At 42.9% G+C, this 237,500-nt stretch overlaps 15 protein-coding genes and 1 pseudogene across 23 annotated transcripts in view; 10 read left to right on the top strand and 6 right to left on the bottom strand.

Moving 5' to 3' along the window:
- LOC129858599 (protein PTHB1-like) overlaps window positions 1-5,799 on the top strand; it is a 172,283-nt pseudogene extending 166,484 nt beyond the window's left edge.
- A 2,702-nt stretch (window positions 5,800-8,501) lies between these two features.
- On the top strand, window positions 8,502-27,875 carry LOC129857679 (BMP-binding endothelial regulator protein-like). Of its 2 annotated transcripts, XM_055926161.1 has the most exons (15): window positions 8,502-9,718; window positions 11,026-11,111; window positions 15,978-16,077; window positions 18,307-18,389; window positions 19,816-19,906; window positions 19,991-20,073; window positions 20,704-20,803; window positions 20,967-21,076; window positions 21,194-21,328; window positions 21,551-21,655; window positions 25,005-25,050; window positions 25,297-25,659; window positions 25,767-26,103; window positions 26,349-26,479; window positions 26,634-27,875. In XM_055926161.1, exons 1-15 carry the CDS (start codon window positions 9,604-9,606, stop codon window positions 26,813-26,815), a joined length of 2,067 nt encoding a protein of 688 aa, XP_055782136.1. In that variant the 5' UTR covers window positions 8,502-9,603; the 3' UTR covers window positions 26,816-27,875. The 2 variants fall into 2 exon arrangements, with proteins under 2 accessions (XP_055782136.1, XP_055782137.1); XM_055926162.1 differs by lacking the exons at window positions 8,502-9,718; window positions 11,026-11,111 and adding an exon at window positions 12,810-14,357.
- A 4-nt stretch (window positions 27,876-27,879) lies between these two features.
- On the bottom strand, window positions 27,880-34,238 carry LOC129857682 (ELL-associated factor 1-like). The gene is made up of 6 exons (XM_055926164.1): window positions 33,990-34,238; window positions 33,311-33,405; window positions 33,032-33,168; window positions 32,707-32,912; window positions 32,345-32,590; window positions 27,880-32,216 (listed from the first exon to the last, which is right to left on the bottom strand). Exons 1-6 carry the CDS (start codon window positions 34,090-34,092, stop codon window positions 32,167-32,169), a joined length of 837 nt encoding a protein of 278 aa, XP_055782139.1. The 5' UTR covers window positions 34,093-34,238; the 3' UTR covers window positions 27,880-32,166.
- Window positions 34,239-34,469: 231 nt separating this feature from the next.
- Window positions 34,470-37,620, top strand: LOC129857681 (tRNA N(3)-methylcytidine methyltransferase METTL6-like). The gene is made up of 5 exons (XM_055926163.1): window positions 34,470-35,008; window positions 35,078-35,212; window positions 35,300-35,470; window positions 35,562-35,703; window positions 36,511-37,620. Exons 1-5 carry the CDS (start codon window positions 34,706-34,708, stop codon window positions 36,663-36,665), a joined length of 906 nt encoding a protein of 301 aa, XP_055782138.1. The 5' UTR covers window positions 34,470-34,705; the 3' UTR covers window positions 36,666-37,620.
- A 3,001-nt stretch (window positions 37,621-40,621) lies between these two features.
- LOC129857677 (SH3 domain-binding protein 5-like) lies at window positions 40,622-73,736 on the top strand. Its single transcript, XM_055926159.1, has 9 exons — window positions 40,622-40,985; window positions 41,585-41,647; window positions 47,512-47,640; window positions 66,653-66,817; window positions 67,036-67,166; window positions 68,155-68,197; window positions 68,488-68,707; window positions 70,812-71,108; window positions 71,624-73,736. Exons 1-9 carry the CDS (start codon window positions 40,908-40,910, stop codon window positions 71,827-71,829), a joined length of 1,332 nt encoding a protein of 443 aa, XP_055782134.1. The 5' UTR covers window positions 40,622-40,907; the 3' UTR covers window positions 71,830-73,736.
- A 907-nt stretch (window positions 73,737-74,643) lies between these two features.
- Window positions 74,644-92,487, bottom strand: LOC129857676 (calpain-7-like). The gene is made up of 19 exons (XM_055926158.1): window positions 90,776-92,487; window positions 90,334-90,442; window positions 88,687-88,844; window positions 88,246-88,313; window positions 85,959-86,186; window positions 85,603-85,689; window positions 85,289-85,415; window positions 84,824-85,003; window positions 84,501-84,647; window positions 84,162-84,268; window positions 83,721-83,841; window positions 82,841-83,085; window positions 81,242-81,377; window positions 81,063-81,138; window positions 80,836-80,981; window positions 79,128-79,190; window positions 78,895-79,025; window positions 78,139-78,231; window positions 74,644-75,943 (listed from the first exon to the last, which is right to left on the bottom strand). The coding sequence occupies exons 1-19, from the start codon at window positions 90,875-90,877 to the stop codon at window positions 75,799-75,801; spliced, it is 2,469 nt and encodes an 822-aa protein (XP_055782133.1). The 5' UTR covers window positions 90,878-92,487; the 3' UTR covers window positions 74,644-75,798.
- pkdc (protein kinase-like domain containing) lies at window positions 91,236-93,245 on the top strand. The gene is made up of 2 exons (XM_055926160.1): window positions 91,236-91,334; window positions 91,623-93,245. The coding sequence occupies exon 2, from the start codon at window positions 91,642-91,644 to the stop codon at window positions 92,599-92,601; it is 960 nt and encodes a 319-aa protein (XP_055782135.1). The 5' UTR covers window positions 91,236-91,334; window positions 91,623-91,641; the 3' UTR covers window positions 92,602-93,245.
- Window positions 93,246-95,522: 2,277 nt separating this feature from the next.
- Window positions 95,523-145,665, bottom strand: bms1 (BMS1 ribosome biogenesis factor). Of its 2 annotated transcripts, XM_055926156.1 has the most exons (23): window positions 145,514-145,665; window positions 142,895-142,918; window positions 141,193-141,384; window positions 140,663-140,853; window positions 140,107-140,186; window positions 139,481-139,669; window positions 138,182-138,324; window positions 136,135-136,256; window positions 135,630-135,823; window positions 135,165-135,310; window positions 134,245-134,876; window positions 132,565-132,666; window positions 132,147-132,304; window positions 131,703-131,784; window positions 131,120-131,379; window positions 127,517-127,705; window positions 115,970-116,150; window positions 115,513-115,571; window positions 103,716-103,838; window positions 101,805-101,952; window positions 99,396-99,571; window positions 97,012-97,173; window positions 95,523-96,308 (listed from the first exon to the last, which is right to left on the bottom strand). In XM_055926156.1, the coding sequence occupies exons 3-23, from the start codon at window positions 141,372-141,374 to the stop codon at window positions 96,081-96,083; spliced, it is 3,747 nt and encodes a 1,248-aa protein (XP_055782131.1). In that variant the 5' UTR covers window positions 141,375-141,384; window positions 142,895-142,918; window positions 145,514-145,665; the 3' UTR covers window positions 95,523-96,080. The 2 variants fall into 2 exon arrangements, with proteins under 2 accessions (XP_055782131.1, XP_055782132.1); XM_055926157.1 differs by lacking the exon at window positions 142,895-142,918.
- A 269-nt stretch (window positions 145,666-145,934) lies between these two features.
- Window positions 145,935-149,279, bottom strand: mxtx2 (mix-type homeobox gene 2). The gene is made up of 4 exons (XM_055926155.1): window positions 148,074-149,279; window positions 147,395-147,499; window positions 147,130-147,305; window positions 145,935-147,049 (listed from the first exon to the last, which is right to left on the bottom strand). Exons 3-4 carry the CDS (start codon window positions 147,268-147,270, stop codon window positions 146,357-146,359), a joined length of 834 nt encoding a protein of 277 aa, XP_055782130.1. The 5' UTR covers window positions 147,271-147,305; window positions 147,395-147,499; window positions 148,074-149,279; the 3' UTR covers window positions 145,935-146,356.
- A 5,509-nt stretch (window positions 149,280-154,788) lies between these two features.
- Window positions 154,789-166,034, top strand: herpud2 (HERPUD family member 2). 2 transcript variants are annotated; one of them, XM_055926152.1, is made up of 9 exons: window positions 154,789-154,898; window positions 155,654-156,039; window positions 160,917-160,994; window positions 161,426-161,542; window positions 162,158-162,318; window positions 162,485-162,610; window positions 162,752-163,069; window positions 165,088-165,199; window positions 165,363-166,034. In XM_055926152.1, exons 2-9 carry the CDS (start codon window positions 155,893-155,895, stop codon window positions 165,540-165,542), a joined length of 1,239 nt encoding a protein of 412 aa, XP_055782127.1. In that variant the 5' UTR covers window positions 154,789-154,898; window positions 155,654-155,892; the 3' UTR covers window positions 165,543-166,034. The 2 variants fall into 2 exon arrangements, with proteins under 2 accessions (XP_055782127.1, XP_055782129.1); XM_055926154.1 differs by lacking the exon at window positions 161,426-161,542.
- A 2,672-nt stretch (window positions 166,035-168,706) lies between these two features.
- Window positions 168,707-181,477, bottom strand: LOC129857670 (atrial natriuretic peptide-converting enzyme-like). The gene is made up of 8 exons (XM_055926146.1): window positions 176,611-181,477; window positions 176,033-176,398; window positions 174,056-174,418; window positions 173,750-173,767; window positions 173,498-173,561; window positions 173,362-173,405; window positions 172,983-173,133; window positions 168,707-171,208 (listed from the first exon to the last, which is right to left on the bottom strand). Exons 1-8 carry the CDS (start codon window positions 176,986-176,988, stop codon window positions 171,072-171,074), a joined length of 1,521 nt encoding a protein of 506 aa, XP_055782121.1. The 5' UTR covers window positions 176,989-181,477; the 3' UTR covers window positions 168,707-171,071.
- A 1,966-nt stretch (window positions 181,478-183,443) lies between these two features.
- sri (sorcin) lies at window positions 183,444-186,231 on the bottom strand. The gene is made up of 8 exons (XM_055926151.1): window positions 186,064-186,231; window positions 185,195-185,305; window positions 184,985-185,054; window positions 184,801-184,844; window positions 184,356-184,503; window positions 184,130-184,243; window positions 183,981-184,039; window positions 183,444-183,860 (listed from the first exon to the last, which is right to left on the bottom strand). The coding sequence occupies exons 1-8, from the start codon at window positions 186,109-186,111 to the stop codon at window positions 183,834-183,836; spliced, it is 621 nt and encodes a 206-aa protein (XP_055782126.1). The 5' UTR covers window positions 186,112-186,231; the 3' UTR covers window positions 183,444-183,833.
- Window positions 186,232-186,694: 463 nt separating this feature from the next.
- On the top strand, window positions 186,695-192,821 carry LOC129857671 (U11/U12 small nuclear ribonucleoprotein 48 kDa protein-like). Of its 4 annotated transcripts, none has more exons than XM_055926149.1 (12): window positions 186,695-187,104; window positions 187,792-188,124; window positions 188,223-188,304; window positions 188,411-189,567; window positions 189,890-190,003; window positions 190,277-190,337; window positions 190,471-190,551; window positions 191,205-191,390; window positions 191,506-191,627; window positions 191,719-191,822; window positions 191,946-192,125; window positions 192,296-192,821. In XM_055926149.1, exons 4-12 carry the CDS (start codon window positions 189,424-189,426, stop codon window positions 192,366-192,368), a joined length of 1,065 nt encoding a protein of 354 aa, XP_055782124.1. In that variant the 5' UTR covers window positions 186,695-187,104; window positions 187,792-188,124; window positions 188,223-188,304; window positions 188,411-189,423; the 3' UTR covers window positions 192,369-192,821. The 4 variants fall into 4 exon arrangements, with proteins under 4 accessions (XP_055782124.1, XP_055782123.1, XP_055782125.1 ...); XM_055926150.1 differs by having other exon boundaries at window positions 186,696-187,104; window positions 187,792-188,118; window positions 188,416-189,567; XM_055926147.1 differs by having other exon boundaries at window positions 186,697-187,104; window positions 187,792-188,118.
- A 1,462-nt stretch (window positions 192,822-194,283) lies between these two features.
- Window positions 194,284-225,257, top strand: LOC129857667 (collagen alpha-1(XXVIII) chain-like). 3 transcript variants are annotated; one of them, XM_055926141.1, is made up of 26 exons: window positions 194,292-194,561; window positions 197,066-197,150; window positions 197,493-197,558; window positions 197,663-197,796; window positions 197,904-198,041; window positions 198,264-198,317; window positions 198,417-198,470; window positions 198,709-198,762; window positions 199,071-199,124; window positions 199,845-199,898; window positions 200,186-200,239; window positions 200,467-200,520; window positions 200,654-200,707; window positions 200,852-200,896; window positions 201,234-201,287; window positions 201,388-201,441; window positions 201,632-201,685; window positions 202,204-202,275; window positions 202,376-202,411; window positions 202,718-202,762; window positions 202,885-202,917; window positions 203,262-203,408; window positions 203,564-203,740; window positions 203,836-203,926; window positions 204,080-204,157; window positions 204,380-205,261. In XM_055926141.1, the coding sequence occupies exons 1-26, from the start codon at window positions 194,541-194,543 to the stop codon at window positions 204,589-204,591; spliced, it is 1,974 nt and encodes a 657-aa protein (XP_055782116.1). In that variant the 5' UTR covers window positions 194,292-194,540; the 3' UTR covers window positions 204,592-205,261. The 3 variants fall into 3 exon arrangements, 2 of the variants coding, with proteins under 2 accessions (XP_055782117.1, XP_055782116.1); XR_008759937.1 differs by lacking the exons at window positions 203,262-203,408; window positions 203,564-203,740; window positions 203,836-203,926; window positions 204,080-204,157; window positions 204,380-205,261 and adding exons at window positions 222,523-223,161; window positions 223,320-225,257 and having other exon boundaries at window positions 194,284-194,561; XM_055926142.1 differs by lacking the exons at window positions 203,262-203,408; window positions 203,564-203,740; window positions 203,836-203,926; window positions 204,080-204,157; window positions 204,380-205,261 and adding an exon at window positions 222,523-223,162 and having other exon boundaries at window positions 194,284-194,561.
- LOC129857668 (CD83 antigen-like) lies at window positions 214,593-217,269 on the top strand. Its single transcript, XM_055926143.1, has 5 exons — window positions 214,593-214,701; window positions 214,792-214,928; window positions 215,076-215,310; window positions 215,474-215,574; window positions 215,719-217,269. The coding sequence occupies exons 1-5, from the start codon at window positions 214,674-214,676 to the stop codon at window positions 215,869-215,871; spliced, it is 654 nt and encodes a 217-aa protein (XP_055782118.1). The 5' UTR covers window positions 214,593-214,673; the 3' UTR covers window positions 215,872-217,269.
- The window catches only part of LOC129858598 (CD83 antigen-like), a 17,871-nt gene continuing 3,239 nt past the window's right edge, over window positions 222,869-237,500 (top strand). The window contains exons 1-3 of the mRNA XM_055927922.1: window positions 222,869-222,967; window positions 223,071-223,161; window positions 223,320-223,417. Of these exons, the coding sequence (XP_055783897.1) occupies window positions 222,869-222,967; window positions 223,071-223,161; window positions 223,320-223,417 (288 nt within the window). The remainder of the gene's footprint in view (window positions 222,968-223,070; window positions 223,162-223,319; window positions 223,418-237,500) is intronic.

The raw sequence follows: 237,500 nt of genomic DNA, 5'->3' as shown, positions 1-237,500 counted from the left end.
TGCTTGATTCTGTCGAAGGGGGTGGGGTTTGTAAGGCATCTCTGTATACGTTTTACTTTGGCTAGTTCTCTCTCTCCTTTCTCTCTCTCTCTCTCTCTCTCTCTCTCTCACACACACACACACAATTCTCTCCCTATCTAACACACTCCCATACTTTCCCATTCTTTCAAGCATGAGCACACACGCACACTTTGTAACTCTTATCAATACACGCTCACAGAGATCTGATGTGCCAGTCCCCCTGGTGTCTCCACTTGTTCCAGTGTCTGTTCAGCTGCTGAGGAGTGAAGTGTAGACAGAGTGGATTCTCTCTGTCTCTCTCTGATACCTGAGTCTCCCAATCAGAGTAGTGACAGACCGACAGTGTCCAGCCTGGATTAGCCCTGTCGCTACCGCACAGCACAGGATTAACCACAGAGACCCACACACACACGCACACGCACACGCACACGCACACACACACACACACACACACACACACACACACACACCCACACACACACACACACACACACACACACACACACACACACACACACACACACACACACACACACACACACACACACACACACACACACTCCATCTATAGAGACATAGACAAACTTTTATGAATGTACTCAAACACACACACAATATTTACATAATCAATACATATCAACCTAAACTCTAGCCTATATTCAGCTGTGTCTGCATGCATTTGTGTTTATATATGAATGAGAGAGTTCAGCTTTTCCTCAGGGCAGGTTACTATAGCCATCCTTTTTTATGTGTGATTGGAAAAGATCTGAGGGTGTTGGTCGGGTGTGTGTGTGTGTGTGCGTGCGTGCGTGCGTGCCTGCCTGCCTGCCTGCCTGGCCCGGCTCTCCTCCGTGTTACCCAAATGGAAACCAAACAGCAGCCAGTTCTCAGTCAGGACAATAAGACACTGCTCCCTGTTTAACTGGCCCACTTTTACTGGGCTTTACTGGCACTTTGCTGCTGCTTCACACAGGCTTTTCTGTTGAGTCTTTTAACCAGTTCTGTCTTTTTTGGGTGGTTGATTTTGGTTTATTTGGTTATTTTTACACTGGCTTGCCTGTGGGGATCATTTAGGAAGGCTAGACAAAAGAGCCAGAGGCCGCAGGCGGGAAAAACAGGTCCGTTTATAAGGCCCCTCAACTAACACACAGCCTTGATACACGGTGCCCTAGCAACAATGACGCTCTACACACTGAATCGTGTAGGTCACACACTGCACCTGACCGTGCACAGCACATCAGATACAGCACCCTGGCCTACACACTGGAACTCACCTCCCACACGATACACACTGGAACTCACCTCCCACACGATACACACTGGAACTCACCTCCCACACGATACACACTGGAACTCACCTCCCACACGATACACACTGGAACTCACCTCCCACACGATACACACTGGAACTCACCTCCCACACGATACACACTGCACCTGACCGTGCACAGCACATCAGATACAGCACCCTGGCCTACACACTGGAACTCACCTCCCACACGATACACACTGAACCTTTCAGACGGAGCCCTGCACACTAAAAGCCAGCACACACACACTTCAGCCAGGACTTTGTAAGCCCTAGACGATTACCCAGCTGATTGGAGTCCCTCTCCAGAGTCTCTAAACCCAGTACTTACCACAGCCCCTCTTACACACACAGCCCTCTCCTTTCTCATGGAGATAAGGACGTCTCATTGTTTGGGAGACAACGGTCCGCTATTATCTTATCAAAGAGCCAATCCAATGTGGAGGAGGGGGGAGAAAGGGGAGGGGGGTTTCTTTGTGATGCGACAGGTGCTGTTGTAATTCAATTTGTCAACGGGAGGGTTTGGAAGCTGTCTGAACTTAATTGTACCGAGGGTCACAGTCCTCTCTGCTGTACTGTACATAACAGCATTGTGTAACAGTATGCTAACCACAGCATCGGCACAATGCAAATCTAGGATAACCTTGACTCATATGTACATATTGTACATATGTACATATGTACATGACCCTGTGTTTAAAAGATAATTCGTAAAAACAACAAAAAAGAACTTCACAGATGTTCATTGTGAAGTGTTTAAACACTGTTTCCCATAGTTGTTCAATGAGCCATAAACAATTAATTAACATGCACCTGTGGAACGGTCATTAAGACACTAACAGCTTACAGACGGTAGGCAATTGAGGTCACAGTTATGAAAACTTAGGACACTAAAGAGGCCTTTCTACTGACTCTGAAAAACACCAAAAGAAAGATGCCCAGGGTCCCTGCACATCTGCGTGAACGTGCCTTAGGCATGCTGCAAGGATGCATGAGGACTGCAGATGTGGCCAGGGCAATAAATTGCAATGTCCGTAATGTGAGACGCCTAAGACAGCGCTACAGGGAGACAGGACCGACAGCTGATCGTCCTTGCAGTGGCAGACCACGTGTAACACCTGCACAGGATCGGTACATCCGAACATCACACCTGCGGGACAGGTACAGGATGGTAACAACAACTGCCCGAGTTACACCAGGAATAAACAATCCCTCCATCAGTGCTCAGACTGTCCGCAATATGCTGAGAGAGGCTGGACTGAGGGCTTGTAGGCCTGTTGTAAGGCAGGTTCTCACCAGACGTCACCGGCAACAACGTCGACTATGGGCACAAACCCACCGTCGCTGGACCAGACAGGACTGGCAAAAAGTGCTCTTCACTGACGAGTCGCGGTTTTGTCTCACCAGGGGTGATGGTCGGATTCGCGTTTATTGTCGAAGGAATGAGCGTCACACCGAGGCCTGTACTCTGGAGCGGGATCGATTTGGAGGTGGAGGGTCCGTCATGGTCTGGGGTGGTTTGTCACAGCATCATCGGACTGAGCTTGTCATTGCAGGCAATCTCAACGCTGTGCGTTACAGGTAAGACATCCTCCTACCTCATGTGGTACCCTTCCTGCAGGCTCATCCTGACATGACCCTCCAGCATGACAATGCCACCAGCCATACTGCTCGTTCCGTGCGTGATTTCCTGCAAGACAGGAATGTCACTGTTCTGCCATGGCCAGTGAAGAGTCCGGATCTCAATTCCATTGAGCACGTCTGGGACCTGTCGGATCGGAGGGTGAGGGCGAGGGCCATTCCCCCCAGGAATGGCCGGGAACTTGCAGGTGCCTTGGTGGAAGAGTGGGGTAACATCTCACAGCAAGAACTGGCAAATCTGGGTCAGTCCATGAGGAGGAGATGCACTGCAGTACTTAATGCAGCAGGTGGCCCCACCAGATACTGACTGTTACTTTTGATTTTGACCTCCCCTTTGTTCAGGGACACATTATTCCATTTCTGTTAGTTACATGTCTGTGGAAATTGTTCAGTTTGTGTCTCAGTTGTTGAATCTTGTTATGTTCATACAAATATTTACACATGTTAAGTTTGCTGAAAATAAACGCAGTTGACAGTGAGAGGACGTTTCTTTTTTGGCTGAGTTTCTTTAGCAGATGTTATTGCGGGTGTAGGGAAACGCTTGTGTACCTAGCTCCGACAGTGCAGTAGTGTCTAACAATTCAATCTTAACCTATATTATGAACAGTGTTAATCATAGCTAGCACCACGGGAGCGAATTTGGCTCAGATTCCCCTCAGCCTATTGGTCATCACTAAATGACAGAACATCTCTAAACCAGACATCAGAGATGGAGAGAAGAGAAGGGACTATCTATCCTCCATCACAGATGAGGAATCCCAAGTTGATGACGTGTGGGAGTTCTGTTCATGTGAGTGTGTACCTGGTAATAACGTGTTAATCACTCCTATCTCTCTGTCTGGCCCTTTTCAGATAAAGAATCCAAGGACAAGAAAGTGTCTGCTGAGGGGGCAGTCAAGGAGGCAGTGCAAGAGACTGCAGAAGAGCATGTGAAAGAAGTGAAGAAAGAGAAGAAGGAGTCCTCTAAGGAAAAGAAGAAGGGGTCGACCAAGGAGCCCAAGGACCCTGGGAAAGAGTCAAAAAAGGAGTCTTCAAAAGAGTCCAAGGAAAAGGAGTCCTCCAAGGAAAAGAAGGAATCCTCCAAGGAATCTGGAAAGTAGTCAAATAAGGAGACCAGCAAAGAGTCTTTGAAGGAGCCTGGAAAGGAGAAAGTTTCAAGAAAGTCATCTGTGAAGGTCAAGGAGAAAAAGAAAGAGTCAGATGCTGCTGCTGGAGAGGACTGATAATGTCATGCAATAAATACATTCAGTTACACACACACAGTCTCACATATACACTCAGATTCATTGACAAACACACTTCTATCAGGGCTGATGCTGGTCCATAGTCAGGACTTCTGGTGTCTGTTGGGTGAAGGTGCGGTGCTGAAGATGAGGCCCAGTCAGAAACTCCAGTAGAACAGCCAAGGAGTCGGACGTGCGACATCAAAGCCCTTCCCCTCCCTTCCTTCCAGTGGCAGCGTCTCGCAGTGGAACCCACAGCTCTGTGCGTCGGTAAGCCCTAACCACCCCGCCTACACGCGGGCACTCTGACATCTACCCCGCCCTCTCGCCCCCTCGTGTGGCACCATGCCTTGCCAAAGCCATCCCCGCCTCAGGCTAAGAATAACCCCTGCGTTCCGTCCATCCGTACGTATGTCCCCTCGGGTAAAACGAGGCCACTTTCGCCCCCCATCAGCAGCTTTCAGGGCACAGAAGCAGGAAAACCATCAAACTGAGACAATAGCAGAGAAACGAAAAGGGGAGGGAATTCAAGCAGCCCTCATGATCGTTTGTGAGGACTTGCAGGAACATACTCAATCACGCACACCACAAACACAAGAATATAAAACATGCACAACTATACATGTAAAAACACTAGCTAGCACCTGCACGTATTCTGCAACACACAGCCCTACAAGTGTAGCAGTGTTTCCAGACAGCCTCTGAGATCATAGGCCACCTTCTGTTAGAGGATTGCTGTGCCAGCCTGACCAATGGCAATCCAAACAGCTCTTTATGTTGCTATTGTACTGTACCTGTACGTCCTGTATGTGTGTGTTGTCTGTACGTGTCTGGAGGAATTTAGAAGTGTATCGTTTCCTAACTCAGCTTAATGAATGTATTACAGCAAAGGTTTTGTACCATAATCAGCTAGTTTGATGCACTAGGCACCTGTTCTCTGCCTGTTTCTATAGACAAAGCAGGGTGATTCAAGTTAGTGCTATGAAACTATTGTTTCATGTTTACTGTTTCTCCTTAATCTCCCTCTGTATGTATGTCTTTCTCTATCCCTTTAAGTCTGTCTCTTTTCACTCCTTGCTTAAAAGTATGTGGGACAGTGTATATGTTAGAGTATATAGGAATAGTCACTGTTAAAATGGCTTTGTCCTTGGCCAGTGGCTTTAGGTTTGTTTTTTCCCTTACTATTGTGTAAACGGTCTGTGCAAATTTTCCTGAGCTCGGCACAAGGTCAATTTAAGATTGAGTAACTGTGAAACTCACTGTTTAATTTGGCACGGGTCGTTTGTAGATGTTGCGTTAAGGTCACGTTGTGGAAGAAGATGGGAATGGACTCTCCTCTCAGGTCTGTGTTATGTTATGTCTGTTTGACATCAGTGGGTTCTCTTTTTTTGTATTATTCTCCTCAATAACTTGTGTCTTTGACTAAACGCTTTGTGACGCTCTGTGTTTCACAACTTGAATGTTGTACAGGACAGGTTCAAGTGCAGAAAAATGATTGACATAGGACCAAACATTGTTACATGCCCCACTGTGAAAAACGAACAGTGCCACACAGGTTTGAGAGAATGTAATAAAAAGCCTTTGCATTAGCCTTTTACAAACAAATGGGTTGGTGTCATTTTATTAGAGAAGCTGCCTTGTGAGAGGCTTAGGAGAGAATGTATATCTGATGTATGTGCATGCTCTTGTCCAGAACGGTATGTAACGCTAATGTGTATCTGAGAGGAGATTAACTGTTATCCCTACTTCCCTGTGAAAAACTTGTAAAACGATGGAAAGTATTGAGTGTGATAGATCCCAGCCCCAGACTAAATCTACAGCTCTCACGATGCTCTTTGATAAATGCCTCTCTTTTTCCTCTCCCCTGTCTTAAAGAGACACACTCGCTTTCTCTATGGATGTTTTTGTGCATGATGGTGTTTTCTGTGTCTGCGGTTCTATTCGAGTGTTCTGGTGTGTTTGTAGATGATGTGTGTCATTGTGTGTGTGTGTGTGTGTGTGTGTGTGTGTGTGTGTGTGTGTGTGTGTGTGTGTGTGTGTGTGTGTGTGTGTGTGTGTGTGTGTGTGTGTGTGTGTGTGTGTGTGTGTGTTTCTGTGAGCGAGTGTGTCGTCTCTGATCGGTGCCCAAATGAAGTCGCCTGTGAGTCGCCCGCTCGCACAGCTGAAGCCCGCGGGTACCCGACCTCTCAACCTGCAGGGGTCAGAGTTCAGGCTCGTTTTAAGTTTGGATTGGAGCGAGGGTATCCCTGGATCCACCGTGGTGCTGCTGGCTGATCCAGGCTGGCGTGGGTCTGAGCCGGACGGAGGTCGCTCTCCAGTCTTGACACGACAGCTGAGTCTAACCCCTTCCTCTCTGGACCCAGACCCACCGTCTGCCCGCAGTCTTAACCCTGGGCAGCTGACTCCCAGGGTTCTCTTAACGTCTGTGCAATGTCTCCACAACGTCTGCCCCATGGCAATGAGATGTAGTAGTAGACACAATGCTCAAAAATGTTCTTCATACTGATTCCATACATATTGACTCAAGCAGGGACAATGACATAAAAGCACAACACTCTAGAATATATGATATAATAATATATACCATTTAGCAGATGCTTTTATCCAAATCGACTTCACACAACATCACAACACTATAACAAGGATGGACAACTCCCCCCCCCCCCTTTTGTAGGCCCGCGGACCAATTTCACCCCAAAATAAATATTAGGATTTGTTTTTAAATAATAGAATACACAAGGTGTATTTTCGAAATGTGGTTGTGCATCAGCAGCCACTCAATTAGCCCATGTCAGCTAAACATTTTATGAGTGGTAGATTAGTCTTGTGGCCAGCTATCTAAACATGCAGTAAGCATGGTTGATCATCAGTTATCATATTAAAAACTGCAAACATTTGCCTCCAGCAATTGCAAAATGTGTAGAATTGCAGGAGATTAGCTGAAAAACTGCATTTTTTTCTCTGCCCCATGGCAAAATTAATAGAATTGCATGAAATGGGTTATAAAATTGCAAAATCTTCTCTGTTCCCCATGGCAAAATGTGTAGAATTGCACGAAACCTGTTTTAAATCTGCACATTTTCTCTACACCCCATGGCAGAATTGCAGGAAGTGTACTTTAAAACAAAAATATATATATTCACTGTCAGGGGGGGAGCCGCTTAAATGTTTTGTTTGCAAGGTGTTGGTATGGATGTGGGTATGCAGACCCACGAGCTACTGTGGCCCCTCTGATGAGTTCGGATTTTTTATGTCCCCCGCCACCATCAAAGTTTCCCATCCTTCCCTGCTCTGTAATATAATAATACATGCCATTTAGCAGACGCTTTTATCCAAAACGGCTTACAGTCATGCGTGAATACATTTTACTTATCGTCCCGTGATTCAAACCCACTACCCTAGCATAACAAGCACCATGCGCTACCAACTGCGCTACAAAGGACCATACAACGGAATCTGAATTACGACAGCGCAATAGGGCTCTTTCGTTTTAGAGTGGAAGAGGGTCATTTATGTCACAGTTAAATAAATAACTGTTCAAACTCGGCATCTGTAAAACTCTTGCGGCGAATTTGGAAATAGACACCTCTACTTCAAAAGGGTGCTCTTTGGCGCCATCAAGCGTTGAATATTAACAGAATGTACATCTGTACTGCTGAATGCACACACACTGTCGACACAAAGACAGTGACACACACTCCCTTTCTAACACACAGACACACACACACACACATTCACTAAGTTTACTCGTCACTCGTGGCATGTTTACAATGCGAAGTAACAAGAGCAATACAATTAGATCAAATAAAACATTGTTCCTTGACAGTTAAATGTTGTAAATACAGGGTTTGGTCATAATTGGTTCTTTGAAGAAATGCTTTTCCTTCCCATTTGAGGTTCTTCAGAAGCACAATTTTAAGGGTGCCAAACTGTTTTAAAAGTTGTAGATTTCTAAATCTGTCTCAAACAACAGTAACAGACACTTCATGTCATGCAAGCTGGTTAATGGAGCCTAAATTAGATATGTGCCTTTATTATAGGCTATTGAAATGGTATAGATTATATATTCTAAATTGACATCATACCTTTGAAGTGGGGTCAAACAAAGAAAATGCCTAATTTATCAAATAAGTGTTGCATTGAGGATATGACTGGAAAATGTAAAATGTATGATACTGAACAGACAGACATTGTGGTGCGCCCCATCAATGCGGGTGGAGGGGGAGAGATCAACAATTGTGGGATGACGCTTGGTCCCCCAGCAGCTCGAGGGGCGCAGAAAACCCACCTTGATACAAAGTGGCCTGAATTAGGGAATTTTTGTTGTTTCATCCTGTTTTGCAGCGTGACAGTGTTGAGAGAGCGCGGCAGAGATTATCAGTAAGGACAGGTGGTACGGTACGCATGTTGTGTATCCAGGCTTGTTTGTAGTGAAACGAGATCCAGCCTTGAGATCCGATAGCAGTAGGTGGGTCTCTCCCGGCGCGGTATTGTACGGAGTGTTTCATTACCACTGCGGCAGCCAGCCGGGAGCAGCGGGCAAGATTGTAAATCAAATCACTCGGATTATTAAAACCCCCGGCAACTATTTAAATATTGAGGGGCCGTTCTCGTTTTGTTTGGAGGAGGTTCCTGCACCCTGCGGGGATGTTTAACTGGAGTAGTAGGGTTTCTATTACGCTGGCATCGCCGTGCGCCTCAGTAGGAGCAGTTTACTATAACTTTGGGCTGGAGGTGGTTCGCTTCTCGCGGAGCTCCGAGTGAGAGACCAGTGCCGGCTCGTGTAGCCTAACCTAAAGCCCGCTACAAAACCTGAGACAGTTGGACAGCATCTCCGCGCAAAACGGACCTAAAATTCCGAACGCAACCGGTTTCTTTTAGCGCTTGACAACATCTGTATATTTTTGGTATTGCCAAACATGAGGATTTTTGAAGACATTTAAATACGAGTATATCTTTAAGCTATTTGGGGAATTTATTTCCCAATAGTTTTATTTGTCATTTTTACTATACGCATCTGTTTTATTTTAATCTCTTATGAACTTTGTTTTTCACTTTTTTGTAAACATTTTCTAACCCCTGCACTTGTTTTGGGAACACAAGAGCGCTCCTGGACGGGACATGAGGACTGTCGCCTGGCTGTCCGCACGGCATTGTCATTGTAATTTTCATGTGTCATGTCGATTGTCGGATGCCCGAGGACACGCGATGTCGTTTAGCATTTTGACAAACTGAAGGTTATGGGCTGGAACAAAACTAACTGAGGGGGGCAATTATGCTGGAGTCCCATATATTCTAGGGTTTTCAGTCGGACACCAACCCATGGGGATATAAATATATATATATATTCTAGCATATCATTTTCTTTTTTTCGTTTTCCTTCTTTTTTTTTACTGGACCAATTTTAGGATGATGTTGTATTGCTGCTCGAGCGCCTTGGAACGTTCTATTAAGTTCACCTGCAGCTTTTTATTCGTGTTTTTACTGTTCCAAATGCCACAGTCCTCCTCGCCTTTAATTACAGGTAAGATACATTGACTTGGCCTATTTAGTTTCAAAACATGTCCAGCAATTGTCAAAAACAAGAATATAGCCCAAAAGCTGGCCTATAGGACTACAGGTAGGCTATTCACTTTTCCCGTTATTTGCCACTGGGCACAGACGTCAGCTCAATGTCTAGTTTTGATTTACATTTGGTTGAACATAAATCAACAACAAATGTCACCGTGTCATTGGATTGATGTTAAAGTTGGGTGAAAAAATATGTTCTGTCGGGTAACTGGTACCCCCGGGCTCGTTTGAAACCTCATGAGAGACGCATTGGATCACCATTATAATTTTCCTATCTACTGTTGTTTTGGAAACTCGAGTTGGGTCGTGCTGTCGAGGTCAGTATCCAAGTCACCTGGCGCGTTATCATTGTGCAAACATTATCATTTCTTTCAGGGGACAGACAAACCTGCGTATCGGTATCAGTTGAGTAGGCTACCATTATAGTATAATCCCACCGGATCAAATTCCCATGGATTGTCGCTACCTGGTATTCGAAATATGCGGTATATCATCTGTCTATTGTTTTCCCTGCAGAGCCGGGAGTTGAACACAGCGTTTTCGTGGGAGAGGAAAGTTGTCTGGTTGTAGAAAGACAAATGCGCCCTGTCACTGTGCTCGGTTGCAAGAGGTGGATGAAGAGTAAACAACATTTATAGGGCTATTCATTCATCTCTGCTTTATAAAATAAGAAAAGCCTCATTGGATTGAGGCTAAAGTGTTGGGTTTCCCCACAATCACTTAAAGCTGTGCTGGTTTAATTACACGCGAAGGTTGTAGGGTACGCTACGGTCGGGGTAATTGCCCTGCTCCTGTAATTCTCACAGAAACCACTTTGTCACCAAATCCCCCCCCCCCCCCCCCCCCCCCAACACTTTTCCTGGCAGCCACTGCTCTGCTCAACTAAAAATGTTATGTCTCACCTAAATTTAAATTTAAATCACTCTGACAAAAATATTCTAATAAACTGATCTAATATTTAGTAATTTAGAAAATGTTATAGGCTATAGCCTATATAATCTAAATAAATTAGAAATATAAACTTGTCGATAAAACTCAGACTATTAGGCCTGCTTATTTTAACGTCTACAAAATATACCTCAGTCACCGTTATGGCATAGCCGGTGCAATTCCTGGTAGGTCTAAAGAAAAAACACAATTCGAATATGGCGAGCCTGTTTATGACATATCTTCTCTGGGGCGTGTTGTTTCGCTGTTTTATCACTTCAATGAAGATGAAAAGGCGCGAATTTATTGCCTCTCTCCTCGCGCCCTTCACAGGTACAGAAGCCATCTGCGAGAACGAAGGAGAGGTGCTCCACATACCCAACATAACGGACAACCCGTGCATCACCTGCGTATGTCTGGTGAGAACAAATCCCAATTCTTGCTAAATAACTTTCAATTGTTAGTTGACATTGAGATTCCCTATTTGTTGTTGGCAAGTAGGTTCCACAGAGGAGGAACACAACGCAATTGTTGTGCGTAATTATTGCCTCTGCGCTTGACTGAATATTCTTAATATTCATATTGTGGCCTAAATATGCATAGTCTATAGCGAGTTGTAGGCCTAACTGGGCAAATAGGCCTGTACTGTTTTTTGTAATTATCACAAAGAATTATGAATAATGTTGCTACCTTTTCAATAAGAGCAGTAGGCTAGCTATGTAATTATTTCCCTTCTAAGCCCACACTGGCTTTTAAACAAAATGGCATTGTTTGTTTAAAGACACCCTTGTCTTCGTGCTGTCTTTGCCCCCGACTGTCTGTTAAATCCAGGCTACAAATGTGAAAGGAGGTGTCTTTCCTGGAACATTTGCTCTTTGACCTCTGTCTCTCCTTGCCTTGAAGGTCATTGTTTTAGGGGTTGAGAATGCAAGTGAGAGGCTTTTCTGTCACCAGAAGCCAGATTCAATAATGCTCTCCCTCGCCTGTCTTTTTAGTCCCTCTTTAAAAGTGTCATGTGGTGAGGAAGTTTCTACAAATGTCGTGTTTGACTTGCAGGGTATTTGGCCTATGTGAAACAGAGAAACAGTGTGCGTGTGCAAGGTTATATATGTGGCCATGCTGCCTCGGCTGTCTCTAGTGGCTCTGATAGTCTCTTTGATATGTCTCCCTCTGCTAACCACCTCCTTATCAGGCTTCCATCACTAGGAGCCCTGCTGAATGCTATCAGTCATCAGAGGGCCACAGCTAGCCTTTCATCTTGGCCCGTCCGTCATGTCACTGGCCCCAGAGTGCCTTGCAGGGGAGGGGGGCCAGCCTGAAAGACACTTGTGTCGCGATGCTGTCTTTTAGGGGGGTTAGCAGATTTTAAAGGGTGGGGCTCTAGTGTCACTCACAGGCTCCCGGTTGCGGCGGAGTACCTGTTAATGGCCCTTCACTGGCGGAAACTGAGGCACACAGAGAAGCCATTCTTTTCGCCAGCCGTCTCACAAGACGCAGGAATCTGCCTCCCGCTCGCTAAACATTATATACAGACAGCCAGGAGGCAGCTCTCGTTAACCTGCTATCTACTACTCTCCCTCTCTTTTTCCCCCCTCTCCTCTTTCTCGGTAGCAATGATTGATGAGCTCAGTGGGCTGACCAGTGATCTGCAAACATTTGGGAAGCCAAAGGTCCTTTCTGTTCCAACCGCTCCACAAACATGGAGATCAATACTCACCGTGTACCTTTACAGTCTTTACCTCTGCCACTGGCGTTGTCAGCAAACCACTAAACCACCCAGCATGTCTGTCCAGGTACAGACATGTAATAACATTGGATTTATGTGTGGAATTGGCATGTGAATGTCATTTTATGAAAAGGAGCAATAACTTGTACACCATTCTGTCTAAAGGGACAACCAAACTCCAAAAAAGAAAAGCATAAATCTTAGGATGAAATGAGAAACATGATATCTCTACACTCTTAGAAAAAAAGGTACTATCTAGAACCATAATGGGATCTTCAGCTGTCCCCATAGGAGAACCTTTGAAGAAACCTTTTTGGTTCCAGGTAGAACCCTTTTTACAGAGGATTCTACATGGAACCCAAAAGGGTTTTACCTGGAACCAGAAAGGGTTCACCTATGGGGACAGCCGAAGAACCATTTTGGAACCCTTTTTCTAAGAATGTAGTCTAGAAGACTTAAAGAAGACAAAATCCTCCTTTATTTTCTGCTCTCTTTCTCCATCCCCCCTTCCCCCCTTTCTGTCAGTGCACTGTGAGGCTAGTGGTACAGTTCTCCCAGTGGTCTATAGAGCAAAGATTGTGTTAGAGAACCTTCAGGGCAGCATTGCTATTGGACCTCCCAGGATACTTTTAATGGAGGGGTAGAGACAAATATATATATGGCCTCCTGAGTGGCCCAGCGGTCTAAGGCAATGTATCTCAGTGCTAGAGGTGTCACTACAGACCCTAGTTCGATCCCAGGCTGTATCATAACCGGTTGTGATTGGGAGTCCCTTTGGGAGGCACACAATTGGCCCAACGTTGTCCGGGTTAGGGGAGGGTTTGGCCGGGGTAGGCCGTCATTGTAAAATAAGAATTTGTTCTTAACTGACTTGCCTAGTTAAATAAAATAAATAACAAATATACAGTACCAGTCAAAAGTTTGGACACACCTGTTAATTGAAATGCATTCCAGGTGACTACCTCATGAAGCTGGTTGAGAGAATACCAACAGTGTGCAAAGCTGTCATCAAGGCAAAGGGTGGCTACTTTGAAGAATCTAAAATATATTTTGATTTGTTTAACACTTTTTTTGGTCACTACATGATTCCATTTGTGTTATTTCATAGTTTTGACGTCGTCACTATTATTCTACAATGTAGAAAATAGTAAAAATAAAGAAAAACCCTGTATGAGTAGGTCTCCAAACTTTTGACTGGTACTGTATATATGTTTTATTGTCACACACCAGATAGGTGCAGTGAAATGTGTTGTTTTACAGGGACAGCCATAGTAGTACGGCATAGGAGGTTGGTGGTACCTTAATTGGGGAGGATGGGCTCATGTTAATGGCTGGAGCAGAATCAGTGGAATGGTATACAAATACATCAAACACATGGTTTCTGTCCTCCCCTCAGCAGCCTCCACTGTAGTACAGCGCCCCTGGATTAAATTAGGGTTAAGTGCCTTGCTCAAGGGGGGCACAGACAGATTTTCACCTTATCGGATCATGTATTCCAACCGCTAGGCTACCTGCCAGGACATAAAGAAGGATAGGACAACAGCCATCTGAATTCAGAGAAAAGTCATGGAGCTAGTCTACCTACACATCGGAGCCAAAAGTTACATTCAGTTCATTCAGCACCATTCACTTTCTACTACTGGTGCAGGAATAGGCCTACTTCTTGGATAGGCTTGTGACTTATCAGTGAAATGTATATATTGTTGCCCTTATCTTTTTTCATCCAGTTTTAAGCCACAACTGCTGCTCCTGTGGGGTCGCGACATGTTTGCTTTGGAGGGAGGTGAAGGGTCATGAGGGCAAGGAGTCCAGGTTTAAATTGGCCTTTGATTTGAGTGCTACTCTGAAGAGCCTTTTAGTGATCTCTCCATCCTTCCATGAAAGACCGGCGGCATGGCGGCTGGCGGGTCTGTCAGCTTGTTTTGGCATGCCCTCTAAGGTCAGGCTGAGAGATAGATGGAGGAGAGAGAGTGATAGTGGAAAAGATTGGGAAGGAAGGAGGGAGGGAGGGAGGGAGGGAGGGAGGGAGGGAGGGAGGGATTATACATAGACCATGGTTTGACTGAGCACATTTTGATTCTCTGAAGTTGGCAAATGGAGATGTTGAAACTGACTGTGCTGTCGCCATCTAGTGGTCATCTTTCCACAGCACATGACCATCATGTCAGGGATCAATACATCTTACATACTCTACATATATCTTTTTAGATGGTCACATTAACCTATCAACATGTTATTACCCTTCAGGTCAAATATTTCTCTAGTTATTACACCAGAGACTAGCAGTAGTCCAATAACAATCCCCAGACCACCCGTTGGCCTATTAGAAGCCACGACATACCACCAGTAGACCAGTAAGAAGCCTCAGAAAGTGCACGGTATGTTGAGTGTTTATGAGGCGTGGTGACCTGATTTGACCCCTGACCTTTGCAAGGAGAGGTCAAACCTCTTCACACCACTTAGTGTTAATGGCTGCCGAGTGGAATGGCTCCAAAGCCCAACTAGGAAAGCACAGGTGTGGAGAGAAAACAAAGGATAAATACGGGACCTCAATGACACTAATGGAGATAACTGTGGCCGTCAAAAGACTAGACGCATAACTTATCACCACTCTTTCTATTTCTCTCTCTCACTCTGTCATCCTCTCTCTGTCCACCTCTCTCTCTCTCTCTCTCTCTCTCTCTCTCTCTCTCTCTCTCTCTCTCTCTCTCTCTCTCTCTCTCTCTCTCTCTCTCTCTCTCTCTCTCTCTCTCTCTCTCTCTCGCTCTCTCTCTCTCTCTCTCTCTCTCTCTCTCTCTCTCTCTCTCCACCTGTCAGACTTTCCAGTCATCATGTCTGATGGTATCTGTCTGCCCTTCTCTCATTCCCTCTATCTCTTTTTCTCTCACTTTCAATCCATCCCTTTATCTATCTGGCATCATATATCTCACTCTCAGACATATTTGTCTCAAACTGGCTGTTGAAAGTGCTCTGAAAATCTCTACGATTTAGGCCAGTGGTTTGGGGAGCGCTTTACAGAGACTATGTATGGATTCCATGTGCCTTCGCCTCTCGCCGCCTCGCCTCTCGCCGTCTCTTCTCTTGCCTTCACTGACGACATCACCCAAACCAGCGTGGTTAGGGAACCAGTGAAGGCTCTCCGTAAATAAAACCGCCCAGTTTTATTTTAGTTATGTGGGCCACAGTCCGGCTTTGAAGTTGACTCATTATACAGTCCAGTTAGGTTGCACTGAGTAAATGGGGACTATATAAAGGGAGTGTATAAAGCTAGTGGCAAAGTGATAATGTTAAGCGAGTATATAAAGTGAGGTTGTATATAAATTGAGGAGAGAAAGAGAATGTCTGCGTAAAGTACATGTGTAACTCGAGTTCATTTTAGCCTGTAAAAAGGGAGTGTGTCGACAAAGAATGTGTCGGAGACTTTATAATGTGACTACACTGATGGCAATCAAAAAGCGTCTTCTCTTTCTCTCTGTCCATCCCTCCGTCTCTCTCTTCCTCTCTCTCTCCCCCCTCTCTTTCTCTCTCCTCCCCCTCTCTCTTTTGCTCTATCTCTCAGGAGGGGAAGGCAGACTGTAAACAGGAGAAGTGTCCCCTGGTGTCTGAGGACTGTGCTCTGGTGGTCAAACAGACGGGAGCCTGCTGTGAGAGATGCAAAGGTGAGCAGCACACACACTCTACTACTCTCATCACCATGAAAACATGAGGTCGAAGGTTAGGGGATGCATGTACTGTTCTGTAGTCTCAGCGAAACCAATAAACTTGGAATTTTGTCTAGTGGAGTGAGTTGGGTCTATCTTTGGATCTCTTTAGTGTTGATGTATAGACCTTGCTGCAGCATTGCAGTAATGTTGTTTGACGGTCAGTGATGCTACCTGTAGGAGTGAGGGTGACGCGACAGCTTGAGTCCCACAGTAGAAGACAGTCAGTCCAGCTGCACTGGTCAACCTACTTATTTAAAACCACTTCTGCCTCCTTGTGGAGGAATGAGGAATAGTTTTTCTTCTAACAGCATAATAGTTACTGTGCGTGTGTATGTGTAATGTATCAGACCAATTGAAGATTCTGCTTTAGGGTAAATTGCTACATACACAAACACATATAGCTATTATTTTCCCGGCTTCTACTCACATACACCCACAAACATGTGACAGGCCTACAGCGGTTCGTATTTAAGTCTTAAGAACTATTCTTCTCTCTCTCTCTCTCTCTCACACACACACACACACACACACACACACACACACACACACACACACACACACACACACACACACACACACACACACACACAGCTGCAGTGGTGGACTTTTCCTCTCTGGGACGGGTTGGGACCCGTTGGCGTTTGGGTTCAGCATTCGGTTTACAGGGCACAGAAATAAACCTCATTTACGAGCCATTGCGCCGCTTTGCCTCCCAGACTAGGACCGCACACATTCGCCTCCCAGCCGGAACACACAGGGGTTGGGTAGTGTTGGGGTCACCATGGACACAGTCCACAGCATTGACCACCTCATGGTCAGGGGCGCGGTCCTTTGTTTGCCGTCAAGATTATACGAGACTAGAGTTAATTCAAATGAGAAGAGGTGGAGCTCGCTTAAATCGACCATGGAAAGCCCCATGTTGTCATGGTGAACGATATTAGTGCCTATTGTTCCTCCATTGTGCTTGACTTTGGGTTTTATTCATGACCATGTCTACATTTAGAACAGGAACTTGCTCGTGTCAGCACGAAAACCTCCCACTGTTCAAATACTTAATGCAATGGTTTTATCATAGGAATGGTTTTGCTGTGTTTCCATAACCAGACAACCCTATATCTGTTGAAATTGAAGAGCATATTCATTTAGTCCCTTATTGACTGTGGGTGCTGTATCTGGAGCGTTGTGATTGCTCATAGTGGATCTCAGGCCCAGGCCCATTTCACATGGTGTTTTTATCATGCCCTTGGAATGGACCTGGACAGCTCACAACAACATGTTCCGGTATCTTGATACATCTATATAATGGATTGGGGTTGTCAGAGAGTTTGTTCATGCCTTTCTGTCTGTCTGTCTGTCTGTCTCGAGTGTCTGAATTGCACATACACTACCGTTCAAAAGTTTGGAGTCACTTAGAAATGTCCTTGTTTTTGAAAGAAAAGCAAAAAAAATTGTCCATTAAAATAACATCAAATTGATCAGAATTACAGTGTAGACATTGTTAGTGTTGTAAATGGCTATTGTAGCTGGAAACGACAGATGTTTAATGGAATATCTAAATAGGCGTACAGAGGCCCATTATCAGCAACCATCACTCCTGTGTTCCAGAGGCACGTTGTGTTAGCTAATCCAAGTTTATAATTTTAAAAGGCTAATTGATCATTAGAAAACCCTTTGCAATTATGTTAGCACAGCTGAAAACTGTTGCGCTGATTAAAGAAGCAATAAAAATGAGCTTTTCTTTCAAAAACAAGGACATTTCTAAGTGACCCCAAACTTTTGAATGGTAGTGTATGTGGCAGTGTCGAGACTACTAAACTTTACCATCGCTATGCCAAATCAAGACAATCAAAGAAAGGCCTTTCCTAGCCATAGGGGGCACTATAGCCAGCTGGCTCTGACGGTGGTGGCACACAGACTCCCTCCAGGCATCGCTTACAATGGATTTGTAACCCTGTGTTCAATCTGTCTCAACACTTATGGTCTGGAGAGGCAAACAGCTCTATGTTCACACATGTAGTCCATTTAGTGCTCCCTGTAGACTATTATTTTCCACGAACTAGTAAACATTCACATCCAGGTTTGGAGTGCCAACTCTCTCTCTCGCGCTCCCTCTCTCTCTATGTCTCTCTCTCTCTATCCTCCCCGGTCTCTCTCTCATTCTCTCTCTCTCTCTCTCTCCTCTAGGTTGTCAGCTGGATGGAGAGTCCTATAATAGTTCTGTCTCCTGGACCAGCTCCATCAAGCCCTGCATCTCTCGCCGCTGTCAGGTGAGTGTCACACAGAGAAATGAAAGAGAGAAAGGGAGGGTAACAGACAGAGAGAGAGATGATGATGAGAAAAGTAAGGAGAGGGAATGTAAAGTAAATGAAGGAGAGAAGGAGAGAGGGAGTACTAAGAGAGAGGCAGACAGGGAGAGGGAAAGAGAGAGGGAATGATAGAGGGGAGTGAGTGGAAAAGAGGCAAACCGACAGAGGAGTGAGTGAAAGAGAGACGGGTGGAAAGGGAGAGGGAGATTAATGAAGAAAGATAAATGGGGATCTAGGGAAAGATAGACATACTTTTAGAGTGGGAGGCTGAATGACGCAGACAGAGACACAGAGTTGGGGAGGGAACGAGAGATGTGAGGGAGAGAAAGAATGAGACAGTGGACAGATAGCCAAGGGGTTGGGGGAAGAAGAGACATAAAGAGAAAGAAAGGCAGATGAAGTTGGAGGGATGAGAGAGAGAGATAGAAAGATGAAGAGGGATGATATATGTCTCAATGTCTTTGGGAGAGGAGCCAGGTGAACTTGGCAGTACAGTCCACCCTTCTGGTTCCAAGCCTCCCCAACCCAGTGTCTACCTCACAAGACTAACCCCACACTTCTCCTCAAAACACACTCAAACCACATGTATACCCAACCTCACTTACTGTAGACACACCACACACTCACATGGTCCCACAATTAAACTAAAAAACTTAAAATACAAAACACACGCACAGATCTGAACACTATAAGTCAATGGCAGTGGACACAGCTGTGTGAGGGAGTGTCAGCTCCAGCATTGGGGAGGCCCAGTCAAACTAGACTATGTGTTAGTCTGCGTGTTGAAGGGTGGTGTGTGAAAAAAGCAGAGCTCCACACACCACTCATTTACTCCATCCCCAAGATACCCACGCGGCGGGAATGGGAGGGGGGGTCTAACCAGTATCCAGACACACAAACAACATGTTGTGGTCCCTAGTTCTAGTTTTAACACTGCTAGTTCTAACACTCCTAGTTCTAACATTTCTAGTTCTAACACTAGGGACCACATATTTTTTTCAGGTACATTTTCAGTGAGTGATCAGGGGTGTCCCAGTATGTAGAATAGATGCATGTGTGAGATGCAGAATGGAATGTTCCTATCTAATGGTATGTCCCTATCCAATGGTATGTCTCTATCTAATGGTATGTCTCTATCTAATGGTATGTCTCTATCTAATGGTATGTCCCTATCTAATATCCTGCTTACGTAGTACATGCCTTACATAACTGAAACCGGATTCAAATTGCTAAGCAACCGAAAGATAAGTTTGTCTAATACAGGAATGAGAGGTATGCAGCAGAATATTCACTGATGTACGTAGCATAGGACTAGAATAAGTCGAAGGAAATTTGTTCGAACAATGATAAATAAATCACTGTTTTAATTGCTTCCTGGTTTTGACAGGAAGGTGTCGTAACTGAAGCGGAAGTACAATGTGTCGTCCACTGCAGGAACCCCAAGATTCACCCCAAGAAGTGCTGTCCAACGTGCCCGAGTGAGTGATTGTGTGTGTGCGTGTGTGTGTGAAAAAAGGAATACATCGATAATAAAGCTAACCTGTGTGTCTCTTCTGTTCCAGGCTGTATCTTGGAGGGCCGTCTGTACAAAGAGAGGGAAGAGTTTCACCCTGAGGGAAAACCCTGTATTAAATGCACCTGCACTGTGAGTATACACTGTATAGACATGCATGTCTCCAGTCCCCACATTACAGTGACTGGCCCCTCAGTGGTCCAAATGAGTTTGTCTTGGCTCTCAGGGGACTCACAGTGGTAACGCTCCCCAGGGGAGGCGAGTGAGTAAACACATTAATGTGAGTTGAGTCTGTCAACACATTAATGCCTCAGTGGGACTTGTGTACACTGTGTCCTGTACCAGCCGTTAATGAGGGCACACTGCTACAAGGCCAGGGGGAACTGTGACAACTGTCTGGCATCTAGAGTAGTTGTGTTTGTGAGCTGTTAAAGGTAGCAATCCGGGTTTCACAGGTGCAGACAAAGGTGCAAATGGTATTGTGTAATGGAAACATTAACATCATTAAGTGGAGATAAGTTGAGTAATGCATAAGAGAAGATGAATGAGCATTGTTCTAACGTCTATGTATATAGCTTCCTTATTGTTATTTTATTGTGGAATTTTGTTTAACTTTAGTTTATTTAGTAAATATTTTCTGAACTCTATTTACTTAAAGCTGCATTGTTGGTTAAGGGCTTGTAAATAAGCATTACACCTGTTGTATTCGGCGCGTGTGAGAAATAACATTTGGATTTGATATGATATGCTGTGTTCTTTCAGGGAGGGCGGACCCTATGCGTCAGGGATGTGTGTCCTGTCCTCTCATGCCCTGCCCACCTGAGCCACACTCAGCCCGGACAGTGCTGTCCCAAGTGCCTCGGTAACACTCCACTCTCATCAAATACCTCATAGGACTCTCTGATAGAAGTCTGGAGAACATTCATATTTCATGAATTATTATTAAAACATCACACATCATTAAAACATCATAACAGTCATAATAATTATCTTCAAGCTTTTTTCTTTCTCTCTTTCTCCGTCAGGTCAGAGGAAAGTGTTTGACCTGTCGATGGGGAGTTGTCTGTTCCACAGTGAGGTCTATGAGAACGGCACCTCCTTCAAGCACGACAACTGCACCACCTGTACCTGCAAGGTAAGAACTGACAAGGGAACCAGACCCCAGAACTCTATTCAATTTATGTGCCGTATCACCAAATTACCATCAATAACTGACCCCTTCTCCTTCCCTCGTATCCCTCCACCTTCCCAGAATTCCACTGTAGTGTGCAGGAAGCGCTGCTCTCGGCCAGGCAGTTGCCATGGTGACCAGTGCTGTGGGGAGTGTCTATCCTTCGTGGAGGTAGCGGAAGTGAAGTACTGCCGTGTCAGGAACAAGATCTACCGGGTGAGACAGTCTGGGACAACAAGTCCTAATGCTGCATCCTTGATATCAACTGGGAAAATAGAACGTTACCATTGCCTCAACATTCAACACTGATACTTATCCACCGCAGTTGTCCTTATTCTGACATTTATATGCATATTTATACAGCCATTAATACTTGTTTGATAAGCTGATTGAAGTTGTGGTTGATTGGTTCTCTCTCTGCTTCTTCCTTTGCTCTAGGAGGGAGACATGTGGTCGTCTGTGAACTGCACCCTGTGTGCCTGTGTCAAGGGGGCCATCGAGTGCCAGCCAAAGCAGTGTGTGCCAATCACCAGCTGCCCCTCGGTGAGTGACAGGCTCAAGGCCCAATCCCAACTGTCTTGTGTTGCGCCTTTTCATTCCAGGAATCTTTCAATGAAGTGATGTGAATGACAACATCGATTAGAATAGACTTTAAAAAAGATGCTCACTCACTTTACCTGTCACCTTAAAGCTGGCATCCATACTTGGTGAAACTGCCACGTCCGTTTGCGATATTACAACAACAAAGAAGTTACTTCAAACCCAGTTTTTGTCTTCATTGGACCCGTGATAGAACAGCAGAGTATGTCCTGTAAATAACTTTTACCACAATGCTGAATGCTCCTCTCCTCCGTTTCATCAACAAAATAAAAACTAGAACAAATGTGCTGGGGCGGACAGTGTTGTTTCACCATATGCACATTTCTGCTTTAAGCAATTTCCCACCACAACTTACATGCACTTATGTTATGAACACTACCTATACCTATAGGACATAGCCCTGGGGTCCCTCTGTTCTCCCTGAATCATCAACATGAGACAGTCCCTTTCACACTTAATCACGTCCCCATCCATCTGGTCCCCCTCCCGCTGAGACAGACAGAGGCTGTCTACTGTCCAGAGTTACTGTCTGTGACTAACCACATGTTAAATCCACATGCGTGACGTGTTGGTGTCACAGCAGGCAGCTGGCTGGAAGCTGATTTAGCGGTGGAGCGGTAAGGAGGAGTCAAAAACGATTCACCTGGGCCAGAACAGTGTCAGTGGGCCAAGGCACGACCCTGGTAACTTACCACAGTAACCATACCCTCAGCTGTCAAGTTTTTTAGAGTAACAGTCCCAGTTCACACGGCGGTCACCTGTCTTGGGGTGATGTAGTAGATTCTTTGCATTCCAGCGACCAAATGATCAATTACTTATTCATGCTGCCAGTGACCAGCTTTCACATGGTTACAATGGTTACCTAGCCTTGACCTGTTATGGTCACATAGCGGTTGCTTGTTGCACGGTAATGTAGTGGTCATCTGTTCTTAGATGCGTTCATATAGTCGACATTAAAGGCTCATTGTCATTCTTTTTTAAGCTAGCATCCCACCACCATCACATATATACCACGCCCGTATGGTTATGGAGCAGATAATGGTCACATGGTAGTATAATGAACTGTCATACACGGTCATTAGTCAGACAGTACAATTACAGTCACATATGGCTGCCTTTGTCATGGATTCCTAGTGGTCACACAACGTTCACCTGTTATACAGTCATGTAGTATATCCCCTAACGGCCATCTGTGTTTGTGTCTTGGTCACTGAGTCATGGTCATCTGTCGTGATAGTCACATAACAGCCAACTGAGACACGGTCACCTAGCGGTCAATTGCAATATAGATACGGTCACATAGCGGTCACCTGTCATACAGTATCACAAAATCCACTCATCATACCTTCCTGGTGGTCATGTAGCGTTCACCTGTCACGCGGTCACAGTGCGGTCACCCATGTGTCTGCCCCTCTGTCCCATAGGAGACACACAGTCTCCAGTCAGGTCTTTGTCTGGGTGATGTTTGAGTGACAGTAAAGAAGAGCTTCCCTATATTTAGACCCTGAAAGCCAATCTGTCCATCTCTCAAAGAGCTTCAAAGAGGGAGAGCCCTTTGTGCACTGTGATGGGGGTCAGGTGGGATGAGAGAGAGAGGGAGAAATAGAGAGAGAGAGAGAGGGAGAAAGAGAGAGAGAGAGAGAGAGCCTAGAGCACACAAAAAACTATACATACCTTGGCCTAAACATCAGCACCACAGGTAACTTCCACCACAAAGCTGTGAACGATCTGAGAGACAAGGCAAAAAGGGCATTCTATGCCATTAAACAGAACATAAATTCGACATACCAATTAGGATCTGGCAAAAAAATACTTGAATCAGTTATAGAACCCATTGCCCTTTATAGTTGTGAGGTCTGGCGTCCGCTCACCAACCAAGAATTCACAAAATGGGACAAACACCAATTTGAGAGACTGCATGCAGAATTCTGCAAAAATATCCTCTGTGTACAACGTAAAACACCAAATAATGCATGCAGAGCAGAATTAGGCCGATACCTGCTAGTTATCAAAATCCAGAAAAGAGCCATTAAATTCTACAACCACCTAAAAGGAAGCGATTCCCAAACCTTCCATAACAAAACCATCACCTACAGAGAGATGAACCTGGAGAAGAGTCCCCTAAGCAAGCTGGTCCTGGGGTTCTGTTCACAAACACAAACAGACCCCACAGAGCCCCAGGACAGCAACACAATTAGACCCAACCAAATCATGAGAAAACAAAAAGATAATTACTTGACACATTGGAAAGAATTAACAAAAAAAACTGAGCAAACTAGAATGCTATTTGGCCCTAAACAGAGTGTACACAGTGGAAGAATACCTGACCACTGTGACTGACCCAAACTTAAGGAAAGCTTTGACTATACAGACTCAGTGAGCATAGCCTTGCTATTGAGAAAGGCTGCCATAGGCATACCTGGCTCTCAAGAGAAGACAGGCTATGTGCACACTGCCCACTAAATGAGGTGGAAACTAAGCTGCACTTCATAACCTCCTGCCAAATGTATGACCATATTAGAGACACATATTTCCCTCAGATTACACAGATCCACTAAGAATTCGAAAACAAACCCGATTATGATAAACTCCCATATCTACTGGGTGAAATACCAGTGTGCCATCACAGCAGCAAGATTTGTGACCTGTTGCTACAAAAAAAGGGCAACCAGTGAAGAACAAACACCATTGTAAATACAACCCATATTTATGTTTATTTATTTTCCCCTTTGTACTTTAACCATTTGCACATCGTTACAACACTGTATATATACATAATATGACATTTGTAATGTCTTTATTCTTTTGGAACTTCTGTGAGTGTAATGTTTAATTTTCATTTTTATTGTTTATTTCACTTCTGTATATTATCTACTTCACTTGCTTTGGCAATGTTAACATATGTTTCCCATGCTAATAAAGCCCCTTGAATTGAAATGAATTGAAATTGAGAGAGAGAGAGAGAGAGAGAGTAAGGGATGAAGACAGCCCTGGGGCAAAGGTAAGTGGGGGTTGAGAGGGATAGAGTTCTCAAATGTGCACCTCTGATGGAAGTTGAAACGTACCCCCCCACCCGCTCTCTAGCAAACACACATACACCAGGCAGAGAGTAACAGTTGTCTGTATCAATGTCTGGCTGTCCACGTTTGACTGGTTGTATCTGTCTGTGTCTGTGTGTGGGTATTAATGTGTAATGTGTCCAACAGTCCAGTAGACTGTCTCTTGCGCTCTGACTGGCTGCCTGCTGATCTCTCTATGTCTGTGTATCTAACGGTCTGTCTGTCTCTTCTAGAATAAGATCCTGAACAGGACAGGCTGCTGCCCGGTTTGCACTGAAAGTGAGTAAGTTAATCCCCTCTTCCTCAGCTGGGTCCTCACACACCTTTGTGGGTTGCATTTTCCAGTTTTGTGGCGGTTGTTTCGTTCATCTCTCAAATTGAAATTTAGTCATGTTGTATTAAGCACAGATTTCTCATGCAAAATACAGGAAAACAAGATGGATCAAATTGATGCCCATAATTAAACACACTCCCTCTTTCTCCTCCTTCCCTGCCTCTCTCTCTCTCTCCCATCACTCCTTCCAGAGCCAGGTGTGTGCACCGTATTCGGCGACCCACACTACAACACCTTTGACGGGCGCACGTTTAACTTCCAAGGAACCTGCCAGTATGTTCTGACTCGAGACTGTGGTGGCGCCCCCTCTGGCGGGGGTGGAAACAGCGCCGGCTCTGACTCTGGCTTCACGGTTGTGGTGAGGAACGATGCGAGGCGAACCCGCTCCTACTCCTGGACCCAGTCAGTGGAGCTGAGGATAGGAGGGCTGAGTCTCAGCCTGCACCAGCACCTGACGGTGAGGAGGAACGGCACGCGCATCGCCCTGCCCTACCATGGTCCTGGGGTCCACATCGACCTGGATGGATACCTGCTCAAACTCACCACCATCGCAGGTTAGACTGGCTTCATGTTAACTTAATTGGAACCTAAAAAACACTGCTAAAGTGCATTTTAGCTCCTTTTTGAAGCATAACTCTCTGTCTCTTTCTCCCTCCCTCAGGTCTGGAGATCACGTGGGACGGGGACAGCTTCGTGGAGGTGGTGGCTGCTCCTCACCTGCGCGGTCGTCTCTGCGGCCTCTGTGGGAACTACAATGGACACAAGCGGGATGACACCATGGGCAGCGACGGCCTCTTCAAGTTCGTGGTCGATGAGTTTGCAGAGTCGTGGCGCGTGGAGGGGAACGAGGTTTGTGCCCAGCCCCTCAGGAGGCCCACCTCGTACCTCTGTCCCGGCAGTGTAAAGGTCAAGTTCCGCGCTCACAGGGAGTGTCAGAAGCTCAAGTCCTGGGAGTTCCAGAAGTGTCACCGGGTGGTGGACTTTGCCTCCTTCTATAGGTCAGTGGTTCTTAGGGTGTCTCAGGAACGTTGGGGAGCTTCATTTGTAATGAGATTTGTCCTAGAATCTACAACATTTCCAACATTTCCAAATGTGATATTTGATTGTCTCCGATGTGCATAGAATGTCCAATGTTCTTTTGGATATGGAACCCACTTAGTATGGAGATACATTTAATCCAGTCAATTTAATTCAACATTTATTTGTCTTATCTCTCTCTCTTTCTCACTCTGTTTCTCTCAAGGTCCTGTGTAACAGACATGTGTGAGTGTCCGGTGCATAAGAACTGTTACTGTGAGTCCTTCATCGCCTACAGCCGGGCCTGTGAGAGGGAGGGAGCCCCCGTCTACTGGAAGCCAGAGGCTGCCTGCATGGGTGAGTGACAGCACACACAGCCTATCACTAAACTTCATGGAACAGGGGACTCCCCCCTACATTAAATTTGCTCAACAGAATTGATCAACGTATCTCTGAAATCCATTAATGTTAGGGGATTTGCAGTTCTGTCTAACCAACCCAATCTTCTCAGCGACCCAGTGTAAACACGGAGCGGTGTACGACACCTGTGGCCCGGGCTGCACCAAGACCTGTGACAACTGGAATGAGATCGGGCCCTGCCACAAGCCCTGCGTTGCCGGCTGCCACTGCCCAGCCAACCTGGTGCTGTTCCAGGGCCGCTGCATCAAGCCCATAGCCTGCCCTGGCCGGTGACCCTAGTGCCCCAGGGGAAGGGGGCTGAGAGAGGGCCAAACAACCAACACTGCCTAGCACTCAGGGTCCATACCTGGGGGAGTGAGGAGTGGGGGGGGGAACATGGGGTTGAGTGTGGGGGGATGAATAGATGTGCAGACAGGCAACGATGGACTGAAGGGGTTCTCAGAAGACAGGTAGGTCAGGTAGAGGCCTCGTCCACTCTGAGGGAGATAGATACCGACCATCACAAACTGGGGTTTGGAACTCCGCTGTTGGTTGCTCTTACTCGTCCAGCACTACCTTGTGTTTTCACAGGATGGTGCCCATGTTGTCATTCAAATGGGATAGGAATCTGGAGGGAAACATCACCCTTGTAGTTAAAAGAGGAAGAGACCCTTTAGGAAAGCCTTTGTGGCTACGCTTCTTTAGTTACTGGACCCTCAAGGGACATTCATCCAGACTGCCATGGATCTTCAGGAAAAGGGTGGGGCTGGCTCTGTGTTGAGCCAATATGGCCTCAGTGTTTCACTCTGTTGCAGCACACAGACATTCAAAACCAGGAAACCAACCAATGCATCTTGAACAAGCATGTTCACCCTGCCAGCATAAGGGATAAATTCTACAATGAACATATTGAACCCCCAGGTCTAACTTGCATAGGATTATTTTATACTGTAAACTAACAAGATTTGTATAAAAACAGATAGCTTTTTGTATTATTATTAATGTTATTTCTTTGTTGTTGATATTGTTAATTTATATATCGATCAATTGATATGTTGTAGCAAGAGCCAGAATCATAAATCTAATTTCATTATAAATGATTTAAAGGGAAAAAAAGCTATTTATGTATTTGTTGTTTAGTTTGTGTAATTGTGTCTTGTGTGAAGAGAAATGCCCATATGTGACTCAGTTGTTGCACCATCGCAGGGAAGAAACGTACTGTATTTTTAAATGCTCAGTGTACAGGTTGCTGTGTGTTGATTCTCAAACTGAAGGTGTTCCTCGAGACGTACATTTCACTTGACCTTGTAAGTTATTATTTAAGACCAGCAATATATAATTTCCATGAAACTCATCTCTGACTGTTTTCTTCCTTTATTTTGGTTGACTGATGTGAGGTCAACACATAAAAAGTTAATTCAATTTAAATACATTTGCACACTTTAATACACCTCAAAGCACAAAACCTAGAGATAAACGCAATAAGTCAACCACCTCGATAAATGTGGCAAGAGAGGTTGTACTGGGACAGTAACAGTATGAGTCAGAAATAACACTGGATGCCAGAGAGACACAAATTGGAAATAGCATCCAAGTACATGGATCCAAACTGCAGTGAAAACAAAACATTATATTACATTTGTATACGCATCGCTTGCTTTATGTCCCAGACACAAAACAGCACCAGTTAAATACCATTTAAACACCTTATGAACACACATCCCACTGGGCACAAACTGGTTGAATCAACGTTGGTTCAACGTTAATGTGTCAATGTATTGTGACATGGAATCTATGTGGAAAATATATAGGATTTAAAAAAAGTTATCAATGTAAACTTATTTTGAGGGTGGAATTTCAACCACAGGATTATGTCATCGTTGTAACCAATTTTCAACATAGACAAACCTTGTATAAAATATGCTGAATTTGTACCTTTGAAACAACATCAGATCTTCAACGACATATCCACTATCAGAAAAAAATCAATAGGCTCAGCAGAACCTTCTGTTAGAGAGTTGATCTATATACAGCTATTCATTTGGTTTCCCATCCAGGGTTTTAACCAAGCCCAGCCCTGCTTAGCTTTGATATTTGTCACTGACTAGACTAGGGCTAAATTAATGAATAGGTTTATGTAAAGTTTATGTAAAGTGCATTTAAAGTTTGACTAGATTTAGTACTATTCTTCAACTTTGATTTTTGGTTGAGATGGAGACGCAAATCCAACATATCAATTATTAATTTGTAGACAAACTGGAATTAAAGCCAGACTCAGTCAGTGGAAAAAAAAAGATACATCTCCTTCAAATGTTGATATTTGGTTGTGTTGACAACCAAGCACAATTCAATATCACTTTTGCAATACAGTAAATAGCCTATTAACTTGACGACAAGTTAACAAACGATATGTTGGATTCACGTCTCCAATTTAACCAAAAATAAAAGTTAAAGAATAGGGTTAAGGCAGTGGCTCAGATGAAACCATCCAAGCATTAGATATCCTTTAAAAGGTTGATATTTGGCTGACTTTTGGAATACAGTAAATAGCCTAAAGTTAAGGCTATCTTACAAACTAATGTACCAGTATTTATTCAATCTTAAAATGAGTAACACACATCCATGGCCACATTTTGAGGTTAGCCTACAGTAACTAGAAATGTCTTATGTAATAATTGAAAGTGTGCATGTTCAAACACCGCAGGTCTGTGGAGATCTTCACAATTGCTATAATAATCTGCGCAGAATCTCGAACATTATTGATCACTTTGCACTATGTGATTTTAACGTAGTCTCAGTTGCAATCCAGGTCATTTGGTCGTGCTATTAAATTATGCACAGTGATAACACATCAAATTGTAATATAAATACAAATTATCTGACATTTTATTGCCATTTGAACCTGGTTGTGGTTTAAAATGGTTGAAAGCGCAGTGATAACATTTAGATTATAACTAAACTAGAAATCACCGTTTTTCGAATTGGAATTTGGTTGTGCATTTCGATGGTTGAATGCATAGTGATAACACACCGGAAATTCAACAAATTTCTGGCTGACTTTTTGAGTGGGTGAATAAAGGTTGAAATTTCAACCAAATATTACCCACATTTCCACATTTCAATTACGTGGAGTGCCCACTGCCCAGTGGGATACTATGGCAGGGATACAGCCACAACGTCACTTCTCTATGGGGGATACATCAAGATATTTTGGATTAGGGATTGTTTTGTTACAGGGCACATGATATAGAGTATCAAATGATATTCACTGTCACAACAGTTGCTAAATTAAAAGATGTGATCTAACGTGACTGCTATCACTCAAAATCAGTTGAATCAACGGAATTGATGAAAAAAACAAGTGGTCAATTTATATCAGCGTTTACATTTTATGAATAACTCAAAATCTAGTGAAAATAGACTAATTTCTAAGTAAAAATAGAAGTTCGGTGTCTGTATTCTAAAAACTATTTGTTTTGCTTATTTTGTCCTACACTGGTCTGAAACTAGGCCAGAGATATATGGTTGGGAACTTGGGACAGTGATATATGGTTGGGAACTTGGGACAATGATATCAGGTTGGGAACTTGAGACAGTGATATATCGTTGGGAAATTGGGACAGTGATATACGGTTGGGAACTTGGGACTGTGATATACGGTTGGGAACTTGGGACAGTGATATACGGTTGGGAACTTGGGACAGTGATATACGGTTGGGAACTTGGGACAGTGATATACACTTGGGAACTTGGGACAGTGATATACGGTTGGGAACTTGGGACAGTGATATATGGTTGGGGATTTGGGACAGCGATATATCGTTGGGAACTTGGGACAGTGATATATCGTTGGGAACTTGGGACAGTGATATACGGTTGGGAACTTGGGACAGTGATATATGGTTGGGGATTTGGGACAGTGATATATGGTTGGGCCAGTAACCAGGTTTCCATCCAATCTTTTCATGCGAGTAAAGTACATGTCGGATAAAACAATGCCACGACAGGCCTGGTGGAAACAGCACATTTTGTCGGTAAACTTTCCAAATTTTGACAAAACAAAATACAGTAGACAAGGTGGGATCTTTTTGTGTCTGTAAAATTAATAATGCGAGAAATGGCAATGGAAACGCCTTCATGTGCAAATATTGATATAACTATCATATCGAAGTAAATTTGGAGTCATGTGATGATATTGTGTGGTCCTCCCACTACGACTACGGAAAGCATGCAGTTTATTAGGCTATATGAAATTAAACTAAAGTGCTTTGACATGTAAAGGATTGACCCAGGCTCATTTACTACAATTTACCTGTTGCTGATATTTACCTGTTCACCAGAACAGGTCAATATTCCAGCTAAAACCTTTAGTAAGTTGTCAATTTAAACTGATTTACATGAAAAATATGAGTATGTCCTTTAGTATCGTCTATAGCTTAGATCGATGTGAGCTGTATTCTGGCCTCTTAAAAGACTGATTTTGAAAGATACCGATAAAAACATGGAATGGGTGAAATGCTTTCAGTGCCTTCTTTTGATTTCCAGATAAATAGGGACGATGGGGGTGATATAGTCCAAATAAGCCCCTCCCCTGTGATGAAACAAGAAAACAACAAAGACTTGTGATATAAGTTGATACAACTAGGAGCTCTAACTACAGAAATACACTGCTCAAAAAAATAAAGGGAACACTTAAACAACACAATGTAACTACAAGTGAATCCCACTTCTGTGAAATCAAACTGTCCACTTAGGAAGCAACACTGATTGACAATAAATTTCACATGCTGTTGTGCAAATGGAATAGACAAAAGGTGGAAATTATAGGCAATTAGCAAGACACCCCCAAAAAAGGAGTGATTCTGCAGGTGGTGACCACAGACCACTTCTCAGTTCCTATGCTTCCTGGCTGATGTTTTGGTCACTTTTGAATGCTGGCGGTGCTCTCACTCTAGTGGTAGCATGAGACGGAGTCTACAACCCACACAAGTGGCTCAGGTAGTGCAGTTCATCCAGGATGGCACATCAATGCGAGCTGTGGCAAAAAGGTTTGCTGTGTCTGTCAGCGTAGTGTCCAGAGCATGGAGGCGCTACCAGGAGACAGGCCAGTACATCAGGAGACTTTGAGGAGGTGGTAGGAGGGCAACAACCCAGCAGCAGGACCGCTACCTCCGCCTTTGTGCAAGGAGGTGCACTGCCAGCGCCCTGCAAAATGCCCTCATACCACCCTCATGGAGTCTGTTTCTGACCGTTTGAGCAGACACATGCACATTTGTGGCCTGCTGGAGGTCATTTTGCAGGGCGCTGGCAGTGCACCTCCTGTGTGATTCACTTGGAGTTACATTGTGTTGTTTAAGTGTTCCCTTTATTTTTTTGAGCAGTGCATATATATGCATTCTAATATATATTATTTAGCATGTTTTCATATGTAAAAAGATTTAAAAATACAAAACAAAATATACAGCTAATCAAAAAATACACTATTAAATCTCTAGGTTGGCCGGTTTCTCAAGAGATATAACAAATACAATAAAACCAGACTTTACAATTGGGTCGGTTACCACAGCAACAAAACAACAGAACCAGGCAAAGAGAAGAAAGAGGAGAGCAAGATGGTGTGATAATATGAGGTAGATGGGGGCAGTTCAGTCGTCATCACTGTCGCTGCCTGACTCACTCAACTGGAGGTCATTCCCTGTGGAAACACCAACACACACATTGCTACATTGCAACCACCACCTATAGACTTCAATCGAGAGATAAATTATTAGTAGTTCCCCCAACGTAGAGTGCTACACTGGCCCTACCAGCCCTGGTACTCACTGAGCGTGTTCATCAGCTGGTTGCTGCCCTGTTGCCTGTCTGCTCCTCCGTTGGCCATGGGGTTACGGTTGGGGGAGGGCTGGATGTGGGGGAGAGGGAGTGGGACAGGTTGGGGGTGAGGGGTGTCATGCTCCCCATCACTGCTAGAGCTGTCGTCCCCACTACCAGAGCCACTGGCCGAGTCAGATGAGCTGCTGCCGCTACTGCTGCTCATTTGTTCAATAACCTCCACCTCCGCTCGCAGCTCTGTGCCAGGACAGGAGGGGGCGACAGAGGCAACAGAGTCAGTACACAGACAAAGTCAATAGAGAAACAAGAATGATCACTTGGTAAAAGTGGTGGGAACACATGAAGAGGCTCACCTCTCTTGATGTCATCTAGTTGGGGCTCAGGGGAGGGGTTGTCCTTGCAAGGGGAGGGGGAGGGGTTGTCCTTGCAAGGGGAGGGGGAGGTCTTGGCCCCTGCACCAGGCTTAGTGGGGGCACGGAACTGCGCTGGAGGCTGGGTGGCAGTGGCACGCACCGACTGCTGCTCAATCCTGGCCTGGATCTTACTGCTGCCCTCCGCTCTGAAAAACAAAGTCAACAGCTGCACATCTACTGTCACAAATGATCTGCAAAACACATTTATCATAAAGGTTCATTGTTACTATGCATTTTTGAGACAGTGTTTTGGTTAACCCCTCACCTGGTTTTCTTGACCTGGATACTGCTGCTCAACTTCTCCAGCATGTACTCCCCAGTGTCATGATTGATGATAAGAACACAGTCTTTCTGATATGGCCGCTTATTCCCTTTGAATACTGTCATGGGTGGTGTAGAGCCCTACGAACAACACAATAACAAGTATCATGATCAAGTACACAGTTTGCTTTCATCTTTCTGCAGTGGAGTTATCAGAAAACACTTTTGTCATTGTACAGCACAGGCAAAAGACCACAGTTGACTAAAAAACACCCACTCTTACTGGAATGTGAGGTAATGTGATGGTGACTTCCTCTCCTTTACCGACTTGCAACTCTCCCTCGCAGCTTGTGTCAATTGAAGCTGGTTTGAAATCATCTACAAGTGTGAAAGAGTGAGAAAGATAATTATATGGTCAGAAATACTAGTTACCTGTCCAAAATTCTAATCAGTAACATAACTTTAAAATTTCCCAAACTCAATAACGTAATCTGATTACTTTCCCCTTAAGAGGCATTAGAAGAAGTTTTAAAAAAGGGCCCATCAAACGCATTTGGTGTGTCATCATAGTGGTCTCTGACTTGTGGTCAGACTAGTTCATGTGGCACAACCTTAAATTTGCGCCTTCAGTACTGAATTGAATGTCATTGAGAAAACAGAAAGGTGTTAATGTATTTTTTTGCAAACATCCTTCCTGAATTTAAAAGTAATCACCTAGCTAATTTACGCTACCTACTTTTCCAAAAGTATTTGTAATCTGATTATAATATTTTTGCTGGTAACGTACCGTACCTGAGTACCGTTCGTTTTTTGTACTCTAACAGTAACAAGCTACATTATTAGATAACGTTAGCTAGCTAACCAACTTGTCAAAAGGCGTGACTAAAGTTGGGTATAGTAAAATAAACTTCACATATTTACACATTTATATTTAATCACAAAAAAATAGTCTGGCTACTAACATCTGATGGTGTGAAATGATGATTTTGGCCTCTTCTCAAAGCTCTCTCCGAGCTTCAAAACATGTTCTTCTTTGTCCAAGAGCGGATTTGTACTCCCATTCATGACTCTGCTGGAAGTTTAATATTCAAATGTATTTAAATTATGCTGCGTTATAAAATGTAATTATGATTAGATACTTTAGCTAGCTGTGCAGCTAGCTAAGATGTTTCGCGAAACAATCCATACGTCACATGACCACTCCTTTTCCTGTTTTGTTCCAGTGCTGAAATGTCACCGATAGGATCTGAGCACCCTAATTGGGATGACCCCAAAATAAACACCCACAAATCAGCATATGTAGTACATTAGAATTAGTAACAATGTATTATTATCTATTAGTATAATAATACGAATTTCCCTCATACGAATAAGTACAACGTTTTTACTGACTGATATGAACAGGCCGGAATCATCGTAACCAAACACTGTTCCCACACGGATGAAGAAGACTACATGCCACACGAGAAATCTTAGAATATTTCTGGAACATTTGCGTTCATGAACAATGTATGTGGAAATATTCCCTGCATTTTTATTAGGTCTATCGCTATAATGTGTTAGTACCATCCATTAACATTAGCTGGATAATTTAATATGGATTGGTGAAATAATAGATTTGAAGATGTCAAGGAAGTGCTGCTATAAACTACTACCGTAAACTACAGTAGTGCAAGTTATGGCACTATCAAAGCAAGACGACACCGCCAATGTTGTACCTCCTGGAGAGGAACCCAAAGACGGGTTGCCATGTCTTATCCCACCTGTCCAAAGAAAAACATCTACTGGCAGGACTTTGAATGAGAAAGAGATTGAGAAACTGACAGGTGACCAGACTTTGGTGTCTGACTTCAAGCAGATGAAGTTGGAAAAGGAGGCACAGAAAAACTGGGACTTGTTTTACAAAAGGAACACAACAAACTTTTTCAAGGATAGGCATTGGAGCACCAGAGAGTTTGAAGAACTGACAGTGTGCCTTGAGGTAAGAACATGACGTAGGAAGTTGTTAGGTTCCCTACTAGGGGTGCATCTCAATACATTTCTCTCTCAGTTTGAAGCCCAGAAGCTGGTCCTGCTTGAAGCTGGCTGTGGGGTTGGGAACTTCATCTTCCCACTACTGGAGGAAGACCTCAACATCTTTGTCTATGCCTGTGACTTCTCACCACGAGCTGTGGAGTTTGTGAAGGTAAGATGTACCACTGATGACCCAGAGCCAGTGGGACTTTTAATAAAACAACACTGATATCCGGTGTCATTTTCATTTTGTCCTCAGGAACACTCCCTGTACTGCACTGAACGCTGCAGTGCGTTCCAGTGTGACCTGACAAAGGATGACCTGAGGGGTAATGTCCCAGTGGGCAGTGTGGATGTGGCCACGCTCATATTTGTCCTCTCAGCCATCCACCCAGACAAGATGCAGAAGGCTCTGGAGAACATTTACAGGGTGAGACAGGGCTGAGGAAAACAATGAAACTGCAGTAAACACTTAACACCCTCAAAATAACTTGTGACTGAATTGATGTTCTCTGTGTCAGGTTCTGAAGCCAGGGGGCATCATTCTGTTCAGGGACTATGGCCTGTATGACCACGCCATGATGAGGTTTAAGGCGGGAAATAAACTGGGAGAGAACTTCTACGTCAGACAGGATGGCACCAGGTCTTATTTCTTTTCCAAAGGTCAGTCCATTCCTCTTTCTCTTTCCTCTCCTACATTTTCCCTCATAGTAGTTACGTTATCTTTTTTGTCTTTATTGTCTTTTCGAATTACGCACAAGCAGTAAGCAGTCAGTCTGGTCTCTTCTATGGGACTATTTCTCTGTTTATACATTTTTAATCTTGATTATTGTCTAATCTTGATTATTGTCCAGTGCTGCAAGGAAAGACCTAGTTAAACAGCAGCTGGCCCAGAACAGAGCGGCACATCTTGCTCTTCATTGTAATCAGAGGGCTGATATAAATACTATGCATGCCAGTCTCTCTTGGCTAAGAGTTGAGGAGAGACTGACTGCATCACTTCTTTTTATAAGAAATATTAATGTATTGAAAATTCCAAATTATTTGCATAGTCAACTTACACACAGCTCTGACACACACACTTACCCCATCAGACATGCAACCATGGTTATTTTCACAGTCCCCAAATCTAGAACAATTTCAAGAAAGCGTACAGTATTATATAGAGCCATTATTGCTTGGAACTCTGTTTCATCTGATATTGCTCAAATAAACAGCAAACCTGGTTTCAAAAAACAGATAATGCAACCTTTCCCCTGTTTGACTTAGATAGTTTGTGTGTATGTATTGATATGTAGGCTACGTGTGCCTTTAATTTTTTTTTTGTAGTTCTGTCCTTGAGCTGTTCTTGTCTATTAATGTTCTGTATTGTTTAATGTTTTGTGTGGACCCCAGGATGGGTAGCTGCTGCTTTTGCAACAGCTAATGGGGATCCTAATAAAATACCCAATCTGAACGTCTGTGTTTCAGAGCTCCTAGCTGACCTGTTCAGAGGGGCGGGGTTCGAGAGTGTAACCAATGAGTACGTGCTACGAGAAACGGTCAATAAGAAGGAGGGGCTTTGTGTGCCCAGGGTGTTCCTTCAAAGCAAGTTCCGAAGGCCAGACCAACTACAGGGCTCCTGAAGTCCCTTTGCTCAACAAATGCTTGAAACCTTTAAAGGCACAAATAGACTGAGACCTTCATATATAAATGGATGTCATTGGACAAAAGCCTACACTGCCGTATTGCTGATTAAGTGCCGTTTGTTTGATCGTTCTTTTTTATTAATAAAACTGGTGGAAAAAGTACCCAATTGTCATACTTGAGTAAAAGTAAAGATACCTTTTAATAGAAAATGACTCAAGTAAAGGTCACCCACTAAAATACTACTTGAGTAAAAGTAAAAAATTGTGTGGTTTTAAATGGTAAAATCAAAAGTAAATGTAATTGCTAAAATATACTTAAGTATCAAAAGTAAAAGTAAATGCTATACATAATTTCAAATACCTTATATTAAGCAAACCAGAAAGCACAATTTGTTTTATTTACTGATAGCCAGGAACTCCAACACAGACATAATTTACAAACAAAGCATTTGTGTATCTTGAAGTCTGCCAGATCAGAGGCAGTAGTGAAGACTGTGTGTTCTCTTGATGAGTATGTGAATTTGACCATTTTCCTATCATGATAAGCATTTGAAATGTAACGAGTACTTTTGGGTGTCAGGGAAAATGTATAGGAGTAAAAAGTACATGTTTTCTTCAGGAATGTAGAAGTAAAAGTTGTAAAAAATTGAAGTTGGAAAGTACAAATACCCCCGAAAAACTACTTAAGTAGTACTTCAAAGTATTTGTACTTAGTTACTTTACACCAATGATACAACTATATGTGTATATGATGGAGAATTTCTTAGAGAGAATGGTTTGGTTTTGTAGTTTCAGAGTTAAGGTTCCAATACTAGTTTTTGCTGCCAACTTTTCCAATCACGTAATACAATTTTCTTTTTTACCACAAGGGGGCAACAAAACCTGTAAAAAATATGTAACATCAAGTGCTCCTTGGTTACAGTCGAAATAAATATTGTGTCATATTTTTTTATCCTGCTCAATTTGTTTAATATTTCCAGGTGATCATGTTTACCTAGCATTCATACACAATGTGCATAGTTGGCAAACCAATGTTGACTTCTAAAAATGTAAAAGTGATGTTTTAATGTAGATATCATGCACCTAATAATCTCTCGTGGACAGATGCATGTAACATATCTGACACAATTATGCAAGATTTTAGTTCTTGTCTGAGATTATGCACCTAATGATTTTGAGTGGGCAGGATTTGTTTTAGTGCAACAGTAACAGATTCTGATATTTTTAAGTTACCACTACATACGAGAATACCTCTGCTTTTATGTCTTTAGGCACTGAACAACGAGCATCTGAATTAGTTTTTGAGACCACCTCTTTTTTATGTCCCCCCTCCAAATCCACCCTTCTGTGACACAAAGTGACCCCTGACCCTGTAGTAGGATGAGTCAGCAGCAAGCAACTGAAGTTTGAATCACATGTAACCTTTTCAAAAACCTCTACAGGTGCTTGTCCTGTCTGGGCGTGTCTGTGTGTGTGCGTATGTGCAGGTGCACGTGCAGGTTTTTTGTGTGTATTTTTTCATGCGGAACTGACCCCACCACGCGTTTGCCCTTTCCAGCAGTGGACTGGGTCAGTGTGGGTTTGTGCCATGTCACCTTTGGGAGATGAGACAAGGGAACACGTGTCACTCCTCTCACATCGGGAAGCTGGATCCACAGTACACGAGGAGTCTGACATTCAGTGAAATGCCACAACCCCACCAGACACTGTCTGCTGACACTTGGGGCTCAAAGGCCAGCTCCCTTCTGGCTTTTTATAGCCTGTTCTGGGTTTACTGATTCAGTAGATGATGGCAAAGCACTGCCATTTTAAAAGGGTTCTTTATATCACCAGGTAGGTTCACGTGGTTCTGGGCATCATTTCGGCAACCCAGAACCAAAATCTTACATATACTTAACTAGGCAAGACAGTTAAGAACAAATTCTTATTTACAATGACGGCCTACCCCGGCTAAACCTGGGCCAATTGTGCGCCGCCCCATGGAGCTCCCAATCACAGCCGGATGTGATTCAGCCTGGAATCAAACCAGGGACTGTAGTGACACCTTTTAAACTGAGATGCAGTGCCTTAGACCGCTGCGCCACTCGGGAGCCCATGTTAATATCTGTCCACAAGAGATTAGTCTGAGAAAGGCTTTGCACAGTTTCACTGACATTCATCTCTGATAGAAATCTATCATTTGTTTAGAAATGGGGTTGATTTATAGATCAGATAATCAGTGCAGCGCCCAGGTCAGACCGACCCGAACCCACTGGGTAAAGAACTCAATTCAACGTCTATTCCGCGTTCAATGTATTGACGTGGAAACAACGGTGGTTCAACAAGTGTGTGCCCAAGTGGATAGTGATTAAGCACAGTGCCCGCCATTTCCATATCCTGTCAATAGGAAGTCTATAGCAATACAATGAGTCGTTGAGGGAGTACACAGGTGCTCCCAGTCCTATTCAAGGTCCCCATCATCACTCATCACCTGTCACCATTATAACGTTCGTGACACAGGTACACACCCTGATCCGTCCTGTACACACACACACATAAACAAGTGGCGCCCGTCTTTCTATCGCGTGACAAGGGGTCTTACTGATGGTCCAGGGGAATCATTATTGTGAGCCTCTACCCCCAACAATGTTCTCAATGTAATCCAGTCCACATTCACTCACTGCTATAACACTTGGCACTTTTCCTCGAAACATTTACAGCACTCTGATCCTTATCAGCCCTTAGGATCCTTTGTAGATGAAGATGCTATAGGCACCTGGAATGTTTTGTGAAGTGGAGCCCCCATGAGTGGAATGATATTGCATAAGAGGAATGTGATAGGAGGGATTGCAGTGTATGGTTACATATTTCTCGCCCCCTCTCTTTTTCACTCCTCATTCAATTGGGCAGAATGTTCAGTGTGTCAAAGAGATCAAATATGGTACATATCTGTCAGCGTTGTCCGTTCTACACAATCCATCTCTCTCCTCAATGTTCTGAACGTTCCGCCCTACTAAACAGGGCCATGCCAAGATCCGCCTCTCTTATATAGCTGTGTCTTTTCCTTTATAGAGAGGGCACTTCCTGTAGAAAAGACTCTCGCACAGTCTCCGGCTGAGGTCAGCTGTGCTCCACAAGAGCTCATAGCCTTCTAGTACTCTATATCTGGAGAGGCTTGACATATCCTGTTATTCAGACTAATTCCATTGGGTGGACAACATGCTGACTGCTGTAGATGACCTTGTGCTTTTGATAGTAGTTACAGTGATGTAATGTGGTAAGCTATAGGCTTGTGAGATAAGGCTAGTACACTGTTTCCTGTATAATTACCTAGGAAGTGATCCCTTCTTTAATGATATTGACTTTTATCGATTTCAGTAAAATAAATAAATACATGTGTTCACAGTCCTAGATGTGCCTTTTTGGGGCTTATGGTTTTAAAAAAAGTATTGGAGAAATACTGTAGTCTATGTAGTTCTGAATGCCTATTGAAATATTAATCCTGATTTCACATTGGTTCTTGATATACTGCATACTCCCACTCCCCGCCTGATCACTGCCATCCTACACTTATTATGGTGTTACACTGCTCAGTACTTATGTTATGAGTATACAGTATATGGTATCTGAGAATTGGAAAAAGTGAGTCTAGAATAGAGAGTATCTGGTATTTTGGAGTTGGCTAATACAAAGAGGGTATCTGGTTGGGTATGGCTAACTGGCATTTATGGAATGTAGGGGCAATGAATATCTGAGGATATTCATTAAATCCCAATTTCATTCATTATTATCTGAAATCTGGAACATTCTATTGTGGGAATAAATATATATTAAAGACATTTATAAAAAGGTATTGAGAGTTCCCAAATTGTATATTCAGCTTGTTATAACTGTTTTACCACACAGTAAGTAGTCTCTGATGGTACATAAATATATAAACGCATCCGTTTGGAGAGCAGAAGGGGCGTAACGTTACGCTGTAGATACACAAGTCATTTCATCATCACTTGCTCAGTGGCTCCGTATTGGACGCAGAAAGAGCGCTGCTCTGTCAATTGACATATAAGACGATTATCACTCTTTTGTCTTTCAATTACCTGTATATCGCTTTGATAAACATATTTCAAAAATATTTTTATCATTGCTAACGTTGCAGTGTGATTGAGAGTGTTCTAGAAATTCCTGTGTCGCTGTTAGAGCGTCCCTTGGGCATTGGCTTTGTTTCTTTCCGACAGCAAACAGTCTGCTTTATCATCCAGAATGGACAATTTGGAGAAAGAAAATAGGTCTGACGAAGATTCGGAATACGAAGAAGAGGAGGTGGACCCTAGAATTCAGGTACGTTATAATAACAATTACTCTTTGTTTCAATCGAGACGAACTAATCAATTCATTTAACTGCATTTGATACATTCACTATCCAATGGACATTTTAAGAGTATGTATTATCACTGGCAGAAAGTCTATCTGATTAATTTTTTTATTAATTTTTTGATTTATCAAGAGTGTCTGTCTACCTTGAACAAAATGTCTGTGTTGTACCTGACTTAGTTGCGATGTAGGCCTACTGGGTAAGTTTATGATGGGCTATATTTTAGCCAACGTTGTTTCTGATTTAACGGAATGCATGGGAGTAAAGGCCTGACAATCAAATAGCATGTTCATCTGAATATACCTTCTGCTGCGGATTAGGCTGTTATGGTTGAAAAACAACATTGTTTAACCTTAAAAGCTATGTGCATGTAACATATCCATAAATCAAGATAGTAGCTGATTCGTGTGTTCGTTCAAACCATCACTCTGGCTAACTTCTATTGTCCAGTCTAGTATTTCAGCCTTGTGTAACACATTCCAGATGTTGCAGACTTCCCAGATACTGTATTACATTCTTTTCTCTTGGTGGTGCTCAATATTCTCCTTTGCTCTCTTTCTTACAGGGAGAACTGGAGAAACTCAACCAGTCTACAGATGACATCAACAGATGTGAGACACAACTTGAGGTAAAACAGTACACACACACACACACACACACACACACACACACACACACACACACACACACACACACACACACACACACACACACACACACAAGTTTGACATACATTTTCCCTCCAAAGTGCACCACATGGCTGACACTGATTGACAATTACAAGGTGACCCACTATCAAAGAATTCCCATTCAACCATTAGACATTGACCTCTGCATATGAAAGATGATTTGTTCAGGTCATTGAGGTGGTTTATGTTGCAGAATGTTGATCTTTGGATGCTGTTAAATGTCAGTAAAGTAGTAGCACACAGCTCTGTCAGTCATATACCTTTTTGGAACTGTATTAAGGTAAAAGTCTCTTTAGGACATCCGTTGGGGGTCAAAGGAGGCATTCAGTCTATAAAATACCTGCCATTTCTAATGTTTACTGGATCCTCACTGACTTGAGCATCATAAAGCTTAAAGAACTTGAACTTGCACAATGTTTCCATTGATCTTGAGGTTCAATAAGTGCTTGTCGAATACTTACTTGTTTTTCCAGTTCAGATATACCCCCTCTGTGTTGTTGTTGAGTCAGCGGATCATTGTCAAATCTGTTTATTTGTAGACCCAGTGTGATGTGGTCTCTCAGTGCACAGCTCTCTGCCGCTGGATTAAACGGTGCACCAATCGGTGAAGCGTGTCTATTTGACATGGACTTGAGTCCTTACCGATGGCTCCACCGATCTGTAAACAAAATGAATGTCTCAAAATATCAGATAAAGGCCTCTGTGGAAACCCTTTGCATCAGACACACACACACACACACACACACAAAATATTATCCAGTATGTTTTTTTTCCTGAGAGCTAGGATTGATGTCCAACTGTTTTAATGCATTTGACTTTAAAGGGGAATAACACACAGATGTACTGATTCACCACTTCTCAAGTACATACCCGAGGGAAGTAGGGATGCTGAGGGTGCTGCAGCACCCCCTAAAAAATCTGAACTAAATATTAAAGGAAGAAATCTTAGCTACTGCTCAGTGCAGATTTGGCAGAGCTTCTGGTGTTGATGGAGTGAGGATAGCCAGCAGCAGAGCCCAGTGGATGTAGGCCTATTATAATGTCCTGGTAATGGACCATTGGCTGTAGTGTTTGTATTGATAATATCAAGGAGCACGTGTGACTGCTTTTGTGACAAGGGGAAAGCAAAACAATGGCTGTAGTTCCATAACATCTGTGAGCCTTTCTTATTGAATTCCGAGGCCTTTCATTAATGCCAATATCAACATCCAAGTGGAATAAGCTGTATCTGGGTAAATGGCAATACAGTTACACAAATGGATTGGATTGAATTTGAGTATTTTTAGGTATACGACTGTGTGTTTGAGATGGTGTTCAGTGTATGAGGAGGCTGTGACAGAGGAGATGAAATGCGTCACATTAGCAACGCTCTGCTCGACCCTGAGGTGTGAGAGCCAGAGAGACTGCACTGTACTGTAACCTCTGAGGTGTGAGAGACAGAGAGACTGCACTGTACTGTAACCTCTGAGGTGTGAGAGCCAGAGAGACTGCACTGTACTGTAACCTCTGAGGTGTGAGAGCCAGAGAGACTGCACTGTACTGTAACTTCTGAGGTGTGAGAGCCAGAGAGACTGCACTGTACTGTGACCTCTGAGGTGTGAGAGCCAGAGAGACTGCACTGTACTGTAACTTCTGAGGTGTGAGGGACAGAGAGACTGCACTGTACTGTGACCTCTGAGGTGTGAGAGCCAGAGAGACTGCACTGTACTGTGACCTCTGAGGTGTGAGAGCCAGAGAGACTGCACTGTACTGTGATCTCTGAGGTGTGAGGGACAGAGAGACTGCACTGTACTGTGACCTCTGAGGTGTGAGGGACAGAGAGACTGCACTGTACTGTGATCTCTGAGGTGTGAGGGACAGAGAGACTGCACTGTACTGTGACCTCTGAGGTGTGAGGGACAGAGAGACTGCACTGTACTGTAACCTCTGAGGTGTGAGGGACAGAGAGACTGCACTGTACTGTGACCTCTGAGGTGTGAGGGACAGAGAGACTGCACTGTACTGTAACCTCTGAGGTGTGAGGGACAGAGAGACTGCACTGTACTGTGACCTCTGAGGTGTGAGGGACAGAGAGACTGCACTGTACTGTAACCTCTGAGATGTGAGGGACAGAGAGACTGCACTGTACTGTGACCTCTGAGGTGTGAGGGACAGAGAGACTGCACTGTACTGTGACCTCTGAGGTGTGAGAGCCAGAGAGACTGCACTGTACTGTGACCTCTGAGGTGTGAGAGCCAGAGAGACTGCACTGTACTGTGACGTCTGAGGTGTGAGGGACAGAGAGACTGCACTGTACTGTAACCTCTGAGGTGTGAGGGACAGAGAGACTGCACTGTACTGTAACCTCTGAGGTGTGAGGGACAGAGAGACTGCACTGTACTGTAACCTCTGAGGTGTGAGGGACAGAGAGACTGCACTGTACTGTAACCTCTGAGGTGTGAGAGCCAGAGAGACTGCACTGTACTGTAACCTCTGAGGTGTGAGGGACAGAGAGACTGCACTGTACTGTGACCTCTGAGGTGTGAGGGACAGAGAGACTGCACTGTACTGTAACCTCTGAGGTGTGAGGGACAGAGAGACTGCACTGTACTGTGACCTCTGAGGTGTGAGGGACAGAGAGACTGCACTGTACTGTAACCTCTGAGATGTGAGGGACAGAGAGACTGCACTGTACTGTGACCTCTGAGGCGTGAGGGACAGAGAGACTGCACTGTACTGTGACCTCTGAGGTGTGAGAGCCAGAGAGACTGCACTGTACTGTGACCTTTGAGGTGTGAGAGACTGCACTGTACTGTGACGTCTGAGGTGTGAGGGACAGAGAGACTGCACTGTACTGTAACCTCTGAGGTGTGAGGGACAGAGAGACTGCACTGTACTGTAACCTCTGAGGTGTGAGGGACAGAGAGACTGCACTGTACTTTGACCTCTGAGGTGTGAGGGACCGAGAGACTGCACTGTACTGTAACCTCTGAGGTGTGAGAGCCAGAGAGACTGCACTGTACTGTGACCTCTGAGGTGTGAGAGCCAGAGAGACTGCACTGTACTGTGATCTCTGAGGTGTGAGGGACAGAGAGACTTCACTGTACTGTGACCTCTGAGGTGTGAGGGACAGAGAGACTGCACTGTACTGTGATCTCTGAGGTGTGAGGGACAGAGAGACTGCACTGTACTGTAACCTCTGAGGTGTGAGGGACAGAGAGACTGCACTGTACTGTAACCTCTGAGGTGTGAGGGACAGAGAGACTGCACTGTACTGTAACCTCTGAGGTGTGAGGGACAGAGAGACTGCACTGTACTGTAACCTCTGAGGTGTGAGAGCCAGAGAGACTGCACTGTACTGTAACCTCTGAGGTGTGAGGGACAGAGAGACTGCACTGTACTGTAACCTCTGAGGTGTGAGGGACAGAGAGACTGCACTGTACTGTGACCTCTGAGGTGTGAGGGACAGAGAGACTGCACTGTACTGTAACCTCTGAGGTGTGAGGGACAGAGAGACTGCACTGTACTGTGACCTCTGAGGTGTGAGGGACAGAGAGACTGCACTGTACTGTAACCTCTGAGATGTGAGGGACAGAGAGACTGCACTGTACTGTGACCTCTGAGGCGTGAGGGACAGAGAGACTGCACTGTACTGTGACCTCTGAGGTGTGAGAGCCAGAGAGACTGCACTGTACTGTGACCTTTGAGGTGTGAGAGACAGAGAGACTGCACTGTACTGTGACGTCTGAGGTGTGAGGGACAGAGAGACTGCACTGTACTGTAACCTCTGAGGTGTGAGGGACCGAGAGACTGCACTGTACTGTAACCTCTGAGGTGTGAGGGACAGAGAGACTGCACTGTACTGTGACCTCTGAGGTGTGAGGGACAGAGAGACTGCACTGTACTGTACTGTAACCTCTGAGGTGTGAGGGACAGAGAGACTGCACTGTACTGTACTGTGACCTCTGAGGTGTGAGGGACAGAGAGACTGCACTGTACTGTGACCTCTGAGGTGTGAGGGACATTGAGACTGCACTGTACTGTGACCTCTGAGGTGTGAGGGACAGAGAGACTGCACTGTACCGTGACCTCTGAGCTGTGAGAGACAGAGAGACTGCACTGTACTGTAACTCTGCTGTATCAGCTAGAGGAGAAAAAGAGGGAGATGGTGGAAATGAGAACATAAAAAAAGGGGATGGAGTAGAGGGAGAGAGTGGGGGAGGAAATGCATTACGAGGAGAGATGGAGCAAGGGGGGACCCCATCCTCTGAATTTTCTCTATTGAGAAATAGATGCTTTACATGGCCTGTTCACACACGTTGTACACTTTTCATACCCAACAACTCCCCCTTGTTGTTCTGAGACTGAAATAATGCATGGTGCCTCCCCGGCGGTGGCCTCTTGCTATGCAGGAGGTTGGGCGTTCATGGAAAGGCTGTTTTCCTCTCCAGGATGGCAGGTATCTGATAGCTGCGGCAGAATTCCAGTCTGACAGAGTACAGTAAACAAACATGTTGGGCCAGCTGAACAGCAAGTACCAAAGTGTAGCAAATGGCAAACAGTGGTGATGGAGCCATCAGTGTATTTGGTTCCTTGATCTGCATACACACTGAATGGGAAGGAGCTAGGGTTCAGGGTTCAGGGGCTAGGGTTCAGGGGCTAGGGTTCAGGGGTAGGGGTTGTTTTTGGACATGGTGTTTGTCCTCAGATGCCAGCTTGTTGCAGGATGAGTGATGATGTCACAGGAAGTGTGTGTCCCTGCCCTGTTCTCACAATTGGTCTTCCATCCCTCAGATTTGAAACGGTAACAGGAAGGATATCTTAGTCCAGAACACTGGTGCAGATTCATATAAAGTCTCTTTACATATTTAACCTTTCAAAGAATTGAAAACAATCCAATAAACTTATTGCAATATATTTTTTCCACACTGACATCTCCAGGAATCTGTTTTCATGCTTGTTTTTGTTTTCTGTCCACCATGATGTCTCCTTCTGGACGTCACACTTGTTTTCTGTCCACCATGATGTCTCCTTCTGGACGTCACACTTGTTTTCTGTCCACCATGATGTCTCCTTCTGGACGTCACACTTGTTTTCTGTCCACCATGATGTCTCCTTCTGGACGTCACACTTGTTTTCTGTCCACCATGATGTCTCCTTCTGGACGTCACACTTGACCCCACTTGCTTGTTCTCAGAAAAATCTCTGCCTTATCTAAAACGGTTTCAAGGCAAATTAATGTTTTGGACTAGATTAGATGAGGTTTTATATGATTGAATGGAGGCCTGTTATTGGCTTTATCAGCATGCTTAGCTGGGGGCTTTTACATCTGACCACCATGACCGATGAATAAACATTAACAGTAGCTGATGGTGTGTCGCATAAAAGGCTATTTCCTATGATCATTTTCATATGGCCATTTATTTGTTAATTGCCTGTTTGCTTCTGTCTGAAGGTTACATCGACATAGCTGCCCCTGTTAACTTGATCAAAGACTAATGCAATTTTAGGACACTGGCCTTTTCAATTCTTACAATCGAAGGAGGGAGAGCCCCAACTCGTACGTCAAAATTCATTTAATTACATTAAGAGTCTGAATGAATACTCTAGTTTCGTGAAATCCTGCTGCGTCTAACTTAATATTTGCTGTCAATTGTTAACTCCGGTTGGTTAAACGGTTAAGAACAATGACGTAATAATGTGATCGTCTAAACATTGGGAAGACTGGTGAGTCTTCTATGACCTTTGTGAACATTCATATCAAGCAAAGGGTTGGAAGTTCGCTACAGTCCTAGTTAACCCTTTCTCCTTGTTTTCCCTCCAGGATGCCAGGCAGAAGTTCCGCTCGGTGCTGGTTGAGGCCACGGTGAAGCTGGATGAGCTGGTCAAGAAGATTGGGAAGGCGGTGGAGGAGTCCAAACCCTACTGGGAGGCCCGGAGAGTGGCCAGACAGGTGAGACACCACTGGGTGGACAGGGGGACTACGGGCTGGGGGTCTCTGCTCATATTGATCTAAGAAACAGTCCAAAATCTTTTATTTATTGGAAATGCTTTATTTGCCTAGTTCACATTCTATTTGCCTAGTTTCTTTGGGATTCATTAAAACCAGCACCATTGCGTACTCTTTGATACCAGGTTGACTACCATATAATTTCTAAATACTGGGGGGGATTGGCTCTGTGTGAAGCTGTGATCTTGGTTCCCTATTCTGCAAAGCCGTAGTTATTGTTAGAGGAGAGCTGCTTCCACCTGCTCATCTAGATAAGAGCCCTGCAGCTGTAAACAGTCAGAGAGGAATCGTTGGGACCAAACCAGACGTGAAAAGGTTTTTAAAGGCCAACCGTTCTTCACTTCTTCTTTTATTTTGTTCCCTGTGGTGTTCTTGGCTCTGCTTTGTTCCTCTCATTCAGGCAACCTCTATATGGCTTCTTAATGAGAATGCAGCTTTGTGAGGTTGTGATTTATGTTAATGCCCCTGACAACACAAATGAAGTTCCCTTATGGAAAAAGGAAGTTATTCTAAGTTTGAGGATATTGGATTGTATGAGTTCCTCTGTCTACCTTTCGCACATCTACTCAGGGGCGCAACTTTCACTGGGGACGGCGGGGACATCCCCCCCCCCCCACACACACATTGAAATATAGAAAAACACAGAAGGGGACATATTTGCATATGTTATGATCTTGTGAAGGCTGGCTGAATTCTGGCAAAGAGTATGTTCTTTTGTCTCAGCATGTCTACAGATTCTCCCTGTTTCTGTTTGCTTGGAAATGTTGATACTGGAGACTGTTATCAGACGAAACTGTGTAACCTAGCTTTTATAGTGGCTAAGAAATGCATTGTTATTAATTGGAAGTAGGGTTGCAAAGGGTCGGAATCTTTCCATGGGAAGTTAAGCCTGGGAATTTTTCTTAAATTCATCCAAAAAGTTAGCTTATAACAGTGAACTTTTTTTGTGGGATACACATAAAGCAATTCTAGGTCTTGGGGCATATTTTGGTTAAACTATCCGCAATTCAATAGAATTGCAACCCTCTGCATGCACAGTGCATTCTTACATCACATGTGCAGTGCACTCTTCCATCACATATACAGCTGATTCTCAAGATCTTGCACATTAATGAGATGCTATTGAGAAAACACTACTGCTCTGTCTGAGCCAAGGACTACATGCTTTCTGGTAAGTTTTGATTACAATACTGGGTGGGGTGAATATATTTTATATGACATACATGATTTTTTGTTTGCTAGTAAACAGTAGCCTACAGCAAAGTGTGTTTAAATCATTTCGAACTTGTTAACAATTTCTGCTAGTTAGTTTTTGCTACCATGTGGGTTTTAGCTTGTTTGAGCCTGCTAACTGAGGAGTGTTAATTCACCTGTTTCCACACATGTTTCATTTTAAAACGTTTATCTTACAAAGGAGTTGTTTAATCTAACTGCTTAACTATTTATCTGTACATGGAATTGTATTTGTTTTTTTTACAATTTTTTTAATAATCTTTCCAAGATAATGTCACGGGCACTATCTGATGTGTGGAGACATTTCACTGCAGCTAATGTAGATGGAAAAGCTGTGTACATTTGCAAATATTGTGCCAAATCATATGTGAAGAATGCAACAAAGATGCAGAATCATCTGGCCAAGTGCATAAAGTTCCATCAGCGCTCACAACAAGCAACCTCTGACAAAAGTCGCTCTACTTCTATTTGAGGTAAAAATTATGAATCAGACACCTTATCGATAGCAACAGCTCATAGTCCTCCTGGAATGAGAAGTGTTTTTGACTCAATGGAGGAATGTAGTCAGAGAAATGCTGATGATTCTCTTGTTCAAGCTGTGTGTGCAACTGGTTCACCTCTGATGCTCACAGGCAATGTGTATTGGAAGAGATTTCTGAATGTTCTTCGCCCAGCATTCACCCCTCCACCCAGACGTGCTTTATCTACTAATTTACTGGATGCAGAGTTCAACATTGTTCAATTGAAGGTCAAGCAAATCATAGAGAAAGCAGACTGAATTGCAATCATATCTGATGGGTGGTCGGATTTGTGTGGTCAAGGAATATTTAACTACATCATCTCCACCCCTCAACCAGTATTCTACAAGAGCACGGACACAAGGGACAACAGACACACCAGTCTCTACGTTGCAGATGAGCTGAAGACAGTCATCAATGACCTTGGACCACAGAAGGTATTTGCACTGGTGACAGACAATGCTGCGAACATGAAGGCTGCTTGGTCTAAAGTGGAGGAGTCCTACCCTCACATCACACCCATTGGCTGTGCTGCTCATGCATTGAATCTGCTCCTCAAGGACATCATCGCACTGAAAACAATGGATACACTCTACAAGAGAGCCAAGGAAATGGTTAGGTATGTGAAGGGTCATCAAGTTATAGCAGCAATCTACCTCATCAAGCAAAGTGAGAAGAATAAGAGCACTACATTGAAGCTGCCCAACAACACCCATTGGGGTGGTGCTGTCATCGGAGTCTTCCCAAGGAATGGCCATATCACAGTCTGCCGATATGGAGCCACATCAAGAGGATCCTCCTGGATGATGAATTTTAGGAGAGAGTGGTAAGCAGCCTGAAACTCCTGAAACCTATAGCAGTAGCCATTGCACGGATTGAGGGAGACAATGCCATCCTGTCTGATGTTCAGACTCTGCTTGCAGAAGTAAGAGAAGAAATCCGTACTGCCCTGCCTACTTCAGTGTTGCTCCAAGCAGAGGAAACTGCAGTTCTGAAATACATCAAAAAGCGTGAAGACTTCAGCCTGAAGCCCATACATGCCGCAGCGTACAAGTTGGACCCCAAGTATGTTGGCAAGAGCATCCTGTCTGGTGCAGAGATCAAAAAGGCCCATGGTGTCATCACTACCGTTTCTCGCCACCTTTGGCCTAGATTAGGGCATGGTTCTTGGCAAGGGCTTTGGGATGGAGATGCAATATGGCAGTCGTGCCAACATATCTCATCAGCCACCTGGTGGAAATGACTTTGTGGATCTGAGGCTCTTTCCTCTGTTGCCTCTATCATCTTCCAAATCCCACCAATATCAGCCGCCTCAGGTTGCAACTGGTCCTTGTTTGGGAACACACACACCAAAGCACGCAACAGACAGACCAATACATTTGTTGCCATCTGGGAAAATTTGAGGCTTTTTGAGCCTGAGTACGAGCCATCCTCAACAAGGTTGGAAAGTGACAGTGAAGATGAGGCCTCAGAGTCTGATGTTCAAGAGGTGGTCCAGGGAGAAGCCTGAGAGGAAGACAACCAAAGCTTTAGTTTCTAGACTATCATTTTACAGATGAATGTTGAAAACGTTTTTGGGAGATGCGATGGATCATTGGGGATCATTCAATATTCCCTTTTGTTGTTCAGTGAAATCATCCCATGTGAAGAGTCAACTCATTTCATTAAAGTTCAATTCGTAACTAAATTGTTTTTTTATTTCAATTGGAAGGATTTAATCATTTGCAATTATGTCTACTTATGAAAAGGTAAAAGGTTTATGTTTCTGTCTCCATATGATATGGTAAATATATCCAATGCAAAAAAAATCTACATTTAAATGGTATTAATCCCGTTAATTCCCACGGAAAGTTTCCACCCCTGAATATTCCCCAAAATGTGCAACCCTAATTGGAAGGTTGGTTATCCTCCCAGAATGTCACAATGGATGGCAGAAATGTCAAGTTATGCATCACTAGATTTGATTTATTGCAAGATTAAGGGTATACTGTGCAACTTTCATAAGGTTTTGGGTGCCTTATATGGAATACTTTATGACAAAATGGGTCTGTATTGAAAACCCAAGATATTTTTTAGTCGAGCAGTTGCAAATAGATTATTTTTTTCATTGGCACACGAGACACGGGTCTGATTTGCGCCGGTGTTAGTGGACTAATCCATTGTGGAGGCTGCGGGGATGCCACGGTCCAAGAATATGGGGATTGTGGCTCAGATGCACAAGGCACGTCTCTCTCCAGAATGCGCTCTCTCCAGCCGTTTCGTGGGTATTCATTGTTTCATAACTTTATTGTGTGCATTGTTTGCTGTGTCTATCAATTCCCCATTACATATATCGCCAGTAGTAGTCTACATTTACCGTTAATTCATATAATTTCTAATCTGCAATGTTTGTTTGCGGTAATTTCTGTTAATGCATTGAGTATATTTTAATTACAGTCATTTATTGTTCTTATTTTCGGAGTGGATATGTGAACTCACAACCTATGCTACAAGTTTTTATTTCATTCCATTTACGAGGTTTGTCAATGTATTAATCGTCTTTTGTTTGAAACACTCCTGTCAACTAAGGATGCCTGATTACACATATAGATGTAGGACTAATCTACCTGACCTGCGCACTAATATAGGCTCATAAATGTTCCTATAATGAGCTGTGGAGCTTCTCCCAGTAGTTATTCTTCACCTCAAACAGCAAGTATACAAAGTCTGTTTTTAGAATCAATTGAGAATGACAAAAGTTCCTCAAAGTACTTGAACAATATTTCCAGCTCGTTCCCTTTCGATAAACACTTGACATGAAAGTGAAAAATGTAAAGCTCTGATCCAGTGGAATCGTCATAAAATACCTGATTACTTCATATCCCTTGCACAAATGGCCTACAGCTGTGTCTGTCCTGAGCTCACTGGTGCGGGAAACTCTGAGGGCCCAGAATATTTTATACAATGTTTCAAGTTTGCTAGCATGAGTTTCTGGGTGACCCAGTTGATAGTTGATACAATGTTTCAAGTTTGCTAGCATGAGTTTCTGGGTGACCCAGTTGATAGTTGATACAATGTTTCAAGTTCGTTGCAGAAAGGCCACGCAATGTTTTTATGTGTTGGCTTTATGTACGCTATTTTTACATAGTTGGCAATGGCAATAAAAGTAACTTTTAGATTTGTATCATTTTCATTTAGATTTAGATAGAATGTAGATTAACCACAGACAATGATTTTGAGATTCAAAGACTTGTAAATGAAATTAAACTGTTCAATGAAAATGTGCATATGAAAATAATAACTAGCACGCAGATTGGTGGAAAGGGTAAGATAAATTGGCCCTCCAAATGGAAAAGGTTGCTGAGTGCTGGTGTAGCCTATTACCGGCAACTTCAGGACTATAATTCTGCGCAACAGGGAAAAGAAATTGTTTCGTTTTTTTCTGGCTAGGCAATCTTGATCTCTGGCTCTCTCTTGAGTCATTTGTCTGTCTTAATTATTTAATCAAACAGTCTGCTTAAAGCATCAAACAAATTAGGTACATATACAGTTGAAGTCAGAAGTTTACATACACTTAGTTGGAGTCATTGAAACTAGTTTTTCAACCACTCCACAAACTTCTTGTTAACAAACTATAGTTTTGGCAAGTTGGTTAGGACATCTACTTTGTGGATGACACAAGTAATTTTTCCAACAATTGTTTACAGAAAGATTATTTAACTTGTCATTCACTGTATCACAATTCCAGTGGGTCAGTTTGCATACACTAAATTGACTGTGCCTTTAAACAGCTTGGAAAATTCCAGAAAATTATTTCATGGCTTTAGAAGCATCTGTTAGGCTAATTGACATCATTTGAGTCAATTGGAGGTGTACCTGTGGATGTATTTCAATGCCTATCTTCAAACTCAGTGCCTCTTTGCTTGACATCATGGGAAAATCAAAAGAAATCAGCCAAGACCTCAGAAAATAATTGTAGACCTCCACAAGTCTGGTTCATCCCTGGGAGCAATTTCCAAACGCCTGAAGGTACCATGTTTATCTGTACAAACAATAGTACGCAAGTATAAACACCATGGGACCACTTAGCCGTCATACCGCTCAGGAAGGAGACACGTCCTGTCTCCTAGAGATGAACGTACTTTGATGCTTTGATGCAAATCAATCTCAGAACAACAGCAAAGGACCTTGTGAAGATGCTGGAGGAAACAGGTACAAAAGTATCTGTATCCACAATAAAACGAGTCCTATATTGACATAACCTGAAAGGGCGCTCAGCAAGGAAGAAGCCACTGCTCCAAATCTGCCATAAAAAAGCCAGACTACGGTTTGCGACTGCACATGGGGACAAAGATTGTACTTTTTGGAGAAATGTCCTCTGGTCTGATGAAACAAAAATAGAACTGTTTGGCCATAATGACCATCGTTATGTTAGGAGGAAAAAGGGGGAGGCTTGCAAGCCAAAGAACACCATCCCAACTGTGAAGCAGGGGGGTGGCAGCATCATGTTGTGGGGGTGCTTTTCTGCAGGAGGGACTGGTGCGTTTCACAAAATAGATGGCATCATGTGGAAGGAAAAGTATGTGTATATATTGAAGCAACATCTCAAGACATCAGTCAGGAAGTTAAGGCTTGGTCGCAAATGGGTCTTCCAAATGGACAATGACCCCAAGCATACTTACAAAGTTGTGGCAAAATAGCTTAAGGACAACAAAGTCAAGGTATTGGAGTGGCCATCACAATGCCCTGACCTCAATCCCACAGAAAATTTGTGGGCAGAACTGAAAAAGCATGTGCGAGCAAGGAGGCCTACAAACCTGACTCAGGTACACCAGCTCTGTCAGGAGCAATGGGTCAAAATTCACCCAACTTATTGTGGGAATCTCGTGAAAGTCTACCCGAAACGTTTGACCCAAGTTACACAATTTAAAGGCAATGCTACCAAATACTAATTGAGTGTATGTAAACTTCTGACCCACTGGGAATGTGATGAAAGAAATAAAAGCTGAAATAAATCATTCTCTCTACTATTATTCTGACATTTCACATTTTAAAAATAAAGTAGTGATCCTAACTGACCTAAGACAGGGAATTTTTACTAGGATTAAATGTCAAGAATTGTGAAAAACTGAGTTTAAATGTATTTGGCTAAGGTGTATGTAAACTTAAGACTTCAACTGTAGTCGATTTTATTAAAACACATAGGGTCTGTCTATATATAGAAAAATACACGTTTTAAAATTTCAACCAATCATTTGGTCGAAAGAAAAGACTACTCTCTACTCTTTTTTTTGTCGGTGACAGCCCTAGTAGAAATGCATAAAATTAGCTTCAGATGCCCAGGTTATGTCCCCCTCACTTCTAAAACCAAAGTTGCGCCCCTGCATCTACTGGCCCGGTTATTTCACTGAAAGCAATGGTATGAAGCCATGATGTGTTCAGGGGTTCAATAAGAGTTTGGCACATACTTGAGGGATTGAGACTTAACTCCGTGGCTCTTATTTGCAGAATAGGTTGGCAGGTATCTCAATTTTGAACAAGTGCAGGGCTCGCTTATCTGTCATACTATGCTGAGCTCTGCAACAAGAAGTCAGTGGGACCTGACTGCATAGGGCGATTCTAGGGCACTGATCTCACACACGAACACACACACACATCACAGGCCTGATCGATCGATGGTGTGGTTGGGAGCATTACAAAGCGGTTGAGGTTGAAATGAATCAGTGGTGCGGTAAATGGCTGCCTCTCTAACATGGTTGAGTTAATCTACCTCACAGTGGTGACTGGAGCAGAGCTCTTCTTAACACAGCAGTCCTGAATCAATTATGCAACATAAACACTCTTCCTCTCTTTCCCTATCTTCCGATTCCTCTATACTCTGTCTTCCTCTGTCTTCCTCCTCTTCTATTGAAATGTATCTCCACCTCTGTCTCTCCATTCTCCTTCAGTGGGTGAGCATGTACACAACGTTGAACTTGAATCATTGTTTGCCCAGAAGGGTGGAAATTCTCTATCTCTCTGTTTTGTTGAAGTAGCCTACATGAGCAATACATTATAATTTGCTTTAGAAGGCTAATGATAAGGTACACAGGGAGTGGCAGCGCTGTGGGAAAATGCTCTTGACCATAACTCAGGCTTTTGCATAACAAAACAATAGATGGTCACTTACCTTAGAAGTTGAGAAGACTTGCTAGTATATCCTGAGATAGTAGGTGTCAAGTTAATGGCTGACTGCGCTTGTAAGTGGATCAGAGACGGCTTGACTCGGCCAGAAAGTTTTTTACTGTATGTTTCCTGAGGGATCGCTTGGGTACCCTGCACTTTCTTTGACAGCTCCCATTTTTAAAGTGCTGAATCAGAGTGCCTCGATTGCTGCAGTCACCGGTAGTGTAAAATGATGAAAAGGGTTTTTCTTATACCTCATGAAATATGTATCGTTTCCTTCTCGTTAACCTCAGCTTTAAAGAGTGTGACTTGACAAAAAGTAGACCAGTCAAAATTTGGAATTGGGATTGGAATTTGGTTTACTTTCTGATCTAACAGGAATTGAAACAGAATTGACCCCAGCCCTGGTTAGCATTAAACATTGAAGTCCTATTGCCCTTCCCCCAGCTGCCCCTCTTGTCTAGAGAGTAGGTGCAGCTAGTGGGAGGAAAGGTGGAACAATAGAGAGGAGGAGAATGGTGATGGTGATGTGTTGTGGCTGGTGCAAGGTTTGGGCACAGTCTACCTCGCCCTCCCTCTTGCTCTGTCCTGCACGGTCCGTTACCGACAGTGGTTACCACGCAGCTGAAGTGCACAGTCGAGATCGTCTCAGCCCCTGGCTGCCTCAGTTATCTAACCGCAGTGCGTCTGGAGGTGGGAAGAACGAAGGAGAGACGGATAATGAGAGAGAGGAGGGGAGATGCCTGAGTTAAAGAACAGAGGAGACAGACTGTGGATACGTCTGTGAGATTAGTTATGAACTGACCTCCATGATGGCTATAGATTGAACAGATGTGGGGCTTAGTGGTTTCTGGCTGGAAAGCAATGAAAATCCTTCAGGCCTGGAGGAGATCATCCAGTAGATTGGTTGGATTTGGTACAGCTGGAATAGATTCAGACTGGGGGAGAGAGCTGTCTCTAGCTGATGTATGGGATTGTTCTCTGGCTCTGAGTCAAGGGCAGATGGATCACAGCTACAAAGGAGATTCTATAGGTCCCTGCACATCTTTGTCAGAGGCTGGGGGCTCTAATACATCAACCTGTCACCGTAGTGTCTGGGATAAAGAAAGGACTGGGAGAGAGTTTGTAGGAATTTATATGGTCTTGAGTTTTTGTCATACTGTAATCATTGCATTTTATTACAATCCCAACATGCATTCTTGCAGTGCAAGAAGAATGTTGTCATGTCTTGCCCTGGAAAGTTACTGGTTGTGGTAGAGTAGGGAACCTTGCCCCAGACAGTCTCCTTTAACGCCACACTAACTCAGTTCCATTTATTACAGAACAGCTAGTATATCCCTGATGTTATGGATATTGGGTTAAGACGGTTAGTGTCATTTTGTAATCCTGAAAAGTCAAGAGACCATCTGTGGCCTGTCTCTTTTTCTCCTGTGGAGAGAGGTTTTGTCAGGCTTATAGCACAGAGCAGATGAGGGTCATGGGTAGAGGTCGACCGATTATGATTTTTCAACACCGATGCCGATTATTGGAGGACCAAAAAAAGCCGATACCGATTAATTGGCAGATTTTTATATATATATATATATATATATATTTGTTATAATGACAATTACAACAGTACTGAATGAACACTTTTATTTTAACTTAATATAATACATAAATAAAAATATATGTATTCTCAAATAAATAATGAAACATGTTCAATTTGGTTTAAATCATGCAAAATTATATATTATCATATATTAATTATAATATAATAAAACACAGAAATACGAGCCTTAGGTCATTAATATGTTCAAATCCGGAAACTATCATTTCGAAAACAAAACGTTTATTCTTTCAGTGAAATACGGAACCGTTACGTATTTTATTGAACGGTAGGTATCCCAAGTCTAAATATTGCTGTTACATTTAACAACCTTCAATGTCATATTTATGTACAATTCTGGCAAATTAATTACGGTCTTTGTTAGGAAGAAATGGTCTTCACAGAGTTCGCAACGACCCAAACTGCTGCATATACCGTGACTCTGCTTGCACAGAACGCAAGAGAAGTGACACAATTTCCCTAGTTAATATTGCCTGCTTACATGAATTTCTTTTAACTAAATATGCAGGCTTAAAAAAATATACATGTTAAAAATGTAAAAAAAAAAAAATAAAAAAAAAATGATCCCCTTTTCGCCCCAATTTTCTAGTAATTAGCGATTGGATACCCGTACGGGCTCGGGAGAGACGAAGGTCGAAGCCATGCGTCCTCCGAAGCACAACCCAACCAAGCCGCACTGCTTCTTTAATACAGCGCGCCTCCAACCCGGAAGCCAGCCGCACCAATGTGTCGGAGGAAACACCGTGCACCTGGCCCCCTTAGTTAGCGCGCACTGCGCCCGGCCCGCCACAGGAGTCGCTGGAGCGCGATGAGACAAGGATATCCCTACCGGCCAAACCCTCCCTAACCCGGACGACGCTAGCCCAATTGTGCGTCGCCCCACGGACCTCCCGGTCGCGGCCGGCTGCGACAGAGCCTGGCCGCGAACCCAGAGACTCTGGTGGCGCAGTTAGCACTGCGATGCAGTGCCCTAGACCACTGCGCCACCCGGGAGGCCCCTGTTTTTTGATTTTAAGAAAGGCATTGATGTATATGGTTAGGTACATTGGTGCAACGACAGTGCTATTCTCGCGAATGCGCTTGTTAAATCAACACCCGTTTGGCGAAGTAGGCTGTGATTCGATGATACATTTACAGGCACCACATTGATTATTTGCAATGCAGGACAACTAGTTAAACTAGTAATATCATCAATCATGTGTAGTTAACTAGTGATTATGTTAAGATTGATTGTTTTTATAAGACAAGTTTAATGCTAGCCAGCAACTTACCCTGGCTCCTTGCTGCACTCGAGTAACAGGTGGTCAGCCTTCTCTCTCTCTCCATATGCACGCACGCACGCACGCACACACACACACACACACACACACACACACACACACACACACACACACACACACACACACACACACACACACACACACACACACACACACACACACACACACACACACACACACACACACACACACACACACACACACACACACATATATGCATGTTTACTATGACCTCCAATTGAAAAGGCCCCTTTCACTCCCTTTACACCAAGATTACTTGCCCTGCTTAACTGAGGAGATAGATTAAATCAGTTAATTCTGGTGGAAAATAGCTGTGTCTGTGTTCTCTTTGAAGGCTGATACTTCTCCAGTGTTGATAGCCTGCTGAGAAATGTTTAGCTGAAACTCTCTGGTCTTTGAAGTCTTGGCACGTCTTGTCAAATGTATGCCGTGAAGATTATAGGAATGCTTTATATTTCAAAGCTTCTCTTACATGCGTGCAGCCATGGAGGCAAGTGTGAATATGTAGCAAAGAGATGTTTATCTGAACATGTGCCGGTTAACCAAATGAATACTCTGTTCAGGCTCCGAAGAGCGCAAGCTCTGAATAATTGAAAGGCTGTGTAGAGCGGGATCTGATTCTCTTATGCCCAAAGAGAAAGCGTGGTCTTATTATGAAGTTCTACTTTAATTACGGTTGAGTGTGAACGCGTTGGTGCTTGTTTGATTTAAAATATGAGTAGGGCTGTAATGGGAAATGATTTGATTCATTCTTTTCGGGTATTTGAGTTTCTGTGGATATGGATTGATATGTAATAAACATGATTGTATGTGGAGGATGAGGGCTGCAGTAGATTGTATGTGCGGGGGACACAGACAGAAGCATTCCCTTGGGGAAGGGAAAAAGGAGTTAACCATGAATGTTTAAGTACCATATTTAATGAAGTAGTTTGGCGCCTGTTACTCTATCATTATCTGATGTAACTATGTACTGATGATCTTACCTTTTGACCACTATCAAATGTCTGCCAAGTGTTGAATGTTGTGTAAAGTTTGAGTCCAGACAGGATTCGAGGACACACTGATTGTCACGTTCCTGACCTGTTTTCTGTTGTTTTTGTATGTGTATGATGGTCAGGGCGTGAGTTTTGGGTGGGCAGTCTATGTTTTCTGTTTCTATGTTGGTTTTGGGTTGCCTGGTATGGCTCTTAATTAGAGGCAGGTGTTTTGCGTTTTCCTCTAATTGAGAGTCATATTTAGGTAGGGTGTTCTCACTGTTTGTTTGTGTGTGATTGTCTCCTGTTTCGTCTATGTCTGTACCATACGGGACTGTTTGGCTGTTCGTTCGTTTTGATGTAGTCTGTTCCTGTCCGTGAGTTCTACGTTTAGTTTTGTAAGTTCATGTTCAGGTTTCGTCTACGTCGTTTTCTTGTTTTGTAATTTTGTAAGTGTTTTGTTTTCGTGTTGCCGTCGTTTCGAATAAAGAGATGGCTTATTTCCCTAATGCTGCGTATTGGTCCACTGATCCTTCTCTCCTCTCCTCGTCCGAGGAGGAGGAGGACAACAGCCCTTACACTGATAATGTATCTGTGACACTGTGTGATTCTGTAGCATCTGATGTTGTGACTTCCTACAAGCCCCCCCCCCGGTGTTTACAGAACATTGGGTGCTGTGTGATTCTGTAGCATCCGATGTTGTGACTTCCTACAAGCCCCCCCCCCCCCGGTGTTTACAGAACATTGGGTGCTGTGTGATTCTGTAGCATCCGATGTTGTGACTTCCTACAAGCCCCCCCCCGGTGTTTACAGAACATTGGGTGCTGTGTGATTCTGTAGCATCCGATGTTGTGACTTCCTACAAGCCCCCCCCCCCCCCCCTGGTGTTTACAGAACATTGGGTGCTGTGTGATTCTGTAGCATCTGATGTTGTTACTTCCTACAAGCCCCCCCCCCTGGTGTTTACAGAACATTGGGTGCTGTGTGATTAATATAGTTAGACATTTTCTCTGCTCCTATTCTGGAGGTGTCTCCCTGATGCAACTTGTAATAAACCGGATTGATTTGATCAATGTCTGCTCTCCTTTTTGATCACCTGGAAATTCCTGTTACAAGGACCTATGAAGTATCTGTGTGATGGAGAGAAGTAGTAGACCTTATGATCTATTTATATAGACAGAAACTGCAGCGGAAATGCAGAGCTGATGTGGTATTACCGTCCTTATAGAAGCTAAATTTACACCGGTGGAAAGTTTGAAACCACAGTCCTTTACAGTCCTTGGAGAGGACAGTGAATAACAACACAACAATTCATTGGAATGTGCTGATTAAATAGACTAATGCCTCCTCTCCCCTCCACCTCCCCTCCTCCCTAATAATCCATCTATCTCTCCCTCTTCCCTCCGGTTATGAGAATCCTGAGAGGCCCAGCTTTGAAAGGTGGCTGAGAAATGATGCTCTAGTCTTGATGTTGGCTGGACAGTTTTTAATTTAAAAAAATATATATTTTACACCATCACTGTGCAGTTGAAAATGAAGGGTAAAGATGGAATGAGTAAACTGAAAATAATAGAATGATGGATAACAGTGGCAGCAGGACTGAACTGGTGATGGGGGAGAGGAGTAGGCAGAGGAGAGATGGATTAAGGAGAAGGGCTGGGTTGCCAATCATTTATAGTGGAGCAGGTGTACAGCAACATGCCTGCTGTGAGAAGTCTCTGTTGGAATTCTGTTCATCTGCAGTATACAGTAGGAACAGAACACTACTAAATACATGTACTCATACACTGCTCAAAAAAATAAAGGGAACACTTAAACAACACAATGTAACTCCAAGTCAATCACACTTCTGTGAAATCAAACTGTCCACTTAGGAAGCAACACTGATTGACAATACATTTCACATGCTGTTGTGCAAATGGAATAGACAACAGGTGGAAATTATAGGCAATTAGCAAGACACCCCCAATAAAGGAGTGGTTCTGCAGGTGGTGACCACAGACCACTTCTCAGTTCCTATGCTTCCTGGCTGATGTTTTGGTCACTTTTGAATGCTGGCGGTGCTTTCACTCTAGTGGTAGCATGAGACGGAGTCTACAACCCACACAAGTGGCTCAGGTAGTGCAGCTCATCCAGGATGGCACATCAATGCGAGCTGTGGCAAGAAGGTTTGCTGTGTCTGTCAGCGTAGTATCCAGAGCATGGAGGCGCTACCAGGAGACAGGCCAGTACATCAGGAGACGTGGAGGAGGCCGTAGGAGGGCAACAACCCAGCAGCAGGACCGCTACCTCCGCCTTTGAGCAGGAGGAGCACTGCCAGAGCCCTGCAAAATGACCTCCAACAGGCCACAAATGTGCATGTGTCTGCTCAAACGGTCAGAAACAGACTCCATGAGGGTGGTATGAGGGCCCGACGTCCACAGGTGGGGGTTGTGCTTACAGCCCAACACCGTGCAGGACGTTTGGCATTTGCCAGAGAACACCAAGATTGGCAAATTCGCCACTGGCGCCCTGTGCTCTTCACAGATGAAAGCAGGTTCACACTGAGCACGTGACAGACGTGACAGAGTCTGGAGACGCCGTGGAGAACGTTCTGCTGCCTGCAACATCCTCCAGCATGACCGGTTTGGTGGTGGGTCAGTCATGGTGTGGGGTGGCATTTCTTTGGGGGGCCGCACAGCCCTCCATGTGCTTGCCAGAGGTAGCCTGACTGCCATTAGGTACCGAGATGAGATCCTCAGACCCCTTGTGAGACCATATGTTGGTGCGGTTGGCCCTGGGTTCCTCCTAATGCAAGACAATGCTAGACCTCATGTGGCTGGAGTGTGTCAGCAGTTCCTGCAAGAGGAGGGCATTGATGTTATGGACTGGCCCGCCCGTTCCCCAGACCTGAATCCAATTGAGCACATCTGGGACATCATGTCTCGCTCCATCCACCAACGCCACGTTGCACCACAGATTGTCCAGGAGTTGGTGGATGCTTTAGTCCAGGTCTGGGAGGAGATGCCTCAGGAGACCATCCGCCACCTCATCAGGAGCATGCCCAGGCGTTGTAGGGAGGTCATACAGGCACGTGGAGGCCACACACACTACGAAGCTTCATTTTGACTTGTTTTAAGGACATTACATCAAAGTTGGATCAGCCTGTAGTGTGGTTTTCCACTTTAATTTTGAGTGTGACTCCAAATCCAGGCCTCCATGGGTTGATAAATTTGATTTCCATTGATAATTTTTGTGTGATTTTGTTGTCAGCACATTCAACTATGTAAAGAAAAAAGTATTTAATAAGAATATTTCATTCATTCAGATCTAGGATGTGTTATTTTAGTGTTCCCTTTATTTTTTTGAGCAGTGCATATTTATACAGTTCATTTGAAAAGTATTCAGATCCCTTGACTTTTTCCACATTTTGTTATGTTACAGCCTTATTTTTATATGTATTAAACCCCCCCCCCCCCCATCCATCTATACACAATACCCCATAATGACAAAGCAAAAACTGATTTTTTGAACATTTTGCAAATGTATTAAAAATAAAAAACTGATATCACATCTACCTAAGTATTTAGACCATTTACTCAGTACTTGAAGTACTTGTTGAAGCACCTTTGGGGATATATTTGGGGAATTTCTCCCATTCTTCTCTGCAGATCCACTCAAGCTCTGTCAGGTTGGATGGGGAGCGTTGCTGCACAGCTCTTTTCAGGTCTCTCCAGAGATATTCGATCAGGTTCATGTCTGGGCTCTGGCTGGGCCAATCAAGGACATTCAGAGACCTGTGTTGTCTTGGCTGTGTGCCTAGGGTCATTGTCCTGTTGGAAGGTGAACCTTCGCCCCAGTCTGAGGTCCTGAGCGCTCTGGAGCAGGTTTTCATCAAGGATCTCTCTCTACTTTGCTCCATTCATCTTTCCCTCGATCCTGACTGGTCTCCAGTCCCTGCGGCTGAAAAACATCACCACAACATAATGCTGCCACCACCATGCTTCACCGTAGGGATGGTGCCAGGTTTCCTCCAGACGTGACGCTTGGCATTCAGTCCAAAGAGTTGGTTTCATCAGACCAGAGAATCTTGTTTGTCATGGTCTGAGAGTCTTTAGGTGCCTTTTAGCAAACTCCAAGCGGGCTGTCATGTGCCTTTTACTGAGGAGTGGCTTCCGTCTGGCCACTCTACCATAAAGGCCTTGGTGGAGTGCTGCTGAGATGGTTGTCCTTCTGGAAGGTTCTCCAATCTCCACAGAGGAACTCTAGAGCTCTGTCAGAGTGACCATCGGGTTCTTGGTCACCTCTCTGACCAAGGCCCTTCCCTCCCAATTGCTCAGTTTGGCAGGGCAGCCAGCTCTACGGACAATTCATTCGACCTCATGGCTTGGTTTTTGCTCTGACATGCACTGTCAACTGTGGGACCTTATATAGACAGATGTGTGCCTTCCCAAATCATGTCCAATCAATGTAATTTACCACAGGTGGACTCTGATCAAGTTCTAGAAACACCTTAAGGATGATCAATGGAAACAGGATGCACCTGAGCTCAATTTCAAGTCTCATAGCAAAGGGACTGAATACTTATGCAAATAAGTATTTTTAAAATGTTTAATACATTTAAAAATGCTTTAACATGAGGTATTATGTGTAGATTGATGAGGGGAAACATGTATTTAATCAATTTTAGAATAAGGCAGTAACGTAACATTTTTTTGAAAAAGGGAAGGGGTCTGAATACTTTACGAATGCACTGTTAGTGTGCCACTAAATAGCCTCTGTATCTGCCAGTCTGCAGACTAGTCCTGTTGCCTTCCTTATGAATAGCCTGCTATCTAGGAGTGATTCCTGCTGTAGTAAATTAAAGACAGCGATAGATGCACAAAGAACATCGTGCTGTACAGTATTATGCTTCAATGCAGTATTATTTCTATGAACTGAGTCAGCCATTAGACTTTATCGTCTGGTGAATAATCCTTTCTCCTGAGATGATTCCTTCTGCATTAGATGAAGTGGACAACACTGGATGCACATAGGGTGTTCCTGGGAGTGGGACATGTTCTCAGCATGTTGTCTTCTTGTTGGGTTTAGTGGGAAAACAATGATGCAGAGTGATTTTAAAGTAGATCACTGAATGTGCTCACGGAGCGAGGGAGAAAGTTGTCTGAATGAGAGCATGCGTAGATTGTAAGTCTTGTGAACAACATGCCAAACCATTTGGTGAAAGAGAGGCCCCGGTTTAATTCCTAGGCATTCAAACTCATGACTCGTCCATACAGTGAAGTGATAGACTTTGGTTAGCATGTGGTTGGAGCCAACTCTCTATGTGCACGACATGCCCATCCATGTCATGAGAAGCTCTGTGAATGGGTTGTGTGATCACCACAAGGCAGAGGTTGTTTAGTTGAGTTGGCATTTGGAAGGCTAATCAAATTACCATAGAAGGTAATGTGATGTTGTTGTCTAAAAAAAAAAAAAAGGAATATCTTGGCTTGCAGATCCTTGTGTAGTAGGGTCTTGAGGTATTCCACATACTGCTCCATAGGTCATGATGAGAGCTGGAAATAATGATCACTTCATTGAAGTTTGTTTTCTTTGCGGTGACTCAATGTGTTCCTCACTTAAATTAGGTCAGAGGAATCTCTAGTCACATGAGATCCTGTTGGAATTTTTCTCTGCTGTGACTTATTCATAAGTTGCTTGCAGCCAAGGAGACATGTCAGTGTATATCTACCTTCACTTCCTCCCAAACTAGCAGACTACTTTAACTGAACAATAGTTCAGTTGGGATTTTTCGTTTTTGGCAGATCAGTAATGTTTTATCCTCCTTACTGTAAAACGTTGGAATGATATTTAACCTCTGCAGGAAATGTACACACTTGCACACACACTCGTGCCCACACAGATACAGTAAATCACCTTCCCTAGACACGCTATTGGTGGGTTTGGGGCAAAGTCTTGAGTTGACGCTTTACTAGTACCCAGAGCAGAGGGGCTTAGGGTATTAGCGCTAGCAACAGGGGGTTTCTGTCAGTTGCTATGACTGACAGATTAGAGAGGAAAAGTGGATAAATGAGAAAAGGATTAGCTTTGCAGCTATGGCAACACAAACAAGAAGTCTAAGCTTCCGATTTGTACTGTACCTTACCGTAACAGAGGCCGGATGAGGGAACTGTTTTGGAGTTTATCTGTTACTAAGTTACTGCTGACCCGGTTGTAGTAACTTACTGCTAAGTTACTACTGACCCGGTTGGGCTAAAATATGCACCGAGAGTAAAGGGGTAATACTTGTATGTTCTCTCTGGCAGCAGTCTACGATGTTTTGGTTGACCTCAGAATAGAACATTCAGAGTGGGTAGGGAGGGATGTTTTAAAACAAAGCTGGATGTTACTGATAGAACCAATATATACCAATAGGAAAACAAGAGGTGGAGCCTTGTTACACACCCAGACACAGACAGACCCACTCACACAGACAGACCCACATACAGTCAGACCCACACACAGACAGACACAACCATACGTCATGACCTTTCTGTGTTTTCGCCAAAATTAGTCCTTTTGATGTTAGGAACATCTTATCTACAAGACAGTTTGGTGAGTTTCCATAGTCAGTCACAAGGACCTTTGGTGGCCTTGTTTGTTATTACGCCTAGTTGCTATTTTCCATGCTGACTCAACAGCTGATTTGGTTTATTTCAATGTTTGAGCTGAAAGTTTTGTGTGTCTCTTGTTTTTAAAAACAGCATTTTATGAGGAGAAGTGCTTACATTGTAGTTATATAGAGACACTGGATATAGTCATTTCTTGACTAAAGAGCCCATCGTTAATTTCCTGCGAGGGGAAAGAGTTCTCTTGAGGTGTACAGATCAAGGATTTGGCCTAGTATGGGCATTGGCCAGCTGCCAGTAGGAGCAGGGGTTCAACCCCTATGGCCAGACATGGCCCACATAATATTTTATGGTGACAGAGAACTTGGCTGGCGGCAGAGTGTGATGGCCTCTTCAGGTGCCCGTCTGGCTGGCTGTCACGCTACCCGTTGCACAGGCCCAGCTAGAGACCCAGTCATGAAGTATGTCTGGTAGGGTCTCATCCCATCTGTTGTGCAGATGATTCTGAAGGAGACCCAGTGAAGGTCTGGTTCTGTGGCTGATCTCAGTGCATATCTGATATGTTGTCGCTCTACCATTTGCCCAGGCTCAGCTGGAGGCCCAGAGAGCCACCCAGGACTTCCAGAGGGCCACGGAGGTGTTGCGTGCGGCCAAGGAGACCATCGCCCTGGCAGAGCAGAGGCTCCTGGAGGAGGACACCAGGCAGTTTGACTCAGCCTGGCAGGAGATGCTCAACCATGCCACCCAGAGGGTGAGTACCGTACTGCATGGAGGGGGAGGAGGGAATGGGGTGCTGCGAATTGCATTAGTGCAACATGACTGTCTGTCAAACCTACATTTGACACCTGAATGTTACTATTCAAAGGTTAAAGGCATAATGTGGATGGAAATTGATGCTTCGCAAGTTAGGAAGTCACGTTGTCACATTTCTGTGTAGCTGCCAGACTGAGTTCTGATTGGCTGTTGCAGGTGATGGAAGCGGAGCATACAAAGACGCGGAGTGAGCTGGTGCACAAGGAGACAGCAGCCAAGTACACGGCAGCCATGGGCCGCATGAAACAGCTGGAGAAGAAACTCAAACGCACCATCAACAAGTCCAAGTGAGTCCCATATGACTGCACTGCGACCCAAACCCAACCGCACTGTAATTTAAAAGACTGAGAAGTCAAAGTGAATCTGATACGACCACTGCGTCAATTACCAAATGGTCTGCGACTCACAAATTCACACATCCATGTTGATTTGTCGACAGTGACCTTTTCCAAGACATTGATCTTTAATGGCGTAGATTTTTCAGTAGCTTGAAAAAGGTCAATGAACAAAAGAAATGAATATAAATCTGCAAAAGGTAAATGTGCGTGCAACAGTGGAGGCTGCTGAGGGGAGGACGGCTCATAATGATGTCTGGAAAGAAACTAATGGAATGGCACCATGCTTTTAATGTATTTTTATACCATTCCACTGATTCTGCTCCAGACATTAACACGAGCCTGTCCTTCCCAATTAAGGTGCCACCAACCTCCTGTGGGGTGCAGGAGTCATTTTCGACCTTTGATGATGAAGTAGTGGCGGTTTTTATTCCGGGCACCACAAAGAGAGATAATGTGGTGGTGTGCTGGTTAGTATATGCTGTCAGGTTTTAACAAAACTCTATAGACTGGAGGTCTGTTTTGGGGAGGGAGTGTAAGGTGTAGAGTAGGGGGGCTCTAATGTTTCCCCGCTGTGACTGAGGCTGTTGTGAATCCATAAAGCCTTAAAAAGCTCCCTTGTCCTCTTTCCGTCATGACCACAGATCATGTACTTGATATGTGTAATCAGTATGGTTGAAACCTAGCCAGTCCTCTTACCTATTAAGTGTCATGAAGATGAGATGAGAAGAGAGTTTGTTTTAGAGTGTTGGGACTGAGCCTGTCTTGCTCTGTGTTGCCTCAGCTCTCGGTCTAATCCTTTCTCCACAGTTAGCTCATCTAATGTGATAGCTCTATATCGCACCCCGTTGCCTTGGTGATATGCACAGAGCTATTCCGAGTTGTTGTCACCACCACTAATCTTTCCCCTTCCCTCTTTTTCCCCTCCTCCCTCCCGCAGACCTTACTTTGAGTTGAAGGCAAAGTACTACCTACAGCTTGAGGTATGTGTGCACTACACTACACTGTCATTTGCCTGCCTTTATCAGCCTTTTTAAAGGTCTTTTAGATTTAAGGAGTCTTACTGTCTTGTTATTGTGGACTCTGCTCTGTGGTTAGAGCTTTACTAATGTGACCTAGGTCAATAAACTGTGACCTTGAACATATTGCCATGTCATCTCAGGTCTAAACCATTTATGGCAATGATGGTTTCTTCTTCTGCGTGTGTGTGTGTGTACTTAACTGTGTATACCAATCTAATGATAACAATGACTCCCTTTCTGTCCGTCTGTAGCACCTAAAGAAGAACGTGGATGAGTTGCAGGCCAAGCTGAGCCAGGCCAAAGAAGGGTACAAGACGGCTCTGAGAAACCTGGAGATGATCTCAGACGAGATCCACAAACGCCGACGCAACTCGGCCATGGGCCCCCGGGGGCGGGGCGTGGGCGCCGATGGCGACAGTGTTGCCGTGGATGACATTGCCAGCTTCAAGATGGAGTCGGATGGCATCTCCAGTGAGTACACTTACAGTGCATGATGTTCTGGTCATTTCCTTTCTGCGCTTGAAAACTGCAGAAACTGTTCTTGGATCAGCTGTCCTACATGTTGAGGCTAAACAGCCAGCCTTGCCTACTTTTCACTAGTAGTTGGGTACAGCACATAAACACCCTGTTGACTCCTGACTTGTTCTTCGAAACCTTCGTAGGAATTCCTAGAAAACGTCATTATTGACATGGTGCAGGGAGGTCTTGATGTTTTCGAAGAAAAGTCATGAAGATTGTGTCCGGCTCCTGAGAGGGTTGCCTGTTTTCTTGGAATGTTTTCCTAGAGTTGGGACATTAAAGGCGCACAGAATGTTTGGAGTTGACTTTATTGCCCTGCGGTGGTGTCTAAATACTGTACAATACATGCTAAATGTGCTCTTTGAAAGAAGTCTCTTCATTCAATTTTCTTTCAAAGGAAATTCCTGTTTAACTTAAAATGCCTGTATTGACTTTTCAGAAGATCCCATGATATGACAACTTAACAAAGGTCATTGGAATCACAATGCTTCATTTGAAGGAGATACTTAACTCTTTATGCTGAAGGAAATGGTTTTGGTCTTTTCTTCATGGCATCATTCATGGCACCCAAATTCATGCATGCCTTAATAACAACTAGCCTAGAGACAGCTTTACTGTTTAAGCTCCTATGGTTAAGGTTAGGACTTGAGTAATGACAGCTGATCCCGAATCAGTTAAGTGCTGAAGATACATACTGTGATGAGATTGAGGCTCAACTGTAGTCAGATGAAAAGAGTGGATGTTCAGAGCAGTGTGTGTCTCACTGATCCACTTCCCATTGTGCTGCATTATGGGCTGTGGGATGATGTTTCCATGGCAACCTCAGAGCCCTACTGCTGGCTGACCCACTCCGCCGCCATTGGCTAAGGTTATTGCTGTTGCGCGTTAACCCACATAAAGAGCAATATGCTACAGTTGGTGATTTGTCTTTTAGTAGATATAAAGTGTGTCTGTTTCAAACTGTCCAATGGCAGTAAACAAAAGAATCAGCGATTGCCCATAGTTCAAGGTCATTAAAACATTCCTTCATTCACCATCCATGTTGGAATTTGGGGACTTTGACCCCAACACAGAAAATGGATCTCATATTAGTCTTGAAGTACTGTGTCTTTGCACTCTCTCTTTCAGTGTAAAGTATGTGTCTGCAGTATTTCAAGCAGTCTGTCTCCCTCTTCTACCCACCGTCTGTCTCCCTCTTCTACCCACCGTCTGTCTCCCTCTTCTACCCACCGTCTGTCTCCCTCTTCTACCCACCGTCTGTCTCCCCCTTCTACCCACCGTCTGTCTCCCCCTTCTACCCACCGTCTGTCTCCCCCTTCTACCCACCGTCTGTCTCCCCCTTCTACCCACCGTCTGTCTCCCCCTTCTACCCACCGTCTGTCTCCCTCTTCTACCCACCGTCTGTCTCCTTCTTCTACCCACCGTCTGTCTCCCTCTTCTACCCACCGTCTGTCTCCCTCTTCTACCCACCGTCTGTCTCCCCCTTCTACCCACCGTCTGTCTCCCCCTTCTACCCACCGTCTGTCTCCCCCTTCTACCCACCGTCTGTCTCCCTCTTCTACCCACCGTCTGTCTCCCTCTTCTACCCACCGTCTGTCTCCCTCTTCTACCCACCGTCTGTCTCCCTCTTCTACCCACCGTCTGTCTCCCCCTTCTACCCACCGTCTGTCTCCCCCTTCTACCCACCGTCTGTCTCCCCCTTCTACCCACCGTCTGTCTCCCCCTTCTACCCACCGTCTGTCTCCCCCTTCTGCCCACCGTCTGTCTCCCTCTTCTGCCCACCGTCTGTCTCCCTCTTCTACCCACCGTCTGTCTCCCCCTTCTACCCACCGTCTGTCTCCCTCTTCTACCCACCGTCTGTCTCCCTCTTCTACCCACCGTCTGTCTCCCTCTTCTACCTAACGTCTGTCTCCCTTGTTTGCTTTTTCTTCCTACTCTCTCTCTGTATTTTTTTATTTTGTGGATGCCACATTGATGCTCTGCATGTACACTCCTCAGTTGTACAGTAAAGGCTTGTTACATTTCAACCACTCTTCCCCTCTCTCGGTCACTGCAGTGACGTCCGAGTCGTTTGAGGATGAGACCTGCAGCAGCAGTGCCATGTCAGAGGAGGACTCAGAGACCCACTCCACCTGCAGCCTGGGCTCCTCCTCTCACTCCCCCAACAGCCCCCAGGACCTGCCCTCGCCCTGCCCCTTTGCCAGCTCCTCTTCCCCTGCTCCCTCCTCACGCCCCTGCAGTCTGGACCTTCCCAGCCCAGTCTCGCTGTCTGACTTTGGCCTTATCTCGCCTGTCCTGGGACCACGCAGCGAGTGTAGCGGGGCGTCATCACCTGAGTGTGACCTGGAGAGAGGTGTGTGTGTGTGCGGCCAAAAAAAGTAAAAAGGAGAGCTAGGTTTAGAGTGTGTTTGCATACTGTATGAGGTAGTGTTTAAATATGCAAACAAGTGAAAAAGAGAGATTGATGGTGTGTGTGTTTATTTTCAGTAAGACATATCGTCTTCTGCTTCCTGTCTGACTTGCACCTGAGCCAGATGAGAGACCTATTAGTCATAGTGACAGCTAGCCTAGTGCTTAGACCAGAGCAGGTGCAGAGGCTTAGGTTAGCAGACCTGCTGGGGGATACATCCTAATCTCCACTGGGTCCCTAAAAGCCTGCAGAATGTTTTGGACCAGTGAGAAAGGGTAACAGTGGGAACTTTTAGAAAAACGACACGGGTATGACAGTCTACGGGTGTGTGTGCAGGGCTTCCTACGCACAAAGGATATTCATGGCTGTTTACTTGAGTTGTTTGGGGGGGAACTCCCAATATACTTTATTTATCTTGATCACCAGGCTCACACAGCATACCTCTCTGTGTGTTTCAGGTGACCGAGCAGAGGGAGCGGAGGGTGAGCTGGACAATACTGTAAACAACAACAGCACCACCGTCAAGACCAACAAGACCACGGGCCTGGAGGTCCGCCTCAGCTTCCTGTCTCTTCGACGCTCGCGCAACGACAACACCAAGCGCGAACGTCAAAGCCGTTCCCAGACCCCCACCCAAACTGTGGTCCTGATCAACGGGGTGTGAAGTAGAAAGCTAATCCACAAGCTAACCCCATCACCGGCTTTGTGTGCCAACATGCTGTATTGCCAGTAACCACACACACACATTCCATTCTACCCCATGAACTAATACTGGCTAAGTAAACAGAAAGTGGCTCAGTATTCAATACTATGAACTAAATGGTCAGTGTATATACAGTTCCTATGGATCATGATGATGAAGAGACTTAAGACCCAACCCAGGGTTGGTGATGTCATAAAACCACCACTTCCTATAGAAAGGACCTTTCACCTTTTGACCTCCCACCCATAGCTTCCTCAGTCAGATTGGCTTCCCATAATTCCCTACTGTACTCCACACACATTAAGGACAGTGCTGGCTAACATCCTATGGGTGGGGGCCCATGGTATATGAGGGGAAATGGGACAAAGTGTTGTTTTTTTACTGTGATATTCTCCCTGAGGGAGCTGCACTTCCAGACAGGATGTGATTCTGTTTGTAAATGAAAGAATGCACTCCTAGCTTTGACTATTAGAAATGGGGGTTATTTATAAGACTTGATGTCACAGTGAATGTGCCACCTGTTTAACCAATACAGAAAATAGTAACATACACATAAATTGACAGAAATCTGTGTTATGCTTTTGTAAACGAAGAACATGCATGAGGCCAGGATTTAAAATCAGGATTTCTTTAAAAAAAAGTACATTTACGGAGTTCAAGTTTTGTGAATAACCCTCATGACTTGTAATATTACTCTGCTATATCCTCTCACAGATAGTTGATTTTTGAATACTCTCACTATTACGTAATCATGTGCACAGCATATAGAACCTATGGCAACTGAGACCAAACACACACTACCAGCCCCTGGCTGGCATCTCTTCGGACCGCCCGTGCATTTGTCCAATAGGGGTCTTCAGAATTGGACTTAAAAGAACTGTATTCTATTGCACAACTCATTTCCCAGTGATCTAACTGTGAATCCATCTCGCCGACAGTATCATAAAGCTGGACTTGGAATCTAGATTCCAAGAGTAGAATAATTGTGTGGGGTGAGGCTACAGTAGATATACCCTCCCCTCTTCCTCCATCCTGTGGTTCATCGGTGCCACACTGATGTGGTGCCAGGGAAATGGGCCTCCAGACTCTGTCAACCCCCTAGCCCTCCTTCCATCCATCTCCCTGTCATGGCATCCCCAATGGCCCCGTACTGAGGGACAACGTCCACCCACGGACGGTAACACTAAGAACTGAGCAATAGCGCAAGGACAGAACAATATCTGCCCATGGACACTTTCACAGAGTTCCCTGTAACGGAATGAAAAGGCCAGCCAGGTAATTCTCAGAATCTGAGGATGGTTTTGTCTTGGACCAATAGAGGAGAAAGTGAAACTGGATGACTGAATGAAACTGATGATGGTGAAGAATGATGAGGTCTTTTGTGGAAACTGACAGAATAATTGAGTGTTGATTTCTGGTGGACAGTATCAGCTGCTGTAAGTTGTAGAACCATATTGGCTAAAGTGGCACACAGTAGACAGTCAGATGTTTGAGGTCTAGTCGTCTGTGTCAAATAGTGTTAAATTGGCTTCCTCTCCTGGTCTCCTTATGCTCTATGGCCACATGGGAAAGGTATTTGGTCACTGAGTTATGAGAAAAGCAAGCTATTGCACAAGAGTATGCAGTCTATTTGTTATTGTGACCGCTCCAGTCTATGTATGTACTGTACATGTACAAATGTAATGTTGTATCGATGTTTATCTCTGTCACTATTCGCTGTGGAATATAAGGATATAACCATGAACAGTCCCTGTCATAGACATTTTCTTCCAGTGGGTCTTGTTATGTTAGAGTAACTTTCCATTGTGTCTCCACAGTTTATGTGCCTGTTTTCTGAAAATAATCCATTAAAAGTGATGTTCACTGCAGTAAGCCTTTGTTCATTTCTTAAGATCTAACTGCAATGTAGATCAACTAACGTTTTGTCTTTTTCCCATTCACTAGCCTGAAATTCTTCGGTCAACCAAACTCAAGATCTTATTTGGTAAGTGACCCATTGACCCAAATCCCAGGCAGAGATTTAAAAGTTATTCTCTTAAAATATGTAAAATAATTGTAGATGTCTGTCAGAACCCTATACAGTAATTGACTAGCCCGTCGCCATTCTGACTAACTGGGCTATACTGATATTTTCTTGGTCTAATCTCTGCAGATTGTTTTTGTTGTTGTTGCAATAGACTAATCAGATCATTGCTTTCTTGCGAGTTGTTTACATCACCCTGGCTCCTCATTGGCAAACCTTAACATGATTAACCACAGTAGAAAAGTACCACTCATCTGTGCTGGGATTCCCCTTTGATGTATAAGCCGTGTGCTGCAGACTGTAGGCCGACAGGATTCAGAAGGTTAGCCGGTTTGACATGAGCCACGGCTAAGCCAAGTGAAGACCTTTGGTGGCAAGGCAGCATAGAACTAGGATCTTGTTCACAATAACAAAAGTTGAACTGGTTTTCAGATTTCTCGTCATATTTGCTTTCCTCTTGTTTGTCAGACACTTGACTTAGCAGTATTTGTCAGTTGTCAAATCTGCCTCTGGGGATAAATTCCTGCCTTTCACCTAAACAATTGTTTTGTTCTCTCGCTCTCTTTACTGCACTTCTGTTTCTCCTTTACCTCTCCAGATCCCTCCCTCAGGCCTGGTAGTTTGTCTCTCCGCCCTGTGATTCTTCTTAGAGGTTGTGACCAGCTGCTGCTCTGTTTTCAAATGCTCTCAGACAGGAGAGAGGCCAGATCTTCACCAACACAGACAAAACATTTTCTGATTTCCATCAATGCTATGTTTGAATACATCATTCCACATTTAGTGCAAGTTGAGCAAAATCATACCAGACTATTGCATTTGACATAAGTGGCAACAGCAGCAATAGTTGCCCTTTAACAGTCACTGGAAGGGGAAGAAAACAAATGTAATTCTATGTAAAGAAGAATGAAACGACAGAGCAGCTATTTTGCTAATGCAAAATAAGTCTACATGGTACGGGTGACTCCGCTCTTTTAGTAAGTCCACACTTTCCTTAGTAAAAATAAAGTATGTTTGAGGAGTGAGTCTTGTCCACAAGACTGTATAGCATTCACACTTTACAGTAATTGTCCAGAAAATGACAAAGCCACTAGCAGTCTTGCCTCTGACAAACTGTTAACAGAGAAGGAGAAACCGCTGTGAAGGGTTCAAGTCCTAGCTGAAGCGTAAACAAGAGACTGAAGATTGCAGATACGTTTCAAATGTTGTTTTCCACGTGACTACCCACACACACACACAGTTGCAAAATTACAGGAACTTATAATAAATTCCTTGGTTTTCCCTAAATCCTGGTCGGAGGATTCCAGGAATCTAGAAAACCAGGGAATTTATTGAAAGTTCCTAGAATTTTGCAACCACACAGACACAGGTCCTGCATGCCTGTCACACATCCTTAGGAATGCCAGAGATTAGTCTTCATTCCTGTGCAACAGAGAAATCCCTGTCGTGGTGCGGTCTCCTGAGAAAGACAGTTGCAGTTGAGAACGTCACCCTTCGTTCTTGGTAAATACCAGCACTGCCTCTTGAGTACCTAGACTGGCGGTCAACAAGCGCCAAGTAATTGAACATTGAAAATCAGAAGGGCCATAGTTGTGACATCATTTACTGTATCTGTCATTATGGCAAAGGAGGAAGAAAGCACCTCCAACATTAGCTCTGATAGTTATTACTCAGTCAGTTTACATTTTTTTGGTACATTTTCTTGCACACCTCAGCACATAGAGGGCTATGTTCCATACCAAAAACATGTCCCTTTCCAAATACCCTTGATATTAATCAATAAAGTAATCAGTCTCTTTTGGGTCCTCCTGCAGTCGTAACAAGTTCCACCCAGAGTTTAGGGAATAGTGAGTGTCCATGCTGTATGCAAGTTATTCCTGGTGTCACCCCTGAATCCTTCCCCCCTCTCCTTACTGGAGCTGGGAGACCTTTAGGGGCATGGCGCTGCTGAAGTCCAGGAAGAAGGGTCCTTCCTGTTTGGGCAGGAAGGTGGTGGGGATAACATTGTAGATGCCAGCAGGGACATGGTCCGCCTCCATGTAGCAGAAACCACACCTACAGAGAGAGAGAGAAGGGGGGTTACTTATGGCTGTCTCTCAATAGTCTCAAATAGCGCCCTTTCTAATCTCCATTCCTTCATAACATGTTACAATGCAGTCCACCACCAGTTTCTGTTTCATAACCCACTAAAAATGCATACAATGTGTTCAATAGCAGAGCAGATTATCTGAATAATTTATAGAGATTATCTGCTATTAAATACAAATTTAACCTGCTTTAACCTCATCCACAGGATAATCTAAAATCATGGTCTAAATGTGAGGAAAATGTTATGAATATCTTTACTTCAATCAATTATTCCTGAAAAATCATTTCAGACACACAGCCGTTGTCATAAGATCTAACTCAAAAGGCATTCCTTTATGCAAATGTGCAGCAAGGCTAATTTCAGCACACCCTTAATCTTTGAACCAGGCAAACCAATTAGCATAGACATCCCAGAGGTCAGACACGAGGTCCTCAGATGTGACCTTTTGACCTGTGGGGAATGTATAGAATGTTCCCTCAGTGTTGTGACTAGCCACCATATTTAGGCAGCATGTCATCAGGTCAAGGGCTTTGGAGAATCATGTGTCCCTAATATATGTGCCAACACTGAACTTTAACCTGTGCATAACATTTTGTGATGGATGCATTCAAGTGGTCACCCCGCCTCTGTTTTAGTAAAAAGCTGAGGGATGGGCCTGGAGAAATGTAACCACTTTCAAATTCTTAGACGGAAAGGGGATACCTAGTCAGTTGAGCCATGAATGCAAGGACTGACCAGAGATATCAAAATGATCGATTCAACCATGTTGAGGCTATATAGTGTTTGTTTACATTTATGTTTACCAACGTTGGAGTTAAACAAGCTCAGAGTTTCACAGTAGGAAAATTACACTCATACCCGGGTTTAAAATGGCCGATTTGGACACTGATAAGCACCTACAGCAGCTGTACAGTAACATGCTACAGTTGAGGTCAGAGTCTCCGCTTCACAGCTCTGTATGGGCTTTGACTGAGCCGTTTGGAACTTGAGTCCCCGAGCGCGCGATAAGAAGTTGCCCCCATTCTATCTGCTAATTGGGCATAACATTTTGTTGTCGGAGTGAGGAAAAATGCTGTAAATTAATAGGACTTGATGTATTTTGAAAGATGAAACGTTGAAGATTATAATAAATACTGCTGATGTCATACAAGCAAGGAAAAAACCCGTGAGCCCAAATGTGCACTTTTCATTACCATATGAAACGCATGTAATATACAGTGTCAATGTTTATGATCACTATGTTTAATGTACAGTTACAAGATGTCATGGAGTTATACCTTTGGATGTCCTGAACAGAATGAGCCTGTTTGTTGTATTGTGATTTTTGGGCTGCAGACCACACATTTGAATACACTCATGACTCCATTCCATGCGCACCAAAATTCCGACCTGCTTTCTGAATTGGCTTGTGAAAGCCTATTGTAAAATCATATTCTAATGATGCTCCCCTGACCCAGATTGGGATTTATAAATGGACAGCTTTTGGATTGCGTAAACAACAGTCATTTTGTGATGGCGGGGATGCAGGGCTGTGTTCCAAACAAAACAACTACCAGTGCGCTTGCTCGGCACAGCTAGGAGAGCTCAAAAAAAGCACCTTGTAGTTGAAGACTCGTCTTTTAGTCATAAAAGTGTATTGAAGTTACTTAGGAGAGGTGTGTAGACACTTGGACACCAGTTTGACCTCTCACTCAAACCCTTCATTTTTTTGTCTTATGTTGGACCTACCCCAAATCCATTAATATTGTAATGTTACTGAATGCGTATTTTCAGATTTCGTTATCAACAAATGCGGTAAAATTACAGTGAATGTAAAATGCACATCAAATCAACAGTATAATGTTTGAATTCAGTTGTGTCAGGTGAACTGTTATATCCTCACCTTTAGTCTAATAATTTCCCCATAATCTCTTAACTGTTCCCTTTTAATTGCTACCATTGCTATGCATATGCTTTCCATAACTCTTCTGTAATAAATATTTCAATTTAGCCTTATCTATATAGGCCAATTCCCACGAGTGTAAAGGGTTAATATTAGGATTGATTCTGAACTCATCTGGAACTCAACACTATGTACTGTCCCTGAACACCTCTATGAGCTGATAGTGTGTTTGTCTATCTCCTATGTTGCATTTTACTCCTGTGAATCCTGGGTGAGTACCTGTAGTCTCCACTGTTCTTCTTCGGGTGGCCTGCAGGTCCTGGCTCTACTACAGTGGACACGGTCACCATCTCAAAGCCCACACTGTACTGCCTAGAGAGGGTGAGACCGAGACATGATAACAACAATGACACCCAGAAACTGTGCTATACTGCCTACAGACAGAGACGGATAGAGTATTTAGTTAGCAGTGCTAATGACTAGAGAGCGAGAGAGCGAGAGAGAGAGTATTTAGTTAGCAGTGCTAATGACTAGAGAGCAAGAGAGCGAGAGAGCGAGAGAGAGAGTATTTAGTTAGCAGTGCTAATGACTGCAGACTGGAGGGAGAGAGCGAGTCATCTCACTTTAATTAGGAGCACCAGATTAACTATTAAAGATGACCCCTACAGGATGACGTAAGGGAGTGTATTAACACTGGAAACTGACTGTTAGTCTGTCTGGTCACATTTACACCTGGCAATCGTATTCTGTGACGGCTCAAATTTTCTGGATGCATCATGACAAAGTCTCATTGGAGTCAGACTGTCGGACACAATGCAGACCATGCATATTATTTCAGTTTTGCATTTTAGTCATTCTGTAGTCACCTCGGATTAGAGAAGGTTTTGACGGACAGGATGAACCCTCAAGTATTAAAAGTGCTGTGTTACAAGAGGACAATCATTTCAATCGAACCCATTTTATTTCCAACAATTGTGATTGGGCTATAGTGTCCCCACTGGGTGGAGGGCCCCTGCAGGCCTCAGTGAGTCTTACCTGGAGCCTCGCAGCTCTATGAGCATGGGTCCTGGGCGCTCCAGGTTAAACTGGTAGATTGGGTTGTGCTTGTACGAGTCCTTGTAGTTCCCACAGCCCCCCGCACTCGGCCCCTTCCACTGGCCATTGATCTGCACAGGGAGAAAGAGGGGGCTTTCGCAATGTAAGATGGTGATTTTGTTATCATGTCAATAGAGAATGTGAACAAAGAGACAAGTGGAAGTAAATGTTACCCGTTTGGTATGAGTGAAGGGCGTTGGGATCTTGGAGAAGGAGAACTTGCATCCAGAGTACACCTGTTGGAGGGAAACGTCTATTACTCTGTTGGAACTGAATGAGCAGGGATGTGATCAGCACAACATAGAAACATCAGGAAGAAACTCCTGGAAGAATACTGGCCAGCTCTTATTCAGACAGAAGAAATCATGTTCAATCCATACCTCACGAGAACTCTTCCGAGTATGAGACTGAACGTCAATTCACTAATTCTCCAGATGATTTTTAAGGAAGTGAGAGTGCAGAAATGGATTCACAGCCAGTTTGCTGCTTGCTAAGTCAAGGCTAGAGATATTCCTCTGGCGATTGGCTTTTCTCTTTCACTCTCAGAAAGACACACATGCAACTACTGTACTTTCAGGGTTTCTTCTCTTCTACAGAGGCCAAACATGTTGTTTTGTGAGACTTCAGATAACAGCTCCTCAAAGACTTCAGCTCAGTTGATAAGGGGTGTTTATGAAATATAAATGACCAAGAAAAGGCTTGGGTCACATACTCACACACAAAACCTTTTACTCATTCATATAGAAACCAAGAAGGTCTCACTCTCTCCATCTCTCTTTCACACACAGCAATTCATTGCAGACAAACTCACAAGCTCTCTTTCAACTGATTTCACAGTTCTGCAAGTGGGTTCTGTATCAGAACTTCTGATACAGAACTGTTTCGAATTAAATAATTAGCAAACTTAATTTAAGACTCAATCTGCATGGATATAAGACTCAATCTGCATGGAACACACACACTCAGACTACAGGACAAAGGAGGCTGCTTCATGTATAATTCTACATTCTGAAACAACTCAGATCTAGTTTTATATTCCTTGTGTGTACAGTATATGTACACTACCGTTCAAAAGTTTGGGGTCACTTAGAAATGTCCTTGTTTTTGAAAGAAAATATATTTTTTTGTCCATTAAAATAACATCAAATTGATCAGAAATACAGTGTAGACATTGTTAATGTTGTAAATGATTATTGTAGCTGGAAACGGCAGATTTTTTATGGAATATCTACGTAGGCGTACAGAGGCCCATTATCAGCAACCATCACTCCCGTGTTCCAATGGCACGTTGTGTTAGCTAATCCAAGTTTATAATTTTAAAAAGCTAATTGATCATTAGAAAACCCTTTCGCAATTATGTAAGCACAGCTGAAAACTGTTGTGCTCATTAAAGAAGCAATAAAACTGGCCTTCTTTAGACTAGTTATTCTGAGAAAAGAAAGAGTGGGAGGCCCCGGTGCACAACTGAGCAAGAGGACATGTACATTAAAGTGTCTAGTTTGAGAAGCAGACGCCTCACAAGTCCTCAACTGGCAGCTTCATTAAATAGTACCCGCAAAACACCAGTCTCAACGTCAACAGTGAAGAGACGACTCCGGGATGCTCTCCTTTTGAACGGTAGTGTACGTACACTTGACACTCATTAAGTTCATATCATGTGCCCTCACTCCATCTTCCCCCACTCCCTCCTTCTTCTTCACCCTCACCATCCCACTCTGTTTCTCATGTTCTATTGTGAGATGCTTGAGGCATGATATATGGTCACTTCTGTCCCGCAGTACAACAGGATCGCAGTGTTTACCTGCCAGCGACAGATCTGACACTCAGGAGATGTATCTGACACAATATGTGTGTGTGTGTGTGTGTGTGTGTGTGTCTCACCCTCAGGGTGTAGTTGATGGTGTTCTGCTTCTCGTACTGTGACACCACCAGTGTGAAGGTGTGTGTTCCAGCGCTGGTTAGTCTCATCTTGGTCAGGTAGTGGGGGCTGTTGATCCTGATCCCATCTATGTAGGGGGGAGGGTCCGCTGAGGAGGAACATACGAGACAGTCAGAGGAAACACACACACATGCACACAGATACACACACATTTCCATGAGAAACTCACCAGGGTAGTAAACTTTCTTTCCCTCCGTCTTGTAAACCACCAAGGTGATGAACTCCCTGTTTTGTGCAAAGTCATCCTGAACATCAAAGGACAAAAACAGAGTGATTATTGTTTCTATGGGAGAAAATGAGACATTGTCTGATACTGTGTGGTGGTGAACAGCCAGACAGACAGTGCACCTTGTCAGTGATGTGTCTGGTCAGCAGCACCCAGACAGCGGTGCCCCCTGCAGGACAGGTCACCTCCAGCCGGTACTGAGGATTGTTGGCAAGGCTGTAGGCATCCTTCACCGGGCCCTGCTTCCCATCCCAGCTACTGCAGGGACACACAACCAGAAATATACTTCACATATCAAACACGTGTATTTTGTTATACACATACAGTGCATTTGTAAAGTATTCAGACCCCTTGACTTTTTTCACATTTTGTTACGTTACAGCCTTATTCTAAAATGTAATAAATAAATACAAATCCTCAATCTACACACAATAGCCCATAATGACGAAGCAAAAACAGGTTTTTAGAACGTTTGGCAAAAAAACTGAAATACCTCATTTACATAAGTATTTAGACCCTTTGCTTTGAGACTCAAAATTGAGCTCAGGTACATCCTGTTTCCATTGATCATCCTTGAGATTATAACTTGACTGGAGTCCACCTGTGGTAAATTCAATTGATTGGACATGATTTTGAAAGGCACACGACCTTCTATATAAGGTCCCACAGTTGACAGTGCATGTCAGAGCAAAAACCAAGCAATGAGGTCAAAGGAATTGTCCGTAGAGCTGTGCCTCAACACAGGATTGTGTTGAGGCACAGATCTGGGGAAGGCTAGCAAAAGAATTCTGCAGCATTGAAGTTCCCCAAGAACACAGTGGCCTCCATCATTCTTAAATGGAAGGAGTTTGGAAACACCCAGTCTCTTCCTAGGGCTCGCCGCCCGATCAAACTGAGCAATCGGGGGAGAAAGGCCTTGGTCAGGGAGGTAACCAAGAAGCTCCAGAGTTCCTTCTGTGGAGATGGGAGAACCTTCCAGAAGGACAACCATCTCTGCAGCACTCCACCAATCAGGCCATTATGATACAGTGGCCAGACGGAAGCCACTTCTCAGTAACAGGCACGTTGACAGCCCGCTTGGAGTTTGCCAAAAGGCACCTAAAGTATTCCCAGACCATGAGAAACAAGATTCTCTGGTCTGATGAAACCAAGACTGAACTCTTTTGCCTGAATGCCAAGCGTCACGCCTAGAGGAAATCTGACACCATCCTTACGGTGAAGCATGGTGGCTTCGGGACTGGTCTATGAATGTTCTTGAGTGGCCAAGCCAGAGCCCGAACATCTCTGGAGAGTCCTGAAAATAGCTGTGCAGCAACGCTCCCCATCCAACCTGACAGAGCTTGAGTGGATCTGCAGAGAAGAATGGGAGAAACTCCCAAAATACAGGTAAGCCAAGAAGACTCGAGGCTGTAATCTCTGCCAAAGGTGCTTCAACAAAGTACTGAGTAAAGGGTCTGAATTACTTATGCAAATGTGATATTTCTGGTTTTTATTTGTATTAAATTTGCAAAAATTTAAAACAAAACTGTTTTTGCTTTGTCTTTATGGGGTATTGTGTGTAGATTGATGAGGGGGAAAAAAATATTTAAATCACGTAACAAAACGTAACAAAATGTGGAAAAAGTTAAGTTGTTCTGAATACTTTCCAAACGCACTGTATCGTAGTTGGTTATAGGTATAGCAGACCCTTGTGGGAGATAAGAGGGCTGTTGTTGACTGACCTGTGGATACAGGAAGACTCTCTAAACAGGGCGGGGCTCCAGCTCAGGTAGATGACATCATAGTACTGGCACAGGTCCTCAAACGTGATCCAGAACACGCCGTTATCAAACTTCTGTGCAGTCTTGGGGTCAAAGTTGAGGTATTTGAGAAGTTCTGGGGTCCAATTTTTCTCATCCCGTTCACTGAAGCGGCCTTTCCACCTCAGGTGGCTCCACGGGTTCTTCAGCTGCAGGAACCGATTCCCCTGAGAGCCAGATCAAATGGCACAGAAGCTTAGCATGCAGGCAGAACACTATTAATGATGCGCAAAGTTACAAAGTTATAGTTTTGTTTTATCTTGATTATTGTCCAGTCGTGTGGTTGAGTGCTGCAAGGAAAGACCTAGTTAAACTGTAGCTGGCGCAGAACAGAGCGGCACGTCTTGCTTTTCCTTGTAATCAGAGGGCTGATATAAATACTATGCATGCCAGTCTCTCACGGCACAATGCCTCTCCCCTATTTGACCTAGATAGTTTGTGTGTATGTATTAATATGTAGGCTACTTGTGCCTTTAAAAATATATATATATGTAGTTCTGTCCTTGAGCTGTTCTAGTCTATTATTGTTCTGTATTATGTCATGTTTTGTTTTGTGTGGACCCCAGGAAGGGTAGCTGCTGCTTTTGCAACAGCTAATGGGGATCCTAATAAAATACCAAAGACATAAATGGAATTGACAAGATACAAATAAAACACAGCATGCTATACTATGAGTGATTATGCTAACCAAGCTACTGTAACAACTGAGTGGTTATGCTAACAAGCTACTGTAACAACCATGAATAGTTATGCTAACAAGCTACTGTAAAAACTGAGTGGTTATGCTAACACCAACACTTACTTTGTGCTCCCGGATATCCAGGACAGCATAGGCATGCGTTGGCACAAGGCCCCACCTCTCACCTTCCTCCTCTGTCATCACCCCCGTTGCCGTGGTGATTAAGACGTCGCCCCGGTGAAACCTGTCATGAGAGGAGGGGGGATGCGAGAGTAGTAGGTCAGCTATCTTGGCTAGGAGACAACTCTGTGGTATTGATAACCATGTCTATTACCATCTGGCAGCAAAGGTAATCATGAAAAATCACTACCTGACTGGAGTGTGTGTGTATATCTTTTTGCAAATGTAATATGATTTGTGGATTCAAATAAAGTAATTAAACTGTTTAAGAATCTGAGTTATATAGCTCTTAGTGTGAATTCTACAGAGCAGATGGATTATGTAGGCCCTTAAGTGTGTGCATGGGTGAATTAATGAGTGTGTGTTTGTGTCTGCATGTCTCACCTCTGGTAGAGCATGCGGAAGGTGTCGTCCTTGATGAATGACTGATTGTCTGAATGCATGGCGATACGCTCTGGGATCCAGCCAGTGAGTGCGTGCAGATCGATGTTCTACAATAAGACAGAAAGAATAGAGATCACACGTTAGAGAACAGCAATAACAAGGTGGAGAACAGAACCAACTGTCCAATCACGTACGATGGATGAAATGTGGAATTTAGCACACGGTGTGAATGAGGGAACTCGTTAGCTCTGAAACATTCTCCAAAGTGAAACATTCGCTATTGGACAGAGCCCAGTACAGGGGGTAGTACTAGTACTTTCACAGGGGGAACTCCCTCACCGAGTTGGAGCCGGGGAAGTCGTAGCCTCCCATGACCTTCATGTAGGCCTTCTCTATGAGGGAGACCCACAGCTCGTTCCTGTTGCTGGAGTAGGAACACAGCAGCTCTCCATTCTGACCACATGGCAGGAAGTCGTCTATAATGACCTGCAGGGAACAGGAGGGGGAACACTTACAACAATACAACCCATTGGTAGACACTGTCAGAGACATGGCTGCTTTACAGTGACAGTCTAGTCATTTAGAGAGTGAGGTTTGCTGGCTTATCTCACAATGACATTGAGCACCAGTGGACCCAGGTCCCAGGTTCTGCAGTGTGTTACCTTCCTGGGCACACCGTTGATGTGAAGCTTCACCATGTACTTCCCACAGGGGTTATACTCTGGCTCCCCGCGCCGGTTCTGGGGGTAGATGATGCTGGTGATGAGCTTCTTGTTGTAGCGTCGCTCATAGGCAGCGCTGATGGCTAACGACGCCACGAACGAGCAGTCAGACACCACCGTCTAACGGGAGAGAGTAGGTGATTAACATTAAGAGTATGAAACTGACTTCCGACCACCAGGATGGGAGGTAAATCTGTCAGTATTACCAATCACATTGAAAGGTATTCAGTTTAGAGCAGATTGTCCATGAAGTAGGTAGGTTTTATCAGTCAAAACATACGTACAAGTGGCGCCATCTGATGATGAGTCAATTCCAATACAACTTAAATAATTCTGTATTTTACAGGTGACATTTTGGTCTTGATTATTGATAGTGAATATTGACGGCTGTGTGTGTGGCCTGACCTGTTTGATGCTGAAGCTGGATACAGATAAGATCATGGTGGGGTTATTGCAGATCTCGTCAGGGCGAACCCAGCGGGAGAAGATGGTTTTCTGCTTGGGAGACAGGGCCAGCTTGCCTAGTTTGTCCCTGGGAAACATCCACAGAGAATAAAAAGTCTGATGCTTATCACAAATTAAAAAGTAATGCAATCAAGTGGCACTCCATCTAGTACTATCTACTCCATCTGCTTTCTGGTTGCAGGGAGAAATGTATAACGTGTGTATTCTACAATCCGCACACCCACTTACTAAGGAACAAGAATATCCTGACTTACGAGAATGGAACAGGAAAGGCAAATCTCTCCTTCAGGTCCACACTCATGAAGGGGACGAAGGGTATGCCGTTGATCTTGGACGTGCTCCTATGTGAAAAGCAGAGAGGAGAATAAGGAGAAATGTGTGTACCTTACCCAGCAGGTGAAAATGTAGATGAGTCAAACTTGAACCTTTACCAAACAAAGGTGTGTTACTGCCTAACCTTTAGAAAAACCAGTCACACACTGGCATTATGCTCCTAGGGAAATGGGGATTATTATGGAACCACAGATCATTGCTTCTTGGGAGCCTAAACTCAATGTGTTGACCATGTTCTATGATTCCCCAGAGTACAGAAAGATCCCAGCCTGCTCACCTGAGCACCTCGATCTCTTCTGAGGTGTAGCGCTGACCCTGAGGCTCACTGGACTGGACCGGCCTGACTGGCTGGGGGCGGTCCTGGAGAGAGAAGTCAGGCCCCAAGGGGAAGAACTGTCTGACGGGGCAAGGCCCCCCACTGGGTTTGGCCCCTGGGGGCCCCGGCCTGTCCTGTGGCGACTGGGCTAAGGGACTGGCGGACTGGGACTCCTTCAGCCCCTCCGCCCTGTAGAGAAACAAAGGGCTTGGTTGGTTGGTCGGTCGGGTTGATGTTCCTTGATCAACAGCGCATTCGGAAAGTATACAGACCCCTTGACTTTTTCCAGATTTTGTTAAGTTACAGCCTTATTCTAAAAATATATATATATATTTTTTTTTATCCTTATCAATCTACTCAATACCCCATAAAGACAAAGCAAAAACAGGTTTAGAAATGTTGCTAATTTGCCTCCCGGGTGGAGCAGTGGTCTAGAGCACTGCATCGCAGTGCTAGCTGCGCCACCAGAGTCTCTGGGTTCGCGCCCAGGCTCTGTCGCAGCCGGCCGCGACCGGGAGGTCCGTGGGGCGACGCACAATTGGCCTAGCGTCGTCCGGGTTAGGGAGGGTTTGGCCGGTAGGGATATCCTTGTCTCATCGCGCTCCAGCGACTCCTGTGGCGGGCCGGGCGCAGTGCGCGCTAACCGAGGGGGGCGGGTGCACGGTGTTTCCTCCGACACATTGGTGGGGCTGGCTTCCGGGTTGGAGGCGCGCTGTGTTAAGAAGCAGTGCGGCTTGGTTGGGTTGTGCTTCGGAGGACGCATGGCTTTCGACCTTCGTCTCTCCCGAGCCCGTACGGGAGTTGTAGCGATGAGACAAGATAGTAATTACTAGCAATTGAATACCACGAAAATTGGGGAGAAAAGGGGATAAAATTAAATAAAAAAATAAAAGTTGCTAATTTATTAAGTTAAAAAAACTGATATCACATTTACATAAGTATTCAGACCCTTAACTCACTACTTTGTTAAAGCACATTTGGCAGCGATTAGAGCCTCAAGTCTTCTTGGGTATGACGCTACAAGCTTGGCACATCTGTATTTGGGGAGTTTCTCCCATTCTTCTCTGCAGATCCTCTCAAGCTCTGTCAGGTTGGATGGGGAGCGTCGCTGCACAGCTATTTTCAGGTCTCTCCAGAGATGTTCGATCAAGGTTCAAGTCCGGGCTCTGGCTGGGCCAGTCAAGGACATTCAAAGATTTGTCCCGAAGCCACTCCTGTGTTGTCTTGGCTGTGTGCTTAGGGTCATTGTCTTGTTGGAAGGTGACCTTCGACCCAATCTGAAGTCATGAGCGCTCTGGAGCAGGTTTTCATCAAGAACCTCTCTGTACTTTGATCTGTTCATCTTTCCCTCAATCCTGACCTGTCTCCCAGTCCCTGCAACTGAAAAACATCCACATGGCATGATGCTGCCACCACCATGCTTCCTCGTAGGTGCCTTTTACTGAGGAGTGGCTTCTGTCTGGCCATTCTACCATAAAGGCCTGGTTGTTGGAGTGCTACAGAGATGGATGTTCTTCTGGAAGGTTCTCTCATCTCCACAGAGGAACTCTAGAGCTCTGTCAGAGTGACCATCGGGTTCTCGGTCACCTCCCTGACCAAGGCCCTTCTCCCCCGATTTCTCAGTTTGGCCGGGCGGCTAGCTCTAGGAAGAGTCTTGGGGGCTCAAAACTTCTCCCATTTAAGAATGATGGAGGCCACTGTGTTCTTGGGGACCTTCAATGCTGCAGAAATTTTTTGGTACCCTTACCCAGATCTGTGCCTCAATATAATCCTGTCTCGGAGCTCTACGGACAATTCCTTCGACCTCATGGCTTGGTTTTTGCTCTGACATGCACTTGCAACTGTGGGACCTTATATAGACAGGTGTGTGCCTTCCCAAATCATGTCCAATCAATTGAATTTAGCACAGGTGGACTCGAATCAAGTTGTAGAACCATCAAGGATGATCAATGGAAACAGGATGCACCTGAGTTCAATTTCAGGTCTCACAGCAAAGGGTCTGAATACTTATGTAAATAAGGTATTTCTGTTTTTTATTTGTAATCCATTTGGAAAAATCGCTTTGTCATTATTGGGTATTGTGTGTAGATTGATGAGAATTTGTATTTATTTAATCCATTTAAAAATAAGGCTGTAACGTAACAAAATGTGGAAAAAGTCAAGGGGTTTGAATACTTTCCGAATGTATACAACACTAGAAATTTAGAAATATTACACTATAGAGAGGAGGGGAGGGTGACCTCCTTACCTATCGAGGGCCTGACGAGCCAGCTGCTTCAGTTTGCCCTGCAGCCCCTGGTCTGTTGTATCATGAGACTGTGAGGAAAAGAAAGCCGGAGAAAAGGAGTGAGGAGGGGGGGGTTACACTTGACACACATTATGTACCCTAGAGACTAGGTCAAGAGGGATGTCAATAGATACAATGAAGACTAGTGGGGCATCAGTCTGTTCATGGCCTAATCCAAATAAACTGTTCTTATACTCATTCCTGACAACACCTCCACTGGACCTGGTGATGACCCAGGAATTAACATCCTGTATAATGTTTGATACAGTAGTCTGAATAGCAGAGAGTATAGCTCATTTTGTTGTTGATTGGCTCAATACAAGAGCATTGGTGGTGAAAGTTGCCCCTGTAGTCACACAGCAGGCCTAAAAGAAGCCTGGGCCTTTCCTGAGCAGCCCCTACCGTCTGGATGCAGAGTTCCACGGCCTGTGTGTAGAGCTCGATAGCCTCGTCCCCATTGCCCTTCTCATCCTCCTCAAAGGCCTGGGTGACCAGGAAGTGGGCCCGCTCCAGATCCACCTGCTGCTTGCTCTTCAGAGGGTCGCTACTTTGAGCTTGAACTGTATGGGATAGGACACAATGGAACATTAAAAATATATATTTTCAAATACACTGGATAGGTGGAGTGAAATGTTGTTTTACAGCCATAGTAGTACGATACCCCTGGAGCAAATAAGGGTTAAGTGCATTGCTCAAGGGCACTAACCAATTTTTCACCTTGCCAGCACAGGTATTCAAACCAGCAACCTTTCGGTTACTGGCCCAACGCTATAACCGCTAGCCTATCCTCAATGAGAGGCTGACTATGAAAATAACAACTGGATGTGGGATAAATAGGTGTTATATATTTGAGGTGATGTGGATATGTTAGGATAGCTACTGCCAAATACATCATTGAGAAACGCTGGAAACAATGAAAGAGGTTTCCTTTCATTGTGCCTCATATCAACTTGAACACAGTAACATGACCCTCAACATCGACAGGGATATTAAAAGAGGCGAGGCACAATGCCATGTTGACACACGTCGAGGCCCGGGCCACCGTACAGTGTGAACCAGATTCACACCCACAATACCCCATAATGACGAAGCACAAATAGGTTTTTAGACATTTTTGCAAATGTATTAAAAATAACAATTGAAATATGACATTTACATAAGTATCCTGACCCTTTACTCAGTACTTTGTCTTAGCACCTTTGGCAGCGATTACAGCCTCAAGTCTTCTTGGGACACCTGTATTTGGGGAGTTTCTCCCATTCTTCTCTGCAGATCCTCTCAAGCTCTGTCAGGTTGGATGGGGAGCATCGCTGCACAGCTATTTTCAGGTGTCTCCAGAGATGGCTCTGGCTGGGCCACTCAAGAACATTCAGAGACTTGTTCCGAAGTCACTCGTGCGCCCAACTCTATGAAGAGTCTTGGTGGTTACAAACTTCTTCCATTTCAGAATGATTGAGGCCACTGTGTTCTTGGGAACCTTCATTGCTGCGGAAATGTTTTAGTACCCTTCCCCAGATCTGTGCTTCGACACAATCATGTCTGGTTTTTGCTCTGACATGCACTGTCAACTGTGGGACCTTATATAGACAGGTGTGTGCCTTTTCAAATCATGTATAATCAATTGAATTTACCACAGTTGTAAAGTTGTAGAAACATCTCAAGGATGATCAAGGGAAAGGATGCACTGGAACTCAATTTCCAGTCTCATTGTAAAGGGACTGAATACTTACGGAAATAAGCTATTTCTGTTGTTTTTCAAATAAATGTGCAAACATTTATAAAAACCTGTTTTTGTTTTGTCACTATGGAGTAGTGTGTAGATTGCTGAGAAATGTTCATTGAATTCATTTTAGAATAAGGCTGTACCGTAACAAAATGTAGAAAATTCAAGGGGTCTGAATACTTTCCGAATGCACTGTAGGCTACTCACTGCTATGCTTTATGAATATGGGTCCACTCATTCTGGATGGAGTATGAGAGTGAATGAAGTTGGATCAGAAGTGGTTATGGAGGATCACCACTTTCCCTACACTGTTGAGGTGGACTCACCAGCATTGTGCAGGGCCTGAACCCGGTCCAGGTACTCATTGACTTTATCCTGGATGCTCTCCAGTTTAGACCCTGCCATGCCGGCGTAGATCAGGGCTTGTGCCGCCTCCTAATATCACATAGAAGATCAACATTATTGCTTTCAAAATGACAAATTTATTTTTATGTAGCAAAATACAAGCGTGTCTTAACCATGGGTCAAGTACCTCTAATAAGAGATATCCAGAAGCTCAAATTATATAGGGTTACTATCTTAAAGGCTGAATACATACCGTTTGTTACACAGGTGTAAACACTGGAATGCCACTTCTAAAGGCTAAAAGTGCATCAGTGATCAAGTAGTCTATTCCACAATGGTGACCATAAGATGCAGGTGAAAGTAAAAGCCAATGTTGAGTGCGGCAAATTATTCCACACCATCCATTTCAGTCCTTAACGTTACCTTATAATAGAAGACAGCCTCGTTGTATTTTCCATTCTGATCGCAGATGACAGCAGTTTTAGCAAATTTAATTGCATCGTGTTCCAGTGCCGTGCAATCCATTTTGTTCTAGCGTTTTTTTATACGCTTCATACAGCCTGGAAAGTATGACTGTCCCTGTCAGTCGTAACTAACGTTAACTAGCTAGCTGCGTTAGCTAGCAAGCCGAACTTAGACAGCTAAATCAAAGCAATGAGTTACAGTTCCAAAATATGGGTTTTTAAAATAAGATTATCAAATGAATTAAATGCAAACAACAACCGTGACAATATCCATATAACATTATGATATACAGCTAGTAAGTAGACGAGCTACTTTCTGCCCGATAACAACAACATCCCGTAAGTAATTTCCATGATTTAGCTTCCGGGTAGCTCCAACGATGACGAGAGCTTTTACACTCCAATCCAGTTGGTGGGAGTGTTGCGCCATTGATTGATGTAAATCTTCAGTTCACATTGGAGAGTATTCATGATCGAAACATAACACAATACAACTCGACGTGCAACACATTTTCATCGTGAGTTTTACGCACATTGGCGTTGTTAACTAATGTTTTGACTGTGTCCATCGTGAGATGGCGGTGTGTGGGTTTGAAAGATTACACTTATTTAAATAGTTTCAGTCGAAGTTCAATTTCCTCCATGTGTGTGTGAAACGCATAGACTTGCATTTCCTATTCGATCAAACTGTGCATGCTTACTTTGTTGTTCCTTCAGTCAACACCTTTCTGCCTAAATGTATCAGTCTTTTGTGAAAAGCTGTAATTTTGACAGATTTTGACATAACTTAATCTGTTATTTTTCAGTCTGGTGAAAGACTTCAGGATGAAACAAGAATATCAAGACCTTATTCTGCAGGATTGTGGTGCAAAGGCTCTGCGTGTTGGTGACAAAATCCAGACGCTGTGGAGCGGCTATGGCCAGATTGTGAGGGTCCATTTAGATGGCTGTGACCGCCCCTCTGTCGTTGTCAAACATGTCATGTTCCCAAAGGAGGCCGAGCACCCTGGAGGCTGGAACACAGACCTGTCTCACATGCGCAAGGTGAGGTCCTACCAAGTTGAGACGCACTGGTACCAGAACTTCTCCACCAATGATGGCTGTCGAATGCCAGCCTGTCTGGCTGCTTGTTCATACGGGGACGAACAGCTGATCGTTCTGGAGGACCTGGATGTGGTGGGCTTTGACCAGAGAAGAACCAGCGTTAGGGATGCAGAGATGAGGGCCTGCCTCAGCTGGCTGGCCCACTTCCATGGCCTCTTCCTGGGGGTGGTGCCAGAGGGGCTGTGGCCCATAGGTACCTATTGGCACCTGGAAACACGCCCTGACGAGCTGAATGCCATGGACGACGCCCAGCTCAAAGCAACTGCCGGGGAGATTGACAGGATCCTCAATGAATGCCGCTTCAAGACCATCGTTCACGGAGATGCCAAACTAGCCAACTTCTGCTTCTCTGGGAGTGGGCAGGGTGTGGCGGCAGTGGACTTTCAGTACGTGGGCGGAGGCTGTGGGATGAAGGATGTTGTCTACCTCCTGGAGGAAATAGAGGAGAAACAGCTTGAAAAGAGGGTTCCCGGCCTGCTGGACTACTACTTCACAGAACTGAGAGCATCAGTGACCAAGCAGGTGGACTTTGCTGCTCTGGAGAAAGAGTGGAGGGAGATGTTTGCCTTTGCCTGGACAGACTTCCATCGCTTTCTCCTGGGATGGATGCCAGGACACCGGAAGATCAACAGATACACTAAGCAGCTGACTAAAGAGGTGCTGAGGAAGCTGAAACGGTGACTTAAGCCTCTGCCATTTAGGCTCATCAATCACCTGCTGATTGGACTGGGTTGTATTGAGGGATGTAGATCAGAAAAACTGATTTGCTGTGTGTTGTTGGGAGGAGAGCAGAAGGTTGATTTATTAGGCAGACTTTGAGCCCAATTATTGGTATACAATCAAACAATGCACTGAAAAAGTTTTCCTTACAAGCTAGAATGTTTAAAATTACATTTAAACTTACTTTAGCGGTTGTCTGTGCGGCTGCTTCTTCAGCTGCTCAAAATTTGAGACGATATTCACTGAAAGTTGTTAACCCGACTATTTAGAGCACAGGCACTGAAGTATACATTTCTATCACCCATATGCACAAAACCATGTAAACACCCGTTAGTATGCATCAGGTGTGTGTACTTTAATCGGTTTAATAATACTTTCCTGTGGATATGTACAACATCAAAAAATGGCCAGTTGATGGACCAACACCACGCACAATCGGCAGTTCAAATATCATTTTAGTCAATATTTGACAGACAAGGGACGTTTAGTTTTTTTCCTATGTAAGTGTGTATGACGTTGCCTACACAATTTAAGGAATTGCCACGTTTCGTGACTAAGCTGCAATTTAATATCTGCAGATAGACTAATAAAGCACTTAATTCCCACCTTGCAGTGTTTTGGCTCTGCATAGCTTGTAAGAATTTGAGAACTTTTAACCATCTTTTCCATTGTATCCATATTATTTACCACAAAGAATGACACATTCACAATGCTTTCTCTATGGAGACAAGTTAACGAAAACAGACAACCAAAATGTAGTACCACAGTGTGAAGTGTATTTCTCTTTCCTTTATCTGCACGGATGTAAAATATGTGCTGGATAGTTTAAGGCATTTCCCTGATAGCGACCCACAATAGTACTTTCACCTATTTGAAATTTTCATATCAGTGCAGATGAGATGGAGTCAGATCCAGCCAAAATAACTGTAGTTAGCGACATATTGTAACCAGCGGTTGCACACGAGATCCCCTAAAAACACCCCACTTCGATTCAGCTATGACCAAAAGTGACTTTTCGTAGCATGTTAGGAGAGGATTATCCCTAACCTTAACCTAATTCGCATTACCTAGTAAGTTTAGGGAAAGGGTTAGTAAAAATGCTCTCCTAACCTGCATCGAAGTGGCGCGTTTTTAGGGAGTCCCCAAGTGTTTCCCACTGCAGAAGAGTTGACATATGCCACACCCCCTTTGGATCAGCTGTTGTATAGAGCACAATAGTAATGGCGTCTTTTTATAGGCACCAACTCCGGCATGGCTCGTTGGCCAAAGCCTATGGGGAAATTAAAGTATTTTTTTTTAGATAAACAGTGAAAAAGTATCGTAAACACAGGCTTAGATTTTACAAGTTTTATTCTATGAGATCATGTTCATCTGATAACGTCACTTTTTGAACTTTGAAGCATTCATGTAATCACAACAAGCACAAAAGGCATTCATTAAGGTCATGTTAACTGACTATCTCAGAACAAAAACGTGTAAGATCTCCTTAGCCTGTGTTAATCTATATTCGAGTGACCACTAACAATGAAAATACATGTTCTCAAAGATGGAAGGCAGGTGGGAGGAGGCGAGATCAGGTGGGACCATTCTAGCCAATGAGAGGGCAGATGTGTGACAACCGGCCATAGAGACAGAGGGCTCATTTTTCTATCTAACGTTAAAGTACCACAGGTTGAGTCTTCATACCCATAAAACCTAGCGGTCAAACAAGGAAATGGTTCCAATCGCTTTTCGACCATTCATTTTTCCCCATAGGGTTTTTAGAAAATAATAAGGGCCGTGTTTCATGTTGGTTTATCCTGGAGTGTCATTTTGATAACCATTTAGATCTCTCTAGTCTAGGACAAGATGGCTTTTATCAATATATTTGCCTATATTTAACCCCTAGAAATTAAACGCTAATGTGGCCATCATAAATTCAGTTTACAATTGGCTCATTCATCCCCCTCCTCTCCCCTGTAACTATTCCCCAGGTCGTTGCTGCAAATGAGAACGTGTTCTCAGTCAACTTACCTGGTAAAATAACGGTAAAATAAAAATAAATAAAAAATAAATAACTACAAATGCCACGCTGATCTGAACGAGACTGCCGAATAGTGGCAAAGGTAAGAATCTCTGGATTAACTATCTAATATTAGCAACTTTCCACACTGGATTAACTATCTAATGTTAGCTAAATTTAGTAATGAATAAATGTCTTTACAATTGACACTTCTGTGAGCTGTCTTGTGCAAGTTTTAAATTGACACAATACCTGTTAGCAAAGGTGTCAGCTAGAGATGACGTGCAGGATCTTGCAGGGATTTGTAGTCTTGCATGATGTCTAAATAGAATTTTAGAATGCGTAAATAGAGCCGAATATATTGTTAAATCACCTTGCATGATATCAAAACGTCCGACCAGGTTAAGCCTACACGAAACATCGCCCTTATTTTAAGTGTTTCTAAAATTCCTTATGGGAAAAATTCATGGTGGAAATGTTGGGATTTCCCTGTTTGACCACTAAGGTATTATGAGACCTCAGCTGTGGGGCTCTATAGCGTCTGACTGCATGGGCAGCGCCATTGTGGCCATCTCCATTTTAAAGTAGTACATTTTTCTTCATTGGCGGATTGCTCCCAACTCAGGAATCCCACCCAGTTGACTACTTTAAAATGGTGGTAGTCCTCAATGGCAATGTCCATGCTAAAACGGGTTATATCCATGATGAGTTCGCTGTGACAGGCACAACTTCAAAGTTTCTGAAATGCCATGTGCTTTCATTTATCAGTGCATTTGTAACAACCTAACCATTATGAAACTTCTACTCGATCAAAATATATTATAGAATTACACTTACTTTACTTTTATGCTCTTTTAGAGTTAAGGCACTCACAATGTACTATTTTTGTAATATTTTTTATTAAAACACCACACGATTGAAGCTAGACGAGTGGTAGAGATATGACTAATATACAGTTCTTTCTGGTTCCTCTATGGAACCACTTGAAATGAGGTGTCAATAACTGGCATTGAAAAACCACATTACACAACCAGGCTACAGAAGCTGAAGAAGGATGTTCATCCATTCCTTGCATTTACACTCCAACCCCAGTACTGAAGACGCTCTGGGTGAAGATTACCCTCGGTACAGATCTAGGATCAGCTTCCCCTCCCCCAATCCTTCCTTCACACTGGATGCAGAGACATAAAAATGGTATCCATGAATGAGTTTCTCTGACTAGGGAAGTAGACAAAAGGCTTAATTGCTAAAATCCCAATGTATCACTTTAACCATCAGCGGGGAAAATGCTAAACTGACCCAAGATCAGCATCTAGGGGCAATTTCAACCTACTCCACTGCAGCCCAACAGATTATGCTTAAACAGAGGATTATTCCATTCCATTGGAAGGCCAAAAAGTTATTACACTGGTCTTTTAGAGTCATATTGATTTAAAAATCAGTCATCCTGCGGTGCCCCTTTCAGACTGGACCTCTGACTCTTCTTCTCCTTCTGGCCCATCATACGGTAAAGCTTCTTCTTCGCCTCTTTCTGCCTCTTGAGCTTGTCCTCCTCCGCCTTGTCCCGCTGCCGCAGGAAGTCCTTGTGCTTAGCGTGCTGCGCCACGTGCGCTTTCTTGCTCTTGTAGTTGTGCACCGTGCTCAGCGCGTTGAGCAGCGCCGCCATCTGGTGAACAAGAGAGGGAACATGCTCAGATTTTAAATGCAGTGTCATTCGTGTGTGTCAGGGGCAGTCATTGAAGCCACAAATGTTCAAGGCTGATCGCGGTACTGCAGGCATTGTTGGCAGAAAACAGGACCATCCATTATAGTGAATGAAAAAATGGCAGTCTTCGTGGTCCATCTTACTGTAAAAAAAAAAAATTCTAAGACAATCATGGTACCAATAATTACTTTAATACACCAGTTGTATGTCCTTGAAACTATTTTAAAATATCACACAGAAGTTAAGGATAATTAGTTGCTAATGGCAGCCTGCAGTACCCGGGTCGTCCTTCAACTGGAGTTACTCAATGAGGGAGCAGCACTGAGCCTGTAACTTCACTTAACCTACTTAAATTTGGCTTCAATGTGCTATGGAGTCTTCACAGGAATGAATGGCGTACCGTGATCAATGGCTTTGTCCATTCATATATATAGTTATTAGTGTGTAGGCTTTTGTTACAGCCCAGCTTTTACACAGATTTAGATCACGTAGACCACCATTTGTTGACTCAAATGTGTTAGTGCTGGGCTAGAACAAAAGCCTGCACCTTGGCCAGTCCGGTTTCGCTTTCACAGCATATTAGTACATCAGAGATAAAAAGAATGAGTAAATCTGACAAACATCATGGGATTTTTCATTATCGTTTCCGTAAGGAGACCCTTACCTTCCTCTCGTGGGGCTCCCGTATGACAGCGGGCCTCTGGAGGTCCTTGGGCGTCTTGCCCTTGGGCTGGTCCTGTTTGGGCTTGCTCTTGAAGGGCAATGCCTTCTGCAGCTCCCTGGGGATGTGCAGCTTGTTGAAGTGGCGCTGCGCTCGCACAACCGGCTGCCAAGGGGGGAGAAAGGGTCAAGGGTTAGGTCAGAGGTTCAGAATCCAATCAGGCCAATAGTCTTGCTTCAGCAGATACCTTTTCATACTACAGACGCTGTGAGACATTGGAGCTGAGGACGGATGTCAAATGGTGCCAGAGAAGATGGAGCGTAAACGCCACCAACAGCACGGGTGGTGAAATTAGATTTAGACTAACTTTACTGTCCACGCAATGTGGAAAATTTGCCTCCGGTTTCACATTTGTAAAACAGACATTAAATGCTGGGCGCTAGTTAGATATGTTTATTCTAATGGGCGAGCGAGAAATAAACTTGTAATATTGGTCACCATGGATGTCAGTGACATGCCTTGGGATGCACGACAACAAGCCTGTGCACCGAATGACCAGTGCACCGGTGTTGTATCGGTGCCTGCCAAACAGAGGTGCCTCCCACTGGGCAGCTGTATCAGTGTTGCTGGTGTTAGCTAACGTAGCCAAATGTTTTGCTCCATGTTTTTTTATTCCAAGTAGGATAGCAGCCTTTATGAGAAATAACTTATATTGGTAACCACCTGGATGTCACCGCGTGATAGTCTAGTGGGGAGAGAACGCATGGCAAGCAGGTGTTTCACAACATCGGGACAGTGTCCTTCGCCCCCGCCTGCCGAGCACAGCTTTCCCATAGATCCTTTAACCTTACAGCGAGGGAAGTAGTCAGCTAGCTAGCGTAGCCAATATATCAAGGTGACAGCTAAAGCACAAGCAACAGTGGTTGCTTGGTTGTACATTTTCGGTGAAAAATCACTACAACTAGGAAATTAACATTGTATCCAAAACGTATTATAAAACTAAATTAATCCTAACACTTTCCCAACGTCGGCCACTACGATACGTAGTGGCTCAGATGATATGTGTGCAGGACACTACCGTCCTGGACCAGAGCTAATGTGCAGACTGATATGTGTGCAGCACACTAACGTCCTGGACCAGAGCTAATGTGCAGACTGATATGTGTGCAGCACACTACCGTCCTGGACCAGAGCTAATGTGCAGACTGATATGTGTGCAGCACACTAACGTCCTGGACCAGAGCTAATGTGCAGACTGATATGTGTGCAGCGCACTACCGTCCTGGACCAGAGCTAATGTACAGACTGATATGTGTGCAGCGCACTACCGTCCTGGACCAGAGCTAATGTGCAGACTGATATGTGTGCAGCGCACCACCGTCCTGGACCAGAGCTAATGTGCAGACTGATATGTGTGCAGCGCACTACCGTCCTGGACCAGAGCTAATGTGCAGACTGATATGTGTGCAGCGCACTAACATCCTGGACCAGAGCTAATGTGCAGACTGATATGTGTGCAGCGCACTACCGTCCTGGACCAGAGCTAATGTGCAGACTGATATGTGTGCAGCGCACTAACATCCTGGACCAGAGCTAATGTGCAGACTGATATGTGTGCAGCGCACCACCGTCCTGGACCAGAGCTAATGTGCAGACTGATATGTGTGCAGCGCACTACCGTCCTGGACCAGAGCTAATGTGAAGACTGATATGTGTGCAGCGCACTAACATCCTGGACCAGAGCTAATGTGCAGACTGATATGTGTGCAGCGCACCACCGTCCTGGACCAGAGCTAATGTGCAGACTGATATGTGTGCAGCGCACTACCGTCCTGGACCAGAGCTAATGTGCAGACTGATATGTGTGCAGTGCACTAACATCCTGGTCCAGAGCTAGTGATATAGTATAGCTCTGGTCCAGGGTGTTAATGCACTGCACACATCCCATCTGAGATGCAAAAACACCATCTGAGACGCACGCACATGACTTTTGAGATTTTTAGACCCGGCAGCTGGATGCTTCTCGGATTGGCAGGAAGTAGGAAATGTACCCATAAATGAATCTGTGTGGTGTTATGTTTTGCTATGCGCCATTTTTACTTACCAAATGTCTTACGTTAAAACACCCCTTTTGTGAACAATAAACGGTTGATAGTCTAACTGCCTCCATATTTAATAAATTGAGCTTCGTCAAAAGATCAGGTCACACTTTATTTGGATAGTCCCCTATCGATCATCTACAGATGGCCAAACTATCTGTTGATATGCAACTGTTTGCTAGGGTTACGGTTAGGTTCAGAATTAGGGTCATGTTTGGAAGCAGCAAAACAGTGAGTGGACATTTTTCTCTATGTATTCTGGCTGCCACCTCATCGGTCTGGCCTTACCTTGTACAGTGAGTCTGTGTTGGGCTTGTTGCGGACCCCCAGGTCGTGTTTCAGCTGGCCCACCGTCCTCATGCCCGACCAACTGTCCTTCTGGCCCGCTGGCATCAGCAGGGAGGTCACGGGGTTGTAGAGCTGAGGGACTGACACCGGGTACCAGGAGCGCAGGAACACTATGTCTACACACATGAACAAGAGTAATTATTAACATTATGGCTGACCCCAATTATTCGACTGGTCGATTGTTTGGCCGATAGGCGGTAGGTCGACAAAGATTGTTTTTAGTCGAACAGTAGCAAATATATATATTTCTCCGTGAACTAGTCCATTGTGGAGGGCGAGACTAATCGTTTGCAGAGTGCACAACCTTTGCTACACTTGAGAAACAAGTTTTGGTTTATTTCATTCCATTTTTGAGTTGTCAATTTAGTCATTGTCTTTTGTTTGGAGCGCTCCTGTCAATGTTGAGTAAGGATGCGCACCTGATTACGCATAGATGTAGGCGTATTGGCTACCTGGCCTGATCATAAATGTGCCCATTTGGGGATCTGATAGAATTTCTGATTGGCTTAACGCACCACCACTAATGAGCTGTGGAGCGTCTCAAAGTAATGTTTTCTTCACCTCAAACAAAGTCTGTTTTTACATCCATTGAGAATGAGAATTCCTGTGCTGAGCTCACTAGCGCGGGAAACTCTGGTCCTGTCTACACTTGACACGTACATTTGACTTCTGCCATCAGAATACAAAAGACCACATTGAGAAGACTGGTCTAGATGCACAAAAGTTGCTTTGTGTTCAGATCAAACTGACCACTTCAGAAGGTGGTCAGGCTGCATTGTGTGCAGATTTCTCCTCAGTCTGGATGCAATCAGGCTACGGCAAGCTCATACAGTGGGTACAGTCTCAAGAATACTTTTGTTCTGGGACCGAGGCACCTTTTCATTATAACGTTGGAGTAAATACGTTCCTAGTGTGTGAGTAACGTGTTTGCTGGCCTCAAATACTAGCCAGCTAGCTAATATTTGTAACAAAAAAAATTTGGCCTAGAGTTATGCTAACCCGTTTGCAATCCCTTTAGCATTGCTTGTTAGCTACAGTAGTTATCTACTGCCATCAGTTGTTGTGCTACCATATTTCACCGTTTTTAGAATGCATACTGGCATTTGAATATAGCGCGGGAATAGGGAATCCAGACACGTTTAAACGTAGGCGTAGATGCACGCGTACGGAATTCCGTGAACAGAACTCTATGATCAGAATACTGAAGCTGCGTGAACTGTCAAGTCTAGACACGGCCTCTGGGCCCAGAATATTTTATACAAAATTGCAAGGCACGTCAGGCCGGACCTAACTTAATACAATGTTTCAAGTTTGTTGCAGAAAGGCCACGTGTAGCCAATGTGATTTATAGGATATTTATTTTTATCAGGATTATTTTCTACCTGCAGGCTGCAAGGTTTTTATTTATTGCCTTTATAGGCTATTTTTACATAATTTTCAATGGCAGAAGTTACTTTTTAGGTTCATAATTTTCATTTGGATAGAATTTTGATTAACCACATGACAATGATTTAGAGATACGAAGACATTATAAATAAAATGAAACTGTTCCACGAAAATGTACATATGAAAACCATAACTGGCATGCAGATCAGTAGAAATGGTATGATACATTTGCATTCCACATGAAAGTTTGCTAACTCCTCGTACAGCCCATTACCGGCAACTTCAGATGAGTAACAGCAGGATCTGTAAAAGCCAGTAGGAGCGGGAGGAGGATGGTCAGGTTAAGGTTTTTTCTTCTGGTTATCTTGATCTCTGGCTCCCTCGAGTCATGTGTCTTATTTCATCAAACAGTGAGTTTAAAGCATCAGACGAGCTCAATGCATATAGTTGATTTTAATAAAAGCATATAGGGTGTGTCTATATATGGAAAAATACACGGTTTCAAATTTTGACCAATCGATTGGTGAAAAGAACGGACGACTTTTGGTCTACCAATATATTTTTTTAGTCGGGGACAACCCTAAATAACATATACCAGGAGCACAGGTAACCAATATCTACACACAAGAGTAATGAACAACATGTAACAGGAGCACAGGGACGCAATGTGTAAACACACCCAGAAGTACTAGCTAGGAATATAAAGGCAGTATTCCGTGCAAATTACTGTAACGGCCATAAGAAGTTCCCATGAAATGTGCAACCAAAACAGTAGGAGCAATCTGCTGCAGGCAATACATACGTTTGTCAAATTGTGTAAATCCTGCTACTACTGGAATTTTCACCATATTACTTTCGCCTATCCAAGCCTTCAGATCTCCACAAGCGCATAGAGGGTAGGGTGAGGGGGCTACGGGTTGTTTTTGGGAATATGAAATGCTCTTGACTGCGCCAGTTGCTCACCACTCATCAGCAGCCTGTCTTCGAACGTGGCTCTGTAGGCTCCCGCCGGTGTTGACAGGGCCTTCTTAATTTGACCTCTGACCCCACTGACAGTTCGGATGGAAGCCCCTTCGAATTTCGCCACCTCCAGCACGGTGTTGAACATCCCCTGGGAACAAAACAGAAGTGTAAAGCTCACGTTTTTCTGAATTTTTTGGGGTGGACCTGAGTCTCATTTATACTCAGTAGTAGGGCTGATCTGACTTTATATTCACACAACTTATAAGGACATATACATAAGGTTAACATACCAAATTTCATGGCCCCATGTTCATCGGTTCAGTTCTTATCACACCAGGGCTATAAGGGCCATGTAGTCGACTTTGAATGCAGCAACTAATCATTCTCAAATTCATTAGAGGCTAATTCATTAGATAGTTTGTGACGTTGTCAGCTAACCCATGTGCACGCATCAATGGGGCAGAAGCTTAAGTTGTGATTCTGGATGGCCAGATAGCTACCAACAATGTCAAGAAACTGCCATGTGGGGAATCGTAAGTGCTCGTTTCAGCTAGTTTAATATTGTTCTTGATACCATGTCTTGAGGTGTTTAGACTGACTTCAAGTCAATACTAATATGGCTAAAATTGACTAGCTAGCTAACCAACAACTGAGACTAAACATTGGATAAGAAATATAGTTTACATGTTGTCGACAATCTAAGCCAACCCAGTCTGTTTTGCCCCATAGCAGTGTATGTGTCCGTTTTGTTGCTAAACCTCCAACCCGTCTATATACCAAATCTGGAGTCAATCTGATTTATGGTTCTTAAGATTTTTAAAGGATTTTTAGCATTCGCATATGTGCTAACGTGCGTCTATTGGTACAGTGCAGCCATATGAATGCAGCAACAACAACAACAATTCTAACCCATTGAGGACTGATGTAATGTATTAGCGTTACATAAGCGTTACATATGCAAATAATAAGTCAATAGTTTCCTTGTTTTTTGAGATATCAATACCAAATACAGTGTGTTTCATCTTAGGGAAGTCCATGATAGCGATTACAATTTTCAAGTTGATAGGCCACTGCGGAGTGGATTTACAGTGGTTAAAATGGACACGTAAAATCTGGTTCATGAAAATAAAAATAAAAAAGTATTTTTTAGCATATTAGTGCTAAAATGCACCTACTGGTATAGTGTGGCCACATTTGGAGTGAATCTGACTTAGTCCATTAAGATTTATTTTATGATTAAGCATAGTTAAAAAAGTGAATTGTTAAATGAGATCTTAAAAACATAAGGAAGCTAAATTCCAAACTTAACATGGTTCATCAAGTATTTCCTAATTGATCAATAACCCAGCCATTTCTTAACCAATCCCTTAGCCTTTCTCAAACTAAGTTACGAGATGTACCATGGGCATACATACATCATTTGGTGTTATTTGGATTCATGGTTCTTGAGAATACGTTTTTCCAAAATGTCCAAGATGGAGGGATATCTATCCCGACAGACCTTATGGGTCCTTGAGGCAAAAAAAAATCAGCATGAAGACAACAACCGTTTCAAGTCTCTAGGTCAAACAGTGTGATGGAGGTCAATTGTGCCATTCTTTTTGACCAAGTTACTCATGGCCTCTAGATTCTGTGTGCCAAATTAGAAAAAGAAAAACAAATCTAGTTATTTGACCACGTCAAGGAAAAAAATATAATAAGAATTCATAGAATAGGTTTCACAGCTTTGCTGTGAACCAATAATTATATATTAATACATTCATAAACCATTACTTACACAGTTGGTCCATAGTGTTAGATTATTTCTGTTATCCTGTTCTACAACAGATAAACAAATGTCTACCACAAAGTAAATACTGTATATTGTAGCTGAACTATGGTATGTCAGTAGTGCTATGAGGTGCATCCTACCTTGATGAAGGATGTGTTCTTGTAGATCTTGTATGGGTAGCCAATCAGCTTGAGCTTTTTGACTATGGTCACAGATTTGTCCAGGTCAAGGACAACTCCTGTAGCTGCGATGCGGAAACTGGTCTGTAAGAGAGAACGGAAAACTTAAAAGATCCTACTGGAAGTAAGCCATACTGTGTACTGGTATGGTTGTAGGTTACTCTTTGACAAATGCAAATGAGCCATCTTTGGTGTAATAGGTGTACGTACATATTGTGCTAATAATGACAAATAAATTAATACAAATATCCAGTTCACCATTTACCGGGTATTTACATAATATGGTAACATTTTAAAGAGGAGCTGAACTCAAAACAACTTCTATGGTTGAAAAAGATATTGCATCGATATGAGTCGTAAACAATTGTACTAGTTGCAAAATCTACTAAAGTGTAAGTGGTAGAAAGTCAATATCTTCCAAAATGGAGATTTGAGGCTGGCAGCAAGTAATTATTTATTCGGAGCACGGCTACATGTGACCCGATCATAGCAGCAGAGTTAACCTGCTGCACGCTATCCAATCGCAGCAGCAGAGTCAACCTACAACCCGCTCTTTTCTTTAGACAGCAGAGTTGACCAATTGAGGCATTAGCACACAGCGTCTCAGAATGAGACATGCAGTGCCTTCAGAAAGTACTCATACCCCTTGACTTATTCAAAAAAAATTGTGTTACAGCCGGAAATCAAAATGGATTAAATATATTTTCCACACACAATATCCCATAATAACAAGTGAAAACGTTTTTTGACATTTCTGCAAATTTATTGAAAATGCAATACAGAAATCTCTCATTTAGATAAGTATTTACACCCGAGTCAAAACTTTGTAGAAGCACATTTGGCAGAGATTACAGCTGAGTCTTTCCACACATGGATTGTGCAACATTTGCCCATTATTCTTTTCAAAGCTCTGTTAAATTGGCTGTTGATCATTGCTAAACAACCCTTTTCAGGTCTCGCAATAGATTTGAGTAGATTTAAGGCAAATATGTAACTCGGCCACTCAGGAACATTCCCAGTCTTCTTGGTAAGCAACTCCAGTATAGATTTGACCTTGTGGTTTAGGTTATTGTCCTGCTGAAAGGTGAATTAATCTCCCGGTGTCTGGTGGAAAACAGACTGAACAAGGTTTTCTTGTAGGATTTTGCCTGTGCTTAGCTCTATTCAGTTAATTTTTTTATCCGGAAAAACTCCAGTCCTTAACAATGACATGCATACAACACAGCATGATTCAGTCACCACCATGCTTGCAAATGTGATTAATTGCTTTGCCACATTTTTGGCAGTATTACTTAAGTGCCTAGTTGCAAACAGGATGCATGTTTTTTCTTCTTCTGTACAGGCTTCCTTTATTTTCACTCTGTCATTTAGTTTAGTAATGTGGAGTAACTATAATGTTGTTGATCCAGCCTCAGTTCTCATATCCCAACCATTACTCTGTTTCAAAATCACCATTGGGCTCATGATGATATCCCTGAGCAGTTTCCTTCCTCTCCTGCAACTGAGTTAGGAGGACACCTGTATATTTATAGTGACTGGGTGTATTGTTACGCCATCCAAATTATAATTAATATATATTTATATTTAGCATCTGCTTTTTTAATTATTTTTTTATTTACACACACACATCTACCAAATCACCATCCTTCATTGCGAGGCATTGAAAAACCTCTGTTCTTTGTGGTTCAATCTGTGCTTGAAATTCACTACTTGATTAACTTCTTATGGCTGCAGGGGCAGTATTGAGTAGCTTGGATGAAAGGTGCCCAGAGGTGCCCATAGTAAACTGCCTGCTCCTCTGTCCCAGCTGCTAATATATGCATATTATTATTAGTATTGGATAGGAAACACTCTGAAGTTTCTAAAACTGTTTGAATGATGTCTGTGAGTATAACAGTACTCATTTGGCAGGCAAAAACCTGAGAAAAAATCCAAACAGGAAGTGGGAATTCTGAGGTTGGTCGATTTTCAACCCAGCCCCTATTGAATAGACAGTGGGATATGGATCTGTTTGCACTTCCTACAGCTTCCACTAGATGTCAACAGTCTGTAGAACCTTGTCTGATGCCTCTACTGTGAAGTGGAGCTGAAGGAGACAGGAATTAGTCAGGTCTACCATGACCTGGCCATGCGCGTTCACATGAGGGAGCTCTGTTCCATCGCACATCTGAAGTCAATGGTATTCTCCGGTTGGAACGTTATTCAAGATTTATGTTAAAAACAATCTAAAGATTGATTCAATACATCGTTTGACATGTTTCTACTGACTGTTACGGGAACTTCTTGACATTTCGTCTGCTTTTAGTGAACGCGCTTCCTGACTTTGGATTTGTTTACCAAACACGCTAACAAAAATAGCTATTTGGACAAATTATGGACATTACCGAACAAAATTAACATTTCTTGTGGAAGTGGGAGTCCTGGGAGTGCATTCCGATGAAGATCAGCAAAGGCAAGTGAAGATTTATAATACTATGTGAGTTTTGTTGACTGCACAATTTGGCGGATAACTGTATGGCTTCCTTTTGTGGCTGAACGCTGTTCTCAGATTATTGAATATTGTGCTTTTGCGTAAAGCTTTTTGAAATCTGACAGCGGTTGCATTAAGAACAAGTGTATCTTTAATTCTATGTAAAACATGTATCTTTCATCAAAGTTTTTGATGAGTATTTGTTATTTGACGTGGCTCTCTGCAATTTCTCCGGATATTTGAAGCATTTCTGAACATGGCACCAATGTAAACTGAAGTTTTTGGATATAAATATGAACTTTATCGAACAAAACATATGTATTGTGTAACACTTAGTCCTATGAGTGTCATCTGATGAAGATCAAAGGTTAGTGATTCATTTTCTCTATTTCTGCTTTTTGTGACTCCTGTCTTTGGCTGGAAAAATGGCTGTGTTTTTCTGTGATTTTGCAGTGACCTAACAATCGTTTGTGGTGCTTTCGCTGAAAAGCCTATTTGAAATCAGACACTTGGTGGGATTAACAACAAGATTACCTTTAAAATGGTATAAGATACATGTATGTTTGAGGAATTTTAATTATGAGATTTCTGTTGTTTGAATTTGGCACCCTGCACTTTCACTGGCTGTTGTCACATCATCCCGTTAACGGGAATGCAGCCATAAGAAGTTAAGGCACTTGAAAGATAATTGTGTGTGGGGGGGTATAGAGATTGGGTAGTCATTCAAAAATCATGTTAACCCATGCAATTTATCAAATAAAATGTTATTTGTCACATACACATGGTTAGCAGATGTTAATGCGAGTGTAGCAAAATACTTGTGCTTCTAGTTCCGACAATGCAGTAATAACCAACGAGTAATCTAACCTAACAATTTCACAACAGCTACCTTATACACACAAGTGTAAAGGGATGAAGAATATGTACATAAAGATATGAATGAGTCATAGTACAGAACGGCATAGGCAAGATGCAGTAGATGGTGTCGATTACAGTATATACATATGAGATGAGTAATGTAGGGTATGTAAACATTCTATTAAGTGGCATTGTTTAAAGTGGCTGGTGATAAAAAAAAATTACATACATTTTCCATTATTAAAGTGGCTGGAGTTGAGTCCGTATGTTGGCAGCAGCCACTCAATGTTAGTTTATGAGATTTGTTACGCACGTTTGTACTCCTGAACTTATTTAGGCTCGTCATAAAAGGGTTTGAATACTTATTGACTCAAACCATTTCAGCTACAAAGATTCCACTTTGACATTATGGGGTATTGTGTAGATCAATGACAAATCTAAATTTGATCAATTTTAAATTCAGGTTGTAACAACAAAATGTGGAAAAAGTAGAGTAGTGTGAATACTTTGAAGGCACTGTACATGTAAACAGGGCTGAAAAGTGACTGGTAGCAAGAATATATAAATACTTATGGTAATATACTAGTGGCAATATATTAATGTAAACAAGAGTAATAGTAACCTGTAGCAGGATAAAAGACAGATAAAAGGTAGTGGCAATCAATAATCAATGAACAGCAAGGCTTGCAAAATCATTTCAGCCTCCTGAGGGAGAAGAGGCAATGCCGTTCATTCTCCACGACTGTGCTGGTGTGAGAGGACCAAGTTAAGTCCTCAGTGATGTGGACACCGAGCTCTTGACCCTTTACTGCAGCCCCGTCAATGTGGATCTGCACCCACCCCTCCTTCTTGAAGTCCACGATCAGCTCCTTGGTCTTGCTGATGTTGACGTAGAGGTTTATGTCCTGGTCTCACACGGACAAGTCTCTGACCACCTCCCTGTAGGCTGTACGCCTCATTGCAGAGGGGGGTGTTCAGTTCCAAGGTCCTGAGCTTGGAGGGCACTATGGTGTTGAACGCTGAGCTGTAGTCAATGAACAACATCCTCACATAGTATGCATTCCTTTTTTCTAGGTGGGAAAGAACAAAATGGAGTGCAATTGACATTGCGTTGTCAGTGGATCTGTTGGGGCACTATGTAAATTGTAATTTCTCCTGGGTGTCTGAGATGATTGAGTTAATGTGTACCATGACCAGCCTTTCAAAGTACTTCATTATTACATAATGTGAGTGCTACTTGGCGGTAGTCATTGTGTCAGGATGCCTTAGTTTTTGGGAACAGGAATGATGGCAGTTGGTTTGAAACATGTGGGGGTTACTGACTGGGACAAAGAGATAATGAAAATGTCAGTGAAGATGCCTGCCAGCTGGTCTGTGCATGCCCTGAGGACATGCCCCGGAATACCGTCTGGCCCAGGGCTTTAAGAGTGTTGACCTGTTTAAAAACCTTACGTCAGCCCCTGAGAGAGAGATCACCCAGTCCTCTGGATTAGTGGGGGCTCTTGTGAAGGGCTCTGTGTTGTTTTTGTTGAAGCCTGTATAAAATGCATTGAGTTTGTCTTGTAGAGAGGCATCGTTGGGCAGATCACGGCTCGGGCTTCCTTTGTGGTCCGTTATGTACTGTAGCCCCTGTCACGTGTTGGAGCTGGTATAATAGAATTCCACCTTGTTCCGATATTGTCCTTTTGCCTAGTTGATGGCTCTGGAGGTCGTAGCAGGACTACTCGTACGCGTTTTGTGTCCTCAGCCGTAGCCTCGGGGTTGACTGCTGTTGTGCATCCAAGTCAGGGATGTTAACCCTCTGGCCCATATACGGGTTGTAAAATGTTCGATTTGGACACCGATAAGACTTAATTGTAACGCAGTGGCTGTACAGTAATATGCTATACATGACGTCAGAGTTCAGGGTCTCCGCTTTACGGGATTCACCTAACAGATGGTTCTAAACTTGAGCACCACCTGAAACAAGATGTCCCTATCCCTGCAGCTAACTGGGCTACTTTTGCACACACAAAAAATGTCTGAGTGAGGATGCTGTAAATGAAGGGGATTCGATCTGTTCTAACAGACGTTGAGGGTTATAATAAATACCGCACTGATGTCATACAAGCCAATCACACTCCTGTGAGTCCAAATGTGCACTTCACATATTATAAAACTCATGTAATTTACATTACAAACGTCAATGATCGCCATGTTTGATGTACAGTTACAAGAATGACAAGGCATCAATACCATGAGTTGTTTGGAACAGAATGAGCCCGTTTGACGTATTGTGAAGACAATTTGCCCCAGAACACGCACCACACTCCATTAACCTCACCAAAATGACTGTTTCTCTGAAGTGCCTTGTGAAAGCCTAACACTGAGATCGTATCTTAGCTAGCCATGTTGGCAATAGAATACACTTTCAAATGATGCCCAGCAGACTCAGATTGGAAATTATAATGGACCGCTTTTGGATTGCGTAAACAGTAAATGTGTGTTGCTTATGATGCTAGGCTGTGTTCCAAACAAAAAACTACAAGTGTGCTTACTTCACTTCCTCAACAGCACAGCTAGGAGAGCTCAAAAAAAGCACCTACTAGTTAAAGGCTCTTTCCTTGAGTAATGAAAGTGCATTGAAATGACTTAGGAACTTTGCACACTTGGAGACACCAGTTACACCTCTCACTCAAACCCTCGTCATTGTTTTGACTAACAGTGCATTCAGAAAGTATTCAGACCCATTGACTTTTTCAACATTTTGTTACATTACAGCCTCATTCTAAAATGGATTAAATAAAACATTTCTCAATCTACACACAACCCAAAATGACAAAGTGAACAGGTTATCAGAAATGTTTGCAAATTTATAAAAAATATAAAACACTTATAGTATTCAGACCGTTTGCTATGAGACTCGAAATTGAGTTCAGGTGCATCCTGTTTCCATTGATCATCCTTGAGATGTTTCTCCAACTTGATTGGAGTCTACCTGTGGTAAATTCAATTGATTGGACATGATTTGGAAAGACATACACCGGTCTATATTAGGTCCCACAGTTGACAGTGCATGTCAGAGCAAAAACCAAGCCATGAGGTCGACGGAATGGTCCATAGAGCCCAGAGACAGGATTGTGTCGAGGCACAGATTTGGAGAAGAGTACCAAAAAACACAGTGACCTCCATCATTCTTAAATGGAAGAAGTTTGGAACCACCAAGACTCCTCCTAGAGCTGGCCACCTGATCAATCGGGGGACAAGGGCTTTGGTCAGGGAGGTGACGGTACCGGTGAACCTGATGGTTACTCTTGACAGAGCTCCAGAGTTCCTCTGTGGTGATGGGAGAACCTTCCAGAAGGACAACCATCTCTGCAGCACTCCACCAATCAGGCCACTCCTTAGTAAAAGGCACATGACAGCCGGACTCTGACCATGAGAAACAAGATTCTCTGGTCTGATGAAACCAACTCTTTGGCCTGAATGCCAAGAGTCACGTCTGGAGGAAACCTGGCACCATCCCTAAGGTGAAGCGTGGTGGTGGCAGCATCATGCTATGAGGATGTTTTTCAGTGGTAGGGACTGGAAGACTAGTCAGGATTGAGGAAAAGATTAATGGAGCAAAGTACAGAGATCCTTGATGAAAACCTGCTCCAGAGCGCTCAGGACGTCAGACTGGGGTGAAGGTTCACCTTCCAACAGGACAACGACGCTAAGCACACAGCCAAGACAAGGCAGAAGTGGCTTCGGGACAAGTCTCTGAATGTCCTTGAGTGGCCCAGCCAGAGCCCAGACTTGAACCCGATCGAACTTCTCTGGAGAAACCTGAAAATAGCTAAGCAGCAATGCTCCACATCCAACCTGACAGAGCTTGAGGGGATCTGCAGAGAAGGGAGAAACTCCCCAAATACAGGTGTGCCAAGCTTGTAGCGTCATACCGAAGAAGACATGAGGCTGTAATCGCTGCTAAAGGTGCTTTAACAAAGTACTGAGTTAAGAATCTGAATACTTATATAAATGTGTCATTTCATTTATTTTTTAAATGTCTAAAAAACATTTTTTTCCTTTGTCATTATGGGGTATTGTGTGTAGATTGATGGGCATTTTACATAATAATATGTGGAAAAAGTCAAAGGGTCTGAATACTTTCCGGGCGCCGAGCGAGATGGCTGCCTCGCTTCGCGTTCCTTGGAAAATATGCAGTATTCTGTTTTTTTATGTGTTATTTCTTACATTGGTACCCCAGGTGATCTTAGATGTCATTACATACAGTCGGGAGGAACTACTGAATATACGATTAACGTCAACTAACCACCGTTCCTACCAGGAATATGACTTTCCCGAAACGGATCCAGTGTTTTGCCTTCCACCCAATACAATGGACCTGATCCCAGCCGGCGAAGCTACTCGACGCCGTAAAAGGGGAAAACGTAGCGGTCTCCTGGGCAGGCTTCGGAGACGGGCACATCGCGCTCCACTCCCTAGCATACTACTCGCCAATGTCCAGTCTCTTGACAATAAGGTCGATGAAATCCGAGCACGGGTAACTTTCCAGAGAGACATCAGGGATTGCAACGTGCTCTGCTTCACGGAAACATGGCTAACTCAAAAGACGCTAACGGAGTCGGTGCAGCCAGCTGGTTTCTTCACGCATCGCGCAAACAGAAACAAACATCTTTCTGGTAAGAAGAGGGGCAAGGGGGTATGCCTCATGATTAACGAGACGTGGTGTGACCATCATAACAACACTCAGGAACTCAAGTCATTCTGTTCACCTGATCTAGAACTCCTCACAATCAAATGTCGACCGCATTATCTACCAAGGGAATTCTCTTCGGTCATAATCACAGCCGTATATATAACCCCCCAAGCAGACACATCGATGGCCCTGAACGAACTCTATCTGACTCTCTGTAAACTGGAAACCACACACCCTGAGGCTGCATTCATCGTAGCTGGGGATTTTAACAAGGCTAATCTAAAAACAAAACTCCCTAAATTCTAACAGCACATCGATTGTCCTACCAGGGCTGGCAAAACTCTGGACCATTGTTAAACTAACTTCCGCGACGCATATAAGGCCCTCCCCCGCCCTCCTTTCGGAAAAGCTGACCACGACTCCATTTTGTTGATTCCAGCCTACAAACAGAAATTAAAACTACAAGCTCCCGCGCTCAGGTCTGTTCAACGCTGGTCCGACCAATCTGATTCCACGCTTCAAGACTGCTTCGATCACGCGGATTGGAATATGTTCCGCACCGCGTCCAACAACAACATTGAAGAATATGCTGATTCGGTGAGCGAGTTCATTAGGAAGTGCATTGACGATGTCGTACCCACAGCAACGATTAAAACATTCCCAAACCAGAAACCGTGGATTGACGGCAGCATTCGCGTGAAACTGAAAGCGCGAACCACTGCTTTTAACCAGGGCAAGGTGACCGGAAACATGACCGAATACACACAGTGTAGCTATTCTCTCCGCAAGGCTATCAAACAGGCTAAGTCCCAGTACAGAGACAAAATTGAATCGCAATTCAACAGCTCAGACACAAGAGGTATGTGGCAGGGTCTACAGTCTATCACGGATTACAAAAAGAAAACCAGCCCCGTCGCGGACCAGGATGTCTTGCTCCCAGACAGGCTAAATACCTTTTTTGCCCGCTTTGAGGACAATACAGTGCCACTGACACGGCCCGCTACCAAAACCTGCGGGCTCTCCTTCACTGCAGCCGAGGTGAGTAAAACATTTAAACGTGTTAACCCTCGCAAGGCTGCAGGCCCAGACGGCATTCCCAGCCGCGTCCTCAGAGCATGCGCAGACCAGCTGGCTGGTGTGTTTACGGACATATTCAATCAATCCTTATCCCAGTCTGCTGTTCCCACATGCTTCAAGAGGGCCACCATTGTTCCTGTTCCCAAGAAAGCTAAGGTAACTGAGCTAAACGACTACCGCCCCGTAGCACTCACTTCCGTCATCATGAAGTGCTTTGAGAGACTAGTCAAGGACCATATCACCTCCACCCTACCGGACACCCTAGACCCACTCCAATTTGCTTACCGACCCAATAGGTCCACAGACGCAATCGCAACCACACTGCCCTAACCCATCTGGACAAGAGGAATACCTATGTGAGAATGCTGTTCATCGACTACAGCTCAGCATTTAACACCATAGTACCCTCCAAACTCGTCATCAAGCTCGAGACCCTGGGTCTCGACCCCGCCCTGTGCAACTGGGTCCTGGACTTCCTGACGGGCCGCCCCCAGGTGGTGAGGGTAGGTAACAACATCTCCACCCCGCTGATCCTCAACACTGGGGCCCCACAAGGGTGCGTTCTGAGCCCTCTCCTGTACTCCCTGTTCACCCACGACTGCGTGGCCATGCACGCCTCCAACTCAATCATCAAGTTTGCGGACGACACTACAGTGGTAGGCTTGATTACCAACAACGACGAGACGGCCTACAGGGAGGAGGTGAGGGCCCTCGGAGTGTGGTGTCAGGAAAATAACCTCACACTCAACGTCAACAAAACAAAGGAGATGATTGTGGACTTCAGGAAACAGCAGAGGGAGCACCCCCCTATCCACATCGACGGGTCAGTAGTGGAGAAGGTGGAAAGTTTTAAGTTCCTTGGTGTACACATCACGGACAAACTGAATTGGTCCACCCACACAGACAGCGTTGTGAAGAAGGCGCAGCAGCGCCTCTTCAACCTCAGGAGGCTGAAGAAATTCGGCTTGTCACCAAAAGCACTCACAAACTTCTACAGATGCACAATCGAGAGCATCCTGTTGGGCTGTATCACCGCCTGGTACGGCAACTGCTCCGCACACAACCGTAAGGCTCTCCAGAGGGTAGTGAGGTCGGCAGAACGCATCACCCGGGGCAAACTACCTGCCCTCCAGGACACCTACACCACCCGATGTCACAGGAAGGCCATAAAGATCATCAAGGACAACAACCACCCAAGCCACTGCCTGTTCACCCCGCTATCATCCAGAAGGCGAGGTCAGTACAGGTGCATCCAAGCAGGGACCGAGAGACTGAAAAACAGCTTCTATCTCAAGGCCATCAGACTGTTAAACAGCCACCACTAACATTTAGCGGCCGCTGCCAACATACTGACTCAACTCCAGCCACTTTAAAAATGGGAATTGATGGAAATTATGTAAAAATGTACCACCAGCCACTTTAAACAATGCCACCTAATATAATGTTTACATACCCTACATTACACATCTCTTATGTATATGTATATACTGTACTCTATATCATCTACTGCATCTTGCCATCTTATGTAATACATGGACCACTAGCCACTTTAAACTATGCCACTTTATGTTTACATACCCTACAGTACTCATCTCATAGGTATATACCGTACTCTATACCATGTACTGCACCATTGCCTATGCCGTTCTGTACCATCACTCATTCATATATCTCTATGTACATATTCTTTATCCCTTTACACTTGCGTGTATAAGGTAGTAGTTGCGGAATTGTTAGGTTAGATTACTTGTTGTTATTACTGCATTGTCGGAACTAGAAGCACAAGCATTTCGCTACACTTGCATTAACATCTGCTAACCATGTGTATGTGACTAATAAAATTTGATTTGATTTGAATGCACTGTATGTGGCGGATAAGAATATTGATGGTAAATTTGGGCTATTATGTTACTGAATGTATGCCGAGTATTTTCAGATTTCATTATCAACAAATGCTGCAAAAAGTACAATATATGTAAAATGCACATAGTATTGATGGGTTCTGACTTCTAAACTTGAAAATATGAAATATCCTTAACCGTATCACAAGGAGAGAGGGGAATGTAGAACGTTTACATTCTGTCAGGATATGTTATTGTTAGCCATCAGGGATCCTATGGGAGGAAAAGAACCACGCTCTGGTACAAGTCAACATGTCAGCCATGAGTTGGGGAGGAGTGAGGAATTTGGGCAGAGGTCAGGTTAGATGAAATGAGGAAGAACCGATCACCAATCTTCTGGATAGCAACAGAGGTGTATTGGCTGTTCAGATGTGTAAGGAGGGGCTCAGCATAGGAGAAAGGGTTATATACCAGTGCTTGTGTGAATGTTATTTGTCTTATGCAGCTGTATGACCCAGTGGGTGAATAAACTTGGTTTGAGCTTTACTAAGCGTCTGCAATTTTTTTTTTATTACCTAACAGTATCAACAATGTAATGTTTGGATTCAGTCTTGTGTCAGGTAACTGTTGTGTCCTCACCTTTTGGTCTAATAAATTCCACAATCTCCAACCTGTTCCCTTTCAATTTCTACCATGGTTATGCAATATGCATCTTATATTTCTTCTGTAAGAAACATTTCAATTTAGCCCTATACATATAGCCCAATTCCCACAAGTGTAAAAGGATTACATGTAATTATTTCCTTTGTGGGCTGCCTCTGTGATTCTTACCTTAGTTCCTGAGACTGACTGCACAGCCAGGAAGCCAGTGCCCTGAGGTGTGATGGGACCTGGGAACACAGCAGAGAAGGACAGGGTTCACATTTGATTCATTCTTTGACCTATATTCTAACAGGTAAGTTGATTTAGGATCCATGTAATTCTAACCAGGGGGGCATGTCATTTAGTTAGTTTACTGAAATAACTTAATATTTCCGACTTCATAGAGATATGTAGTTCTATAGGCATGGTATAACCGGATCGACGCCGTCAACATTTTACAACTTGACCTTCTTTAAGGAACCAGATAATCAAGAGATACATCTCAATGTGCAAAGATAGCTGGTTAACTTAGTGATCCTGCTATGTGATACAGCCCTCTGATGAATAGTTGCAATGGAGGAAAAAGGTGCCACCTGAATCAAATAACTAACAAATACTAAAACTACAGCCACATTACTGCTCTCACCCCAGATGGTGGCACCACAGTGCATGTGCTGCGGTGTGTACTTGAGCAGGCGGTGGCGCCCGTTGTGGTCCTCGATGTGGTACAGGGGGATGGTCTGGAAGCGACGCCAGCCCAGGGACAGGATGAGGGGGTCGCGCGTTTTCAGGATACGGTTGTGCCATCGATGTTTCTTTAACCGCATCTGGAACAAGAGAAAGATCACCTTGAGGCACTTGGGAAAGTTATACACAAATTACACATTATCAATTAGTCTCAATGACACTTTCAGTGTTTTGAGCAATAGTTTATTGCTATTTGTTTCGATCTTAATTTATAAATGGGACAGATGCAAATAAAACATTAATATACTTTTATCAATCAAATAAATCAACAATGGGACGTGTTCCATCATATTGCTTTCTGACAAATTATGAACTTAGGTAAGTTCAGTTAGCATGACTAAGCATGGTTCTTGGCCCATTACTTAGGCCTAGTCTGTTAAGCAGCTTAGCTGACCCCCCCAAAAATCGGAGGGGATTTACATCTACTACTCACCAAACAAGACCTTCCATTACATTTAGTGCTCTCAAAAGGACTGCATCAACCATTGCAGGGTTGGGTTCAATTCCATTCAAATTCAGTAGATTACTTAATTCAAATAAAAGAGTTGGAAGCAAGGGATACGTCCAAAATGCACCCTATTCTAGGGTTGGGAATTTAAAATAATTTCTCGATTAGAATATGACGACATTTCTTCAGATATCCAAATGGTCAAACTACATGTACACTTTTTTTAATAACATTGTTTCAACTTGAACTGGCCTGTTGCACAACTTAGGTGCTGCTTGCTTGCAGCAGTATGATGGGTAGGGGCCGGTGAGTTTTACATGGGAGGGAGAGAGTGGCTATACAGACTGACGCTAGTTAGATAGACTTGTAGATTCCATAGGTCATCTATCATCCCATCTGGTAGTGCCTGTCTTGACTGCATCAAATCGATGTAAAGAAGCTAGCTAAGATAGCCACAGTAGTATCAGAAAGTATTCATACCCCACTTTTTTTCAGCCTGAATTTAGCTCAGGTGCATCCAAATTCCTTTGATCATACTTGAGATATCAGTACAACTTGGGAGTCCACCTGTGGCCAATTCAATTGTTTGGATATGATTTAGAAATAATCACACCTGTCTATATAAGGTCCTACAGTTGACAGTGCATGTCAGAGCAGAAGCTATACCATGAAGTCCAAGGAACTCTCCGTAGAGCTCCGCGATAAACTCAGCAAAAAAATAAACGTCCTCACTGTCAACTGCGTTTATTTTCAGCAAACTTTACATGAACACAAGATTCAACAACTGAGGCATAAACTGAACAAGTTCCACAGACATGTGACTAACAGAAATGGAATATTGTGTCCCTCAATAAATGCGGGGGTCAAAATAAAAAACAACTCAGTATCTGGTGTGGCCACCAGCTGCATTAAGTACTGCACCAGATTTGCCAGTTCTTGCTGTGAGATGTTACCCCACTCTTCCACCAAGGCACCTGCAAGTTCCCGGACATTTCTGGGTGGAATGGCCCTAGCCCTCACCCTCCGATCCAACAGGTCCCAGACGTGCTCAATGGGATTGAGATCCAGGCTCTTTTCTGGCCATGGCAGAAAACGGACATTTCTGTTTTGCAGGAAATTACACACAGAATGAGCAGTATGGCTGGTGGCATTGTCATGCTGGAGGGTCATGTCAAGATGAGCCTGCAGGAAGGGTACCACATGAGGGAGGAGGATGTCTTCCCTGTAACGCACAGCGTTGAGATTGCAGGCAATGACAACAAGCTCAGTACAATGATGCTGTGACAAACGCTCATTCCTTCCGACGATAAACGTGAATCTTACCATCACCCTGGTGAGACAAAACTGTGACTCGTCAGCGAAGAGCACTTTTTGCCAGTCCTGTCTGGTTCAGCAACGGTGGGTTTGTGCCCATAGGCGACGTTGTTGCCAGTGATGTCTGGTGAGGACCTGCCTTACAACAAGCCTACAAGCCCTCAGTCCAGCCTCTCTCAGCCTATTGCGGACAGTCTGAGCACTGATGGAGGGATTGTGCGTTCCTGGTGTAACTCAGGCAGTTGTTCTTGCCATTCTGTACCTGTCCTGCAGGTATGATGTTCGGATGTACCGATCCTGTGCAGGTGTTGTTACACGTGGTCTGCCACTGCGAGGACGATCAGCTGTCCGCCCTGTAGCGCTGTCTTAGGCGTCTCACAGTACGGGCATTGCAATTTATTGCCCTGGCCACATCTGCAGTCCTCATGCCTCCTTGCAGCATGCCTAAGGCACGTTCACGCAGATGAGCAGTGACCCTGGGCATCTTTCTTTTGGTGTTTTTCAAAGTCAGTAGAAAGGCCTCTTTAGTGTCCTAAGTTTTCATAACTGTGACCTTAATTGCCTACCGTCTGAAAGCTGTTAGTGTCTTAACGACCGTTCCACAGGTGCATGTTCATTAATTGTTTATGGTTCACTGAACAAGCACAGGAAACAGTGTTTAAACCTTTTACAATGAAGATCTGTGAAGTTATTTGGATTTTTACGAATTCTCTTTGAAAGACAGGGTCCTGACAATGGGACGTTTATTTTCTTCTGAGTTTAGAACTGTGATGAGGCATATACAGTGCCTACGGAACGTATTCAGACCTTTTAACCAAATGTTGTTACGTTACAGCCTTATTCTAAAATGGTTTACCTGTTCTCTCTCATTATGGGGTAAGACATTTTTCCAAATGTATTAAAAATAGCTTATTTACATAGTATTCAGACCCTTTGCTATGCGACTCGAAATTGAGCTCGGGTGCATCCTGTTTCAATTGAGCATCCTTGAGTTGTTTCTACAATTTGATTGGAGTCTACCTGTGGCAAATTTAAATTGATTGGACATGATTTGGAAAGGCACACACCTGTCTAGATAAGGTCCCACAGTTGACAGTGCATGTCCGAGCAAAAACCAAGTCATGAGGTCGAAGGAATGTCTGTAGAGCTCCGAGACAGGATTGTGTCAAGGCACAGATCTGGAGAAGGGTACCAACGAATTTCTGCAGCATTGAAGGTTCCCAAGAACACAGTACCCTCCATCATTCTTGAAAGGAAGACGTTTGGAACCACCAAGACTCGATGGTCACTCTGACAGAGCTCCAGAGTTCTTCTGTGGAGATGGGAGAACCTTCCAGAAGGACAACCATCTCTACAGCACTCCACCAATCAGGCCTTTATGATAGTGGCCAGATTTTATTTATTTATTTCACCTTTATTTAACCAGGTAGGCAAATTGAGAACACGTTCTCATTTACAATTGCGACCTGGCCAAGATAAAGCAAAGCAGTTCGACACATACAACAACACATAGTTAAACATGGAGTAGAACAAACATACAGTCAATAATACAGTGAAAAATAAGTCTATTTACAATGTGAGCAAGTGAGGTGAGATAAGGGAGGTGAAGGCAAATAAAATATATTAATAAATAAAAATATAAAAAAGGCCATGGTGGCGAAGTAAATACAATATAGCAAGTAAAAAAACACTGGAATGGTTGGTTTGCAGTGGAAGAAAGTGCAAAGTATAGATAGAAATAAAGGGGTGCAAAATAAAGGAGCAAAATAAATAAATACAGTAGGTAAAGAGGTAGTTGTTTGGGCTAAATTATAGATGGGCTATGTACAGGTGCAGTAATCTATGAGCTGCTCTGACAGCTGGTGCTTAAAGCTAGTGAGGGAGATAAGTGTTTCCAGTTTCAGAGATTTTTGTAGTTCGTTCCAGTCATTGGCAGCAGAGAACTGGAAGGAGAGGCGGCCAAAGGAAGAATTGGTTTTGGGGGTGACCAGAGAGATATACCTGCTGGAGCGCGTGCTACGGGTGGGCGTTGCTATGGTGACCAGCGAGCTGAGATAAGGAGGGACTTTACCTAGCAGGGTCTTGTAGATGACCTGGAGCCAGTGGGTTTGGCGACGAGTGTGAAGCGAGGGCCAGCCAACGAGAGCGTACAGGTCGCAGTGGTGGGTAGTATATGGGGCTTTGGTGACAAAACGGATGGCACTGTGATAGACTGCATCCAATTTATTGAGTAGGGTTTTGGAGGCTATTTTGTAAATGACATCACCGAAGTCGAGGATTGGTAGGATGGTCAGTTTTACAAGGGTATGTTTGGCAGCATGAGTGAAGGATGCTTTGTTTGCGGAATAGGAAGCTGATTCTAGATTTAACTTTGGATTGGAGATGCTTGATGTGAGTCTGGAAGGAGAGTTTACAGTCTAACCAGACACCTAGGTATTTGTAGTTGTCCACATATTCTAAGTCAGAGCCGTCCAGAGTAGTGATGTTGGACAGGCGGGCAGGTGCAGGCAGCGATCGGTTGAAGAGCATGCATTTAGTTTTACTTGTATTTAAGAGCAATTGGAGGCCACGGAAGGAGAGTTGTATGGCATTGAAGCTCGCCTGGAGGGTTGTTAACACAGTGTCAAAAGGGCCAGAAGTATACAGAATAGTGTCGTCTGCGTAGAGGTGGATCAGAGACTCACCAGCAGCAAGAGCACATCATTGATGTATACAGAGAAGAGAGTCGGTCCAAGAATTGAACCCTGTGGCACCCCCATAGAGACTGCCAGAGGTCCGGACAACAGACCCTCCGATTTGACACACTGAACTCGATCAGAGAAGTAGTTGGTGAACCAGACGAGGCAATCATTAGAGAAGCCAAGGCTGTCGAGTCTGCCGATGAGGATGTGGTGATTGACAGAGTCAAAAGCCTTGGCCAGGTCAATGAATATGGCTGCACAGTACTGTCTCCTATCGATAGCGGTTAAGATATCGTTTATGACCTTGAGCGTGGCTGAGGTGCACCCATGACCAGCTCTGAAACCAGATTGCATAGCGGAGAAGGTATGGTGGGATTCGAGATGGTCGGTAATCTGTTTGTTGACTTGGCTTTCGAAGACCTTAGAAAGGCAGGGTAGGATAGATATAGGTCTGTAGCTGTTTGGGTCAAGAGTGTCCCCCCCTTTGAAGAGGGGGATAACCGCAGCTGCTTTCCAATCTTTGGGAATCTCAGACGACACGAAAGAGAGGTTGAAAAGGCTGGTAATAGGGGTGGCAACAATTTCAGCAGATAATTTTAGAAAGAAAGGGTCCAGATTATCTAGCCCGGCTGATTTGTAAGGGTCCAGATTTTGCAGCTCTTTCAGAACATCAGCTGACTGTATTTGGGAGAAAGAGAAATGGGGAAGGCGTGGGCGAGTAGCAGAGGGGAGGCCAGTTCTGTTGACCGGGGTAGGGGTAGCCAGGTGGAAAGCATGGCCAGCCGTAGAAAAATGCTTGTTGAAATTCTCAATTATAGTGGATTTGTCGGTGGTGACAGTGTTTCCTATCTTCAGTGCAGTTGGAAGCTGGGTGGAGGTGTTCTTATTCTCCATGGACTTTAGTGTCCCAGAACTTTTTTGAGTTTGTGTTGCAGGAAGCAAATTTCTGCTTGAAAAAGCTAGCCTTGGCTTTTCTAACTGCCTGTGTATACTGGTTTCTAGCTTCCCTGAAAAGTTGCATATCACGGGGGCTGTTCGATGCTAATGCAGAACGCCATAGGATGTTTTTCTGTTGGTTAAGGGCAGTCAGGTCAGGAGAGAACCAAGGGCTATATCTGTTCCTGGTTCTAAATTTCTTGAATGGGGCATGCTTATTCAAGATGGTGAGGAAGGCATTTTTTTAAAATATCCAGGCATCCTCTACTGACGGGATGAGATCAATATCCTTCCAGGATACCTCGGCCAGGTCGATTAGAAAGGCCTGCTCGCTGAAGTGTTTCAGGGAGCGTTTGACAGTGATGAGTGGAGGTCGTTTGATCGCTGACCCATTACGGATACAGGCAATGAGGCAGTGATCGCTGAGATCTTGGTTGAAAACAGCAGAGGTGTATTTGAAGGGCAAGTTGGTTAGGATGATGTCTATGAGGGTACCCGTGTTTACGGAATTGGGGTGATACCTGGTAGGTTCATTGATAATTTGTGTGAGATTGAGGGCATCAAGCTTAGATTGTAGGATGGCTGGGGTGTTAAGCATGTTCCAATTTAGGTCGCCTAGCAGCACAAGCTCTGAAGATAGATGGGGGGCAATCAGTTCACATATGGTGTCCAGAGCACAGCTGGGGGCAGAGGGTGGTCTATAGCAGGCGGCAACAGTGAGAGACTTGTTTTTAGAGAGGTGGATTTTTAAAAGTAGAAGTTCAAATTGTTTCGGAACAGACCTGGATAGTAAAACAGAACTCTGCAGGCAATCCTTGCAGTAGATTGCAACACCGCCCCCTTTGGCCGTTCTATCTTGTCTGAAAATCTTGTAGTTAGGGATGAAAATGTCAGAATTTTTGGTGGTCTTCCTAAGCCAGGATTCAGACACGGCTAAAACATCTGGGTTGGCAGAGTGTGCTAAAGCAGTGAACAAAACAAACTTAGGGAGGAGGCTTCTAATGTTAACATGCATGAAACCAAGGCTATTACGGTTACAGAAGTCATCAAAAGAGAGCGCCTGGGGAATAGGAGTGGAGCTAGGTACTGCAGGGCCTGGATTCACCTCTACATCACCAGAGGAACAGAGGAGGAGTAGGATAAGGGTACGGCTAAAAGCTATGAGAATTGGTCGTCTAGAATGTCTAGAACAGAGAGTAAAAGGACGTTTCTGGGGGCGATAAAATAGCTTCAAGGAATAATGTACAGACAAAGGTATGGTAGGATGTGAATACAGTGGAGGTAAACCTAGGTAATGAGTGATGAGAGAGATATTGTCTCTAGAAACATCATTGAAACCAGGTGATGTCATCGCATATGTGGGTGGTGGAACTGAAAGGTTGGATATATAGTGAGCAGGGCTAGAGGCTCTACAGTGAAATAAGCCAATAAACACTAACCAGAACAGCAATGGACAAGGCATATTTACATTAAGGAGAGGCATGCTTAATCGAAGCATAGATAGAAGCAACTCCTCAGTAAAAGGCACAAGACAGCCCACTTAAGGTTTGCCAAAAGGCACCTAAAAGGACTCTGACCATAAGAAACAAGATTCTCTGGTCTGATGAAACCAAGATTTAACTCTTTGGACTGAATGCCAAGAGTCACGTCTGGAGGAAACCTGGCACCATCTCTACGACGAGGCATGGTGGTGGCAGCATCATGCTGTGGGGATGTTTTTCAGCGGCAGGGATTGGAAGACTAGTCAGGATCAAGGGAAAGATGAACGGAGCAAAGTACCGAGATCCGTGATGAAAACCTGCTCCAGAGCGCTCAAGACCTGAGACTGGGGCGAAGGTTCACTTTCCAACAGGACAATGACCCTAAGCACACAGCCAAGACAACGCAGGAGTTGTTTCGGGACAAGTCTCCGAATGTCCTTGAGTGTCCCAGCCAGAGCCTGGACTTTAACATCTCTGGAGAGACCTGAAAATAGCTGTGCAGCAACGCTCCCCATCCAACCTGACAGAGCTTTGAGAGGATCTGCAAAGAAGAAATGGGAGAAAATACAGGTCTGCCAAGCTTGTAGCGTCATACCCAAGAAGACTTGAGGCTGTAGTCGCTGCCAAAAGGTGCTTCAACAAAGTACAGAGTAAAGGGTCTGAATACTTATGTAAATGTAATTGTTTTTTTTTGTATTATTATAGATAAGCAACCATCTCTAAAAACCTGTTTTTGCTTTGTCATTATGGGGTATTGTGTGTAGATTGAGGGGGGGAAACTATTTAATACATTTTAGAATAAGGCTGTTACGTAACAATGTAGAAAAAGTAAAGGGTCTGAATACTTTCCGAAGGCACTATATCTGGAGAAAGGTATAAAACTGTTAAATGTGTTTAATGTTTCCAGGAGCACAGCGGCCTCCATCAGTGGGAAATTTAAAAATATGGAAATACTCTGCTTACGCTTCGAACACACCGACTGCGTCACTGCGTTTCGATACACCAGAAGTACATTAATTTCCAATGGAACGCTGCATTTGCCTTGCAGCATTGCGTTGCAGAGGCAGTTGCAGTACGTTCTGTGTGGTGCATACGTTCGATAAATCGAACGTATGCATCAAATTGTATGAGTGGATTTGACAAAGTAGCAAAATATGAATGTAGATTTTTTTTTTGCACACATTCAGTAAAAATTTGGGATTACATAAAAACAGTTTGATTGCATAATTTCTTTACATTTTTTATTTCTTTATTTTGCCAAGTATATTATTTATTCGATGACATCCTCAAATGAATTGTGAGAGCCTATAATATAATTTCCCTCAAATGCAGTTTTGGAGCGAAATGCAATAATAAATAGTCAAGATAGGCAGAGTAGGCTCTTTCAACAATGAGACCAACGTTGAGGAAGGTGGTATGACTATTTCTTTCACACACACCTCATTGGCTAGGTTAGCAAGCTAGGTTAGCTAGCTAGCTAACGCTAACTAGCCACATCTAGCACAAGCTCACTACTAAACTGACCTGGCAATCCTACTATCGTGGACACTTGTCTCCAAGCAGCATTTTTTGTGTTTATGTCCCTGTAGCTGTCAGGAGTTGTGTCAAAAAGACACGGTTTTGAGGATACTGCGAAAATGATTCCCTCCTCCATGTGTCCAACCGCATGCGACCATTTGCAAAAGGTACCTGCATCAGTATAGTTGCCTAGTTGCGCAAAATGTTATGCAGCAGTGATGCAATGACGCAGTCGGTGTGTTCGAAGCGTTAGAGCTGGCCATTCGACCAAACTGAGCAACCAGGCAAGAAGGACCTTTGTCAGGGTGGTGACCAAGAACCTAATAAAAAAGTATAATTATTACAAATTATTTATTTTTTATTTTAGTCGACAAAAATGTGACGAGACGAGAATTCCATGTGAGACTAAAGGACATTTAATTTTACGTGAAGCTCCTTTTCATCTTTTGTCCTATCAGAAGGATGCATGCAGAATATTTTATGCCATCTTCTCATTAGCAGAATTTACATCTTTCAGTTGCGTAATCTGACTGAGCTGATCTGTGCGGCTCGCACACACAGCTCTTAGGTGGTCTCTTCAGTCACTCGTCAATCTTTTTGAACTGATGCGAAGCCAGGACACTTCATTTGTCACTAACCTCAACTAGAAACAATGTTGTTTACTCTCCCTCTTACTTCCATGTAGCTAGCTAGCTTCTGTATATCGATGTGATGCAATAAAGAGGCACTATCAGAAGGGATGATAAATTTAGAAGGAGGGGAGATCTAAAGATGCAACAACTATCAGGGGTTGCTAATATGACTAAGATAATGCTTTTGGCTGCTAAACAATGAAAGAAAGTTGATTTTAAAACCAATACCACAGGAGAGCTTAGTCTTTAAAATAATTACCTCCATATTTCTATAGTGGGTTTGGGGCTCCCGAGTGACGCAGCAGTCTAAGGCACTGCATCTCAGTGCTAGAGGCATTACTACAGACACCCTGGTTCGAATCCAGGCTGTATCACAACCGCCGTGATTGGTAGTCCCATAGGGCGGCGCACAACTGGCCCAGCTTGTCCGGGTTTGGCCGTTGTAGGCCATCATTGTAAATAAGAATTTGTTCTTAACCGACTTGCCTCGTTAAATAAAGGTTAAATATTTTTTAATGTTTTGGCTATACTCTACTTTGAAACAAGGTACTTAGTAAAATTTCAAGGTTTCAAACAATTAAGGAACAGGACAATTTTTGCGACGCTAATGATGGGCCTAACCATCTTCTGGTAGATGGAAAGGTTTTCCCAGAAACCTTCAATTAAATGTTAACTAGCTACAAAGTAGCCTATGCCTACCCAGCAGAATGATATCATGATATCAATCCAGTGGCCATTTGTTTTGCAAACTCCATCTCATGTGTAATACAGAAACACTGCTAACCAAACAGTGCTAGGTGCCTGCAGTTGAATTAAAGGGTAACTACACTCAAAATGTAACATTTCTTAAATTTTCCCCCAGACCTCAAAAATGGTCTCCTGATGTGGTTTAAGCATTGTTGTGGACTTAAAACGCTGTTTAAACGAAAGTGTTAGAGCGAGTTTAGGCCTATGTGACTCTCATTTAACTTTTAACACAGGGCGGGGTTGTTTAGAAATATTTTTAGCAAAATGTTTTTTTTTTTTTTTTTTTTTTAGGGGAGGATCAGCTTAGTATTGCGGAAAGAATGTTGCTTCCAATGTAATTGTCTGCATCATTTCCATTCCCCCATATTTTTTGGGGTAAATATATATATCCATACACGTATGCATACATATACACATATATACATACACATACCTATTTAGACATACATACTTTTTTAAAGAATATTCCTTTATTATTATTCCCCGCGACCCTACCACCAATCCCCCAATTGGAGTAAACTTATAAACACTTCTGCTTTTACCTTCAATTTCTACATCTTATACCAGTCCACTTTACAATAGTTCTCTCTTATTTGTTCTTAGTCCTTCCTCTATTTCTGTTGTCCATCCAATTTTATTTCCACTTGTAACTGTGCTATTTCACAAAAGCTCCGCACCTATACACATTTTTAGCAAAATGTTAGTATACCCACTTCTCCAGGCACCACTACATCACTGATTTACAGCCAATACTATTCCCACTGTACATAAACGATATTGGTTCCTCAGTCAAAAACTGTAAGCTACACTTATGCTGATGACAGTGTGCTGTACTCTGCCTCCTCTTCAAACCAGGCTATAGCTGATCTGCAGACTGCTTTAAAATGTCATACAAAAATCACTTGTTGACCACGAACTGGTACTGAATGCAGATAAAACAAAGTATATTCTGTTCTCTAGAGCTCAGACATATCTGCACACTGAATGGAGAGTCCACTCAAATACCTTGGCATTTGGATCGATGACAAGTAGTCATTTAAAACATGTAGATGAGCTCACGAAGAAACAGAATTAAAATGTGCTTCTTCTACAGAAATAGATTGTGCCTTTCGCTTGATAGAATAAATTGTTCAGTTGACTTTCCATCACTGTGATCTGTATCAGGAAGTAGGCTGGCCATCATTGGCAACGCAGAGAACATTGCCTTCTGTTCATTTATAAAGCGCTCGTGCATAAACTACCATACTACATTGCTCCTGACCTACAGAAGTACAAATACCTTACTCGCTCACAGTAATTCCTGTTCTCATTACTGATTTAGGTAAAACAGCCTTTAGTTTTTTCCACATACATGGAACACATTTTAGAATACCCTACAATTGGACGCACCATTGCCTTTCAGACATTTCAGGGTATTGGTAAATTATTTTTTTACAGAGGAATGCATGCGTTTCAAAAAAATATTTTTGTATGTTTCATGCTCCCGCCTTGGATTGTTATAATTGTGTCAGGCATTTTTGTGAATCGGGGCTTCCTTGTAAAAGAGACATCGGTCTCACTGGGACATCCCTGTATTTAATAGAGTGATATTTCAGAAACAGCCAAATAGTTTGTTCTTGAACTGGAAGTCCAATTCTTTCTACTTCAATTGAAATGGAACGGAGCCTGACTCGTTAACCCTTCACTTACCTGCAGGTAGCCTACATTCCCCTCGCTGGCACCTAGAGCCCCGAGGATGATGGGATAGTGGGGATCAAAGTTGGTGACAAACTCGCAGGGCAGGGAGGGGATCTCCAGACGGACATACATGCCAGGCCGGAAGCCCTCGTACTGGACCCGTGTCTCGTCATCCACGTCCTCAAACTCAGCCCGGTTCAGCTAGGAAGAGGAGAAAGGTTTAGAGATTGTGGTGAAATGAAAGGCTCAGTGGGTTAGAACATGGTGTTGTCAACACCAGGGTTGTTTGTTTGAATCCCACACGGGCCACATACTGAATATACTTTGTGTCAGTGCCAAGGTTGACAGTCCTGTAAGTGGATTTAACATTTAAAAAAAGAGCATGCACAGTTTTGTTTTGCATTTTAAGACTGATTTTCCCTCATTGTGCCTGATGAACATGACCCAATGTCTGATCGGAATACCCCTGACAACTTTGGTTTCCTTTTGGGCATAATACGATGTTACCATGACCCTGTTTGAATCATTTCCAAATGCATCCTTAGACGTAAGCACAGATCTGGTGGTTGGGTAGGTGCAAGTAAGTTTACCACCCTGTTCACTCCCCAAGTCAGATCGGTGATTACGCAGTGGTTGAGTGGTAACACTCCCGCCATGTCACATATGCGAAGCTCCCCACATATGCGAAGTTCCCTCTAAGCTGTGTGTGTGCGCAGCCGTGACCAGAAGCTTGAACGTCACTCAACTTTCTACAGTTTTCCCCTTTAGTTAACACTATCAACGTTTGTCTCTACTGTGGCAATTGTGAACACATCAACGCAATACTAGCCACTTTCAATGTAATGTACCGAAACAAAACTAATTATGCAAGATTTCGTATGCAAAACTAAATGTGCAAGAGATTTTCTTGGAGTAGGATTCTATTGCATTGACTTGCATGACTCGGCAGTATTCTACACGGACCGGTGCGCCATAACCAATCAGAGCTGCAGTAGGCCTATATACAAATAGACATTGCCATATGGATCTGTGCCATTCACTTTGAACTGGACTGTGTTTAGGCTACAGTATGAGCGGTCTTGAGTAGATGCGCTTGTTTTGAGATCAAAGTGAGAGCTGCATGTTGTTAATATTCTTGGCTACTTTGAGTTATTAGCCCTGTTATAGCTCATTTCTAGTCAACAATGGGGGAGTGGTTGCTTCCAACAAGAGCACAAAACGTGTACATTTCTTGCCATCTTTGAAAAGAAAGTCAGGTACTGAGCTTTTTAATCTCTTAACGGGGAAGTGTTGGATTTTGAGACGGTCTTGAATAAGTAGCCAATAAGCAGTGTAGCATTTGTCTGATTCTCTAATAATGGTATGGGAATAATAATGAATTTTATTTTGTAAAGTGGTTTCTTGCATCAAACAACATTTCTCAGTCACCTCCTTGGATAAACAGGTTAATTTCAAGCCTGCATGTAAAACATATTTATACAGTTGAAGTTGGAAGTTTACATACACTTAGGTTGGAGTAATTAAAACTTGTTTTTCAACCACTCCACAAAGTTCTTGTTAACAAACTATAGTTTGGCAAGTCGGTTAGGACATCTACTTTGTGCATGACACAAGTAATTTTTCGAACAATTGTTTACAGACAGATTATTTCACTTAATCACAATTCCAGTGGGTCAGAAGTTTACATACACTAAGTTGACTGTGTCTCTAATCAGCTTGGAAAATTCCAGAAAATAATGTCATTGCTTAAGAAGCTTCTGATAGGCTAATTGACATCATTTGAGTTAATTGGTGGTGTACATGTGGATGTATTTCAAAGCCTACCTTCAAACTCAGTGCCACTTTGCTTGACATCATGAGAAAATCAAAAGAAATCAGCCAAGACTTCAGAAAAATAATTGTAGACAAGTCTGGTTCATCCTTGGGAGCAATTTCCAAACACCTGAAGGTACCACGTTCATCTGTACAAACAATAGTATGCAAGTATAAACACCATGGGACCACGCAGCCATCATACCGCTCAGGAAGGAGACGGGTTCTGTCTCCTAGAGATGAACATACTTTGATGCGAAAAGTAAAAATCAATCCCAGAACAACAGCAAAGGACCTTGTGAAGATGCTGGAGGAAACGGGTACAAAAGTATCTATATCCACAGTAAAACGAGTCCTATATCGACAGAACCTGAAAGGACGCTCAGCAAGGAAGAAGCCACTGCTCCAAAACCGCCATAAAAAAGCCAGACTACGGTTTGCAACTGCACATGGGGACAAAGATCGTACTTTAGAAAAATGTCCTCTGGTCTGATGAAACAAAAATAGAACTGTTTGGCCATAATGACCATCGTTATGTTTGGAGGAAAAAGGGGGAGGCTTGCAAGCCGAAGAACACCATCCCAACCGTGAAGCACGGGGGTGGCAGCATCATGTTGTGGGGGTGCTTTTCTGCAGGAGGGACTGGTGCACTTCACAAAATAGATGGCATCATGAGGGAGGAAACTTATGTGGATATATTGAAGCAACATCAAGACATCAGTCAGGAAGTTGAAGCTTGGTCACAAATGAGTCTTCCAAATGGACAATGACCCCAAGCATACTTCCAAAGTTGTGACAAAATGGCTTAAGGACAACAAAGTCAAGGTATTGGAGTGGCCATCACAAAGCCCTGAGCTCAATACTATAGAACATTTGTGGGCAGAACTGAAAAAACGTGTGCGAGCAAGGAGGCCTGACTCAGTTACACCAGCTCTGTCAGGAGGAATAGGCCAAAATTCACCCAACTTATTCTGGGAAGCTTGTGGAAGGCTTCTCAAAACATTTGACCCAAGTTAAACAATTAAGGCAATGCTACCAAATACTAATTGAGTGTATGTAAACTTCTGACCCACTGGGAATGTGATGAAGGAAGTACAAGCTGAAATAAATCATTCTCTCCTATTATTCTGATATTTCACATTCTTAAAATAGTAGTGATCGTACCTGACCTAAGATAGTGAATTTACACTAGGATAAAATGTCATTTATTGTGAAAATCTGTGAAAAACTTTAAATGTATTTGGCTAAGGTGTATGTAAACTTCCAACTTCAACTGTATTTTTTTTTTTAAGTCGAATGGAATGTAGGCATTGAACACCACATATTGGCTGCTACTGTAGGCCGAATGATAGAACAGCTATTTCCATGCTAAAATGTTCTGTGACGCGTTTTTCTCCATTGTTTTTGTATGGCCTACATTATGATCAAATAACCACAGTAGGCTACTTGGCCACTGTTAAAACAAACTTAAAGCAGGTACAGCCTCAGTGTGCACAGTAAACATGCACCAGAAGTTCACAGTTCAAGTTTACACTCAGCAGACCTGAAATTTGCACAGTGACTACATTTTTTAGGGAACATTGGCTGCATCCACCCTTCCCACTGTTTCTCCCACCTAACTGTAACCCCCACTCATTTCATAACTGTCTAAATTAAGTGTCAAAATACTTACACAAAACATTTTTTCTTTTTTATCTGTGATTACATCAAGAAAGGACAAAGAAGGCATTTCTGAAGTACTCAAACAGGGCCAGAGCCTCCTGTCATATCAAAGGTCATACCTATGACCCCATAACCCCTCACCTCTGCCTGTTTTTGCATCTCCTCCTTGAGGTCGTCAAAGTAGGTGGCGTCTCCGTCGTCATACTCCGTGTCGAAACGCTCCTTCAGCCGCCGTTTCTTCTCCAGACGCTTGTTCTTCTGGGTCTCGTCGTCCACCTTGATCAGCTTCTCCTCCTCCTCCTCCTCCTCACTTTCTTCCTTGGCTTGGTCCTTCTGCTTGCCAGCTTTCCCCTTGTGCACTGCCCCCGTCTCCAAGTCCTCAAAGTCGCCATACAGCTCCTCTAAAAGAGAAAAGAAGAGCGAGTTAGCGAGGGGGTGATAATGAACAGTGGACTTCTGATATACAGTACATAGCCCTGATGGATTGGGACTACTCTGTTGGGAATATGAGCCCATATCCGGAGCACATGAAAATAATTTAAATTGGGGAAGATTAATTTCAATTACTCTCTGCTTACCATATTCGATGTGAACACAGGAGTCGACCTTTACAGATTGCATTTAAAAATGGGACAAATTGCAGTTATAAAGCACTTAAGGATAAGACCAAGAAAGTCATGAAAACAATCCCAACATTATTAAGCAACGAGCAGCAACTCCTTACCATCCTCTTTCAGCAATGTAGCAGCATCTTGATCGTCTTCCCATTTCCCCGTCACAAAACAGTCCCGTATCGAGTCCAGCATCTGAGGAAACAATATTTATGTCATTTGGAAACTAGATAACTAATTAGAAACAAATATTCTCTAAATTTAATTCATCTCTTGAATTGACGGAAACAAAACTGTATTGACCCCAACCCAGGTAAGAATATGAAATGTATGGATGCCTCCATCCATAGCTCCTTCTAACGTCTTACTTAATGCCTTTCTTCCAACTGTTGGTCTTTCCACACTTTAAAATGTCCAGAACCAAGTAAGGTGTGCTAGTGCTGGGTTAAAACAAAAATGTGCAACCCTTGGGGTCCCAGAGGAAGATAAACCCTGTAGTAAAAGAGATGGGACAAAGGAAAGGGGCGCTACAATATGGTTTTGTAGATTTGTTTTACCTCTTCCAGGTCCCAATTGTGAGCGGCATCGGGGTCAAAACGGGAGCAGTCCACACCGTCCGTACGATGCTTCTTGCCCTTCTCGGGGCGGCTGACTCGAAACAGCCCTCCCAGCTCCTCATCCTCCTCCCCATCACCATCACCATCATCCTCTGCCACTGAAGGAAACAAGTGTAGTCAGTCTGAAATCAAGGCTAGGCACAAACAGAAGCAAATGGGGCAAAAGTCCAATAACAAATGCTCATTTTCATTGCTAAACGTTTTGCTATAGTGTGCATTAATGAATACACTAGTGCTCAACAAAAAGACCGTCTTGACATTAGGATGAAAGGGAAAATGTCAGTAAAATGAATAGCAAAAAATTCCTTTAGAACAAAAATGTATAATATTGTTACTGAAATCCAGGAGGAGACGTTACCTGTGCCGTACACCAGTTTACGCAGGTTGGGAGCGGCGCGCTGTTGCCGTAGAAACGCCTCCGACGCTTTCTGTTGCAGACCCTCCTTCCACCGCAGTGCCCCTGAGAAACATGAGGTGGTTTAGGGTCAAAGGTCAAATTAATTATTGATTCCAACTTAAGTTTTTGTTCCATTTGGCCACTTCCCCGCCCCATCAGTATTCACAAGGTGAAAGCAATATGGCAGACCGAAGCACGCATTCTGAATCGACCCGTAGCTCCTAGGCACTCCTGTAAATGTAATACGATTGGATAGGTCATTAGATTATCCTATCACAAGGCAAGAAACCTATCCAGTCCCATCAGATCTACAGGAGTGCCTAGAGCAGGGGTCGGGAACCTATGGCTCCCGAGCCAGGTGTGGCTCTTTTGATGATAGCATCTGGCTCGCAGATAAAACAAAATATTCTCACTTTTGTTTTATTTATTTTTAATTTTCTCCCCTTTTCTCCCCAATTTTCGTGGTATCCAATCGCTAGTAATTACTATCTTGTCTCATCGCTACAACTCCCGTACGGGCTCGGGAGAGACGAAGGTCGAAAGCCATGCGTCCTCCGAAGCACAACCCAACCAAGCCGCACTGCTTCTTAACACAGCGCGCCTCCAACCCGAAAGCCAGCCTCACCAATGTGTCAGAGGAAACACCGTGCACCCGCCCCCCTCGGTTAGCGCGCACTGCGCCCGGCCCGCCACAGGAGTCGCTGGAGCGCGATGAGACAAGGATATCCCTACCGGCCAAACCCTCCCTAACCCGGACGACACTAGGCCAATTGTGCGTCGCCCCACAGACCTCCCGGTCGCGGCCGGCTGCGACAGAGCCTGGGCGCGAACCCAGAGACTCTGGTGGCGCAGCTAGCACTGCGATGCAGTGCTCTAGACCACTGCGCCACCCGGGAGGCCTATTCTCACTTGTTTTAATCTATCCATCGATTTTTCACTGCTCATGTCCTGTTCAGGGCTGCAGGAGCAATTGTCCATTATTTTAATTAAATGATACTGGCCTACGTTGGCCGTTGCTAGGTAAAACAGGTAAACGCCTCCTTTTGAATCAGTCTGCTCGGTCATTAGCTCAAAGCTAACCCTTCGACGAAGAAGATGGCGAAAAGAAAAAAAGATGACAAGTATCGTACATTTCAGGACGAATGGACCGAAGAATTCGCCTTTGTGGAGAGAGCAGGTTCTGCGGGGTGTCTAATTTGCAATGACAAAATTACATCGATGAAATGGTCGAATGTAAAGCGGCACTTCGACAAATTCAGAGGCTTATTATACTGACATTTAGTTGAATTCACTTTTAAAATATATTATATGGCTCTCACTGAAATAAATTTCCAATTTTTTTTGCTTTCATGGCTCTCTTAGTCAAAAAGGTTCCCGACCCCTGGCCTAGAGAGTAAGGGCTAGGTTGGTTTTGAATTCAACAGACAACTGTTGGGGTAAGGTGCATCCATCAAAATATTGCTTACACCAGGGTGTGCAGGTTTTTGTTCCAGCCTGCCACTAACACACCTGATTCAAGTACTCAACTTGGTATTCAATTCAGAGCAGCATTATTGAACAAAAATCTGTGGACCCTGAAGAGGTAGTATAGACAAGGGGGAGGGGCCACAATGGAAATACGCTGAATAGACCGAATATTACCTGCACTTTCATAGCACAGCTCTCCTCCCTCCATCTCCTCATCTTCCTCTTCCATTTTGGAGGTGGCCTTTGACTTCTTGCTTTCTTTGCCCGAGACAATGGTTTCACAGTCATCTTCTATTGAATCACTCGCATCCTCCTCCTCCGAGCAATGACCCGAGTCTATTGGTTTGAGATCACCCTTTTCCACTGCACCGTCTTCTTCATCTTCTTCCCCCTCCGAATCACTTTCCTCTCCTTCACTCTCCTGCTCTCCCTTGCCCCCTTCCTCCTCCTCACTCATTTCCAGCTCATCCTCACTATCTGCAAAGGCAGGTACCTCCACCACTGGCTCTTTCTCCGCTTTCCTTTCCTCCATCTTCTGTCTCTTCACTGGAGGGATGGTCTTTATTTCTTGCTTCTCTTTTGGTTCAGTTTTGTCCTTAGCCTCTTTCTTCAAAACAGTTTCTTCTTCTTCCCCCTTGTTTACCCCCTCATCCTCTTCTTCAGACTCTCCTTCCTCATCCCCCTCTTCGTCACTGCTACCCTCGCTGTCATCATCATCATCTTCCTCTTCAGTGAAGACAGCCTTCCTCCTCTCTCTCTGTGTCTCAGGGTCCCAGACTCGGCTCTCCTGGGGTCCTGACGTCAGCCTGTAAGACAAGATGGAGACCAACACAAGTCAGAGGCAAAAATATATATCATTTTCTTTATTCCTTTATTTAAGGGTCCACTTTTTATTTCATAAAAGAACAAAACGGCAGCCACTTGGTTTGCTATAAAGCTAAGGATTAGGACTAGAGAAATGTAGCGACTCAACAATTTTAACAATGAGGCTGTGTCTCAAATGATTCCATAGTGGCTTTCAAAAGTAGCGCACAATGTATGGAATAGGGTATCACTTGAGATTTACAAGACGTTGTTGCGTGAGCGTCACTCACCCATTCTCCTCCTCCTCCACTTCCCCGGGGGTCAGGGCAGTCGCCCCTGTGAATAGTGACACTTTGCTGGCGGCCATCTTGGCATCCAGGGTGGTGTGTGTACCGATGAGGGATTGGACCAACTCTGTGGTGGGACGGACCTCCTCCTAGTGGACACGGGACAGAAATAACTGACTAATGGAACATAGGCACACACATTACCAAAATCCTCTGGACATTATCTAGGTTCAGGGGAGAGGGAATTTTCAATGGCCCATGACACTAGGTTTAGTACACTCATTTCAACAGTCTCAGGCCATTGTATATAACAGGAGTCAATTATATTCAGGAGGACTTCCATATAACATCCATCAACTATCTGACTTTGACCAATAAAAATACATAGTTTTTTCTTTTTTGTTAAATGTTTCAAAGCATTTTCCTTTTTTGTGTCTTACTGAACATGTCCCAGGGGTTGGAACTGACCTGTTCTTGATTGACGTGGCCTCCGGGCAGGTCGATGTACACTGCATCCTTATCGTACACGACCCCCCCGACCCCCGCCATGGGAGCGTAGAGCAGCCGCTCCTTCTCGTTCAGCGCCCTCTTCTTCTGCGCTTCAGGCAGAGCACAGGGGTCTGGCAGGAAGCTGATGTCTGCCACCGCAAAGTCCCCCACACCTGCAGAGGGTGCCATCATGTGTTAGGTTTCAAACCAAATTGCCCAATGTTAAGACAATATAGCTTTCAGAATCAATGTTTTCAAAACCCCACTTTTGTACAACCGTCGGAGTGAAACATTTCCCAAACACACCACCTCAGTAACCACATGCTATGTTTATTTGCAAAATGCATAGTTGAATGTGAATAGTGCATGTCAATATGTACTAGGTTTGAGAGTATTGATGCAGTATTAAATTAATCTCTACAAGTTAGTGTTCCCCAAAAGGGCTCAGATTCTCATTTGCTCTGAACCCAATGAGCATACTTACCAGGGATATGGACCTGGCCTTTACTCTTCAAGTATGTCCCCCTCAGGTAGCCATAGAGAGATACAGTACGATCACACTTGGGGTCCACCCTCATCATCTCGGGGTCCGTCAAATCTTCCATGCTGTGTAGATGGCGAGTGCGATCGAGGAACAGTGAAGGGGTACAGTTCAACAAGAACATTTGAAAACGGAGTGAAAACCAAAGCAGGGTGCTAGGATCCATCGCTCATAGGCACGCAAGTGTGCACAACACACACGCACAAACCATAAACATTCTTTCTATTAGAAAACAGCTATGTTACACACAATAACCATACATGGCACCATACAACAGCAGCGTAGCATTTACAAAACAATAATAGCAACATACAGTACACACCATTTGCCCAAAGTCCGGGTACTGCTTCTCCCTGGTAGTTAATTGATCCATGTCACTTTCCCTACTCTGAATCAGTTCTGGCTACGTTCCATTACAAGCACATTGTTCTAAAAAGTCTGGACTAGAGGTCGACCGATTAATCGGAATGGCCGTTTAAAATCGGGCCGATTTCAAGTTTTCATAACAATCGGAAATCGGTATTTTTGCGCGCCGATTTGCCGATTTTTATTTATTTATTTTTTTTAAAATTATTATTATATATTTTTTTACACCTTTATTTAATCTTTATTTAACTAGGCAAGTCAGTTAAGAACACATTCTTATTTTCAATGACGGCCTAGGAACATTCTGATTTTTAACCTTGTCAGCTCGGGGGATCCAATCTTGCATTGATTACATTGCACTCCACGAGGAGCCTGCCTGTTAGCGAATGCAGTAAGCTATGGTAAGTTGCTAGCTAGCATTAAACTTATCTTATAAAAAACAATCAATCAATGACTGTCATTGCTCCAATGTGTACTTAACCATAAACATCAATGCCTTTCTTAAAATCAATACACAAGTATATATTTTTAAACCTGCATATTTAGCTAAAAGAAACCCAGGTTAGCAGGCAATATTAACCAGGTGAAATTGTGTCATTTCTCTTGCGTTCATTGCACGCAGAGTCAGGGTATATGCAACAGTTTGGGCCGCCTGGCTCTTTCCGAACTAATTTGCCAGAACTTTACGTAATTATGACAATATTGAAGGTTGTGCAATGTAACAGGAATATTTAGACTCATGGATGCCACCCACCCGTTAGATAAAATACGGAACGGAATAAACGTTTTGTTTTCGAGGTGATAGTTTCCTGATTAGTCAAAGGTATATGGTTTAGAGAGAAATAGTCAACAAGTTATAATTCCTGTAATAACTTACTTGCGGCTGAATTTGAAGGGGTTCCTTCGTTATTTTACCGTTCATGTCTTCCATAGAGAATGTCTTGATCCACTTCAAATAAGGTCGGTGTTTCGTGCAAGCTTAAACCGCCTCGACATTTTGATACCAGTGTAAATCTCACTAGGATAAGGTAACGTTTGTCAACATATTTTCATAAATCCACACTACAATTTTTTTTTATCTTCGCTTATATTTAGTCAATATTGACCAGTTACCTTGTCCTATGGATATCTACACAGTTATAAAATTGGCACGGTGATGTAAGCCTACACAAAACACAGACCTTATTTTAAGTGAATCTAAAAAATATCCTATGGAATAAATGAAGGAACCGCTTTTCAGATTTTGCTAGGTGTCATGGGAATTATGACTCGCACTTTGGTTGTCAATTCTTACCATGCCCATTATTAAAATAGGATTTCCTGCATATAGAAATGACAGTTTTTGTTTTCAACATTCATCACAGGTAACTTAAACTCCATTTTTATTCAAACAGTTGAGTATTTGTCTCCTAAGCAGACTCTTCAGTATCATTGTCACTTCAGTGCTGTGTGCGTGTGTGTATTTATGTATTATATTAAGTTAAAATAAAAGTGTTCATTGTTCATTCAATATTGTTGCAATTGTCATTATTACAAAAATGTGTGTATGATATATATAGTCCTCCAATAATCGGTATCGGCATTGAAAAGTCATAATCGGTCGACCTCTAGTCTGGACACTCACCGGTCGGCCACGACGTAGGGATGAGATTGCTGCCACACCAGCGGGCGGAACTTCATGACGGAGATGAAGCGGCCCAGGTTCTTGACCTCCTGGGTCTGGTACTCTCCGTACACCATTCCGGACAGGTAGAAGAGTTTGGCACCCTGTGGGAACAAAAAGGGAACGTGGAACACTGTTCAGGAAAGGGACTTGTGTTGGATTAGGTTCAGAAAATAACAGAGGCCATGTTTATGAGATTGTTAGCCTTTATAACTATAACACATTTACAAGCTCTGACAGATAGTGTACACTTTTTAAAACGTTTTATCAAGACAAACCCGAAGAAAATCACAAGTTAACTTGTCACATCGATAGCACAAGAGAAAAAAGCTGAGTTGCAGGATGTATGAAGGGGAAGTGCAGGGTTGGCACAGACTGGCCAACTCTCCTAATTTACCTCCAAGGTTTATCTAGCACATCAGAAATATCTCAGCTCTTGCCAAGAAATTAAATATGCTAGCTATAGATTGTATATATAGATTGTATATATTTAGTTACAGTATGGTGTTCAGTTGTTGATGCTCTGTACCGTTTGAATATATTTGTGAAAACCAATAAAAAAATACTTCAAAAAAACCTGTCAAACCAACTCCATCATCAAGTTTGCTGAAGACACAACGGGGATAGGGCTGATCACTGACAATGACGAGAAAGCCTACAGAGAGGTGGTAAGAGCCCTGGCAGAGTGGTGGCAGGACAATAACCTCTCTCTCAACCTCAGAAAAACCACGGAGGTGATCGAATACTACAGGATGGCTGAAGAGGTTTGGCTTGGCCCCTCAGAACCTCAGGGACCTTTACAGGTGCACCATTGAGAGCATTCTGTCTGGCTGCATCACCGCCTGGTACGGCAACTACACGGCCTGAACCACAAGGCTCTACAGAGGGTAGACTGCCCAGTCATGCAGGCAGCAGGACATCTACACCAGGCGGTCTCTGAGGAAGTTCGGAAGATCGCCAAGGATTCCAGCCACAGACTGCTCTCTCCGCTACCTTTCGGCAGGCGGTACCTGAGCATCAGGTCTCGGACGAACAGGTTCCGAGACAGCTTCTACCTCCAGTCCATAAGACTGTTGAGCAGCTAACCCTAAGCTGTCTACCTGCAGGGACCCATCTACCTGTACAGACCAGTCTACCTGTACTCACCTGCATTTTAAGAGACTATTTGCACGGACTCACTCACTCTTACACACAATTGCTAATACGATTTATGGTGTGAAGCCAAAGATAAAAAGTTTCTCATTCTAATTCAGTGCTGACCTGGTAGACCTCAGTCCAGAAGCGATGCTTGAGCCGCTTCTTGGTCTTGCGAAGGGCCTTGTTATTGCGGAACGAGTCTAGGTGGGTGAGCACGCCCATGATGCGCGGGAAGCCGTGCACCTGGCAGATGTTGAGGAACTCAAAGGTCTCCATCTCAAAGCCGAAGCTGGCGTCAATGAGCATCAGCACCTGGTGGACCACAGGGATGTCAGTCTTTAACTTACTGATAGCCTCACGTCAAGTCTATTTTTATTGTCTGGTAAGGAAGTCTGGGTTCAATTCAATTGTCTCAGATATGTGCATCTCAAATGGCACCCTACTTGCTATATAATGCACTATTTTTGACCAGAGCCCTATGGGTCCTGGTCAAAAGTAGTGCACCATGGGCCCTGGTCAAAAGTAGTGCACTATATAGTGAATAGGATGTCATTTGGGACTCACAAATAGTGTTAATGCCAACACCTCATTTTTGTAGCATGATAAAATATAGTAAAAAGCCAACAATAAGGCATCAAAACAGACACTGTACATACTCCAATATCATAAGAAGTACAATTCGATCTAGTTATAAATCCCTTTAAAATTCTGACATTTTGGCTTCAACCACCATACACAAATTAACTTACCAGGTCAGCAACCTTTGCCAAGTCAATCATTGTATTGATGTCATTGCTACACTCGATGAAGGTAAGACGCCTCTTCTTTCCTGAAAGGAAAATGAACATGGTGGTGCGGCGGCATTAGCACACAAGGTAAACACAACACATTAAGTGACAGCTCTGTGGTCACACAAGGTAAACACAACACATTAAGTGACAGCTCTGTGGTCACGCAAGGTAAACACAACACATTAAGTGACAGCTCTGTGGTCACGCAAGGTAAACACAACACATTAAGTGACAGCTCTGTGGTCACACAAGGTAAACACAACACATTAAGTGACAGCTCTGTGGTCACACAAGGTAAACACAACACATTAAGTGACAGCTCTGAGGTCACACAAGGTTGTATTCACTAGGAACTAAACGGAAGCAAACGTGACAAAATGGGGAGGGACTACCTTAACTTTTCCAAGAAGTGCTTGTTTCCATTTTCGGTTGCAAATTGCATTGCTATGGTGTGCACTAATGAATACGACCTAACTGATCGTAATACAGTAAGAAACATCCAAGCTCAGCTCACCAGAGACGATGGTCACAGGCCCGCAGATGTCCCCTAGTTTCTGCCGTGTGAAGTTTTTGATCAGGCAGCGGATGAGGGTGCTCTTGCCCACCTTGGGGGGTCCTACCACGACCACCACTATCGGGGGAGGTTCTAAAGGGGTGCGGTCCACCAGGGGTATGTGATGCTTCTTGGCCTTTAGGTCCTGGGCTCTGGGAGAGGAAAAAGTGTTTATAGTTTCCTACAATGTTGAACTGTGTCTGTCTGCACTTTTTGTGCCGCCTCCTCTACAATGCTTTTCTAAATCTCAATGCCTGTCCTTCTGTCTGAACCACTCAAGATACATGTTAACAGCATTCACTCTTATGGTTATTTCTATGAACTTGTAAACCACAGATTAGTGTCACAGTAACTAAAATGACAACAATATACTATGTAAACCTTGTGAGACAAAACAAAATAAATGCTAAAAACACAAACATGAAAGCTGATGGTGGGATGATTTTTCATGTAGTGTAGTATAGTGGGGCATGTATACGAATGCTGCTGACCTGTGGAAGGTTTTGGCCATGCGCACTGCTGACTGGACCGCAAACGCTTTGGGGTTCCTCTTGCGCTCGTCATCTCCGGCTGGAGTTCCCAGCTGCTTCCTGCTCTTCTTCCTCTCCGCCTTGGGCCCGCTGTGCTTCTGCTGGTGCCGCTTCTGTTCCTTCTTTGGCTCCTTCCCCTCCATCTTCTCCTATCTGACAATCACACAGGTCAGAAACTGTAGTTGAAGGATCAAATGTAGCTTTGCCTTATGCACATCCCACTTAATTAGGTGCTTCATGTAACAATCATTTAGATAGTTCCAACTACCTCTGTGTATGCGAGTGAAATACCTACAGTATCTCAAGAAACTTGCCCATAATGGTTGTAGTGCATTTACTAGTAACAACAGGGTCACTCAACTCATGGAAATCTGAAATAAGTATCAGTAAGAGGTGATGGCTTTGTCTGACAATATAAAAGTAACTGCAGCAACTTGGTCTATGCTACACATTGTACAAGCATTTTACACAGCTCACAACATAGCTAGTAGGACCGGGACAATACCAGTATAGCGATACTCAGTATCATAGCAAGGAAACAAAAAGCAGATTTAACATATTTCGGAAAACAGTCCTAATGTTGGAAACAAACATGTTGTCATCCAGAGTCATATTTATGTATTTTACAAGCTATAATATTACACAGTTTTACATACAGCAGGTTTTTAAAGGAGCAAAGAGTTACCAGCTTCGGGTTTTCATTTTGCCATGGAAAAAAGATTGAGATACTGGTATCGTCCCGGCCCTAATAGCTAGTGGGTGTTTTGGGAGCAGCACTACCTACAATCCACTACATGTAACAACATTATCATAAATTGTTTGTCTCATTTAACGACCATTAAGTTAGTCGTCTTTGTATTACAACATTTACTCAAGTGTTGAGGAGTCTCTTCTTGTACTTCTTAAAGAAAACCTGACTGCTGCATGTCCAGCTAGCTACCATGCAAAGAGATTTAGCTTGGAGCTCATTTCAACCTAAGCTACAGTTTGTACGCCAGATAACGTGATAACTTAATAATACGTTTCCATTACTGGGCATTACATGCTGACCAAACCGTGCGTCCGTCCGCTATGGCGGGCAAGTTGATTTTGTTCACCCACGCCAGACGCGATCAGGACACACAGGTTGAAATATCAAAACATTGAACCAATTATATTATATAATTTGGAGACAGGTCAAAAAGCATTAAACAATTATGGCAATTTAGCTAGCTTGCCGTTGCAGGCTACTTTGTTATTTTACCTGAAATGAACAATGTCCTCTACTCCGACAATTAATCCACAGATAAAATGGTAAGCCGAATTCTCTCCTCTTTCAGGGTTATTTTTCTTCTTTGGACTTTGGCAGTTGGCAAACAACTTTACAGTGCATTACCACAAAGATGAACTGAGTATGGACCTCAGTTCATCTTTCAATCACCCACGTGGGTATATGCTCCTAAAAACCAATGAGGGGATGGGAGAGGCAAGACTTGGAGCGCGTTGAGCATCACAAATAGAACCAAGTTCTATTTTAGCGCCTGGCCACGCAGACGCCCGAGCAGTGTGGGTGCAATGATTGAATAACATTTGTTGTTTATGTACATTTATTTTGCAACGCACACGAGCGGTGTGGTCAGCAGGTAACTCCGGACAAAACGTCACCATAGATTTTTCAACTTACCTGTCCTTGGCGATACTTTTTTCACTGAAACGAGAACAAAGAAAGTATCTTAGAAATGTCCGTGTCCGGTTACAGATAGTTCTCCAAAACAACAGAATATTCAGAAAGATATTACATCCACGTTTTATATCAAGTGAGAAATGCATCTTGCATTTGTTTTGGTCGCAATGTGTGATGCGCTGCCATCTACCACTACAAGTGGCCACGACGCATAGAAATGACTAGCTCCTGCAAAGATGTTGGGAAATGCAAGATGTCTGGCAGCTAAAATGGCAAGGGAACACCTCACTCGGTGCAAAACGTTGATTTAATATATATCTGAATAATCTCTTTTTTGGAGAACCACCTGCAACTGGACTAAGATCATTTCTTTGTTCTTGATTCAGTGATAAAGTAGCAATAAGAAAAATCTGACTATGGCAATGTTTTGTATAAGCTAAACTGTAATGCCAACACATTAAGATATGACATCTGGCATACAAATTGTAGCCGACTGTTGCCAAGTACCTCAACATAGTTGAGACCAAACTATAGTTGTTGCGTGCCTTTGTTTGCTGAAAGTAATACATTTTAATAAAACGTCAATCAAATACAACCACTGACTGAGAAATACTAAGGCACGCAACTTAGGACAAAAATGGGTACACAGGAAGGATTTAAGAATGTACATTTAAGTATTGACGCATAGTGACTCAAAGGAGTCGGAGGTTCATTTGAAAAACTCAAGCCTGCTGTCAACTCTAGCCCAACCGGCTGGCAGATGGCGCTATTGTTCCTTTTACGTTATTTTTGTCAACTGCGTCCAACTGGAATCTATGCAACTGGCTTAGCCAGCAGATTTAGACTATTACACTTGTTTACACTGAGCTGCACTGGAGTTGGAACGCCATCATGGTTAGATTTAGACACTGCAGAGCCGGCGAGAGATGGGTTGGAAAACAAACCTCAAAGGGATGGGATATGCCACTGCCCAGGCTTCCATCCAACCTTTTATGTAGGATTTTTTTTTTATCACGATATGCCTGATGGAAACAGCAAATTTATCAGTAAACGTTCCAAATGTCGACAAAACACGCTACACTTTTCCAAATCAGGAAGTAGCATTAGTGACTAGCATGGTGGTGGATTTTTTTTTTTTTTTAACAGTACGCCAATTTTACCCTTTTTGTACGGCTCGCCATTAAAGCTACGTAAGAAGGAACTCGACGCCCTTGCAGCCTGAATGGAGGATGTTTTATGTACGAGCCGGTCAACGGGGGACATGACAAGTGTATAGCCAACTACATAGATTAGTTGGATGCAGTTGGAAAAACAACCTAAAAGGAATATTAGCACCATCTGCCGGCAGGTAGCCTACTCAACTCTGAAGGAGTTGAGGCAAAGCTGGTGAATAAATGTTTTACTCAGGTAGTTTACCATTGAAAAAAATGGGCACAGTTCCAGTCTACTTAAGGGATGGCTCACCCATAGATACCGATCTCATCATGGACAACTTCAGCATTTTAGCAATGTTTCAACTACTTACTACTTTTTAGCTACTTTGCAACTATTTAGCATGTTAACCTAACTCCTAACCTTTACCCCTAGAAGGTTGTAAGTTTAGCAATAATACAAATTGTAATTCGTAATATATCATAAGAAATGGATGGACATTCACAAATTAATACCTATGAAATGTAACACATACACTGAATAAAAATATAAACGCTGGGGCCAATAAAAGGCCACTCTTAAATGTGCAGTTGTGTCACATAACACAATGCCACAGAAGTCTCACGTTTTAGGGGAGCATGCAATTGGCATGCTGACAGTGTAACAGTTAACTTTAGTCCGTCCCCTCGCGCCCTGACCCGGGCGCGAACCAGGGTCTCTCTGCACACAGACAACAGTTACCCACGAAGCATCGTTACCCATCGCTCCACAAAAGCCGCGGCCCTTGCAGAGCAAGGTGAACCACTACAAGGTCTCAGAGCAAGTGACGTAACCTGATTGAAAGGCTAATAGCGCGCACCACCGCTAACTAGCTAGCCATTTCACATCCGTTACACTAGCAGCAATGTCCACCCGAGCTGTTGCCAGGTAATTGAGAATGTTAATTTCTCTACCATAAGCCACCTCCAATGTCATTTTTGAGAATTTGGCAGTACGTCCAACCGGCATCAGAACCGCAGACCACGCCAGCCCTGGACCTCCACACGTGGCTCTTCACCTGCAGGATCTAAGACCAGCCACACGGACAGCTGATGAAACAGAAGTATTTCTGTATGTAACAAAGCCCTTCGTGGGGTTAAAACTCGTTCTGATTGGCTGGGCCTGGCTCCCAAGTGGGTGGGCCTAGGGCCTATGCTATTCCAAGCCCAACCATGGCTGCGCCCCTGCCAAGTAATGTGAAACCATTGATTAGGGTCTAATTAAAATTGACTGATTTCCTTATATGAACTAACTCAGTAAAATCGTTTAAATAGTTGCATGTTGAGTTTATATTTGTATTCAGTATACATGGAGTGTGTCGGATTTACATACAGAATAATACGAAATATTCTTAGACCCGTTTTCTGTACTTGTCAAAGCTTGTCAAAGCTAATTGCAACTTAGCGGGGAGAAATAAAGCCACATTACCTGCGAAATAGCTACGCCAAACAACTTGATTTCCAGTCAGTTAATGAAGCGCATTTGTTTACTTCATCTGGACAAATACAATAGTTGCAAAACAAACGTGTTACCAACTGTCTCACATGCGTACAGAGAATCCGGAAGTGATGGCCATCTGTATTTCCAGACGTCTAGGAAACATCCACCAATTTAAAAGTTCCGCCTCCTAACACGTTCCGCCATTTGGTTGTAATCTAATATATTTTTGCAGATATCTATCAATGACAAAGGAAGAGTGATTTAAAAGACTTCTTCTAAAATTGAATGGGAGCCACTACTTACCGGACACTTGACTCAAATTACGGCGGGTATGGTATTCCTATTTCATTGTCAATTATGAGAGAATAAAATATCAAAACAGCAGTTCACAAAGTAGGTGTTTATTTGGAGTAAATAGTGATACATTATGTAAAATAAATTGTCAATGTATTATTATACACAATAAATATGCGTTCTTCTTAACTGACTCCCCTGGTTAATTACATGTTTTAAAAATAAATAGATTAACCCTATATTATAGTTGTAAATTAACTCCCTACATAACGCAGCAGCTATGTTCATTCATGCAACAGTCCTATTGTACATGGCTAATACCTTCAGGTCTGCCTTAATGTTGCCGAACTCATTCTGGGATTGATTATAAGTCCATCGACATAATTAAAATGTTCATTATTTGTTTCATTGAAACCGTCCCGGAACAGCACTACTTCTTACAAGAGCTAGACCTATTCAAACCTGGAGTGTTGGCAACCCTTTCCATTGAAGACTTATGAATATGGTAGGGGTGTTTACTGGTCCTGCCACTGAACTCTACTCCATCTGTTCAAAGAAGTCTTCCACACACTGGGAAGACAGTTCAGTTAGTGGGGCTTCTTGCATAACATCAAAGAGCCCAGAAGGACTTGAGTACTCGTCGGAGACTTCCCTGTACAGGAAACCCTGGTCTATGGGATATGTGTTCTCAAGTCCTATGTCCCAGCAGGCCGAGTCCGGTGTGGCAGGGCAATTTGAGAACTGGTCGAAGGTACTGCTGGCACGAACGGACTGGAGTCCGCCGTGGGCGTACTGGGGATGAAGAAGTCCAGATGGAGGTGAGTAGCGGAAGGCCTGGCCCTCCCCCTGGGAGCCGAACGTGAACTCCTGGGCAACGGTGGAGCATTGAGCTTCTGGCAAAGCACCTGGAGAGACATGACAGGTTCCTGGGCACTGTCTCACTCCCACACTGAATGAGGGACTGCTGTATCCGGCATCCCCTGGAGAGAGCGGGGAGGTGGGGGGACAAGATGAGGGACCGTAGAAGCAGTCCTCCTCGTTCATCTGGCTGTGGTTCAGCGGCTGGCAATAAGAGACTTCCTCTATGTCGACCTGGTGGGTCACATCTTTGATCCCATGGAGAAGTTTGGAGAAAGACTGTGTAGGTAGAAAGGCAGCCGACTCTGGCTGAGGGGAGAGTTTGTGATCCCTGTGATTCATTGTTCTGGCTCTCCTGTTCTGAAACCACACCTGCAACAGACAGGGATAGCTAGATGAGAATGTGCTTTTTACAACGTAATTGAATGGGAAAGGTGTGTGCAACCACTTACCTGAATGCGGGATTCTGTTAGGCCAGTGGCCTGGGATAGGCGCTCCCTCACGGCAATGCTTGGGTAGGGATCAACATCAAAATCCACCCGCAGAAGCTTCAGGTGCTCTTTGGTGAAGATAGTTCTCTTCCTGCGCCCCATGGTCCTAGCACCCGTCTGTGCGGCATTGTCTTGACCTGCAGAACAGTACCAATGTTACTCACATTGATTTAGATATATTTTATTTTGAATAATAGAACGAAACGGCAACTACAGCTCTAAATACCTCTGGCATCCCAATGATTACTTCAAGGCAGGAGCCAATGGAAATGGAACAAAGGGAAGTGTATCAGGGAGGGAAATATCCTCTTCCTCACTGCCCAATCTCCTACTGGTATAGACGCACACGTCAAACAGTACAAAGAGATAACAAACAAACAAGACAAAGGTAAAGGATGAATGAATCACAAGTATAAGACAAACAGTGGTAAGTATCAAACATTGAAAAACATGTCGAGACGGTTAATACAGTAAATACATACAAGTCATTGAGGACAGTTCACATGTTAAGTACGTAATACTACGAATAGACAGAAATACAAACACTTGGATAGTCTGAATACTATGTCATACTATCAACAAACTATCTGTTGATAAGCAACTGCTTACTAAGGTTACGATTAGGTTTAGAATAAGGGTAAGGGTTAAGTTCAGGGTTAGGATAAGGGTTAGTGCTAGGGTTAGTAGGAAATGTTACTGATAGGCTGTAGATGGATTGTAGAGCATCTACAGATGGACTAGCCAAAAAGTCTTCCCAAGGACATAGATGCATGCAACAAGGCAAACCTGATTTTAACTAGACCCCCAAAAATTATTAGAGAATGTAAGTAAAAACAGCACAACTGTGATCTTAAAAGTAAAAAGGCTAAATCCAGAAGCCCAAAATCCATTGATTTTATCCTCACCAATGCTGCAGTCCATTGACATTTCTCTGTTGTTTAGCTGTGTCGGTTGCTCTAGTCTTGGTCTGGTCCTGTCTCTGTGACTGAATAACTTGTGGATCTAAGATATGTTTCTTTCTATAGAGCTCTGACACTGGAAGTCAGCAGTGCCGTTTTTATACCAAACTCTAAAAAGAGAAAGTTGGAATAGTGGGATGTGGTGTTCCATTGGAAGACAAGACATTTCCATCTCTCAAGGAGGTCATTTGCAACACACTTCCCCCTCCCCTGGCCTAATCACCTTAGCCATGTGACACACATACAAAATTAACACTTACCCCACCCTCTCCTCGACACAATCATTGCATCATTAATGTTTTTTTATTTCAGGTACTGTCCATACGTTTACAGCTCATTGACTTTATGAAAGAGACAATTAAACAGATTAAACGAGCTAACTGTGAATGGTGCCTTCTTGTTTCGAGACAATGTAATCTTGATTTGATCATTTTGAGTGTAGCGCATGTACAGTATGCAAAGTATGGTTTGAAATATATTTGATTGAAAACAAATGAAAATCAGTTGTGTAAAGTAACGAAGTTGAAATACTTCGTTACTGTACTTAAGTCGTTTTGGGGGGTATCTGTACTTTACTCTTTCTGTCGACTTTTACTTTACTTCCCTACATTAAAAACACAAAAAGCATAATTTTACTCCGATTCATTTCCCATGACGCCTTCGTTACTCGCTACAAAATCAAATCAATCTGAAGCTGGAAGAAAAAATACGAATAATGTTGGAAAAAAGATGCAAGCAACATCGGCGAGTCGGCACACTAATGGGTGAACTTGTTTTGCTAGGCAGCAGGCCAGGCGACGACATGCAGAGTTGATCCAATCCTCATATAATCTATATATACTTGTGTTCCCTTATGTACTTTCTGTTTTGATTTGTTGTTAATAAAAAATATTTAAAAATATAATTTTTTTTATTAAAAAATTGTCTTATGTTTACCAAAAGTTCAGGAAATACTAGCGTTCAAGAACTCGCCTTCGAACCTAAAAAACACATTGAGGTAAGTCTACTGTTAGCACGCTAATTAGCATGATAGCTAACCCACATTTGCTAATGCAACCAGCAGTGTTGGTTGATGCTAACTAATTCTATACCTAAATAGATCACTAGCTAATAGCTACCTACTTGAGCTGGCTAAAATGTGGCCAGATTCGAAAGCTTTGCTAGCTAAAGCAATCTAACTAAACTGACATGAGCCTACTTATTAACAAGCTAGCTAACTGGTAGTTTCCGAATCTGGGCACATTTTTAGCCAGCTAACATTAGTCTAGCCAAATGCATGTTCTCTAAACACCTGATCAACTTTTCAGGGAAGCTAGAAACCAATATACACAGGCAGTTAGAAAAGCCAAGACTAGCTTTTTCAAGCAGAAATTTGCTTCCTGCAACACAAATTCAAAAAAGTTCTGGGACACTGTAAAGTCCATGGAGAATAAGAACACCTCCTCCCAGCTGCCCACTGCACTGAGGACAGGAAACACTGTCACCACCGATAAATCCACTATTATTGAGAATTTCAATAAGCATTTTTCTACGGCTGGCCATGCTTTCCACCTGGCTACCCCTACCCCCAGTCAACAGCACTGGACCCCCCACAGCAACTCGCCCAAGCCTTCCCCATTTCTCCTTCTCCCAAATCCAGTCAGCTGATGTTCTGAAAGAGCTGCAAAATCTGGATCCCTACAAATCAGCCGGGCTAGACAATCTGGACCCTTTCTTTCTAAAATTATCTGCCGAAATTGTTGCAACCCCTATTACTAGCCTGTTCAACCTCTCTTTCATGTCGTCTGAGATTCCCAAAGATTGGAAAGCAGCTGCGGTCATCCCCCTCTTCAAAGGGGGGACACTCTTGACCCAAACTGCTACAGACCTATATCTATCCTACCCTGCCTTTCTAAGGTCTTCGAAAGCCAAGTCAACAAACAGATTACCGACCATTTCGAATCCCACCATACCTTTTCCGCTATGCAATCTGGTTTCAGAGCTGGTCATGGGTGCACCTCAGCCACGCTCAAGGTCCTAAACGATATCCTAACCGCCATCGATAAGAAACAATACTGTGCAGCCGTATTCATTGACCTGGCCAAGGCATTCGACTCTGTCAATCACCACATCCTTCTCCCCAAATTCAAACAGCGTGGAAAAGGATGACGCCACCATTCAAATAGGTAAGAGAATATGTGGTTAATTAACAGTATTTTATTTTTCATAAACAACTGTGTATAGTGTACAATGACTCTTCATAGATTTGAGAACCACCCATTTTAAACTAAATTCCTGACTTTGTGGTTCAGTCCAATGGGTAGCCTATTTAGCCCTGTTGCTTGGTTTATATAGATGGGGATGGATTAATGTAGGCTCATAACAGTGTGATTTCTATTGTCTTCCTTGTATTTCAGGAATGGACTACATCAAGGACCACCTGGAAGAACCCTTGCTGCAGCTAGGTTATGGCACCAGTTCATCAGATGAGGACGACTGAAAACATCTCAAGCATAAAAAAGCTCCAAACAGCTGGACGGATACCTGGCCTGTTCAGCTGATCATATGGAGTTGCTCAAGTCCTTCCCGGCAGTCTGTAAGCTGTCTCTGAGGTTAAACGCACCCTTACCTGTATCAGCTGCCTGTGAAAGGCTGTTCAGCATTGCAGGACTTGTTTTCAGCCACAGGAGAGCAAGGCTGGATTCCAGAAACTTTGAAAATAATATTTTACTGAAGCTGAACTGTAAATTCTTCAACTTCAAGTAATGACAGCTTAACACTAGCAAGCCCAAGGACACGGATGCCTTATGCGTTTTGTTAATTTATGTTTAAAATTCACAAGTTATAGGTGTCCTTGTTACAAAGGCAAGACCTGACACACTGATTTCTAATACAGTTCCATCAGTGGTGATGTCCGTATATTCCTACAGTGAGGTTGTGTGTACTTTGGATGAGCTAAACATTTTATTTTTATGTATAGGGTTCTATTATACAATGTTTTTTTCTAAAGCAAAGTGTCAGTGATTGTAAGTTCTTACGTGTACTGGCTATATTCCCGTCATTATTAAGGCATAATTCTATTTTGTCTGTAAGAGATGTATTTTGAAGTGTTTCCAATTTGAGAGTCCACTTTTTTTCTGAGATCTTCTTGCATCCGTAAGTAAGACTGTTACCTTTAGAAAAGCTCAAACTGAATAAAAGGTCTGTCTTTTTTGCTTTTTTGATACTTAAGTACATCCACCACTGCTTAATATAAGGAATTAAATGTATAATATTTTTACTTTTACAAAACTATGATGATTGAGTACTTTTTACTCCACTGTACTTAACTGTACTTAAGTACATTTAAAACCAGATACATTTAGACTTTTACTCAAGTAGTATTTTACTTAGTGACTTTTACTTGAGTACTTTTCTATTAAGATATGGTTACTCAGTTGTCATACTTGAGTAAAATTAGTTTTTCCACGACTGAAAATGAGGATCAATATCTGAATGAATTCACAATCAGAATACATTTTTTAAATGCCCAGCACTGTGGCATTGTTTAACTAGCTAACGTTAGCTTGCTGGCTCGTTAGCTAATGTTACGTGACTTGTGTACAACACCCTTTGAAAATGACCGGTGTTAGTAAACGTCTGCAAAAAAAACGTAATGAAATGGTTGCAAGCAGAGCCGGTTAGGCTGTTTTCATGATATCCATAGGTAAACAAATCATCGGCCAGAGCGTCAAGTGTGTTCTCCGAGAGCGAAACCAGATGGGTGTGAACGATGCTGAAAGGGTGTAGACAAAGAAGAGCTCTTCACTAGATACCAAAATATTCAATGGCCATTTTCTCAAAAGTGAGTTTGCAAGTTGATCAACTTTCAAAGCAGAATTACTTACCCATTCCTCAAATGTGGTGTATGATATACTATTTTGTAGCTCTACTTTTAAACCATGTAAAAAACTATTTCAAATTTTGCTACATAAAGACCGAATCCAGGTGGTGAGTCACATAGGCACAATGGTAAATAAGTCAATGTCATAAACAACATTTATAAAACACATTCAGGAATTGAGATAATTTAAAAAATGTTTTACTGAATCTCACCCAAGTAGGACAATTGTTATTAATTCAAACTAGTAATTGTGATATAAAAAGAGTGCAAACTTGTTTTATGTGGCTATTTAGTTATTTATTGACTGAAATTGATTTGGACAATGCACAGATACATGTGCATATGTATACTTTATATTTGCTGACCTCACTTGTGTGTAGAATTCATTAGATTAAAGTTGAACAAGATTCCAAAATCATATAAACTTGTAAACCTTTTTGATACATTTCCAGTAGCCAGATGACAGCAATTGAAGATAGTTATCACCTCATAAGAGTTGTAATGCAACCTGGATTTGAACCCTATTGATTAGAGACCCTATCAATCACATTTTAATGACAGCTATTATCAATCACATGTGTGTGCCAGAAATGGGGGCCATTCGAGGTGTTATATAGCCCAAATAGCCTAGTAGTGTGTTCTTTATGTTTTGGAAGTACCCTTAATACTTAAACCATTAAACACACCTATAATATCACTGCCGATAGGTACTTAATCGCAGTGGTAGGCTCTTATCTTGCTACAACAAAAGTGGTACCTGCTGCGAATCATGGACTATTTCACAAGCTTAGAAGATTAGTGCATTTAATTTAAGTAATGTTTTGTCAGTCATTCGCACAACATTAGCATGACAAGCAGGTTGATTCACCTCATCGGTAGGTCACAGGTCACATTACTTTTGTTTTTATTCATTTTGATCTTATTACAAAACTCGTTCAAGTTATAAACATGTTAAATTAAACCCCCAAAGAGGCATAATAGTGTCCACAAGATAAAACAAGATACGACACCGGTAAGGAATATATAAAAGAGGGCCAAGATACATTACATAAGACATGGGTAAAAAGGAATAATTAAATACATAAATCTAATTTAGTTTAACTTAATTGCTTATTTTGAAGGACATTTTTATTCAGTTTAGCGAACTCTTGAATTTTTTAATTTCTTTCAGAAAAAGTGGGTTTGGAAAAGTTTGGAATAATATTATATAATATAAAATGTTACACTTACAGTAGTAAATAATGACAAAGTAGTATAAACAACTTTGCAAGAAGACTTGTCAGTATCATAACTTAAATCTAAGCACAAGTGTTTCATGACATTCAAAAAAATACTTTGAAAGCTTGTTTGCCAGGATACATCTGGGCTACTTCATTGATTAAATGCTTGTAATGTAGACACAGGGAGTCAAAAAGCAAATGCAGTTAGTGAGTTCAATGACTAAGACCATGGCACAGTACAAAACAAGAGATGCGTCTAACATGGAAAAATAAACAATATTGCCTGGTGGGTGATAACAATAGAGTACTAGATAAATGGAAAATAATCAAGGAGATGAGGAAGTCTAGGTGTCCCTAATGATGAGGCGCAGGTGTGCATATAGATAGGTTGCCAGGACCGGTGGATAGAGCGGGTGTAGACGTGACAATTCTAAACAAAATGAATGATGTCTTAATCAAAAATAAATGGATTAACTCCTGTGATTGGTGTATGATGAATCCACATGGTTTTCCTTCTGCATATTACCATTCACCTATGAACCAACATCTCCCAGCTTCCTCCTTCCTTCCTCTGTCTTGGTTTGACATCATTAGGAGTGAATTTATGGCCCTATTCAGCTGTTCAGTCAAAACATTGACATGGTAAAAAAAATATGTAAATCACAAACAACATTGCTGTGTGGCCAGACTGTAGAATTCTATAAGATATTTCATTCATGCTGAGGATAATAGCTCCGAGACAGGATTGTGTCGAGTCACAGATCTGGGGAAGGGGACCAAAAAAAATGTCTGCCACCATACGTTCACCTTCCAACAGGACAACTACCCTAAACACACAGCTAAGACAACACAGGAGTGGCTTCAGGACAAGTCTCGGAATGTCCTTGAGTGGCCCAGACCGAGCCTGGACTTGAACCCAATCGAACATCTTTGGAGAGACCTGAAAATAGCTGTGCAGCAACGCTCCGCATCCAACCTGACAGAGCTTGAGATGATCTGCAGAGAAGAATGGGAGAAACTCCCCAAATACAGGTGTGCCAAGATTGTAGCGTCATACGCAAGAAGACTCAAGATTGTAATCACTTCCAAAGGTGCTTCAACAAAGTACTGAGTAAAGGTTCTGAACAATGTAAATGTATATTTCATTTAAAAAAATAGTTTTTCTACATTTGCAAAAATTTCTAAAAACCTGTTTCTGCTTTGCCATTATGGGGTATTGTGTGTAGATTGATGAGGGGGGGGGAATAAATTTAATCAATTTAAGAAGAATTAGTAAGAATAATAATCAAATTCATCACATACTTGTCGTTAGTTGAGAATCTTGCACTGTCAAAAACAAAAAGAACAGCACAAGCTTGCAGATGGATGTCCCTACCAAATCAGAAGATCCACCCAGAACATGTCTTGTTCACACATTGGAAAAACAAATGCTCATGTAATTATTTCCCAGATTGACAAAATGTACATTTCTCATCAATATTTCTAATATATTTACAAATACTTTCGTTGGACGACTAACACCTGTGAGTTATTATAGTGTCCTATATCTATCTCTATGACTGGCACCCACTAGCTGTCAGTAGAATATTATGACGTAGTTCCGGTATCACGCCCCGACTCACCAAAAAAAAAACTGTCGAACTGGGAAGGAGCAGTCAAAAGGGGTCGAAAATACTCAAATAATCTACAGTAAGTTAACGTTGTGTATGAATAAACCTCCTGTCCCCGATACTGTCACGTTGTCCGTATTATCAAGAGAAGTAGCAAACCAACATTTCATGATATGCTAACGTAGTGTTAGCTTGGCTAATAGGTAGCTAGCTAACTAGCAACACTAATCTCTGGAGCTTTGATAGCACAGCACTCGTAAAACGAACGTCTATTTGTCAGATATGCCAAAGTAGTTAACATCATACAATTACTTTCTACATAGACTAGTTTTGGTGGTTAGTGTAAACAATAAACAAGTAGGTAGTTAACTAGTCTCTGGCTGGATGGCTCGTTTTGACAGCTGTATGACGCAACGCGACAGGTGTTCTGAAGACTCGAATGGCTCCCCCTGAATTGTTGCTGGCTGGGTCAGGGGTGTCAGAGGTCCAGTGTCTGTGTTTATGTTTATCCGTGACTTGTCTGTTGAATATAGTCATGCTGACTAAGCTCTTGAGCAATAATATTTTCTTCAACTGGCCATACATACGATTAAATAGTGATCATCAGGACTGGCTGTGTCTCACTCATTAATTACATTATAAAAGCATTTAAAAGTATTAGCTAGCTAGCCAATATCCCAGTGTTTTTTTAAATTATAAATTAACATAAACAATTCCAGAGACATGTCAATACATTTGAGTAGCCTAGTTAGTACCACAAGTAAGGACATTCAAAACGTTCAGATTTATAACTGTTTGAGAAGCATTGTTTTAATCACTTTCTCTATTTGACAGAACCCCAAGAAACATAGCTGCTTCACTCTCCACCAGGATTACATCGTGATTGGACACAGAACCATCTCCCCGCCAATGACAGCTCTTTAGAGGGGAAAACACCCTGTCCACCACAGTCATTGGCTGAGCTGGACTTGAGATCACAATGATGAAGAGGATCTGAGGGAGTCTTCCTCCTCAGGTGTAGGAGGCACGCCCTGTCCTTTCCCATCCCCTTGACACACCCATTAATATGAACCATGGACCCAGGAGCAGTTGACAGTCCCGTCACCTTAGTCATCAAGGCCCCCAACCAGAAGTATGACGACCAGACAATAAACTGTTTTCTCAACTGGACGGTAGAGAAACTGAAGAGTCACATCTCGAATGTGTACCCAAGCAAGCCGGTGAGTTGGTACTGCCATTTTTTTGTTCCTCATCCCCACCATTCCATTAACTAAGGGGAGTGGATAGGGCAGGTGGAACCGTCCACCTGGAGAGCTACTGGGTGTGCAGGCTTTTGCTCCAGCTCAGCTCTAGGTCTAACTCTCAAAGGAATAACCACAGTAAAAGTATCTGCAAAGTATACTGAACAAAACTCTAAATGCAACAATTTCAAATATTTTACTGAGTTGCAGTTCATATAATCAGTCAATTGAAATAAATAAATTAGGCCCTAATCTATGGATTTTACATGACTGGGAATACAGATACCTTTAAAAAAAAGTAGTGGTGTGGATCAGAAAACTAGTCAGTATCTGGTGTTACCACCATTTTCCTCATGCAGGGCGACACATCTCCTTTGCATAGAGTTGATCAGGCTGTTGATTAGGGCCTGTGGAATGTTGTCCAACTCCTCTTCAATGGCTGTGCAAAGTTGTTGGATATTGGTGGGAACTGGAACATGCAATAATACATGTCGATCCAGAGCATCTCAAACACTATTACGGACTACAAAGGGAAACCCAGACGCGAGCTGCCCAGTGACGCGAGCCTACCAGACAAGCTAAATGCCGTTTATGCTCACTTCGAGGCAAGCAACACTGAAGCATGCACGAGAGCACCAGCTGTTTTGGATGACTGTGTGATAACACTCGGTAGCCAATGTGAACAAAATCTTTAAACAGGTCAACATTCACAAAGCCTCTGGGCCAGACAGATTACCAGGATGTGTATACTCAAAGCATGAGCGGACCAACTGTCAAGTGTCTTCACTCACATTTTCAACATCTCCCTGACTGAGTCTGTAATGCCCACATGTTTCAAGCAGACCACCATAGTCCCTGTGCCCAAGGAAATGAAGGTAACCTGCCTAAATGATTACCACCCCCTGGCACTCACGTCGGTAGCCATGAGGTGCTTTGAAAGGTTTTTCATGGCTCACATCAACAGCATCCTCCCGGACACCCTAGACCCACTCCAATTGGCATACCGCCCCAACAGATCCACAGATGACGCAATCGCACTCCACACTGCCCTTTCTCACCTGGACAAAAGGAACACCTATGTGAGAATGATGTTCATCGACTCCAGCTCTGCATTCATCACCATAGTGCCCACGAAGCTCATCACTAAGCTAAGGACTCTGGTACTAAACACCTCCCTCTGCAACTGGATCCTGGACTTCCTGATGGGCCACCCCCAGGTGGTAAGAGTAGGCAAAAACACGTCTGCCACGCTGATCCTTAACACTGGGGCCCCTCAGGAGTGTGTACTTAGTCCCCTCCTGTATTCCCTATTCACCCATGACTGCGTGGCCAAACACGACTTCAACACCATCATAAAGTTTGCTGACAGGACGATGAGATGATGAGATGGCCTATAGGGAGGAGGTCAGAGAACTGGCAGTATGGTGCCAGGACAACAACCTCTCCCTCAACGTGAGCAAGACAAAGGAGCTGATCATGGACTACAGGAAAAGGCGGGCCGAACAGGCCCCCATTAGTGGAGCCGGTCGAGAGTTTCAAGTTCCTTGGTGTCCACATCACCAATGAACTATCATGGTCCAAACATACCAAGACAGTCATGAAGAGGGCACGACAAAACCTTTTCCCCCTCAGGAGACAGAAAAGATTTGGCATGGGCCCCCAGATCATCAAAAGGTTCTACACCATCAAGAGCATCCTGACTGGTTGCATCCCCGCCTGGTATGGCAACTGCCTGGCATCTGACCGTGAGGAACTACAGAGGGTAGTGCGAATGGCCCAGTACATCACTGGGGCCAAACTTCCTGCCATCCAGGACCTATAAATAGGTAGTGTCAGAGGAAAGCCCATAAAATTGTCAGAGACTCCAGTCACCCAAGCTATAGACTGTTTTCTCTGCTACCGCACGGCAAGCGGTACCGGAGCGCCAAGTCTAGGACCAAAAGGCTCCTCAAAAGCTTCTACCCCCAAGCCATTAGACTGTTGAACAATTCATAAAAATCGCCACCGGAAAATGTACATTCACCCCCCCTTGTACACTGCTGCTACTCGCTGTTTGTTTGTTACCTATGCATAGTCACTAAGCCCCCACCTACAGTTGAAGTCGGAAGTTTACTTACACTTAGGTTGGAGTCATTAAAACTCATTTTTCAATCACTCCACAAATGTCTTGTTAACAAACTATAGTTTTGGCAAGTAGGTTAGGACATCTACTTTGTTTATGACACAAGTCATTAAGAGGCTCCTCTGTCCTCCACTCGTTACCTGTATTAATGGCACCTGTTTGAACTTGTTATCAGTATAAAAGACACCTGTCCACAACCTCAAACAGTCACACTCCAAACTCCACTATGGCCAAGACCAAAGAGCTGTCAAAGGACACCAGGAACAAAATTGTAGACCTGCACCAGGCTGGGAAGACTGAATCTGCAATAGGTAAGCAGCTTGGTTTGAAGAAATCAACTGTGGGAGCAATTATTATGAAATGGAAGACATACAAGACAACTGATAATCTCCCTCGATCTGTGGCTCCACGCAAGATCTCACCCCGTGGGGTCAAAATGATCACAAGAACGGTGAGCAATAATCCCAGAACCACACAGGGGGACCTAATGAATGACCTGCAGAGAGCTGGGACCAAAGTAACAAAGCCTACCATCAGTAACACACTACGCCGCCAGGGACTCAAATCCTGCAGTGCCAGACGTGTCCCCCTGCTTAAGACAGTACATTTGGATGATCCAGAAGAAGATTGGGAGAATGTCATATGGTCAGATGAAACCAAAATATAACTTTTTGTAAAAACTCAACTCGTCGTGTTTGGAGGACAAAGAATGCTGAGTTGCATCCAAAGAACACCATACCTACTGTGAAGCATGGGGGTAGAAACATCATGCTTTGGGGCTGTTTTTCTGCAAAGGGACCAGGACGACTGATCCGTGTAAAGGACAGAATGAATGGGGCCATGTATCGTGAGATTCTGAGTGAAAACCTCCTTCCATCAGCAAGGGCATTGAAGATGAAACGTGGCTGGGTCTTTCAGCATGACAGTGATCCCAAACACACCGCCCGGGCATACTTATAACAAAGTATTGAGAAACTTTTGTTATTGACCAAATATTTATTTTCCACCATAATTTGCAAATAAATTCATTAAAATTCCTACAATGAGCGCCCCGGCTCTGTCGCAGCCGGCCGCGCCCGGGAGGTCCGTGGGGCGACGCACAATTGGCCTAGCGTCGTCCGGGTTAGGGAGGGTTTGGCCGGTAGGGATATCCTTGTCTCATCGCGCTCCAGCGACTCCTGTGGCGGGCCGGGCGCAGTGCGCGCTAACCGAGGGGGCCGGGTGCACGATGTTTCCTCCGACACATTGGTGCGGCTGGTTCCGGGTTGGAGGCGCGCTGTGTTAAGAAGCAGTGCGGCTTGGTTGGGTTGTGCTTCGGAGGACGCATGGCTTTCGACCTTCGTCTCTCCCGAGCCCGTACGGGAGTTGTAACGATGAGACAAGATAGTAATTACTAGCGATTGGATACCACGAAAATTGGGGAGAAAAGGGGATAACATTTAAAAAATAATAAATAAAAAAAATCCTACAATGTGATTTTCTGGATTTTCTTTTCTCATTTTGTCTGTCATAGTTGAAGTGTACCTATGATTGAAATTACAGGCCTCTCTCATCTTTTTAAGTGGGAGAACTTGCACAATTGGTAGCTGACTAAATACTTTTTTGCCCCACTGTATAGATATTATTATATATTTTTTTTATATATATATATAAATCGGTACCGGCTTTTTTTTTGTCCTCCAATAATCGGTATCGGCGTTGAAAAATCATAATCGGTCGACCTCTAATATCGACATAACCTGAAAGGCCACTTGGCAAGGAAGAAGCCACTGCTCCAAAACCGCCATAAAAAAAGCCAGACTACGGTTTGCAACTGCACATGGGGACAAAGATTGTACTTTTTGGAGAAATGTCCTCTGGTCTGATGAAGCAAAAATAGAACTGTTTGGCCATAATTACCATCGTTATGTTTGGAGGGAAAAGAGGGAGGCTTGTAAGCCAAAGAACACCATCCCAACCGTGAAACACGGGGGTGGCAGCATCATGTTGTTTGGGTGCTTTGCTGCAGGAGGGACTGGTGCACTTCACAAAATAGATGGCATCATGAGGTGGGAAAATTATGTGGATATATTGAAGCAACATCTCAAGACATCAGTCAGGAAGTTAAAGCTTTCACTGGATTGCATTTCAATTAACAGGTGTGCCTTGTTTTAAAGTGAATATGTGGAATTTCTTTCCTTAATGCATTTGAGCCAATCAGTTGTCCTGTCAGCAAAAAATAAAACCTTGAATGAGATGGTGTCCCAATTTTTGACGGGTACTGTACATCGTGAAATAATTCTGTAAGGCGTTGTCTTGTGACGCTGCAGGTATGCTTTCAAGTGTGTAATCTACCCTAATCTAATGTAATCTAATCTGAAGATGCTTAGTCTCTTCTGGAACACAAGCTAGGTTTCCATCCAATTGGTGCCAGATTTTCATGCAAATATTCTAAAATCTACATAAAAACAATGCGCACGTTTTCCAACCAGAGATATTACTAATGTCATGTACTGTCACTGTATCAGATAAATCAAACATTTATGTCTATGGTTGCAATAGTACTTCTGTATTAATAAACGTAATATTGCCCTACCACCTTGTTGATATACTTTCAGCACCATTGTTCTTGCATGTAACATTTCCATACTTTTTGCATTTAGGGTTTATCAACCCAAACTATGTGATTTTTAAATGATCTAGTAGCGTATTCTGCAACATAGGCTTTCTCAGAATGACAGTTGTGTTATCTTAGTCATCCAAGGATCAGCGGCTGGTATACTCGGGCCATCTCCTCCAGGACCACCTGCAGCTGAGGGATGTCCTCAGGAAGGTAAAGACCACTCTCAACCTTGTCTCTGTTTTTCTGCTGTGGCATATGGTCGTGAAGTTTGGAGTATGGTGGACTAACACTATATCTGAAATGTTAGAATTGGTATGCAATATCACAGAAACCTCACTCAACATAACAGACAACTGACTGCTGAGCCTTTATTGAATAGGGCCCACCCCCTTGTGTGTCTGAGAGAGGGGGTGAGGGTGAGCGTGAGGCAGAGACTGTGACGGTGTAACAATAGCTGATCTGATGCAGTAAGCAACATTGTTGAGGTTGGCTTTGTCCCTTAATTCTAGCCTGTTCCCTGAAATTCCTCCCTCGCTCACTCGCTCTCACTCTCACGCCCTCCAATCACCAAAACAGAATCAAATGATTAATTACGCCCTTCTCCTTTTCTCCCACATCCAACCCTCTATTTCCGCCTACAGCAGGAGGGTTATCACATGATGCACCTGGTGTGTGCCTCCCGTAGCCCACCAGCCTCGCCCACGCCCCACTGCTCCACCCCCAGCTCTGTGACCTCTGACCCCAGCTCCAGCTCTGGGGTACGTCTAATGGCGTGGAGTCATTCTGTGGAGCTCAACAATTCAATCTGATAGAAATTAAATGTCTAGAACACATAACATAATGTTCTGTCATTTGGAATGGAGAGTGGGGTGTGGTCTATACGTTACATTTCTACTCTGTGACTTGGAACGTATCTGTTTGGTGTCTTTACGGTAGGGCTGGTCGACATGACAAATATCACAATATTTTTCACATTTCTTACGGTATTTGAGTTTTTTAACAGTACAAGTTCTAAATATGCTTTATTAATAGTGCATGACCCTGGGGTGGCAACACATACATTCTAAGGGGTTTTAATAGGGCTTTTGACATTCAATGAAACTTCAACCAAAAGTTGGAATATAGTGGGCACTTTGAATCCAGTGATTGACACAGTGAATGAAAAGGCGAAGGAGAGGTTGTGACGGGGTAGGAACCAACTGACATTATACATAGTGGCATAACACATTTAACAAACTAAACATTGAAATACCGTTATACAAGGTAAAGTAAAAACCCAAGCTTGTCTGTACATCAATACCGGTGTGTGTGTGTGTGTGTATATAGTAAAATACTCTATACGGTTTATGATTGGTGTATGTCTTGTCACTCAGAGTTCAGACAGTGCTGGCTCCACCCCCCAAGCCACAACACCAAATCAGGACGGTCAGTCCGCCGCCTCCTCAGTAGCAGGAAGTTATGATGGACTAAGGCATCGTGGAGGCTTCCCCCAATTTAACCCTCAAAATCCTACCTCTACTGGTATAATGCAATGGTAAGCACTGTTCTCGTGTATTGGGATCAATTCTACTTCGGTTTCTACCTAGTCAGGAAAATAAGTGAAATTAAATTTCGATTTCTTTTTAAATGGTGGGGAAAATGAAGAAAATATTGTGTGCGCATGATTTTTGATTGCATGTGTGACTGTTTTTCCTCCATAGGCCAGATGGGACGCAGGTCCCGATACAGGGGGGTATGGCTGCAGGTGTGCCCTCCCACCCCATGTACATGCCCATGCAGGTCCTCTGGTGGCAGCAGATGTATGCACGCCACTACTACATGCAATAGTAAGTCAGAGTCGTCTGCACTTAGACTCCAATCCTAACAACCCATAAGGACCACAGACTTCTCTACGTTGGAATGAGTTATATTCACTGGCTTCTATCCGCTAATACTTATTTATGTCTTTCTTTCTCTCCATCTTCCAGTCAAGCAGCAGTGGCAGCCTCACAGCCCCCCTCCACCAGTCCCACCCACTCCCCCCAACCCGCACAGCCCAATGAAGCTCCACCTCCCCTGGGGCCTAACCCCGCCCCTAACCCCATCCAAGAGGACAGGCCGGCCAATCCCAATATCCAGATGAATGCCCAGGGCGGGGCCGTGCTAAATGAGGACGAACTGAACCGTGATTGGCTGGACTGGATGTACGCTGTCTCCCGCGCCGCCATCTTGCTCAGCATTGTGTATTTCTACTCCTCCTTTGGCCGCTTCGTCATGGTGATAGGCGCCATGCTGCTCGTCTTTTTGTGAGTTCTCGTCTGTACACTATCAGTTTGACATTAGAATGGATACTTTTGAAGGACCCTGTTTACTTTGTACAGTGGGCTCCAAAATGACTGGCAAACCACAAACAATACTTGAAAAAATATAAACAATATAATTATAGAGAAACTCAAAAAACCAACATGTGAGAAATACTGTACTTTATTAATGTTTCAATGGAACCCACCAAAATAATTTATTGATTTAATAAAAAAAATCAATGTCCTCCAAATCAATGTTTCACAATTAATGGCTCCCTTAAAGATTATTGTAAATAACATCTACCAAAATTAAACCAGGAATTAAATTCCACTTATCTAAGTCTTAAGGAACTGTATTGAGCCATTACATCACATCCTGTTTCACTCGGGTGTAAAAATGAGGTAACACGCATGCAATATCCCTTTGTCATCCAACACTATGAAGAAAACAAAAGAACTGGCCGTTCAAAAGAGACAGATGGTCGTAGACCTTCATAAAGCAAATCAACGTTTATTTGTCACGTGCGCTGAATACAACCTTACAGTGAGGCTGTCTCGTCGTTGTCGGTGATCAGGCCTACCTCTGTTGTGTCGTCTGCAAAGTTATTGATGGTGTTGGAGTCATGCTTGGCCACGCAGTCGTGTGTGAACAGGGAGTACAGGAGGGGACTGAGCACGCACCCCTGAGGGGCTCCAGTGTTGAGGATCAGAGTGGCGGATGTGTTGCTACCTACCCTCACCACCTGGGGGCGGCCCGTCAGGAAGTCCAGGATCCAGTTGCAGAGGAAGGTGTTTAGTCCCAGGATCCTTAGCTTAGTGATAAGCTTTGAGTCTGTTAATGGCTACAAGAAGATCCACAAACGATTGAATATACCACTGAGCACGGTCAGGGCAATTATTAAACAATTCAAAAGATATGGAACAGTTGAAAACCTCACGGGTAGAGGACGCAAAAGCATTTTGCCCCCCAGGATAGGGAGGAGGATGGTGAGAGAAGCAACAAAATTCCCAAGAATCACTGTGAAAGAATTGCAGGCCTTGGTGGTGTCTTGGGGTCACCAGGTTTCAAAAAGCACCATCAGACGCCACCTCCACAACCTCTTTGGAAGGGTTGTCATAAGAAAGCCCTTTCTGACCCCAAGACACAGACGCAAGTGCTTGGAGCCAAACGTCATTTAAATTATGACTGGAAGAAGGTGCTCTGGTCAGATGAGACCAAAATTTAAGGTTTTGGTCCGATACAGCATTGGCATGTTTGGTGTCGGAACAGAGATGCATACAAGGAGAGGCACCTCATACCCACGGTGAAATATGGTGGTGGGTCAGTGATGTTTTGGGGCTGTTTTAATTCCAGAGGTCCAGAGGTTAAGATTGATGGCATAATGAACTCCACCAAGAATCAGGCAATTTTGGCTGACATTCTGGTTGCCTCTGCCAGAAGGCTTGGACTTGGCCGTAGGTGGACTTTCCAACAAGACAATGACCAAAACATACCTCAAGATCCACACAAATGCTTCTGTGACAGCAAAATCAATGTTCTGCCATGGCCATCTCAGTCGCCGGTCCTCAATCCAATCGAAAACCTGTGGGCTTAGTTGAAGAGGGAAGTTGATAAGTGCAAACCCAAGAATGTGAAAGATCTTGAAAGGATCTGCATAGAGGAATGGTCCAAAATCCCTTCAAATGTGTTCCTTAACCTTGTCAACATTACAGGAAAAGAACATGCTGTTATCCCTGCCAGAGGTGGATGCACTAAGTACTAAATGAGGAGTGCCAATAATTATGAAACCTTGATTTTGATGAAATGTATTTGTATTAAATAATTGTATGATTTTGGTTAGTTCCATTAAAACATTAATCAAGTACAGTATTTCTCACATGTTGGTATTTTGAGTTTATCTCTATAATTATATTGTTTATATTTGTTTAAGTATTGTTTGTGCGTTGCCAGTCAGGGGTGACAGTAATTTTGGAGCCCACTGTATCTGTGTGTGAGATACTAATTTTGTGGTGTTAACTAGGCACAGGGCTGGTTGGTTCCCCTTTAGGCCAGAGCTGCAGAACCCCGGAGGAGGAGGAGCGGGGTTAGCTCATCAGGACGAGGCAGAGAGACACCAGGACATCCAGGAGATGGTGGGTGCTCCTTGTTTAAGATGGACTCCATCCCTGTCTGTGTGGTTGTTTTTCTGTCTGTGTCCAAGCTGCTCCTTTCTATCTGCCACATTCTTTCTCCATCTCTGCTTTTTAAACCGATGGTCCTTTTCTTATTTTCTCGTCCTGTTTCTCTCCATCTCAGGAGCGGATCATGGATGAAGGGCTGGAGGATGAGGAGGGCGACAGTGGAGAGGAAGACCCAGAGGACCCGGCAGCTCCCGCTGCCCCCCGCCACCACGGCTTCCTGGCCGCCGCTTGGTCCTTCATCAGCACCTTCTTCACCTCCCTCATCCCAGAGGGACCCCCCCAACCCGCAAACTAAATCAGGGAGGGAGACCCCCCCCCCGCCCCCCCAGCAACAACCTCCCATACTGCCAACTACCAGACTGTAAAAAGTGCTGCAGTGTGGGGGAAGTCTTGAATAAATCAATGAACATCGAACAAACTAACATGTTATGCCATGTTAAACACGCTAACAATGCTTTATATTCCAGAGGCTTCTCTGATTTCAGCATACAAACCGGTACACACACACACTTTATTTCCTTTGATCATGTCTGCTCATTCAGATTTTGGTGGCATTGAAAGGCCTCGAAAGGTCGTCCATTTTAAGTAGTGATACAGCCATTGCATTTATCGTTTTGGTTTTGGAGAATAGATGAAAGGACATACACACCTTAATGTGTATGAATATTGCAATGACTCTAGCACATATGTTTATCTCTGTGTATATGAGCATTATCTATTTACATATAAATATATACATCTTAATTCCTGACAAAATGCGTTTTTGATTAAAAGCCTTGTGGTTTCATGTGTGTGTGAACTGTCTTCTATGATTGGTTCAATTGAAGGACAAGTGAGATGTTTTCTATTTGATTTACTGTATTTGGGAGTCACTAAGTGGAAGTTGGTGCTCTTTTTCATCTGGTGCAGTTGACATAGTGGGATTGAATCATCCATTCAAAGCCCTGTAACCATAGATATCCTATATTGAGTATTCTATGCATGATACAGCTTATATTAACTCAGGAATTCTACTTCATTCTCCAAGATGGCTGCTTGATGACTACTCAAATCTAAGTTTATTGGTTGCATACACAGGTTTGCAGGTGTTATTGCAGGTGCAGAGAAATGCTTGTGTTTCTTGCTCCAACAGTGCAGTGCCAACAGGCACTATGATGTTAAAGTAGAGGAGCAGCAGCAGGAGGAACGTGAGAACCTATGGCATGATGGTGGTTACTTCAACCTAGAATCCCTAACGGATTCTGAGGCCTTTTTTGAGACCACCGCCTGGGTCTCTGGAAACTGAAGAAACCTCTAGCCACCTTAACCTCCATGACAGGGGTAGGCAACCCTGTTCCTGGAGTTCTGCAGGTACTACAGGATTTTGTTCCAACTAGGCACCACACCTGACCAACTGAGCTAATTGATCAGTTCAGAGATTAGGTGCTTGAAAAACATTTTTGCCCACATTACAAATGGCTATCTCGGTCTGCTAATAGAGGACTAGCAAAGGCCCAGTGCACTACTTTTAGAAATAAAAATTATTATTAAATTCTGCTTTTCTGCACCCCCACTTCCTGTGGCTATGCTTGTGACGTGTTCTAAGACGTGTCCTAGTCCCAATTAGATCCAATTTGCATACTGCCCCAACAGAACCACAGATGCTGCAGTCACTATTGCACTCTACACTGCCCTTTCCCACCTGGACAAAAGGAATACCAACGTGAGAATGCTATTCATTGACTACAACTCAGCGTTCAACACCATAGTGCCCTCAAAGCTCATCAATAAGCTAAGGACCCTGGGACTAAACACCTCCCTCTGCAACTGGATCCTGGACTTCCTGCCGGGCCGCCCCCAGGTGATAAGGGTAGGTAACAACACATCCGCCACGTTGATCCTCAACACAGAGGGCCCTCAGGGGTGCGTGCTCAGCCCCCTCCTGTAATCCCTGTTCACTCATGACTGCACGACTCCAACACCATCATTCAATTTGCCGATGACACAACAGTTGTAGGCCTGATCACCGACGACAACGAGACAGCCTACAGGGAGGTCAGAGACCTGACCGTGTGGTGCAAGGACAACAATCTCTCCTTCAACGTAATCAAGACAAAGGAGATGATTGTGGACTACAGGAAAAAGAGGACAGAGAACGCCACCATTCTCATCGACGGGTCTGCAGTGGAGCAGGTTGAGAGCTTCAAGTTCCTTGGTGTCCACATCACCAACAAACTAACATGGTCCAAGCACACCATGACAGTCATGAAGTGGACACGACAAAGCCTATTCCCCTCAGGAGAATGAAAAGATTTGGCATGGGTCCTCAGATCCTTATAAGGTTCTACAGCTGCACCATCGAGAGCATCCTGACTGGTTGCATCACTGCCTGGTATGGCAACTGCTCGGCCTCCGACCGCAAGGCACTACAGGGGTAGTGTGAACGGCCCAGTACATCACTGGGGCCAAGCTTCCTGCCATCCAGGACATATATACCAGGCGGTGTCAGAGGAAGGACCTGAAAATTGTCAAAGACTCCAGCCACCCTAGTCAGAGACTGTTATCTCTGCTACCACATAGCAGGCGGTACCGGAGCGCCAAGTCTAGGTCCAAGAGGTTTCTAAACAGCTTCTACCCCCAAGCCATAAGACTCCTGAACATCTAGTCAAATGGCTACCCAGATTATTCACATTGCCCCCCCCCCCCCCCCCCCCTCTCCACACCACCTCTCCACACCACTCTCTGTTGTCATCTATGCATAGTCACTTTAATTAACTCTACCTTACATGTACATGCTACCTCAACTAACCGGTGCCCCTGCACATTGACTCTGTACCGGCACCCCCCTGTATATATTGATATTTTTTACTGCTCCTCTTTAATTACTTGTTACTTTTATCTCATTCTTATCCATATTTTTTTTAACTGCACTGTCGGTCAGGGGCTTGTAAGTAAACATTTCACTGTAAGGTCTACACCTGTTGTATTCGGCGCATGTGACTAATACAATTTGATTTTGTTTGATTTGATTGGTTCAATTGAATGACACTTGAGAGAGGTTCTCTAATTGGCCTGCAGGCGGTGCCATTGTAAACAAAATAAAAAAAAGCTTGTGATTTTAGAACCGTACTGTTTAGCTGTCTGTGAGTGATCAGTGAATGCTAGGGCTTTGTCGGTGTCCTCTGAGACGGAGTGGTTCTCAGTAGACCTACAGGCTGGATCGGTGCTTTTAAAAAGTTCTACAAGGCACGCATAGCCTGGCAGATTCTTTCTATTTTTCATGCGGTCAATGTCAGATGCAGGGGAAACGTGTCTCGTGGCACTGCTCAGTGGACAAACCCATACGCATATTTTGGTAGTAACTGAGTGCATTCATACACTTCAGTGCTCTTTTTCATATGGTGCAGGTACAGGTGGCATAGCAACAGTGGGAAATGTATCAGCCAAAAAGAGCCCTGTAACCATATCCTTTTCAAATGGAATGTAGTCATATGCCTGTAACAGCATGTGTTATGATGTCACAAAACCATCATCATGGAATCCATCAGTTACATAATCATTGGCAATAATGATAGAAGTCACTCCAATAACAGAACTACCTTCATTGACATATCCACCTTCAGAGAGGACTGTTGAGATATTTAGTATTTTATTTAACTAGGCAAGTCAGTTAAGAACAAATTCTTATCTACAATGACAGCCTACCCCGGCCAAACCCAGACGGCGCTGGGCCAATTGTACGTCATCCTATGGGACTCCCAATCACGGCCAGATATGATACACCCTGGATTTGAACCAGGGACTGTAGTGACGCCTCTTGCATTGAGATGCAGTGCCTTAGACCGCTGAGCCACTCAGGAGCCCAATAGCCTACATTTGGTTTTGAATTCCGTAACGTGTCCATCGATAAAATAATCCCTTCGCGTTATAAACCTTGGCCTAGGTTGAACCGTCCTGGTGACTGTTATTTTGATGTACTCTATGTTGATACTTAAGTATATTTAAAACCAAATACTTTTAGACTTTTACTAAAGTAGTATTTTTCTGGGTGATTTTCACTTTTACTCAAGTCATTTTCTATTAAGGTATCTTTACTTTCACTCAAGTATGACAATTGGTTACTTTTTCCACCACTGCTTATTTACAATAAAAGTGACAAAAAATGACACGATACGTTATTTACAATTCATTTCTATTGGACACAAAATAATCTGAAACGCAACCAAAACAAACAGCAAATGCATCCAACACATTTGTAGAGTCACAAGCTTGATGTAGACGTTGTGTGCTATGAATATGGGACCAAAGGGAATTTGTCCCAATACTTTTGCTACAATAAAATGGGGGGACTATGTACAAAAAGTGCTGTTATTTCCCGATATGGATCGAAATACCCTCAAATTAAAGCTGACAGTCTGCACAACAAAACATGTGTCACTGTCCCAATACTTTTGGAGCTCACTGTACTTATCTACCATTTTTTATAGCACTTCACAATGTTGTGGCCCATTATCACCCCAAATGTGTTGCGTTGTTATCAGAAGTCTTATGTCATTATCGTGTCGCCATGAGAGTTGTTGGTGGATGAGGAGCTTGAAAGAAAGTTAAAACAAAGGTATGCACTTCCAGAGGGAGGATAATGCAGTGAATTTGGTCCAAAAGTTGAACCTCGACTTTCAATATTATTGCCACATTATCACTACTCTCACTGTTATTCGGGAAGTGAGTCCTGTGCCTGTGACTTTCTTTCAAATCCCTCCCTTGAAATGGAAAGTCCATTGGCTATCAGCCAGTCTGCTATTAACAGATGACACCACTCGAATCCTCAAGAACACAACACAGATTCCAATAGTACTAAACACTATCTAGCTTCTCGTTTGCATATAAATATATGAGTCTTTGAGTAAATGGATTAAAATCATGGATTAAAATCCTGCAGCGCACGCAAGGTCCCCCTGCTCAAGCCAGCGCATGTCCAGGCCCGTCTGAAGTTTGCCAATGACCATCTGGATGATCCAGAGGAGGAATGGGAGAAGGTCATGTGGTCTGATGAGACAAAAATAGAGCTTTTTGGTCTAAACTTCACTCGCCATGTTTGGAGGAAGAAGAAGAACACCATCTCAACCGTGAAGCATGGAGGTGGAAATCTTTGGGGATGCTTTTCTCCAAAGGGGACAGGACGACTGCACCGTATTGAGGGGAGGATGGATGGGGCCATGTATCGCGAGATCTTGGCCAACAACCTCCTTCCCTCAGAGCATTGAAGATGGGTCGTGGCTGGGTCTTCCAGCATGACAACGACCCGAAACACACAGCCAGGGCAACTAAGGAGTGGCTCCGTAAGAAGCATCTCAAGGTCCTGGAGTGGCCTAGCCAGTCTCCAGACCTGAACCCAATAGAAAATATTTGGAGGGAGCTGAAAGTCCGTATTGCCCAGCGACAGCCCCAAAACCTGAAGGATCTGGAGAAGGTCTGTATGGAGGAGTGGGCCAATATCCCTGCTGCAGTGTGTGCAAACCTGATCAAGAACTACAGGAAACGTATGATCTCTGTAATTGCAAACAAAGGTTTCTGTACCAAATATTAAGTTCTGCTTTTCTGATGTATCAAATACTTATGTCATGCAATAAAATGCAAATTAATTACTTAAAAATCATACAATGTGATTTTCTCGATTTTTGTTTTAGATTCCGTCTCTCACAGTTGAAGTGTACCTATGATAAAAATTAGACCTCTACATGCTTTGTAAGTAGGAAAACCTGCAAAATCGACAGTGTATCAAATACTTGTTCTTCCCACTGTATATATTTAAATGTAGTAGATTGATTGGAAAGTCAGGAATTTGTTACATAGTGAGTAAAGAGTTACCCTTCAGGATCTTGAGCCTTGTGAGAATGGCCATAAAGTCATCGTATTTGATCCCTCCACCAGAGCTGTACCGGTCCCATAGTGTTTTGAACGTTTCATCGTCCAAACTGAGATCTATATGACAGAGGATTTTTATCATTTACTTTTTTTATCTGCAAATATACTCTACCAAGAGTTCAGTTTCACTATCAGGTCAGGATGTTCACAATCAAAACCAAATCATTGTGTCGTAAATTAAGAGAAAATCAACAAAACATACAGTGGCAAGAAAAAGTATGTGAACCCTTTGGAATTACCTGGATTTCTGCATAAATTGGTCATCAAATTTGATCTGATCTTCATCTAAGTCACAACAATAGACAAACATAGTGATCTTAAACTAATAACACACAAATTATTGGATTTTTCTTGTCTATATTGAATACATCATTTAAACATTCACGGTGTAGGTTGGAAAAAGTATGTGAACCCCTAGGCTAATGACTTATCCAAAAGCTAATTGGAGTCAGGAGTCAGCTAACCTCCAGCTAACCTGGAGCTACCTTGCAGCTATAAAAAACTATAAAAAACACTCACAAAATTTGAGTTTGCTATTCACAAGAAGCATTGCCTGATGTGAACCATGCCTCGAACAAAAGAAATCTCAGAAGACTTAAGATTAAGAATTGTTGACTTGCATAAAGCTGGAAAGGGTTACAAAAGTATTTCTAAAAGCCTTGATATTCATCCATCCACCGTAAGACAAATTGTCTATAAATTGAGAAATTTCAGCACTGTTGCTACTCTCCCTAGGAGTAGCCGTCCTGCAAAGATGACTGCAAGAGCACAGCGCAGAATGCTCAATGAGGTTAAGAAGAATCCTAGAGTGTCAGCTAAAGATGTACAGAAATCTCTGGAACATGCTAGCATCTCTTTGACAAGTCTACGATATGTAAAACACTAAACAAGAATGGTGTTCATGGGAGGACACCACAGAAGAAGCCACTCCTGTCCAAAAAAAAAAAGTTTGAAGTTTGCAAAAGTGAACCGGGATGTCCCACAGTGCTACTGGCAAAATATTCTGTGGACAGATGAAACTATAATTGAATTGTTTGGAAGGAACACACAACACTGGAGAGAAAAAGGCACAGCACACCAACATCAAAACCTCATCACAACTGTAAAGTATGGTGGAGGGAGCATCATGGTTTGGGGCTGCTTTGCTGCCTCAGGGCCTGGACAATTTTCTATCACCAACGGAAAAATGAATTCCCAAGTTTATCAAGACATTTTGCAGGAGAATGTTAGGCTATCTGTCCGCCAATTGAAGCTCAACAGAAGTTGGGTGATGCAACAGGTCAACGACCCAAAACACATAAGTAAATCAACAACAATGGCTTCAACAGAAGAAAATACGCCTTCTGGAGTGGCACAGTCAGAGTCCTGACCTCAACCCAATTGAAATGCTGTGATATGACCTCAAGAGACAGGTTCACACCAGACATCCCAAGAATATTGCTGAACTAAAACAGTTTTGTAAAGAGGAATGGTTCAACATTCTTCCTGATCGTTGTGCAGGTCTGATCTGCAACTACAGAAAACGTTTGGTTGAGGTTATTGTTGCCAAAGGAGGGTCAACCAGTTATTAAATCCAAGGGTTCACATACTTTTCCCACCCTGCACTGTGAATGCTTATATGGTGTGTTCAATAAAGACATAAAGACGTATAATTCTTTGTGTGTTATTAGTTTAAGCAGACTGTGTTTGTCTATTGTTGTGACCTAGACGAAGATCAGATCAAATTTGATGACCAATTTATGCCGAAATCCAGGTATTTCCAAAGGGTTCACATACTTTTTCTTGCCACTGTAAATACATCCTTTGAACATAACCGTGATACATGACTAACCACGGACATCAAGCGCATTATTCATATGGTATTCTGTGACGAACCCTGGGTTCTGCCACTCATAGGACTCTGAGTACTCTCTCTTGGTAACAGACACATAGTTCTTTAGGTTGTGGAATTCTTTCACATCCAGTTTGCCTGATTTGTCTTTCTGAAAGGAGCTGGTTAAGGAGAAAGGATTGATGGCTGATACAGTATTGAAACCATTGTCAACCAAGGAGCCTACTGGGGCCTGAGTGGATCCACAATATAGCTCAGGAAGTAGTAAATAAATACAAAGTATTGTCAGGAAGCACAAAAAAAAGGGTTTCGGGGGAAGAAATATTAATTAATAAACTGATATAAAAGTGAACTCAAAACAGAAACAGGTGAAGGATACATCTTCTAGAGCCAACAATATGTGGGCAGTTTGAAGACTTAGTGCTACAATTGAAGTAGACAAGAATATACATGTATAAATGAAATACACACATACATCATATATAATGCTTTAAATTCAAGAAACCACAACTAACATTGGTCCCGAACAGAGTGACCAAGTTCATTCAGCTTGACCAGGAGTTCCTCAGCCGTGAGTTGCTGTGGAGACCAAAACACACAAGCATTTGATAGGATAACGGTAATATTCTCCAAATTCCACTTGCCACCTATCCACCTAGTCCCACTTCACTTCATACATTCCTCATTAAACACATTATAGGTATCATTCACTTGCTACATATAAATATTCACTCTTCAGTCGTCTGAGAAAAATATTTTAAACACACCTCGGGATTGCTGTCCCCCTGTGAAAAGAAGTAGACAATGTTTAAGAGTAAATTGTTTTGTACACATCTCAAACAGTACTGAAATTAGCTTTTGTAACCTTTTTTTGGTTAAGGTGACAATACCGCTAACATGCACCCTGCTGGGTCTGTAGAAAAATAATGAAAGCCAAATCATTGTTGCAGTCATTACTGGCCCATGTACTTTTTCCAATGTATTACTGAATTAAACAACTTGGAGAAACTACTGATTTATTAAAAGTGGTGACTTAATAAGGGTTAAAAAATGACAAGAGTATCGGTACCTACTCTCACGCATGACTCCTCTGGAAAGGATTCACAGCTCAGATCATCAGGCCAGGACATCCCAAACGTATTAAACACACGGTCACACCCCAGTTTGGCTCTCTCACAAAGGGATCTGCAAGGGCGCTGCACCTCCCCTTCCACACACTGGGGAGCGTAGACAGAACACAGAAAGAAGCGGATATCCACAGAACAAGTCAATTTCAAAACATACTCCAATTGAGCCATTTTAACGGCCGCCTCCGCCTGTTTTTTGTGCCCCAGCAGATTTGGCATGGCCGTCCGGTTGTAGGAGATGCCCTGGCAAAGTGGCATGGTGATTGGCTGGCAGGGGCCCTCAGGGGACGGAGCACTGGTCACGCCAAACTGAAAAGGAAACAACAAAATACCTCATATTCACCAATCAGCAATAATTATTATTCAAGGATGTTTACCTTTATTTCACCAGGCAAAACTGATTGAGGTTTCCTTTCTTTCCTTCCCTCGCCAAACATTTTGATGTTGACAATTTATGTTTAAAGGGGCACTTTACCCTTTTGAAACATCTAATTTATCATCTGGTGTGCATCATGTGACTTTGACCAACTGTGAGCAGGCAAAAGAAACTGAAACACATTTTCCTAACCTTTGCCTGCCCTGATCATAGTTGTTTAAATAACAATGCAGTGTAGTGGTGTGCTGGTTGGAGCCTGGTATTGAATCTGTAAGTTGATACACTATGTATACAAAAGTATGTGGACACCCCTTCAAAATAGTGGATTTAGCTATTTCAGATACACCAATTGCTGACAAGTGTATAAAATTGAGCACACAGCCATGCCATCTCCATAGACAAACATTGGCAGTAGAATGGCCTTACTGAAGAGCTCAGTGACCTTCAACGTGTCACCGTCATAGGATGCTACCTTTCCAACAAGTCAGTTCGTCAAATTTCTGCCCTGCTAGAGCTGCCCCAGTCAACTGCAAGTGCTGTTATTGTGAAGTGGAAACTTCTAGAAGCAGCAACAAAGGCTCAGCCACAAAGATGTAGTCCACACAAGCTCACAGAATGGGACTCCAAAAGCTGAAGCTTAAAACACGTAAAAATCATCTGTTCTCAAAGAACGGGACTCTGAGTGCTGAAGTGCAACGTCAGCACAAGAACTGTTCATTCGGGGCTTCATGAAATGGGTTTGCATGGCCGCACACAAGCCTAAGATCAGCATGCGCAATGCCAAGCGTCGGCTGGAGTGGTGAAAAGCTTGCTGCCATTGGACTCTGGAGCAGTGGAAACTCGTCTGTGGAGTGATGAATCACGCTTCACAATCTGGCAGTCCAACAGACGAATCTGGGTTTGGCGGATACCAGGAGAATGCTACCTGCTCCAATACATAGTGCCAACTGTAAAGTTTGGTGGAGGAGGAATAATGGTCTGGGGCTGTCTTTCATGGTTTGGGCTAGGCCCCTTAGTGAACGGAAATCTTAACGCTACAGAATATAATTAGTTGTAAATGAGAACTTGTTCTCAACTAGCCTACCTGGTTAAATATAGGTGAAATTAAAATGTAAAAAAATTCTAGACAATTCTGTGCTTCCAACTTTGTGACAACAACATGACAATGCCCCTGTGCACAAAGCGAAGTCCATACAGAAATGGTTTGTCGAGATTGGTGTGGAAGCACTTGAGTGGCCTGCACAGAGCCCTGACCTCAACCCCATTGAACACCTTTGGGATGAATTGGAACGTCGACTGCGAGCAAGGCTTAATCGCCCAACGTCAGTGCCCGACCTCACTAATGCTCTTGTGGCTGAATGGAAGTAAGTCCCTGTAATAATGTTCCAACATCTAGTGGAAAACCTTCCCAGAAGAGTGAAGGCTGTTATAGCAGCAAAGGGGGGACCAACTCCATATTAATGCCCACGATTTTGGAATGAGATACTAAAGGAGCAGGTGTCCACATACTTTTGGTCATGTAGTGTACATGCTGGAAAGTGACTTACATGTTCACAAGATTCCGTTGTGAGGGTGTCACACTCCAACTGACTGGGCCACTGAAAACCAAACTTGTTCATTAGCCCCTCACAGTCCTTTCTGGCTAGCTCACACAGAGCTCTGCAGGGTGGGCGGGCTTTCCCTGAAACACACTCTGGAGTGTAGACAGAGCACAGGAAGGCCTGAAGGTGAGGAGAACACTGCACTTTTACCAGAGGGTAAAACTGATTCAATTCTAAACCAGCGACCTCCTGTGTGGAGTGGTTTAATAGGTTGGGCATTACAGTGTCCTTGTAGGGCAGGTCCTTGCAGAGAGGGATGATGATTGGCTCACAGGTTCCTGCAGGGTTTGGTGCAGGGATACTCTCTTGGCCCTGAAAGCAATATACATAATTTTGTCATATGCTATATGCATTATGGCGAGGAATGACACAACACCTGGGAAGGTTTTCAGTTATAGAACCAGAATTATACTTCAAAAATCAACTTCCTGCTAATCTAAGCAGGACAGCCTACAGGCATACAGCAGTCCTGAATCAGATCTGTCCCTATAATGATAAGATGAACACCTCCTAAGGCTACTTACGTTGGCACAGGATTGTTTGGGGTAAGCCTCACATCTGATCTTCTCTGGCCAATTTAGACCCTTCTCTCTCAGAAAAGGCTCACATTCATTCTTCACCCTCTCACAGAGCCAACTGCAGGGTGGAATCTTGTCATCCAACACACACTCAGGTGAAACAACGCCACATAGGAAAACTGTGACCTCTGGAGAGCAGCCCGTCTTCACAATCTTACGAAGCTGCCTCAGGTTGTAGTCCCTGGTTTGGTGGGTTGGATTGATGGTCGTGTTGTAACCAACATCTTGACAAAAGTCCACGGTCACTGGCTGGCAGGACTGCTTGCTGTGTCCAGTCTGCACAAAGAGCAACAATCTGAAGACCAACAGGACCCAAGTCTCCATGACCCTGTGCTGTAATAACAACGACAGTAGTAACTAACCTCAAAGTTTCCTAAATGCTGATCAAATTAATCTAAAATGGTTTGGGGAGCCGACCTATGATTATTTCTGGGGTGCACTGCTTTGCTGTAGAATATTCAAGTGGGTGTGTTTTCACTGTTTTGAGTCCAGACCTTTATTTATGCGAAACTCCACATCAGGAACTGATTATGATTGTCTCCTAGGACATTGAGTGCTAGCTTTTTGTGTGTTTTGTAATATCTGGAGAATAACTTGAATCAAGGAATTAAAACCACAAAAACACACAAACAGTAACAAAAGGATTACTTGCAATGTACTATTAACACAAGGAAAGCAATCATTATGTGCATTACACTGTTAGAACTGTGTTTGTGTTATGGATTCCTGTGAAATTCAGTTGAATCACTTCATGCAGCTCACTCTACCCATCCCCCAACCTGCCACTCAAATCTCAGTGACCTCAGTGACCAGGCCACTGATAGGTTGCTAGGGGGTTGCTAAGGGGCCTGACCACTGCCAGTCCTCCTTATTACGCAATCTGCGTAAAAACTACATCTCTCTGTTCCTGTTCTCTTTCATGAGTTACAGACATTTGTTTTGAATCATCTCTTGTTTTGTTGCTTATTTTTTTATTTTTGTTTAAAAGATATAACATCTTTATTCCATATTTCATATTGTTGATTACATTTTGCTAGTTGTTTCGGATCAAAAAGAGGTGATTAACAAACATACAATACATTACATCACATTTACAGTACAAAACGATAGAGAATGATTATAAGGAATTGAAAAGTCAAGAATCCTCCATCCAGCCTATTTCATTTTCCCATTCATATAAATTAGATTTTTTCAAATGTAGCTGTATTTCTTTTAAAATTCAGATTAAGATATATAATGAACAAAAATATAAATGCAACATGTAAAGTGTTCGTCCCATGTTTCATGAGCTGAAATAAAATATCGCTGAAATGTTCCATACACACAAAAAGCTTTTCTCTCAAATGTTGTGCACAAATGTGTTTAAATCCCTGTTAGTGAGCATTTCTCCTTTGCCAAGATAATCCATCCACCTGACAAGTGTGGCATATCAAGAAGCTGATTAAACGACATGATCATTGTGCTTGGGACAATAAAAGGTAACTGTGCAGTTTTGTCACATAAAACAATACCACAGATGTCCCAAGTTGAGGGAGCGTGCAATTGACATGCCGACTGCAGGAATGTCCACCAGAGCGGTTGCCAGAGAATTGAATGCTAATTTCTCTACCATAAGCCGCCTCCAACGTCTTCTTAGAGAATTTGGCAGTACATCCAACGTAGCTCACAACCGCAGACCACATGTATGGCGTTGTGTGGGTAAGCGTTTTGCTGATGTCAACGTTGTGAACAGAGCGAGGTGGGGTTATGGGGTTATTTTATCAATGGCAATATGAATGCACAGAGATACCATGATGAGATCCTGAGGTCCATTGTCGTGCCATTCATCCACCACCATCACCTCATGTTTCAGCATAATGCACTACCCCATGTCGCAAGGATTTGTACACAAGCTAAACACCTTCTTCGCCAGCTTTGAGTATAACACAGTGCCACCGACGCGGTCCGCTCCCAAGGACTGTGGGCTCTCGTTCTCCGTGGCCGACTTGAGTAAGACATTTAAGAGTGTTGACCCTCGCAGGGCTACTGGCTCAGACGGTATTCTTAGCCACTTCTCAGAGCATGCGCAGACCAGCTGGCTGGAGTTGTTACGGACATATTCAATCTCTCCCTATCCCAGTTTGCTGTCTCCACTTGCGTCAAGATGTTTACCATAGTTCCTGTACTCAAGAAAGCAAAGGTAACTGAACTAAATGACTATCGCCCCGTAGCACTCACTTCTGTCATCATGAAGTGCTTTGAGAGGCTATTTAAGGATCATATCACTTCCATCTTATCTGACACCCTAGACCCACTGTAATTTGCATACTGCCCCAATAGATCCACAGATGATGCAATTGCCATTGCCCTACACACTGCCCTATCCCATCTGGACAAGAGGAATACCTATGCACGATTGCTGTTCATTGACTACAGCTCAACCTTCAACACCATAGTACCCTCCAAGCTCATCATTAAACTCGGGGCCCAGGGTCTGAACCCCGCCCTGTGCAACTGGGTCCTGGAATTCCTGATAGGCCGCCCCCAGGTGGTGAAGGTAGGAAACAACACCTCCACTACGCTTATCCTCAACACAGGGGTGCTCAGCCCCCTCCTGTACTCCCTGTTCAATCATGACTCCATGGCAACGTACGCCTCTAACTCAATCATCAAGTTTGCAGACGACACAATAGTATTAGGCCTGATTACAACAATGACGAGACAGCCTACAGGGAGGAGGTGAGGGTCCTAGCGGAGTGGTGCCAGGAAAATAACCTCTCCCTCAACAAAACGAAGGAGCTGATCGTGAACTTCAGGAGACAACAGAGAGAGCACGCCCCTATTCACAACGATGGGATGGCAGTGGAGAAGACAATGTGGTGAAGAAGGCGCAACAGCGCCTCTTCAACCTCAGGAGGCTGAAGAAATTTGGCTTGGCCTCTAAGGCCCTCACAAACTTTTATAGATGTACAATTGAGAGCATCCTGTCGGACTGTATCACCGCCTTGTACGACAACTGCACTGCCGCAACCACAGGGCTCTCCAGAGGATGGTACGGCCTACCCAGTGGCGATTTTAGCATATACATTTTGGTGGGGCAAAAAAAATTATAAATAAATGTATGCATGCCAGCAAAGGCACTACACAACACTAAACAATACATTAATTGTACTATAACGGTGACAAACGGTGCCCACAAGGTGTTAGGACCTACATAAAGCTGTCCAAAAAGCAGTCCTAACACCTTACCACTGCTACACCTGGCTTTCAGCGGAGCCTTGTCTGGCAGCAAAACAGTTAATTCAGCCTCATTTACTGCCTTTTTAAAAAACATAGCTGATATGGCAGACTTGTTAAAAAATTGTGGTTTCTACTGACAATTGAGAAGTACAAACTATGACATAAGGGAAGGACAATCCGTAATTTCAATTGAGACATTAATGAGCGAACTAGAACGGATGTTGTCAATATAACTATTTGTTCAGCACTTTTGAAATGTACAGCGATAGAATTCAGAACATGGGCTGTTCTTACTGTATTCTCCCTGTACACTAAGTCAGAACCGTAGGATAAATAACGGGGCCATATAAGCAGACAATGAAAGCTCTTACAATATTCGATGATTACATTTCTCTAAAACAGGCTATAGGCTACATGTGCACGTGCACCACCAAGTCAGAACAGTATGCAAAAGAGGGGAAAAGGGATCAAATTATTAGCGCGAGACACATGGGCTACTAACAGCTTACTACACAACATAGACAACATACACAACATTAGTATTACTTTCTTAGCTACAGTATGCATATCTCCCTGGCATATTACATAATTTATGCAGCAGCATACAATACATTTTTGGACTCATCTTGTTGTGCTCACTTCCTTCCAAACCACTCAATGTTGAATTTGCAATTTACAACTTGTTGTGTAATGTTTATATCCAATGGCCGATAAGCACCGATTCGTTTTATCTATAATTTCTCCTCATTATTTCTCTTCATATGGCAAGGGTTGAAAAGGATTTGCCAGTAGATTGTCGACTTGATTCATGATGACTTCTAGCTAAGATTTTGAAAGTATGATGTTGACATGATCAGTCCAATCAAAGCTACTATACATATAACGAGATTTGACGTCATGTTATCTGTGGCCAATGACCTTGAGACTTCTTGGATGGGCAATTCTAATGTATCTCTATATCAATACCCAAAGGGCTAGAATTTTCGTGGTCTCCCCTTAGACTATGCGGTGGCGTAGTTTCCTCATGAGTGACAGAACACTGATCCAATCACGGCGCAAAGCTCCGAATTTTCTGCTGGCTTGCCCCACCACCACAGAGAGCACTGAGCTGGGCTGAAACACCTGTATTTTGGAGCTGCCTTACTCAAGAAAACAAAAAAGAGGCCGTGTTTGTATGCATCTTTATTAACTCAATGATTTATATATATTTTTAATTGTTTGCAAACTGATATGTGACACATACTAATGCCAAAATAACATTTAAAACAGGCAAGCCCCAAAAAATCTAAATGACTGGTCGCCACTGGGTATGTCCAACGCATCACCGCGGACACTGCCTGCCCTGCAGGACACCTACAGCACCCGATGTAACAGGAAGACCAAGAAGATCATCAAGGACATCAACCACTCGAGCCACTACCTGTTCACCCCGTTATCATCCAGAAGGCGAGGTCAGTACAGGTGCATCAAAGCTGGGACCAAGAGACTGAAAAACAGCTTCTACAGTATCTCAAGGCCATCACACTGTTAAATAGCCATGACTAGCCGGCTACCACCCGGTTACTCAACCCTGCACCTTAAGAGGCTGCTGCCCTACACTGGTCACTTTAATGTTTAAATACTGTTGAACTCATTTCATATACTGTATTCTACTGTATTTTAGTCAATGCCACTCAGACATTGCTCATCTTAGTATTTATATATTTCTTAATTCCATTCTTTTACTTTTATATTTGTGTGTATTATTGTGAATTGTTAGATACTAATGCACTGTTGTAGCTAGTAACACAAGCATTTCGCTACACCCGCAATAACGTCTGCTAAAGATGTGTATGTGACCAACAAAATTTGATCGTCCTTGGAAGCTGAAAATGTCAAATTTTTTCCAATGGTCTGCATACACACCAGACATGTTACCCATTGAACGTGTTTGGGATGTTCTGGATCGACGTGTACAACAGCGTGTTCCAGTTTCCGCCGATATCCAGGAACTTCGCACAGCCATCCAAGAAGAGCGGAACAATATTCCACAATCAACAGACTGATCAACTGTATGCGAAGGAGATGTGCTGCGCTGCACACCAGAAACTGACAGGTTCTGGTCCATGCCCCTACCTTCTTTTGAAGGTATCTGTGACCAACAGATGCATATCTGTATTCCCAGTCATGTGAAATCCATAGATTAGGGCCTAATGATTTCCTTACATGAACTGTAACTGGGTAAAATCTTTGAAATTGTTGCATGTTGCGTTTATAGTTTTGTTCAGTGTAAGTTAAATATTTCTGTGTAGGCCTATCTATTTAGTGTTTATCTAAATACTTAATTTTTTTTTTTTTTATCCTGTTATTCTTGACTTCATAATTTCCAACAAGTCAATGTCAGTTCAATATAACTTTGAGTTCACATATTTCAAACTTCAATTAATTTATCATCTTTGTTTTCTAGACATTTCACATTAAGTGCCATCATTGGGAGGTAGGGATGGAGGGGAAGAGGGGCAGGGTATTCACTGCACTTTCATCGGTATCGTCTCTCTCATGTTCTCTTTCAGCCTCGCTCTCACTCTTCTTCACCGTCGCTTGGGATGAAGTTGGAAGACTGGTGGGTGACATCTACTTCAGCGCTCTGGACGACCTTACTAGTTCCATTTCTTTCTTATGCCATCTCGACTCTCTCCCGGGCTCACTCTGTCACAGCTCCTGGAGCGGTGACAGCACACAGTGCCACAGCGCGAGTTGTAGTCTTACTGACAGTCTATGGTGCTGGGTCTAATGCTGCGGGCTCACTTTCTCAAGCCTTGGATTAGAGGCTGGACCTCTTCTTACCATGCCCGCGTAGGACACTGGAAGGTGTGACCTTCACCTCCACATAGGCTGTACATGGCTTCTTCAGTAAAGTATTTTGCTTTGCGGCCCAGTCCAGCGCATTGCCAACATTATGACAATCTCTGACCTGATGGTCCAGACTGACAGATGTAGCAGAGATGGGTCCGACCTTGATAACTGACTTTCCCAATGTAGGGACCCATTGCATTTGAGTTAAGGATCTGTACTAGAAATCTGCTGATTTTCCACAAATGTACCTTCTGACCCCATACCAGATCCCAAACTTGTCTAGTGGCTTGAAGATAGGTTGTATAATTTCACAGTACAGGTTTAGGAAAAGCTCTACATCTTGTCTGCAATTTCTCCTGTAAAGAACAAAAATGGTCTTTACATCTAGCTCAATGGAGGACCCAGTCTTTCCACTTTGGATGTGAGGAGTGGGCAGACTGGACCTCCAGGAAACGACAGATTGGAGGTTCTGCCTGCTCAAGTCATTGCCTCAGTCTCTCGCCAAGTGGACAAGAGTGATGGTCAGAAGTGAGTGATGTTGACATTTTAGAAACAATAAAATCACTCATAAGTTAAATCAATTATTTTCTTGATTCATACCTTGTTCTAGTACTCTTGTTATCCCATGGAGAGTGCATGTGGACCTAGTGTGAAATTCTGATAATGCTCACTAGATTTTATTGAACTGTCACCAAGACCTACAAAGAAAACAGATCAGAGGTGTATTCCACATATATGGTCGTGTTTATTACACACTTTCACAGACAAGATTACTCCCATCTATATTTAGGGATATCTTGATGAATATTAGACATTCAGTGACATAACATACAGAACATGCAGTGGTGACACGGGTTTATAGGCACACCTAGTGGTTAAAGTTGGCTAATATTCCAGTTTCCCAAGGTAATGTTACGATTTTATATTAACTTCCTATTTCAAAACCATTCATGTGGAATGTGACAATTAAGTTTGTCATGTTTGTATAAAAGCAATCAAAAAAGCAAGTGATTTGTGAGTATCAAAAATACATGTCAGAATAAATTTACACATGCTAAATTGTAAATATTATGAGAGTTAAGAGGTAGTCCCTCATTTTTTTCTGCTCTGTCTCTTCATGTGCTCATCGTGCACTGGATGAACTGAGAGAGAGAAAGAGTGATTATAATACTTTACATTTAAGGGGCCATTTACACTAAGTGCTTACAACAAGGAAGAGGATCTGAAAAAAAAAAATGTTGTAAGAGATTTGAAAGACTTACATCATCGTATGGAAATGTGGCCATTCCCTGTCCAGCTTGGTCCCGCTTTCGGAACAGATCTGTAGCAGACATAGAGATAAACTATTACTAAACAACCACACATACAATAGTCATACTGATAATGGACAAGTGATCAAAACAGTTCTCACCAGTCAGGGTTCTGAGTTTCACACAACAAGCTACGTAGTCATCAAAGGTGATCTTCCCCTGAGAACTGAATCTCTTGATGATGCCGTTCATGGCTTGTGGGCTCAGTCTGTAGCCTGTAACACACAAACATACATGTCAAATGAACATTTCCCTCTCATATTGACTTTCGGTCATCATTTATTGTGTATACACATAAACGAATACACCCTTTGTGCTTGTACGTACCCATGGAAGTAACTGCCTGGTGCATCTCCTGGGGGTCCACGGTCCCACTCTGGTCACGGTCAATGGACATGAAGTGCTGCTTCCAGCCATTGAGCACGGTCCACAGCTCCTTGAACTCATTGAAGCCCATAGTACATGACATGTCTCTCTGAGGGATCGCTTCAGTCAAGGAACAGCAGTGACCTCACCTCAAACATGAATATAGACGGCTAAAAGTTTCCTGAATAATTTCAATATTTAGATTGTTGTCCTGATATATCTAGTTGTTTTTTCCCAATCAAGAAAAATCCATGGAGCAATCATACAATGTGAGAGGACTTTCTGCAAAGTCTTAATGCACAACAGTCACTTGCGCATATTTCATCTCATATTATTGTACTGGTAGCTAGTGGGACCATAGTATTTTAAAAACCTGTGTGTGTACTGACTGGTTAGTCAAGGATACATCCAGCATGTTGATCATCAGTCTGCAGGTCTCCAGGTTAAAAGCTGTCAGAGATAAGATAAGTTAATCAAACCACAGTCATCTCTTCATACAGTGTAAAGAATAGAATAAAACAAAATACTGCATTGAAAAGTGGCTGGGAGTTTGCGGTTCCCGTCGGTCTTGTACATGGTGTCACGCTTACGTTTGTAGCCACCAGAGAAGTTAGCCTGTGTGAGGCATTGCTGGAGCTCTTCTGCTGATATGTGCCCATCCTTCCAATGTCAAAAGATAGAGGGGAACAAATACTTATTGAGACCGAAACAATGCTATACATTTTTAGACAACAGTAAGCTGTTTTGACTGTGTTGAGGCTAGCAGATAGCTCAATATGTCAAGCTGTACATCTTATTACCTGGCCTGCAACAGCAGCAAAATATCCATAGAGAGGGTCTTGCTGCTGACCAGGGTATCCTCCAAAGCCAGGGCCACCAGGAGGGTGGCCACCAGCAGGGGCACCTCCATACTGCAAGGCAGACAGAATGATTTATAGAGAGAGAGAGAAACAGTAAAAACCATAAGGTTACTACGAAACAGTTAGTGACAACATAGGTCAAGTGCCATGAAAGTGTCCAAAGTTGAACATCCCAATGACTCACTCTGAGCCACCTAACCAATAGTCTATAGAACACAATGATGTCTCAAATCAGTGCAAGATGCTGAGAATGATTTCATATAGATTATTTATTCCAATCAGTATGAGTGTCAAACTGTACTTTGGCCAGCAACACCAGGACAGTGAGTCCCAGCTATGTGAACCTGACCACTCCCAGGGTTGGGTGAACTGAGTTAATTCAAAACCAGTATTTCTATAGACCTATACACTACTGAACTTTTTATACAAAGTATAGGCCCTATTATCCATCATAGTAGAGCTAACATTTGCACTTCATGTTATCTTTTGATCAGCTCAGATTTTTACATTGTAAGAATGTCTCGGTTGTATCCAACAATCCGCTTCACTTCGGGAACAACAGGCCTCCCTGGAGGCTAAAACGCATAAAAGCTCTGCTACGGCTTGTCAATGATAGAGATTCGTTGGCAGGGAGGCCTACAAATTGTATTAGATACAACAAATACTCTACTGTATTCGGAAAACACTGTGAAATATACGCTTGTTATATTACGTCGATTTGCAGTTCTACTTCCGGACAACTAAACGGTCCTGCCGATACCCATTTATTTTTATATTTGTGTAGAAGACACTTGTCTGTAAGATCTTACCCCTCCTGGGTATCCGCCTGCGGGAGCACCATATCCAGGATAACTCATTTCTATGAATGAAAAGAATAACACTATGATACCAACTGGCAATAAAGTAAAACTTCCCTGACTTGCCCTTCTTGACACACAAGGGGAGTGTCGGATGTCCTGCTTTATGTTTCCTTCACGCTCATCACCTCAACGCACTAGTCCCTGATTGGCCTTGCATTAACATGTGACCATCTGCCTGCCAATCATGTGACAATAATACTTGTCAACGAAGATAAATGCAACGCTGACTAATAAAGTAATACTATGGATAGTAGTAGTACTTATAGTAATAGATTTGCATATAGATTTTTCTCACATTTTTAAACAAGTGAATTTTATGCCAAATTGTGAGTTGTCTCAATTGTTACTGTGTCTTACTATTGTGCTAAACATTACTTTCACCAGGCCAGCCATTGCATTGTGTATTGTCTTTTGTGTATATATTATGTGTGAGTGTGCATGTTCCTAATGATACTGCACAGCATTAACTGTCCCACAGGCTAATAATGTTGTATTGTATTTGTGTTGTATTGTAATACAGTAAGACCACCAAGAGTCATCATTACATCATTACACAAGATCAGAAACACTCTCGTCTCAGAACCATTAGAGTGCACTTCCTTTCTGGACAGGAAACGCTGAATCGTGCCTCCACTGAAAAGCTGTTCTGCGGCTGACAGGATCATAGGGCACTGCTGAGGAGCCGATGCAGCTCCAGTCCATGGACAAATCTGGCTCATCTCTAGCCTATAGACCTGCCATTATCGACTAGGGAATCAAACACGCAAAGTGATTCTTCTTTGCCTTGGTATACAGTAGAAGCCCTGACAGAGATGTATGGACAGAACCCTAACTGGTTGTGGTCGAACGGGGCGCCTCTACGCCACCAAGGGCACCTGGGCAGACTTGGCTCAGCAACCCTGAGGCAATGGGAGGATGAGGAAGAAGGAAAAGAGGAAGAACGTGCTATTTGGACCAGGGAGCATCCAGCAATCTGTTTCTATACTACAAGTAAGAGTGAGGTGTATGAGGTAACTGTGAGAGAATATTGCAGGCTCATTGCAAAATAGTACAGGGGAATCTTTCATTGCTTGTCTGTTTCAACCCTGTTTTTCCTGTTTTAGGTTTGTTTTCAAGTGGCATGCCTTGTTGTCTTGGGGTAAACAGGGTTTATGCTGGTTTGTATCAATTAACATTATGTTTTCCCAATGCTGCTATTCTGGTTTTACTTACCTACCACTCCCTCAGTGCTTGCCAGTGTGGCCAGATGACTTGTGACTAAGAGCCTTGCCCAAACTCAGCAGGCCCATTGGCAGGCCAAAGAGACAGCAGGACCAAACACGTGATACAACGACAGACTGCAACAGAACAGCACCCAACCTTCCATCCTACCTTACGTCATCCCTTCTAAACACACCTCACTGTTATCACTCCTCCATCTCATCCCTTCCCCTCCTCTCTCAGCCTTCTATCTCCTCTCCTTGCATCTCTTTCTCCACGTTTCAGTCTTCATCTCCCCTATTCCCATTTCTTTGTATGCTCATTAAAGTGCAATCGAACATATAGACATAATGCCATTTGCTTGGTTTCTCCATTCACATGAATCCCTTTAGACATCATCAGTGGTATGAACAGAATATATTTTTGTCAAATGTTCTTAGGTTCTCTCCTTCTCTCCTCTGTCCCCTGTGTCTTCAGATGGCCATGGCCTCACCCAAGAGTGTGTTCAGAACCACTGGGGCTGGGCTGGTACCGAGAGTCCCTTTGGCCCTGTCCACACAGACCTAGATAGCATCCAACGCCAGAGTGACACAGGGCTAGATGCCCCTGAAATGTGGATGGATGTCCCTCCACACCAGCCTTCCTTGGGTGGGGCTGATGGAGAAGAATCATCTCAGCATTGTTTAGACAGTCAATGGGGGAGCCACAGGACAGAGGGCCATGGCTGTGTTTGTGTGCCTGGACCAAGTGAACCAGGAAGATGTTGCCACAGTTGGGCTGGTTCCCCTCTCTTCAATTTCGGAAGTAAGAGTATGTGTCTGTTTATGTGAAAGAGGGTGATTCTCTATGGTGATCCAGAATGGCTGCTATGTAGTATTTTTCTCTAATCAAATACTTCTGTTTCCCAGTGAGGAAGACAATAATGGTAGGAGTCGAGGTGGAAATAGTGGAGGAAGTAGCCTATGAGGACACAGAGACAATTGAAGTAATGTAAGTAGTTAAATGATTCAAGGTCATGGTTCATTTACACATTGCTGAAGCACATAAACAAAGTAGGGCTATGCAGTAGATAATGTTTGTATGTCTTTCTTTTTAGATCAGGAGTCTATCCAAATTATTTGATGGAAACCATATTGCTGCACGATGACCAGCTTATCCCCACCTAAACATGCATTCCTTCAAAAGTTGTTTGCAAGGGAACTTTCTGTGTTTTTAAATGTCAGCCTTGTTGTTTGAATGTATTTTAAATGTATTTAAATGTAGTTAAAATATTAAAATGTATTTTAAATACCATTTAAAGGCCTTTTATATGTCAGTGTTATGTAAGTGACGTTACATTAATTTAAAAAACATTTACCCAATAAAATAAGAAAACCTTTGCTTGTTGTCTTGATTTGAACTTCTAATGAAGATGTAGTGTATGTAACTTCAAAGACCTTCTGACAGTCTACACCTGCTTTGTCGTCCAGTGCTTCAGTATGGCACCCAGGTCTCACAGCCCACCAACACAACCAACTTGAGAAGATCCAACGACATGCAACCAAAATCATCATGGGCACCACCTACACCTTCTGCATGCAATGACCTGGGCTTGCAGTCCTTGGAGTCCCACCGCACCCACCACTGCAGATCCTTTGTCCAGAAGCTCGCAAAATCCCAGCAACAAATAACGTTAGCTGCCTCAGACTATAGGACATGTCAGTGTCAGATCTACCCATCGAGGGCTTCCCCCTATTCGGACTGACAGATACTACAACAGCCCAATGCCTTACTTTGTGAAGCTGTTTAACTCTACTATTGTATACTACATCTCATATATTTTATTTGATTTACTTACTTACGTAGGGCTACGTATGCTGCAATTCAGCTTTTAGCGGCAAATGTGTACAATTCAAAACTAAACCTTACATTTATTTTTATTCTTCAATTACCACGAATGCACCTCAGTCGGGCTTACGTCATCTACATGCGCCACACTGCCTACGCTTTTAAAATGCGACAGTGGTGCTGAACAACGTTCGGAAATCTGCATATCAAATATGGGTTGGAGTAAAATGTAAGGAATCCCCTTTTAATGTAAACACAATTTAGATTTTACCTGACTATGACATGTGCAACTCACCAGAAAATCACCAGGCTCGTTTGCGAAGTTTGGAAGAGTTGACGGAGTTCACCGAGAACTGCCAGAGACAACTGAATGAGCTGTTCGAGACGCTGGGATGGAGACAGGACCAGGACAACGGCTCAGTTCAGGTAGGTCAGGAAGTTAGTTAGCTATATTTATTCAACTGCTCAGATACGATGGGTGGTTCTCCTAGCCCTGAAAGCGCGGCGTTCTTTATAGGACTAGTTCACCCCATAATCAATGTTTTCATAACGTTACCTGTGCTAATATCCATATATCCATATTTAAAATGTGCACCATCGGTTGTGTATGTGTAGCTAACTAGATATGGGGCCTCCAAATAAATGGGAAAACCCTAGATGATGGGCGATTCATTAAGTCTCTGTATACATGACATGCATGCTACAACAAGTAGAGATGAGATTATAACTTGCAAATGACCTTCCACAGGAGCCGATGGAGGTGTGCCCCTATGACCCGAACCACAGAGTGCCAAGCAGGAGCATGGAGAGACACAAAGCCACTTGCCAACTCCGCCAGATTGGATACTCCCATGAGGAACAGGTTAAAGAGCTATACAGTATCACATACTCACACACATACTCGACTGAAATATCAACTGAGCCATCAACACTTTCTGGTGTAGCTTGTCATTAGGGTAAGGAGTTTTTCCTGACCATAGGGCCAGACCTAGAAAAACTGGACCCTATAACTAGAGCGGACCAAAGTGGTGAGGTCAAATTATCAGGAAAAACTCTCCATCCTAATTATACAACAACCTTATCTGTTATTATGTTCTTAAAAGCTTTTATAAAAAAGTAAAATTCCTTTCCCAAGGCTGAGATGTATGACCACTCTCTGTGTTATGAGAATACCAGCATTACCAGCTTCACAATGGGTGAGTGTCACACTATTCCACTGCAAAGTGAATCTCAACTTAATGTAGTAGTCAAAATTCCCTGGACTGACCCTGGTTTGGGGTAGCCCACTGCTTGTCTCACATCTTTCTTTGTGTTTTGCCTCACCTGTAGACAAACACACACAGCAACAAGTGATTATTCAAGCAAGAGCAAGTGCACCGCCAATTAGGACAGAGGGACTGTACAGCCAAAGTAAGATCTTTACACCCTTACATTAGTGTTAGGTCACTGATCAAACCCTATGCTCGTATTCATGGCCATCAGCATTAGTTCGACTCTGTGGTAGACATGCCCCACAAAATATTTATGCTTTTATTCTGGAGAAGCAATTAATGGTCATTTCACCAAAGAGCAACCAATGTTTAGATAATTTTTTACCAAGCTCGTACGTCTTCAGTGCCTTGCCCATGTCTAAAAGGTCTCAATTAACATGCATTAATTCATTATAAACACTGCTAAATATGGTGGCTATGGTTTTTTATTTTATGATATAGTTTCTTTGAGTTTGTCATCTGTACGTGTTCTGTGTTTTGATTTCAGTGACAGGGGTGAGTAATTACAGGAGGTTCTTCCCTCGTTCAGGCTTACTGATTACGTGCAGTATCCTTTTAATGCCATATCCTTTCAAACATGCTGCCTCTGTTGGGGGCATTACACACACACGTTTTCCCTGTACGTGTTGGGGAAAGGCCTTTACTCTTTTTTAAACCTTTCATACTGAAGGTGTGAGTGATCATCTCAATGTGTTCTTAAATTAAGAACTAAGGACTTCTCATGACTCTCTACTTTGTGTGAAACTCTTGTAGCATGTGAGTGTGTGTAAAGCCCTTTTCATTGTGCTGCAGGTGAATACTCCACAGACCCTTCAGAAGTTCCTCAGAACCAGAAGCGAGCTATCTGTGACCTTACTGTGGCAGACCGATTGGCTCTTTTTGATCACGTGACACGAGAGGGCATCAAACAGAAGGATCAAGCTGTTGCAACCAACAATGAGGACCTTTATGTTGATTTGGTGGCCAAGCTCAAAAAGGGTAGGCTATAAACATTAACTATTGAGATCAGTAGTGTGGTTTACGCCACTTTTCTTATGAATTGCTCCTCTAAATCCATTCCAGTGAGTCTGTTGTGTTTATTTTTGTTCTTTAGGTAACGATCAGAACGAGCACAAGTCTCACCTGGAGCTAATGGCTGAGATGAGGGACTACAAGAGACGGCGGCAGTCTTACAGAGCCAAGAACGTCCACAACACCAAGAAGTCCTACACTGAGGTGTGGGACTGTTTCAATAGAATGTTAATGGATGTACTTTACTTTGATGTGTGTGTGTTATATCTGGATATGTTTTTCATGAATCCTGCAGGTGATTCGGGAGGTGATTAATGTCCACTCTGTTGAACTGTCCAGTCAGTGGAAAGAGGAGGAGAGGAAGGAAGAGGTTAGAGAGTCCAAACACGGCCCTCACAGGTAATCCAACCATTTTCTTCTTACCTACATGATGGCTCATACAAAATCCAATTAGTACTGTAATACTTATTTAAGGAGCATTTAAAAAATAAAACTGACTCCCCTGAACCGTTTGTCTCTCAGGAGAAGGTCTGAGGACAGGCGGTCTGCCTCCATAGAGTCTTGCCAATCTCACGTCAGCTCCAGGGATGGACACGTCTCCCACCACAAACGCCACCTCAGTGAAGAGCGCAGAAAAGACCCCAGCCCAGAGCAGAGCCAGGAGCGCAGCCGAGAGAAGGAGCGCAAGAAGAAGAGAAAGAGGTGAGTCAGAGAGTAGTGGATTGACTGAATATTATTGTCTCATGCATTCAAATCTGACAGTGTTTAATTGTATGAAGTCACCATCAAGGCTGGTTGCAGACATTTAGTGGTTGATGAATGCCTTGGCTGTATCCATGTTTGGTGAATTGAATGTGTGTGGACATTCACAGGGATTCCTGCTCGCCGGATGAGAGACCTCATGATCGAAAGAAGAAAAAGAAGAAGAAAAACGAAGAGAAGTGATTTTCAAGTTTAGTACTTTGGCTTGGAAAACCAGAGATTGGGTCAAGGAGCCAAAAAAGCTACGTTCCAATGTTCATAATAGCGTACCACTTAGAATGCACGCCTTTATACTAAGTGCCTAATTCATGGCTTCATACTAAGTGGTATGCATGTATAGATATTGTAGTTTGACTCACAGACAAATCTTTCTTTGATGTAATCTAATGATGATATTTTAAAGCAACAGTGCAGCTTTAAACATTTGTCTTAAACTGAGAGGTTATTAAATGCCTGTTGTATTAGATTACAGAATGTAAATAAACTGTTAGAACACGATTCTCAGAATTCTGTTGTACATTCATAATTACCCCTGTATTTGATTCACTTCCAAAAAAACGGTTTGATGTTTAAAGTTAAAACAGCATTGTGTTTGAACTTTGAATAGGGAATAAAAGCTTCATATGTGTACTTTAATGATCATGGTCATAATCTGTGTAAAAGCTTTCGTGTGTATGATGGCCCTTATTTAGAAGTATTCAGAGAAAAGTCTTACTTCAGTAAGGTTACCTTTTCATTCTCACAAAAATGACTTATGTTGTTGTCACGAGAATTTTCAATCCCAATGATAACTAAACAATTATTTAAGCTTTGCCCAAACCCCGAGGTTTGTAAGACCCTGGGTTTAATAATAATTAGGCAAAGACTCAGTTTATGCAAAAGGTTGGTTCTTTATTCACGAGAATGTTCTGAAATCAAAAATGCAAACACAGTCTTTATAACGCACACAAACAAGTTCAAATCTTAAGCTACGCCTTGCTCAGACAGTCAGTGTTTTTCCACTACACAGATAAATTGTTTCTTTAATCTGCAATATGTTTCATAATCTTCTGCAAGCCTAACAGTTTCTCCACCCCACAGGTGGGGACAGAATGTCCTGTAATCATTTGTAATGAATGTCCTGTAATCATCCTCTTATCATTTGTTTCACACTTGCACCCTGCTTACATACTAAAAAGGAACAAAAGGTCCTTGTTCTAATTCTGACTAAAACTACACACATCATCAGATTATAGTTTTATGATTCTAATAAATTTCATACAATTATATGGTTTCAGGGTGGAATTCTTTAGTCATTACTTTAAACATATAAATTCCATTATCAGTTGTAAAGCCACAATTGCTTTAGAATTCATGGATTACTTCCTTTTAAACAATAGAACTGCATTAACAATTGTCAGTGTCTTTCCATGTTGTGACTAGAAATGGTCAGAGATATCTACACATTTCTATCAGATATGTATATTAATGTAATCATTTAGGTGTAAATGGCCCCTCCCAGGCCAACCCTATTGGTTGAGACCCCTCAGGGCAGTTTGTGCATTTCTCAGTGTGTACTGTATTGAATGTTGTACAGGAGTGTCCATAATTGGCACACTTTTACCAGCAGTTCAAAAGGACACAAAAGGTCAGGCCTGGGGTCAATGTGCATCTGCATTCTTTTAATGATGGGATAAAAATACTTTTCAATATCTGTCACAACACTATTCAATTGGTACTGAGGTTGATCACCTGTTAAGCCGTTACTTTAAATGGGTATTCAATTCATAATCAGAATGTCAATTGATTTTTTTTGTGAATGACTATAGAATTGACCTTAACCTTAACTGTATTACTTGAACAGCTCCAAATGTCAATGTTTGAATGTTTTTAGTTATTGGGGTATTCACGACCTGCACAACTGTGTCAGTATACTGAAATGCTCACAACAAAATGGACCCTGCACTAGTCTCATCTGTTTTAAACCCTCCCTCTCTAATTCTGTATTTATCATATTCTCCTTACTCGCTCATCCCTCTCTTTTCTCGTCTGTCTGTGTCTCTGCCCCTGTGTGTATTTGTGGTTAAGGTTAGACTCAGGTATTTCTCACCCTGTCGAGGAGAAGAGGGAGCTGAGCCCGTGGCTGCCTGAGAACCTTATGGATCCCTGAGAGAGGGAGAGCAAGGGAGAGAGAGAGAGGAAGGGGGACCAGTGCTGTGAGTGGGGAGCGAGAATGCTGTAAGGAGCACAGTTCAGGGAGGAAATAAACTGGACTTTTCTGTCTTTCTTTTTAGAAAACCTGTGGACTATCCGATACGTTGAGTGAGGGTCTGGTCTCAGTGGATTAGACAGAACCAAACAGACAGAACCAGCACCATGGGAGCCCCCAGGGTGAAGGTAAGCAAGCTGAGCAGGCATCATGGTCTAAGAAGGTTTCTGGGATGTTGCTACGCCAGATTCTGGATGTGAATGCTGTGTTTGGTCCAATAGTGTAGTGTGGTTCTTGGGCCTAGGTTCTCTGGTCCGCACGTGGTGTACTCAGTGATGCTGGATTGAGGAACCTAATCTAACTACTGGTTGTGTAATGATGCGGTAATGAGGGTTTATTTTTGGTACTGTGTGAGAGTGTATTTGACATGGACTGATTTAGCTGGTGTGTTGTGAGCATAAAGAAACCTAAATATACATTGGCGTTTAAATGAAATACTATGTGACCTATTTTCAGTATGATTAGCCTAGTGGTTCACATGCAGCCCCTAACAGTGTTTGAGTTCCCTCTGAATTAAGGGTAGTTAGGAGGTAATTACTTTAGTTTGTACGTTTCTCAGGAATGTGCCGATTTTACTTTATTTATCTTACAGAGCACTCCACTACACACAACAGCAAGTCAACCGACAAGGCATGAAACATTGCACTTTGCAACTTTGAGAGGTGATTTTGTTGTTTGACAGTTTGGATAAATGTATGTTTTCTTTGTTATCGGTAGCTAAATATAAATGAACAATATCAAATTTGCATCAATCAAGAAGTCCAGGATCTCAGTTTACACTCTGGGTACAGATGGAAGCAGTTACATTTCTTATTTTTTGCAGCAATTCTTTGGGGATAGTGTATTACTATCCAATGAACAGTGATTATATTGGAGAATTAGTCAAAGGAAGCTTTTTCATGACTACTAACTGTTCAAATGGAAGGATTAGGGTTAGTGGAGGTGAGCAGTCTATATCCCACACTGCACCTCAGTGTCCCAGGGGGCCTGGAGGTCGGTGGTGATCACCGATTTACACCACCAGGCAGACGTATGGCGTCAACTCTACATTGCAAAGCATTCTGGGTACTTGCCCAGGTAATACATGGAATACTCCAAATCAATTGGTTTATTTCAACAGATAGACTCAGTTATCTGCATTATCATTGAGCACCATTTGTCATGTATACACTGACATTTATTTATTGCTCAGGTGCTCTTATTCGTTGTCTTTTAATAATTTATTTAGGTCCATCATAGACTACTGCACAAGTGTTTTATTGATGTCCTCTTTGGAGTTTTGAATAAAAAGCTGGAAATGGCATGGATGAAAAGTGGTGGACTCATGCTGGACAGACAGCTGCTTGACATCACAGCAAACAGAGAAAAGGCCTTTTACCGTCTCAGAGGAGTGGGATGAAGAGAGCCTTTAGAGTACAGAGAAAGTGCCCTGGAATGTGAGAAGGGCCTGAGAACTGCTGTGGTTCACCTTGTGGTTTCATCCTAACAAAGAGCTATTTGAGCCTGTATTTCTCATCTCTATCTTGTTCAAGGTGCAGATGAGCTCTTGTCTAAATCTACAGAGCATAATACAACCCTATCACCTGGATGGCTGATCCCTGCAGAATCTCCTTCCACATCTTTCATGTCATATGTTTATTGGCCCAATTTCTCTCTGGAAAATAAAAAGAAGCTACTCTATTTTTGGACATGATTTAGCCATATGGCTCAATACCAGAAATGTAGGCTTCGTGACATGTCCAGCGTGTCATTTAACAAATATTTACCAAATATTCCGGCCAACTACCCAACCACAGACCATCTTTGGTCATCTCCCCTAATAACATATAGCCTTTTCTAGTGATGGTCTGATAGGCCACCTTGCAGCCCAATTTTTATTTCAACTCCACAAACTGTTGCTTTTTGTGAATTCATTTTGAAGTAGGATACACACTCTTGCTGCTTGTCATACAGTATATAGTTTTTTGAAAATAAAGTTTGCATTTTTCTTATTTAGCAGATTTTATCATAGGCCTAGTAGGTAGGCCTAAATGTAGACATTTAGCCTACTCCAACGGTAGCCTAGGCTTACTGCAGGCCTATATGATATATGACTATAGACCTATGATCTTACAGATGTCATATTATGATTGATATGAAATCTGATGTTTGTCAAGGACTTAGTCAAATATAGACCATATGAATGTTGAATATTATTCATATATGTTACATAGCCTACAAGTGGGCAATTAATACATGTCTGGAATGCCTATACAAGAAAACAGGGGCTTGAGTTGAATGAGTTGTTATAATGTGCGTAACCACCACCAGAGGGAGATATATCTGACATTTTAAAAGGGCCATGATAATTTGGTATAAAATGTTCTTAGTGATCCATTAGCCTTCATTAGCCTAGACGTCAACAGTCACTTAATTTTTCGTCCTCAAAACAGTTATTAATTTAAGAAGGAGTTAAAAGTGTAACGAAATAAGAGCGCCCGCAGGCTATTCATTTTGAGTTGAGAGGTCTTCCATCTTCCGACAAAGGTAGGTCTTCCAACCATTGTCTTTTGTTTATCGTTATAGTGGCGAAGAAATAGGCTACAGCCACATGTTCGTTTAACCTTGCTTTGTTTTCCCGCCTTTTCTACAGGTGTCCGTTATCTCGCCGCTGCTCGTGCTCCTATTGTGCATCCTCCCCTCCCACGCGCAGGACGAGTACTCTGGTTACCACTCAGGTGAGCTGCCTGACGTGCATTGTTAGCGCCATTAGCCTTCGCGCCAATAACTACTGTTTGATGTTAGCTAATTATCCACATTTCTAGAGGTAAGCTAAAACAGTAGGCTATATCTTGATTTTATTTCAGTTGACCTAGATTGCGGTTAAAATGTATAGACCTATATTCACATGTCCCCACAATGAAACATTTTTGATATTTGCGTACAAATATTACATTGGTTTATATATCTAATAACAGGCTATTTTGTTCTGTAAACAGACTATCATTTTACTGGGGAGGTTTTAGGCTTGTTCAATTATTGTTTCAAGCTTGTTCAATTATTGTTTTGTGTCATGTTAGGTGATGAACACACCTATGAGGGCTCCTTGGTCGACAACTATGAGCATTCAGGATACCCACAACCAGGTAATAACTACAACATAGCAAAGTCCCTCCCTCTAGTCAAAAGCCAGAATGCAAACATTTCCCTCACTTAAACCCCTCCACCGCTCCCCATTCCTCGCTGGCAGAGGAATACCCACCGGAGCCCACTCACAGTTATGAGGAGCAGCAACCCTCATCTGGATATGACCCCTATGCACCAGCCCCCACCAGTGTGAGCATGATCACAGAGGACTCCTACCCCTACACCACCACCACACAGGTGAGGGGAAGTCAAGGGGGAAAGTATGTTATGTGTAATGTTTAGTAATGGCATGTCATGTAACATTGTGTTCTGTCATGTAAGTTGATTTCATGTTATAACTGCAGGTACCATACGAGCAGGATCCCTACGAAGAGTCGCTCCAGGCCCCTGGTGGTGGGGAGGCTTCTCTGGGGGAGGAGGGGCCAACAGACTGTAACTGTGAGCCTGGAGAGCCAGGGTTCGCTGGGTTTGCAGGGCCCAAGGTAGGACGAAGGTGCAAATGTAATTTAGAACCTTATAAACAGCAAGCATCCATGTACTTAGCTGATTAATACGGATTAAATGGCATTTATATAGCCTTCACTGGGTCCTTAAGTGATTTGCGTTGTATGGGGTAACTCACCCCATCCACCACCATCCTGTGGTATCCTTCTGTTTTCTGGACTAAACAAAATATCTGTCTGTCTATCTGTCTGTCCATCTAGGGAGCCAGAGGACTGCAAGGTAAAGATGGCTTCCCTGGGGCTCAGGGACGGGAGGTGAGTGTTAATCACTGTATTATCACTATATCAAATTCATAGTGCTCATATCCTTATTGGAGTAATGCTGTTGATATTGTTCCTGTGTGTTGTGTTCAGGGGTACAAAGGATTCAAAGGAGTTCTAGGAAGAGGAGGAGACACAGGGCCTGAGGTGAGGAAGTGAAAAAAGTACAATCAAAGACCTCACCCAAATCAGCCTTAAACACTATCCAACTCCCTAAGCGAGGCTTGAACCCAGGTTGCCCAACCCCACTGCAAACAGGCTTGCCACAACCTCAAAAGAGAAACAGTATCTCCCTGGGAGGAATATTTGTAACTTAAAAAGTATTGCGTCAACATTACCCTTGAACTTGACTCAACAGCTGTATTGACCTTTGCCATCTCTACAGGGTGACTCCGGGCCTGATGGGGAGGACGGTGCCTCTGGTTTCTCTGGAGCCCAGGTAATAATAGGCCTCCAAAGGATATCACAGATGTAATGTATCTCTTTTTCATTGTTTTGCTCTGATCTTTCTATGCCCTGGTCTAAATTCTGCAACATGGCACAGGCAATGTAACGTTTTTCTATATTGATTATGGCCAGTAGATGGCGATCTCTTTATTATTCAGAACTGGAGAGTGGCTATGTTGTGTAGTTGAGATGAAAGGCTGAGCTTCAACAACTAGGATCGCCCTTTCTCATTCTCTCTCTTGGTCTATATTTTATTCCATTCTTTTGCACCTTGTCTCTCATTCTTTCACTCTCCTACAGGGCTTGCCTGGTCTTCCTGGAGATCCAGGTGAGACAGGGGTGCTAGGACTGAAGGTAAAGACCCTTCCTCAAAACCAGTCCGGCATTCTACAAAATATGTATCACATCAAACAAAATCACCCTTTACCTAAAAAGCCATTATAACCCCATATCAAAAACAGTGTGACCCTTCACAAAATCTTATTTGAATGTTCACTAATAACAGCCCAAGCCACCATAATGTTCATCTAAAGTTTAAACCAACAAGAAACAGCATGACATCACATAAAACCCCTGCTGTACCACCGAGAACCAATATAACATCACATAGGACCAGTAGGACATCACAGGGAACCAGTGTGACATTACAGAGATCCAGTATTGCCACGGTCAAGACAACTCGGAACTCAGAAACTCTTAAAAAGGTATTGTAGAAAGATGGGGTCCAAGTTATCCACTTGGAAAATATCAGAATTGGCCATCAGGAAGCTCTACGCAAAAACGTAGGTACATTTTAACTCATAGGTTCTGAGTTTCCGAGTTGTATTGAAAGACACCACAGATATGGTCAATGGAACGGTCTGCGTTTCATTGACTCCTTTACCGCATCCATCAGGTAGACCCCAAAACCTGCAAAAAGGTATGACATTACAAACCCCCCACTGTTCAACAGAGACATCACAGAGTACCAGCATGGCATCATAGAATACCACTATGCCATCAAAAGTATCTGCAAATTACACCCCCCAAAAATCTTAATTGACAATTTGAAGTTGTCTTCCTTATCCTCAACAGGGTGACATCGGTATGGAGGGGCCACGCGGAGGAGTGGGGGTAACGGGTGAGACTGTGAGTATTGACACAATGTAGATGTTATGTTTTGTAGATAGCCATATTTGGTTTGATAGGAGGGATTTCATTTCAATTAATCACAAAGAAACAAAGAAACAATCCACAGGTTATTATTGTGTAATTACCAATTACCGTTGGATTTTCTAAGGAAATCCACTACCTGGTCATTTCTGTAGCGTAAAATAAAGTTCTTCCTCAAATGAGTGTAAGGAAATGTGATACTAAATCGCCAGCATGTTTCAGTCTGGCCCTACTCATGTGTTTAGTTCTTTGTCTTTTTCTAGGGTTCAATTGGTGAGGCAGGGCCTGGTGGGCCTGATGGAACTGGAGGTATCAAGGTAAACATGGTGGCTACCACAACTCAGCAAATTCTCAACATGCTCAAATCAATTCTTCACTCAGCTCCTTACACAGCTCTCACTAGAAGCAATACTAAGACTTTATGATGTGAAAGACTCAAACAGGCTATGTGATGTGATCATTTCCATTTAACATACAAACAACATACAAACTATTGTAGTTTGTTCTGGCCATGTTGAGACATATTTTTTTCCGACCTTCTCAGGGATCAACTGGAGCAGAAGGGAAACAGGGTCCTGAGGGAACAGAAGGGGAAAAGGTAGCGCCTTTCAACCTCACTTTGTGACCATGGTTAATTAAACCGTGGTTGAATAACTCATTATTTAAAACAAATCGTATAACTTCCATTTCCTGTCTAAAATGTCTTCCATCTCATCCATTCTCTTCCACAGGGTCAGATTGGAGCACCTGGATTCTCAGGAGACCATGGGGAGATGGGCTATAATGTAAGATGGATGTCTGTCTATCCGTCACACCATTCATCTCTCCATTTGAACCTCTTGTTTGTCCTTTTCTACCAAGACTATGCTATTCCCTACATGGAGAGAGACCATTAATCCTAACTTGCTTTTTCTTTCTGTGTTTTATAGGGGTATCCTGGAGAGCCAGGAGGCAGAGGAGAGACTGGTCACAAGGTATGTTTAGGGGGACAGGAGTTATGTTGTTTTCACAGAAAGGACTCTAGTTGCTCTCAAAAGTCATTGGCCCTTACTCTTCACAGAAACTACTCTGGTTCCCCCAAGATGTATGTGTGTTCATGGGTGTTTTCCCTAAACTGCAAACTGTTATTTTCACTCAAGGTTTTGCTATTGTTGATTTTGTGAGTCATGTGGCTGTTAAACACTTTTGGCCATAACGATAGCACCTTCTCCACGTGGAAGATTAGATTGATACTGTAGTATCAATGTCTCCCTTGCTCTCTTCTCTTCCACTTTCTGTTTTCTCTGTATCTCTCTCTTGCCTCTCTTTCAGGGTGACCAAGGCCCAGGGGGCATGCCAGGCAGTGATGGGGAGCCTGGAGAGGATGTGAGTATCAGTATGATAACTACTAAATTAGTAATAAATAGATAAGGAATCTGTTGATGGGATTTCTCCTAACAAACTACATTTACTGTTTATTTTCCAGGGTCCTCTTGGAGTTCCTGGGGTGATCGGCTTTCCTGGAGAGTTTGGACAAAAGGTAAAGTGAAGGAGAATCGCATGCTGGGTATCAAGATGACATCATCACAATGGCCGTGAAATGCTTACTTACAAGCACTTAACGAGCAATGCAGTTTTAAGAAAATATTTACTAAATAAACTAAAAGCGGACATGTACTTTTAATACTTAAATGAATACTTTGTAAATAATGGCCAGTCTTCCCTCTTAGGGCGCGAGAGGGGATCGTGGTGTGAGGGGACCTCCTGGGAGAGTAGGAGCTGGGGTAAGACAGGCTTTATAACCACTATATGAGGTGCTCTAATCTCAATCACATGTGCACAGTAGACTACAGATCACAATACAGACACTGTCACTTCCACATTCCTCAGTAAAGTCCCCTCAGTGTTGTTAATCAGATGTAAATGCCATGTTGCTTAAGGGTTTCGTGTGGGTGGACAGACACCCATGTGATATTGTTGACAGTCAAAACAAGGAAGGTAACAGATATGTTAGTAAAGTCCCTGAAAACATCAGATCTGTTGGTAAAGTCCCTGAAAAGGTTTCAGTGCCAGTTAAAAACACAGATGGTCATTCTGGTTTTAGTTTTTTTTTAAACACAGCTTAACTGTCAAAGAGGTTGTGGCAAGAGTACCGTGTATCTTGCTATAAGTTTAGACAATTAAAAAGGATCTGTCATTGGAATTGAACTAAATCCCTCTTTTTGAACAAGGGTTCTCATTCTAAAGTGTGTGTGTGTGTGTATTTGCAGCAGTTTACCTATGTGTGTGTTTCATATTACAGGGGCCTCAAGGAGCGAGAGGAGATGCAGGAGTTCCAGGGAAACCAGGACCTAAAGGCCTGCAGGCCCAGCCTGTGTGTATATGTCATTACACAGACATTGTCATTATCACTACAGTTATCATCATTGTCTTTTGATGATTATGCAATTGTTGATTTAATGCTTTGTTTCTAGGGAGCCAAAGGGGAGACAGGACCTGATGGTGAGAAGGTAACCTTTTATTTACGTTCCCCATCACACTGCTAAATTACCAGTCAATTTCTCACAGTTAATCAAGCGCACACACACACACACACACACACACACACACACACACACACACACACACACACACACACACACACACACACACACACACACACACACACACACCAGGAAGTGAAAGTGGATGTGTATTGGTCATCTACTGTTTATGTTTGGGTCTTTCCTTTGTGACTGATAAGCTGTAATAAGCAGTCCTATCATTGCCATGGCATCTTACTGACTCATCTCATGTGCTGATTGTTCCTTCCTCAGGGCGGGGTTGGAAGAACTGGTGTGAAGGGAGAGAAAGAGGAGAAGGTAAATCATATGACAATGCCGAGGCCACGTCACTCTCACATCTATCTACTTCCTGTTTCTATTGATGTAGTGGGTCTGTTTTTCTTCTTACCAAAAATGTTTCTGTTCCTCTTTCCAAACAGGGAAGTTTTGGAGCACGTGGTGACAAAGGACAGGTTTGTATACTCCATTCTGTGAAAGTATGTGTTTTTTTCACCCTAACCCATTCTATGTCACATAAAAACCATAGGTTGTTCCTAGATGACAGCAGACACAACAGCACATACTGTAAAGAGTTGAGTTCCTGTTATGTCATAAGATCCTAATATAACTGTTTTAATTAGGTAGAAGTATTGATAATTAAATGATTTAATTAGGTAGAAGTATTGAGAATTAGATGATTTGATTAGGTAGAAGTATTGAGATTGAGTTTAAATCGTGACTTTTTGTGTTCAGTGACTGAACAGTGTTCCCCCTCTGTCTGTCTCTCTCCTTCCTTCCCCTCATCTCTGAATGGCAGCAAGGGGAGAGAGGTACCATCGGTCCTGATGGCATTGTTGGACGAAATGGACCCCCCGGCATCCCAGGCTCCAGAGGAGAGCCAGGTCCAGGCGGTGACCTGGGCGTCAAAGGTGGCTCTGGACCTAAAGGAGTGCCAGGTGCCCCTGTGCGTATCAGGAGCCAACTCCAGTCTGCCTGGAGGAAGGGTCTCCCCTTTATTTTACATTGACCCATATCTAGCAAGAACGTTTGCTGACTGATTGATTGATCGATTATTTACTTGCTTGGTTGGTTGATTGATTGCCAGCTTTTTGACCTCAGGGCCCTGGGCTGACAGATGAGCAGGTATTGCAGCTGTGTAAAGGAGTGGTGACAGCTCAGATCTCCCAGTATGCAGCTTCCATCCGGGCCAAGTGTTCCCAAGGCTGCCCCATCAACAACCGCACACTTATTGGGCCGCCCGGAACCAGGGGACCAACTGGAGAATCAGGCAAACCCGTGAGTCACACATCCCCCAAACCAACCCCTATCTACTAAGGAAGGCCTTTAGTCCAAATGATGATAAGTTCTGTTGACCTCTCGCTCTCTCTCAGGGTAAAGCGGGCAAAGCTGGAGTCAAAGGAGGCAGGGGCATCCAAGGGGACACAGGAGTGGATGGTCAGAAGGGGGCAGAGGGTGAAAGAGGTATGTAATCCAAATGTCTTATTTCAACCAAACTTGATTTCAGGTAAACTAAACCCTGATCAGTAAGGCTCAATTCAAGTGAAAATTAGTGGAGCTCCTTTGTAGTGGCATAGCTTCAGAGGTCACCCCCAAGCTCTCTGTTCTACTCCACAGGAACAAAAGGTCTGAAAGGAAAGGGGGGTGAGCCTGGTAAAGGTCTGCCAGGACACGATGGGCATCAAGGCCTCAGAGGTAGGACACTGTTTCCACTGGTGTGAAACTCTCAGGTCTATCTCAAAATTGCTTGTCTTAGTTGGAAAGTATCTATAACTTGTTGGAAAGTATCTGTAACTCACATCCAGATTTACTGGAATAGGCATTGTGTGGTTTTATTCAACATTGATGTTAGCAGGAAGTCTTTTCAAGTGAACTTTTAAGACACCAACTCCAATTGTTTAAATGAATGCCACACAGGGCTGCCAGGACACCCAGCAGAGCCAAAGAACGGTATGGCAGGTCCCAGAGGGCCCCGTGGTTTCACAGGCGCTTTGGGCCAGCCTGGCATGGCAGGCAACGCAGGAGTGCCTGGCTTCTGTGAGGCACGGGACTGCAGCATTCACGCGCCTGTGATGCGCAAGGAGCAGGGCCTAGTGAAGGGACCCCGTGATCTAAGCCCCAAGATTTAACCCCAACAAGGAGTTTCAGGAAAAGGTGAAGGAATGGTCCACGACGAGAGGTCACTCTGGACGGTCGCTCCATGGCAACATTGAAGTTAATTCCATTCACATCTCAGCCAAACCAGGAATTGACATTGAGTTTTGAACTGGGAAATGACCAATGTGTACAGCATTGGTCTTTTTGAATTTCAAGCCTAATTCAATTCCTGTATTGACTGGTATTGAAATGGAATTAATCCGAGCACTGTTCAATGGGGCTCACCAGTGATGGAAGGGTTTGGTGGGACACGCTGGACTCTGCAAAGAGATGAAACCAGCCTTGACGCATTTCATCTGAGCCAAGCAAGGCTCCAAATTAACTCTGTTTAGGCATAATTGATACCTTTTATGTTAGGCCAAAATTTATTTTTTATGCAGAAACAAAAAATGTAATTGTCTTCCTCCATGCAAACCATAAGTAAAGGGGCTTGAGAAACTGGCTAAACAAAATTGGCAGAAAATTAAACTTGCAAGAGTCTTAGGCTACCAGTCAGGTTTTGTTTTTGATATGATCAACAATGCTGTGTATACATTGAAAATAAAAAGTGATGTAAATAATTTTGTAAAGTATCACAAGCACATGTACTGTGTGTTCTGAAATATCACTGTTTTAGATAAATTCTGTCTTGCTTTTTCTTAAGATGAGTCCTCACTTTTTTAGTCGCCAGTTTGAGCGTGTTTCTGAGAATGTGTGGTCTCTTTCAGTCATCTCATATTTGGGTTAATCTAAATAACTTCATTTTTTCCCCATTAACAGATGTTCACAGTCAAGATAACACTGATCAATATAAAATAACGTACTATTTGATATTATTTAATATTAAAAATAATACATTGAAATGTGTTATACAGTATATTGTATTTGGAATTTCTATAGTTAAATAATCTGGCAATGATTTGTTGGACAGCACAAAATGTCTGTAGATTAAATGAATTTACTATATTCATTGGATGGCGGTTTTGATTTTTAAATAGATTTTCATGTACATTATTTATTTTGCATAAATAACTTTTACATGAACAGGATGTTAAACTCTATCACCTCTTAATTGATATTTTTGTCATTGTCAATCTTCATTGAGAATCATCCCAACACATTACAAGGCCGGAAATATATCCCTGTAAACTCAAGCATATCACACACGTGTTCTTAACATTTTTACTTTTGTGTACATGTGTTGGCAATCAAAACCCTGATACAAAAGCGTCACAATGTTTGGAGACAATTCTTTTTAATGCATCACCACCACATCACAGGACAGATTAGAAAATGAGCAGAGCATGAAAAGGGGTGATTATCTCTCATCAAAAGCATGCTAAACACGACATCAACGGACAAGAAAATAAACCTTATTAAAATGTTTGTTTAACGCTGCTTGTGTTCAAAAGGGCTCCTCTTAATGTGTGTAAAATGATGGTTGTCAGTTCATATAAAAGTTTTTGGTTTTATGGACTGGAGGGAGGTAAAGAAATATTATTATTACCAAGTGTTAAACACTATTGTACAGTACATCTCTCTGGTGAAATCAATCAATCGAGTCACTTGTCTCTAAGCTTATTCTCTGATCTAGGGGTGAGTAGGAGTACTTATATAAGACTACTTTAAAATATATATTCTTAAAATGTGCCACTGGTTCCAAAGCATCTTGATGAAGTACAAACCATTGCGTGCCTTAAATTGCCCAAGGCAGAGATGGCAATGTAATAAAGAATTTATTGTAACGGACAAGTTTACAGCTTGTTTTTCTAGCTAATTGTACATTCATACGTGCATTTTATATTCACTAGGTAATACATAGCTTAATAAATATTTAATAAATAACTCTGGCTACATGGTTCTGCATGATGATGCAGTGCAGTTAATTGTAGGTGGACAGCAGCGAGAAATGTTCTGTTGAATTTTCATTTAAAACAAAACACAATGTCTTTCTTCCTCTCTTAGGTAAAAAGATGTGAACTTCACCCATCATACTGGTTTACTTGGTTGAGATTTACTATGTTCTGCACAGGTAAAAAAATAAATAAATGGGTGGTCATAAAAAAGGTAAGAAAGTAACATTGCGTAGAAGACAGTAATGAGACAAAAACCATACAACTAAAAGCTGTAGAAGTCATACGTTTCCCTTAGATTAATTACATCATGCTTATAGTAGATTAACTTTGAAAGAGTGGGCCTAACTGTTCTTCATCAGCTGGATCGACGTTGAGGGGTGTCATCTGGGTGAGACCAACATCGTTGGAGTCCCCCTGCTTCAGCTTCCTTCAGATGACATTTAAAGTACAATCAAAAAGATCAAAAGCATCATCAATGCCCAAAGTCCTAAAATTTAAAAAAGAAAATAGTTGTTAAATTAATTATTTGCATTATTTGAAAAATGCTGATTGTCTAACACTCATTTCAAAATCTCTCATTGTAATAAAATTAAACAAGAATTTCCCTGTGGCAACAAAACTTGTTCTGATAGTTATAGAAATTGATAATCTGCACTTGTAAAGTATATTTTATTTTGATAATAGTACAATCAAAATGTAATGCATGGTCTAAAAAAAGCATAATTTACCATAATGAGCAATTTGAGCGATTGCGGTGGCAGTGATAGCGTTTGTCCCTAAGTAGCAAAAAGAGTGATATGAGCAATGATGATGACAACAATGCTTAATGTTTATATCAATGGTAGATATGTTGTGTAATACACCAATAACTTCAGGGGAAACCATACCTAAGAAGTGGATCCTGGTCTCTTTATGTAACCCATCCTGTTTAAAAAAAATGAAGGGGTGAATATACATTTTTTTTGTACTATGTTAGTACTTGGCAGACACTAACAGAGGAAAGGAAGGTGAATTGTATTCATAAAGTTGACCTACCTTGGTGCAACCAATAGTTAATGTGACATTGGCACATTTACTAAGGATGACTTTTCCAAAGAACACGTCCTTGCATGGAGAAATGTATTCCTTCTTTACTTTACCCCTGTCATTTTTATAAATGGCAATGGGCTGCAGAAGAAAAATATCTCATCACATGTCATATCTAAATTAAAATGGCCCCTGCCCCTCTGCATACTGTTGATGATACTATAAATGGTGAGATGTGAAAAAATAATGCTAATAGAAAATGCCTGACCTCACATTGTATCTACTTGTCATAAGCATATATGCAATAGTTTACCTCTTTGCCAATGGTCCAGCTCTCGTCACATTGGGCATCCAATACTTTAAACGGTGCTTCAAGTATGACATGACCCTCCTGACATATGTAGGCAATTTGATTATTCTCTGCGGACGCTGCGGACACTGAGACTGAAAAGTGAACAAAGAAAAGGATGAGTGTGATTGGGAATCCACTTAACACCAAGAAAGGATGATTTCAACCTAAATCCACTGTATTATATTAGGCAGTGTCAGTTTAATGGATGTGATCACAATAGTGTGATGACCTTTCCTGAGACCTAAAAACTTGTTAGAACCCCAAAGCTAAGCTTTAAAGACATTTTCCAGAATGGCTGAAATTATAAAAACAATAGTTTTGAAATTAGCTCACGAGTGAAAATGGATTCCTGAAAAATGTGCACAAATGTGTATGTAACCGATGTGAAATGGCTAGCTAGGTAGCGGTGGTGTGCGTGTGACTGTTGTTGATGTGTGCAGAGGGTCCCTGGTTCGCGCCCGTGTCGGGGCGAGGGGACGGTCTAAAGTTATACTATTACATGTACAACGTCATCACAGCATTGTTCTCGGGTTTGCACAAAGAGAATAAAAATAAAAAAAACTGGTTTTCATGTTGGGCTCATCCGCAACCTCATTGGACAATACCTAATCCCGCCTCTCACTTTAACTTTGCAACCTCATTGGACATAATTCCACATGCCAATCAACATTGTCCATCAGTTTGGTTGTTTCAGGTTAGTTCCCGTAGTTGCTATATGGTCTCATCAGACTAGTATGGCAAACGAGCAAGCGAATGTGATAATATAATTTCATATAATGGAAAAGTTATAGTTAGTTATAGGTTTGGATCAACTGTCCTACTCCTCGAAAGTCATGTATTGGTTATATACACTAAATGTCAAAAGTTTTAGAACACATACTTTTTCAAGGGTTTTTCTTTATTTTGTACTATTTTCTACATTGTATAATAATAGTGAAGACATCAAAACTATGAAAAAACACATATGCAATCATGTAGTAACCAAAGAAAGTGTTAAACAAATCAAAATATATTTTATATTTGAGATTCTTCAAATAGACACCCTTTGCCTTGAAGAGAGCTTTGCACACTTTTGGCATTAGCATGTATTAATTCAGGGGGTGAATACCTATCTAATCAAGGTATTTGAGTGTTTTATTTTTCATTCATCTTTAAAAAAATTTACACATTTTCTTCCACTTTAACATTAGAGTATTTTGAGTAGTTCATTGACAAAAAAGACAATTAAATCCATTTTAAATCACACTTTGTAACACAAAATGTGAAGAAATCTAAGGGGGGTGTAGACTTTCTATAGGAACTGTACTTTGTCATATTATAAATACGACTGATTCCTCATTGCTGTTGCTCTAAGATGGCAACTTATGATGTGCCAATTGAATCTCAACATGTAAACAGTCAAGACTCGGTGCCCTAAAAAACGATATTACAAATTACTTTTCACGTGAGACAAATGGACATTTAATGACAAAGGTGTGTAAAGATTTCAGATATGACGTCACTGTTTTAGCAATATCCACAGAGTTTTGAAACCACAGCGCGCTATATGGTTCAATGCACTAACACAGCAGCACAATGACACTTTTCACTTTTCAAATATGCCGGTGTGTTAGCTAAAATTGAGATCATGTGCAAATGACAATACAAAAAAAAATACAACAAATTTAAGAGTAAAAGAGAGGAATGTACAATACTGTGAATTTAGCAAACGAGGAATTTGTGGTAAGTGCATGGGAGCCGCCACCTTTATTTAACTAGGCAAGTCAGTTAAGAACAAATTCTCATTTACAATGAGGGTCTAGGAACAGTGGGTTCAGGGGCAGAACAACAGATTTTGACCTTGTCAGCTCGGGGATTCGATCTAGCAACCTTTCTGTTACTTGCCCAATGCTCTAACCACTAGGCTACCTGCCGCACACCAACAATGCCGTTAAGTAAAAAAATAAGAAATAAAAGTAACAAATAATTAAAGAGCAGCAGTAAAATAACAATAGCGAAGCTATATACAGGGGTCACCGGTACAGAGTCAATGTGCGGGGCACCGGTTAGTCAAGGTAATATGTACATGTAGGTAGAGTTAAAGTGACTACGCATATTGTCACGCCTACTCCTGCCAGGCTGCCCTGCATTACACACTCCTACCACCATCATTACGCACACCTGCCTTCCCTCGTCACGCGCATCAGTGATCTATTGGAATCACCTGTAAATTACCTCGCATATATATGTAAGTTCCCCGCTGCTGCATTAACTTCCGTATGTCATTTGTTACCTGGTTCTGACACTGTTCTTGTCCTGTTCCCATGTCTGGCCTACATTAAATGTTCAACTTCCTGTACCTGCTTCTCATCTCCGGCGTTGGTTCCTACAGAATGCAGCAGCCAGCAAACAAAGTATTGGGGAGTGCTGGAGTACACGTCCTGGTAATCCGTCTGGAACTGCGGCCTTGTGAATGTTGACCTGTTTAAAAAGGTATTACTCGCATCGGCTACGGAGAGCGTGATCACAGTCATCCGGAACAGCTGATGCTCTCGTGCATTTTTCAGTGTTACTTGCCTCAAAGCGAGCATAGAAGTTATTAAGCTTGACTCGTAGGCTAGTGTCACTGAGCAGCTCGCGGCAGCTGTGCTACCCTTTGTAGTCTAATCATTTTCAAGCCCTGCCACATTCGACGAGCATCGGAGCCGGTGTAGTACGATTTGATCTTAGTCCTGTATTGACGCTTTGCCTGTTTGACAGTTTGTCAGAGGGCATAGCGCGATTTCTTATAAGCTTCTGGGTTAGAGTCTTGCTCCTTGAAAGCAGCAGCTATACCCTTTAGCTCAGTGCGGATGTTGCCTGTAATCCATGGCTTCTAGTTGGGGTATGTACATACAGTCACTGTGGGGACGAAGTCGTCGGTGCACTTATTGATGAAGCCAGTGACTGATGTGGTGTACTCCTCACTGCCATCGGAAGAATCCCGGAACATATTCCAGTCTGTGCGAGCAAAACAGTCCTGTAGCTTGGCATCTGCTTAATTTGACCACTCTTTTATGGACCGATTCACTGGTGCTTCCTGCTTTAGTTTTTGCTTGTAAGCAGGAATCAGGAGGATAGAATTATGGTCAGATTTGCCAAATGGAGGGCTAGGAAGAGCTTTGTATGCATCTCCGTGTGAGGAGGAAAGGTGGTCAAGAGTTTTGTTTTATCTCTGGTTGCACATTTAACATGCTGGTAGAAATGAGCTAAAACGGATTTAAGTTTCCCTGCATTAAAGTCCCCGGCCAATAAGAGCACCGCCTTTGGATGAGCGATTTCCTATACGGCTTATGGCCGTATACAGCTCATTGAGTGCGGTCTTAGTGCCAGCATCGGTTTGTGGTGGTAAATAGACAGATACGAAGAATATAGATAAACTCTCTTGGTAAATAGTGTGGTCTACAGTATATCATGAGATACTCTCAGGCGAGCGAAACCTCGAGACTTCCCTAGATATCGTGCACCAGCTGTTGTTTACAAAAATACATAGACCACCACTCATGGTCTTACCAGAGGCTACTGCTACTATCCTGCCGATACAGTGTATAACCTGCCAGCTGTATGTTATTCATGTCGTCGTTCAGCCACGACTCGGTGAAACATAATATATAACCGTTTCTAATGTCCTATTGGTAGGATATACGTGCTTGTAGTTTGTCTATTTTATTATCCGTCGGCTAATAGGACCGATGGTAAAGGCAAATTACCCACTCGCCACCGGATCCTTACAAGGCACCCCGATCTTCGTTCTCAATATCTCTGTCTCTTTCTCCTGTGAATGATGGGGATGAGGGCCTTGTCGGGTGTCTGGAGTAAATCCCTCTCGTCCGACTCGTTAAAGACAAAATTGTCTTTCAATACAAGGCGAGTAATAGCTGTCCTGATTTCGAGAAGCTCTTTTCGGTCATAAGAGACGGTGCCAGAAACTTTATGTACAAAATAAGTTACAAATAACGCAAAGAAACCCACAATAGCACAATTGGTTAGGAGACTGTAAAAGGGCAGCCATTCTCTCCAGCGCCATTCATATACCTCAGCCTTTCGTGTCAGGGTAGGCACTTTGTTGATTTTTGATGTTCAGTTGTAGAACTGTTTCTGTTTTCACTATTGTATCTAAGCTATTTATTTTAACATACATTGGTTAAAGGACCAAACAGAAAAACAAGCCATTGTTTTTTTTTTTACTATTGGTCAAAAAGCACATGATATCACCATGTACCAGGTGTGAACTGTACTACACGGCCGAAAATATGTGGACACCCCTTCAAATTAGTGGATTCGGCTATTTCAGTCACACGTTGCGAAAAGGTGTATATAATCGAGCACACAGCCATGCAATCTCAATAGACTAACACTGGCAGTAGAATAGCTTGACTGAAGAGCTCAGTGACTTTCAACGTGGCACCGTCATAGGCGGCCACCTTTCCAAGTCAGTTTGGCAGATTTCTGCCCTGCTAGAGCTGCCACGTTCAACTGTAAGTGCTGGAAACATCTAGGAGCAACAACGGCTCAGCCGCAAAGTGGTAGGCACAAAACCTCACTGAATGGGACAGCCGAGCCCTGAATCACGTAGTGCATAAAAATCGTCTGTCCTTGGTTGCAACACTCACTACCGAGTTCCAAACTGCCTTTGGAAGCAAAATCAGCACAATAACTATTCGTCAGGCGCTTCATGAAATGGGTTTCAATGGCAGAGCAGCCACACACAAGCCTAAGATCGCAATGGCAAGCGTCGACTGGAGTGGTGTAAAGCTCGCCGCCATTGGACTCTGGAGCAGTGGAAACATGTTCTCGCGAGTGATGAATCACGCTTCACCATCTGGCATTCTGATGGAAGAATCTGGGTTTGATGGATGCCAAAAGAACGCTACCTTCCCCAATGCATAGTGCCAACTGTAAAGTTTGGTGGAGGAGGAATAATGGTCTGGGGCTCCTTTGTTCCAGTGAAGGGAAATCTTACCGCTACACAATACAATAACGGCAGCCGTGTTCCCGGGTGGCGCAGTGGTCTAGGGCACTGCATCGCAGTGCTAGCTGCGCCACCAGAGTCTCTGGGTTCACGCCCAGGCTCTGTCGCAACCGGCCGCAACAGGGAGGTCCGTGGGCGACGCACAATTGGCATAGCGTCGTCCGGGTTAGGGGTTAGGGAGGGATTGGCTGGTAGGGATATCCTTGTCTCAGTATGTAAAAAATTTAATAAAAATGTATGCACTCTACTGTAAGTTGCTCTGGATAAGAGCGTCTGCTAAATGACTAAAATGTAAATGTAAATAACATTCTAGACAATTCTGGGCCTCCAACTTTGTGGCAACAGTTTGGGGATGGCCCTTTCCTGTTTCAGCATGACAAGGCCCCTGTGCACAAAGCGAGGCCCATAAATAAATGGTTACCGGTAGTTGATATCGTTGTGGAAGAACGGCTGGCCTGCACAGAGCAGCTCAACTCCATCTAACACCTTTGGAATGAATTGGAACGCAAGACAGAGCCAGGCCTAATCCCCAATATCAGTGCCTGACCTCACTAATGCTCTTGTGACTGAATGTAAGCAAGTCCCCTCAGCAATGTTCCAACATCTTGTGGAAAGCCTTCCCAGAAGAGTGGAGGCTGTTATAGCAGAAACAGGGGGACCAACTCCATATTAATGGCCATGATTTTGTAATGAGGTGTTCGATGAGCAGGTGCCCACATACTTGTCAATGAAGTGTGTATTTCCATGATTGTCTTTTAACTGAAATACCCAATACACTATAAGATACATTATTTAATCTGACACAGACAGCTACAATTACTCCAACGACCCACTCAACACGTTTCGAGTACGGTAAACCAAATCAAATTAAGGAAGTCTGATCGCGGAATTCACTGGGAATTCTCCCACCCAAAACATTCACTTTCAGGTAGCAAAAACAAGTCCAACGGTTAATATAGTGTAGACCTATATTTAGCCTAAATTGTAATGTTGTATTTCTATTTATTTTTAACACCTTCAACAGAAAGAAAATCATAGGCACGACACTAACGTTACGGCCATACATTACAAGCACGTGGCTTCTACAAATCAGGATATGATGCAATGATATAGGCTACAACTAATAAACTGCGGAGTAAAGTATTGAGTTAACGTTCAGAAATAACAACCACTCCCAGTATCTATAATTCCGGTTTATCTTAAATTTAACGCTAGATTCATTGGGGGGAAAAAACATACCCAAACACATCTGGAGAGTGAGCCAACCCATCGCCATCATATCTCCACTCACTCATGCTGACGGAGCCGGCGCGCTCGTACATCCACGTGCGCATGTTAATTTTGTCCATCCACACCAGACTCATCGGGGCACGCACGTGGAAATATCAAAACGAACTCTGAACCAACTATATTAATTTGGAGACAGGTCAAAACCCCTGAAACATTCATGCCAATTTAGCTACCTAATTTGCCCTGGGATATAAACATTGGGGTGTTATTTTATCTGAAATTCACAAGTTTCTCTACCCTGACAATTAACCTACAGATGAAAGAGTAAACCTAGTACATTTCTAAGAATCTCTTCTTAATTTTGGACTTTATATGGCGCACCTCAGTTCATCTTTCAATCACCCATGTGGGTATATTGTGTGCACATTTATTTTGCAAAGAGCGGTGGTAAGCAGTCTCATGTCTGCAGATTCGCAATCAGTCATGTGGGTGGAGGGAGTGCACGCGCACTTCAGATTGTGACGCAGACGGGGAAATCCCAGTTTAACTTCTCTTTCGGGAGTATTTAAACTGCTACTCTCTTGTTCTAAATCGTCATCTTCGTTGCTGTGTACTACAATTATGATTTTTCAACTCGTCTGCATATTAGGTATGTTGTCATTTCTTTTTAACAATGAATTTGATATTCCAATGAGGCAGGCTCACCTGAAATAATGATTTACCTTGTGTTTGTCTAAAGCTGCCTCTGTGCAAGGTGGCCTCACACAGGATAGGCCTACACAAGAGGTGAAGTCAGTTTGTGGAGAGGACTCAATTCTGAAATGTAAAGCAATATGTAAGCCTGGGGTCCAATACCAAGCGGTGAGGTGGTATAAGGTAAGCTTTCAATTATTGTGATAGCACACTGTGTTTTGAACCATCTGACCAAATTCTGTATAAGTGCAATTTATGCAAAGAACATACAGCACTGGTCCCAGACCAGCTGTTAAGGGCATAGAGTAACCTCAAACCCTCTTCTCCCAGCTGGGTGAGGAGCCCTCTAATAAGGAGTCTGGTCTATTGATGAAGAGGCTATCACCTAACAGCACCACCCTATGGTACGCAGGCCTGGAGCGTAAAGTGGAACTTTTGGCTGATGATTCTTTCGATATCTTGCTGCCCAATGTAACGGCTGTTGATAGCGGGAGGTACAAGTGTCTTCTGGCAGCACCTGCAGGAGAGAAGAACCAGGAGGGCCAAGTTCACCTCAGAGTGACAGGTGAGTGTGTTCTACTCTCATTGTGTGCTTGTTTTGGTATGTAGACCTACTGAATACTGAATGTGAGTGTTTTAGATTGGACCCAGAGAGTTCATCTATGCTGCTAAATATTTTACAAATGTTTCCAGTGATGCTCAAAGATTTGTGGATAATTTTTTTGTAGGTTGCCTTGAGTCCACAGACCAATCAGAAGAAAGGGATACCATTCTAGTTCTTTCCATTGTGGGGCTTGTGGCGGCATTGCTGATATTCACCATCAGCTATGTGAGTTCCAAAACACTGCCAGCTGTTCCTCTTTTTTTTAACAGATAAAAGAAACAAACATTTTATGGTGATGGTTTTCATGTATTTAATTTTCTTTTAAATGTCTTCATATTATTGACTCAATAATCCTCATCTTTACCATAGGTCATCCTAAGGAATATGTTATTGCAAAGGAGTAAGAAGTATCCACAAGAACCACTTCTAGATGCACCCCTTGAGAAGAAAGATTTAATGTTGATCTACACTCTGGGGCCAAACTGGTCGAGACAGGGTTCCATAAAACATGTCTGTGTGTGAGAGCCTATCCTGCTAGTTTGGGCTCATTGTATACTTGAATGTGAAGAGGAAATGCAGAGAAAGACTAGGGCACATTTGAAGCTGAGCAACGAGTCTATCATGCTGACCACACCGCTTGCGTTATGTGTGTGAGCGTGACAAAATAAATGTACACATACCTGTTATTCAACAATTTCATCCAAACTGCTCGCGTGCATCAACGAGCGCCTGCGTAGCCAGGCGCTAAAATAGACGCTTTATGCGCTGCAAGTCCAGCTTCTCCCATCTCCTCAATGGTTTTTCAGAGCATATACCCACATGGGTGATTGAAAGATGAACTGCGATCCACACGCCAGCCCAGTTGGTGATGGTAATGCACCTTAAAGTTGGTTGTCAAACGCCATATAAAGCCAGAAGAAGACTGACGGAGGAGAGATTACTAGAAACGAACTACGTTTACCCTTTTATATTTGGATTAATTGTCAGAGTAGAGGACCTTGTGCATTTCAGGTAAAATAACAACCCAATACTTTTACTTTCCAGGAGAAGAGTTCACCTCTAGAGCAGATGGAGGCAGACAACCCTCTGGCTTGGACTGTAGAGCTAAGATGTTTAGGCTTTTCAAAGAAATGAAACAGTAGCCTATACCCTTTCACTCAGGCAGCCAAACAGCAGTACAAAGTCAGGCTAGAACAGCAGTTCTCCAGCAATGATTGATCGTCTGCTGCATTCACACACCTGTGATGCGCAAGCAGCAGGACCTGGTGAAGGGACCCACGATCTAAGCCCGAAGATCTAACCTCAATAAGGAGCTTCAGGAAGGGGTGCAGGAATGGTCCATGATGAGGGATCATTCTGGAGGGTTGCTTCATGGCAACGTGGGGATTAATCCCACTTACATTTGAGTCAACCCAGGAATTGAAGTTGACATTGAGTTGGGAAATGACCAATGTGAACAGCATTGATCTTTTAGAATTGCATGGCTAATTCAATTCCTGTATTGACTGGTATTGAAATCGAATTGATTCATTTTCCTCCAAGCACAATGAAAGTGGGCTTTGGTGAAAAGTAATTGGCAGAAAATTAACTTGTATAAATCTCAGTTTTTTTTAAATATGATCAGCAATTCTGTGGATACATTGAAAATGAAGAAGCCTTGTAAATCATTTTGTAACTAACTGTATCCGATGTTTGAGGTGCTAAATGGCTTTTAACAAATCTCTACCTATTTCACAAGACACCTTCTGTAATTTTTTATTTTAGTTATATACTGTACCTTGACTTTACAACATTTACAGGTGAATTTTGAGTCGGATGATCACAATTATTGGGATGATCACAATTATATTTTTGGATAGCTGTTTAACAATTAAAATACATAAATACCTCTTTGCTAATAATCTTTAGAGTGACAAACAATTGTGTGAGGTCTCTGTCATTGTCAAACACATTACAAAGTAACATCACACAGCATAAAATGGAAGCCAGGTTAAGCCATGTGATCTAAACAACATTGAACATTTTAATCCTTTACAAACATGAAATTCCATGTAGTTAAAAATCATTTAATACTATAGAATAACTAAAATAAAATGTATTGCGTCACCATATCACAGGACAGATTTGACATGAGGAGTGCATGGATATGGGTCATATTGTCACGGCCGTCGAAAGAACTGGACCAAACCACAGCGTGGTGAGCGTCCATATTCCCTTTTATTAGTATGACGCCGACAAAAACAATACAAAAACGAGCGTGAAGCTTACCGCTATAGTGCCACAAACAAAGACAACTTCCCACACTGAAAGGAAGGGAAAGGGCTACCTAAGTATGGTTCCCAATCAGAGACAACGATAGACAGCTGTCCCTGATTGAGAACCATACCCGGCCAAAACATAGAATGCCCACCCCAAATCACACCCTGACCAAACCAAATAGAGACATAAAAAGTCTCTCTAAGGTCATGGTGTGACACATATACAATAACAGTGACCTTTTTCATGACAACTGTCTGATCATAGCACTCAACACATTATTGCACAATAATAATAATAAGCTTGATATCAACATATTCATGTAATCACTTGTCTAAGCTTATTGTCTGATCTAGGGGTAAGTGGAACTTGTAACTTCAACAAGAAATGTATTTCTGTACCAATAACAAATTGCAGAGTAGATAGTGGACACTATAAAAATACGTTTTTTTTTGTTTTTTTTTGCCTTGTTCATTTTGACACTGGTCCCACAGGTTAAGTGAGTACCTTCCTCATGGGCACAATATCATTAGGATTTCAGACCAGTAATTTTCCAATTGCCAGTTCATTTCATCACTTCCAAGCCCAAGATGAACTGATGAACCTTGAGCGCTTTCTATTATTGCTCGGCATCTCTAACATCTACTCTAACTGTTATATTAACATTGTTTTTTACACAAATATGTAAGAGATAAATGGCAATGTACAGTGTAACAATTACTCAACTGAAATGTTGGAAAAAATACCTAGAAATACCATACCTTTCTCATTTTACACTCATACATCTGTCATATTCACATGAACTGAGCAATAAGTAGATTGGAAATACTTGTTACTACATTAATACTACAACACTAGCTATATGTCCCAGCATTGTGATGCAGTGCAGTTTCAAATGTTAGCAGCAAGAACACATTTTCACAAAAACATCTCTATGGCTTTTCTCCTTCCTCTCTTAGGTGAAACATCACCGGCATCACTGGTGAGCAACTGTAGGGGGTTATTTGAGTATCGGAAGAAAAGAGAATGCAGGAAAGTGCATAACATTGAGTCCTTCACAGAACTACATCATTTTCATCGGTCTGCAATGAAACTAAAAACCTAAATGGTCTAAAAGCTGATTTTCTTTCCCTTTTGAGAGGTAGAGCAGCAGTCCCGAAAGGATTACCTGTCAATAATCCTACTGGCTCAATTTTAAGATAATGCCTCATTCGGTGTTCTTCATTGGCAGGATAGATGTCCCAACAGGACGTCATCTAGATCCTTTGGGGGGACTACACAATGGATGAAGCCCCCTCATCTTCATTTGGACGAGATCTGCAGTAACGGCCGATGATCACAATGATCTAGATAACCAGAGGTGACAGGACCAACAATATCATTGATCCTGAAATATAAACGGAGCATAACATTTGTCAATAAATGAATGGGAAATGGAACTGGAGAGGCTTCAAGAGAGGAAGATCACCTCCAAATAAGGTAACATTGAGCTTTGAGCATAGTGTATGAAAAGCACTTAAATACAAGTTATTATTATTATTATAATGAAAGCACAAACATTATTACAAAAAGGCTTTTTGTATGGCATTTTACATGTCTCCTTTTAATACATCCATGTGAAGAACATCAAGAATTTCTGAGATATTGGAGTGGGGGAGATTCATGACACACAATACAGTCAATGAGAGTAGACGGTTTTAAAACTGATATAGTCACATCATTGTTGCATTTCACATATATTTACATAACAGTTCCACATGTGTGTGCTATGAGTCTATCCCCAATGGTGTAAAACAGGGGTCTCCAACCTTTTTTAGCATGAGAGCAACTTAAAAAAAAGAAAACATGTCATGACCTACTCATTTTTTTTCAAGCTTTCAAATAGGCACATTCTTCACCTCTACCATGCAACTCTTCCCTGGGCTCCTTAGTGTACAAGAGAAAGTAGTGCACTATATGTTACGGTCAATATACCTGGTAAAATAATGGTTGGTAAACAACTTTTATAGTTATAACGTGATAGACAAACTCTCGCACCACATTGACAGGGGCTAAATTGCTGGGAAAAAATAGGCAGATATTGTATTAAGTTAAGTGGCAATTTTAGCATGTACAGTTGAAGTCGGAAGTTTACATACACCTGAGCCAAATACATTTAAACTCCGTTTTTCACAATTCCTGACATTTAAACCAAATAAAAAATCCCTGTTTTAGGTCAGTTAGGATCACCACTTTATTTTAAGAATATAAGATGTCAGAATAATAGTAGAGAATGATTTATTTCAGCTTTTGTTTCTTTTATCACATTCCCAGTGGGTCAGAGGTTTACATACACTCAATTAGTATTTGGTAGCATTGCCTTTAAATTGTTTAACTTGGGTCAAATGTTTCGGGAAGCCTTCCACAAGCTTCCCACAATGAGTTGGGTGAATGTTGGCCCATGCCTCCTGACAGAGCTGGTGTAACTGAGTCAGGTTTGTAGGCCTCCTTGCTTGCACACACTTTTTCTTTTCTGCCCACAAATGTTCTATAGGGTTGAGGTCAGGGCTTTGTGATGGCCACTCCAATACCTGGACTTTGTTGTCCACCCCCACAACATGATGTTGCCACCCCCGTGCATCACGGTTGGGATGGTGTTCTTCGGCTTGCAAGCCTCCCCCTTTTTTCTCCAACAATAACGATGGTCATTATGGCCAAACAGTTATACTTTTGTTTCATCAGACCAGAGGACATTTCTCTAAAAAGTACAATCTTTGTCCCCATATGCAGTTGCAACCCATAGTCTGGCTTTTTTTATGGCGGTTTTGGGGCAGTGACTTCTTCCTTGCTGAGCGGCCTTTCAGGTTATGTCGATATAGAACTCGTTTTTCTGTGGATATAGATACTTTGTACCTGTTTCTTCCAGCATCTTCACAAGGTCCTTTGCTGTTGTTCTGGGATTGATTTGCACTTTTCGTACCAAAGTACGTTCATCTCTAGGAGACAGAACGCGTCTCCTTCCTGAGCGGTATGACAGCTGCGTGGTCCCATGCTGTTTATACATGCATACTATTGTTTGTACAGATAAACATGGTACCTTCAGGCGTTTGGAAATTGCTCCCAAGGATGAACCAGACTTGTGGAGGTCTACAAATTTTTTTCTGAGGTCTTGGCTGATTTCTTTTGATTTCCCCATGATGTCAAGCAAAGAGGCACTGAGTTTGAAGGTAGGCCTTGAGATACATCCACAGGTACACCTCCAATTGACTCAAATTATGTAAATTAGCCTATCAGAAATTTTAAAGCCAAGACATTATTTTCTGGAATTTTCCAAGCTGTTTGAAGGCACAGTCAACTTAGTGTTTGTAAACTTCTGACCTACTGGAATTGTGATACAGTGAATTTTAGTGAAATAATCTGTCTGTAAACAATTGTTGGAAAAATGACTTGTGTCATGCACAAAGTAGATGTCCTAACCGACTTGCCAAAACTATAGTTTGTTAACAAGAAATTTGTGGAGTGGTTGAAAAACGAGTTTTAATGACTCCAACCTAAGTGTATGTAAACTTCCGACTTCAACTGTAATTAATACTTTGTGATGAATGGCCAGTCTTCCGTCCTAGGGCGCGAGAGGGAATCGTGATGTGGGAGAGTAGGAGCTTGTCACGTTGTACAATGATAGGAGACAAGCGCAGGAATATGAAATAGTTTTTTTCTATTTCACTACCCAAAATAGTGTACGTCATGAACATTACGGGGACGAAGCCCAAAACAAACACGTAATATATATAACACAGGGCTGTAACCCAAACCAAAGAGCGAAGTGTAAACCTCTAATAAATACACAGGATGAGACCCGTAATAACAAGTGCACACTAACACGGTAACACATAAGCCGATACAACAGCGCACAGGTCCTCACAAGACCAACGGACCTGGAACAATAATTAACAAGGACAATACGGAGGGCACATATATGCACATACTAATCAGGGGGGATGGGACAGACACCCATGTGTTATTGTTGACATTTAAACAAGGAAGGTATCAGATATGTTAGTAAAGTCCCTGAAAAGGTTTCAGTGTCATGTAAAACCACAGATGGTCATGCTGGTTTTAGTATTTTTTTTAAAGAGCTGTTATGGTCAGAGATGTTATGGCATTCTTTGAATTTGAACTAAATTCCTATTTTTGAACAAAGGTTCTCATTATAAAGCGTGTGTGTGTGTATTTGCCATTGCCATGGCATCTTACTGACTCGTCTCATGTGCTGATTGTTCCTTCCTCAGGGCGGGGTTGGAAGAACTGGTGTGAAGGGAGGGAAAGGAGACACGGTAATCATTTGACAATGCCGAGGCCACGTCACTCTCTCATGTGTCTACTTCCTGTTTCCGTTGATGTAGTGGGTCTGTTTTTCTTCTTACCAAAAATGTTTCTGTTCCTCTTTCCAAACTGGGAAGTTTTGGAGCGCGTGGTGACAAAGGACAGGTTTGTAAACTCCATTTTGTGAAAGTATGAGTTTTTTCACCCCAACTCATTTTATGTCATGTAAAAACCGCAATACTGACACTTTATGCTGTTCCTAGATGACAACAGACACAACAGCACATACTGTAGTGTTGAGTTCCTGTTATATCATAATATCCCAATAGAAATGTTTTAATTAGGTAGAAGTATTGATAATTAAATGATTTAATTAGGTAGAAGTATTGAGAATTAAATGATTTAATTAGGTAGAAGTATTGAGAATTAAATGATTTAATTAGGTAGAAGTATTGAGAATTAAATGATTTAATTAGGTAGAAGTATTGAGAATGAAATGATTTGATTAGGTAGAAGTATCGAGATTGAGTTTAAATTGTGACTTTTTGTGTTCAGTGACTGAACAGTGTCCCCCCTCTGTCTGTCTCTCTCCTTTCCCTCATCTCTGAATGGCAGCAAGGGGAGAGAGGTACCATCGGCCCTGATGGCATTGTTGGACGAAATGGACTGAGGCTCCAGAGGAGAGCCAGGTCCAGGTGGTGACCTGGGCTTCAAAGGTGGCTCTTGACCTAAAGGAGTGCCAGTTTCCCCTGTGCGTACCAGGAGCCATCTCCAGTCTGTCTGGAGGAAGGGTCTCCCCTTTATTTTACATTGACACATATGAACTTTTATTGACTGATTGATCAATCGATCGATTACTTGCTTGGTTGATTGCCAGCTTTTTGACCTCAGGGCCCTGGGCTGACAGATGAGTAGGTATTGCAGCTGTGTAAAAGAGTGGTGACAGTCCAGATCTCCCAGTATGCAGCTTCCATCCAGGCCAAGTGTTCCCAAGGCTGCCCCATCAACAACCACACACTTATTGGGCCGCCTGGAACCAGGAGACCAACTGGAGAATCAGGCAAACCCATGAGTCACACAGCCCCCAAACCAACCCCTATCTACTAAGGAAGGCCTTTATTCCAAATGATGATAAGTTCTGTTGACCTCTCGCTCTCTCTCAGGGTAAAGCGGGCAAAGCTGGAGTCAAAGGAGGCAGGGGCATCCAAGGGGACAAAGGAGTGGATGGTCAGAAGGGGGCAGAGGTTGAAAGAGGTATGTAATCCAAACAATAGACTTAGTTCTTCCAAACTTCATTCCAGGTAAACTAAAACCTGATCACTAAGGCAAATTCAAGTGAAAATGAGTGGAGCACCTTTGTAGTGGCATAGCTTCAGAGTTGAATTAGGCATGGTCTCTGTTCTACTCCACAGGAACAAAATGTCTGAAAGGAAAGGGAGGTGATCCTGGTAAAGGTCTGCCAGGACACAATGGGCAGCAAGGCCTCAGAGGTAGGACACTGTTTCCACTGGTGTGAAACTCTCAGGTCTACCTCAACATTGCTGGTCTTAGAATTGTTGGAAAGTATCTGTAATTCACATCCAGATTCCCTTGACATTGCTCCATTCCCAGATCAAAACTCAATGTGTACAGCATTGATCTTTTTGAAATCATGTCCAATTCAATTCCTGTATTGAAATGGAATTGATCTGAGCACTGTTCCATGGCTCACCAGTGTTGGAACGGTTTGGTGAAACACGCTGGACTCTGTACAGAGAGATGAAACCAACCTTGACTGCATTCCATCTGAGCCAAGCAAGGCTCTCAATGAACTCTAATGTTTAGGCATAATTCAACTTTTTTTGCTAGGCCAAAACAATACATTATTAATTTTTTATGCAGAAACAAAAAAAGAAAATAGTCTTTCTCCAAGCAAAACTATAAGGGGCTTGAGAAACTGTTTCAAAGAAATTGGGAGAAAATTAAACTTGCAGGAGTCTCTGGCTACCAGTCAGGTTTTGTTTTTGATATGATCAACAATGCTGTGTATACATTGAAAATAAAAAGTGATGTAAATAATTTTGTTAAGTATCACAAGCACATGTACTGTGTGTTCTGAAATACTGTTTTAGATAAAATGTTCACAGACATAACATTGATCAATATAAACGTTTTCATGTTAAAAATAACACATTGAAATGTGTTATATAAATTCCAAATACTGCATAATAAATAATCTGGCAATGATTTGTAGGACAGCACAAAATGTCTGTTGATTAAATGAATTTACTATATTCATTGGATGGCGGTTTTGATTTTTAAATAGATTTTCATGTACATGATTTATTTTGCATAAATAACTTTCACATGAACAGGATGTTAAACTCTATCACCTCTTAATTGATATTTTTGTCATTGTCAATCCTCATTGAGAATCATCCAACACATTACAAGGCGGAAATATATCCCTGTAAACTCAAGCATATCACACACGTGTTCTTAACATTTTTACTTTTGTGTACATGTGTTGGCAATCAAAACCCTGATACAAAAGCGTTACAATGTTTGGAGACAATTCTTTTTAATGCATCACCACCACATCACAGGACAGATTAGAAAATGAGCAGAGCATGAAAAGGGGTGATTATCTCTCATCAAAAGCATGCTAAACACGACATCAACGGACAAGAAAATAAACCTTATTAAAATGTTTGTTTAACGCTGCTTGTGTTCAAAAGGGCTCCTCTTAATGTGTGTAAAATGATGGTTGTCAGTTCATATAAAAGTGTTTGGTTTTATGGACTGGAGGGAGGTAAAGACATATTATTATTACCAAGTGATAAACACTATTGTACAGTACATCTCTCTGGTGAAATCAATTGAGTCACATGTCTCTAAGCTTATTCTCTGATCTAGGGGTGAGTAGGTGTAGCTATATTTGTACCAATACAAAATGGTCCAAGGCAAAGTATTATGTTTTTTTAAAAGGAGACTACTTTAAAATACATATTCTTAATCTCACAAAATATATTCCGTAATTCGATGGGACATTAACACATACAATTTGACATTGGTCCCAAGGCATAGTGAAGTACTGCCATCTTGTGACAACAAATGGTCCATGGGAGAGATGATTGGCTTGTAACGGACAAGTTCACAGCTTGTTTTTCTAGCTAATTGTACAGTCATACTTTGTCATTTGTGCTTTTTAGAATTAATAGGTAATAAATAGCTTAATAAATATATTTCATAAACAACACTGTCTACATGGCACAGCATGATGAGACAGTGCAGTTTATAGTGTAGGTGGTCAGCAGCAAGAAACATTGTTGAATTTTGTGTTGTCAAAAAACACTATGGCTTTCTTTCTTCCTCTCTTAGGTGAAACTACATGATGTAAACATCACTCATCCATACAGGTACACTTGGTTTAGGTAGCAGAGTATTGAGACAAAAAGGTAGAAAAGTGCATAGAAGACATCAATGAGACTAAAACATGCAATTAGAGTCTGGACATGGCAGCAGAAGCCTTATTCTTCCTTTAGAAAGCAATAAAAGGTCCTGAGTAGATAAATGTTTATAATATTATTTGTTCAACTTTGATGTTAGCTGGTGTAGTGTCCCACCAACTACAAATGCCCAACTGTTCTTCATTGGCAGGATAAAGGATGTCATCTGGGTTCTTTGTTGGTTCTAGATTGTTGGTCCCCAATGTGAGAGCCCCCTCAGACCACGTCTACAGTACAAATTGTATGATCATAAGGATCAGGAATGTCCAAAGTCCTAAAATATAAACAGAAGACAGTTAAGTAATAAGTTATTGTTTATTTAAAAATCTCTCATTGTAGTTAGAACATCAGGCATTTTCCTGTAACATCAAAACTTGTTTTTGATAGTAATAGAGCTCTGATCTATATTATAATAAGCTAATGATTCTAAGCTTCAAAAGAAGTGCATCATCCTCCCACGTGATATTGTCCACTTTATGTTCCGCTGTGTTGTGTATTTTTGTTAAGTAGTTCCAAACAGAGTCTCATCTCGAGACCACATACAGATATAGGATCTTAATTTGAGCCAGTTTGCAACAGCAGTAAAATAATCCTGCAGCAACAGGAAATGTGAATTATTATGTGTATTATAATTAATGGACATTTTTTGTACGGGTTGATAAATTCTTCTTTAGGGCAAATCAAATCTGGAAATAACAAACTTTAGAATACTTTTTAAACCTTTAATACACAAGTTTGCATGTCCTGCTGTGCAGGTACATTCTCAGCAACAAAGGAGTGATCAAATGAAGATCCTACATCTGTATTGAGAGTCTCGGTCTTGTCTCGGTGTCACATTCAAGACGAAGTAAAATGTTTGTGTCTCGGACAGTGAGGACTCATCATTTCTTGCTGAGACCAACCGAGACCAGCAGAGTGAAAAACTCTAAATAATTACCAGCTCCCATTCGCCAGGCCAAATAACCACACTCCTTTCATGACACATATCTTATTTCCTATTGAAACCTGGGCTTTCTACTTTACTCATAACACTAATGTCCTTTACTTTCATAGAAATGCATCCTCAAATAGTCGCGCTTGTCAGAAATTATTCGCTGGTAGGGAAGAGTATGGGACATTGTTTGAAAGTTGCATGCTCACTTTTAGTAAGGGGAAACTGAGGTAAGTCGTAACATATTTTGTCTTTTCATCCATTATAGACCTGTTTTGTTTGTGATAATTTGTAGTGGCTCTATTTTCTGTCAGCCTATATTTTTTTTACCATTCTGAATGTCTAAAGAATACATGTCAACACAGAAATAATGGACATTGAGCTTTTATTATGCTGGAGATTTGACACAATTAATGGTCTTGAATTGGACTCGCATTTTTCTGGTCTTGGTATCGGACCCCTAACCCCCCTCCTGGTCTTGGTCTTGACTCAGATTCGATTTGTCTTGGTTTTGAATTGGTCTCAATTTAGGTGGTATCAAACACAACACTGGTTTGGATTGGCACAGTTACTATTGCATCTTGTCAATGCAATTATGTCATATCACTGCCAAGGCAAAGCCTAGGCCTATAAAAGTGCAGGTTCAGCTACTCAGTGGGTATAACAATAAGAGGCCACTAAAGGGACGCCCAAGAGAAGATGACAGTGATGAGGTGGTAAGTCGTAAGGTGCGTACTGCGCGCCAGGCTGCCACCACGGCCGTGTCCAAACAGAGTCTCACGCCTACGGACTGGACATTCCAAATTACCATGGCAATTATGCATCCTAATACTAATATTGATGCAACATGCGGCCAGCAATCTGCGGTATCCAAGGTACAGTATCCTATCAACTGCGCTGCAGCACTTAGTCTATGGAAGGCCTGTGTGGAAAATCTTCAACGTCTTATCTCATGACCCGTAGTCCTGTTTTTCCCAACTCTTAAACTAAGCCTCAAATCCTTTGAAATAATGGAGGTGAAATAAAGCAAGGTACATCATTATGCATCACACAATTCATTTTCTATTGTAGGCTACTGTTTAAACAGATATGGATAACATGGTTTAAGCCTGACGAAACATGTCCCAGCGACACAAGCAGCAGCGGGCATATCGCACATCTCGCTGACTTCTGTAACGGTCCAGAAAGCAAGTGCCTACAAAAACAGTAGCCTCCAACAAGTTGCTCCGGAGTTGAGAAGGTTGATAGCCTATACATAGGCTATTTGTTTTGCAGGAGGGGGGCATTGCATTAAATCAATATGCTAATTTGCAATGATTTACCGCCCTTAAGGGCAGGGTGCCGCTAGTATGTATTTTTTGATAACAGTGCCACTTATTTGTGCAATCAAAATGTAATCCATTATATTAAAAAAACATACTTTACCATAATGTGCGATATGATTGTTTGCAGTGTTAGTGGTTGTCATAGAGACAGCTGGTCTGTTTATCGCTGATGGAGCAAAAAGAGTGACATGAGCAATATGATGACAACAACGCTTTATATGAACATCAGTGGTAGGTTGTGTTATACACCAATAACATCAGGAGCCACCATACCTGAGAAGTGCAGCCTGGTCTCTTCATATACCCCACCCTGTGAAAGAAAGGGGTAAATATTTAGAAATGTTTACTAGGTCGGCACTTCGCAGGAAGTAACAGAGGAGAGGAAGGTGAATTGTATGAGTTGACCTACCTTGGTGGTGCAACCAATAGTTAATGTGACATCGGCACAGTCACTGAGGATGACTTTGCCAGAGAACACGTCCTTACATGGAAAACTGCATTCACCTTGGCCATTTTTGTAGTAGGCAATGGGCTGTAGCGAAAAAATTATTTCACGTCATGTCTCAATTGAAATGGCACCTGCCCCTCTGCATACTCTTGATGATAGTGTAACGACCCTGTGTTTATAAGCGCGGAAATCGACTCTGCCGCTCGAGCATGCTTTTGCGGCACAGTTGATAGCGCGCCGGACTTCGGGCTAGAAGGTCGAGGGTTCGAGACCCGCTCCCTCGTGTTGGGTCATTACAATACTATCAATGGTGATATGTAAAAAATATAGTGCTAATAAAAATGTCTGACTTCACATTGTATCTACTTGTCATAATCACATTTACAGTACCAGTCAAAAGTTTGGACACACCTACTCATTCAAGGGTTTTTATTTTTACTATTTTCCACATTGTAGAATAATAGTGAAGACATTGAAACTATGAAATAACACATATGGAATCATGTTGTAACCAAAAAAAAGTGTTAAACACTTCATATTTATATTAAACACTTTATATTTGAGATTCTTCAAAGTGCCACGCTTTGCCTTGACAGCTTTACACAGTAGTGGCACTCTCAACAAGTAGTCACCTGGAATGCATATCAAATTACCAGGTGTGGCTTGTTAAAAGTTAATTTGTGGAATTTCTTTCCTTCTTAATGCATTTGAGCCAATCAGCTGTGTTGTGACAAGGTAGGGGTGGTATACAGAAGATAGCCCTATTTGGTAAAAGACCAAGTCCATAGTATGGCAAGAACAGCTCAAATAAGCAAAGAGATACGACAGTTCATCATTACTTTAAGACATGATGGTCAGTCAATACGGAACATTTCAAGAACTTTTAAAGTTTCTTCAAGTGCAGTCGCAAAAACCATCAACCGCTATGTCATGTCTTTGGCATCATTAAACTGAAGACTTACTTATCAAATAACTCTAATTATTATTACGCGATTAAACTGATTAATCATGTAACTGTAATTAACTAGGAAGTCGGGGCACCAAGGAAAATATTCAGATTACAAAGTTATAATTTTCCTAATACAACTTTTCAGATATTTTAATCTGATCAATTAGTCTTCTTAATTAATGAATTATTTAACCTCACGTTAGTCTCATTCCAAACGTCGTAAATTGTTGGTTATCTGCACGAACCCAGTCTTCACTATGAATCATCCATACATCAATTGTCTTAAATCATTTATTTACTAACTAAGTAATTCACAGAAATGCATAACAAGGTAATAGTTAGAAGGAAATGATAACGGAGTTTCCCTAGTGGGAAAAACCTGTATCGCGGCTTGGTGGACAAAAAGGGAAGTGGGGGTCAACTGAGATGAGACACTACAAGTTTAATTATAACAATTGAAATGATAATCATTTGCACATGAACGCTCACTCATTCGAGAACAATTGCAATCAATATATATATTTACGCTCTGTGTCGTCGGGATCTCTGTTGAAAAGTTTGTTTCCGTTGGAGAGACTGTCCGCCCTCTCTCTCTCTGTCGTGGTTAGAATAGATGTTTCGGCGGTTGTCGGTCTTCGTTTCAATGATATCGAATTCCTAGCTGCAGACTAGTAATTAATATCAAAGACTTGTTCTTATTCTGTCGGTATCGATAGTCTAAGAGTTTAACCACATGAGATTGTTAAAAGATTCAGCAGTCTGGCCTCAAACCTTGGCCCTCTCGTTATCGAGGTAAGCTGGTCTGCAACCTTTGTCCTCTCGTAATTGAGAGAAACATGGTCTGTTGAGAAATTCTCAAGGTGTGGGTTTTATTCGGAAGAGCAGAAAAAGGCTGTCTCATGACGCCAGGTCCTAACTGTGTTCATGGGGGCGTGCCAGTGACTTATGTGAAACTTTACACAGAAATACAATTCTCTCACATTACATCATTACATTGCATCCCATAATTTCACAAATTGTTTAATCTGTCCTCATTTATCCTGTACAACAATTAGATGTAAGCCTCATATCTGAGGCTATTGTATAAACAGCGTTATGGTAATGTTGCCGTATTGTCTCCCATGAGTTTCACAAAATTGTACCAAACGGACCAGTTCGTAGCTGGATTCTTCACCGATCTTTTATACCTTCTCTAGAACATAAATGTTGTTCGGACCTCAAGTTCTGTGAGGTGGAAGAGATTCCTTTGTTCTCTCTATGAAACTTCACTCTGTTCTCTATGAAACTTCACTCTCTCTCTATACTGTGGGCATGAGGAGATAATCTCCTCCAGGAATTTACGACCTCTGACCACAGCAGCCTGGCTGTAGGAGACAGGGAATTAGGGGGATGGTGCATAGAAAAGGGCTGGTGCAGAGGGGGGGGGGGGTGCTGTACCCAAAGAGAGCAACCTCATGACAGCTATGATGAAACTGGCTCTCATGAGGACTGCCACAGGAAAGGAAGACTCAGAGTTACATCTGCTGCAGAAGATAAGTTCATTAGAGTTAACTACACCTCAGATTGCAGCCCAAATAAATGCTTCACAGAGTTCAAGTAACAGACATCTCAACATCAACTGTTCAGAGGAGACCGCGTGAATCAGGCCTTCATGGTCGAATTGCTGCAAAGAAACCACTACTAAAGGACACTAATAAGAAGAAGAGACTTGCTTGGGCCAAGAAACACGAGCAATGGACATTAGACCGGTGGAAATTTGTCCTTTGGTCTGAGGAGTCCAAATTATGAGATTTTTGGTTACCGCCGTGTCTTTGTGAGACGCAGAGTAGGTGAACGGATTATCTCTGCAGGTGTGGTTCCCACGGTGAAGCATGGAGGAGGTGGTGTGATGGTGTGGGGGTGCTTTGCTGGTGACAGTGATTTATTTAGAATTGGCATGGCACACTTAACCAGCATGGCTACCACAGCATCCTGCAGTGATACACCATCCCATCTGGTTTGCACTTAGTGGGACTATCATTTGTTTTTCAACAGGACAATGACCCAACACACCTTCAGGCTGTGTAAGGGTTATTTGACCAAGGAGGAGAGTGGTGGAGTGCTGCAGCAGATGATCTGGCCTCCACGATCACCTGCCCTCAACCTAATTGAGAATGCTTTGAATGAGTTGGACCCCAGAGTGAAGGAAAAGCAGCCAACAAGTGCTCAGCATATGTGGGAAGTCCTTCAATAGTGTTGGAAAAGCATTCCAGGTGAAGCTGGTTGAGAGAATGCCAAGTGTGCAAAGCAGTCAAGGAAAATGGTAGCTAATTGAAGAATCTAAAATATGTTTTGATTTGTTTAACACTTTTTTGGTTACTACATGATTGCATATGTGTTATTTCATAGTTGTGATGTCTTTACTATTATTCGACAACGTAGAAAATAGTAAAAATAAAACCCTTGAATGAGTGAGTAGGTGTCCAAACTTTTGACTGGTACTGTATAATAGATTACCTTTTTGACAATGGTCCAGCTCTGATCACATTGGGGATCCACTGCTCCAAATGGTGCTTCAAATGTGTTTGTACCCTCTTGACATGTGTAGGAAACTAGCTTCTCCACTACAGGGGCTGTGAACACAGCGACTGAAAAGTGAATAAATAAAGACATGAGTGAAATTGGGAATCCACTTTACGGCAAGAAAGGATGTCAACCCAGATCCACTGTATTATGCAGCATACTAGGCAAAGTGTCAGTTTAAAAGGTCCAGTGCAGTGAAAAACATGATTCACCTGTGTTTTATATGCATGTCCATACAATGAGGTTGGAATAATACTGTGAAATTGTGAAAATTATGATAATGCCCTTTTAGTGTTTGAAAATACAGACTGAAATTGGTGGGATGGCGTTTTGGCCTGGCTGGTGACATCTAGGCAGTAAATTAATGACTAGACCATTAAGAAAGAGAGTTCCAAACCTCTCTGCCAATAACAGCTAGTTTTCCATTCCCCACTCCGACCACTCCCAGAAATTGCTCTTTGTTAAGAAGCTATTTTTGTTTTTTGGCCCTTAATGGAAAATAATCACAGTAAGGTACTTAATTGTTACCCAGAAATTATTTGATATTGAGATAAAACAGCTGCATTGGAAATTCAGAGATGGTCACTAGTGTGATGACCTTTCCTGAGACCTTAAAACATGTGTTAGCTCCCCCAAGCTAAGCCATAAGTTCAAAGGGCTAACTTAGTCATGTGAAAACAACTTAGGCTCAAATACCAGTTGCATATCAGCACATGGGTACACACGGCAAAGTGACGTTTTTCAATGAAATTCATGCAAGTGGGGAAAAGCGGGATATGGAAGCAATCTTTTCCCATTTAAAGCTGCCAAGCCTGATTTCAAGCAATAACACACATAGTAATTTTTGTAATTATAACTGGATTATAGCTCCCATCCAAATGTCATGTATTATACATACTCCTTGGCCAGTTAATTAGGTACACCACCCGGTTCGCTTCTACAGACAGTGTGTCACGTGGCCGTGGCTTGCTGTATAAAGCAGGCAGACAGGCATTCAGTTACTGTTTGATTGAACGTTAAAATGGGCAAAACAAGTGACCTAAGCGCTGAGGAGTTTTTTTTTTTTTAATGCATAATTGTTCTGTTTTTGCTCAATCTGATTGGGTGGGCCTGGCAGGGCCTGGCTCCTCAGTGGGTGGGCCTGTGTCCACCCAGGCCCACCCACGCCTGTACTGGTGTGGGGAATGATTTCCTGGCACACATTAGGTTCCTTGATACCAATTGAGAAACAATTGAACACCATGCCCCAAATAATTCAGGCTGTTCTGGAGGCAGAGAGGGGTCTGACCCGGTTCTAGATGGGTGTACTAATAAACTGGTCACTGAGTGTACACAGTATTCATGTCATTGTCATCAGTCAACTCTACTACACTCAAATGTTACTTCCACCATTGAATTCTAGCAATGGCTAACTATCCTACCAGTCTGTCTTAAAGGTCAACTGCCCTTTAAAACCAACTTCTCTGGTTTTAAACAGACTATGTGGCATTGATAGTACTCAGAAACATTCATTCGTGTCAAAATTGACAAAAGTGTAAATAGGATAATTTGTGTCATAAAGTCAGTCTCGTCCAACAAAAGTTTTGTAAGTGAGTTTGTCACCACTTACTCATGGGTTGAGTATAGATTATGGTCATGCCCACTTGCCCAGTGCCCACTCACACGAGAGAAGCAGCTGTACTGATTGCGCTCCATTAGCTGTGCACACTCTATCCAATCATAACAGCCAGAACCTCCAGACAGTGAGACAGACCTGCCCATTACACAGCACCTCACTTGTTTACATAAGACAACACATCGACAATGTTATGCTGAAATAACCCTAGGCCCTAAGCCCTTTATGGAATGGTGCTTGCTGATGTGTTTGATAGTATCAATCACTTGAGTCTGCCACTTTATTGGGCAAAATTAGAATTGACACGATCAGAGCGCACTTGTATCCCAAGTGCAACTTGTCAATATTCCAAAACCCATTTGCGAGCATCTTGTGTCCCCCCCCTGCTCACTGCTCAAAAAAATAAAGGGAACACTTAACACAATGTAACTCCAAGTCAATCACACTTCTGTGAAATCAAACTGTCCACTTAGGAAGCAACACTGATTGACAATAAATTTCACATGCTGTTGTGCAAATGGAATAGACAAAAGGTGGAAATTATAGGCAATTAGCAAGACACCCCCAAAAAAGGAGTGATTCTGCAGGTGGTGACCACAGACCACTTCTCAGTTCCTATGCTTCCTGGCTGATGTTTTGGTCACTTTTGAATGCTGGCGGTGCTCTCACTCTAGTGGTAGCATGAGACGGAGTCTACAACCCACACAAGTGGCTCAGGTAGTGCAGTTCATCCAGGATGGCACATCAATGCGAGCTGTGGCAAAAAGGTTTGCTGTGTCTGTCAGCGTAGTGTCCAGAGCATGGAGGCGCTACCAGGAGACAGGCCAGTACATCAGGAGACGTGGAGGAGGCCGTAGGAGGGCAACAACCCAGCAGCAGGACCGCTACCTCCGCCTTTGTGCAAGGAGGTGCACTGCCAGCGCCCTGCAAAATGACCTCCAGCAGGCCACAAATGGGCATGTGTCAGCATATGGTCTCACAAGGGGTCTGAGGATCTCATCTCGGTACCTACTGACAGTCAGGCTACCTCTGGCGAGCACGTGGAGGGCTGTGCGGCCCCACAAAGAAATGCCACCCAGCACCATGACTGACCCATCGCCAAACCGGTCATGCTGGAGGATGTTGCAGGCAGCAGAACGTTCTCCACGGCGTCTCCAGACTCCGTCACCTCTGTCACATGTGCTCATGTGCTCAGTGTGAACCTGCTTTCATCTGTGAAGAGCACAGGACGCCAGTGGCGAATTTGCCAATCTTGGTGTTCTCTGGCAAATGCCAAACGTCCTGCACGGTGTTGGGCTGTAAGCACAACCCCCACCTGTGGACGTCGGGCCCTCATACCACCCTCATGGAGTCTGTTTCTGACCGTTTGAGCAGACACATGCACATTTGTGGCCTGCTGGAGGTCATTTTGCAGGGCGCTGGCAGTGCACCTCCTTGCACAAAGGCGGAGGTAGCGGTCCTGCTGCTGGGTTGTTGCCCTCCTACGGCCTCCTCCACGTCTCCTGATGTACTGGCCTGTCTCCTGGTAGCGCCTCCATGCTCTGGACACTACGCTGACAGACACAGCAAACCTTTTTGCCACAGCTCGCATTGATGTGCCATCCTGGATGAACTGCACTACCTGAGCCACTTGTGTGGGTTGTAGACTCAGTCTCATGCTACCACTAGAGTGAGAGCACCGCCAGCATTCAAAAGTGACCAAAACATCAGCCAGGAAGCATAGGAACTGAGAAGTGGTCTGTGGTCACCACCTGCAGATTCACTCCTTTTTTGGGGGTGTCTTGCTAATTGCCTATAATTTCCACCTTTTGTCTATTCCATTTGCACAACAGCATGTGAAATGTATTGTCAATCAGTGTTGCTTCCTAAGTGGACAGTTTGATTTCACAGAAGTGTGATTGACTTGGAGTTACATTGTGTTGTTTAAGTGTTCCCTTTATTTTTTTGAGCAGTATATATATATATATATATATATATATATATATATATATATAAATATATAAAACGGCACCGAAGCACACACATCTCCACTAGCTAGTGACTTGATAAGCTTACTGTGTGCCTGCTAGCTACTACTTGCTAGCTTAATTGACAAACACAGAGTTGAAACTTAGCTAGCAAGTGATTTTGGGCACTGATAAAGTGTGTAGCTTGTGCTTTATTGATGATAGTTTGACAGTTTGCGGATTATGAAATTGTATACATTTTATTGTTCTCAAAATCAGTCATGAGCATGCAGCCAGACTTTCCCTACCCAATAGACTGTTTGCAGTGCACAGACTAGTTTTTCATGCAACAATTGTACTTGAAAAATACTGCACCAAACAGCTTAGCTAGATTCAAAATTGTGTAACTAAGACCTCTGCAAAAGCATCTAAATTAATTACAGATTTCTTGATTTAGCTTAGATTAATTCTGACTGTTTTAAGGAAGTGCCTATTTTGAGGAAGTGGCTGTGTTGATGCTACAGTGCCTTAGGAAAGACAAACAGTACCTACCAGGGTATGATATGCAAACATAACACACCCACATCAAACCACACCGCAAAGACAACTCTTGTATGGCTTTAGTCATGGCCGCTAGCATTTCATAATGAGCTACCTTCAAAACGAGACCAAATCAGGGAGTACAGTCACCATTTAACGAGTCTTGGAATGCTAATTGCCTACCCTGCACATGAAAATTGTAGTTTTTTAAGGATTATGCAGTTGGTTGATAACGATATCACCAACATATGTTGTATTGGACATTTCAAACATTCCCAGTTAATGAGAAAACAGTCATGGTGTTTAATTTAAAGATGCAATATGCAGAAATCGCTCCACCATTTCCTGGTTGCTAAAATTCTAATAGTTCACCTAATTTTTGTTAATGTGACAAAACAAGCAGCCATTGTGTAGAAAATAATTTAAACATCTAAACCGCTGTGAAATATCAAATCACATTTTATTTGTCACATCTGCTGAATACAACTGATGTAGCCCTAAGGTAGACCTTACCGTGAAATGCTTACAAGCCCTTTTTAAGCAACAATCCAGAGTAAAAAAAAAAAAAAAAAGGAAGAACATTTTCTAAATCAAATAAAGGAAAACTAGTCTGTACCCCAGTAGGGCATGGCCATTGTGAAATGCCATTCCGTTAGGAACCATAGGCCTAATTATTGAAATTAGGAGTATCTCCATTTAACGTTGCCATTGTAGTCCTTGCGAACAAAAATGTGATAACTTTTTTTGAAAAACGCATCACACGGAGAGGAAGTGGTTAATAGCTAATATTCCTATGTGATGTTTTTGCTTAAACTGATATTTGTATAATTTGTATCAGTGAATATCTCTAAATGTAACCAAACATATCCAAAATGGGGACATGACAACCACTTTGCACTGCTTGACAAGACACATACCAACCATGTCTGTTGACATCTTGTAATTGAACAAATTTGAAATAAGACACTTTTTGTACTTAAAACAAAGTTCGATACATACGAAAAAAAGACCTCTTCGGCACCTCATGTATTTTTCCGATGCTTATACCTTGTTATGGAGGTGCCGAATAAGCATTTTTTCGGTTGCTTGTGTTTTTGGAAATTACATACCGGCCGTGCCTGCAGCCTTCAGTAGGCCTAAATGACAATAGTTGCTAATCGAAACTCCTTATTTGGTGAGTAACGATCGTATTTTTATATTATTAAACTTGAAAGGCTGGTGAATGCCAAGTTGAATGGCTGCTTTCTGGGTATAAAGGAGATTTGGCGTATAAACAATGTAATTCTGGTTCAGGGGATTCCTGGCTCTGGCTCGGGGATTCCCTATAATATTGTATGATGCAATCAGCCAGGGGAGTTTAGGGGATTTTCAGGCAATGGCCAAACGTGAATTTCTCTTTCAGTTTGCAGAAATAAGTTATCTTTATATGTAGGCTATTATAATTTTTTCTAATTAAATTTGAACGCCTGCTCTTCTACACTACAGATAAACCCGCTTAACGCCAGCAGGCAGACACACAATAAAAAGCGTTACACAGGGATGCTGGCCCATGCTGACTCTAATGCTTCCCACAGTTGTCAAATTGGCTGGATGTCCTTTGGGTGGTCGACCATTCTTCAAACACATGGCAAACTGTTGAGCGTGAATAACTCAGCAGCGTTGCCGTTCTTGACAAAAACTGGTGCACCTACTACCATACGCCGTTCAGAGGCACTTAGTCTTGGCCATTCACCCTCTAAATGGCACACAAACAATTCAAGCCTCAATTGTCTCAAGGCTTAAAAAACGT

Source organism: Salvelinus fontinalis, chromosome 6, assembly GCF_029448725.1.
Source record: "Salvelinus fontinalis isolate EN_2023a chromosome 6, ASM2944872v1, whole genome shotgun sequence".
Lineage (NCBI taxonomy): Eukaryota > Metazoa > Chordata > Actinopteri > Salmoniformes > Salmonidae > Salvelinus > Salvelinus fontinalis.
The sequence above is the reverse complement of the archived record's forward strand: the minus strand, read 5'-3'. Positions and strand labels throughout refer to the sequence as shown.

Excerpts from the sequence above, each read along its gene's own strand:
- LOC129857681 (XM_055926163.1), top strand. The coding sequence starts at position 34,706 with ATGGCACTATCAAAGCAAGACGACACCGCCAATGTTGTACCTCCTGGA. Across the intron at positions 35,009-35,077 it reads AACTGACAGTGTGCCTTGAG|TTTGAAGCCCAGAAGCTGGT; the intron begins GTAAGAACATGA and ends TTTCTCTCTCAG. Across the intron at positions 35,213-35,299 it reads GAGCTGTGGAGTTTGTGAAG|GAACACTCCCTGTACTGCAC; the intron begins GTAAGATGTACC and ends TTTTGTCCTCAG.
- LOC129857668 (XM_055926143.1), top strand. The coding sequence starts at position 214,674 with ATGATTTTTCAACTCGTCTGCATATTAG. Across the intron at positions 214,702-214,791 it reads TCAACTCGTCTGCATATTAG|CTGCCTCTGTGCAAGGTGGC; the intron begins GTATGTTGTCAT and ends GTTTGTCTAAAG. Across the intron at positions 215,311-215,473 it reads AGTTCACCTCAGAGTGACAG|GTTGCCTTGAGTCCACAGAC; the intron begins GTGAGTGTGTTC and ends ATTTTTTTGTAG.
- LOC129857671 (XM_055926149.1), top strand. The coding sequence starts at position 189,424 with ATGTGCAACTCACCAGAAAATCACCAGGCTCGTTTGCGAAGTTTGGAA. Across the intron at positions 190,338-190,470 it reads CATTACCAGCTTCACAATGG|ACAAACACACACAGCAACAA; the intron begins GTGAGTGTCACA and ends CCTCACCTGTAG. Across the intron at positions 191,391-191,505 it reads GGTGGCCAAGCTCAAAAAGG|GTAACGATCAGAACGAGCAC; the intron begins GTAGGCTATAAA and ends TTTGTTCTTTAG.
- LOC129857682 (XM_055926164.1), bottom strand. The coding sequence starts at position 34,092 with ATGAATGGGAGTACAAATCCGCTCTTGGACAAAGAAGAACATGTTTTG. Across the intron at positions 33,169-33,310 it reads TCACATTACCTCACATTCCA|GGCTCTACACCACCCATGAC; the intron begins GTAAGAGTGGGT and ends TGTTGTTCGTAG. Across the intron at positions 32,217-32,344 it reads CCAGCTGATGAACACGCTCA|GGAATGACCTCCAGTTGAGT; the intron begins GTGAGTACCAGG and ends GTGTTTCCACAG.
- LOC129857677 (XM_055926159.1), top strand. The coding sequence starts at position 40,908 with ATGGACAATTTGGAGAAAGAAAATAGGTCTGACGAAGATTCGGAATAC. Across the intron at positions 41,648-47,511 it reads GATGTGAGACACAACTTGAG|GATGCCAGGCAGAAGTTCCG; the intron begins GTAAAACAGTAC and ends TTTTCCCTCCAG. Across the intron at positions 47,641-66,652 it reads CCCGGAGAGTGGCCAGACAG|GCTCAGCTGGAGGCCCAGAG; the intron begins GTGAGACACCAC and ends CCATTTGCCCAG.
- sri (XM_055926151.1), bottom strand. The coding sequence starts at position 186,111 with ATGAGTTATCCTGGATATGGTGCTCCCGCAGGCGGATACCCAGGAGGG. Across the intron at positions 185,055-185,194 it reads TTGCTGCTGTTGCAGGCCAG|GATGGGCACATATCAGCAGA; the intron begins GTAATAAGATGT and ends TGACATTGGAAG. Across the intron at positions 184,504-184,800 it reads TGATGATCAACATGCTGGAT|AGAGACATGTCATGTACTAT; the intron begins GTATCCTTGACT and ends GCGATCCCTCAG.
- mxtx2 (XM_055926155.1), bottom strand. The coding sequence starts at position 147,270 with ATGGGGCGCAGGAAGAGAACTATCTTCACCAAAGAGCACCTGAAGCTT. Across the intron at positions 147,050-147,129 it reads TAACAGAATCCCGCATTCAG|GTGTGGTTTCAGAACAGGAG; the intron begins GTAAGTGGTTGC and ends TGTCTGTTGCAG.
- pkdc (XM_055926160.1), top strand. The coding sequence starts at position 91,642 with ATGAAACAAGAATATCAAGACCTTATTCTGCAGGATTGTGGTGCAAAG.
- herpud2 (XM_055926152.1), top strand. The coding sequence starts at position 155,893 with ATGGACCCAGGAGCAGTTGACAGTCCCGTCACCTTAGTCATCAAGGCC. Across the intron at positions 161,543-162,157 it reads ACCCCAGCTCCAGCTCTGGG|AGTTCAGACAGTGCTGGCTC; the intron begins GTACGTCTAATG and ends CTTGTCACTCAG. Across the intron at positions 162,611-162,751 it reads CGCCACTACTACATGCAATA|TCAAGCAGCAGTGGCAGCCT; the intron begins GTAAGTCAGAGT and ends TCCATCTTCCAG.
- bms1 (XM_055926156.1), bottom strand. The coding sequence starts at position 141,374 with ATGGAGGGGAAGGAGCCAAAGAAGGAACAGAAGCGGCACCAGCAGAAG. Across the intron at positions 138,325-139,480 it reads TCTGGACTGAGGTCTACCAG|GGTGCCAAACTCTTCTACCT; the intron begins GTCAGCACTGAA and ends TTGTTCCCACAG. Across the intron at positions 96,309-97,011 it reads GGGAGCCCCACGAGAGGAAG|ATGGCGGCGCTGCTCAACGC; the intron begins GTAAGGGTCTCC and ends CTTGTTCACCAG.
- LOC129857676 (XM_055926158.1), bottom strand. The coding sequence starts at position 90,877 with ATGGATTGCACGGCACTGGAACACGATGCAATTAAATTTGCTAAAACT. Across the intron at positions 90,443-90,775 it reads AGGCTGTCTTCTATTATAAG|GAGGCGGCACAAGCCCTGAT; the intron begins GTAACGTTAAGG and ends ATGTGATATTAG. Across the intron at positions 81,378-82,840 it reads GAGTCTTCCTGTATCCACAG|TAGCTGGGATGGGAAGCAGG; the intron begins GTCAGTCAACAA and ends GTGTCCCTGCAG.
- LOC129857667 (XM_055926141.1), top strand. The coding sequence starts at position 194,541 with ATGGGAGCCCCCAGGGTGAAG. Across the intron at positions 198,042-198,263 it reads CTGGGTTTGCAGGGCCCAAG|GGAGCCAGAGGACTGCAAGG; the intron begins GTAGGACGAAGG and ends CTGTCCATCTAG. Across the intron at positions 200,240-200,466 it reads ATGGAACTGGAGGTATCAAG|GGATCAACTGGAGCAGAAGG; the intron begins GTAAACATGGTG and ends CGACCTTCTCAG.
- LOC129857670 (XM_055926146.1), bottom strand. The coding sequence starts at position 176,988 with ATGGAGACTTGGGTCCTGTTGGTCTTCAGATTGTTGCTCTTTGTGCAG. Across the intron at positions 176,399-176,610 it reads CCAAACAATCCTGTGCCAAC|GGCCAAGAGAGTATCCCTGC; the intron begins GTAAGTAGCCTT and ends TATTGCTTTCAG. Across the intron at positions 174,419-176,032 it reads CAACGGAATCTTGTGAACAT|TTTGGCGTGACCAGTGCTCC; the intron begins GTAAGTCACTTT and ends TTTCCTTTTCAG.
- LOC129857679 (XM_055926161.1), top strand. The coding sequence starts at position 9,604 with ATGATGTTGTATTGCTGCTCGAGCGCCTTGGAACGTTCTATTAAGTTC. Across the intron at positions 26,104-26,348 it reads GACTTTGCCTCCTTCTATAG|GTCCTGTGTAACAGACATGT; the intron begins GTCAGTGGTTCT and ends GTTTCTCTCAAG. Across the intron at positions 26,480-26,633 it reads GCCAGAGGCTGCCTGCATGG|CGACCCAGTGTAAACACGGA; the intron begins GTGAGTGACAGC and ends CAATCTTCTCAG.